The sequence below is a fragment of the Thermobia domestica genome, chromosome 9 (genome assembly GCF_964235325.1).
Source record: "Thermobia domestica chromosome 9, izTheDome1.hap1.1, whole genome shotgun sequence".
NCBI lineage: Eukaryota > Metazoa > Arthropoda > Insecta > Zygentoma > Lepismatidae > Thermobia > Thermobia domestica.
Genome location: NC_137462.1, coordinates 67346066 through 67589858, shown reverse-complemented (window position 1 = coordinate 67589858; position 243793 = coordinate 67346066). Strand labels below are relative to the sequence as shown.

At 34.1% G+C, this 243793-nt stretch overlaps 2 protein-coding genes and 1 long non-coding RNA gene across 3 annotated transcripts; all 3 read left to right on the top strand.

The window, feature by feature from the left end:
* The first annotated feature begins 23154 nt into the window (after nt 1–23154).
* LOC145660862 (phospholipid-transporting ATPase ABCA3-like) lies at nt 23155–180237 on the top strand. Its single transcript, XM_081726288.1, has 19 exons — nt 23155–23284; nt 52967–53358; nt 54543–54824; nt 79586–79674; nt 87625–87783; nt 96413–96656; nt 101392–101562; nt 123873–124051; nt 129336–129597; nt 135566–135720; nt 137567–137722; nt 147559–147630; nt 149924–150062; nt 155352–155604; nt 160873–160970; nt 166347–166459; nt 172461–172907; nt 177300–177752; nt 180223–180237. Exons 2-19 carry the CDS (start codon nt 53046–53048, stop codon nt 180235–180237), a joined length of 3600 nt encoding a protein of 1199 aa, XP_081582414.1. The 5' UTR covers nt 23155–23284; nt 52967–53045.
* On the top strand, nt 105363–110250 carry LOC145694015 (uncharacterized). Its single transcript, XR_014132886.1, has 3 exons — nt 105363–105507; nt 105922–105970; nt 109818–110250. It is a non-coding gene; the product is annotated as an uncharacterized LOC145694015 (long non-coding RNA).
* On the top strand, nt 180231–205261 carry LOC145694713 (phospholipid-transporting ATPase ABCA1-like). The gene is made up of 8 exons (XM_081771242.1): nt 180231–180348; nt 181558–181770; nt 187522–187788; nt 190894–191138; nt 193280–193427; nt 200223–200433; nt 202491–202707; nt 203576–205261. The coding sequence occupies exons 1-8, from the start codon at nt 180261–180263 to the stop codon at nt 203837–203839; spliced, it is 1653 nt and encodes a 550-aa protein (XP_081627368.1). The 5' UTR covers nt 180231–180260; the 3' UTR covers nt 203840–205261.
* Nucleotides 205262–243793: the final 38532 nt, after the last annotated feature.

Genomic DNA, 243793 nt, shown 5'->3' with positions numbered 1-243793 from the left:
ACTTTACATTTTATTTTTTCCTTACAAAATGAAACATCTTAAAGTGCACAAAGATTAATTATGAATTTTACGTTAAATGAACTACATTTAAATTTAAATTTTGTGGGGGCCGCGGTGGCTCAGTGCTAGAGCGTTCTCCTCTGGTGCTTGGAGTCCCGGGTTCGATCCCAGCCCCCGCCAAGTGAACTTCGTGGTGGACCAACACCGTGTGCGTGGGTTTTCTAGGGGTTCTCCCGGTTCCCCCCACTTTCTTCATTCCACCATCTCATTCATTACTCATCATCACCGTCCCCTTTAGCCTAACCGGCATAAACGTGGGACATAAAACTCAAAGATTTCATTTTCATTAAATTTTGTGTGATTGCAATGTGAGTATTGAGTCCATTTTTTGGCCAATGATCTCACGTGTTGTGATAGGAAGAAGTGTAAAATTAAATATGGAGATGGGGATATTTTTTTTTTGGGGGGGGGAGATTGGCGTCACACCCCTGAAGAGAACACAGCTCGTAGTTTGCAGTTTAAAATATCCATCTTTTATTCTACTGTTTAATGCAAGATGACTTTCATAACAAAATAGTACTCTGGCAAATGAAGAGAAATTTGTTGTAATTAAACAAATAAATAATTGAAACTCTTTTCGACCCGAAACAAAAAAACACAATAAAGCGTTGTTACTTTCTGTTGGGATTCAATGCTTTTGAGCCTGGCTTGAATCCCACTGGGTGATCTTATATCTTTCTAAATTTTCTGTTATTCTTCTCTTAGTTTATTATTATTTAGGATTTAGATTTCTGGGCTTTCGGCATCTAAGTCCCTTCACGTTTTGAGGGATGACGTCCTTCGGCGAGCACACAATCCGGGGAAAGTGAAGGAAGGAAGCGGCCTGGGACCTATAAGTGAGGTACCACCCCGGGATTTGCCTGGTATGAATGAGGAAAACCTAGGGAAACCTCATTCAAGGTGGCTGGCCTGAAGAAGCGTTTTACACTTTTTCGACCGAGTACCCCCACCGGGAATCGAACCCGGGACCGTTTGCACCGAAGGCGAAAGCTAGTTTATTATTATTATTATTATTATTATTATTATTATTATTATTATTATTATTATTATTATTATTATTATTATTATTATTGTGGCCCCTAAACCCATTTAAAAAACACTCACTGGCCACCATGTGGTGTCTGGTTTGGTGTTAATTTATAATTGTGGTTAATTATTTGATGTTAATATTACCGTGATTTGGTTAATTTGGGTTTGATGATAGTGAACCAGACAACCAGCTAAATAACTACATTTAATATATGTTATTAAATAATTTATTTTTAATTTTTATAATAATTAAATAAACAAATAGTTTAGGGCTTTGCATGGGCAGTGTGGCTATTAGTTATTTTTTTTATTTTGTTTATAAGGTTTTGGATTTATAGTTTAAACTTAAGTTAATGTAATTAACTTTAGTTGAAGCTAAAGATTGTTTTGTTAATAATTGCTTAATTTAGACATTTTAAGAGAAACTATTAATTTGGTTGTTGTTAATGTACTCCAGTCTTGGTATAAAAGTGTTGAAATTATAATTACTAAAAATATGGAAATTTAAATGTTAAATTGCTAATTTTTTTAAAAACAAAAGTTTAATTAAAATTGCTCTCCTCGAGCTCTACATGCAAATCAAAAACTGTCTTTTGTATTTTTTACAATACTTTAAATTTTTATTATTACAATTACCTCATAAATAACTCAATTGTTTTCCTTATAACAAAACTTTTTTATACCTAACTCTAAATTTTTACCAAATATTTTACATATTGCTAATTATAAAATCTATAAAATAATGTGCATGTACAAAATTTTTTTACACAAAAGTTCGGCTTCAAACAATACACAAAGTTCTTAAATCAATATCCGTATACACTTACACTATCTAATCTGCCAATTATTAATATATCCACCAGATTCTTCTTCTTCTTCTTCTTCTTATTATTATTATTATTATTATTATTATTATTATTATTATTATTATTATTATTATTATTATTATTATTATTATTATTATTATTATTATTATTATTATTATTATATCAACTACATGCAATGACTGACAACTTTCTAACATAATAAAAAATAAACAGTCGCACAAGCGTGAAACATTTTCTGTACTTCCCAAGGTAGCTACTCATGAGTTTAAGTTACTTGTTACATCGACTCAGATTTTCGTGAAGCTGAAAAATATTCGAGGTCTAGTGTCTAGGAAATCACTGTCACCCGCAAAAATGCCTTCATCATTGCTAGAATGTTGTGATTTAAACTTTTTTTAAATTGGGGTACAGAGAAAAGTCTGATGTACTAAGTCTAGTGAGGCCGAATTGTATTTCTTCGCACCTGTTACCAGAGTCGTAGCTAGAGATTTTGACGACCTTGGCAAAGTAAATTCGGGGACCCAACGCACTAAGTTTTTCTTTTTTTCTTTTACATATAAGAGATGCAAGTTTTGTTATGTTATGTTATGCTATGCTTAATTTTTATCAAGCTGCTTCGACAGACCACGCCAACGGCCAAAAACAATAATTATGTATTCTTTTACAAATAAGAGCTGTTTCTAAGAGGCTTATTTTGGACATTTATCTAAATTTGACAAACCTCTTCTTGGTTGGAATACAAATCCATTTGGAGAACAGTTATGGGAATTTACAGTACAACTATTTACTTTTTTCATACAATCGATAAGAAATGAAATTTCAATACATTTTTAATTACATTTTTAAAAAATGTTCGAAATGGGCGACAAGATTAATTTCCAGTAATAATTGTAAACTTTCAAAATTTTATTCTGTGTGTAACCACACAAATAGAATTTGAATTTCAATTCTTTTACGGTTAAAAATATTTTTTTAAATGTAAAAGTTCAGAATCACTGGACAAAGTATTGATCGATGGACCTGAAGAATATGTTAATAACGGCATGCTTCTAGCACTAATGGTTTTCGAGATCTCATTGTCGAAATGATTTGAGACAAACGAATAAATTTTTCTTTGGAGACAAACTTATAAACCGAGCATTTTAATATATAGATAGTTCCGTGTTTCCGTTTCCACTATAACATAATAATAATAATAATAATAATAATAATAATAATAATAATAATAATAATAATAATAATAATAATAATAATAATAATAATAATAATAATAATAATAATAATATAAGAATTTCTCCCAGAGCTGCTGGTGTGTGTCCTGTAATTGAGCTCTCTCGAAGGTTAGAAAGTGTGGTGGGAAAGGCCTATACTGTGAGGATTTATCTTGAATGATGATCTATGATTTCGCCAACTGCACCGGTTCAAGCCCCGCCAGTGATTCTCAGTCCACTTTAAGAGTAAATCCCGTCCTTCATAACGTCGCACTCGCATAAAGACGCTAAATTCCTTTCTCTAAAAATTAATGTTTTTAGGAATAAACCAGTTGAGAATGCCCAAGAGCATTGCCAGAACAAACTTAACAAGAATGGAGAGATGGAGCGGGAAGGATAACTGTGATTGTTCCTACATGTAAAAGTAAATCTTTTTATCCATTCCTTCTTATGTTTCCCCCCAAAATTCGTAAAATGTCTTCTCTCTATGACTTACGGTTCCCGAGATATGGCTCCTTAAGGCGGATCACTAGGTGTTCTCGGTGCTATGCCAAACACTGCTTGAATAGTGCGGCGTTGCTAAATAGTGTCGAGTGTTTACTGATGTCAGATAATAAAGGAAGTAATCATGGAATTCTGCCTGTAGAATTGATTTTCGACCCTTACCGGAATTTACAGCTAAGTTCCGCTTCTCGAACTGCAACGCTAGAATCCAGGAATTTTCTTATTGTGACTACCACAGTAAACGTACAACGCATTATGGCGTTCTGCGCAAGTTTCTTCTCAATATCTATTTCCTTAAATGTACATTAATTTTTAAAGATAATGTAAAACATAACACGAAAAACGGTCAAATAATATATCTATTTCCTAATATGATCGTTACTTTGAAATACTTTACACGTGCAAATATACATTTCATAAAACTGAACACTTCTAGTAAGATCTAACAGCAAGTGCCATCTTGTATGCTCATTGTAAAACGAATCAAATATTTTTTTATTTGTTTTCTTTTCCGATATCAGAATACATAATCAAATGAATCAGTGTCTTGTGTTGTACCTGAAATATAAATCTATCTTAAAGTATAATATTTATAATATGTAATGTGTCATTGCACAGTAGTTAAGGGAATGAACTAAAATATGTACTGACTTGTAGGTGCTAAATCTCCCGAAATTCGAACTTTTTTGGACAATATCTAGGGAACGGTGTCAGTTAGCCAGTGGCCACCGGTTACTATTTGGTATCAAAATGGTCATAATCCTCTTAGTATTAAACAAGACCAATATCATCTCCCTATAAATTACGGTTCCCGAAATATAGCTCCTAAAATTTCCGGAAATCGGCCATTTTTTGCCCAATATCTCGGGAACGGTAAGAGTGACGCGGAAACTTCATCACTTTCTCAGACAGTTTTTGATGCTTTATCGAATGGAGGGCTCAAAACTGAAACAATCGCAAATAACAGACAGACGGACAGACAGCCACACACAGAGACAGATAATTCAGTACGAACTCTTTAAGTTCGCTGAAAATTGAGTATCCACGCCAAAGAATGGTTTGTAGTTTTATAATGCAACAACTAGAATAAGGTTCAAATCCTTTAATCGAAAAATAATAAATAGTATCAGTTATGTTCACGTGGTGAGACGAGGCGAAACAGAATTTTCATGACGAGTCATAATTCTTCAAATAGACAAATACACTTTTCGAGGCGAGACATCACCTTCACGACATCTTTTCAAGCAGCTTCAACTCTAAACTGATAGGCAAACCTAAGTGTCAATACTAACTCTTCTTTATTCTACTTTGTCCTTTGAAATTATTATTTATAGCTCTATCAATCACATGTTTTAACTAGTCATTAGTCGCAGGTGAGAATTACGTTCATCTCCTGTTTTTAGTCTTCTGTTAACTCTGAATTTAATTTAATAGTACTTATAGCCTATAGAATCTACTTGAAAAAAAAAAGAGATGAAAAGAAAAAAAAGCAAGTGATCTCTTGCAATGTCATTTAGAAACTCAACAGAGAAAAGTCAAATGCAAGGTGACCAGACGTCCTGTTTTAGCCGGGACAGTCCCTTCTTTTCAACCGTTGTCCCGTTTTTTTCTGATTCTCAAACGGGACACCTAAATGTCCCGTTTTTAAGGAAACATGACCCAAGTGTCCCGTAATTATTATTCAAAATGTAAATGGTCAATGCTAATTCTACACTCTTGGGAAGGTTCAGCCATGCCTAGAACTTCTGAATAATCAAATGAAAATTGAGTGTTCTGTGGTTCAAGTGGGAATTGAGTAGGAATTCTGAGTGTTGAAGTTGGAACCCCCCCATCCCCGTCGTCGATTCGTATGCGTCCCGTTTTTGAAAGTAAAAGTTCTGGTCACCTTGTATGGTCATCATGATATAGTGGTGTCCTCCTAAAAATGGCGCCCACAGACAGCAGAGCATTATTTTACAGGCCAAAATAAAGCAAAAATGTTGTATGATGCTATGCCCGCCACGCCGGGGCCTCCTTCAGCCGCTATGGGGGATGAAAATTTCACAATGTAGTAATGTCGCAGATTAACTTGGAGCCATTAGCATTACTCTACAAACACAACAAGCAGTTGAATCGATTGTTGAAATGATGCTAATGTTAATCAATATCGATCTTAGCTGTCATCTGGAGAGAGTCGATATAACTATTTGATAGATTGCTAGATCTAATCTAAGATTCTTTATTTCCGACGTTGCCACATAGTACAATATATATATATATATATATATATATATATATATATATAGAGAGAGAGAGAGAGAGAGAGAGAGAGAGTAGATAGATAGATACAAATGAGTAACGATGTTTGTCCCTCAACTCCTTCTGAACTACTGGGCCCCGATTTTGATGATTTTTGGTATATGATTCGACCATAGACTAACTTGGGTTTTCATCGTGCTACTTTGATTAAGGGAAGCAGCAGGGAGTTTAAAATATGTGCAAAAATTTAGTATCTCATGATTTTCTCAACTTAGGAAGATGAAACTTTGTATACAAATTTTACATTTAAAATAAGCGGAATTATTTTCCAGTGTTCTTGAAAATTCCCATTGTAAGGAGAGCAAAGGGACATATTCTTTATGTATAAAAGTTAATGTAACGATGTTTATGCACGATCTCATCTTACATCTCTACAGAAATTTTGATGTTTTTTGACAGTGGCGAGGCTTGAGGGGAGACAGGATAGACAGCGTCTACCCTTTACAATTTTATATGTAATAAGTCTGAATTACTAACTTAAAATTTTGTAATATAAAGCTTTTGAACTTAGAATTTCCTGTATTTTTGTTTTGTTTTGTTTTGTTTCCTGGGATGAAACTACATAAGTCACAGCTAAATTAAAGTCCAAAGACTCGCTGTGTAGTAGTACCTGTGAAAAGACGTTTGCTGTTCTGTCTATGTTTAGAGGGCTGCCTATATTGTTTATTTTAAGCTGGATTTGTAAGTGACAGAAATAGATCGCAATTTCTTCTTATTTGTTTTTATTTTAAACCATCTTTCGAGCTCCCTCTATAAAATGTTAAATTGTTATAACGTTCCCTTGAAGAGCATTAATATATACATTTTGACCCTATGTGTCTCCAACATCAGAATAAAAAAAAAAAGAGAGACCCCCCCTAACCAAAAGTTGAGATGTATTGGCAATTCTATCACTTCCATGTTTTCCGCGAGAGTGACAATGCGAAGTTCAAGCGAGATTATAACGCCTAGCTTTTCTTTCTTTCTTTCTTTCTTTCTTTCTTTCTTTCTTTCTTTCTTTCTTTCTGTCTTTCTTTCTTTCTGTCTTTCTGTCTTTCTCTCTCTCTCTCACTCTCTCACTGTGTGTGTGTTTATAAATTATTTTGTTAAATGGTGGTGGTGTTTAAATGTCTGGTCATTGAATCGGATTTGATAAACCCAATTTCAATTCTGAAGCTTATTTGCTGCATAGTAATTTCTCAGAGTTGTCCTTTGAGCAAAAGCCGAAGTTAAAGCAAGAAATAAAGATACTACATCTGATTTGAGCCAACAAGATGTAAAGTACATTCATAAGTTTCGAAATTCCTGGTACGCCAAATACGAATGGCTCTGCGGGACTGTGATAGAAGTAATTTCGAGAATAAAGCAAAGAAACCTACAGCGTCTGAATCCCACATAAGGTGTGCAGGAAGTTATCCAGGTTGACATAGAATGCGTTATCAGAGGGGTTTAGATTGAAAGCAATTAATCTGAAGAACTCCTTTCAAAGAACAGAAGAATTGTGAGCAGATTAATTGACATTGTTTGCTTTGACTGTGCAAGAATTTTCATTTAGAGGTTACAGGAAGGAATTAAAGTCTGTAAATAAAGGGATAACAAATTTGGACTAGTTACCTGTTTAGGAATAATTCATGACGATCATTTACGATCTGAAAACGTGTTCAAAGGAACTTCTAGACGCATTCAGAATGATTTGATTCAAGCAGAAACGACTGCAATTTAGGAACACGTAAGAAATGAAATTGAAAATGTACAGTTTATGTCTATTCAGGCAGACGAAACAACAGACGTGTCAGTTAAGTCTCGAATGAGCATAATTTCTCGCTGTTGTCTAAATGACAAGTTGAAGAAATATTTTTAGGATTTTATGATGTTTCTACAAATGAAAGAGCCAGGGCGCACTCACGAGGACTTCCACCGGGCCCAGACCCCACAAAATTTCTTAACTCGATTAACTTCTATAGATTTTCTTAACAAAACTAATCCAGTTTAACAGAGAAATGATTGGTGTAGCCTAAAGATTTTATTTTACATCTCATACGTACTTTTTCTTTTTTTATAAAAGTAATCTAGTTCTATATTTTTCGCAAATTATAGATTGCAGTAATTAAGAATTACTTATTGTCTTTACGGATGCAGAATAAGACCGGTTCAATATTATATAGACGTATTGAATCCTTCTGAATATACAGTACATGGACACCTCCAAGCAAGCATTTCTGGAGCGCGCCTGAAACAGCTAATTAGTACTCTATTAGGAGACTGGAACATGTCGAGGTCAAAACTTATCACTCAAACATATCTATAACGGCTGAAGTGTAATGTCCGGTCATACACAGAGGGGGGAGCAATTATTCAAAAATCTTACCCATTAGCTATTTTAGCTATGCTCATCAACTTAATTTAATTCTTTTTCATGCAGCAAAAACAAATCTTCATTGTGTAAATTACATTGAAGTTTTTTTTTTTAAAAAAAATGAAGTGTTAAGGCTTCCAACTACCTCATCCATCTCCTACACAGTGGAACTACTATTAACGAACAGAACAGACAATCAAAATACACTATAGTGAGGTTTGTAATGCAACTGAGCAAATTATAGCAGCTGATGACTGATATCCCAAGTCAATTCAATTTGCGATTGGGTTAAACAATATTTTTAAAATTCCACAATTTTTATTCTTCCTTTGTTTGCATAGAAAAATCTTTATTTTAGTGTTCTTATATAAATTTGTGCGTAAGCGAAATTTTAACAAAAGTGAGAATCTTAGAATCCTCAAGATGTGATAATACTGTACAGCAAATTGAAAATGAAATTTCTGCTCTTTGCCCAGGAACATGTCATCTCAAAAGCAAGAGTTTTATTTATAATTCTTCCCTCAATAATTGGGCAGATGAAAAATAGATTTGAAAAATATAAAAGTTTGGTCATTGCAGGACTAATAAATTATAGAAAATTTAGTATGTATCAACAAATGTTTCCACAGGACAAACTGAATGACTTGATATCCACCTTTCCTAATACTTCTTGCTCAGATCAACTTAAGAAGCTCTCGGGATTTTCAAAGTTAATGGGTTCTACAAAATACATCTTTCACTCTTTTTAACAAGCTAATCAGCTAAAAGAACCATGAGTCGGATCAAAATTGTAAAATGAACAAGCATGGGAGACATTTGATTAAATAACTTTCTAATTTTAAGTAGCGAACCTGAAAATTTTGAACGAGTTATCATATGAGCACATTATTAATCAATTTTTCTTAGCCAGTAAACAGACAAAGGTTGTTGTTAAAATGTCAGATTCATTAAGTTCATTGTTTTTGATATTCACTTTTATTTCTCTAACTTGATGTAATTTTTACACCTTACAATTATCCAGTTTTTCCGTATCTCTAAGAAACTATGTCTTACTTTTTATTATGTAGCCGTGCTTTTAGTTAATGTTTCTCAAAATAAATATTATAATATGCTTAAATAAAGGCTAATTTTAACATAAACATGCGTATAAATAATAAATCAGTAAATTACTGATTATAAGTGAATATCCAGGTGTATAAGGAATTTTAGGTCAGTTAAAAGTAAAATAAAAATAATTTTTAATTAAGTGTACCGGAGAAAGAGGAATCGCTCTGATAAAAAGAAAATAATAATAAAAATTTAAAGTTAGGAACGAACAAGAAATTCTTGGATAGCCCTTTCGGCATCCGGGGTTTTTGGGGTATCTTTTAGACTTTCAGTCAAGCAACTACTGCGTCGTCACTATTTATCCTAGGATCATGGCTCATACCTCATTCTCTTCAGAATGGACCTGGCTTTCAAATGGTACCACTTGCATGCTCATACCATATACCAGGAGAGGGGAAAATGATGTCAAAGGGAAAATTTCGGTGGAATTTTTTTCACACTTTTGGCTCCTCTGGAGCGGCCCTGTATGAACGTAGAGATCTCCAAAAATCTGATAAATAGTACTTGGTATACTGAATGTATGTCCCAAATTTCAAGTTTCTATCTTGAATACTAAGGGCGAGAAAAAAAATTATTAAGAATTCCCACAATGCACCAAATTACTGCAAAACACCATGATCTCAGATAAAAAATTTCCTGAGATATCTCTATTTACCCTAGGACTATAATCGGCCAATCATTCTCTTCAGAATAGAAGTGCCTTTCAGGCGGTACAATTCGCATGTCTCCATCATGTATCAAAGGCGAGAAAATCCCGAAAAACGGGATTTTTTGGGTCTAAATATCTTTTTTTCCAACTTTTAGCCTCTCTGGCCTCCCTGTTTTAACGCAGAAATCTGAAAAAAAAATCTGTTAAATACTACTCGGTGGACTGAATGTTTGTGCACAATTTCTATCTTCTAGGTGAAAAAATAAGCCCGCCAGAAAAAAAATTACCGAAAATGTCCCATATTCCCCTATACAGAAGTACATTTTGATAAAAATTCCCTGACACATCCCTAATTACCCTAGGACTATAATCCGCCAATCATTCTCTTCAGAATAGAACTGCCTTTCAGACGGTACGACTCACGTGTCTCCATCATGTATCTTAGGCGGGAAAATCCCGAAAAAAGGGATGTTTTGGTCTAAATATCCCTTTTTTCAACTTTTAGCCCCTCTGGACCCCCCTGTTTTAACGCAGAGATCTGAAAAAATCTGATAAATACTACTAGGTGGGCTGAATGTTTATGCACAATTTCAATCTTCTAGGTGCAAAAGTAAGCCCGCCAAAAATATATATACCGACAATGTACCATATTCCCATATACAGAAGGATATTTTGTAGAAATTCCCTGAGACATCCCTAATTACCCTAGGATCATGGTTTGCACAGCATTTTCTTCAGAATAGAACTGCCTTTCAGACGGTACCATTCATATGTCTCCATCATGTATCTAAGGCGGGAAAATCCCGAAGAACTGGATTTTTGGTAAAAATATCCCTTTTTTCAACTTTTGGCCCTCTGGATCCCCCCCCCTGTTTTAACGCAGAAATTAACAAAAAATCTGGTAAATACTACTCGGTGGACTGAATGTTTGTGCAAAATTTCAATCTTCTACGTGCAAAAATAAGCCCGCCAAAAAATAATAAACATAGGCTTAATAAAAGAAAATATATTTTAGAATTATGACGTCATCACCTCCTATGTCTCGACGCAGGAAGGTGTGGAACGATACGTAAGGTCTTCTACAATGCCTCTGGACTTGGAAAACAAAAAACAAACAAACAAACAAACAAAAACCCGGACGAAAAAGCTCAAATAGGAGAGTTATAACGCATGGTACAAATTGTATCATCGGATTCCCAAAGGGATAGTCGAGCATCACAGAAAAGCAGTCACCAAGCGAACAAAAGAAGGGATTGCATCATTTAAAAGTTGATTAATATAACACATGGTTTGCCTATCATACTACCTATTAACATTAGTGCCTAGTTTTAGTATTATTTTAAGTTTGTGATGTCTAGTTTTAAAAATAAAATAACACTGAAAAATCGTAATTTTTGCCTACTTTTACAAAACTAATCAAAGTGTGCAACCTCTAAATATTATTCAATCTTCTTGAAATTCGTTTTATTTGTATATATAACATAATCTTTTACATCACTGAGACTCGAGGCATAAGCAAAGTCTGCAAGAACTTTACATTTTATTTTTTCCTTACAAAATGAAACATCTTAAAGTGCACAAAGATTAATTATGAATTTTACGTTAAATGAACTACATTTAAATTTAAATTTTGTGGGGGCCGCGGTGGCTCAGTGCTAGAGCGTTCTCCTCTGGTGCTTGGAGTCCCGGGTTCGATCCCAGCCCCCGCCAAGTGAACTTCGTGGTGGACCAACACCGTGTGCGTGGGTTTTCTAGGGGTTCTCCCGGTTCCCCCCACTTTCTTCATTCCACCATCTCATTCATTACTCATCATCACCGTCCCCTTTAGCCTAACCGGCATAAACGTGGGACATAAAACTCAAAGATTTCATTTTCATTAAATTTTGTGTGATTGCAATGTGAGTATTGAGTCCATTTTTTGGCCAATGATCTCACGTGTTGTGATAGGAAGAAGTGTAAAATTAAATATGGAGATGGGGATATTTTTTTTTGGGGGGGGGGGAGATTGGCGTCACACCCCTGAAGAGAACACAGCTCGTAGTTTGCAGTTTAAAATATCCATCTTTTATTCTACTGTTTAATGCAAGATGACTTTCATAACAAAATAGTACTCTGGCAAATGAAGAGAAATTTGTTGTAATTAAACAAATAAATAATTGAAACTCTTTTCGACCCGAAACAAAAAACACAATAAAGCGTTGTTACTTTCTGTTGGGATTCAATGCTTTTGAGCCTGGCTTGAATCCCACTGGGTGATCTTATATCTTTCTAAATTTTCTGTTATTCTTCTCTTAGTTTATTATTATTTAGGATTTAGATTTCTGGGCTTTCGGCATCTAAGTCCCTTCACGTTTTGAGGGATGACGTCCTTCGGCGAGCACACAATCCGGGGAAAGTGAAGGAAGGAAGCGGCCTGGGACCTATAAGTGAGGTACCACCCCGGGATTTGCCTGGTATGAATGAGGAAAACCTAGGGAAACCTCATTCAAGGTGGCTGGCCTGAAGAAGCGTTTTACACTTTTTCGACCGAGTACCCCCACCGGGAATCGAACCCGGGACCGTTTGCACCGAAGGCGAAAGCTAGTTTATTATTATTATTATTATTATTATTATTATTATTATTATTATTATTATTATTATTATTATTATTATTATTATTATTATTATTGTGGCCCCTAAACCCATTTAAAAAACACTCACTGGCCACCATGTGGTGTCTGGTTTGGTGTTAATTTATAATTGTGGTTAATTATTTGATGTTAATATTACCGTGATTTGGTTAATTTGGGTTTGATGATAGTGAACCAGACAACCAGCTAAATAACTACATTTAATATATGTTATTAAATAATTTATTTTTAATTTTTATAATAATTAAATAAACAAATAGTTTAGGGCTTTGCATGGGCAGTGTGGCTATTAGTTATTTTTTTTATTTTGTTTATAAGGTTTTGGATTTATAGTTTAAACTTAAGTTAATGTAATTAACTTTAGTTGAAGCTAAAGATTGTTTTGTTAATAATTGCTTAATTTAGACATTTTAAGAGAAACTATTAATTTGGTTGTTGTTAATGTACTCCAGTCTTGGTATAAAAGTGTTGAAATTATAATTACTAAAAATATGGAAATTTAAATGTTAAATTGCTAATTTTTTTAAAAACAAAAGTTTAATTAAAATTGCTCTCCTCGAGCTCTACATGCAAATCAAAAACTGTCTTTTGTATTTTTTACAATACTTTAAATTTTTATTATTACAATTACCTCATAAATAACTCAATTGTTTTCCTTATAACAAAACTTTTTTATACCTAACTCTAAATTTTTACCAAATATTTTACATATTGCTAATTATAAAATCTATAAAATAATGTGCATGTACAAAATTTTTTTACACAAAAGTTCGGCTTCAAACAATACACAAAGTTCTTAAATCAATATCCGTATACACTTACACTATCTAATCTGCCAATTATTAATATATCCACCAGATTCTTCTTCTTCTTCTTCTTCTTCTTCTTCTTCTTATTATTATTATTATTATTATTATTATTATTATTATTATTATTATTATTATTATTATTATTATTATTATTATATCAACTACATGCAATGACTGACAACTTTCTAACATAATAAAAAATAAACAGTCGCACAAGCGTGAAACATTTTCTGTACTTCCCAAGGTAGCTACTCATGAGTTTAAGTTACTTGTTACATCGACTCAGATTTTCGTGAAGCTGAAAAATATTCGAGGTCTAGTGTCTAGGAAATCACTGTCACCCGCAAAAATGCCTTCATCATTGCTAGAATGTTGTGATTTAAACTTTTTTTAAATTGGGGTACAGAGAAAAGTCTGATGTATTAAGTCTAGTGAGGCCGAATTGTATTTCTTCGCACCTGTTACCAGAGTCGTAGCTAGAGATTTTGACGACCTTGGCAAAGTAAATTCGGGGACCCAACGCACTAAGTTTTTCTTTTTTTCTTTTACATATAAGAGATGCAAGTTTTGTTATGTTATGTTATGCTATGCTTAATTTTTATCAAGCTGCTTGGACAGACCACGCCAACGGCCAAAAACAATAATTATGTATTCTTTTACAAATAAGAGCTGTTTCTAAGAGGCTTATTTTGGACATTTATCTAAATTTGACAAACCTCTTCTTGGTTGGAATACAAATCCATTTGGAGAACAGTTATGGGAATTTACAGTACAACTATTTACTTTTTTCATACAATCGATAAGAAATGAAATTTCAATACATTTTTAATTACATTTTTAAAAAATGTTCGAAATGGGCGACAAGATTAATTTCCAGTAATAATTGTAAACTTTCAAAATTTTATTCTGTGTGTAACCACACAAATAGAATTTGAATTTCAATTCTTTTACGGTTAAAAATATTTTTTTAAATGTAAAAGTTCAGAATCACTGGACAAAGTATTGATCGATGGACCTGAAGAATATGTTAATAACGGCATGCTTCTAGCACTAATGGTTTTCGAGATCTCATTGTCGAAATGATTTGAGACAAACGAATAAATTTTTCTTTGGAGACAAACTTATAAACCGAGCATTTTAATATATAGATAGTTCCGTGTTTCCGTTTCCACTATAACATAATAATAATAATAATAATAATAATAATAATAATAATAATAATAATAATAATAATAATAATAATAATAATAATATAAGAATTTCTCCCAGAGCTGCTGGTGTGTGTCCTGTAATTGAGCTCTCTCGAAGGTTAGAAAGTGTGGTGGGAAAGGCCTATACTGTGAGGATTTATCTTGAATGATGATCTATGATTTCGCCAACTGCACCGGTTCAAGCCCCGCCAGTGATTCTCAGTCCACTTTAAGAGTAAATCCCGTCCTTCATAACGTCGCACTCGCATAAAGACGCTAAATTCCTTTCTCTAAAAATTAATGTTTTTAGGAATAAACCAGTTGAGAATGCCCAAGAGCATTGCCAGAACAAACTTAACAAGAATGGAGAGATGGAGCGGGAAGGATAACTGTGATTGTTCCTACATGTAAAAGTAAATCTTTTTATCCATTCCTTCTTATGTTTCCCCCCAAAATTCGTAAAATGTCTTCTCTCTATGACTTACGGTTCCCGAGATATGGCTCCTTAAGGCGGATCACTAGGTGTTCTCGGTGCTATGCCAAACACTGCTTGAATAGTGCGGCGTTGCTAAATAGTGTCGAGTGTTTACTGATGTCAGATAATAAAGGAAGTAATCATGGAATTCTGCCTGTAGAATTGATTTTCGACCCTTACCGGAATTTACAGCTAAGTTCCGCTTCTCGAACTGCAACGCTAGAATCCAGGAATTTTCTTATTGTGACTACCACAGTAAACGTACAACGCATTATGGCGTTCTGCGCAAGTTTCTTCTCAATATCTATTTCCTTAAATGTACATTAATTTTTAAAGATAATGTAAAACATAACACGAAAAACGGTCAAATAATATATCTATTTCCTAATATGATCGTTACTTTGAAATACTTTACACGTGCAAATATACATTTCATAAAACTGAACACTTCTAGTAAGATCTAACAGCAAGTGCCATCTTGTATGCTCATTGTAAAACGAATCAAATATTTTTTTATTTGTTTTCTTTTCCGATATCAGAATACATAATCAAATGAATCAGTGTCTTGTGTTGTACCTGAAATATAAATCTATCTTAAAGTATAATATTTATAATATGTAATGTGTCATTGCACAGTAGTTAAGGGAATGAACTAAAATATGTACTGACTTGTAGGTGCTAAATCTCCCGAAATTCGAACTTTTTTGGACAATATCTAGGGAACGGTGTCAGTTAGCCAGTGGCCACCGGTTACTATTTGGTATCAAAATGGTCATAATCCTCTTAGTATTAAACAAGACCAATATCATCTCCCTATAAATTACGGTTCCCGAAATATAGCTCCTAAAATTTCCGGAAATCGGCCATTTTTTGCCCAATATCTCGGGAACGGTAAGAGTGACGCGGAAACTTCATCACTTTCTCAGACAGTTTTTGATGCTTTATCGAATGGAGGGCTCAAAACTGAAACAATCGCAAATAACAGACAGACGGACAGACAGCCACACACAGAGACAGATAATTCAGTACGAACTCTTTAAGTTCGCTGAAAATTGAGTATCCACGCCAAAGAATGGTTTGTAGTTTTATAATGCAACAACTAGAATAAGGTTCAAATCCTTTAATCGAAAAATAATAAATAGTATCAGTTATGTTCACGTGGTGAGACGAGGCGAAACAGAATTTTCATGACGAGTCATAATTCTTCAAATAGACAAATACACTTTTCGAGGCGAGACATCACCTTCACGACATCTTTTCAAGCAGCTTCAACTCTAAACTGATAGGCAAACCTAAGTGTCAATACTAACTCTTCTTTATTCTACTTTGTCCTTTGAAATTATTATTTATAGCTCTATCAATCACATGTTTTAACTAGTCATTAGTCGCAGGTGAGAATTACGTTCATCTCCTGTTTTTAGTCTTCTGTTAACTCTGAATTTAATTTAATAGTACTTATAGCCTATAGAATCTACTTGAAAAAAAAAAGAGATGAAAAGAAAAAAAAAGCAAGTGATCTCTTGCAATGTCATTTAGAAACTCAACAGAGAAAAGTCAAATGCAAGGTGACCAGACGTCCTGTTTTAGCCGGGACAGTCCCTTCTTTTCAACCGTTGTCCCGTTTTTTTCTGATTCTCAAACGGGACACCTAAATGTCCCGTTTTTAAGCAAACATGACCCAAGTGTCCCGTAATTATTATTCAAAATGTAAATGGTCAATGCTAATTCTACACTCTTGGGAAGGTTCAGCCATGCCTAGAACTTCTGAATAATCAAATGAAAATTGAGTGTTCTGTGGTTCAAGTGGGAATTGAGTAGGAATTCTGAGTGTTGAAGTTGGAACCCCCCCCTCCCCGTCGTCGATTCGTATGCGTCCCGTTTTTGAAAGTAAAAGTTCTGGTCACCTTGTATGGTCATCATGATATAGTGGTGTCCTCCTAAAAATGGCGCCCACAGACAGCAGAGCATTATTTTACAGGCCAAAATAAAGCAAAAATGTTGTATGATGCTATGCCCGCCACGCCGGGGCCTCCTTCAGCCGCTATGGGGGATGAAAATTTCACAATGTAGTAATGTCGCAGATTAACTTGGAGCCATTAGCATTACTCTACAAACACAACAAGCAGTTGAATCGATTGTTGAAATGATGCTAATGTTAATCAATATCGATCTTAGCTGTCATCTGGAGAGAGTCGATATAACTATTTGATAGATTGCTAGATCTAATCTAAGATTCTTTATTTCCGACGTTGCCACATAGTACAATATATATATATATATATATATATATATATATATATATATATATATATATATAGAGAGAGAGAGAGAGAGAGAGAGAGAGAGAGAGAGAGGGTAGATAGATAGATACAAATGAGTAACGATGTTTGTCCCTCAACTCCTTCTGAACTACTGGGCCCCGATTTTGATGATTTTTGGTATATGATTCGACCATAGACTAACTTGGGTTTTCATCGTGCTACTTTGATTAAGGGAAGCAGCAGGGAGTTTAAAATCTGTGCAAAAATTTAGTATCTCATGATTTTCTTAACTTAGGAAGATGAAACTTTGTATACAAATTTTACATTTAAAATAAGCGGAATTATTTTCCAGTGTTCTTGAAAATTCCCATTGTAAGGAGAGCAAAGGGACATATTCTTTATGTATAAAAGTTAATGTAACGATGTTTATGCACGATCTCATCTTACATCTCTACAGAAATTTTGATGTTTTTTGACAGTGGCGAGGCTTGAGGGGAGACAGGATAGACAGCGTCTACCCTTTACAATTTTATATGTAATAAGTCTGAATTACTAACTTAAAATTTTGTAATATAAAGCTTTTGAACTTAGAATTTCCTGTATTTTTGTTTTGTTTTGTTTTGTTTCCTGGGATGAAACTACATAAGTCACAGCTAAATTAAAGTCCAAAGACTCGCTGTGTAGTAGTACCTGTGAAAAGACGTTTGCTGTTCTGTCTATGTTTAGAGGGCTGCCTATATTGTTTATTTTAAGCTGGATTTGTAAGTGACAGAAATAGATCGCAATTTCTTCTTATTTGTTTTTATTTTAAACCATCTTTCGAGCTCCCTCTATAAAATGTTAAATTGTTATAACGTTCCCTTGAAGAGCATTAATATATACATTTTGACCCTATGTGTCTCCAACATCAGAATAATAAAAAAAAAAAAAAAAGACCCCCCCTAACCAAAAGTTGAGATGTATTGGCAATTCTATCACTTCCATGTTTTCCGCGAGAGTGACAATGCGAAGTTCAAGCAAGATTATAACGCCTAGCTTTTCTTTCTTTCTTTCTTTCTTTCTTTCTTTCTTTCTTTCTTTCTTTCTTTCTTTCTTTCTTTCTTTCTTTCTTTCTGTCTTTCTTTCTTTCTTTCTGTCTGTCTGTCTGTCTTTCTCTCTCTCTCTCTCACTCTCTCACTGTGTGTGTGTTTATAAATTATTTTGTTAAATGGTGGTGGTGTTTAAATGTCTGGTCATTGAATCGGATTTGATAAACCCAATTTCAATTCTGAAGCTTATTTGCTGCATAGTAATTTCTCAGAGTTGTCCTTTGAGCAAAAGCCGAAGTTAAAGCAAGAAATAAAGATACTACATCTGATTTGAGCCAACAAGATGTAAAGTACATTCATAAGTTTCGAAATTCCTGGTACGCCAAATACGAATGGCTCTGCGGGATTGTGATAGAAGTAATTTCGAGAATAAAGCAAAGAAACCTACAGCGTCTGAATCCCACATAAGGTGTGCAGGAAGTTATCCAGGTTGACATAGAATGTGTTATCAGAGGGGTTTAGATTGAAAGCAATTAATCTGAAGAACTCCTTTCAAAGAACAGAAGAATTGTGAGCAGATTAATTGACATTGTTTGCTTTGACTGTGCAAGAATTTTCATTTAGAGGTTACAGGAAGGAATTAAAGTCTGTAAATAAAGGGATAACAAATTTGGACTAGTTACCTGTTTAGGAATAATTCATGACGATCATTTACGATCTGAAAACGTGTTCAAAGGAACTTCTAGACGCATTCAGAATGATTTGATTCAAGCAGAAACGACTGCAATTTAGGAACACGTAAGAAATGAAATTGAAAATGTACAGTTTATGTCTATTCAGGCAGACGAAACAACAGACGTGTCAGTTAAGTCTCGAATGAGCATAATTTCTCGCTGTTGTCTAAATGACAAGTTGAAGAAATATTTTTAGGATTTTATGATGTTTCTACAAATGAAAGAGCCAGGGGCGCACTCACGAGGACTTCCACCGGGCCCAGACCCCACAAAATTTCTTAACTCGATTAACTTCTATAGATTTTCTTAACAAAACTAATCCAGTTTAACTGAGAAATGATTGGTGTAGCCTAAAGATTTTATTTTACATCTCATACGTACTTTTTCTTTTTTTATAAAAGTAATCTAGTTCTATATTTTTCGCAAATTATAGATTGCAGTAATTAAGAATTACTTATTGTCTTTACGGATGCAGAATAAGACCGGTTCAATATTATATAGACGTATTGAATCCTTCTGAATATACAGTACATGGACACCTCCAAGCAAGCATTTCTGGAGCGCGCCTGAAACAGCTAATTAGTACTCTATTAGGAGACTGGAACATGTCGAGGTCAAAACTTATCACTCAAACATATCTATAACGGCTGAAGTGTCACACACAGAGGGGGGAGCAATTATTCAAAAATCTTACCCATTAGCTATTTTAGCTATGCTCATCAACTTAATTTAATTCTTTTTCATGCAGCAAAAACAAATCTTCATTGTGTAAATTACATTGAAGTTTTTTTTAAAAAAAATGAAGTGTTAAGGCTTCCAACTACCTCATCCATCTCCTACACAGTGGAACTGCTATTAACGAACAGAACAGACAATCAAAATACACTATAGTGAGGTTTGTAATGCAACTGAGCAAATTATAGCAGCTGATGACTGATATCCCAAGTCAATTCAATTTGCGATTGGGTTAAACAATATTTTTAAAATTCCACAATTTTTATTCTTCCTTTGTTTGCATAGAACAATCTTTATTTTAGTGTTCTTATATAAATTTGTGCGTAAGCGAAATTTTAACAAAAGTAAGAATCTTAGAATCCTCAAGATGTGATAATACTGTACAGCAAATTGAAAATGAAATTTCTGCTCTTTGCCCAGGAACATGTCATCTCAAAAGCAAGAGTTTTATTTATAATTCTTCCCTCAATAATTGGGCAGATGAAAAATAGATTTGAAAAATATAAAAGTTTGGTCATTGCAGGACTAATAAATTATAGAAAATTTAGTATGTATCAACAAATGTTTCCACAGGACAAACTGAATGACTTGATATCCACCTTTCCTAATACTTCTTGCTCAGATCAACTTAAGAATGAACTTATCAACTTATATTCCGATAGTAACAAACACATTTCTGTTCCTGAATTCTTGAAATATATTCTCAGTAATGAACTTCAAAGCTACTAAATATGGTATTGAGGTATGGCATTCCATCAACATCAGTTTCTTATGAACATTTAATGAACCCTGAAAGAGTGAAATCGTACTTAACGAACAACATGACATATGAAAGACTTTCTGAATTACGGACGCTTACAATAAAGAAATTGTGTGGAAGCCTTGTAGGGTATCTGAATTCAAAGAAAGAGCTATTAATATTTCCTCCGAAATGAAGAACAGGGTATGAAGCTAATTTACAAGACTGTGGTATAAGGTATTGTTTTTTTACTTCCACTTTTAGTTCTGATATTTCGTATTGTATAAAGGATGTTGATGTACACTAATCACTACATCAAATAAGATAATCTCTGATAATTCATAAATATAGCACTGTGTTAATGTTTCAGTTTTCAATATTCTTTGCAATATATGTTAACTTTGAATTTCATAATTAGTTAAATTTGGTGTATGACATTTTTTTTTTTCAGAAGTATAGATTCCCGAATGGTACCACATTTGCTAGAAATGGGGGCCATGGGAGCATTACTTCCCCATATCCTCTTTAGAGATAGTCATATATATATATATATATATATATATATATATATATATATATATATATATATATATATATATATATATAGTGTGTGTGTGTGTCTGTCTACCCACTTTTGTACGGCACGCTTCGCCACTGCTTTTTGATACTACGCATGACCACTATTTTACCATAGCTTTTTATAATGTCACTTTGATTAAGATGCGTATTCTAAGGGAGGAGAACGGGAATCAAAAAGTTTTGGTAATAATTCAGTATATCGCCATTCTGTCAACTTAGGAAGATAAAACTTGGTATATAAATTATCCATTTAAAATAAGCACCCAAACCACAGCGTTTTTGAAAATTCCCGTTTTAAAGACAGTATCTTCTATATACAGATAAATAAACATTAATGTAAGAATATTTGTCGCGAAATCCTCCTGGACTGCTGAGGTCTATGTTATGTTTTTAGCCGCACTTTGAAGTGACATCCTCTGAATGAGAATAACTGATCTTTGATTTTCATAGTACAGTTCTTCGAAGTGGCGTCCTGTGAATGAGGATAATGGATCTTTGGTTTTTGAAGTACAGTTGTACCAGTTTCGTGCGCTGTTCAGGACTCAATCTCCCCATGATTGAATCTCCCAACTTTACTTCAGAAATCTGCAAAAAACAAAAACAATAATTAGTAATCAAACAATAAATTGGTGGCGCACTGCAACCCATGCGTTACATATACGCCATCCTGTATAACTGTAGCAAGGATTGTGTGGAAAATTAAATGCAGTTTCCATTCCTTTAACTTTATTCTGCAATTTTCTTTTTTAAAATGTCACGTATTGATCTGAAAGCTCCTCGTTTCTATCTTCATGGACAAAAGTGGTAAGAAATAGCGAGAAATGATTTTATTTTGTTTTAGTGTAGATTAAGCATTCGCCCGAAAACGGTTCACTTCTACTCTCATCTAGCTGTTAAAAACGGAGATGATAAATCTAACGTCTAGAAAATTGGATTTCCATAAGTTAGAAATGTAAAGTAGTTTTAGAATGAAAAACGAATCTCACTTGATTAACACCAGTTCCTAACTTCGCTAATGATTATGTTGGCATGGTTTAGACATTCGAAATAAAAAAAAAGCCATGGAAGCAGAATAAGAATAAAATAATAAAACAAGGGAATGGACGTGGGAGGAAACGGAAGAATGTCGAGAAAACACATGGACACGACATTGTCCATCATTTAATCACATGGTCTGAAATCGAACTAGAGTGTTCCCTTGCAATGTGTGTTCCCTTCTGGCAATTCTAACGTAAACATGCATTTTTAACTTATGATCCGAACTACGTATACTTAGGTAAATGCTCTACTGGGGTTCGAATCCGGGATCACTCGGCTGCTGGAAATACACAAAGTAACTGTTTGTTTATGTTATTATATGATCACTGAGGAGCCCAGTGGTTCAGTGGTAGAGCGTTCACTTCTGGTGCATGGGATCCCTGGTTCGATCCCTGCTCACGCCAAGTGAATTTTCTGGATGAACAAACACTGTGTGCGTGGGTTTTCTCGGGGTTCTTCCGTTTCTTTCCACTTTATTCATTCCACCATTTCCTTCATTTCTCACCATTACCGTCTTCTTTAGCCTAATCGGCATAAACGTCGGACGTAAAACTTAAAGCTTTCATTTCATTTTTATGATCATTGAGATACTTTTAAACGCGATGTCTATTTTATATAAATCTACCTTTATGTTCATACAACGTTTTGTCAAGTTGAAAAAAGAACTATACAACATCAGAAAATATTTACAAAAATGTTTAAATGAATTTTTTATGCTTGAGGTCACAGGAAATTGAAACACTGTAATTTCGAGATGGTAACACTGCTATTAACACCAATTGTTGTATGAATAGCGAGGAATTAACTTCTCACTGCCCACACAGAAAAAAAACATCTTCCTCCTCTTAGCCATTCCAGTGCTAATCTCAACATACAGTACGTTGGTTGAAACTGGACTGTCAGAATAAAGACACTCAAGACAGTGGGCCTCTAGTTGCAGCGTGTTAAAGTGTGTTGTTCTCTTGGCTGATTCGAGCTGGAAGAGTGACCTTCATTAGTAAACAACTCATCTGTCCCAGCTGGCGTTGGTCGTTCGCCGAGTCAAGGTAAGTCCTTGATTCTGTGCGAAAAGAAGCACTATTGCATGCCTGTTAAACTATACGTAGTGTGCTGTAGACCTCTTGTATACACGTACTGTACTTTCAACAATGTTAAACTTACATTGTTTTTAATGCACGTGTAATAGTTTCAGAGAGAGAAACAAGAATTTTAGGAATGATCCAAAAAAGTAGATCAAAAATGCGATCTTGGCCAAGAATTTTAGGAATAATAATAATAATAAGTAGTTAATTAGTTTTTGGATCAGGGGAAACACATTTTTGAACGGCCCCGAAATCGAGTTTTCTTATTTCCTACGGAATAAACACATCATACTGAGTTAAGTGATAGTGTGGGTTTGGCTAATTACATGTACTCGTAGTTCTCCACATATAGGGCGTACAAGAAATTTTTAATTGAAATATATTGGATCTGGATCAGGGACCACAAATTTTTTTAATTATCCCTAAATCGAGTTTTCGTATTTTCTGCGGAATAAACACATTATACTGAGTTAAGTGATAGTTTGGGTTTGGCTACACTCCAGATATAAGGCCTACAAGAAAATGTTTGAAATAGTCCTATATTCGATCTTTTGATCCAAAAGAGAAAAAAAATATGCGGACTTCTTATAGCAAAGTGGTTATTCAGTGAAGCGTCTATCAATAAACTGATTAGGCAAGGTTTGACCTAGTGCTGTAAAACTTCGAATAATCCATCAGTCGAATATTTGAATAATAGGATCTTCGAATATTCGTTATTCAAATATTCCAACAATATTCAGTATTTCAATAAATTGTTCGGATAACGAATAATTATGGGAAGAATTGTCTGAGTAATGAGCATGTGTCAATCATTGAAAACGAATATTCTGATATCCGATTGAGAGTAGGACTTGTTCTATCTTTCAATGTTGAACCAACCTTTGTCAAAAAGGAACTTCGAACAACTGAGGCCGAAGGCGGGCAAGGTAGTCGAACGTTGTGTTATCTACGTGACGGAACCTATCGTTGGCAGATTGAGCGGGAAACCCAGAGATCAGTCGGGATTTGTGAAATGAGAACAGTGGTGTACGCAAGAGTAGTAGTGGTCCCCGTATATCTAGTCGAGTCAGCAAAAATTTTTATGACGTCATAGGTCAAAGGTCAATGACCTTGGCCCGGGGTCAATGACCTAGGGGTACCTAGGACCACCCCCTCTAAATTTTGGCAGGGGTACAATGGCCCACCCCCTAAATTTTGGCAGGGGTACATAGGACCACCCCCCTTAAATTTTGGAAATTGCCAAATCTAAAAATTTGGTGTGGTAGCGTAGGACCATAGTATGTACCTCTATCAGTATTGGGGGTCTATGTCGTTCCCTTTCATGGGTAAAAAATTGCCAAAAATTCAAATTTCGGGGGTTTTTGACCTAATTTATCCCCTTTGATGAGGTGTTATTACCTTATATAGTTATATAGGCGTATACAGGGGTCCATTCCCTTTCATAAGACATGGGTATATTGGTGCACCCCTTGAAAAATTTGGGAGGGGTACCTTGGCCCACCCCTTAAATTTTGGAAATTGACCAATTTCAACATTGGGTATTATAGTACAGGACCCTAATATGTATCATGATAAATTTGGGTGGTCCACCTCGTTCCCTTCTAGGGGTACAAAATTGCCAAAAATATAAACGTAAGCAATACGTAGTACCACGTGTTTGGTTTTTGGTCGATTTTATCCCCTTTGATGAGGTGTTATTATCCTATATAGTTATATGGTTATGTATAGGGGTCCATTACCTTTCATAAGATATGGGTATATTTGTGCAATCCTTTAAAAATTTGGGAGGGGTACTTTTGCCCACCCCTTAAATTTTGGAAATTGCTCATTTTACATATTTGGTATTATACTACAGGACCCTAATATGTATTATGATACATTTGGATGGTCCACTTCGTTCCCTTCTAGGGGTATCAAATTACCAAAATATAAAACGTAAGCAATACGTAGTACCACGTGTTTGGTTTCGACATAAGTTATCCCCTTGGATGAGGTCCTATTACCTTATATGGTTATATGGTCATGTATAGTGGTCCATTATCTATCATAAGACATGGGTACATTTGTGCACCCCTTTAAATTTTTGGGAAGGGTACCTTGGCCCACCCCTTAAATTTTGGAAATTGCCCAATTTAAACATTAGGTATTATACTACAGGACCCTAATATGTATCATGATAAATTTGGGTGGTCCACCTCGTTCCCTTCTAGGGGTACAAAATTGCCAAAAATATAAACGTAAGCAATACGTAGTACCACGTGTTTGGTTTTTGGTCGATTTTATCGCCTTTGATGAGGTGTTATTATCCTATATAGTTATATGGTCATGTATAGGGGTCCATTACCTTTCATAAGATATGGGTATATTTGTGCACTCCTTTAAAAATTTGGGAGGGGTACCTTGGCCCACCCCTTAAATTTTGGAAATTGTCCAATTTAAACATTTGGTATTATAGTACCGGACCCTAACATGTATTATGATAAATTTGGGTGGTCCACCTCGTTCCCTTTTAGGGGTACAAAATTGCCAAAATATAAACGTAAGCAATACGTTGTACCACGTGTTTGGTTTTGACCTAAGTTATCCCCTTGGATGAGATCCTATTACCTTATATGGTTACATGTATAGGGGTCTATTCCCTATCATAAGACATAGGTACATTTGTGCACTCCTTTAAAAATTTGGGAGGGGTACCTTGGCCCACCCCTTCAATTTGGAAATTGCTCATTTTATATATTTGGTATTATAGTACTGGACCCTAATATGTATCATGATAAATTTGGGTGGTCCACCTCGTTCCCTTTTAGGGGTACAAAATTGTCAAATTTTAGTACAACCACGTGTTTGTTTTGGCTCAATTTATCCCCTTGGATGAGGTCCTATTACCTTATATGATTATATGGTTATGTATATTGGTCCATTCCCTATTATAAGACATGGGTATATTGATGCACCCCGGGAGGGGTACTTTGGCCCACCTCTTTATTTTGGAAATTGCCCAATTTAAACATTTGGTATAATAGTATAAGACCCTAATATATATTATGATAAATTTGGGTGGTCCATCTCGTTCCCTTTCATGGGTACGAAATTGCCAAATTTTAGTACAACCACGTGTTTCGTTTTCACCTAATTTATTCCCTTGGATGAGGTCCTATTACCTAATATGATTATATGGTCATGTATAGGGGTCCATTTTCTATCATAAGTAGACTTCGGATTTTAAGGCAAATGCCTATTTTGTTCCCTTTATATTAAGTAAAAAATACTTCGGATCTTTACGAATCATGAGGAATTAAGCCTATTAAAACACTTTATAAGTGCCCTAAAAATGCCTAAAATGGAGTTTAGCGCCTATTTTGGCCGTTTTGGCCTAAAAATGCCTAAAACTGCAAAAAATACAAAATTCCTGTATTTTTTAAATAAACTTTTTTTTTAGTGTTGAGTGAAATTTAATTGACAAATCTGAAGGCAGAGTGAGTGTGTTTGTCGAGGCTAATTTTAGTCTAACTCGTATGAAGAAGTGAAACGCAGAGGGTGGTTGTATGTAAAAAATTGTTTCTAAAAGTTGAGCTATTTCTGCTCAAGGTCAAGCCCATTTGTGAAAGACAAAGACAAACCATCCCTTTGCATCCTGCAGACACTGTACTGAAAGATCTCTATCTCTTTCTGTCTGTCTCTCTTTCCCCAGGGGCAAAACCAAAGCTATTGCTAAGTGCATATCGCAGTAACCAATATTCCCCTCCCTGCCGTTCTGCATTCTTGGAACTATTCCACCTTTTCTCTTCTGTAGCGGCTCACTTCAGCTCTTCTGTGATCCGTTCAGCTCTCTGGAATTTGGACAATAGTTTACACACACACATTCACAAATCAACACACAGCTCTATTGAAGCAAGAATCTCTTCGGGTCTTCGCTTTCAATATTTGGGAAAAACCAAAGTCCACGAACAGAAACGATTCATGAAGTGACGCGGTTCAGTTGACTGGAGTATCCATCCATGTATCATTTTCGGGTCAGTGCAGTGATTTATCTTAAACACGTAGTTCAAGAACGATACATCGTCTCTACAACGCATGAACAATTGGACTCAACGGCTTACAGCCCAGTCACAGATCTTGAGGATTCTTAAAAAGAAGTTTTGTATCATACGCAACAATGCCAAAGGAGAAGTCTTCAAAAAGTACCTTGATTCGCCAGTGGTTGCAAGAATTTCCAGATCTAACATACGATGGAAGAATAATCTTTTGTCCATTGTGCAGCAAGCAGGTAAGAAAAGCTATTTTTATTTACAGAATTTATAAATTTAATTAAATCAATTGTACACCCCCCCCTCCTTGTTTCTGTATAGCTAGCTAAAGTAAAACCTTTATCAATGGGAGGTTAACTATTTTAAGAGACAACGTTACTGAGCTGCTGAACTCGTGAAAATCTAATTTACATGGAATTTAGATCAGTTAAGAAAAAACATAAAAATAATCCTGTAACACAGGAAAATCTTTAAAATGTAAAGACTTCTAGCAGCCTGCTTAAATGAAATATATGAACGATGGTTTTGAAAGTGCTAATGGAAGAAAGTGTCTAGACTTACACATTCAACAGTTTTAGGGATTCTCGGGGATCTTGAGAAAAGCGGACATGGCATTCTCGGTTCTTTCCGAAGGACTCCCCCCCCCGAAAAAAAGCGGTAAAGGTTAAAAACAATGTAAGTTAAAGTTGACATATTGTGTCAGTAACTCCAAAAGGGGTCCTCTTTTCGGAGAAAAATGTTTAATGCCAGCAATTACTCGACAGTTTCAGGAGCTTAAGAAAACATATTTTTGCTATCTCGTTTTTCAAAAGAAAAAAAAAATACGAAAGAAGTTAAGAAAGGCGGGATTCAATTTTTTTTAAATGCCAACAGTTCCAAAAGTTTGAAAGAAGAAATGTGCAATGCCAATATTGATTATCTTTAAAAAGTTAAGGAAACTGGATATATCCTTTCATCCCGAAAATATCTAAAAACGAGGATTTCAGTTTGAAAGAAAAACTAGAAATGTCAATATCTTGAAAAGCATAAAAGATAGGAAAAATGTTTAAAGGCCATTTTTTTTTTTTTGTTATTTTTCTCGAAAAAGAAAGAAAAGATCTGTTAATAGTTAAATAACGGCGTTTGAGGTTCATAGATTGTCTCAGAACTTGTTTTACGAAGCAGAAACTTGTTTGTCTCTTTGTTTTTTTATTTATCAATTTTGCTCGAGGTGCTACTGTCTATTGTCTTAAGATGCTATTGATTTCCATCCATAGTTACAGACAAATAAATTCCACACAGGGGCAAGAAAAGAACAGTCTGACACTCGTCTAACAAGAATTACAATTGCGGATAATTTTATTTTAGGACAGATCTTAAGAAAGGAAGAATTTGTCTCTGATGTTCTCTCCCCAAAGCCAAAAAAAAAAAAAAAAAAAAGGAATTCTAATCGATTGCTCTCTCTCTCTCTCTCTCCTGATGAAGAATATCCATACACCTTTTGTCGCAGGGCCGCAAGAGACAACTAATTTCCAAAAAAAAAAAATTAAAAAACGCCAATTTTATTTATTGTATCATGCTGATGTTCACGCTCAACTAAGGCATTGCTAATACTTTATTTTCGTTCTAACTTTGGTTTCTGTCAGTTGATAGTTGCAAAAATTTTGAATTTTTGAAATTTTAAAACGGCCCTTATTTTAAATTTTTGACAGGTCACTGATTTTCACACTGAAACATTTTAATCATATTTTGGGGAAAATTTGGTTCAAATCAGTTAAAAATTTTGTAAATTACAGTTTTAAAGAAAATTTTAAAGGGACGATATTTTGAAATTTTTCATGCAATTATTTTGGCATCCAAATCCCAAACAAAATATTGCCAAATTATGTTTTAATTTTTGCCAAGTTGGAGTGTGTCAGCATTCGAAATTAAATAAAATATAGTGCTTAAAATTAAATTAGTTACAGTGCTTAAAATTAAATATTATTTCTCAGATATTGATATACAATTTTATTGCTTCTGTCTGTAAATTGGGGATTATTCTGAAGTAAAATGCTCATCGATTAGTCTTTTATTTGATCTGTTCTGATTCGAAATGGGACTGGGGTATATTGGTCTTTAACGAGGTAGACCAACAAGTTTGCCTTTTTGTCAACTTTAAATCAATAATGTAACGTTCACCGATTAAAAAAAAAAAAAAAAGCACATTACGACCAGAAAGGCAAGCAAACAGTGATGGTAGTTGTCGCAATTAGTGCTCTCAATCGGGTCAGTTCGGGTCGACTTTTGGTTGGACACCCTCGAGTAACGGGTCGGGTCAGGTCAGCCTAACTCGGGTCACGGGTCGGGTAGCGTTAGACCAACTCAGTTCACCGGTCGAGTCGGGTCACCCGAGATAGTTTGACCCGACCCGACTGGTGAACTGAGTTGGTCTAACGATACCAGACTCGTGACCCGAGTTAGGCTGACCTGACCCGACCCGTTACTGAGGGTGTCCAACAATAAGCTGACCCGAACTGACCCGTTTGAAAATACTAGTCGCAATGTACACGAAGAAAATTAGAGAATTTGAAACCGAAATTAAAGTTAAAACGCCACCATCTTCACTAGTTTTGTAAGAAGCATTTGAAAATATATTTCTAAGCGTTTTTTTTTTTTTTTTTAAGGTTTCTCAGGAAAAGAAGTGCCACTTAAAGCAACACATTGATGGTGCTGGACATCTTGCCAAATCTAAAGCGAAGAAACAACAGAAACAGACACAGTTAACTCAGCCTTCTGGATCTGGATCTGAATCTGGAACTGCGAACACATTTAATGCGGATCTTGCTAGAGCCCTTGTCGCTGCCAACATCCCATGGAACACACTTCAAAATGAAACATTCCGACAGTTTTTACAGAAGTGGTGCCAGCAATCGATACCGTGTGAGTCAACACTCAGGAAAACGTGTTTGGATTCTGAATACAACAATACACTTGATACAATCAGAAAGGATATTGGCGATTCCAGCATTTGGGTAGGCGTCGATGAGACTACTGATGCATGCAATAGATACATAGTGAATGTTGTTGTAGGAAAACTTGATGAAGATGGACCTTCAACTCCTCACTTGTTAAGTAGCAAGGAAATTAAGAAAGTGAGTGCCCAGACAATTGCTTACACCGTGAACAAAAGTTTGCAACTTCTGTATCCTAGTGGTGTGGATGATTCTAAAATTCTTCTTCTTTGCACAGATGCAGCTTCTTACATGATTGCTGCGTTTAAGAACCTAAAACCTTTCTACCCCAACCTCATCCATGTTACCTGTGTAGCACATGCTTTTCATAGAATTTCTGAAGCAATCAGGAACGAATTTCCTCAAGTCAATGCCCTCATTTCTAACATGAAAAAAACTTTTTGCAAAGCCCCATCGAGAATCGCTGTCTTTAAAGAAAAACTGCCTGGCATTTCTCTTCCTCCACAACCTGTCCTAACGCGCTGGGGAACATGGCTTGAAGCAGCTTTGTATTACGCAGAGAACTTGGACGCTATTGCTGGTGTTGTTGGCGAACTTCCTGGTGTGGAAAACATTGCAAGTGTTTCAGTTTTGAAGGAACTTTTCAAAGATCCCATTCTCAAAAGAGATCTTGTATATATCAAGTCAAATTTTTCATTCTTACCTACGACGATCACTAAGTTGGAAGCTACGGGAAAGCCACTTAGTGAACAGGTGTCAGTAGTTAACGAAGCCGAAAAGAAAATCCAAAGTGCTACGGGGAAAGTTGGGGAAAAAGTGCAGTGTAAGTGGGAAAGTGTAGTGAAGAAGAATGAGGGATTTCTTGTGTTGGCTCGTATAGGGAAAGTTTTGATGGGAGAGGATGAAACCATCCCCGACGAAGTGGAAATGAAAAATGTATCGAAATTTAAGTATGCTCCTGTAACATCTGTCTCAGTGGAAAGATCGTTTTCGGCAGCAAAGATGATCCTTACAGACAAAAGAGAGAGATTGACAGTCGAAAACTTTGAGAAACTGTTGGTAATTTACTGTTTCCAAAATTACGAATGAGCAAGTTGTGTACTGAATGAATCACCTGATTCACTGAAAACAAAAGATGTTAATAAAAAGGGGTATGTAATAATTTATACTATTATTTTTAGAGCCTATTTTTAATTTTTAGCGCCTATTTTCCTATTTTTAGTACCTATTTTAGGCGCCTAAAATTAAACTTTTTGGTGCCTAAAATTCCGAAGTCTAATCATAAGACATAGGTACATTGATGCACCCCGGGAGGGGTACCATAGCCAATCCCTTAAATTTTGGAATTTTTTTAATTTAAGCATTCGCTATCATAGTACATGACCTCAATATGTATCATGATAAATTTGGGTGGTCCACCTTGTTCCCTTTCATGAGTAAAAAAATGCCAAAATATAAACATAAGCAATATGTTGTATCACGTGTTTGGTTTTTGGCCCAATTTATCCCGTTTGATGCGGTTCTATTACCGTATATGGTCATATGGTCATGTATATAGGTTCATTTCCTATCATAAGACATGAGTACATTGATGCACCCTTTAAAAATTTGGGAGGGGTATCTTGACTCATCCACTCAGTTTTAGAAATTGTTTTAATATAAGCATTTGGTATCTTCGTACAGGTCTTCAATATGTACCACTATAAATTTGGATGGTCCACATCGTTCCCTTTCATGGGTAAAGAACTACCAAAAATCAAATTTCGAAGGTTATTGACCCCTATTTAGCACGTTATATGGTTTATTACCTTTATATGTTTATGTTCTCTTTTAAATTTGGGAACTATAAAATAACATAATTTGGTAAACGTTTTCTAGGACCCATTGGTGTTCCTCTTATGGCCAAATATTCAAAATTTAAAGGTTATTGAACGGCTTTATTATTGAATAACTACAGGATTTATTACTTTTTCATAAGACACAGGTGTATTTGTGTACCAATCTTAAATTTCGGGAGGGGTGCATTTCTTATTGTCATATCAATAATTGGTAATTGTTCTTAAAATTGGATAGTATTTCATTCATTGGGTAAATCATTATGATCACGTGATCAGTTATTGACCTATGATGGGATTAGGAGTCCAGGACATTGGTACATTTAAACTTTGTAGGATAATTTGAGAATGCGTCATTGGTATTGATTATTACAGCCAAATATAAACATAAGCAATACGATGTACCACGTGATTGACCTTGATGAGGTAGTGTACAGGGATACATAGCTAACCTTATTGAATCTTATGACTCATAGTCTTAAGGGAATACATGCTACAACACTGGCAAAGTTATTGTTGATGTAATTTGATTGGTTGATCACTATCTTTCGTGCAATCTGATTGGCTGATCACTATCTTTCGTGCAATCTGATTGGTTGCTGATTTTCAAATCTTTGCTGCATTCAGTTTTAAGTTTTGTTTAACATTTAAAAATCTTGGTTTCGTTCAACATTTTGCACTCACTGATAAATATGATCAAAACCGTTTATTTGTTAATCGAATAGTTAAAAACCGGATAAAGTTTGACGGTTAACCGTGAAACGTAAAATTTTTAGTTTGACATTTTTTGTTTGAAACTTTTTGTTTGAAAATTCTTGCTTTCAAATTTTTGTTTGAATTTTTTGTTTCAAAATTTTGTTTGACATTTTTTTTTGACAACTTTTGTTTCAAAATTTTTTTGTTTAAAAATTTTTCGTTTGAAATTTTTGTTTGAAATTTTTCGTTTCCAAATTTTTTCGTTTAAAATTTTTTGTTTAAAATTTTTTGTTTCAAAATTTTTTCGTTTGAAATTTTTTGTTTCAAAATTTTGTTTCAAAGATTTTTGTTCTAAATTTTTGTTTCAAAGTTTGGTTTGACATTTTTAAAAGTTTGTGCACTCATTAGTAAAGAACCGGAACTGTTTAGAGCAAAAACCTTTGACAACATTGTGGTGCAATAGTACACGTCAGAACCTGGGGTTGTACTTGAAATGAAAAAACACAATTCATTGAAATGGATCATTTTATTACACTCCACATACATCCATACCAGATAGTGGTTCTGGATATTGTCGATACAATGTATTTTGAACTTCTTGCACTAGTTTGTCTTTAGCATATAATTTTAATTCCAATTGAAGTCTTTTAAGATCTAATGCAATATCAATTGGTGGAAACTCAATGTCCATTTGATCACAAATAAACTGTTTATCAATACAGGTATGCACCCACGAACGATGTTGACAACCATCACAATATCTAGATACATGTTGTACAATATGCATAACACATTTTTCAAAATAGTACTTTTTCAGGAATATACTAGTTTTGTTGCACACTTCCACTGCATGTTTCACACACTGAAATACGCTGATGAATTTGTTCCATTCAGTTTGTGTTAGATACACCATATTGCGAGGGACATGGAATGTACTCTTTTTACGTAACAGCACCATCTTCTCTTCGAGGACTGTACGCAGCACCACTTCATGATTTGAGCCTAATGATTTGACTATGGTCACATTTAGCTCATCATGAAAATAATCGTTCATTTGGTCGATTCGTGAACATAATATTTGCCATTCTTCACAGGTCAGTTGTACACCAAATTGTTCTGCTTTGCCCAATCGAATCACAGGTTCAAATGTTCTAGCACTGATACCAATCATCACATGTTTTGTTTGAAATATATTTATTGGATAATAGCTTGCGAAGATGAACTCTTTATCGTTAGAAGTACACATCTTTCCTCCTGAAAAGCACTTGCTCAAATGATTTCATGAGCTGACACTGTATTTGCTGGTTTATAGTTATTGCTGACGTCATTGGTAAGGAATGTGCTGATTCATGGTTTCATCACAGTTGCTGACGTCATGCTGACCAACCAAATTCATACAACTATGTCTGACGTTTGAATTCATGATTTCATCACAATTGCTGATGTGTACTAAATTCAAGTTGATGACTTCGACCCAAGAATCCTTTGTAACATAAAGATACAGATCCAGTATTTAAGAAACGCAGCAGTTCTTCTTGTTTTGATGCTTCCATGGGTAAATATCTTGCTGGTAAAATTATATTCTTATCATTTTCAAGCTTCACTACGATTCTTAATCCAAACTTTGTAGGGATCATTTGGCTAGCTAAGATTCTATAAGGTACATTCTGTTGTAAATTAGTAATCTTGGTAAATGATTTCATCACATCACGTGTGTTTAGAAACTGCAGACAAGTAGCCATGATGACGTTATCATGAATACTAACTCCAACGATACTTATATATGATGCAAAACTGATGACGTTGCATTATCATGTTCTGACGTGTACTATTGCACCACAACGTTGCCAGATGTTTTTGTTCTAAACAGTTCCGGCTAGTGCATACCTGTATTGATAAACAGTTTATTTGTGATCAAATGGACATTGAGTTTCCACCAATTGATATTGCATTAGATCTTAAAAGACTTCAATTGGAATTAAAATTATATGCTAAAGACAAACTAGTGCAAGAAGTTCAAAATACATTGTATCGACAATATCCAGAACCACTATCTGGTATGGATGTATGTGGAGTGTAATAAAATGATCCATTTCAATGAATTGTGTTTTTTCATTTCAAGTACAACCCCAGGTTCTGACGTGTACTATTGCACCACAATGTTGTCAAAGGTTTTTGCTCTAAACAGTTCCGGTTCTTTACTAATGAGTGCACAAACTTTTAAAAATGTCAAACCAAACTTTGAAACAAAAATTTAGAACAAAAATCTTTGAAACAAAATTTTGAAACAAAAAATTTCAAACGAAAAAATTTTGAAACAAAAAATTTTAAACAAAAAATTTTAAACGAAAAAATTTGGAAACGAAAAATTTCAAACAAAAATTTCAAACGAAAAATTTTTAAACAAAAAAATTTTGAAACAAAAGTTGTCAAAAAAATGTCAAACAAAATTTTGAAACAAAAAATTCAAACAAAAATTTGAAAGCAAGAATTTTCAAACAAAAAGTTTCAAACAAAAAATGTCAAACTAAAAATTTTACGTTTCACGGTTAACCGTCAAACTATCCGGTTTTTAACTATTCGATTAACAAATAAACGGTTTTGATCATATTTATCAGTGAGTGCAAAATGTTGAACGAAACCAAGATTTTTAAATGTTAAACAAAACTTAAAACTGAATGCAGCAAAGATTTGAAAATCAGCAACCAATCAGATTGCACGAAAGATAGTGATCAGCCAATCAGATTGCACGAAAGATAGTGATCAACCAATCAAATTACATCAACAATAACTTTGCCAGTGTTGTAGCATGTATTCCCTTAAGACTATGAGTCATAAGATTCAATAAGGTTAGCTATGTATCCCTGTACACTACCTCATCAAGGTCAATCACGTGGTACATCGTATTGCTTATGTTTATATTTGGCTGTAATAATCAATACCAATGACGCATTCTCAAATTATCCTACAAAGTTTAAATGTACCAATGTCCTGGACTCCTAATCCCATCATAGGTCAATAACTGATCACGTGATCATAATGATTTACCCAATGAATGAAATACTATCCAATTTTAAGAACAATTACCAATTATTGATATGACAATAAGAAATGCACCCCTCCCGAAATTTAAGATTGGTACACAAATACACCTGTGTCTTATGAAAAAGTAATAAATCCTGTAGTTATTCAATAATAAAGCCGTTCAATAACCTTTAAATTTTGAATATTTGGCCATAAGAGGAACACCAATGGGTCCTAGAAAACGTTTACCAAATTATGTTATTTTATAGTTCCCAAATTTAAAAGAGAACATAAACATATAAAGGTAATAAACCATATAACGTGCTAAATAGGGGTCAATAACCTTCGAAATTTGATTTTTGGTAGTTCTTTACCCATGAAAGGGAACGATGTGGACCATCCAAATTTATAGTGGTACATATTGAAGACCTGTACGAAGATACCAAATGCTTATATTAAAACAATTTCTAAAACTGAGTGGATGAGTCAAGATACCCCTCCCAAATTTTTAAAGGGTGCATCAATGTACTCATGTCTTATGATAGGAAATGAACCTATATACATGACCATATGACCATATACGGTAATAGAACCGCATCAAACGGGATAAATTGGGCCAAAAACCAAACACGTGATACAACATATTGCTTATGTTTATATTTTGGCATTTTTTACTCATGAAAGGGAACAAGGTGGACCACCCAAATTTATCATGATACATATTGAGGTCATGTACTATGATAGCGAATGCTTAAATTAAAAAAATTCCAAAATTTAAGGGATTGGCTATGGTACCCCTCCCGGGGTGCATCAATGTACCTATGTCTTATGATAGAAAATGGACCCCTATACATGACCATATAATCATATTAGGTAATAGGACCTCATCCAAGGGAATAAATTAGGTGAAAACGAAACACGTGGTTGTACTAAAATTTGGCAATTTCGTACCCATGAAAGGGAACGAGATGGACCACCCAAATTTATCATAATATATATTAGGGTCTTATACTATTATACCAAATGTTTAAATTGGGCAATTTCCAAAATAAAGAGGTGGGCCAAAGTACCCCTCCCGGGGTGCATCAATATACCCATGTCTTATAATAGGGAATGGACCAATATACATAACCATATAATCATATAAGGTAATAGGACCTCATCCAAGGGGATAAATTGAGCCAAAACAAACACGTGGTTGTACTAAAATTTGACAATTTTGTACCCCTAAAAGGGAACGAGGTGGACCACCCAAATTTATCATGATACATATTAGGGTCCAGTACTATAATACCAAATATATAAAATGAGCAATTTCCAAATTGAAGGGGTGGGCCAAGGTACCCCTCCCAAATTTTTAAAGGAGTGCACAAATGTACCTATGTCTTATGATAGGGAATAGACCCCTATACATATAACCATATAAGGTAATAGGATCTCATCCAAGGGGATAACTTAGGTCAAAACCAAACACGTGGTACAACGTATTGCTTACGTTTATATTTTGGCAATTTTGTACCCCTAAAAGGGAACGAGGTGGACCACCCAAATTTATCATAATACATGTTAGGGTCCGGTACTATAATACCAAATGTTTAAATTGGACAATTTCCAAAATTTAAGGGGTGGGCCAAGGTACCCCTCCCAAATTTTTAAAGGAGTGCACAAATATACCCATATCTTATGAAAGGTAATGGACCCCTATACATGACCATATAACTATATAGGATAATAACACCTCATCAAAGGCGATAAAATCGACCAAAAACCAAACACGTGGTACTACGTATTGCTTACGTTTATATTTTTGGCAATTTTGTACCCCTAGAAGGGAACGAGGTGGACCACCCAAATTTATCATGATACATATTAGGGTCCTGTAGTATAATACCTAATGTTTAAATTGGGCAATTTCCAAAATTTAAGGGGTGGGCCAAGGTACCCTTCCCAAAAATTTAAAGGGGTGCACAAATGTACCCATGTCTTATGATAGATAATGGACCACTATACATGACCATATAACCATATAAGGTAATAGGACCTCATCCAAGGGGATAACTTATGTCGAAACCAAACACGTGGTACTACGTATTGCTTACGTTTTATATTTTGGTAATTTAATACCCCTAGAAGGGAACGAAGTGGACCATCCAAATGTATCATAATACATATTAGGGTCCTGTAGTATAATACCAAATATGTAAAATGAGCAATTTCCAAAATTTAAGGGGTGGGCAAAAGTACCCCTCCCAAATTTTTAAAGGATTGCACAAATATACCCATATCTTATGAAAGGTAATGGACCCCTATACATAACCATATAACTATATAGGATAATAACACCTCATCAAAGGGGATAAAATCGACCAAAAACCAAACACGTGGTACTACGTATTGCTTACGTTTATATTTTTGGCAATTTTGTACCCCTAGAAGGGAACGAGGTGGACCACCCAAATTTATCATGATACATATTAGGGTCCTGTACTATAATACCCAATGTAGAAATTGGTCAATTTCCAAAATTTAAGGGGTGGGCCAAGGTACCCCTCCCAAATTTTTCAAGGGGTGCACCAATATACCCATGTCTTATGAAAGGGAATGGACCCCTGTATACGCCTATATAACTATATAAGGTAATAACACCTCATCAAAGGGGATAAATTAGGTCAAAAACCCCCGAAATTTGAATTTTTGGCAATTTTTTACCCATGAAAGGGAACGACATAGACCCCCAATACTGATAGAGGTACATACTATGGTCCTACGCTACCACACCAAATTTTTAGATTTGGCAATTTCCAAAATTTAAGGGGGGTGGTCCTATGTACCCCTGCCAAAATTTAGGGGGTGGGCCATTGTACCCCTGCCAAAATTTAGAGGGGGTGGTCCTAGGTACCCCTAGGTCATTGACCCCGGGCCAAGGTCATTGACCTTTGACCTATGACGTCATAAAAATTTTTGCTGACTCGACTAGATATACGGGGACCACTACTACTGCAAGGGAGAGCGGTTCGGGATTTAAACAACCTATTGAGCAAGATATTATTGATAAATATAATTTAATATGATGTTGATATATACGTAAAAAAAAAATCATGCTTGTCCTGAAATGAAATCTTTCAGTTTAACATCCCACGTTATGCCCGCTAGGCTAATTGAGACGATGATTAAAGCAAGTGAATGATGATGGAAGAATTGGTGGAATAAGAAAGTGGGAGAAAACTGGAGAACCCCGAGAAAACGCATGAACACAATGTTGTCCACACAATCTTACTTGGTCGGGGATCGAACAAGGGGGACCCACGCACCAGAGGTAAGCGCTCTACCACAGCCACCCTGCCCCCTCTGAAAGAAAATTAATTTGAATGCTTGAACCCCTTTCCCTTGACGAAATTCTGCGTATGCTAGTGAATGAGAGAGACAAGTTTCAGACTGAAAAGTTTTGTTTGTCTTATTCCTACCATTACGTCCAGTTACGTACACAGGAATTTATTTCGAGAGAGGTCTACAGCTTAAGGAGGGTCCAAATTCAGAATGAGGAATAAATTATATTAAAATTTGTAAAATCACTCCTAAAATTAGACTAAATTTACAGGAAAGTCGAGATTTGGGGGGGGAGGATCCGGACTCCACCTGTTGCGTACATCCCTAACTAAGGACTCAATTAAAACAAGGGGCTGCGGTGGCTCAGTGGGAGAACGTTCACCTCTGGTATATGAGGTCCCGGGTTCGAACCGTGCTCTCGCTAAGTGACCTATGTGGTGGACAAACAGCGTCTACGTGGGTTTCCTCGGGGTTCTCCCGTTTTTCCTCCCACTTTCTTCATTCCACCATTTCACTCATTTCTCATCATCACCGTCTCCTTTAGCCTAACCGGCATAACCGTGGGACGTTAAACTTAAAGATTTCATTTCATTTTCAATTAAAACGACAAAGTTTTTATCTTTTATACATAATTTTTAATTGCTAAATATCGAATGGTCTAAAAAAAAAAAAAGTAATGAGCCTTTTGCGCTCGAGATTGCGTCGGTGTCTTAAATCTCAGGGTATATGAGTCGCAGCAGGTCAAACCTAACGTCATTTGACCGCTAATAGTTGAGACTAGCAAATGTGAAATATCGATGGCCAAAAGCATTAGCTAATGCCTTATCAATGTTATGAACTACAATTTTAAAAATTGATAAAATAAGAGTTACATGTATAGACGAGACCCTTTTGCTATTCTGTATTCTATTTTGCTATTAAAAACTTCTGCATATTGCTCCAAATCTTAATTGTTGCCTAATTTTTCTGAATACCTACAATCAAGGGCGCCCATGTTGTGGTTTCCAAGGGGGGGGGGCAAATATAAGCGAGGTTTTAAATTTTGCTATAACTAATGTAAAAATTCTATTGGGCTTTCGATATTCCCAAGTACGATTTCCTCTTAGGGGGGATGGCGGCCCACCTTGCCCCCCTTGATGGGCGCCCTTGCCTACAATGGACACTTTGTTAACAATCGTGGAAGGAGGGAACCAGGGGTACCCACAAGGGGGGAACATGATGCTGTCGTCATTAAAATTTTTGCGGGGATTTCTAGCGGAAGAGGAAAAGATTTATGGACGAGGTGACAGTTGATGAAATAATAACTGAACTTTTAAGAAAAATTAAAGTTGATGTTTACTTTATGATCCTTGACTCACTGACTGCTCAATTACCTAGATCGTTTTCCAAACCAATCTTTGGCCTTAATGATTCAAATGGCTTTCTTTTCTCATGATGGACTTAACAAACTGGATGAACGTTTTCGGTCAAATATGATACAAGAATTGTGTAACTTCTACCATTTTGATAGTGAAGAAACAGTAGCCGAGCTAGAAAATTTCAGTCCTATACAAGGCTTAACACCACAACATAAACATTTCTGATTTATTACCCAAACGAAAAAGTCTAAGATTTTCAAACAAAACAAGAACAATAGTTACCGGGTTAGATTCCCGGTGAGGCACTCGCTCGAAATAGTGTAAAACGCTTTTTCAGGCCAGCCACTCTGAATGAGGTTTTCCTGGGTTTTCCTCATTCACATGAGGCAAATGCTGGGGTAGTGCCTAACTTATAGGTCCCAAGCCGCTTCCTTCCTTCTCCAATCCTTTCTTCCTTCCCTTTCCCCGGATAATGTGCTCGCCGAGGGACGTCTTCCCTGAATCGTGACGGGCTAAATGGCCTTAGATGCCGAAAGCCCAGAAATGTAACTCCTAAAGAACAATAGTAGTAAATTCTATTCAGATGATGCTCAAAAACAAGCTTTAGATGGAGAAGAAATTGATGATTAAGAGGAATCAACTGTGAAGCTCTTGTTAAACGTAGTAAGCTATACAAGTGCTTACAGCAGCTCTCGGGATTTTCAAAGTTAATGGGCTCTACAGAATTCATTTTTCACTCTTTGTAACAAGCTGATCAGCTGAAAGAACTATGAGTCGGATCAAAACTGTAAAATGAACAAGCATGGGAGACTTTTGATTAAATAACTTAAGTAGCGAGACTGAAAATTTGAACGAGTTATCATATGAGGACATTATTAATCAATTTTTCTTAGCCAGTAAACAGACAAAGGTTGTTGTTAAAATGTCAGATTCATTAAGTTCAATGTTTTTGATATTTACTTTTATTTGTATAACTTTCATGTAATTTTTCAATTTCTGGAATTATCCAGTTTTCCGTATCTTTAAGAAAATATGTCTTACTTTTTATTATTAGCCGTGCTTTTAGTTAATGTTTCTCAAAATAAATATAACAATATGCTTAAATAAAGGCTAATTTCAACATAAACATGCGTGTAAATAATAAATCAGTAAATTACTGATTATAAGTGAATATCGAGGTGTGTAAGGAATTTTAGGTCAGTTAAAAAGTAAAATAAAAATAATTTTTAATTTAGTGCAATCGCTCTGATAAAAAAAAAAAAGGTTTAAAGTAAAGTTAGGGACGAACAACAAATTCTTGGAGAGTCTAGCATCACAGAAAAGCCGTCACCAAGCGAACAAAAGAAGGGATTACATCATTTAAAGTTGATTAATATAACGCATGTTTTGCCTATCATACTACACCTATTAATCTTAGTGTCTAGTTTCGTATTATTTTAAGTTTGTGATGTCTAGTTTTAAAAATAAAAGTAATTAACACTGAAAAATCGTATTTTTTGCTAACTTTTACAAAACTGATCAAAGTGTGCAACCTCTAAATATTATCCATTCTTCTTGAAATTCGTTCTATTTGTATATATAACATAATCTTTTACATCACTGAGACTCGAGGCATAAGCAAAGTCTGCAAAAACTTTACATTTTATTTTTTCCTTACAAAATGAAACATCTTAAAGTGCACAAAGATTATTTATGAATTTCACGTTAAATAAACTACATTTAAATTTAAATTTTGTGTGATTGCAATGTGAGACTTGGCCATTTTTTTGGCCAATGATCTCACGTGTTGTGATAGGAAGAGGTGTAAAATTAAATATGGAGATGGGGATATTGTGTTAATTTGGGGGGGGGGATTGGCGTCACAGCCTTTTGGGGGGACTGGGACCCCTGAAGAGAACACAGCTCGTAGTTTGCAGTTTAAAATATCCATATTTTATTCTACTGTTTAATGCAAGATGACTTTCATAACAAAATAGTACTCTGGCAAATGAAGAGAAATTTGCTGTAGTTAAACAAATAAACAAATGAAACGCTTTTCGACCCGAAAAAAAAAAAATACAATAAAGCGTTGTTACTTTCTGTTGGGATTCAATGCTTTTGAACCTGGCTTGAATCCTACTGGGTGATTTTATATATTTCTAAATTTTATCTTCTTCTTGTCTTACATGTTAGTTTATTATTATTTAGGATTTAGATTTCTGGGCTTGGCATCTAAGGCCATTTAGCCCTTCATGTTTTGAGGGATGACGTCCTTCGGCGAGCACACAATCCGGGGAAAGAGAAGGAAGAAAGGATTGGGGAAGGAAAGAAGCGGCCTGGGACCTATAAGTGAGGTACCATCCCGGCATTTGCCTGGTGTGAATGAGGAAAACCCAGGAAAACCTCATTCAGTGTGACTGGCCTAAAAAAGCGTTTTACACTTTTTCGACCGAGTACCCCCACCGGGAATCGAACCCGGGACCGCTCGTACCGAAGGCGAGAGGTAGTTTATTCTTCTTATTATTATTTTTCTTCTTCTTCTTCTTCTTCTTCTTCTTCTTCTTCTTCTTATTATTATTATTATTATTATTATTATTATTATTATTATTATTATTATTATTATTATTATTATTATTATATCGACTACATGTAAATGACTGCCAACTTTCTAACATAACAAAAAATAAACAGTCGCACAAGCGTGAAACATTTTCTGTACTTTCCAAGGTAGCTCCTCCTGAGTTTAAGTTACTTTTACATCGACTCAGATTTTCGCGACACTGAAAAATATTCAGAGGTCTAGTGTTCAGGAAATCACTGTCACCCACAATAATGCCTTCATCATTGCTACAATGTTGTGATTTAAACTTCTTTAAATGGGGGTACAGAAAAAACGACTGAAGTAATAAGTCCGGTGAGGCCGAATTGTATTTCTTCGCACTTGTTACCAGAGCCGTAGCTAGAGATTTTGACGACCTTGTCAAAGTAGAATTCGGGGACCCAACGCTCTAAGATTTTTTTTTTTTTTTTTTTTTTTTGTTGTTGTTTTACATATAAGAGATGCAAGTTTTGTTGTTATGTTATACTATGCTTAATTTTTATCAAGCTGCTTGGACAGACCATACCAACGGCCAAAAGCGATCATTATGTATTCTTTTACAAATAAGAGCTGTTTTCAAGAGGCTTATTTTGGACATTTAGGTAACTTTGACAAAACTCCCCTTTGTTGGAATACAGATCCATTTGGAGAACAGTTATGGGAATTTACAGTAAAACTATGTACGTTTTTTCCATACAATCCATAAGAAATGAAATTTCAATACATTTGAAATTATATTTTTTTAAATGTTCGAAATGGACAACATTAATTTCCAGTAATAATTTTAAACTTTTAAAATTTTATTCTGTGTGTGTCCACACAAATAGAAGTTGAATTTCATTTCTTTTACGGTTAATTTTTTTTTTTTAATGTAAAAGTTCAGAATCACTGGACCCAATATTGATCAATGGATCTGAAGAATATGCTAATATTTGTATTTAATTTCCATAATATAGTTTGGTTATTATATATCCATTCAGTAATTATTTAATTTCTTAATGAATGGAAGTTCTGAATTTAAGATTACTTCTTATTAATTAACATAAAAATACACTAACACACACTTATATAAAATTATAATATGTTTTATTTAGTCAGATAAACATATCGCACAACTAGATACGTATGCACAAAAATATCCTGGCGGTACAAGTGTAGTTGATGAAGAAATGATCTCAATAAATTCTTTCAGATTGAAAGCATTTCATATGTCAGTAAAATTAAATAGTCATTGGTAGTGATTAGTCTTTGAAAAAGACTAAATTCTTTGTATTAAGTTCTGACCCCATAAACCCCTATTCTACAGCGCTTCAAGTTCGAAAATATTATTCCCCTTTGTTTACCTTCATTTTTAATATTCCCGCGCAAATAACAGCTTGCGTGTGTCTTTTGACTGTTCTCATTTTCATACCTTCATTCTCACCGTCGTGATTAATCCGATTAGGTAGAAAAATGTGATTAACTATGCAAACTCAAGACGCCGAACACGTATTTCAGACTTTGATAGTTTTTGATTTTGAAAATGCTCCTGTGTACACTATAAGTCATTACTTAGCACCTCGTATATCACATCGTCGTTAAGAAATCATATACAATAACTTTGTTTTAAGTAATAAGTAAAAACTGTTGTCAATCCTCGTTCCGTTTAGGTTGGGAGCGGAACGAGGAAGAACTCTCTGTATGGAAATCATGTGCAAATTTCTTTCTTACTACCCCTTTACCTACAGAAATGTTATTATCATACTGATTTACTCTGAAATTAATAAAGTGCTAAATAAAATTGATGAAAATCTAGATAAAACTCAACATTGTTTGCCATATTATTTTGCCAAGTATTTGTTAAACAGCATTCGCTATACCTTTTATATGGCGTCACATTCCTTGTAATTAAAACAAAACGTTTACTTTGTAGTAGTAGCCCATTATCGGTGTTTTAGATCCATAATTTGCTATGTATAAGTATGGAAAGTCGTGTAGCACAAGTATGTCCCTCCGTCCGTCCACTCATCTTATAATTTGACACGTGTCATAGCAACAACGTAAGACATTAGCAAGAATCATTTTTGATATGGACACAGTGTTTCAAGAATACGTTAATCTCATCCCTTGAGCCTCTATCTATACCAAATGAAAATGATATGAATCAACCATTTTTTGTTTCAATTTTGATTAAAATAGAGCGAAAGCGATAAGCGATGGCAAGTAGCAGCTTTCTCATTTTCTTTTTCTTTTTCTTATAGGTAATTTATCATCCCAAGAATAAGTTTCCCCTTGTTTCTATCGCTCTATTCAAGCTGGAAATAGAGTAATTCTTGTTTCTACCTAAAACATAATAGGGCTAAAACTACAATTGACTCAAGCTGTTTAATTGAATAGATCCAGCGCCTTATATTTTTACTTTTTTTCCTGTTCAAACTGTAACGGGTATTAATATTTTTGCTTTTAGCATTCATCGCTGTAAAATGATAACAGCAGAACTTGTTTTCTTATATGGCTTCAGTATCGCAGGAAGTTCAATTTTCATCCTCACCTTTCTACGAAAAATCTCGAGGCTGTAGAATTCTGTACGACTTCCAGGGTCGCGGTGGCTCAGTGATAGAGCATTCGCCTCTGGTGCATAGGGTCCTTGGTTCGATCCCAGCTCGCGCCAAGTGAGTTTTGTGGTGGACAAACACGCGTGGGTTTTTTCGAGGTCTCTCGTTTCCTCCTACTTTCTTCATTCCTCCATTTCATTTATTTCTCATCATCATTGTCTCCTTTAGCCTAGCTTGCATAACCATAGGACGTAAAACTTAAAGATTTCATTTCATTTTTGTACAACTTCCGGTTTCAATTCTGATCCTCTAGGATTAAAAAGCTGTAAACTGTAATAGAGTAAATGTGCATGCCCTTATCTTTTTTGGTTTGAATTTTGATTTATTTTGGTAAATAGATAATTTTCGACCTATTCTTGGTGAATTTAGTGTCATTTTGTTTTGCTGAGCTCCTATTGGCTATCGATCCAGAGGCAAATATATAAGCTTTAGCAATAACAAAATACGTAAGTGGGTCGTTTTCGTCCCGGGGGGATTATATGGGTTAAAAAAGGTGGCTGTGATTTCTTTATTACATTTTTAGGGGTACACTGGAAGTGTTGAATTTTTTTTTTAAAAAAGTATCCTCTGAGTTATACACCCCAACACAACATAGTGGCATACAGGGATTGTATATCTCTCAGGCGTTTGTTTCATGCCCAAATGATCATGAAAAACGAAGGATAAGTATTTTTCCAGGCTAAGATGATTCTTTATTGTTTGGACTGTTTTGGCCAATAAACACCATATATCACTGACATTATAATTAATTGTATATGTAATGTATTTTCTTATTACATACTGCATACAAGAAGAAAGAAAACACTGATCATACATGAATTAGAAACTCCCACCGGAAGTAGGCTCAATCTTGCAAATGGTGCGATATTCAAAAAATAATCTTAAAAAATCTCCCCTTTATGATATCCCTTGCTGATTTTTTTTCAAGACGTCTTTTACTTGTGTCTGTAAAGGGACATGTACAGATGTTGCTGTATTCATGCTCATATGTGAATGATGCGCTGTGTAGAGATCGCAGGTTCAGGGGTTCAGGTAGTATACTGTACTTTTAAAATCGTTATTTGGGTAGGCTATACGTTTAGAAATTTTCTTTATATATATATATATATATATATATATATATATATATATATATATATATATTTAAAAATACTTTTATTTGCATCTTTCTCCCTCTTATTTTATTTTGTTTTTTAATCCAGACGTAAAGTATAAACCATATATCAAATTTGGGGCTTCAAAATTATCGAATTTTCCCATACTGTAAAAATGTTTGACCGTACCTCATGAATAAGGGAATTACCGTATAATTTCTATCATTGATTCTAATATACAGGTACATATGGAAGACAATCTTTCACTTAAATGAAATGTGAAATCATATCTCTTTTAATTCGGATTCTTTCTGGAGATCTTTAAATGTATATGTATTGTAAGATCGTTGTATATTGTAACGTGTGTATTTAAGGTGTATCACTAGGTGTTCTCGGTGCTATGCCAAACACTGCTTGAATAGTGCGGCTTTGCTAAATAGTGTCGAGTATTTACTGATGTCAGATTATAAAGGAAGTAATCATGGAATTCTGCCTGGAGAATTGATTTTTGACCCTTACCGGAATTCACAGCTAAGTTCCGCTTCTCGAACTGCAACGCTAGAATCCAGGAATTTTCTTATTGTGACTACCACAGTAAACGTACAACGCATTATGGCGTTCTGCGCAAGTTTCTTCTCAATATCTATTTCCTTAAATGTAAATTAATATTTAAAGATAATGTGAAACATAACACGAAAAACGGTCAAACAATATATCTATTTTGTAATAAGATCGTTACTTTAAAATATTTTACAAGTACAAATAGACATTTTATAAAACTGAACACTTCTAGAAAGATCGAACAGCAAGTGCCATCTTGTATGCTTATTGTAAAACGAATCAAATATTTTCTTTTAATATCCTTTTCGATATCAGAATACATAACCAAATGAATCAGTGTCTTGTGTTGTACCTGAAACATAAATCTATCTTAAAGTACAATATTTATAATATGTAATGTTTCATTGCACAGTAGTTAAGGGAATGAACTAAAATATGTACTGACTTCCGGGTGGTGATTCATCTTAATAAAAAGTGTAACAAAACGCGTCACTAATTAGGGCCACAAAACGCCACCCGTAATATTTGAAGTGAGAATCAGCATTAGTTAAACACCGAAAATAATTAACCAGTGTTAACAGACTAATTTTTCCATAAATGCAGTAAGTAGTAGTTGCTATTCAGATAACAAAATAGTTTAAGCATTCAGTTCTATAACATACGAAACTCTAACATACGTTTTCGTCATTGAATCTAAAACTAAAGGTTGAATGACAAGTAGCATGAAATTTAAATTTAAATAAGTTATTATCTTCAATTAAATATTGAGCACTGCAACCAAATACAAGAAACATTAACAACCAATTAAAATTGAATGCAGCAATCAACTACTCTGTAAGTTTTAATGCACGTATCTTTTTACCAGCGTTGCCAGACTCACAGTTCGGAATTATTCCAAAACCTGATCGAAATTATGCTATATTTGGTCAAATTATGCTAGATTCTCATAATTACTAATTCAGGAGTTTTAAAAGGAAAAAAAGAAGCTGAGATACGATAACGCAACTTAAAATACACAGAGCGCAAGAATGCGTGGATGGAACTCAATACTTCACGCACTAAAGCTTTAACTCAACTAAACTAGTGCAGTCGTTGGCAAACTCAATGGCATATTATATCGTATAAATGAATGCAAAGTGTTTGTTTACATATTTTGAAAGAAAATTACCTCGCAGCATAAGCGGAGTTGGGAATTGGCTGCTGGGGGACAAATTTTTGGTCGGTCGGACCAGGAATAAAGATGGTCCTTTTCAGGAATAAAGATGGTCATGAAGTCAGAAATAAAGATAGTGAAATTGTCAAAAAGTTGGGGAGAGAATGACCCCCATAGCTACGCCCATGCCTCGTAGTTAAAGGATTAAAAAACCCTGGGTGGAGCCACAAAAAAAAAAAGCCCAAAGCCGTTTCTAATCTACTACGGACAATAAGACTGCCTGTATGGTTTACCGACTGTATGAATCAATGGGAGAGGATAGTTTTCTGCCGTTCTTTTTCTTCCCACGACCAACTTCTTTCTCATCTCCAGGTTTTACGGCTTTTTGATAAACTTGCTGAAATTATGCTAGATTTGGGCAGGATGCTAAAAGCAAGATGCTAGATGCTAAAGACATGCAAATTATGCTAGGTCTAGCATCATTATGCTAGATCTGGCAACGCTTCTTTTTACTTGAGAATTAATTCAATTTCTACACTTCCAGTAGTGATGACTATTTCTGAAAATAATTTAACGTCAGAATATCCACTCTATCAACAATAGCTGAAACAATGAATGGATTTTAAACTCAGTTAAATGTGTCAGCAAACACTTGACAATTAATTGAATGGCGATCTACAGAGAGGTCATTTTATATACCTTGCTAGAGTATAGGTCTAATATATTATACCATAACTGTATCAGCTATTATAATTCAATTTAATAATTTACAACATAGAAGAGACTCACCGATTTTGATGATTTATCAGTTCAGGTAAATTCTCATATCACAAGTAAAGCAATTCATAAAGCAAAACTTTAGGTTCACTGCACTTAAATAATTGGGTTTACTACACTTGATCAACATAGGTTCGACCCGTTTCAATATTTCTTGAAATATGACGCAATTCGTGCCACTGGTCATATTTACTCTATGATTCGTGCTAACAGAATTTCACGCAGATTTTACTTTCGGCCGTAAGATGGCACTGTTACGAACTTTCAGTGTTATCAACTCATGTATGTTCAAGCATTTAAAAATCTGACTTTTTTAAACATACATCAATATGAAAATTGTATTATGAAAGGAAACAGTAGCTGCAACACTAGTTTATAGAACGAAATGGATCCATCAATGCACCTTCTGCATATGGATGTTAAGAAAAACTATTTATCCACCTTTTTGGTATAAGAAAAGAAATTTTTGTACAGTGAATTAATATATAGCTTTAATTGATGAATCGAAGATATTTTAGTAAACTACAATAAATCGGTTATGAAGAATATAACTCTAGTCCATAGGATTCATAATACAGTGCACCCTCGAGTCACGAACCCCTCTCTTCGTGAACAAATCGGTTTACGAACAAGTTTCATAAACAAAATTTCCTCCAGTTCTCGAACGATATTTTGCAGGTACGAACTTATACACACACACAACTCCGCGCGCTCAAAAGTGTTTTCGCTCATTTGCCGTAAAGATACTGTGTTCAAAAGTTTTAGTTTTTCTTTTCTGCACTTCTTGTAATATTTTAGCTCTCATGGTGTTTTATTTAATTTAGTTATACCTATTTTTCTTTAATTAAGCATAATTTATAATTCATACAATATTCTTCATTACAGAAAACACTATATATATAGTAAGACTATCCATGGCTTTGGATTGATTATTTTAACAAAAGAAACACTGACCAAAGCTTAAAACACATTTTTTTTAAAATTATAATAACGGTTTCGGATATCTAACATATCTTCCTTCAGACAATATCGAAAATAAATGAAAATACAGACATATATATAGCTCAGCGGGGGTGTAGTGCCATGAGAGAAGCGACGTGGACAGGAGTACAAAGATAAATTTCATAACAAACATGATAAGAAGAATAGAAATGCTGGAGGACGAAGAGGAAGGAAGGAAGGAGAGCATACAGAAATTCTATAGACAGTTAGAGAAGAATGGTTACAGCAAGGAGGAGTTAGAGGAGGAAGAAGAACGCAGGAAAAGGAAGAGAGGGAGAAAGAAGAATGAAGAGGATGAGAGTGGAAAATGGCATGGTATAGAAAGTATGGGAGAAGAAACGGAGAAACTAAAGAATTTATTGAAGAATGGAGAGGTCAGAACTTATAGCAAGAGTGGAGAAAATTTATTAAGATTAATAAAGAAGAAGAATAGAAAAGGAACTAAAAAGATTAACGAAGAGGAAGAAGGAATCATCTATAGGGTATGGTGTAAGGACTGCGATATGTCATATATAGGAGAAACAGGAAAGAGAGTGAAAGAAAGATTAAAACAACATGAAAATGATGTTAGGAGGAAGCCATATATAAACATGTTAAGGAGACGAATCATGGAATTAATTGGGATAAGACGGAAGTATTGGAGATGGAGAAAAGAATGATAATAAGGAAGTGGAAAAAAGTAGACTGGATAAAAAAAGGTAGGAAGAGATAAACTGATGAACTGGACAGGAGGCTTACTTATTAATGAATTATGGCAAGGAAGTTTGGATAGCATAGACAAGAAGAAAATTTAAAAAAAAAAAGGCCCTTATAAGAAACAAAAATGGGAGAACGTGATAGTTGGAAAGTGAACAAGAAGACTTGCGGGATTGGCTGAAGGCTTCAGCAAATAGGAGAAAAAAAGTACAACAGTAACTATATATATATATATATATATATATATATATATATATATATATATATATATATATATATATATATATATATATATATATATCTGTTGAAAGAATTTAAACTTTGCCATAACAATGACTCTATATATGTCTGTATTTTCATTTATTTTCGATATTGTCTGAAGAAGGATATGTTAGATATCCGAAACCGTTATTATATATATATATATATATATATATATATATATATATATATATATATATATATATATATATATATGATATATGTGTGTGTGTGCAGGGCTTGAAAAATTCACTCTCCTGCTCGCCAGTGGCGAGTACTCTTCTACATTGGTGAGTAAAGTCCGATCAGTCAAAAACTTGAATTGAAGAATAAATAGCACGTGCCACTCTTTTTCATTTGTAAAAGACATGTCAATAAACAAGACAAGAAATGTGGTCATATGTTTACTGCGTCGCAAAATGACTTTTATCTATTGCAAAATGGTCTGGCTAGTAGATTTTTAGCTGGCTGGCGAGTGCTTGCAAGCAAGATTTTTTCAAGCCCGGCGACTGTGGACAGAGGTGGGGATGTAAGACCAAAAGTAGCATGTGACATTAAAGATCAGACGTACCTTTATTTTTCCACATAAGTAACACGTACATTGAGACATTTGTCACACCGGTTTATAAACCCTTCCAGGAAAAATTAAGGGCTCTGCATACGGAAGAAGCTTCGAACAGCTTCTGTGACTTCAACATTGCTTCCAAAGCAGTGATGTGCCGTAAACTATAATTTTACGTCTACGCGATTGTCTACTGTAATCTATACGTAATCTACATTACACCTTTTCCCGTGTAGACTATGTAGACAACCACTATCAAATGTAAGGAAGAATTTCGTTGCTCGTTTGTTCATATTTCCTCATTCAGTTGTTTTGCTTCGGCGCAGCGAAATATTAGGGAAACGAGTAACATATAAAAAGTAGAGGGAATTATCTAATCTGTATGTTTACTCTGCTCTGCACATACCACTTCCTTAGATTTTCCACTTCGAGCACTGCTTTTATAATAAAATTTACAAAACTAATTCTCACCTGTGAGCTTTCAGTCTTGAATATGCTGTATTTGCCAATTTTTTCTTGCATATTTTACAAAATGCATAATATTTTTCATTTTCCTTCATCAAGACGAAACTAAGTATTCGAAAGTTACTATTCGCTGGTCTAGGCATTTTATTTTGTACGCAATTTCGCAAGGTAACGACAAAAGAAAGCTCCTTTATTGTCCACGACACCATATTAAATTACGTGTTGTTGACATATTCTACATAGTCTACGTTGTTTACATTGTCTACGTATAGTTGACACGTAAACGTAAACTATCGTTTTTTACGCGTAGACGCACATCTCTGTTCCAAAGCATCTGCCGCCGAAAGTCACTGGATGCAAGATTAGGACTCCCTCATTGCTGCCTTGTTTTCTCATTTGCTGTTCTCTTTCCAGGGGGAAAACAAGAGGGGAAGCTTATTTTCAGACTCCCCTGACACCAAGATTTTGTGACCAGAACGAATTAAGTGTAGTTACATCAATGTAAATAGGAAAAGTTGTTTTAGTTGGCAAACAGCGTTACGGAACGAATGATAATCGCAACTCGAGATTCCATTGTAATGTTTACTCTTCAAAGGCTAAGATGGTTTGATGCATGGTAATATAAGTAGCATAAATTGAAAATTATGTTAATAATTTTGAAACAGTGAAATATTTTATATTGTTTTTTAAACATATTTTTAGGTTAAACCGGGCCTATTCTGCTCAGAGAAGAAGATGATTGTTCTATAATATATTTTGAAACGAATAGTTTCGTCCAGAAATGGTTAGAATTGTGAGAAATATTTTTGTTCTTTTCTGGAAAGACTTACTAATTCGACGAAGACATTGGTTTTCTCATCTAATTGAAATTCTAATTGCTACTGGTCTATTTCTACTTGTGGTTTTCCCAAAACAAGATGACATTGTTTATCATAAGGAAACAACAGTTAGACCCGCTGCTACAGAGGATGACATGATAGAAACTTTGAGTGGAAATCTAGAATTTCTGTATGCTCCAAACAACAGCTTTACTAATGAATTGATGAATCGTGTTAAATCAAGACTGCAACAATATCCCTTCATAAATATTTCTGGTAAGTAAAGTTTTCAACAAGTAAATAGTAATAACGTTTTAAAAAAAAGGTATTCATAAGAATCTTTATTTTCTGTTATTTTAGTTTTTTTTCTTTTTTGAGTATTTAATTGTTAAGGTTTGATGATATTTCGTAAAACATTTGGGGATCTCACCTGGCGGAGCACGTGAGATCATTATTTACTGTACGCTCGTAAATAGACCAACAATTATGAATAAGATTTTCCCTTTTAAAATCATCAAAATATGTCAAATATTTTTCCTTCAGAAATACACAACATAACATAGCATAATTCGTTAACATTAATGTGCATGATCTAGTGAGTTGAGTTGATTTTAACATCCCTTTCAGCAGCGAGGCTATATAAGAAGGGGACTACTGTGTGACATAACTAATGCAGAAGTTACTTTTCGGTGTTTCACTATTTCTATATGGATAAATGAAAATAAGAAAAATTATAAGGTTTAATGTAAGGTGAAGTTAGTAGAAAATTTGAAAGAAATAGCATGAAGTTACACGCTGGCAATAATACTGTTTTAAAAGTTTTTTAAAAGAGTACAATGCAGATTACACGGTGTGAGAGTGAAATAAATATAAAGAACTTGATTTAATTAGATTAATCATAAACTAAGTTTGGATATAATAGTTTTACAGTAAGAAAACGAGAACTGAAATTTGTCTAACATTCTAAACTGAAATAAAATTGACAAATTAGATTAGATAAATTGACAAATTATTTATTTTTTTCAATTAAGTTGCTCATATTTTAAGATATATGCACTCATTATTATTATTATTATTATTATTATTATTATTATTATTATTATTATTATTATTATTATTATTATTATTATTAGATTGTTGTAACAAAAGGTTGTCCTAAAATTCCTTGCGTTTGTGCAGCGCACTTTGCTTGTGACTGGTTAAATAAAGTATTTTGGCAAGATCGAATTTTCTCTTTCAGGTGATTACTATATAGGTACAGAAGAAATCAGTGACCTTAAGACTATTAATTTAGTAAGATTCTGTCTTTTCTGTTCAACAAGTCCCCAAGTAATATCGTACTGACTATATTTCCTCAATCGGGGACAGGTTTCTTTTGTGATTGTGGCCATAGATAGTGTTCACCCTTGATTGATATGCAACACTGTGCAATTCTAATTTAGTTGTAACCTTTATTCCAGTTTTGGTTCCTTGCGAGGATAAAGAAGAATTGGAACGAAAAGTAATTAAGTTTAAAGACAAACTACGAGCAGAAACGTTAGTTGGTATCATATTCGAGGGGAACTTCAAAAATATTTATATACCACTACGAGCAGACACGTTAGTAGGTACAGTATTTGAGGGAAATTTGAGAGATGGTTATATACCTGACCACCTGTCATATACGATTCGCCATGACTTTGCGACATATTATAAAATGAGCTATCTGTGTTATAATAGCAAGGATGGATCAAAGAAATGCAGTAAGTAAATTAATATCTTAATTTTATTAGTACCAAAGTATAAACAGCAATTCACGGTTCAACACCAATTCCCCCCTCCCCCCTGAAAACTAATAGGCGATTCTGAAAGGTTTTGTCCCACTGAATTCGAAAATAATAATAGCTTTTGCGTATCAGATCTCAATTTTTGGAAAACCCAGAAAATGTAATTTCAAGTTTCTACATTCTGGAACTATCTTATTAAACATATCCTTTTTATAACATATCCTTTTCGTACATTGCAATATATAAAATACAAACGATCATTAATGGAAAATACATTACTTCCAGCCCCCCCCCTCCGTAGACGAAAGTTGAAAAAATGTTGCGGGAAAAAGTGGAAACTTTACGACCGAACAAACTTTTCCCACCTACACCTGGCAACATCGGACGGCGATGAAACAACTGAGCATAAATATTATCCGCCTTATGCAGAGTCGTTTCGAACTTTGATTAGCTTCATACTAAAACACTGACTACTGCAGGAGACTTATGTTAGTCGAGCTCTTTAGTATGGCGCTAATCGCACTTCAAAATGATTCTGCATAAGGCCCTATATGTTTACTTCCTTCCTTGTTGATGTGGTGAGCTGCATTTTCTCGTGACGTACTGTGCTAATAGAATATAAACAACATTGGAACGTGTGTTCTTGTGACTCATAACTTGTAGATCTTTTGTTGTGAACTGCGTAACATTTGAAAACGTTGTTGTGTTTTGTGTTGTATAGTGGTACAATTTTGAAAATGCCTAGGAAGTGTAAAAATGATCCTGACAACTTCTGTTATGTGTGTGGATGGATAACTCCAAAACCGAAGCTCACTAAGATAACGCCTGTTGTGAAAAAGGCGTATGAATTTTAATTTTCATCGAAAGTCGACGTAGACAAACCCTGGGCCCCAAAATTCTGTTGTAAATCCTGTGCAGTAAATCTAAGGGGCTGGTTACGTGGTTCTCACAAGTGCATGCCATTTGCTACACCAATGTTATGATTTGAATCACGTGATCATGTACACGACTGTTACTTTTGTCTGTCAAAATGTAAAGGGAATAACCTCCAAAAGTAAACGATCAGTACAATACCCAGATCTACAATCAGCTAAAAGACTCATCCCACATGGTGAAGGTTTTCCTGTGCCAGTGCCTCCAGACGTATGGACAGTAGACAGCAGTGATGATGAAAGTGAAGATGTTATGGATACTGAGAGTGAAGACACTACATACTAATGATTTTATAAAATAGAGGATCTGCCTTTACAACAAAATCTTGAAGTCATACGTCACAGTTTCGCTGCCCATTCCGCTCAATAGGATCGCAATGTTTTGAGCCAACAATCATGGCGGAAACGAAAGTAGCCAATCAGACGATGGCAGAAACGAGAGTAGCCAATCAGACGTGCCGATGCTCGGTTGCTTTTTGGCTTCACCAATTTAATAGGATGAAGATACATATGGGCAGATCCCCTATTTATAACATCCTTGCTACATACAGTGCACGTACAGTCACTCACAAAAGTATCTCCTCCCCCCTAAGCTCTCTAATTCCATTACTTGGGGTCCAGGTCATTTGCAGTTAAGAGAACGCCTAGACAGATGCAACCCAACTTACACATAACTTTTCTCGGAACTGACAGCAGTTGGTAGCACTGAGTCAAGTCTTTATGGAAGTAAAATTGTGAGTAGATGACGCACGAAACATTTCTCCATTCTGAGATCAATCTCTCTGGTTCAGAGTGTGTTGTCAAATGAATATCATATGTTAATCTCAATATTGCTGTGTATGTAATGTATTATTTCAAAGAAATAAAAACACTGATCACACATGAATCAGAAAATGCTTGAAAGTAGACGAAAATATCAAATCTAGAGCAACTGCTGGAAGTAAGTTTGTAAATCACTGTCTCCATTGACAGAGCTTTTCCAATTCTCCTTATTCCAACATCTTTTTCTTTCTAGGGAAGAGATCTTGCTTATCATACTAAGTATTCATTGAAATTGAAATCGAAACAGGAACACTTGAAAAAGTTTCAGCGTTGCCGGGATTCAAACCCGGGTCTACCGAATAGAAGTTGAATGTGCTAACTACTCACCTACCGCGCCACTTAACCTTCAACCAAAACTAATACCTAGATAAAATCGTTTCGTGGAAACATATAAACAAGATACTCAAATATAACAAAAAGAAACAAATATAAACAAAATATAAATAAAAATATAAATAAGAAAATATAAGCAACTTGTGTGAGTGTCTTAATGACTTACTCGGGATTTCCTTGTTTAACTCAAAAACAAGTTATATAGACGTTGGTCAATGACAAAAATATCACGAAATGTTCTTCAAGTTAAGCTTACGTAATCGGCAGAGCCGTAACTTGTGGTGGACAACTGCCCCCCAGAGAAACCCAGCCGTTCGAGTGGGGTCCATTTTCAGACAAAATTTTCTTATTCCGTATACGTATGATTCGAACATGAAATTAGAAATGAAGCATCAAATAAGGTCGCTACATTACATAAACAAAACAGGACACAAAAGGTAAATAGAACAAAATGAGTAGTGGACCCATTTCATTAATATTTATTCGTATGGCTTTGAGATTTATCAATATTGTCTCCTAATTAATTTTGTTATGTATGGATTGGGCTCAGGGAGTAACTAACGGAACCGCAGACCTTGCCGTGCGGGAGGGCCTATAAAGATTAAGAGAAAGTTGGAGAGACGGGGTCCAATAATTAGAAAATCTTTCTAGGGGGCCCAAATAAGCTTATTAATGCTTGCCCCCCAGAAAAGAATCTAAATTACGGCGCTGGCCATCGGTTGCAGGGATGGTCCCGATTTACATTACATTTCGTCTTTACCATAACTTCTAATTTCCAAAGAAGAAAAGACGACAAAAATTATTTTCACGTTCTTTGAATTGTATCAGCACGTGTAGAAATAGACAGTTCTATGTTTATGTTCCATAAGTACTTGTTTATTTTCTTATATGCATATGAGGAGTTTGTGGCAAATTGAACCGGTGGAACTAGCCGAGTGATCCCGGGCGTTCGGTTGCTGGAAATGTCAAAATTTATATAGATGGAATAGAATGGATGGAAATGCCACAAAATACAAAGATATACATTTTCGTTTATATTTCTGAGATACAGATGTGCCACGTATATATTTTTCAACATCCCGTTTTTACATCAAAGTCACAATATTTATTAAAATTCACACATTAAGAAAAATCCTTTTAATCTTTACTAATTTCTCAACAACCAGACCTGATACAGCATATTTGACTTCAGATTCGTAATCAGAAGGTCAAACACTATAAAGAACACCTACTTTCATTAAGGAAAGAGAAAAAAGTGAAAATTTGTAGGACAGTGTTAAAGGGGACAATTATATTTAGGAAAGTAGGCTCTTAGAGATTTCCAGGAACCCTCGGTGTTTCGTTGTATAGAGAACTTAATATGATTGATTTTTCGTAAGTTGGAATAAAGGTTTCTTTCACTATAATTTCACAGAATGGCCAGCAGACAACATTACAATTGTAACTTAGCCCTCCTCGTAGGTCTAGTGGATAGCATCCGCGCCTTTAGTGCACGTGGTCCTGGGTTGACTCCCAGTGGAACAACTTTGAACACATTATGCTGATTCGGATTCTGTCTTACATTATAGACCTTGTCTCACAGCCTCAGTATTGAAACGGGCGCTAAACTCGTACCCAACCCAACCAATGTAACTTATTTGGGTTATACATTTACTTGGAACCAACTGGTATTAATGCTGAAAGTACTAACTAAAATTTGTCATGTTTAACTCGTCCATACTTCATTGATGGAAACTGTCTGTATACAGCAAGTGTACAGTACGGTATTCCCAGCTGCAATGATTAGCAGAAGCTATTACTTCGCTAATGTTCGCTATTTTCAACTTTGAGAACCCGCCGGAAGTCAATTAAAAAAATACTGAAAGCTTTTAATTTGCTCCATTGTCAAAATACATGCAATGAAATAACAAACATTGTTAAAAAATCGGAAAGTGTTCCCTATATCCCGGAATTAGCTTTAAAAGTGAGACGAAACAGTTTCATAAAATATTAGTTTTCAACGTCATTCCAGGAGCAAAGCATACATTAAGTAGAAAAAGAAGGTTTGAAACCAAAGGTTAGTTTTTTTGCATACTTTGCAAATATGAAACAAGAATGTCCGGATTCTATGTAAGAAATAAACGTCTGGCTTGGATAGACTACTTTCGCCTTGTTATAAAGTTGAAGATTTCACCACTTACTAGAACATGCAGATTTATTATCATAGTAGTTAATACCTTCACAGAATTCACGTTCCGAATTTTGGATCTTTTTCTTTGTATTAAACTAAATTTTCCACTACATTTTTACGGCATATTAGTCATTTAAAAACCTTTGAAACATAAGTGTCTTATTTAAAATCATACTGTTTGAAAAAATGTTTGAAACAAATGTACAAATTTAGGAGCATATTGTTTGAAACAGAAGTTTCTTATTTGGAAGCATACTGTTCGGCAAAAAATAAAAAATAAAAATATTTATCCGAAAAACGTTTGAATTAAAAGCTTCTTATTTAAATATATATTATCTGGAAACAAAATAAAAAGAAGTATTCAAAAATGTTTCAAACAAAAGTTTAACATACAAGGATACTGTTTGAGGAAGAGAACAATTGGAAGAAGAAGTTTATTGAAAAATTGCACGAAACAAATGTTTCTTATTTAGAGGCATATCGTTTGGAAAAATATTGTTTCAAAAATGTTTGTTGAAAAAACGTTTGGAGCAAAATTTTTTAAAGAAGTATACTGTTCATAAATATGTTCAAAAATGTTAATAAATTTATTTGAAACAAGAGTTTCTTACTTAGAAGCATGCTATTTGGAAAATAAAACTTTATTTTAAGAAATGCTTGAAAGAAAACTCTTTTTAAAAGCATATTGTTTAATAAATACTTATTGCAAAATATTTAGGACAAAATTTCTTATTTTGGAATATGCTATTTGAAAAAAAAAACATTTGAAACAAAACTTCATTTAGAAGCATGTTGTTTAGAAAAGGTTTAAATTAAAATATATTTAAATAAAGTTGTTCTTATTAATTAGCACATTGTTTTAAAAATTTGTTATTGGAAAAATGTTTGAAACAAAATTTCTCATTTAGAAGGATCGTTTTCTAAAAGTGTTTATTCAAAAATTATTTTAAACAAAAAAAATACTCAGGTTTGAAAAAGAAATTTATTTAAAAAATGTTTAAAATAAAAGATTCATATTTAGAACTACATTGTTTGAAAGAAAAAAAGTACAAAATATTTAATAAAATGTTCGAAAGAAAAGTTCCTAATTTAGAAGAATACATTCCGAATTTGTGTTAAATAAAATTAACCAGTTTCAGTTTTTTTTTAATGGAAGCGGATCTTATTAATCGATTCAGCGTCTCAAGAGAGTATAACATCACCATAAGTAACAGTCTTCCCGAGTGATTAGAATTTATTAGTACTTCCGGTATCAATACTTCTTTTCATAGAACAAGGAAACTTTTTTAAAACACAGATTAGGGGCCCCAAGAACTTAGAGCTATCTGTTGAAACCTGTAGTGATGCAAATCAACGTTTATTCGATTACAACACGATTGGATAATAGACAAAATGGAAATATTGCAAGCTTGCAATCAGAAGCGACAGACATCAATTACCACTTCCGGATTTAATGTTAATTTCCATAAAGCAAAAATAGTAATAGTGAGTAGTGGCGTATTTAGGATTTTGTTTCGGGAGCTATGCACAGCACTTGAATAAGCACATATTTTTCTTTTGGATGCCGACAAATTTTAATGAAGTTCATTTTCCTTCCTAAACTCTCAAATTTATTTCCGGGGAACCTTAAGCCCGAAAGCCCTCCTAAATACGCCACTGATAGCGAGTAATATAAATTCAGTGTCGGAGGAACAGAATCCAACTTTGATATTATTCTCCTATTGCAGCCAGTAGTTATACATGTATAACTTCATGTACAGGTATTACTTCAAGTTTGAGTATAATTCCCACCATCACATGTGGATCACTTGTCAGCAAGAGCTCAGACTTAGCCTTATTTCCTTCAGTAGAGGGTAAATGGGGTTTCTAGCGCACTTTTACTAACTCACCCCTCCATGACCCTACCCTCAATAACAATAGCGAACCCCTAATAACTTCTAGCGCACCCCTGCCCCCAAATATCTTCTAATCAACTTCTAATAATTTCTAGCGCACTCCCTATCAACCAAATAATTTCTAGCTCATATCAAATAACTTCTATCTCACTCTTAATACCTTCTAACACATTCTATCACTAAATTTAGTTACAAAAAATCACTAAATCTGGTTATAACCGGTTTTGACTTCAAAAAATCACTAAATTTAGTTAGACCAACCCATTTTGGATATATTTTAAACTAGCACAGAAGGATCCAGCTAATTATACAAAGTTACACAGCGCAAAGTATTCCCATAACTACAATGTTAAAGTGAGATCGCATAGGCTTTTATGACATTTAAAATCATAAAAAGTTACATCTAAAAACTTATACTTATAGTGCTATCTTTGATTGAAAAAATAGTTTTTGTTTGGTGTAAATCGGTTCACAAATAACTGAATTATAAAAGTTTAAAGTTTACTATGTTGCATACAGACGCTGCATATACATATACACTCTCGCTTAATCGCACACATACATTTACAATATCAGCTGTCGAGCACACATATACATATATAGCAAAGAAGAGGAGGAAGTGAAACGTGACTCGCAATCCGATTCTCTTTCTCTTTTCCCTTCTCTCAGCTCTGAACGACAGAGGTTTATGCAATAGAAACAGAGAGAGAATGATTAACATCAAAGTAACGGCGGCATATTCTTCGCTTCCCATATACTTAACATTCGATTTAACGGCTTAGCATAGCTCAAGCGCAGCATTCATCGTGTCGACAGAGCTAGCATCTAGTTCTAAAACGTATCACATGCATGCGCTAGTGTCTCTCCTTCCTTCCCATCAACACTCAGTGATACCAAAATATTAGAACTAAATCCTAAGTTGTAAGACAAAAAAGAAAAAAAATGTCAGTGTTGCCCACCCACTTACCAAATATTATAGTTTACCCAAAATATTCTTAAGAGGATAGTTTTAACCCTCCATAGTTATGTGCTAACTCATCAAATAAAAAAGTTGGCAAATTTCAGAAAAAAATTATGAGTTGGCACACTGCAGAAATATAAAAATTCAGATACTTGAAAAATAAAAATACTATCATAATCTACACAAAATTCTAAGACTTTTTTAAAGAATAACATTTTCCCGAAAATTCAAAATAAACCCGTAAAAAATTCCTGAAATTTTTAATTTCTTATAACTTCGTCAAATATTAACCGATTTTCAAAATTCAAACGACAATCAATAGAGAAATAAATTTACTATCTATCGAATGTCTTGTAGGTTGCATAACTCTAAGGATATAATTATAAAACACTCAAATAACTCCCTTATTTATACATGTATCTTTAAAATTCAAACGGCATTGTGTTCTGTATACCCAAAGGTTTTAGTTTTTATAGTAATAAAACCATAGAAACACTTATAACACTTATACTTAAAATTACAAGTTCGGATACTGATAATGGAATCTTCTGCTAACCTCGTTCTCTATAGGAAACAATGACTTCTTAAACTCTGCTCACTGATCATAATTCAAGCTGAATAGACAGCCGTTAATATCAAAAACTATTTGAACTTCGGGTTTGCACATTTTTCACAATTACATTGAAATTATTAGAAAGTATAAATTTCTTTTTAGGATCCATTCTAACCACTCCATTTTTTTACTTCTGAAGACATATTCTAGTCATTTTTATTATTTTTTGGATTCACAAAACCGATTCTCATTTGAAATTTACATACAGAACTCAACAGTTGGATAATTATCTTTTAGACCAGTGTATTTGATTTTTATTCCATCTTTAACGATCTCATATATCATTTTATCTGTTAAGTATTTTGTAAATCTAGGTTGAAGAAAGACCTTAAAATCCTCACACTCAACTAAAATGCTCTTTCGAAACAGTTTTAATCCTTTCCATTTTCACAATCTTATATTCTGTATCTAATTCTAATTCTCTTAATCCAATAACTTGTTTTTGCTCAAGACTTCCAAGTTTATTTAAAACCTCAATATGACTCGCCATCGTATTTATTATATAGAAAATCAATAATCGCTCTTTAATTTTATATCTTTAACTATAAACTTTTTAATTATTTTTGTAATGTTTATAGAGAACCTCCATAAACATTACAAAAAATACATGTAACTATCTAAATCTCTTCTACTACTTTCTCATTCTTAGGATCATATGTAAAGTTGTTTTGTCCAATTAAAATCGCAGAACATATAGTATTAGCAGCCACAGCTTCTGCAAAGTCTACTACAATCTTTGTTCTCATTTACCGATACATTCTTCCTCTTACTACAATTAATCACATACATTGGTCTGTTATCTATAAACTCCTTAGGACCATAGTACATTTCGGTATTACCACATGTTATTCTCTTAAATGCAGTATAATCTTCGTACATCTTAAAATAATCCCTGTTAGCAATATCTAAGTTTCTTGATTCTTTTGGAAATACCTCATTCCTTCCATTCTTAAGATATATATTCTTTACCTTACAATGATCGAACTTACTTGCATCTGTTGTTTGTTTACCACTTCTATCAGTTTGGAACATTACAACTACGAAATCAGGCATATCAAATTGTCTAGAATTAAATTGAGTAGTAACATCGAACTCTAAGAAAGAACCTTCAACAGTCTTCTGAACACATTGATAAGTATGGAATGAAAACATAATTTTAGGTTCTTTAAGAATATTCAACTTTAACTGGCTTTCATAATTAGATTCGTATTCAACAATAGGCATTCTTATCTCCATACTTTTTATTGTTATTTTTCCATCATGAGGAGCTGTTTCACCTGCTTCTGTTCCAGCCCATTTGTATAAGACATCGTTATTGTTATTAGCTTTTGTAAATGTTATTTTCAATCCACCTTTCCACATAACCTCTTTATAATCACTTAAAAAGCCTGCAATTAATTTTAATGGATACAAAACACTAAAATCCTTTCGTAGACCAAGTGTATAATTCGTTTCAAATCCTGCTTGTTTTAGATATTCAACTTCTGGTTTAGAAATCTTTAATGTTCCAATAGCTGTAGATGTTATTCCTGGTAGCTCAATCTTATCTATAACAACGCCATGCTTTCTAACCTCAATTTGAGAAAAGAAGAACGGTAAGAAGTTATCTACAAGTTTTATACTATCGTTTGCGCCAAATGTTCCTCCAACTGCTGCACCAACAACTTCAAAAGTCATATGACAATCTGCTTTGTGTGGATGTATGAACCCATCCCCCACATCGAAATCAAACTCAATATTTTTGTTAGCTTCATTCAAATTATTGAATGTTCTTGTGTTAGCTTTAAAACTCTGTAACTCGTAACTCTCAACACTATCCATTTATTATAAAGAAAATCTTGAAACAACGCTTTTAAGGGATATACCCATAAAAGAATCATACATAATAACATTTAAAAACTTATAATCCCCATCCTAACTTAACCTTAGCATTCATAGCAGTACCAACCCCAAAAGCAGCTAATCGTTCACCAATTGACGCATCACTACTAAATGCTCTATTCCATGCTTTAGTTTCTAGTTCCTTATCTGCAACTTGACTCTGTATCTTTATTGTCTCTGTAGTATATATCGTGTTCTTTACAAGCCTCATCTAATGGGTTAATACCTTCATCACCTCTTTCTAACCTTTCTTGAAGCTTCGTAAAAGGTCCGCAAAATCTGAAGCCTGGTATATGTAACTCTGGTATCCCCTTCATGTTTAAAATCTTACTCATTAGTCCTTTTCCAAGCTTCTCATCATTCCAGAATCGTGGTGGTAATGTATTTAAGATCTTAATCAAATAACATATACCTTTTGGATCATTAGGAATAAATTGTGAAAGCTTGTTATTAATCATACTCATTATACCTACTTTCTCATTATAAAAGTTATTGTTACCAACCTTTTCTTCTCCACCTATAACTATTAACCGATCAATTAACTTTCTCACATCATCCATCCATATATATTCTTTAGGTATCTCAGTATATTGTTTAATTCCTTCACCAGTCCTTTTAGGTGTTGGAGGTAAAGATGGTGTAATATAATCGTCCCAAATAGGCTTGATAATATTAATGTACTTAGAACCTCTATTCGATGCTACTTTTTTATCTCGATTATATTTTTAAAAGGCAGCATCTGATTCTATTATTATCTCCTTGTACTGTTCAAAATCGTCATCATCATAATCTTCAATGGTTTTATTAGTATTCATCGTTAACAATTCCCAAAAACCTTCTGTTCCTTTATAAGTTTTACCATTAATTATCAAATCATCACCACTCACTTTAACTTCAGAATTTCCTATCTTATTTATTATTTTTCCATCTTCTTCTACAGGTCTTACCAAATACACTATCATTTCTTCTACTATGGTGGTGTTCCTCATAAGCAGCTAGTACAATATCTTGGAACCAAAAACTTATTTTACAATGACGAATGGATACAAGACTTTAATTCAGTTATATGTGGTCATCTTTGTGTTAAGGTTTTAAATCTTCTAAATCAAGGGTATTTCGTTGCAATCTTACCAAATCATTGTGCTGTTCTTAAAGGCTCTACTCCTTCCACTTTGTCTTTAATTTTTCTCATCTGCTTTATTTCTCCTGTTATAGGTGTATCACTACTACTTGGAGGACTATCATAAATTATCTTCTTAGGTGTTTCTAGTAGACTAGGATCTATTGAAGCCATCTTATGTACAGCTGGAACAAGTTCAGTTATTAGATTTTTATTTTGTTCTGCTACTTCTTTGATCTCACTTCCTAAATTTTGAATAGCATCAACTACAGGGTGTTCTTGTGTCTTAAATTTATCGTATATACCTGCTCTTTCTTTCTTCCATGATTTGAATCCCTTTATCAAGAACTCCTTTAACTTAATATTCTTATTAATTTCTTTCTCATCCATTTATTATTTAGAAAACGAAGAAACGTCAATAAACGTCAATAAACGTCAAAAACGTCAATATACGTCAAACGTCAACAAACGTCAATAAACGTCAAAAAACGTCAATAAACGTCAATAAACGTAAACCGTTAAAACGTAAAACGTGAAAAACGTCAAACGTTTAAGAAGTGTTTTATTTTGTTCCTATACTTACCATTGTTTACCTTCCTCGTCATATCAATTACTATAAAACCATAATCTTCTTGCCAACATTTTGAACATATCTCTTTAAATTTATCATAAGACATATCTCCTCCAACAAACTCATTATACACATGTTTAAGATTAGTATCATCTTGCCTAAATACGCATAGGAAGTTAGCGTTATCTCTTATAAGCTGTTTAGGTACTTTTGAATATGTTTGTGCAAGATAGAAACAGTCTAAATGTCTATGTCTACCTCTTGTAAAGTAATTTCTAACAGTATCTTGATTCTCCAAAATGTAATCATCAAACACAAAGATAGAGTATTTTTCACATTCATCAATAGGCACAATAGTCATCACTGCTTAAGAACGTTGCTATTTGCTTCTTAAACTTTAGTTCTGCTTTTTCATATCGATCTTTTAATTGCTCATACTTTCGCTGATTCATGCTTTTAGAATATATGTAGAAGTAATTATTGTTTAACCAACCTGATTTTAATAAGAAGTTAAATAATAGAAATGTTTTATCACACCCAGATGGACCCACAATAAGACATCGAATATCATCAGGTATAAGCTCTCCATTTCTTTTCTTAACTCTTGTTTCTTTTATCATCTCTTTTACATCCCAATTAATAGTTTTCTCACCCATTTATTATAAAGAAAATTTTAATTCAGACTCGATAAATCGCTAGGTCCTTATATCTTTAAGTTGTTCTCTAATCTTATGCAACGTATTTTTTATATATTCCTCATCCATTTCACCATTTAATGTTATTATCATCTCTAACTTCTTTAAATGAGTTAATACAAGCGACAATGATTTTATATTCGTCTTTTCTTTTACTTATGTTTTACTTAGAAGACAAACCTGTTATAATAGCACTTCCAGTTGCAAGAGACGTTGTTAATATTGAGTAAATTGTTACAGGTATAAAAATATTAATAAACCCAGTTGTTGCAGAAAGTATAACCGATAACGTGATCAAAGTGTAGTATGCATATTTAACAATTCGTAGTTTTCTCTTTTTCTTCTTTAAACTGTATTCTAACTTTTGAATGACATCTTCTATTAACTTGATTACTTTCTCTCTTGGAATATCTCTAGGTAAATCAACCTCATTCATTTATTATATAATAAATGGCTAAGGTATTTAAGTTAACGAGTGATACTTCTGTTTTAAAGAAGAAACTCCATTACGGATTAGACAACAGTAGCAACTATTTAAGTATAGGACTAGTTGGATTTTACAGTACATATTTAACACCAAACATTACAGAGAAAAATAATAAATTAACATTTTGTGACTTTCCTGGCTTTTCTAATCTTACAAAACAACTTATAGTTCAACCTGGTCAATATAATTTAAAAGAATTAGAGGAATACATTAAATCAAATGTTCCATACTCTGATGCTTTTAATGCTAGTTTAGATATTAAATTTACTGAGGATAGAGAGAAAAAGAGTTAAAATATTTAACGAACGATGTAATATAACTTTAGATACCATTAATACTGTATTAGATTTTAGTGAAAAAAACTTAGGTAGAAACACAGAACATGTTGGAGATAAGATACCAAAGTTTCATCCGTTCGATACAATTAATGTTCACTGTAATATAGCAGATGGTATGTTTGTTAAAGATACTGAGTACACACATAGAGAAACAGGAATTATAGCATCATTTAAAACAGATGCCGAGTTTAAACATAGTATTATTTACGAGCCTACTTATCCATTATTTTTCCCTATATCCAAAGACAAGGTTGATAATTTTGAGATAAGGATAACAGATGAGAATGATTCCTTAATTGATTTTGGTGGAGCTATAACAACTGTACTTTTACAAACTAAGATTTTCTCTTAAATAAATAGGAAGATGTGTTCTATTAAAAGTTGTATGTTTAGTGTTCCTTATGGTAAACTAAAGGATTTAAATATTGATCATGTATTAACAAAGAAACAACTTAGCGATAAATCTAAGAAAATTAAAGAAGGTGAAGGAATGGATTTAACTCTAACTACTAAACAAATGAAAAATATTAAGAAAGAGCATATGGGTGGTTTTATTTTTACAATTCCGTCCATTTTAGCAGCTTTAGGAGCAGTTGGCTCATTAGCAGGTGGTGCAGCAGCGATTACTAAAACTGTACTTGATGCTAAGAAAAATAAACAAGAACTTGAAGAACAAAAAAGACACAATATGGCTATAGAAGAAAAACAGGGAGCAGGTAAACCAAAGAAGTCAGAAAACTAAAACCATTGACCAATTTCGATATAGAGAGGTTGGTTAAAGAATTAAAGATAAAACGATTTAGAGGTATATATATGAGTGACGAACTTCCACAAAAACCCTATGTAAATGAGTGTGGTGTAGTTAACGTCGATAAATCGGTAAACATTGGTACTCATTGGATATGCTATTGGAAAGATAATAACATAAAGTACGTGTTCGATTCTTATGGTGGTGTTCCTCATAAGCAGCTAGTACAATATCTTGGAACCAAAAACTTATTTTACAATGACGAATGGATACAAGACTTTAATTCAGTTATATGTGGTCATCTTTGTGTTAAGGTTTTAAATCTTCTAAATCAAGGGTATTCTTTTAGTGATGTTATGTATATAATTAAAAATGATTAAATATTATTAAGTTTAAGTGCTTTTATGGTATATATTCATAAAAGTTTTGTTTTAAGATAAATATAGAAGCTATACACAATAGATTTTTAGATTATTTTGAGAAGCATCAGGATGAACTAGATGCACTAGTTAGTTTTAATTTTTATCGGTATTTTAAGTATGTTAGTAAGATAGACTTAAAAGATAAAAACAACGTATATACAGTTATTGATTTATGGAAAATGTTTATACCTAAATTTTTGTACACGGAAGAAGAGTTGGTAAAGTTATATCCAATAATTACCTTAAAGAAGTTGTTGTCAAATTATAGCTTTAAACCATTAAAATGCAGTTATTGTGGTAGTAAGTCATTAAAAAAAGGTATGAGCAGATACATTTGTGATGTTTGTTCTGTAGAGAGTGGTTGGGTTTACAGTACTAATGAAGAAATGAAAGCTGCTTGTGTAAGAAAACCATGGTATGATACTACAAAAAGATTCAAGTTACAGTTATCTCGTTTGCAAGCTTTACAGGATAGAATTATTCCCGAAGATGTGTTCAAGGTGTTAAATGATGAATTTAGAGATAAGCCAAAAGATTTAATATCAACAAAAGATGTTTTAGAAGTACTAAAGAAAAACAAATACACAAAATATTATGATGATGTCTATTTAATACACTATCACGTTACCGATCAAAAACCATTAAAATTACAACATATGGAAGAAACACTTATAAATGAGTTCGAAGACTTACACGCGACCTTTATAGAAAAGTATCCGAAAAGAGTATTGTTTATTAACTTAAAATGTGTATTGTACTATCTGTTGAAAAAGCATGATATTCATGTTGATATTGATTTTAAACACTCACCTAAACAAATAGAGATTTTAAAGAAATGTTTTGAAAAATTAGGATGGGCATTTTCTTTATAATAAATGAGTATGGATATATTTGGTAATGTTAAAGATAGAAAAGGTGATGTTGATATTAGTGAAGAAAAATTAAAATTGTTGCAGAATTTAAATGATGTTGTTAGCGTAAGTCAACTTAGATCAATAGAAGCTCAATTAGAGAACGATAGAAAACGATTTGAAGATGCATTAGAACCGTTACAAGACATATACATAAAGAAAGATGTTCCAAAGATTAGGATGGATACTACTAAATTTATTATGCAGAAAGAAATCATACCTTTATTATATCGACTAAGAGCTAAAAACGTTAAGGAGCCAATCTTTAGAATATTTAATCTCTCTAATGGTTACAAATTTCTCTATAATGGAAAAATAATGCATATAGAATTAAGTTTGGATAAATACTTTCTAGAGATATATTTAGGTGATACTTTGAAAATTTACCTTGTAGCTTTAACAAGAATGATATAATTACAATTAAGCCAAATAAAAATTCAGCTATGGAAGAAGGTCAATTATTGTTTGTTGTAATGTACATAGAAAGAGAACTTTCCTAAAGACGTATAGTTTTAGGTGGTGATAAATTTTAATTATTTTGCTGATTTTCTATACAATAAATAATGATGATGTATTGTGTTAAATGTAAGAAATCAACAGATACAGAGAAAGATACTATTAGGATAGAACAAACAAAAAATGGAAGATATATTAAGAAAGGTATTTGTTCTGTATGTGGTGTTACTAAGTCTCAATTCGTTAAAAAGCCCGATTGACTAGAAGAAGGTAAAGGTATTAGAGAAGACATTATAGAAGAAATTCATAAACCAGCAAGGAAAAACTATCCTAGACTAAGTGTTGTGATTAAAGGTATTGATGATCTTTGGCAAGCTGATCTTGTAGAAATGGATAGTGGAGTACTTAAAGGTATTTCCAAAATCAGTAAAAGGTATAAGTATCTACTAACAATAATAGACGTGTTCTCGAAATATGCATTTGCAGTTCCTGTTAAAGATAAGAGTGGGAAGAATGTTACTGAAGCATTTGAATCAGTGTTAAAAGTAAGAAAACCCAACAATTTACAAACAGATCAAGGGAAAGAGTTTTACAATAAAGAATTTAAAGATTTGATGAGAAAAAACAATATCAATCATTACTCAACATATAGTGGTAAAAAAAGCTTCTGTTGTTGAAAGATTTAACAAAACACTTAAACAAAATACTGTATGTGGAAGAAATTTACTGTTCAAGGTAATTATAAGTGGTTAAAAATATTGCAAGGTTTGGTTGATGAATATAATAACAAAGTACATAGAACAATTGGTGTGAAACCTGTAGAAGTGAATAAGAAAAATGAGCATGTGATATTGAAAAAAGTGTATAAGAAAGAATATAAGTCTGTTAAGTTAAAGTATAAGATTGGTGATTATGTTCGTATAAGTGAAATTAAAGGTTTGTTTGAGAAAGGATATACACCTAATTGGTCAACAGAAGTATTTGTTATTAATGAGGTTATACCATCTAATCCACCAACATATAAAATTAAAGATTTAAACAATGAAGAAATTAGAGGAAGATTTTATGAACAAGAATTATTAAAAACTAAATATGAGGATGAGTATTTGCTGGAAAAAATATTGAGAAAGAAAGGTAATAAAATGTTTGTTAAATTGTTAGGGTTTGATGATTCACATAATAGTTGGATAGATAAGAGTAATGTAATATTATAAATGTTATATTTTATGGTTATTCCATAAAAGATAATTAGGATAAGAAGGTGAGTGATGAATATGAATATAATAGTGATGATTATGATGATGAATGAGATTATGAAAATGATTTAGTTTTTATCATATTAATAGTGACTTTGATGGGGTGATCCCATAAAAGTCGTATACTAAGACAACACACTAATATATGTAGACAATGGCAGGGGTGTGCAAATATTAGCATTTGTCTTAGGAAAATGAGTATGCTAATGTTGGTATATATAAGATAAAAAAATATTATGAAAATGATCTAAAAAATTTGGTGAAGATAAAAAACGATACAGTATTTTTCTATATAAATAGGATGAGTATATATAATGTTAATTTTACTAGTGAGGAGATGAAGGAGATGTCGATTACAAAACTAAAACTAATATGTAAAGTCAAAAAAATCCGTGACTATAGTTCTTTAAATAACAGTGAATTAATCAAAAAAATCGAACAATATCAAAATGAACCAGATGAATTGAAAGTTATATACACAATGAAAGTTGATGAACTAAAATACCATTGTAAAAGGAAGAGGATAAAAGGTTATTCCAGATTAAGAAGGGCTGAACTTATTGATCTTATTAAACAACATGAAGATAAACAAAACAGATCACAAATTAGAAACATATTCCCATTTAAACAAGATGTTTTTGAAGAATCGAAACCACAGCGAACACCAATTAAAGTAGAAACAAAGGAAACAGCAATACAGAAACGATTGCAAACTATCACAATTGAAAACATAGGATATAAAGATCCGGTGAAGTTTTTAAATATAAGTGGGAAAGTTGTTATTAACAAAATCAAGGAAGAATTACAGCACCACCCACTTAAAGTCAACCTTGTATTCATTTGTGATTATATTAAAGATAAAGAAGTACAAGAACGCAATTTTAAAACATCAAATGAGAGAATATTACAATCAAGTGACCCAGATGAATATATAACCCATGCTAAACAAAAACTACGTAGAGAGATGGGGGAATTTCAAGGTAGAGTATCAGGATGGTCATTACATCAAATTAAACACTTGGAAATCAGACTAAATAAATATGTACCGTTGAGAGCTTCTTCCTATATTGAACTTTCCAAACCAATTAAAGATAAGAAAGCAGTGATTAATGTTCAAAATAAAGATAATAAATGTTTCTTGTATTCTATTGCAAGTTATTTAAAACCAGCACAAAAAGATCCTCAAAGAGCTCCACAATATAATCAAATTGTGAATGAGTTACAAGAGAAATATTGTAACGGTATTGAATTTCCTGTACAATTAAAAGATATAGTAAAGTTTGAAAAGAGAAGTAACATATCTATTAACGTGTATAGTTATGATGATGAATATAATATATACCCACTTCAAATCACAAAAAGTAAGCAGGACAAACACGTCAATTTATTATATGTAAAAGATGAAAATAATGACCATTTTTGTTGGATAAAGGATTTATCGAGATTAATAAGAAGTCAAGTAACAAAGCATAAGGAGAAATTGTACTTCTGTGAGAGGTGTTTAACAAGACATTTTAGAAATGAGATAGAATCACAAGAACATGAGCTATATTACAAGGAGCATGAATCTGTTAGAATAGAACTTCCAAAACCATATGACAATCAAATACAGTTCCAAAATTATAATAGATCATTGAGAGTACCATTTACGATATATGCCGATTTTGAATGTTTGTTATGTAAAATGGAAGTAGACCATAATTGTTCTAAAACTGTGAAGTATCAAAAGCATTTACCAATGAGTTTACGTTATTACATCAAATACTCAAATGGTATGTATAAAAGTCCTGTTAGTTATATTGGTTTAGATGCTGCAAAGGTGTTTGTGAAGAAGTTAAAACAAGAAGCAATAGAAATAAAGAAAATATATAACAAAAAAGTTGAAATGGATAACCTAACTAATGATGAGGAAGAGAGATATAATAATTCCAATAGTTGTCATATATGTGAGAAAAACTTGAATGATTTACCACCAGCTGTTGAAAACAAATAAATGTTAAATAAGAAAATACAATTCGCTAAAGATAATGATGACATGATTAAAAAGTTAAGAGAATGGAAAGATCAATTAGGAAAATGTTTAAAGGAGATAAATAAAAATAAAGCAAAAGAGATCATGATCATTTAACTGGAAAGTTTAGAGGTGCAGCTCACAGTTATTGTAACTTAAGCTATCGAAATCCTAATTTTATTCCAGTATTTATTCACAACTTAAGTGGTTATGATACTCACCTGTTTGTTAAAGAACTTGCTTATGATAAGAATGAAATAAAACTAATTGCAAACAATGAAGAAAAATATATCACACACTCGAAATATGTGAAAGTTGATAAAAAGAATGGGATTAATTTACGATTTCTAGATTCATTTAGGCTTATGTCAAGGAGTTTAGCAGAACTAGCAAATAACCTTACAAAAGAACAATATAGAGAAACGTCAAAGTATTTCCCTAATGATTTATTAGATTTAGTAATTAAAAAAAGGTGTGTACCCATATGATTATATTGACTCAATTGAAAGATTAGAAGAAACAAAACTACCTTCAAAAGAAATGTTCTTTAATAAACTTACTAAAACTCACATCAGTGATGAAGATTATGAGCATGCGGAAAATGTTTGGAAGTCATTCAATATTAAAAATCTAGGTGAATATACAGAACTTTATAACAAGACAGATGTATTAATATTAGCTGATGTATTTGAAAGTTTTAGAGATGTATGTTTAAAAGCATATGGTTTAGATCCTGCTTGGTATTTCACTGCTCCTGGTTTATCGTGGGATTCAATGTTAAAGATGACTAAGATCAAACTAGAAATGTTAACTGACTATGACAAAATATTAATGATAGAGAAAGGTATAAGAGGTGGAATTTCACAATGTAGTAAGAGATATGTAAAATCAAATAATAAGTATATGAAAAGTTATAACAAAGACGAACCTTCAAAGTATTTAGCTTATCTAGATGCAAATAATTTATATGGATGGGCTATGAGTCAATACATGCCTTACAAATACTTTAAATGGGTTCAACCTTACATAAACATAATGAATATTCCAGATGATTCAGAAACTGGCTACATATTAGAAGTTGATTTAGAATATCCAGAATACTTACATAATAAACACTCAGATCTACCATTAGCTCCAGAAAATATGTGTCCACCAGGATCGAAACATTCAAAATTATTAACAACGCTTTACAACAAAGTAAGATGTTATTCACTACAGAAACTTAAAACTATATATGTCACTTGGGATGATGTTAAAGAAAATTCATAGAGTATTGGAGTTCAAGCAATCAAACTGGTTAAAGGAATATATTGATCTAAATACAAATATGAGAACAAGAGCTAAGAATGATTTCGAGAAAGATTTTTACAAGTTAATGAACAATAGCGTATTTGGTAAAACAATGGAATAAAATTAGAAAAAGAGCATCTATTACCTTAGAATGTAATCCAATGAGGGTGGACAAGTTAATAGCGAAACCGAACTTTGATTACAGAACAATATTTGCTGAAAATTTGTGCGCGATACATATGAAAAAAGAAAAATTGACCTTCAACAAACCAATATATGTTGGTATGAGTGTGCTAGATTTGTCAAAACTATTAATGTATGACTTCCATTACAACATTATGAAACCTAAATACGATATCGATATAGACTTATGTTACATGGATACTGATAGTTTTATATATGAAATTGATACAGATGACTTCTACAAAGATTTAAAGGAAATGGTTGATCTATTTGATACAAGTGAATATGGAAAGGATAATCAATATGGAATACCACTAGTAAACAAAAAAGTATTAGGAAAGATGAAGGATGAAAACAATGGTAAAATAATGACAGAGTTTGTTGGGTTAAGATCAAAGATGTATGCCTTTAAAGTTGAAAATAAAGAGAAGAAAAAAGCAAAACGAATAACGAAATGTATAATAGCAAAAGAGTTACAATTTAATGATTATAAACGAACCCTATTCAATGATACGAAAACATACAAAAATATAAATCTAATTCGAAGTTGTAAGCATGATGTGTATACCATAGCTGTAAATAAGTTAGCATTAGATTCGAGTGATGACAAAAGATATATACTGGAGAGTGGTGTAAGTACATTAGCTTGGGGGCATTATAAGATATAGTTAAAATGTAATTATGTGTAGTGTAGTTGATAGGTGTTAGTGAGTAATTATGTGTAGTTTAGTTTTAAGTAAAATTTAATTAACTTTTATGTGTAGTGTAGTTGATAGGTGTTAGTGAGTAATTATGTGTGGTTTAGTTTTAAGTAAAATTTAATTAACTTTTATGTGTAGTGTAGTTGATAGGTGTTAGTGAGTAATTATGTGTGGTTTAGTTTTAAGTAAAATTTAATTAACTTTTATGTGTAGTGTAGTTGATAGGTGTTAGTGAGTAATTATGTGTGGTTTAGTTTTAAGTAAAATTTAATTAACTTTTATGTGTAGTGTAGTTGATAGGTGTTAGTGAGTAATTATGTGTGGTTTAGTTTTAAGTAAAATTTAATTAACTTTTATGTGTAGTGTAGTTGATAGGTGTTAGTGAGTAATTATGTATAGTTTAGTTTTAAGTAAAATTTTAACTTTTTTATATGATATTTTTAAGTCATAAAAGTGTTTTTGTAATTTTATCCTTAAACATATGCAACCAGTAACATGAAAATAATTGTTTTAGTCAGTATTTATACCCCTTTTACATTTCTTTAATACATTCTTAAATAGTGGAGATATTTGATTTTTTGTAACTAGATTTAGTGATTTTTTGTAACCAGATTTAGTGATTTTTCATTTTTGTAACTAGATTTAGTGATTTTGTAACCAGATTTAGTGATTTTTGTAACCAGATTTAGTGATTTTTGTAACTAGATTGAGTGATTTTTCATTTTTGTAACTAGATTTAGTAATTTTTTGTAACCAGATTTAGTGATTTTTCATTTTTGTAACTAGATTTAATGATTTTTTGTAACCAGATTTAGTGATTTTTCATTTTGTAACTAGATTTAGTGATTTTTGTAACCAGATTTAGGGATTTTTTGAAGTCAAAACCGGTTATAACCAGATTTAGTGATTTTTTGTAACTAAATTTAGTGATTTTTTGAAGTCAAAACCGGTTATAATCAGATTTAGTGATTTTTTATAACTAAATTTAGTGATTTTTTGAAGTCAAAACCGGTTATAACCAGATTTAGTGATTTTTTGTAACTAAATTTAATGATAGAATGTGTTAGAAGTTATTAAGAGTGAGATAGAAGTTATTTGATATGTGCTAGAAATTATTTGGGGGATAGGGAGTGCGCTAGAAATTATTAGAAGTTGATTAGAAGATATTTGGGGGCAGGGGTGCGCTATTGTTATTGAGGGTAGGGTCATTGAGGGGTGAGTTAGTAAAAGTGCGCTAGAATCCCCATTTTCCCTCTACTTCCTTTTCTCTCTTCTTCAGCTAGGGAATAATAGCAGTGTTGTCAAAAAGGTAACACAAAAAGTTGCCAAATGGGAGATGAAGTGAATCGACTAGAGTCGAATGAAATATATGTAAGTAATAACAATGTCATTCAGAGAACAGTACATGAACAATAATTACCATTTTAGTACTATATATAGACCCTACTATTTTTAGTACTGGAGAGACCGACGACTCATTCGCAACCTGTACCTAGGACAACGAGTCAAGTTGCGCTTGAATGAAGGAGAAACCAATAGTGTGGAGATTGGAAGAGGAGTCAGACAAGGACGTAGTATGTCACCCGAATTATTCAACATTTACTATGAATGTTTAATGAAGGAAACATTAATGGGAATTGGAGATTTCAAGATTGGGGGGCAGATCATTAACAAGATTAGGTATGCAAATGATACGACTATTATAGCTAGAACCGAAGAAAGACTACAGGAGATTATTGACAAAATAGTTAACATTGGGAAATGATATGGAATAGAAATCAACATCGAAAAATCGAAAGTCATGAGAATATCCCGTGGAAATGCACCATTACGGATCAGAGTAGAACAAAGAATACTTGAAGAGACCGATCATTTCAAGGATCTAGGAAATATTTTGACGAGAGACGATTACTGAACCAAAGGGATCAGATCAAGAATTGTCATAGCCAAAGAAGCATTCAACAGGAAGAGATCACTCTAAACTAGAATCTTAATATTGGACTAAGGAAGACGTTGGTTAAGTGTTATATATATGGAGTATTGGACTGTATGGTTCAGAGACTTGGATATTAGAGAAGTTAGAGAAGAAATATTTATAGAGATTCGAAATGTGGTGTTGGAGGAAGATGGAGAAGATAAAATGGACAGAAATGGTGAAGATGCTTTAAAACGGATAAGCGAGAATAGGACGCTTCTAGTCAGCATCCTTCATAGAAAGGCCAATTGGATTGGAGACATCTTACGAAGAAATTGTCTTCTTCATACCGCCATAAAAGAAAAGATGGAAGGAAAGTGAGGAATGGGAAGAAGAAGAACAAGTTATCTATGATTTGAAAAATAGAAGAAAATATTGAGAGTTAAAAGAGGGAGTTGAAAATCGAGAAACATGGAAGAAACATTTCCAGGCCCAAACTGAAAATTAAGAAGAAGAAAAGAAAAAAAAGAAACCTTATTAGACCTGCCTATTATTACTTAATATACTATAGTATTAATACATAAATAATATTTAGTATAGTATTAGTAAATAATAATATACTATAGTATTTGGTGAATTTTACATCAATGAAATTAAAAATGCGTTTTAAAAACCCACAACAGTTAAAAGTCTACAAAGAAAAAAAAAATAATCTTACACTCACTTCACTTTTACCTGTGCTTCTACATATATTCGTTATGTTGTATTACTAGTGGATTTCAACGGAAATTCTGCAAACTAATTGACATTTTAAGTTGAAATTGTTCTCCGTTAGAGGGCAATAGGTAGGAAACAAGCCAGGAAATGGAAATGTGTCACACCCTTTATGCTTGCTGAACTCGCGGACGTTTGCATTGATTCAAATAAACTAAAGGAAAATAAACATATCGAAACTTCTACTTCAGTGCCTGATTTTAGAAGAACAAGTTGTTCACAGCGCAGAAGTAGCTAGATTTGTAAGTTGCCAAATTTATTGTCTTTTAAAACTTACAAAAAATGTCACTAATCAAAACAATATTTCTTGCAGTTATTCCGGAAGTCGAATATCCTAGATTTAGCGATTTCCCCCTCAAATTAGCAACACTGAATAAGAGTTTTCAATTAGTAGTATGGTGATTACATTGCATAATATGTAAGGGCAGGCGATTAAAGCTCCATAGTGTAGGCGGACGAACGCTAAAAAGAGGTAAGCGAGAACACGTGACCGAGAGTCCATGGGCTTCGTTCCGTAACTGTTTGCGTCAAATCAACGCAAAATGTGCGTTTAAGTTTACGGTAATAGGCAGAACAGTTCTAATTGATTTTTGGTAAGATTTGCGTTGCGTTACACTTCACAATTTTTGCGAAGACTAGTACGGAATAAGGCTCGTGAATAAAGCATGTACCTCTGTAATAACTCTCATTGATTCAATCAGGGTTGAAGACTCAATATTAAAATAACTAAAATTTTCAGTCCTTTCTCATTCGCATCACAAAAGAATGTCCATAACCTATTATTATTTTTTTAGAAAATTTCTTTGTATTGATGGGATAAACACATGACTTTGGAACTACCTTAACATTGCACAGCCCTTCTAGTTGGTTGATTTGAAGCTTAGCGTCCTTTTCAGTACCGAGGATATATAAGACTTAGACCTCAGCTTAACGTAGTAGTAAAAAAATACACCTATGAAGTAAAAAAAAATATAAAAATAAAATATGAAATATTTGTTTATTAGTTATAAGAACATGACCAGATAAGCAAGAGAAAATCAAATTTAAAATAGGAACACAACACTGAAAGATCATAAAAGAGCGCGGCTGGAAGTACTCATTTAAACAATGCTTTTCTCACGGTGTTTTTAGGTTAATTATTTGGGTAGAATATTAATGATACTTGAAATTAAGATTTTTAATTTATATAACAGCTCAAGTATCAATAAACATATATTATAATCATAATTATTGTTTTTTTTTCTATATTTAGATGTCATGGTGCAATATCGTTTTCCTGCAATACAAGTATTAATAGATAAGGCATATATCGACATGAAAACAAACAATACAAATTTCCAAGTAAGTATAAATAAACATAATTATTTTATGATAGCATAATAACCGAATTCCATCACACCATGTTTCTCCAGTACATACTTTTAATATTCAATCAACTTGTGACTAAAGTATTAGAAACTAGACAAGGGAAAGAAAAAAAAAAGGATAAAATGGAATTTTTCAGAAGGCAACTTCTGGTAGTACTAACCTTTATTAAAAGCATCAAGTACTAACCTTTATTAAAAGCATCAAAGAAATAGTTCGTAATAGAAGTAAGATACCATCGAATATCAAATATATTCATTAGCAACATATTTGTCAACATGTATTCAAATATATTCATTAGCAACATGTTGATATGTTTTATGTTAAATAAACGGCTTAACTTAATTGTTAATAGTTTTACGATTCTAAAAATAACAACAATATACATATGAATGAATAAACCCGGGACTTCCAGAGAATTATGCAGCCAAATTATCAATATTTTTAAGATATTTTATTAATTAATAGACAATAAAAGCCAATTTATGGCATTATTTAATGAATTTCCGATATCAAAATATATAGCACCGAAATTGCTTGATCTAGATATTTTCCAAGAATTAGATTAGGATATATCGTGTATCGTTTTTATATTATTTTAAATTTCTAGAAAACAATTGATTAAATACGTTAGAGAGTAATATATGAACTATTTTAAAACTTCGACACGTCAAAAACTTTTAAATGTATGTTTCATTATTATACTATCAGTAATGGATCAAATAATAAAATTTAAATTTTTAGATTTAAATTTACAATTGGAAATAAAATGCCAGTAAAAAATTAATTTTCCATATATATGAACAATTAAGTTTACTTGTAATAGCGATAGTTCATTATATATTATTATCATCATTTGTGTTTAATTTAAAAAAGATCTGGAAATAACGTGAAGGAAAACACAAGATATTAGCCTGTAGATTTCTCGGTAAATGATGTGCAAATGGAAGGAATGATTGGAATTTCGAATTACAAAATATCATATTTCCTACTGAATTTGGTCTACGACGATTCGAATTTTACCTTCAACTGTAGATGCATGTTCCATATAATCCGGATGTTGAAAAGGAACACTAATTTTACTAGCAAACAAATATAACAGGATTACAAAACACCACCATTTGTCATTATAAGCGGAAGTACTCCTTTCCTGCAGGTGAAAAATTACTATGGTTAGTGGAAAGATGTAGGCTTACCTATTCTATGTATTGTTATGTGTGTGTGTGTTGCTTATTGCCTCAAAGCTAAAGACGGGAAGACGGGGAAGAGGTACTTTTCACATAAACATATGTGAAATAAAATTACAGCAAACTTATATAAAACGGAATTTGAATAAAGGGGAAACACTACTGCACGAATTCACACACAGCACGAATGCACACATTGCACGAATGAACCCACTAATGCTGAGGTAAGTTACACAGTTGTTCACTAGGTGGTGCTATATATGCTAGGATGTTTAGATATGGACTTTTTGTTTTCTATATGTACAATTTGAACATTTGATTGTTTATATTAAGTGTTTCCATCCTTTGTTTGTTGTGTCTAGTAGTATTATAAAGTGAAATTAATGTATATTCACATATCTTAATTATGCTTTTTGCAACGCTTGCAAATTTTTTATTGTTCTTGAAAGGAAAACAATGTATGAATGTGTACCATACTATTTGAATTCCTAGCCTTGCTTATAGCGATCGGTGCATAACCCAGTGATCAGATATTGCATACGTATCTGTGAGATCTACGCACTCATCCTATGTCAAGGACAGAGAAAGATTTTCATCTTTCGAGAAGGATTGACTTTCTTATTTTTGCGCTTATCATCTGTGCCTTGTTTGCAGGTGATTCCTTGTGATCTTGCTCTGTTTCTTACTAACGCGGTTTGTAAGTCCGCTCAAAATTAAGGCGAGGCGCAACACTTACGTGTTAGCGGTACGCCGAACTATTACTAACAAAACTTGAATTATAACTCTGCCCTTACTACTGGTAAAGTACTAATCTTCGGTTGGCACCTATCTATACGTTCAACCTCTTTTCGGGCTTGGGATGGAGCCTCCTCCACCGCCGAAGGTAGGGCCTCCGGGCCGCCAGAAAACGATTCCGAAGATTGTCACTGGCATATCACGGAACTCTTCCGAAGGTGACATGGAAGAACGCTCTCAATTACGTCGAAATTCCACTGCCTCGACTAGTTCGCAAGGCTCCCGTGATCGTTCCCGATCACCCAAATATCGAAGTACAGCAAAGCCATTAGATCTCCAGGCAAAACTCGTCCAGCTCCACTGGCTATTTCAGTTGATCCTGCTATGGACTACTAATCGACCGACTCGACTCCTGCTGTTGATGCAATACTCTTCACCAATTTACCTCAAGATCCCAAACATCCCAAGAACTTTTTCCAGAAACTACTTCGTCATTGCACCCGTGAGGATATCTATTGTATTATTCCTACAGAAAATGGCATCATCCTCAAAACTACAAATCAAACCCTTTATAACCATCTATGCTATAAAGTCAGTGAGACATCTTTCGGTTCAACTACCCGAATGCAGAAGTTAAAATCCTCTACAACCAAACTACAACCGCCTCCATGCCGAGCTCCTCTACTATCAGCTATCATTCGTGGCGTCGATCCTGCTTATACCGAGAAAGAAATTCTGGAAGAACTGCAAGCTGATAACATCCATCCAACGAAGCTCTTTTATCGTCATTATCACCTAGTAGAACCTTCTCACACACTACCTCCACTATCTCTTCGCTGCGCAAAATGCTTACAATATAACGATCACCCTACGCATAAATGTACAAGCCAGGTTATTTGTCCTCACTGCAAAGGACCTCACGCAGTTAAAAACTGTACCCAACTTAACCAACAGCCTACTTGTAATACTTGTGACGGCCCGCATCCTACTTATTCGTACAAATGCACCAGCAAACCGAAACCAAATCCTGCAAAACCGGAAACGGTAGTTCCGCTCCGTGTTCATAATGATCCTAACACTACAACCATAACCACCAGTACTCAAACATCAATCCTTCCTCCACCTACTATCGAAAACGTACTTTATTTTACGACTCTTGTCCTACAAATTCTCTTTCCATTTGAGCGTCAGCGAATACTCGAACACATTCAGAAGACGGCCTTTGATATTTTCCATTTACATATGGCAGCTACTTGTTCCGGATTATATACCTATTTTCACTTCCATTGTGGTACAGCAGCATGAATCATTCAACTCGGCGAAAAAGTATCATCCGTATCATGTTCAACAACATACGATCTCTACCCACTAACAGATTACTTTTGGAAACGAAGGCAGCAGCTCATAATGTCGACTGTACCTATATAGCTCTTAACGAAACATTTCTGAAAAAATCCAACCACTGCTATATACCTAATTATCATTTACTCCGTTCCGATTTATCACAGAATGTAGCCCGAGGCGGTGCTGCCTTAGCTCTCAAGTGTTCCCTACCGAAACGTTCCATTATTCCACGTCATTCTGAACAATATCCGGAGCACGTCATTGGCAACGTCTACTTTTCAGATCGAGCTATCACAGTCGCAACTATTTATGTCCGATCAACACAACCATTGCCTTATCGTTTTCTTACATAACTGGACCTCCATTTTAAGACGTACGCTCTACTGGCTGACCTTAATTACCATTCTCGCACTGCAACACAAAAAGAACGCTTCCAAGACTTCTTACTAACTACCAATGCATCATTCATTGACATCCCACAGTCCACACGCCCCGGAAGTGAAACAACGCCGGATGTAATAATACTTTCAAATAACCTTTTGACTTCATCTACTATCGAAGTTTCTGGACACCATAGGGAGTGATCATCTTCCGATTCTTCTTACGATACAACAACCAGCTCGCACTCAAACTCTAGTATCTTCACCTCCATAAGGCCAATTGGACCAAATATCAAACACACATCACCGCCAGATTCGCCGAAACTAATTCCACTCTTATCACTTTTGAATCAATAGATCTATTACCAGAGACTTTAACGGAAGTAATTACTGATGCAACCGAACATGCAATACCTAAACTTACTTCTCATCCGCTCCGGCCTAATTAACCTCCATATGCCATTACCCTTCTGGATCGTTCCCATGCATACCTTACCGAGTACCGAAGAACACAGGATCCATATTTTTTCAATCTTCACAAGCAGTTTCAGAGAATGGTCAAGCACTATGTCCTAGCCCAAAAACGTCTTACCTGGCGAAATTCCTGTAACCAACTACAAAATGAGCGGAACCCGACGAAATTCTGGAACTTACTGAAACAACTGACTTATTAGAAACAAGGTCCGCAATATCCTCTCCTCGTAAATGGTACGGCTCCAACCACCGATACTGATAAAGCAACAGCATTTGCCGCATATTTCGAAACCGTTTTTACACCCCATTCCGATCCAATTTTTGCTCATCCTTCTCACCAGCATATTGAACTAGAAGGCTATCCGACTCAACAATCACTGCAAGCCCGGTTTGATGAACCAATCGACACTGCCGATGACCTCCTAGTCCCAATAACTCCACAGGATATCCATCATGTTCTACATAACAGGCTTAATACGGCACCAAGTGCAGACTCAATCACTTATCGCCAACTTTCCCAGGCATCACCAAACTTTTATACACTGCTAGCCATTCTTTGTACCATCATCTTTACAACAGGATATTTTCTTATCCTGTGGAAGCTCGCTAAAGTAATAGTCTTCTTAAAACCACAAAAAGATCCGGCATCCGTAACATCATACAGACCCATTAGTTTAATTTCTGTATTCAGTAAAACTCTGGAACGGATTCTATTTAAAAGGCTTCATCCTTTTCTCGCCGCCCGAAATATTCTTTCTTCTACTCCAGCAGGATTTCGACCTTTTCTCGCCACTAGTGACCAACTACTCAAACTTTCTTCGCTCGTAATGAACCACTATAATAAGCACCTTCCATTTGTGCTTATCTCATTTGATATAGAACGTGCCTTTGATACCGTCTGGCACGAAGGGCTGATATTCAAACTCAAACGCCTTCTACCACTCCATTACGTCCGAATGATCACCAATTTCCTTTATCAGAGACGTGCATTTATACAACTCCGCCAGGGACAATCGCACGAATTTCTTTTAAAAGCAGGAGTACTTCAAGGATCCGTTTTCTCTCCACTTCTGTATATCCTATACGTAGCCGATATGCCTTCTCCGTCACCTCCAATTCATGCTTTAAAGTTCGCAGATGACACAGCTTATCTCGCTCTCAGCTCCTCTGTAGAGCGCATCAATCTTCTATTACAAGCAGCAATAAATAACTTAATCTCCTGGTGTTTACGTTGGAAGCTTAAACTCAACCCAAACAAAACACAAATGGCGCTTTTTGGTCGCAAAAAACACAAGTACTGTCCCACATGCAATCCTGAGCGTCTTCATATTACGGTACTGGGCTCAGAGATCTCGTTAAACAATAGCGTTAAATATCTTGTTATACATTTTGATAAACATCTCACTTGGCGCACACACCTGGCTCCTCTCGAGAAAGACATCCTCCGTCTTCTAAACCTATTGCGAAACTTAAAAGGCACAACCTGGGGTTTAAATGCTAAGGTATTACTGCATACCTACAAAGTTTTCGTTCGACCAGCTATGACTTACGGACACCAAGCTTGTCTTTCAGTGACTCCTCAGTTTTATGGCCGCCTTCAACTCCTCGAGCGCCAGGCGCTGCGCATTGCCTATTCTCTGTCCTATCAAATTTCAAATGACGAGATCTATCAACATACCACAATGCCTTCCATATTGGATCACCTATATAGCCGAACACGATACATTACCCATCACATAGCCATGTCTCATATTACGATCATCGACCTCTTAGGTCAGACTCCTGCTCTTCCCCGTACTGGATATCCTCCTATAGACCATCTCCTAGCAATATACGAAAGAGAAACCAATTCAGATGACTATAACCCCGAGTGCAGAATATACTAAAACAATCCTCATTATATCGCTAATAGAGTGGCCCCAATACACGCTTTACATTGTCACCTTTATCACCGTTTTTATGGCTAAACTCTCCATAACCCGTCCACCAACAAAGTTTTATATTCCTTCCACAGTACTTCAATAATACAGCTGAAAAACCCCTACTACTAAGTAGAGATTTTCTGATCGAATCTACAAAATCTATTGCAACCTGTTTCCCCATCACCATATTAATCACAGTAAAGCATCACACTGGCCAAAGAGAATGCGTAACCTTCTACGGCCCGCCCATTGCAAGATGGGAATGAAAGACAGTTTTAAAAAAGATAGTGTATGTTTGATTGGGAAAAGGCATTTGATAAAGTCTGGCATCCTGACTTCATATACAAATTACGTAACTATCTGCTGCCCATATCTTACAACGATTAATCAACAAAACGTCTTGCATATATTTCAAATAACAACAACGCGCTATCTCCTTACACTCTGGCGTACCTCAAGGTTCCTCTTTGTCTCCTTGGCTGTACTTATTTTACATTACTGATCTCAGACTCACTTCTTACGTCTGTCTTATCAGTTCGCTGACGACACAGCACATCTCACAACAGCTCGCACTATCCAGCGTATCACCAGGCTCATGGAGCCTGCTATCAACACATTTGCCCGTTGGTGTCACGTGTGGAGATTCAGCATTAACTCTTGAAAAACACAACCTGTTGTATTTCTACAACGACACAGGCGATCCAGTGTGTTTCGAAATCTGAATTTATTAAAGAGTCATGTGAGCTGACGCCAATTCTTCTTACATCGTCTCTTACTTATCTTCGAGTGATATTTGACATGAAGCTTGCGTGGACTCCGCATCTTAAGAAAATTGATACTCAAATCAAGAACAGACTAAATCTACTGAAACGTTTAATTGGTACCAGCTGAGGTTTACTTTTACTGTTTCTCTTATTGCTATTATTATTTTCACGGGCTTAGCCTTTATGCACTGACACATTAATTATGTTATTTTTTTGTTTCATATTTCTAATAATCTCCAGGCACTTATTAACTTCGGACAACCAGTGGTGCTATTCTAATTTTGCAACAACCGGTTCTGTATATATATATATATATATATATATATATATATATATATATATATATATATATATAACTGGTTGTTCTGTATATATATATATATATATATCTATATATATATATATATATATATATATATATATATATATCAGGAAAATACCATATTTTGAGAAGGGGCATGACAAGCAATCTTTCCAAATATTGATGAAAACCACTCTATTTCGTACACGTTGCTTCGAAGGCGCATATCTCCGGAATTAATGAACATATCAGAGTCATTCAAAAACAGGTAGGTAGCAAACGTAATAGACATTAGATATGTATTACGTTCATTACACTCACAGATCCCAATATTCCGTGCAAAACCAAGGAATTCATGTTCAAATTTCTGTCTTGCCCACTGAATTGAAACAATTCAAAGTTGCTTGCTTTCACAACAATGCAAGCGAGCGGGAAAAGTACTGAAATATTTTCACTTGGATTCTTTCTTTCACTCTTGACTAGGTTATGTGTGTGTGTGTGTGTTTATGTCTGGGTATAACAAACGGTTCTGCGAACTCGAAATATTTTAAAAACCGGTTCTAGCGAACCGGTGCGAACCGGCTGGATAGCACCACTGAGACCAATCTTTAATTCATATCTCAGAAATCTATTGGAAACATGAGCATTCCATTGCAGTTTGGGGTATGCAGTTTGATCTTGAACATTTTTTTTTGGAGACAAATTTACATCAAAATTATTCAAATCTTAAAATCTCGATTTTCATAAGTATGCAAGATACATAATTTTTTTCGGTAAGTCCTTCAAGTGTTTTCTATTTTACATCCTCTTTTCTTTTAGCTACACATCCAAGAATTTCCACAGCCTCCACACGTAAAGAATGTGTATATACGTGAACCACACTTTTCTTCCGTGGCTTTTTTGATCGTAAGCATCATGCTTATGCTATTGGTGCCAGTGATAAAGAAAATTGTAGTGGAAAAGGAAACAGGTGCCAAGGTAATTTCAGTTTCAGTTTTAGATGAATGTAAAACAAAAGTATTTTTGCTGTTGTGTAAGGTATGCATATAATTTTATAGTCAATATCCCCCTCCCCCGTAAGTAGTCTGTAAATGTACTACTAAAATACGAGGTAAGTTTTAAAACAGTTTTTGCAGAAAATGTATCTATTTAAAGAAAATATGTTCATAATCAGAGAAAATCACTTAGGTAGACCTTAACTTACATGGTAAAGAGCAATAAGGTCTCTAATCCGCAAATATATCCAAAGGATAAAATCAGTATCATTGATGTGTGCGTAGACAACTTCTAGATTTATCAAAAAAAATCAAGAATAGCTAATGCGAAGATGTCTTAACAAAGAAACAAGTTTTTTAGTATTTCTATATTTACGTAATAAACATTAAAGGGTTATAGCCAACAAAGTAATCAAATGTTGGAATAAACTAGATATCGATATGATTCCTCGATGGTTCTGAACATAGTAAAAGCAGGTAAATTCATTTTTAAAAAACGTAAGGAGATTAATTCATCTATATAGTAGGTTCGTTTCAATTGACACTCTACAAGACGATAGATTTGTTTTGTCTTCGCGTAGTTGCCTTCTTCAATATTGATACAGAGTGGTTTATAGGTGGTGGACAGCAAGCTCTTAGGTGCATGATGCTCGAGTATGGGTTCTTCGGGTGGGTTTTAGGGGATAGGTTGTACCTGTGATTTGTTTTAGAGTAGGCACAACTTTCCATTGAAAATGACACAATTGAGCTTTAAATATCCCATAATGATGATTTTAAGAACGGAAAAAGTTACAACATTGAATACAAAGCAACCTGTCTTGGTTTTCTCACAGCCAACTCCCTTATAACTTGTCTTCTGGGGTGCGGGACAATGGTGTGATGGTTGTGCCCAAGCACGTGAAGGAGGCACCTCTGTATTCACAAGTAAAGGGTCCAAATGGATGAATCGAGTTGCGGGATGAGACATAGTGCGCCTGATAAAGAATGTAAAAATATGTATATGTGCAAAGTTATAGCGGCTGTGTGCCATAAGAAACGGAGGAGGAAAAGGGTCAAAGTTTGTGGGAGAAGGGCTCTGCTATGTTATTGAAATACAACAAATAAACTGTTGAATTGTGAAAATACTGAAAGATAGACAAGTAAATAGTGGTAGTTTCACATATTAGCGAAAGAGAAGCTCCGCCGCCATCTTGAAATCCGCCATTTTGAAATCTGTTTTTTCTTTTTTGAAATGGAAAGGTAGTGATGTGTTATATCAATCAGGGCCAACATGTTCTCGAAAAATCAATTATGAACTTTAGTGACTGTTATCTGTACTTATTTGAAAGATTTAGTATCACCTTTATAGTAGCTTACGAAAATCTAGGAGACTGATACTTGGATTATCACAAAAACATATACAGCCACTATAAGTTTAACATATTTACAAGCCAAGAAAACTAACAGTGAAATTTGATATCCAACAGTGAATTTGATAATAATAATAATAATAATAATAATAATAATAATAATAATAATAATAATGTAATTATATACAACTTGAATATCAAATTTCACCATACTCTTACAATATTTATCCACCTCCAACCCCGCCTCGCCCTTCCCCAGCCCCTCTATTAATTACATAAGGTTCATTTCTTGAAATTACTCCTCAGACTCCATTTATAGCTACTAACCATCGGCGCAAATCTGTCTTCAACATTGGGGGGACGGGTAAGACCAGTGGCGGCCGGTGGATTGTGGTTTCGGGTGTTGCAGTACGAGCGATAAGAGACAGAAGATATAAAGTTGACTCATTGACTAATCGGCATAACTTTAGATGCAAATGCTATGTGACATGTTAAATTAAATTAAAAGTTTTAAAAAATAAAAAAATGTAGAACATTTTATCCGATTAATCACCTTAATTAATTAGTAAGTTCATTCTCCTCTCTTTGATTGGAGCAAATCTGTCTAATACATGCTGGTTGACCTCTGGTATTCTTATTGTCAGGTCTTTTTCGATGGAAAGCATAACCAATGGTGATAACCTTTCTTGGGACATTCAATTCCTTGAAAGTGTCAATTCTTTCTCAGGTGGAAAAAACTTTTCGTCTTTTGCTTACGCCATAGGTACTGTTAATATTAATTTCAAAGCTTTGTAGATTTACTAAATATTTTTTCTAGATTATTGCGAACGATTCATTCTAGCAAACTCAGTCCTTGACAGTGATCCGAATTCCTCTTCAGCGTTGACTGAAGAGAGTTCGTAGCAGAGATTAGTGTTATAAAAAAAATGTACATTGAACACACTTTATTCACAGTTTATCCAGGAAAATTTAAAATAAATTGAGGAAATGTATCTGGTGCAAACAACTACTGCATAATATATCCTGTAAATTTAAACTGGATTTTTTTTTGAACACTCTCCTGAATTGCCCTTTGCTTGTTTTGTCTAAGCTTTAATTTGCAAATTTTTCTTCAGTTGAAAGCTGGTCAATGTTTTTTGTAAGTTATTTATAGAAGTCATGGAATACAATTCATTCAGAATTTGTAGGTTATTTACAGAATTAAAGCACATACAATAAAATTAAACCTAATAATTAAAAGCCAAAGCAGCTGATACAAAATAGGTACTGGTATATGAATTCCAAATGTCACATATTCATACATCAACACACACACATGTGCGTAAAAGAAAAAAAAACTACATTCCAAATCATTCGTCTTGGTTGTTACGCAATGCACGATGAACACAATATACTTCCACATGAGGCGAAACAATGCCTACCAATGTGATATGTTATGGAAATTAAACCTCGAAACCCGCCAGATAAAGGATCAGCATGTAACGTAAGCAAAAAAAAAAAAAAAAAAAAAAAAATCAAAGAACATCAAAACAAACAGCACTGCCGGTTCTACACCCAGAAATTGACTGGGAGGGGTCCAAAGTATTTGAGGGAGGTCCAATACGTCTACATAATATGGAACCTGTCTTATACTGCACCCGAAAAGACGATAAGTAATTCTTACTTACTGTCATCTATATTTTTAGAAAAAATGATGGAACGATTATTTTTATAAGAAAAGAAGAGTACATGATGAGGCGTAAAATAAAATATTTAGCCTACGTCAATCGTTTCTCTGTTAAACAAGTATAATTCGTTAAGAAAGTGTACAAATGTTAGTCAAGTTTCGAAATTTTTGGGAGGTCCGGACCCGGTGGACCACCTCGTGGCTACGCCCCTGAGCATTGCTAATTAGTCCCAAATTCAATGTGGCGTTCCCCATCATACAGTTTTATGTGGAAATTACCAAGAGTATAAAATATACTTATTTTATAAAAGAAATGTTTATACTAAAATACTATCCACAGAGGAGGGGGGGGGGCGATTCTACATACTGACTTATTAATATTTGATTCACAAATAACTGTAGAAGAAGCCTTCATTATCAATATAAGCTAAGAATTAACTTGTAAATGTGGGTCTACTTTCATTTGTTTTCTCCTCTACTAGATATTTTCTTTCTTATTTTGTAATTCTGCAATCACTTTTTTTAATTGTCATTATATTGATTTGCTTGAGTATGGTCCCGTAATTTAAAAATATGAATGCATAAAAACAAATTCCATTTGTTAATTGCTAGTGAAAGAAAATTCAGAAATCTTATTTAGCGTAAAAAACCTTCTCGTTCACTGGAAATCGTGCTGTGTTGCAGAAGCACTGCAACGACCAGTCCCTTTAACTTCTGAGATAGGGAAAAGGAGACTTAACATTTGCTCCAATTCCCGCGCTGAAGGAATCTGGTCGTTGCATGCTCGCTGCAACACAATGTAAATTAGAGACTCTGTGACGGATTATTTTTCGCTTTTTAAAACGGATTAACGGAACGGACAGTTACAGAAGTAAAAAATAAGTTATTTAAAGTGTATATATGCAAGCATTAAAAAGTATTTTTCTGTTCTTTACTACTATTGATAATAATATTTTTTTCTTGAAATACTTTGGTCGTTGCGCAACGCTGCAACACTTACATTAGCCGCCACTGGGTAAGACCATTCCCATATTATATATATATATATATATATATATATATATATATATATATATATATATATATATATATATATATATATATATATCGATGTTCAAGATATTTATGAAGTTGAAAAACAATGCTGTGGAGGATCAGGGGAGCAGAATTGTCTTCAGTGGCATATTCAGGGAGTTATCGAACTGGGCTCAAGCTCTCTCCGAAATAAATTTGTTTGTTTTTCGCATTCCATGCACAACAATAATCCTTCTTACCATTTCTAAGAATGCCATTGACTTTCCATTTTCTTATGCTTTTTGTTCAGAAATAATACTGTATTTGTCAAATTTCATTCCATATAAGAACTGCGTCCTTTTGTTCTTTCTTTCGTCCTTTCTACTTTTCTGTTTCTTTTCTTGATGTTACTTTCTTTAATTTCGCTTATCATACTTTATCGACCGTTGTCAGTTGTGATTCAAGTCGGCCGCCATCAGTAACACCAAAACTAAGAGGGTTTAATAAGCGAAACTGGTGTTCCACACCAACTTGCGCGGATATCAACATGACAGGATTTTGGTTATTATAACAAAGGAAAAATTATATCGGTTAGTTATTTTTAAAAGAAGAAAATGTTTGAATTAAAGAAAATCAAAACGGGGGAATAATTAGCCCGGGATATTAGGAAGGCCAAGAGGATGCTTCTTTTTCTTGCGTAAATAGAATAAAGGATTAGATTCATTCTTAAAATTTTTGTATCATATCATATAGGATTTATCGGTCGGCAATTCTTCCCATTATAACTTCAATTTACCATGTATGCATAAATTAAAATATATTTAATTGTCAAACTCAGGTGGGCAATTGCCCACTTCTTTCCTTGTGTTGGACATAGCCCCTCGAAACAAAATCCTAAATTCGCTATTCGTTGTCTTCAACATTGGGTGGTGGGCAGATTTGAGGCTTATTCTAGAGAAGGGAGATGAAACTCATATTACGGTAGATGAATCTGATTTCTGAGGTGAATCTGTTGTAGAGAATATTATATATTAGGCGATGTAGATGAAGTAGTAGTACATATATTAGTATTACATACCACTGTCGTGAACACATTCTGACATCTAAATAGATGCAAATTTATAATTGGTTGTTTCTAATTAGGCATCCACAAAGATCAACGTTAAAATTGTCTTATAATATTATAATAATATAAATAATGACTTCCCCAAAACTATGAAGAAAGAAAATCAATTAATGTATGACGCAGCAATACTCGTATTTGAGCAAAATGATGATAATCTCAATAACATTACAGGAATCGTTAGAGAAATCTGACGCATATCATATACTCTTTAGTTAACAGATGTAACCTTAAGATTATGGAGAAAAATATCCCAGCAATTGAATTCTTTTCTTTGCTTACGAAGCATCCTCTCTCAAAAGAAAAATTGGGACACGCGGAAATACGTAGGAACAAACCATGGTTCGAACTAGCAGAGAAGAGAAAACAGGCAAAATTACATTTGCTACAAAATCCGAATGAAATAACTACACAAAATTTCATAGACATCAGGCGGGAAACTTCCAAAACTTTTAGAACAAAGAAACGCGATTTTTTTAAAGCTAAAATTAAGGAACTTAAAGAAAATAAAAACATTTTGGACATGTATAAAGGGATCAACGAATTTAAGAAAGGCTATCAACCTAGTGCTTATATTAAAGAAAGCTGATTTAACAGTTCTCACTAATACAGATAGCATTTTAAATAGATGGAAAGATTTCTTTGACGAATTCCTTAACACGCAGCAAAAAGCTAATGTGCGGGGAGAAAGGGAGATACACACCGCAGAACCATATATTCCAGAACCCAACCGAATAGAAGTAGAAATCGCTATAAAGAAATTAAAGAAACTCAAATCTCCAGGTGTAAACGAAATTCCGGCTGAGTTAATTTTATCTGGAGGCGAAAAATTGTGGAACAAGATACACAAACTCATCCTCCTTATCTACAACAAGGAAGAATTGCCACAAAAGTGGAAAGAATTAATCATTGTTCCGATCCACAAGAAAGGCGGCAAAACTAACTGTAATAATTACGCGGCATTTCTCATCTGTCAACATCCTATAAAATCCTTTCAAACACTCTATTAGCAAGATTGACACCATATGCAGATGAAATTATTGGAGATTATCAGTGCGGATTGAGACGAAATTGATCAACTAACAACCAAATATTTACAATTCGCCAAATACTCGAAATGAAGTGGGAATACAGTAGCCCGGTACATCAACTATTTATTGATTTTAGAAAGGCTTACGACTCGGTTAGGAGAGAAATATTGTACAACGTTCTTACAGAATTTGGAATACCGAAAAAGCTAATTAGATTAATTAAGGCATAATCCCAAAGTAAAGTCCGGGTAGGAAAATTTTTGTCCACGAGCTTTCACGTCGAGAATGGCCTGAAATAAGGAGATGCGTTGTCGCCATTATTATTCAATTTTGCCCTGCAATACGCTATGAGGAAAATCAAAAAAAGCAACCAGTTCCTAGAGTTGAACGGAGTTCCCCAGGTTATGCGTACGCTGATTATGTAAATTTAATAGGGGATGATAGGAGAACAATAGAAAGAAATGCAGAGAAAACTTAATACATGGAAGTGCGTCGGCACCGTAACACGGCAAATTATGAATGCGTTAAAATATTAAATAATACTTTTGATAAAGTGGGTACTTCCAAAAATCTAGGATCAATATTAACAGACGAAAATCATATTCACGAAGAAATTAAATATCGACTAAAAACAGAGAATTCGTATTATTATTCAGTTCCAAATCTCTTGTTGTGAATTCTGTCGAAGAATTTGAAGCTTAAAATATATAAAACGATAATCATGCCTGTTGTTCTGTATGATTTTGAAACATGGTAGCTTACTCTGAGGGAAGAACATAGACTGAAAGTATTTGAGAACAAAATCCTCAGACGAATATTCGGATCCAAGAGGAACGGGAATCGGTAGAGGAGAAAACTTCATAACCAGGAACTTCATAAATTATACGGCTTACCAAACATTGTTAGGGTCATCAAGTCTAGGAGGCTTAGGTGGGCAGGACATATAGCCAGGATGGAAGAAAGTATGAACGCTTTCAAAGTGTTAGCGGTAAGACCAATCGGAAAACGACCATTAGGAAGACGTAGGCGCAGATGGGAATACAATATTAAGATGGATCTCGCAAAAATAGGAATGCAAAGTAGAAACTGGATCCAGTTGGCTAAGGATGGAAGTCAATGGAGAGCTTTTCTGAACGCGGTATTGAACCTTCGGGTTCCATAGGCCATAGAATTGGCTTACAAAGCATAAGTAGATACCTAGACTGATACTACAAATAGATAAAATGCGCATTTACTGAAAAGATGGGTTCTACTGACATTGGGTAGTCGTGTTCGTGTTCTAGGGCCTAGGGGAGAGGAGGAGATAAGATTTCACATCTGGTTACGTCACACACAGTCGCACACCTTCATTTTCATTAAAAACGGAAAAACCAAGAGAAACCAATTTCATCTCACTTTCCTTTGTGGCAGTCGGACACAAATCACACTTATCTGCACTTATTTCAAATCGGATTATTGGGAGAGCCTCCAGTTCCAATGTTGGGGGGGACATGTCTCCCCATTTTCCTGGAATTTGTGCCCGTACCTACAGCTGAGACAACTTTCCAGCATGAGGAGAAGGGCATCCTCCTGTGGCATTTATTGCAATTTGTGCCCAAGTAGCGGAAGTGGAATTAATACATATTGATGAGACTACTACACGCACTACAGCACGTAGTTCAGTTTGAAATACTACAGGATACGATTCTTTTTAAAAGAAATGGAAAAGCCATTTCTTTTAAAAATCGCGCAAGAGAAATCAATTTCATCTTACATTACTTTGTGGCACTCGGACACAAATCATTACGCTTATCCCCAAATCACTTTTTAAGTCAGATTATTGGGGGGACAGTCCCCCCCAGGTCCAAGATTGGAGGGGACATGTCCCCCTCGTCCCCCCGGGATTTGCGCCAGTGCTACTAACACATGTAAAACTACATACTACTATTTACCATACGGTCACAAAATATATCCACATTAGGCCCTACTGCTCGCTCTCCCCCATTTTTAATGGCGTGTTCGTTTCTACTTCCCGGGTCACATTTACAAAAACAAACACATGTAAAACTACATAACTTACTACTATTTACCATATGGTCACAATAAATTTTGTAAGAGTATGGTGAATTGGGACATGTTTGAAATGGCGGCTGGTCATAGACACGTTAGCATAAAAGTCACTTCATTCACTTATATTGTGGGTCCAGGTAAATGGCAACGTTGCATTTTCATTTAACATTGGGCGCATAAAGAGTGTAGAGTCCAAACGGCTCGTCCGATTTAAAAAAATCCTTCACTTAAGATTGAAAATATTATATTTGGAGACGATTTCCCTTCTTAAACTCTGATAAAAAAAAGAGTTACAGTATGTCAGGGAACTTATATATATAAACTTATCCACTTAGAACATTATATTTTATATTAACGTTTTAAATTTTTCTTACTTGCAGGAGTTAATGAAAATGATGGGTCTTAAATCGTGGCAACTGTGGTTGGGATGGTTATTTAATGCTCTGACAATATCTATAATTGCTATTTCCATAATTGCCATTTTGTTAACAGCAAATTTACGAGGAACAGAGTATGGAGCTTTTTATTCCTCCACAAATGGATTTGTTATCTGGCTGTTTCTTTTATCTTACACAATAGCTGCAACAGCATTTTGTTTTGCAATCAGCTGTTTTTTCACTAACAGTAAGTGGATACTAACTCATAGTTTTGGTATTGCAATGTAATGTGGCTTCTTTTTTTTTTTTTTTTTTTTTTTTTTTTAAGATTGAGACTGCTATATAAATTTAATTAATTAATTTATTTATTTATTTTTCTTCTGTTTCTTCTACTCAAAGAAATATTTAAAAATATGAGGCACAAATTAATTTTGTGCTTATTTTCCAAAATTCGTTTTCGCACTTTCTAAAGATAGATTTGAGGTGTGCAAAGTAAGGGAGAAAGTACTGCACTGCCTAACTTAAGGAATGCACTGGAGCAAGGAATTAAAGTAAGTAACTAACCTCAGCTGTTTCTTCTACTGTTGCAGCCGCTTTGAAACTGCAGCGTCATAATATGTAGACTGACTATAAAATCCATGCTACATGCCAAAAAGATAATATTGAGTAAACAGCTCAGATGTTACTTCAGAACTGATGGGACATATAGGCACGAACATTCTTCTGGGAATTATTTGAACTACTTCTACAGTGAATACTAGATAGCTAGTTTTTCACTGAGTAGTATTAGACACATAGGCCATATTTTCACATTAAACCGAATTTTTCCATTTTTTGGCACTTAGCACGGATTTTATATTCATAAAAAAATTAAATGAATCTCTGTGTTTTACGTCCCACGCATATGCAGGTTAGGCTAGAGGAGACGGTGATGATGAGTAATGAACGAAATGGTGGAATGAAGAAAGTGGAGGGAAACGGGAGAACCCCGAGAAAACCCACGCACACGGTGTTTGTCCACCACAAAGTTCATTTGGCGGGTGCTGGGACCGAACCCGGAATCCCAAGCATCAGAAGTGAACGCTCTACCACTGAGTCACTGCGGCCCCAAGATTTTATATTCAGTCTTCATATCTTTCCGCTAGCCGATCTCGCATCGAGAACCATCTGAAGAATCACTAAAGCTTGATATTGCTTCATTCTGTACAGAGTATGCGACTTTCTTCAATAAAATCAATGCTTTAATAACTGTTTAGTTTCATGCGTTTCAATCATAAAATTTAATTGATGATTGTGTACTCATATCATTGTAAGCTAAATATTTCTTCATTTCATTTCATAGTAACATCTTTTTTTTTTTTTTTTTTTTTTTTTTGTAAATTGAAAACAAATTGAAATACATCAATTCATGTTGAGAATTGTATATTTTATGTTAGATATATAGCTGTGGTATATAGTGTACAGTGACTTACTTTGGTATAACTTTTCATTATTTTTCAATCATATACTATAATCCTTAAAGCATTCGAAATTTAACTGGGAAGAAGTTGAAAATTCGTATTGAATGACTGGAACATATTGTAGGTTCTCTGAACCAATATTCAACAAAGTTGAATTTTTCTAAATGTTGTTAAGGATAATGAGACTAATCTGGTGAAACGATAGTAGAAAATGTATCATACTATAAGGTGTCCACTAATTGTAATAAAATGGATTTTGTATAAAACGAGCAGTAATAAATACTTTGTTATGAAAGTTAAACAAGTGCCAATACTACTTAAATGTTACATACTACTACTTACCTACTGTTTAGCTGGGAAAAAATATGATTATTAATAAACAATTATAAAAAAAAGTTATAGGAATTAGGAAAGTTGCCATATATAGGGAAGTTGCCTAATTTGGGGAGGGATTTCTCAGCAACAAGGGAAATTTGATTGAAAGTCACTTATACTGATGGACATTTTGTATTTTGGTCTGGTAACACTATTCAGTAGAGCAGTCTGAGTTGAGATAATGTAACCTGCAATTGGTCAAATACTTTCAGCGCCGGTGAAGAAATCAAAATATACCCGTTTAAAGATAAGAAATGTTCTTTTCTAATATATTAAGTCTTCAATTATAGAACACAAAGTAATACATATGGTAGCTGTTGTTTCTTCGAGTGACCTATCCTTGAAATAAGGGAAGGAAAACATTTGTGGAAGTTGCCTAATATGGGGCGATACGGAAGATTATATTAAGAATACGTATTTTACTTACGGATCTGCGAGCAGTTTTCAGTCTTTCGAACGCCAAAAATGAAACATGTGAAGCAGGTATGAATGCTGCCTTTCTGCTGTAAAGAAGAATGAAATGGATAAGTTTAAACCAACTTATATTAATATTGTGCCTCAAACAAAATTAGAACGATATTAGAAGTTATTGAATGAAAAATAAATTTTGTAATTGTAACCAATAAGGGAGATTTCAAGTTCTTCTTTCACTTATGAAGATATTGTGAACCATTGCTCTACGTGAAAAAACAATCATTCGGCCTGTCAATGACTAACATGAGACGTTTGCCATATCAACTGGCGGTCAGAAACAGAATATAGAATTCGTTATCGAAAACAGATTAAAAAAAAAAGGAAATAATTGTTGAAGCAATTCTTTAATCGCCACTTCCAATTGGTACCTAGTACATCACAATAACTTTCTGAAGGTAAGGAGCAAGCATTTATTTCTGAAGATGTAGAAAAAAAAAAGTACTTAGATTTCTTTGTACCGACTATGGAAATAAATAATAAATATCAACAATTTATCAGATTCAAATGTATACAATGATCTCATGTGCCATATGAAGATAAGACAAACGAAGCAGAATGTTTCTGCTGTAATTGATTATCTCTTGAAGATTGTTAATAAAAAGAATTAATGAAATGTGTAGTATATTCATTGTGGGCTCTTATTCTCTGTATAAATCTCGGTCAAGAAGCTTTATAGTTCTTTAGATATGTTCAGCATGAAAGCTCAACCTTCTCAATCACTCTCAAGGATTTCTACGTTATGCTTATAAAACTCGTAGTTCCTAATTACACACACGCACACAAAAATAAAAGTTCTGTCCACCAGACCCCATGGATTCGAAGTATTTTGTTTCACAGCAGGGGCGTCATTTAGGGAGGGCAGGAGGGGGCAATTGCCCTCCCCCCAAGAGTTTGAGTAATATATATATATACTTTAATCGATTGTCTATTAATATACTAGTACAAAACCGGAAAGTCTTATGTCTGTGGTGCTTTTGCCCCCCTCAAGCGAAGTCGGAAATGACGCTCCTGTTTCACAGGATCCAAATTCAAAATCCCAGGACGATTGACCGTGTAAATTCCTTTTTATGGTCGAAAAACTTAGGGAATTTGGATAGGGAGTATACACGTAACACAGCCATAGAAAAAAAGAAGTTCTGTTCAGCGGACCTCGGGGTATAGATTCGATGTATTTTGTTACATAGAATCCAAATTTCGAAACCCCAGGAAGATCGATCGTGTCAATGTTTTGTTATGGGCGAAAAACTTGAGCGATTTTGGATAGGGAGAAGACATGTAATACAGGTATGCAAAAAAAAAAAAAAAAAAAAAGTTCTGTAGAGCGGACCCCAGGGTATGGATCGGATGTATTTTGTCACTCAGAATCCAAATTTCGAAACCCTAGGACGATTGACCGTGTCAATTTTGTTTTATGGACTAAAATCGCGTGTCCTCCCTGTCCAAAATCGCTCAAGTTTTTCGCCCATAACAAAACATTGACACGGTCGATCTTCCTGGGGTTTCAAAATTTGGATTCTGAGTGACAAAATACATCGAATTCATACCCTGGGGTCCGCTCCACAGAACTTCTATTTTTTGTGTGTAGCTGAGTTATTGTCACTTTCTTGAGTTGATTTTTTTTTTTTTTTTAAGTTGTAGTTGATTTAATATCAGAATCTTTAAATTTTGAGCTAACTTGTTGGTTCAATTATTGGATTTATATATTTTCTTTTAATGTTTTTGTTCTTTATATTTAAATTTGATCTAAATATTTTCTCTAAAATCGTAGAACAACGTGTTCATTTTTGTATCAAAAGATCCCAATATATTTCAATCAAAAATTGTCTTGTACGCCTTATATCTGGAGAACTGTATATAATGTAGCCAAACCCAAACTATCACTTAACTCAGTATGTTGTGCTTATTCCGCAAAAAAATACGAAAACTCGATTTATGGGCTCTTCAAAAATTTTGTTGCCCCTAATCCGAAAACTAATTATTGGCCAAAATCGTAATCTTTTGATTCTTTTTTTTTTTGATCATTCCTAAAATTCTTGTTGGTCCATATAAAAATGTGAATCGCTAGTTCATTAAACTTACTTAAGTTGATGTCCATCTTGTAATTTAAATTTTCTAACTTATTCAGTATGAAATGCAACATTTTGAGTCAATATAATCTAATTGAGTGCGAAGTGTATCTTTAAAAAGCGAAGAATCTCAGTTAATTTTTGGTGCATATAAAAAGAAGTGAATTTATATTTAAATTCGATGTATCATTTTTATTTACTGTATCAAATGTGTTCATATTTGTCTCGAATTCTCTTGTGGGAGCTAAATATTTTCAACCTTTAAACTTGGTTATTTTAAATCTTGAATAATTTTAAATGTTATATACCCATATTAGGAACGCCGATATCATAATATCGAGGAAAAGGAGTACTTCTGGTTTTCATTTTCCTATTACATGGTTATTGCTATAACTCACATTTTGAAATAACATTTCGATGAACAAGGATCCTATATATCATTACCAAAGCTCCTAGTTATCTGAAGTCAACTACTTTCAAAGAAAAAGATGTTTTAAAAAATCCCCATATTTGGCAACTTTCTCCTCTAAGCTTATGTTCACTGGTCTACAGTTTCCTACAGATATATCGAATATTGAACATTACATTGCACATCAATACATTTTAGGAACATTTGGAGCGGTAACTGGAATTACTCTCTGGATTGTAACAATTGTCCTGCCTGTTTTTTGTTTGAATTTGGAAAAACTAACATTTACGGAGAAGATGATTCTTGGATTATTACCAAATATGGCAGTTTTTTGGGGGATGGCAGCTCTTAACTTGCGAGAAGTAACAGGTAAGTAATGTTGATTTTTCTGCTACAATTCGGCAATAGGTTTCAATTTGAGTACAAAACACTGGTACATTAATAGTAGGGCTGTTGGTGTAACGTAACGCATCATCAGTTGTGATATGTTCTGTTATGGTGTAATCTAAATTTTAAAGTGAAAAAATTATTTAGAGAAGACTCATTAGCTAGATGCTTCATCAACAAAACTTAGTTTGTGAATCGGGACTACTTTCTGTATAATGATTGGCTGCTGCCTGTTGCAAGCTATAGACGTAACCAATTTTTGAAAACTCAACTACTGGCGGAAACAAAAGGACGCACAAATTTCAATATTATCCCATTTTTCTTTTGAAGAAATGATCCTTAAAAGACGGTAGTTTTGTACACGAAGCTGGAGGAAATTCACAGGGTGCAAATACGATATATATCTGCACTATTCTAATACAAATGAGACAGTAGATTGTAGTAGTTTGTGGATTATTATCATACATAGGATTCTTTATAAATCTTTTTTTTTTTTTTTTAAATCGTGAAAAGGCACCAATTAGAAAAGGATCTTCGCTTCAACTTTACGGGGAAAGCACCCCGAATTGCGAGAAAGGTAAAATTTATTATTATTACTTGTCTCTTTTGAATTACTATACTTATATAAAGACTGAAAATGAAAGATGTGCATAAACTCTGGGAGGTGATTCGTGACATCAAAACAAGACAAAAAGTCCTCTTGCATGTTGTCCAATTCCGCGTCATGTACGAGTCACAGAAGTGCCAACTTGGAATCGACAATCGAATCCTAACAATTGGAGCGGAATAGAAAGATATGCACAAACGGCGGGAAGTGATTAGTAACATCAAAACTAGTAGATAAATGTGGCTATGAACATAGTAGTGGATTTTCGTAGATTGCGTATGCAAATTAGGGTTCGAGACGAGGTATTTCCGAGTCGAGACAATGGATAACTTGAAGATAAAAGCTTTTAGAGAGATGTCTGCTATTTATGAGTGTTTTTTATGTTATTTATTGAGTGAAAATATGTGTTTATTGACAATTTATGGCTGTGAAAGTTGAAATTCGTAGAAAATACAATTTGACTGAAGGTTATCTTGAAAAATAAAACTTTATTGATGTGTTTTGATACGTTGTTTGATCATTTATTATTGCCAATATGTGAAACGATGTTGGAAAAAAATCCTTGACACCTAAATTCTCAGAAATGAAGCCTGGAGCACTCTATGACTTGATGGAAGGCTAAGTTGAAAATAAAGCTTTATTATTGGCTATATATGAATTCTTTGAAGAATTCTTTGAAGATTTAACCATCTTTGTTGAAGGATACACCTGTGATTCTGTGTTGGTATTTATAACGTGACACTGTCCTTCACCCGAAAGGAGCCGTGAAAAAATTAGGATTCACCGTTAGATACAACCATCAGATTTAATTACAGAGTGGCCTTCACATAGATACCAGAGTCCCCCTCAAAAAGATTTTTGGAACACAATTGTGCAATTTAGTTACTGATAAAAAAGAAACTGTTAGGGATTATTGTCTACTTTTTTAGAGAGCTTTGTGAAGATTGCATTCTAGGAATGTGAATGTCCTTCAAGAAATTTTTTACTCCCTTACAGAAAAAAAAAGAGAAAATAAAACCCAAAGTTGACATTGAACTTGGAAAAGCTTTATGTATTGTTCCCCTTTTACGTATCAGTTAGGTTGTTACATGAATTTGTTTTCCTCGAGTTTTTGTAAAGATTGTATTGAAACGAAACATTCTTTCTTTTATTGTTTATGACTGCTGTAAAGAGACCCGCGCCGGATCCCATATTGAACGCAAAGGTAGAAGGGCGGGGGACTGAGTTGCCCAAACTTGTTTTGACGGGAAGATGGGTTTATAAAATTGTTATTATGAATGAATATTAACTCCTACGATTAAAAATGTATATGCAACATGTAATGTCCATGATGTATGATGAAATCATTTCATGATTTGTAAATATTGTGCCGTATGGTTATATCACTTAGGTTAACTTATAACAATCATATCATAACAATCCCCTTATGATAAGTAAAATGTTGGAATGAAGAAAGTGAGAGGAAAACTCATGAGCAAGGTGTTTGCTCACTACAAATTTACTTGATTGGAAATCGAACCAAGATATCTCAAGCAGTGGAGATATGGATTGTAGCAGCAATACACTAAATACTTAGAAAATGTTTAAATAATTTGTGTGACCTAGGATTTCCCAGCTAACAGAGAACAAGACTTTTTACTGTGGTACTAGCCCTTAGAAAGTGAGAGGAATCTTTACTTAGATATTATTGATTGACACTTGTTTATGTTGAGTTTAGTAAAATGGTTTTGACGAGGAAATAAACCAAGAACCTCATATACTAGAGACTTCTTTACCACTGAGACTATATGAATTTATTAAATTTATTGTCAGAGAATTATTCTGTTAGACTAATTTATATGAATCCATTTTTGTCGTAATATTTCCTTTATGAAAAAATAGCGGAATGAGGAAGTGGGAGGAAACGGGGAACTTTAAGAAGACTTATGAACTTGATGCTGAATAAATCAATTTATAGAATATACTTTTTGTTATAAGAACACTAAAAATGATATGGACATGCTTGACATGAGAAAATCCACCAGCAGAGGTAGATGCTCTACCATTGAACTAGTTTGTACCATTATTAATTATATTAATTGGGTTCCGCATGAGCCGATTGATACAGAATTTTTATAACTAGATTTGATTTGTGTTGATTTTTAGATTAGCGTGTTTTTAGCAGTGTGGATATATGAGACATGAACCTACAGTTTTATCGTAGAATTTGAACTATACACCTCCACCGGGAATTGAACCCGGTTTTTATGCCAAAGGCTTCCGTCAGGAATTGAGTTACGTTATTTTGATTTAGATTAGTGTATCTTTTAGCAGTGCGGCTATATGAGACGTGAATTTACAGTTTTATCGTGGAATCCGAGCCTAACACACCAAAGGCACCTGTTGGGAATTGTGTTGAGTTGTGTTGATTTTAGATTAGTGTATCTTTTAGGAGCACAGCTATATGAGACGTGGACTTTTGCAATTAACGTAGAATCCGAACTATATACCTCAGCCGGAAATTGAGTTATTTTAATTTTAGATTAGTATGTATTTTAGGAGCACAGCTATATGAGACGTGAACCTACGTGGAATCCGAGCCGCATGACCTTTTCCTGGGAATTGAACCCGGTTTCCTACGCCGAAGGCTCTTGCCGGGAATTAAATTGGAAACGTTACATACACTATTGAAAATGAACTTAGGACCACATGTATTAAAGGCAAGCATGATGTAAGGAAAAATAAGTGTTGAATGCATGGACATGTATGTCATGTGTATAGTAAATGCAATACAATGTTTGTTATGAAATTGATTAAAAATACATACTTGGTGAGGTTCTTAGAACATAATTAATTGTCATACTTTAATGAACTTTAGTTACACATATACTAATTATATAATGAGAGAAAAAATACTCACAGAATCTATAAAATCCGGTGGGAGACTATTGGACGTCTTATTGCAGTTTGAAGGACAGGATTTCTTACCCTCGGAGTAAGAGGGAAGGTAGAATTGTTTCTTTTTTCTTTTTCTTTTTTAAATGTTTGTATCCATTCCGTTATTGCTATGAGGGGTTATCGTCCATATAGAATTCCAGAGAGAGAGAGAGAGAGAGAGAGAGAGAGAGAGAAAAAAGTGGTTTACAATCTTTTTAGAGCAACCTTTTTTTATTATTGTTGTATGGAATTGTGAAAATTGGCGTGGGTTTCTTCTGATCAATATAAAAACTGAATTTTGAAGATTTTTGTCATTTTAAGTTAGTTGGATAGAGTGTGACGCTGTTCTTCTTTCAACATTGTTTTTCATCGGCGCTACTTCATCTGTTCTTATATTTGAAAAGGTAAGTGGACTTCTGTCTTCTTAAATATATTCAGATAAAAATTCATTTTCATTAATTGATTACAAGATATGAAACATTTTTAATATTATTATTATTGGAAAATTTATCTTAGAGTAATTCTTGTTGATTGTATGAATTCATTTGGAAATCATTATCTTCTTTTTGTTTCATATTACATTTATTTTATCAAATACATGCAAGCTAACTTATAGTATCCTGAAAACATGGCATTTTGAGAAAGAATTGGATTTTGTTCTTAATTTCTTAGACTTAGCTCATTGGAATGAAAAATTTCTTCATTTTCGGAAAGGATTAATTTTATAATAAATACTCATTTGATTTTTCTTTCTTAGCACTGATTATTTTTGTAATAGAAACAATTTAAATATATTAATTCATTTTTTTTCTTTTTAGATTATACCACTTCCAGGAGTTTGAACCACGCTTCAGAAAGAATTACCAGGTAAGAAAATAATATATTTTTTATTATTATTATATAATATGTAATGTTGAAGACATACGACTATTTATTTTTTCATGGAAGACCACAGAATGAAATCATTTATTAGTTGGTTATTAACCGTGTCTAGAATACATATTGCTTTTAAAGTTTAATTGAAAACAAACATTTGTCGTTATCATAGGTATTTTGCCTTTTATTGATAGGGGACAGCTGAGAAGCTTCTATGCTCCACCGCTAACCTTTTTTGTCTTTGCGTGCGATCTTTTAGTTTTAATATTAACCCTTTCCCTCTTTTTTTCCGGTTATTATACCCTCTAGGACATCACTTATGATAGATTCTTTTCTTAGGCAATGTCACAACCAATTTCTCTTCCTAATAATGTCTAAAAATGTTCTTTTCTCACCCAACACTTCTAACATCCTGTTATTTCTTTTTCTGCTTTACCCAACTATTTCTTACCATTTTTCTCCATATCTACATTTTGAAGGCTTCCAGTTGATTTTTCCCCACTTAGGAAAGCGTAACAAGCATGAGGAAAACGTAAATTACAAACAGTAGACACCAAATCCATGTTTTTATAGCTATGAAATGAAATCAGTGCCGAGCTTTTACGTATTAGTTGAATTCATATTTTATATTTGGACTGATCGGAAGACCAATGGTGTATTATTAAACCATGTTTTATATACGAACACATTTATAAAAATTATTGAGTTATCGAATTAATAGCCTTTTCACAACTAGACTATATGAGACGGGGACCTCAAGTGAAATATATCTTTTTCTCGTGAACCAAGTTAGGATTTTTGTTAACGATAAGTATAATAACTAAGTACGATTTTTGTGCAATAACTAGGCTATATGAGACGGGTCCTAGTGATTATCATTGAATCTGAACTACATGGTTTTGCCGAGAATTGAACACCGCTCTTTCTCGGCAAAGGGGTGCCCGATAACTAAGAAGTTACAAGTAAATTTTATGAAATTTTATGGAATGTTTTACAGAAGATTAAGATTGAGTTTCAGTTATTGGTCGGAATTACATCTATTTATTTTGATACGTCTGTACAATATTTTCCTTCAGTGATCGTACTATTTGTGGAAAGATACAAAGTGATATTTGTTTGTGTGTATGATGGACCAAGATTCGAGCATTTATTTGTTCTGAATGAAAGAAATCTTTATATTATTTTGTGAAAATGGTAGATGTTAGATACTGTATGTGATTACTAGGTTGTTTGAACAAAATATATCATAATATTTAGTGAATTTATCAGAAAGAGTAATGAATTATTCATGGTAGATTAATCGATTTTTCTTTTTTATATTTGGTCTTCCTGTTGGTGTTTTTTCCATATATTGACAGAATAATTTAATTAGATTGTTGAATAGAGTTGAACAGTATTCACCAGTTATGGTATATACTGATGATGTAAATTTAATAGGGATGATAGGAGAACATTAGAAATAAATGCAGAGATCTTATGAAATGCTTGCAGGGACATGGCTTTAGAAATAAATGCAGAGAAAAGTAAATACACGAAAGTGCGTTGGGACCGTAATACTGCATTTTATGGATGCATTAAAATATTAAATAATACTTTTGATAAAGTGGATAGTTTCAAATATTTAAGATAAGTATTAACAGAGAAAAAATCATATTCACGGAGAAATTAAATGGCGACTAAAACCAGGGAATTCATGCATTATTCAATTCATATTGTCGAAGCTTAAAAATATATAAAACGTTAATTATGCTTGCGTTGTTTTGTATGGTTGCAAAACATGATCGCTTACTCTGAGGAAAGAACATAGACTACAAGTATTTGAGAACAAGATCCTGAGACGAATATTCGGACCCAAGAGGAAGGGGAATGGTGGAAACTTCATAACGTAATTTATTAGATTCTTTATTAAACATGATTAGGGTCGTTAAGTCTAGGAGGGCGTATGTTATGTAATATAATCGTAATAAAAGAGGAAAACGGTCATCAGGAAGACCTAGGCGCAAATGGGAGGATGGATCTCGCAGAGATAGGCATACAAAGTAGAAACTGGATGCAATTATCTAAAGATAAAAGTCAATGGAGAGTTTTTGTGAACGTGGCCTCCGGGTTCCATAGGCCATAGAGTTAGTTAGTTAGTTAGTTAGTTACTTGAATAAATCGATACTTATTAATGATAATAAGAAAACTTTTAAGAATATTATTTCACACTTTTTTCTAAAATAGAACTGATTGCTAAACAGATTTGGATTGCTTGTTGTTTTATAATATGATATCGTATTCTTAATTTGATTGACTGATTTACATAATTTTCATAAGTAATTATTTCCCAAACATTTTAGTAATGTTATTGGAAAAATGAAATCTATAGTTTCGCACAATTATATTAGATTAAATTATAATGAAAGTAGAAAGCGTTTTCCACGAGAAAATGTAGAAACATGATGTTTGCGGAAGATCTAAACTGAAAACATAAATCAAGTAATCCTTGTATCAGAAACGAAGGCTTTACCATTGATTTTTTTTCGCGTCATCCTTATTCATATTATTATTCTTATTGAATTAGGAATATAGTTTGAAATATAAACAGTGGTTAAATCACTCTACAGAAGACAAGATTTCCCGAACTTTTTATCATCTAAGATTATGTTATACCGTTACGTCTCATGACATGTACACAATTCAATGAAAGGGTATCTTGACATATGTTGCCTTGCATTGCCTTTCGATTAAATGATTTAACAGTATATATCGTAGAAAAGTGTATATATCATTACATGTGGGTATAGAAAAGAATTTTGAAATTAAAATATAGAGTTGGACATCTAAACTTATTGTGCCCCTTGAGGGATGACATCTCTCGGAGAGAGAATAATCCGTGAAAGAAAATGTTTGTTTAATCCCTACATGTTAGGCAACCCAATATGTTTTACTGTACTGTTGTATAATCCCTACATGTTAGGCAACCCAATATGATTCACTGTAGTGTTGTATAATCCCTACATGTTAGGCAACCCAATATGATTCACTGTACTGTTGGGTTATCTAATCTGAACGATAACTGAGTTTTACGTCTGCTGGTTATACCGCTACGCTAAAGGAAACTGTAATTTGTTGAACCATCACTTTACAAAAAGAAATCACTTAAAAGTATATAGAACCCCAACAAAAGCTAGGCACACGGTGTTTGTCCACCACAATTTATAAAAATAAATCCAAACTTAATGTTTGTTATAAAAATGCTGAAATAATTCGCAGACGCTAAGATTAAACCGGGACCACAAGCACCAAAGGTGAACGCTGTACCAATGAATCACCAAGAACCCCAAAAAATCATTTGAATTCACTAAATTTTAGTTATTATTCTAAGCTAGGATAAAACACTTGAAAATAACCTGTGGAATAAGGAAGAATTGTGCTTGTTTTTCATAACGAAATAATTTGATTGTACTGTCCAACTGACTTGATTATTTTCTTAAGGTATAAATATATGTAAATTAACGCATATTTTATTTCAAAGACCAATAAGAATGATACTTGAGATAATTAAGGCAACGGTCCGTACGATACCTTCATATTACAAGACCAATATATGAAATTAAACTTACATAGACTTTTAATTTGTAGAACTGAAGTTTAGTTTTGAAATTTTTGTTGATTTAAAAGATCAAAAATTAATAGTATTAGAGCTAGGGTATTGCTAAAAAATGTTGAGTTCTGATTTTTAGAGGATATAAATTTACCTCTTTTGTGATAAATGATTAGCCATAAGGATACTTAAGTTAAAATAAGTAGATTTGTAATTTCAATTACTGATAATTTTGTTTCTGTTATTTTGCAGGATGGCAGAGGGTAGAGACATTCCACTTGTGGACCTAACAACAGAGAAAGAGGATGGAAATACTTACAAAGAAAATAATTTGGAAGAGAACAAGAACTCGCAGAAGCAAATCAATTATGTCAAACTAACCAAAAGTGATACGCAAGAACTTTTCCGTATTTTTTCTAAATACGTAAATAAAGAAAATAATACCATTCAATATGGTGCTGTTCTTAAATTTATAGCATTAGAACGACGGATGCGAAAATTATAAAAAACTGTACACAATGAAACAAAAGAAAGAAAAAGAAAGAAATCATCATATTGTAAATAGTAGAAAATAAAGTGATATCTAATTTAAATCTAATTATATTAAAAATTTGATGGTTTTATTTCAAGAAAATGAGAATCGTTCTTTTCCCATTTTAATATGTGTGAGTTATTTTAAAATATTGTTTTCAGAAAAAAAGACTTTTTGAGACATGAACCTGCAACTTATTATCTGATTTCAATCAGCTCAATTTGAATTGTTTTTTTATTTTTTTTAAATTTCAATCCTATTTGAGACATGGATTTACAGAATAAGATGATATCCGAACCACATAAACAAGTTGAACTCAAAATTATCTTTGTCAAATGTGGATATGAAGAAGATCTATTATTATTATTATTATTATTATTATTATTATATTTAACAGTTATGATCTTTAGGCTAAACTAGACTATTGATTAAGGAAAGTGAATGACAGAAAAACTAACTTTGTGCTCTTTTGGCAGAAATCGAACCCAGAACCACGTGTACCAAAGGCACATACACTAGTTACTTGGCCAATTATTATTATTATTATTATTATTATTATTATTATTATTATTATTATTATTATTATTATTATTATTATTATATTGATTTGTAACCGTATGAGACTTGTACGGTTATTGAAGGTGCCTAGAAATTTAATGGAAGAACAAATCCTGAAATTGGTGGTAAGTAAATTAACTGAAAAATATTCTTTGTTTACATTTGCTAACATGGAAAGATTCAGAAACGTTTCCCCATTCATAATTTTAAGGTGAAGATCACTTCACACACTCATAATCACTTGAGAAAACAAGTTTTAGTTGAATACGGTAACCTCTCGTTTCCTCCTCTACCTTCACCGCCCCTTGAGCGGAGTTTTACTGTTTGGCTATTTTTCTTAGAAAAGAGGGTCTGGTTTTGGGAGGTGGGATTCTTTCGAAGAAAGCGAAAGTGGTGGGAATAGCCTTTTAAGTATAAAATACTAGTAGGAAGGAAGGAAGGAATTCTGAATGTCTATAAGATTTGAAGGTTATCTTTTGCTATGAATTGTCTGCGCTTTCCAATGTATTTTTGTTCTTATAATATCATAGCAGAAAAGTCTAACAGGGTCTTTCAGATTTATGTTGCTAATAGAAATGAAGAATAAAAATATTTAGTTGAACTTGAAATATACAAATCACACGGTGTCCTGTAAGACTTAACCCAATATTAAAAATCCTTATGTGAGTCTTTCATTTTGAGATTGATTTGCAAAAATTGGAATCGAATAGGATTAAGATTATAATTTAGATTTTGGTCTTTTATCATCTAAGACCATTTAGCCCTTCATGTTTTGAGGGATAATGTTGTTCAACGAGCACACAATCCGGGAAACGATCTAAAAACTATAAGTTAGGTATCAACAACGCATTTAACTGGTGTGGATGAGGAAAATCCAAGAAAAATTCATTCAAGGTGGATGGCCTTAAAAGTATTGTACACTTTTTTTGACCGAGTGCCTCCCACTGGGACTGCTTGCATCAAACTGGAATCGAATCATTGTGTCCAACTACATGAATATTTCATGTCAGTCTATTATTTTTCTCTTTCTATATTAATTAAGTAAAAATATGGTCGATATTCCATATGTTTGAACAATAAATATTCTTTGGATCGGTATAGAATTTTAGTTAAAGTATCATGGAGAAGTCCATTGAAATGAATTAGTGCTATAGCTTGTGATTCATTAAATTTTATAGAGAATCATGTGCTGGTTTTTGAAAAATACTATCTTCAATCAATCAATCGGTTGGTTCAAAGCAAATGATTAATCAATGATTAAATTACTTACATTATGACATTCTTTGTAAAAATATCCATCTTTTAACGTCATTTTAAAAATGTGGTTGTAAAGAAGAATGATAATTTCTGAAACAACGGAAAATCTTTTAATGGTGCTTGTAGAACGAAAAAGTTGAGAAAATTTGACACCTTGAGAGAGTGTATATTACAGAATGTATATTACAGATAAAACACAATTTAAATAAAAAGTATTATTTAGGATTGAAACTGATGAGTTTGAGTATTGAAACTGATGGGTTTGAAGGATAATATTCTTTAGGGAGTACATTATCGGTGAAAAGGAATAAGGAGGAGTACAAGCTATAAGGTACCATCCCGGCATTTGCTTCAAATGAATAAATAAAGAAAAAACCTGGAAAACTTTATTCAAACTTTTACAAATTTTGAGAGAGCAAAACCGTAAGCGGGGTGCAACATAAGCCAAAACGATAACGAATATACTACGTGAATTACTGTAGTATTAATTCAAGAAATATACCAAGTAGCTTAGCAATTCTTCAGGAATAAAATACCAAAAACCTTATTATTTTTAGATTCCGTTTACCAGACATTGTTAGGGTCATAATAAAAAGAGGAAAACAACCGTTAGGAAGACCTAGGGAAGATGTATCTTGCAGAAATAGGCATACAAAGTAGAACCATTTGAGTATGAATAGAAATCATTCAGGAACTTTTGTGATTGATGCAATGAATTTTGGGGGGTTTGTTTGTATTATTCGGGCTAAAAGATAATGAGTAAGAACATATAGAAGTAAAATACACTTCCACTGAGTGAGTGTTATAAAAATTAAATGAGTAAGGTACTTTGTAGCATAAGAAATCAGTCTATCACTGACTTAATTTGATGGAGAGACCTCAAGTATCATAAGGAAACATTGTACCACTAAGCCATCATGGGTATTAAAAATGAACACGTTGAAGATTAATGATGCAGTCTCAAGTTATATAAGGAATCATGTAATATAAGGAATCAAGTAATATAAGGAATCAGTTTATTACTAAATCAGTACATTCAAAATTCAATCAGGGACCTCAATTAGTGCAAGGAAGTACTGTATCACTGAGTCATCATGTATCATAAGTAAGCATTCTACCACTAATTCTTCATGAAGGATAATAAATGAGACATTCTCCATAAGAAAACAGTCTATCACTGAAGTCTGCATGGTGAAAAGAACACATGTACCATAAGAAAACAGTATAGCACTAAATCAATCTAATGAAAAGACCAAAAGAAGTAGATGGAATCTAAAAACATGAAACTTGACTTATTATTTATTCACTTCAAAATCTTTTGGTGAAGAATGTCAAGCTTAAAATCATGTATATTGTTCTAAAATATAGGGAAATTAGGTACTCATGTCCTATACCCGAAAATAGATTTTGAAGAAAGACTTAGCCAGTAGATGTGAAAGCAATTAAAATAGATTTCGCGGTTAAAATATAAATTAGTATAGAAAAATTGTGATGTTCCAGATTTCATACCGCATAGTTAAAATCTATGTGATATATTGTGTTATAGAATGTCTTTATTTATGTTATATTTATCAACTGTAGTGAGAAATAAATTCTTTGGTATTACAGCAAAGCCGTAATCAGTTCAAAATCTAAGAAACATATTATAGTTTACCGTAAAATTTTTTAGGGGATCTTCCTTGGATACAAACTTGTGTTATACAAAAGAGAAGGCAAACGTCATGGGTATTAAAAAATGATTATATTCAAAATTACGATTACGCTTAGCAAGTTTACGATATTTCCATTCTACAGTAAGACTAAAAAGTACTTTCTTAGTTTTTAATCAGAGATACTCAAAAACATGCAGATACACCATAAATACATAGATAGAGTAAAACAATCTACAGATACTCAAAAACATGTAGATACATCATCAAAACATAGATAGATTAAAAACAAGCTACAGATACTCACATGCAGATACTCCATAAAATACATAAAGAGAGAGTAAAAACAAGCTACAGATACTCAAAACAAGCAGATACTCCATAAAATACATAAAGAGAGAGAGTAAAAACAAGTTACAGATACTCAAATACAAGCAGATACGGCATAAAATACATAGATAGATTAAAAACAAGCTACAGATACTCGAAAAACATGGAGATACATCATCAAATACATAGATAAGAGTAAAACAAGCTACAGATACTCAAAACAAGCAGATACGTCATCAAATACATAAATAGAGAAAAAACATATACAGACAATACGTGCAAAAGAGAGAAAGAGAGAGATAAAGAGAGGGACGTGTAGATACTTAAAAACAATCAGAAATGATGTCAACAAACAAGCTACAGATATTCAAACTTGTAGATATTCAGTAAAATTCATAAAGAGAGTAAAAACAAGCTACAGATACTCGAAAAACATGCAGATACGGCATAAAATACATAAATAGATTAAAAACAAGCTACAGATACTCAAATACAAGCAAATACGTCATAAAATACATAGATAGATAAATAGATAGAAAGAGAAAGAGCTACATTAACAGTGGACTTTGTTTTGGGAACCGGGTAAGAATCATTTGTACTGTACGTGCAGTGCAAAAATGATCACAAATTTATTTCAGGAAAGAATACCAACTTAATATGAGAATATTTTATATTAAATATCTTCACTACACACAAAATAAAATTTCACGACATGTCCAGACTTACGCCATGCGTAGCTTCTTCTATTTTTCTATTCCATAGTTAATCAATTAATTAATATGAATAAGATAAAACATACTAATAGTATATTACATCAATAGGAATCTGAACCTTTATTATAAAGCTTTGAGAGCAAAAATGGTCTATAGATAGTCTAAAAATAGTCTTCCGTTGCAAGCGCTGCTATTGGTTAAAGGAATTCCACTCGCTTTCTTTCGCTTAGCAACAGCTAAACCCTTATTCGCTCAACGCGTAGGTGTGTAAGGGTGTGAGCGTTAGTCTACATTTTTTTTGCCACGGGTCAAGACATTTTGGCAGCACAATAGTAATTATTGAAACAAAGTGATAAACATATATAGTACGAGCAAAGTCGACATTTTCTTTTCAGTATAAACAAGTAAAAGTGAATGTATATAACATAATACTTAAAGAATATAGGGTTATATTTTATAAGAATATAACTAGTAAAAAATAAACATATTTCAATGAACCTGTTAATTCCTATATTTACAATGAAGTCACTAATATGAATTAAAAATATTAATTTCAAAATTAAAAATGAGTCGAGTGAGTAGTATTTTGTTCAATGTGGTCATACTTAAAAATGAGTCGAGTGAGTAGTATTATGTTCAAATGTGGTCATACTTAAAAATAGATCGAGTGAGTAGAATTGGCACAAAATGTTAATTCCTACAGTAATATTTTTCACATTACATATTCTAATGTTTGTAAGTAAGATTGGAAACATCAGTGTAAACCATATACGGGTTACAGGAGTTAAATGTATAGATGTGCGTATAACAAGTAAACATTACAATTTACGATTACGATTATCATCCACATAATAATATAAATCCATTTTTCCACACATGCATGTATATTTCTGGCACGGATATAAACGTAAAACCCTACTCACCGGTCCCGCGTGCGCCCGGCGTGGGTATAATCGTGAAACCGTACTCACCGGCGCCGCATGCAGCCGGCGCAAATATAATCGTAAAACCGTACTAACCGGTACCGCGTGCGTCCGGCGAGGGCATTAACGTAAAATCGTACTCGCTCGGCCCCGCGTGCGGCATCCGCATATAACAACAAGCGCAAATTTCCCATAACTGTGCAATGCCATGTCACACTAGTGCTATGCATGTGATTGGCAAACAAATAATAGTATTGCCAACTTTTCTACATAAATGATACATTATCATTATCAATTACATACTGTATATTAAAGACTATCTTCTCTTAATGCCAGGCTCTGTGAATGGAAACATAGATGTTGATTAATGCATAGTAAATCTAACAAATGTCAAATGTGAAGGAATGCTAAGTGATACAGTATTGTATATACATACATACTGAACAGTAAAAGCAATGGGTGTCAACAAAATGCCTAATATGTTATACTCACTATAAAATTGTATAAGAAAAAAAAAGCATTCACAATATACACTTCTTATAATGTTAAAAATAACACATCGGTTCCCTACATAATACATGCATTGACATGCAGTGAGTGGTATGCCTGATGTCTACCATATAGTTTACTTTAATTTTATTTATGTATAGCAAATAAAATTGGTAGGTATATATGAGGTCAACCATTTCATATTCTTACATTTTTAAACCCTACCTAATAAAGCATATCACGTAAAGCAAACATACAAGATATCATTTAGTATTGGTATGAACGATTTATATTAGTATCTAATAAAGTATAGGAGTTCTGTGAGTATAATAAAGTATTAGTACATCATTGTACATATACACCCTAGCAGTTTGTATCGGTTCATTTCTTGCGCCATACATATATTTGTACCTTTTATATTTTATATTTAAGTATAGTAAATATATGTATTGATATGCGTATATATTGGATAGTAAACATCATGTCAAACATATTTTTATTTCCTTTCCGTTATATATCATAAACTATACAATACATAAATAAATAAGATGAAAATATGTGTGTTGTTTATACTGTACAAATTAAATATTTACCTTATAATGTATGTCAAATCATAAAATATGACTTTTTTTTCTCATTAATGTAAATGTTTTAGGGGAAAGTCACAATAAATGAAAACGGTAAGTATCGTTGTCAGTTACCGATAAACTAAACTGAAAATTTCCCCGCTAAAATTATAATACCTATAATAATCCTTTTGAATATTTCTTAATGTAACATTTCTTTCAAAGCAAACTTTCTTATATTAAGCAATACTTTTTTCTTTAAGTAATATTTTTCACTCAGTAGGTATATCATTGCTTATATTTTTGTTCTCTTGTTTGTGTTTGCCATGTAATTTTAATTGTTAGGCTTCTTGTAGGAACAATACTGTTGTGAAAATATTAATTATTTATTCTTTCTTTCTGTTTTTTTTGTTTGATACTAATTCTTTTTATGCTCTTTATATTTTAACTAACTAACTAGATAACTAACCTGATTTTATTTTCTTTCTTTTCTTTTGTTGTCTCTGTTTGCTACTAATTCTTTTCCATTCTCTTTATATTTTAATTAATTAACTAAATAACTAATTTGATTTTATTTCTTTTTTTTCTGTTCTTAGTGTATGCTACGTAATTTTAATTGGTATGCTTTTTGTAGGAACAACACTGTTGGGAAAATATTATTTTTTCTTTCGTATCTTTTAATGAATTGTTTTCTACGAAATCTCATTATTTATTTAACCTCTCGTAATAAATTACTCGAACACTTTGTGTGAGCATACTAAAGATGATCAAAATACTTATTATTTATTGATTCGTATTATTTATTTTAAATTGGATCATTTGCTTTTGCAAATTCAGAACACTATGTGTGAAAGTTTTAAAAATAGTTGTTAAAATGATTCGAACACTTCGTGTGAGCATACTAAAATGTTCAAAAATACTAATATTTTATTGATTCGTATGCCAAAGCATACTCGGTAGAACAGCTACGCTGTCAACTTCTTAATAAATTGTTTCTGTTATATATGTTGTTGTTAGTTATACGCTTGAAAAAACATTTATTTCATGAAATTAATATTTGATTATCGTTTAAGTTACAAATTATAATAATTATTAATTCAACATGTGATAAACACAAGATTCTAACGCGTATGGATACAAAATTTTTCTTAATGCAATTGCGTACGAAATTACAAACTAAATGCGTCTGGGTACGAGATTTCAAACTGAATGCACCTGGGTGCGAGATTACAAATTGAATGTGTCTGGGTACGAGATTACAAACTGAATATAACTGGGGACGAGACTACAAAATGAATGTATCTGAATACGAAATTACATAGTAAACTTATCTGGATATAAAATTATATAATAAGCGTATCTGGATATAAAAATTATAAACTAAATGATTTTAAAGAAATCAACAACGCTAAAATATTTTTAATCATATAATATTTATTTTTTTTCCATATAAGATAAAGTGATTACATATATATAAAATAAAAAATGTAATAAAGTATCATATATATTATGAATAGTAAATAAAATAAGTTATTTTAATTTTGAATTCAAGTAAATGTCATTGATAATAAAAATTGTAATATATATTTCCAATATATAACTTTCACTTCATTTAGTTATTTCACTAACAAACAAAGAAATGAATTAAAAATTATAAGTGAAATCTTTTTTCAAGAGAAATTCTAAAATTACATTGATGTAGTTTTTCTTTAATAAAATATTAAATAAAGCATAATCAAATGTCCAATCGTCAATTTCAGTCTCATGATACGAAGAAAAGACTTTGTACAGTTCATCAAGCGTATCTGATTGCACCATAACACGCCATGCATTATAACACAACATTTCACGGTCTAAAACAATGCATTCATGTTCATCTATAATACGGCTGTTTTGATAGCATCCGTCGCACAGAAGTTTATATTCCGGTTTCCATCTTGATATACATTCCAGCACACACAGTTCATTCACAGAAAGAAAAGTACATTCATACGTACATAATTTGTTTTGCAAACACATCTCTGTCTTTCTTTAAAAACAGTTCAACTAAATCATAAATATATGAATCTGAAAATGTAACTGATTCATATGCTAAATTAAATCTATTTAAAACAGTTTTGTTTCTTCTATAATTCTTATCCGAAGAACTAAAGTGTTTCTGTATGTAAAGTTCAAACACTATGTCACGAGTTTTCTTCTGAATTAAAAATTCCCACACAGTTTCTTTCAAACTATTATTAAATATTAACAAACATTTATGTAGTTTTTCGTCTGGTATTCTTATTGAACAAGGAAAGCACAGTAATGGTTCACTCAGCTGATAATTCTGAAAAAGTTCTTTCACACACAAATCACTTATTTTAAAACGATTGCACTTACAATTCACATTGTCTAATTCTTCAATTTCAATATGTGTATTAGGGAACACTTTTTCAAAATGGATTTCATCATCATATCGATAAAATCTTCTAAACGATTCTTCTATTTCCTGTGTAGGATATAGTATTTTCACTTTATCTTGTTCTTCTTCAGGAATATCAGGATCCCATGGGTGTTGATAAATAATTTTCTGATGCTTTTCACACTCAATCTGTCTCTCTCTTGGAGAGATATACTCAGAAACAGATACTCGCTTACTACACATCTTCACGAATACTGTTAACTTAAGTAATGTTCCTATGTACACAATCACAAGTCTGCACATGCGCACAAACTTTTAACGAATGCGCATGCGCACAAACTTTTAACGACTGCGCATGCGTCCTACGACGTTCCAATTATTTAGTTGTATTCTTGTACACTCCGTGTAAAACATCTTTATGTAAAAATATAAGTCTTGGAAAATCGGAATCAGACATTATCACATGAAATAAAATGCTTTCATAAAGATTATTAAAAATGCATTGTGTAAGAATATTGTCTTTCTTACTATGGATATTGTGTAAATCCATATAGATTTTCATAATTTCTTTGCACGTATCTTCTTTTAATAAAATACTACAAGCTTCCAAGTCCAACACTTCTTTGCTTTTCAACATACACATATGTCTAATGTCATTTTTGAATAAATAATTATAATAACATGCTCCACAAAGTAACACTTTGTTCGGTACCCATTTAATTATTGCTAATTTAATACAATTAATATCAATACTTGATTTATCACACGCACAATTCATTCTTGCACAAAACACGGTTCTTAACACCACGAAAAAGTACGTGTTCTAACAAGAAAATATTCTCGACAACTAAAACAAAGTATCAAAATCGTTTGTTCTTTCTTTACAACTATTGCACTCTAGCGGAAAAAATCTTAAGTTGTAAAACAGTGTTACTAACTTATATAAACTCTACACAAAATAATTTTTAACTACATAAAACTCATAAATCTTAATGTAATTTTTCCATGTTTCCTTTCCTATCTAACTTTAGTTAGATCGTTTCCTGTGCAATTTTAATTGATATGCTTCTTGTAGAAGCTTTACGAACAATAGTCTTGGAAAAATGTTTCGAAATATTAAATATTTATTAATTCGTATTATTAACTTTAGTTGATTCGTATGTCAAAGCATACTCGGTAGAACAGCTATTCTGTGAACCTGTAAATAAAGTATTTGCTTTTGCAACTTGTATTTTGATGTATCGATTTCAGTGAAATCTCCTTATTTATTTAACCTCTCGTAATAAATTACTCGAACACTTCGTGTGAGCATACTAAAATGTTCGAAAATATAAAAAATGTGTGAAAGTTATAAAAAATAGTTGATAAAATGATTCAAACACTTTGTGTGAGCGTATTAAAATGTTTTGAAATATTAATTATTTATTCTTTCGTGTTATGTATTATAACACTCGCAAAGTTTTTAATTATACATTTCTTCAAATATGTTCTTGTCTGCAATAATATTTAGTTCGTAATAATTTTATTCTTTAAATGTTTTCTTAAGATAAATTAAACTAAAACGAAAAATTAGTATAATACAAATATATGAAATAAAACTGTGTATCAAATAATATAAGAAAATAAATATAAAGATAAATATTAAACATGTATTAGTTTCCAACATTTCTTCTTAAAATATTTGATAATAACATTGCCTGACATCAAGTGTTGTAAAAATTGTTTCGTATAAACTTCACACACACAAAAATTAATTTCTTCCGTAATACAAATATAGTTACTAGTAATTTAAAGTTTCTTCTTCTTCTTTTATGAAATATTTGCAAACGTTAAATGTTTAAACGCGTTTTTTTTCACAAACACCATAATTTTACTTATGTACATAAAATATTTGTTTTTATACAGCACTTTTACTTTTATCTTTATCAAGAAGAATATCCACAAGATCACTTAAAAACACTTCACTTTTCATTAATTTAAAGTATGTGTTATAAAACGATTCTCTTGTTAGCAAACCGATAAAATGTGATTTCGCATACGTATAAAATATATTTTCTTCCACATCTATGTTTTCCATAATATCCTTTACTCGTGATTTCATAACGTTTTCATCCAAAAATAAACATTCATGTTCCATTTCATTAAAATATCCATAAGTACAAGCAGCACATAGCAAAATATCTTTTGTTTTCCACTCATGTATTGCTTTCTTTATACAGTTCGTGTCTACTTTATTTACACTACATTTACATCTTATGTCATTCTCCGAAAATATTTCAGTATCATCCATATATGATAATATCATCTTATAAATTTTTAAATTAATTTTCAAACACTCAAAAACAATTTCACGTAACTGTATTAAACTTTCCATAGTTATTTTACTTTTTTATGTGAACAATGTTTAAATAATGCTATTCAAACAGCAAACTAAATAATTTTTATAACGCCCAAACTAAATCGTTCGTATATCTTCGTAAAAGTTCAAGAAAGTTGTGGAAATTTTAACATCATTCGGAAAACTTCGGCAATCTTCGGTAATCTTCATATAAATTCTTGGAATTACATAAAATTCTTGGAATTAGGTAAAATTCTTGCAATTAATTAAAATTCTATGAAATTCACGGTCATTTACCTTTTAATCACTTTTCCAGAAATCTCCAAACATTCTTCAATATGCGTACATGACTAATCAAGGTCAAACTACTTCTCTGTCACAATAAAAACTTTTAACGCACACCTGTGTTCTACCTCTCCCCCAAACAATATAAACTTTTCTTAGAAATTCCAAAAACATCTATTGTTCAAGCATATGGTCAAGGTCAACGCAAATCCTGAATACAATAGAAAACTTTTAACGCACACCTGTGTTCTACCTCTTCCCCAAACAAACATAAGCTTTTCTTAGAAATTCCAAAAACATCTATTGTCCATGTATATGGTCAAGGTCAACGCAAATCCTGAATACAATAGAAAACTTTTAACGCACACCTGTGTTCTACCTCTCCCCCAAACAAACATATGCTTTTCTTAGAAATTCCAAAAACATCTATTGTTCAAGTATATGGTCAAGGTCAACGCAAATCCTGAATACAATAGAAAACTTTTAACGCACACCTGTGTTCTACCTCTCCCCCAAACAAACATAAGCTTTTCTTAAAAATTCCAAAAACATCTATTGTTCAAGTATATGGTCAAGGTCAACGCAAATCCTGAATACAATAGAAAATAATATAAACAATGTACGCTTCTCTCATGCCCACCCACTACATTCTTCAACTACTTCTCTGTCAACAATACAAAATAATATAAACAATCAATAAAATATAATAAAAATAAAACATCCATTGTTCCCACCTGCGTACGTAAACCCTCAAGGATAAACCACATTCCTCTTAACAAAAGAACTATTGTCAAACCTACCCTAATTTGCATACGCAATCTACGAAAATCCACTACTGAACATCAGTAAAGTGGTACATTAGGCAGTTGCGTAGACATCTTTCTGTTCCATTGCAGGGGGAGGGGGGCAAATGATGTCATTGCTCGGTCAGCATTAACGGCGAAGTGAGGGATGTGTTAACCACACATCACCCCAAAGTCATGAGTGCCACAAACCAACTGCTAGGTCCCAGGGCCGACCCTAGGCAATTTGCCGTCCCTGTAATGGCAACATTTGCCGCCCTCTTTTTTCCAAAAAGAACACATTTTAAAAGCCACGATTTTAAGTATACTACTCCCATTATGAACAACGATGGGGAGGGAAAATGCACTCGCACTCAGAAAGGACCAAACAATGCAAAAAAAAAATCTCGTCTGTTTTCTTTCTTTAAATAATAATCTATTATGTTAGTGAAAGATAAAGGAAAAACGCCTGCAGAGGAAAAATGATAATCCGTTTCATAGAATTCAATATCAAGCTTCAATCTCAATATATCAGTTTCCAATTCCAACTGCAACTAGTTTCCAATTGCAACTAGCTCTTTTATCTTTATTTCTTTATTTTCCTTCTACATCTGTTTAAAAATTAAAAAAAAAACTTGTTTCCACCTTCAGTTATAAGGAAATTGTTTATGACGAAGGCAGGACTACTTTTCATATCAAAATTGTGATAACTAACTAAATGGAACGGATATTCGCTACTGTTCGAGAATTGAGTTCTTGTATTTGACAACAACCAAACAGTTCTTACTGGGATTTGTTTGACGATTTGCTTTAGCACTATCCATGTGACCTTAAGTTAATGCGACCTAAACATGATTTATGAATGTAGTATTCAAATAGAAGTTCAGCTTAGTAAATTAAACTACCATCATCATAAATTCTGTTTCCAACAAGAAATATTTATTTTAAATAATATAGTTATGACAGATTTTGCTGCCCCTCGAAACTTGATGCCTCGTGTAAATTCACGTGTTGCACGCATATGATAGAGTCGGCCCTGGTAGATCTTGACCCCCTAAGGAGTTCTTTGCTAGGAGTTTAGTTTTATTACTTTTATAATTAACGTTGCCAAAGTAGTGTTTCTGAGAAAATTTCTCCAATTTCATATATCATAGGTCCTATTCCTGTTTGATGAATTTACATCGAATATTGTGGACTGAGTCAGTGGCACGTGCCAGATGTACAGTACCTAGCAATGTATAAAAATAACTAGCACATAGTATTATTCATGTCTTGTATGAGTGGTTTCGTACTTTAGAATCACTTCTGTAAAAAATTTTAGTCTATAGTAAATAAAAGCAAAATTTTACAAGTAAAGGATTACAGTACATCCAAGAACCTCGACTTAACAAAAGAGCAAATTTGCCCCATTGCGCTTTATCGGTATCATAGATTTGCTGCTTGTAAAATGCAAAAATGTCTTAAAAGTGTTTTCTTTTTTTCAGGTGAAATGGACTCACTATTTGTACTAGGACAATACAAAGAAAGAAGTACGTTATCTTTGGGATACGTATTTTTCATATTCATCATAGACATTATATTGTACGGTTTTGTAACATGGTATGTTGATTCTATAAAGCCAGGAAAACATGGTGTAGCAAAGAGATGGAACTTTTTTCTCAAGGTAAGAATGATGCCTATATTTAACACAGACCAGTAACTAAAGTTCAACAACAGAGAAGTCACATCGACAATGGCGGCGATACTAACCTTTCATCCCTTCCCTCGGCTTTGGAGCCTCCAGTAATGTTTTGCTTTGAAGGCATCCTTTAAATTCTGATATTAAGTACAAATATTAACTTAAATATTATTCATTTTATAATCATACTAGCCTTTGGCTAGCTGGGGACTCCGTCCTCAGACTCCCTCATTTGCTCGGCCTACGACCTCGCATTTTTTATGTATCAGCCTTTGCCTCAAGAGTGCATTTTCTATTAACATTTCCTGAATTTGGTCCGGGTGAAGACTTCGCCCCCTAACCTCCGCGTTTACATCCAAACGTCTACAGTCAAACGTCTACAGCCATCCTACAGCCAAACGCAGGGACGTACGGAAGGGGGGGGGGACACGGGGGTCCGGACCCCCCCCCGAAATTTCGACTTTTTAAAAATTTAGCCTAATTTTAGGGGCAATTTTAGCAATTTTAATATAAAATAGCTTCATATTTAGTTTGGACCCCCCCGAAATAAATTCCTGGGTACGCTACTGGCCAAACGTCTCTTGAACCCACAATTCTACCAAATTTCAAGTTTCTTTTCGTATTTCAACTATCTAAAAGATAAGATTTTGTATCCCAAGAAAACACCCATTTAAATAACATGGGAATTTCTTCATCTCCCTTTTAGACCCCTTAAAAACTAAAAATATTCAATTTTGACAATTTTCCTGTGGGTTAGTCCCGGAAGGCTACAATCATGCTAAATTTCATCATTCTAATCCTTCCGGAAGTGCCTAAACATTTTGAGATGTAGAAAATCTCCCATATAAATAACATGGGAAACATTTTTCAATTCCCGTAAAACCACTCTAAAGTTGGATTTTTTTTTATTTTTAGTGATTTACTTAGATAACACTAACAAAAACATACGTGCAAGCATAGTTTTTATTCCAATTCCAAGTACCTAAAATATGAGATTATAGGTCAAAAAAAAAAAAAATTAAATAACATGGGGAATTTCTTCATCGCCCCTTTAGAGCACCTAAAAATTAAAAATATTCACTTTTGGCAATTTTTCTGTCAATTAGTCCCAGAAAGCTACAACCATGATAAATTTCAACTATCCACGTGAACCGGAAGTACCCGTTTATTTTATGTCAGTACATGTAGTTTATATATAGTTAGGATACCTAGTGTGCCGGTGCTGTATCATCAGTTATGGCTCAGAATATGAAATAAATAAATGCAATCAAATGGGGATGGAACTGATGCACAACACGGTACTTAACTGTAAAATTATGATTGAATTTAAATAAAATTCAAATGTTTCTAATTTTAAAATGACTAGTTGGGGAAAAGGGTGAGAGAAAGAGAAAGGTTGTAATTAAAGAATAGGAATGAGCACTAGCCTGATATATCCAATGAAGCTGGCGTCGTCCTAGTCATCTGGAACGATGAATGTTCTGGAGAAGTCTGGATTAGCAGGAGACAGTCAACATCTGGATCTTAATCCTGTTGAACTGCAAGGGGCGTCGATAATGCCTCTCTATGATAATGTCCTTCTACATCTTCATTCTACTAGACTGCTGGAGCTTGATGAGTCTGCGGTGATAAACCAACAGAATGGTACTTTTTGACCTGTGGAGTCGGTGGTCCTCCAATGGTGGGATCCGCTTCTCTCCAATGATCCTGCACCTCTCTTGATCGCGTGTCGAATACCCCTTGTTGTTGTGTCCTCCTTGGTTTTGTGTCGCTAAAGAATGATGACTTTGGAGTTCAAAGAATCGGGAAGTATCAGGCTGTGCTTGAAGGTATGCGGAAAGGAAAGAAGGAAGCTAGTCGAGTTTATTTAACAAATGTGCATTTACAACATGTGTCTGAGAATGTACACTTCTAAACAAAGTTTTCTTTCGTTGAGTTTTCAAAAGTTCATGTTTCTTTATGTCAAATCTAATGAATTAAATTCACAGTTGCTTCTAATAAACAGTCACTTCACACTAGTATACTGTATATCTTACATACAGCATTATTCAACTTTGCATACTTTACCCAGCACTAAAAATTCAAGTTATTCCACAAGTGGAAAACAATTGATGTTGTGAACACTATTGAACCTATATTTCTTCAACTGAATTCTTTTCAATCGATTCTGTAATTGAAATGATATTTTTCTAATTGTACATCCATTAGGCTAAAGGAAATGGATGAATTAATGAAAGTGAATTGTGTAATAATTGGAGAAATGAGAATTTAGGAGAAAAGGGGAGAACGCCCAGAAAATCTGGATCTAGGATGTTGTCCACTATAAACTCGCGTGGTCAGTGATAAAACTAGGGATCCTTCGCATCAAAAATGGACGCTGTACCACTGAGCTACCACATGCCCCTTTCAGTGGATTCTGTAAAAATAATTCGGTTACTTACTCACTAACGTACACGCATGTGCAAAACGATTGTAGCATATCTATGACTGTCTTCTTATAAGAATATAATTTGGTAATGATTTTGCAGGGTACTTTTAATACTGATACTATGTGTATAATCTGGAAATGTATATTTGCGGTAAAGTGCATAGGAAAAGAATTATAAATACGAAAATTAGAATGAGTAAAATAAAATGTTGCTAAATGGACAAGAAAGTTTTATTTTCATTTTATTGTTCTTATTTACTGCTCTTTTAGCATGAAATTTGCCATATACTTGTCTTTGCCGATTATATACATACTACATTATAAGAAATACCGGGCGAATTCGTTATCAAATTATATTAAGACAACAACATACTTATAGACATGCGACAATAATTTTGGACATGAGTTTACATTTGTAAGCTTATAAGTTGAAACGGGTACAAAATCTAACCAATATTGAAAAGTTAAATAGCTCCGTTCCTCATATATTTATAATATTTACTTTGTTTTTATTTTATTTATTTTTATTTTACGAACATAATTCTAGATACAGATGAACGCCAGTTTACACGGGAATATCTAACAAATCTAAGAGATTATAACATAATGCAATAATAATAATAATAACAATAATAATAATAATAACAACATCTATGTAATAACAAAAGAGGTTGACAATGGCTGACTAAAGTTTATCCACTATAATGACGTCGTAGTGCAGAGTTCGATGCAGTTTCAGAATTAAATAAATCTATAGGTGTATGTGACATTTCCTTGTATAGTTTAGGTAGCCTGTTGAACAGAGAACATTGATCACTGGAAGTCTAACAAGGAACCCCTTGAATGCGAGATCGGAAGTGCAATTCCTAGTAAGACTCATTTGAAAGTGTAGTGTGAACAATGATGACAGAAAAAATATTAGCTGCTAATGACTCACCATGTGCATCAGGAGGGCGACAGAAAATACGTGTCCGAGAGGTGCAGAGATCAACCTTCTATGGGATGTATGTATTACACTTCACAAAATGGACATAGTCGACATTTACGAAATGTTCAAACCAAACCATTAACTTGCACTATGAATACCGAATGAAAAATGACTCGCCATAGTGATCACAAACGTTTGCACCATCAAGATCGAATGCGAACTTCTTGGGAGTTACAAACCGTTCTGGACGTTCAGCTAGATATCCACTTTTAAAGAATGGTATAACGAGGAGATGAAAACTGATGGAATATGATGGCACCCGTTACACCAATACGATTCCATATGCATTCTTTAAAAGTGGATATCTAGCTGAACGCCCTGAACGGTTTGTAACTCCCAAGAAATTCGCCTTCGATCTTGATGGTGTGAATGTTTGTGATCACTGTGGCACGTTATTTTTCATTCGGTATTCATAGTTCAAGTTAATGGTTTGGTTTGAACATTTCGTAAATGTCGACGATGTCCATTTTGTGAAGTGTAATACATACATCCCATAGAAGGTTGATCTCTGCACCTCTCGGACACGTATTTTCTGTCGCCTTCCTGATGCACGTGGTGAATCATTAGCAGCTAATATTTTTCCTGTCATCATTGTTTACACTACACTTTCAAATGAGCCTTACTAGAGATTGCACTTCCGACCTCGCACTCAAGGGGTTTCTTGTAAGTCGCACTACAGGTGTGTAAAAGAGATGTGTGTTACGTGTTTCTCTGAAGGGAATGGAAAACACAATTCTGAGAATAGAGTTTCGGACCTGAGTTGACCATTGTGTGAGTTTATACAGATATTTGAGATCACTCATTTTATGACGAGTGTTAGGTAGTTGAATATTTAGTGTTTGTAATAGCTCGTGTTTTGTCATCGCACGTGACCGAGGTGCTCTAAAATGTATTATTGCAAGGAAGAAGTTTAGAACTGAGTTTAGCCGGGATAGGTTTGTAGGAGCTGCCATTATCTAGATAAGTAAACAATATTCCATTTTAAGAGAAATTATTGCCTTGTAGAACATTGCTAAGGAAGAGAGGTTCCATATTTCTGTTAATCTGTTTAGAAGTCCTGGTATGCCCATTGAATGTTTAAGTAATAGTGTTTATATGTTCTGTGAAACTTAGTTTTGTGTCAAAAGTAACTTCGAGATCCTTACGACTATTGACTCTCGTGATGGGCAAACCACTTATGTTGTATGAGGTGTGTACAATATTTTTCTTTAGGGAAAGTTGTTCATGTTATGGATCTACTCTTATCTGAATTAACTTTTAGTAGCCATGTGTTACACCAGGAGAAATTATCTATGTTATTTTAAAGTAGCTCGGAGTCTTCCATACTCTTCACTTTCCTGAAGATTTTGCACTCGTCATAGATGTATTATTAACTTATAAAAATAGGGACGCTATAATGTTTCCATTATGTACCGAAACAAGTATGCATCCAATTTCGATCGTCTCTAAAGCAAACGAGTAATTCATTTGACCATTTATCACCAGCACCAAGACGTGCGATGTTAATAAACGTAAAATTAAGAACAAATCTAAATCTAGAAATCGCACCAAGATAACATACAATAGTAATCGCACTAACAGTGTTACTATCTTGATCACAAATTTAGATTTAAAATCAAGATAGGAGTAAGTAGGAAGCATAATAATTATGTCGATCGTAGAAGCAAGGCCTCTTTGCGAATTCTTACACAAATCATAAGTTTACACAATCGTAATATCTAGCATTTTGTTTTGTAAGTGACAATGTAAAATATGGAAATTAAATATAGTAATTAAATATTGAAGAAATTTACATTTCTTCGAATTAATGTATTTTTTTCCTCGATTAGTGCTATTTTCATGTTTCTTTATAGTGTTTTTCGCGCTTAAGAGAGCAACCCCAAACGGATTATCATGACTTCAGTAATGTTATTGAAAATTCGAAATATTTCGAACGAGAAGATCACAATAATAAAGTGGGAATTAAAATACAGGATTTGAGAAAGAGGTACACATCTCGTGGAGGAGATGTTCTTGCTGTTGATGGAATTTCATTAAACATCTACGAAGGAGAAATTACAGTGTTGCTTGGTCATAATGGAGCTGGGAAAAGCACCACTCTATCCATTTTGACTGGTAAGTTCTTCAAAAAGTTTATTTGCGTTTGTCACTTGAGTATGTGAAACTAAACATATTTGCACCACTAACTAAAATTTTAGACTGCATAAAATTTCTCTAAACTATAACCTTAGGAATATCAAGTTCAATCTTGCATTTATTACATAGGTACATATTGTATTTCTTTTATTAAATTGAGATTGGATGTTGTCAACTAACTAGTTTTATTGTTTTACACATTTATTTTCTTCTGACAATTTATATAATTTGCTATATAAATATTTTTTTAAAAAGAAATAGTAACAATTTACTTATTTATTAAAATTAAAATGCGTAACAGTTTCAATAACGTAAAATTATCTTCTTCAGACATTAATTGGCATATGTATGTTCATAATATTAAATTATTATTGATATAATTTTGATTTTTCTGTTTGTGCATTCCTACATGATTACAGAGCACAAAAATAATAAATTTATAAAGATTAACATGTTTCAACACAGTTGAAGAAGTTCACTATGAGGAAGAACAAATCTAAAGGCGTCAGCTATTTACGTAAATTCTCACCAAGGGAAAGTCTATACTTTTAACATATCACAGTATGACTGAAAAAAAAATCTGCAAAACATGTAATAATTACTTTATAAATTATTTTTATTATTACTAAATTAGTCAAACCGACTTCTCCCTTCGCAAGAGTTCCTCTGCTGTTCTTCGGGTTTCATTGATGTAATTGACCTAAATTGTACAGTATGTCGTTCAGTTGTATAAATGTTCAGTGTTTTCCTTTATGTTATAGAAGAAACACCTCATTTAGTTCCTTTCCATGTGGTAAGGTGCCAAGAACCGACTACACGTTGCCACGTTGGATAGCAATAGCTATGCGTTGAATGAGGAAAGATGTTGAACGAACATCTCCAGAAACGATGGAAATGCGTCTGCCTACCTCTCTCATAAGAGCAAGACTTCTAAACCCCTAAGCAGGGATTTATTTGTAGCCAGGGAAGCCTGGGAATTTCCCCCCTTCTAAGTTTGACTTCCCTGTCTCTAGATTTAATTCAGTCTTCCCAGCCTGGGAAGATATTTTCCCCCTTTCTAAGGCGAGCTGTGTTGATCTTGTTTATAGAATTGCTTCCCGAAGAAAAATTCTTTCAACTGGCATCACTGCTTATCATTCTTAATCTGAGTAGCACAGTAATAATAATAATAATAATACAACGTTTTCAGTAATCAGTGAGCAGTCATAGCAGTTGTGAATTGGTATCTTTTTCGTTGACAAGCACGTTAAAAAGAACAAAAGGAAATGGATATTAGACTATATTTTAACAAAAGAAAAGCTCCTGACGATGAGGCAAGTAATTCCAGCACACAAAGTAAGAGGCTTTGAAGATAGTGCAACGTCCGAAATCACATTAGAGATATCTCATCAGAAAAAATGAAAATGATTCGGGACCTAGTGTTAATAATGGTAAGGTTATTTCTAGCCCCAGTGGCTTGTTCTCTTCAATATGTGATCAAAAACAATTTGCAAGCTGGAAAATTAAACGACGTGGCTAGGTGTTAAACAAAATACTAATGACATTCGCGTTGTGTGTATTATAGCTATGTGCTTCCGTTCGTAAACTCGGTATTGATACAGTGCGTGAGTTTTCTCGGGGTTCTTCTGTTTCCTTCCACTTTCTTCATCCCACCATTTCGTTCATTTTTCATCATCACCGTCTCCTTTAGCCGAACCGGCATAAACGTGGGACGTAAAACTTGGAGATTTAATTTTATTTCGGTATTCATACAGAAAGAAGAATAAATGTACAAAGTGTATGGTGCAACGATATTATTGCAAAAGCATCAAAGAAACGTTTTTATAAAGTTCTTGACCACGAAAAGTCTATTGTACACAAAAAATGTTCATATGTCAATATGTGAACAAAGGGATAGGGAAGAAATATAGGTTTCAATGGCAAATGCAGAAGACAGGTGGAAAATTGTGAATGAAATTCGTGTTAAAAACACACGATATTTAGGACTGCCTACGTTATTGTCCAAAATCGTCTATCGTTTACGATATTCCCACATCTACAAGAAATAAATTTAATGGATCTTGGACAAGTTCTTTACTGCTATGTTACATGTGCAAATATTATTGACTTTTAGCTACAGAAATAAAGGCAAACTTGCCAAATACCTTGCGCGTTCCGTTGAACCCTTCGAGCTAATGGTGGATGAATCCTCCACTGTGTCTCATAAATCAGTTCTCATTGTGTATATCCGTACTGTAGTTAATCACGTATGTATCAATATAATTTTAGGATTATTTGAGTTACAGGCAATACAGGCAGAGAAGTTTGTGATTCCGTGATTATGTGAACCCGTATGAATCTTTCCAAAACGATATTACGGGAAAGACTTATGGCAGTTTGTCTGAGAGCACCAGTAACATACAAGGCGGAATAAATGATGCTGTCTCTTTACTGCAGCGAGAATTAGACACCAACTTACTCGTGTTTTACTCAGGAGCGTCATTTCACATTTCCCTTGATATAAGTAAAATTTTGCGTTTTTCACTGATTTTCTACTATTCTATTGATAAAATCTATATAAACCTCAAACTCAGGGGGGGCAATTGCCCCTCCCTTCTTCCCTAAATGACGCCCCTGGTTTTACTACATAAGTCAGAAGATGGAACTGGTTGTTCACAACGCTGTTAATACGGTTTCAGATATGGTTCATTTTCAAAACTTTGTAGAACGATTACACGGTGTTTACTCAATATCCTCGTAGAACACGAGAAATCGAATTAATATCAGGAGAACTAAGTATTCGCTTCTATAATACGTATTACTAAAGTTTTTGATGTACGTGGTGAGGCTGTTTAAACCAATCTCCTATTGCTTCACTATTCTAAAGTGAGGTACGGTGTGACTACTATTAATTCTACTGGTACTAAAACTTATTTATGGTATGAAGAATGAAATTTAGCACCGTCTTTCCCCTTCTATTTAATAAAATTAGATTCAAGTGTATGTGCACTTATCACTGTTATGCAAAAAAGTAAACTCTTAACTTTTGTAGTATTTATTGTTAGGGCAATGAATTTCGTCTTCAAATGCCTAATAAGAATGGACTAATGAATTACTTGTCATAACAAAACAGTTTTACGTAGGAGTGTGACACTTGTTATGACAAGTTATGCAGGTTGCAATGTAAGTATAGGGCTTTTGCTGGATGCTGCACACTTGTCCTCAGCAGTAGGATGAAAAGTAGCAAGGCAAGTAACGAATGTGATCTCATCTACCTAACCAAATTTTATCTAACGTCCCTACCAATATTTATCATAAAATTGTTTTTTTAATGAAAAAATTATGAACTTGGAAACTGGCTATGAAACTAGTAGGCCCTACCATAATTTCAAAATATATAGGTTTAATAACGTTGTCCCAACCTGACTTTATACTTGTTCTGTTATACGGAACACAATCTTTCATAAACATTCCCCCCTTCTACAAAATCCACAAATAAATCACTGCCCCTAAGCACCACTAGTCTCGATGCAATTGGAGGAAAAATAAATTTATCAAGGAGGTTGTTGTATTACTCCTTTGCTTTCCTATCTCTCGACGACTAGCAACAGCTCCAGCATTCATAACAGCTAAAGGGCAAATGTATCTGAATGGGCAAATGTATCTGAAATCTGAATATGTAAAGTCCCATACTAATGATTTGCCTCTCATCCAAGGAACTAATGTCATGTCATCGGGTCGTTTACCATTTGAACGAAAACAGCCTGCGGGTTCACGTATGGAAGGAATTCCACCTGTGGTAAGGGCTCGTAAAATATAATTAACAGAGGAGTGTCTGGCGTGTTTGCCAATGTTCTTCATGCATGAAAGGCCATGTAGGCCACGTTGGTTAACTTGATCCCCGCATGCTGGACAGCGGTGTGGCTCACAAACAGCTGATCATAATCTTAAAGCGACAGCGATTCGAAAGGTTTCATTAGTCATAAGAAGACCTAATTGTGGAGAGCGTATTGCATTCAACCATGCCCCAGCATGGAGGGATGAAGCAGCAAGAATCCTGGCTTTATCCTCTGGAGTAATAAGTGTCTGTAAGAGAAGTTCATGGAAACGTGCTGCAATTGGTGTATACCAAGATGCTTGAGAACCTCTTTTGTTAATTTCTGGAAGATCTGTATCTGTTAATTTTTTTCATTTGTTAGAGCCTTCTTGAACTGTACCATCTGGGTCCAGGTGTAACCTTGTAGAAGGACAGCCTTGACTAAACGAAAAGATCCGTGGCAGGACGCTAAAAAGGTAGGAATCGCCATATCCACGGATCGTCGAATACCAAGACCTCCTAGTCCTACAGATAAGGATGCTTGAATCCAAGATTCGTCGCTTAAGGAGCAGTTCAAAATTGACTCCAGACCCATTTTAAGGATAATATCATATTTTTCCAGTCTCATTCCAAGACGAAAAGCATCGTAAAAATTAGTTTAAACGAGGGACTGACAAAGAGGCACGTAGAAGAAAAAAAGTTGCATGGACAAAAATCGAGGAAAGACGAGTAACAATTTATTTCGAAAAACATTTTTATCATAGTGGATTTCAGAAATTTCTTATTTTATCTTTGTCTTTTAGGGATGCTTAAACCAGTAATGAAGCTATATATTTGAAATCTTTATAGGGTATTTAGAAAATTAGAAACAAACTTTACATCATTTTCGAGTTGTTTTAAATAAAGTTATTTCATTATTATTATTATTATTATTATTATTATTATTATTATTATTATTATTATTATTATTATTATTATTATTATTATTATTATTATTATTATTATTATTATTATTGTTATTATTATTTACTATTAGAATCAGGAATGTGTGTACAATATACTCTTTAAATTTTAATAAAGTTGAGCTGTATTCCTTGATATTGTTATTTATTAATTTATTATTTTGATGCATTACCTATTTTCAATTATAATGTGAAGTTATCATTTAATTATAAGTAAAAAAAAAAGACGCGTAAGATAGTTTCAATGTCAATATGACTGATATATTTATAGTTTAGGACTCTTCGTTTAGAAAACTGTGCACTGTCTGTTTTGTTACACAATGGAACTTCGTTTCAATGACTTTATATAGAATATTTACTATGCACCTACATATAATACCCTTATGAAGTACAATGTTGAAATAATTTCAGCAGCCCACCAGATGTTTTCATCGATTTGAATAATAAACAACATAACACACATAAAACAGGCGTGAACTGATGGAAAGAAAGGAAATTTCTCATATCATGTTTTGCTCTGAAATATTCCTTTCTGAACCCATCAGGGAGCTCCATGCTTTGCCTGAATTATATGGCCAGGAGGAACCTAATGTTTCTAGCATAAACACTATGGGCCTTACGCAGAGTCGTTCTGACGCGTGATTAGTCCCATACTAAAACGTTTGACTAACATATGTTTCCTGCAGTAGTCAGGTCTTTAGTATGACGCTAATCTTACGTCATAACGACTCTGCATAAGGTCTTATGTGTTTAGTTGCTCTGATTTAACTAATTCTAATTTTTCTGTGTAAGTAAAATAAGTGACTAAATAATTATTTTAATATTTTTTTTCCAACATAATTATCACTTTTTCAACATCAACAGTAAATCTTAATACTTTTAAATGATTTGTATATTTTTTGTCTTCTTATAGAAAATGTATTAAATTCATTGTTATTCATCATAGAGATAACTGAACGAGTATTGTTTTTATACGCTACGCCACCCCCAGACCCATATGGAACAATTTGAAATTAAATTTATAAATTTACACTTCACAAGTAAGCTCTTTAGTACCGAGTTATTCTAACCTTGTTTCGTGAAATAGAATTCTAATTTATTTCGGAGGATAGCAAAAGTGACAAACCAAATTATTTTAATTTACTCTAAACTAAGGCTAAGTGTTTATGTGGACTTCTATCCATTTTAGGATCACTTTCTCCAACAAGTGGAACTGTAACTATTAATGGACATAATATTGAAGGAAACATTGACAGCATACGGGAAAATATAGGATATTGTCCTCAACACAATATGCTATTTAACGAAATTACAGTAGAAGAGCATCTCACGTTATTTGCATTGGTAAGTTTACAGTTAACGAAACCATAAACGAATAATAGTACAACCAATGGTCGTTTTACTTTTAATTTTGTAGACTCCGTCGATATTTGGAATTTTGAACCAGTATCGTAAGGCCTTCCTAGGGTATCATTAACTTTGAAGTTCTATATTGCAAACCATATTTTAGTCAAGTCGGTTGTTGAACTGAGTTTTATCAAGTGTTTCTTTATTTTTACAAAACGAACTACAATAGAACTGCTTTGTAAGTGTTTCCTTTTAATCATAACTTAATCATAACTTGTTTCGATGATCTCTCGATCCGTCAAACATAAAATTTCACATCGTGCATACCGAGTTTAGCTTCATATCAAGATAATTCTAAATATTCTATTTCTTTCAGAAGTAATGTGTTCTAATATCTTAAGAATTTATATTTTAAGGGTGATTTCATCCTGATTTATTGAGCTTGGCGTAGGGATGTAATTTTTTAAAATCCCTTTGTAATACCTTAAAATGTCTTATTTTACTAACAATTTCACGTTTTTATTAGCAATATTTACACAAGAGGATAACTATTGTGATCCATTGGAAAGTGTAGAAGCCAGGGAGAAAACAGAATCAGATGAGTAATACTGAGATGGATCGAGCGTTATTCGAAGCTACTTTCACTAAGAGTACAGTAGATGCATACAAGTAATCTTTTCATTTTTATGCATTACATAATAAAGGCGACAATGTTATGTGCAATTACTTATGGAGCGTATAGAATATAATGCAATATTTCAAAATTACTTACCTACTAATGTTGTTCGAAGAATTTTTCTTCCAATATTTCGAATGTTACACTCGGACACTCATTTTCAGGGCCACTAATGGCTTAAGAATTTCTTTTCCACAATAAGATATTTACATTGTCGTTTTGTACTAACAGTGATAATTTAAGAAACTTACAGAAATTTTATCAGTACTTACGGCCAATTTATGTTCCCAATATATTGTGAGTTATACCTGTTATTGCACTATCTATCTATCTATCTATCTATATATATATATATATATATGTGTGTGTATTAAAATTAGTGCACTAGCCTAACTACTAATACCTGTACACATATATGTATGTATATATATATATATATATATTGCAGATTATCTTTATTCAGAAGGTAGTCCTAATCACCACTTACCAAGTATCTTATTTAAGTGTGTATAATGCAGCTAAGTCGCATTTTATCCTATCTTTGATCTCTCATTAGGAATAAAAGATATCATAGAAGAAGAAAATTTCAAAATTGAATGTAAATGGGCAATTACATTTGTAACTATAACGAAAAACAGGATGGTGTCAAAATCTGAACACATTTTGAAGAAATTTAAGTATGATTGCAGAGAAACAATTGTTGGTGCATCAATGCAGATAAAAAGAAACAAATTCACTTTAATTGGTAGGGATGATTGTGGAAATAAAATATTAAACGAACTAAATAATCGGGATTATTTCAAACTCAATACTGACCCGTTAGTTGATATTATTCAAAATACCTGAATCTTGACTTATTGATAATGTTCTCGTAAAAAAAAAAAAATAAATAAATAAATAAATAAGTAAAAAAAATAAAAAGTAAAAAAAATGCCAAACCACTACAAAGATATGTGATGAGACCCATTATTTCTGTCAGTATCATCCAGCGTGCAAATTATTCAAGTGAAAATGCCAATATATTTCGGGTAACACCACCAACTTCAAATACGTCGCGTTTAACAGTCTTGAGTTGAAAACAGAGAAACAGTTGAAAACAGTCTTGAATTGAAACACTGTATGTTATAAACTATTTTTAATTTCTTTCAAATGTGTTACTTTTTCCAGCTAAAAGGTCGAAGTCTCAGTACAGCTAGAAGTGAAGCTAAAACTCTATTGGCTGATTTAGATCTCACAAAGAAGGCAAATTGCATAGCATCTAAGTTGTCTGGAGGAATGAAACGAAAACTATGTCTTGGAATGGCACTCATTGGAGAATCAAAGGTAAATTCCATTTGATAATTTTACATCACATGAATTTGTATGCTCTCACTTAAGGTTCCTGTGAACTCCCCCTTGTCCGAGCACTTCGCCTTTTCGCCACCAGATGCTCACTTTTTCATTTAGCAATCACTGCTGGTACCTCTACTGGGAAGAACTGAAAGATCGTACCGCTCAGTTTGAATGTGTCCAGGATATCCACACTTGAAGTGGGCGGGGAGAGGAATCCAACAGTTTTTTTTTTTTTCGTGCACCTGCAGTCAGTCAGAGTCTATTTATACAAGCCGTGTTGTTCAGCCGCAGGGCAAAACCTCAACCATTGATGAGTAACATAAATCTTTTCTTTTTGCAGGTAGGAATAGAGTTTTTGTACGAAAAACGGGAATTAGGTTGCAGAGAACGTCATTCGCATCGCGTTGACAAATTATCTTTCGTACGTTTATCACATGAAACTCTTTTCTTTTTTTGATTATTACCAGAATATGAGATAAAAAGAACCTAAATGGTTCTTTGTATACAGAAAACAGACAAACAATACTAATATTTTCTTACATATCAGTATTATATGATTTTTTTTCTGAAGTGTATGATGCATGAAAAATGGACAAAATGAATTTTGACTTTTCTATTTGTCCCTATCCTTCTGAGTAGAGAGAATGATGTGGCGCAACTAAAGGGCCTGCAGGGCCCGCAACATTGAGAGGCCCAGAACAGAAAGAGGCCCATTTCAGTTTCGAAGTTAAACTTTATAATGTTAAGATGTTAAAAATTATGTGATGTTCCAACTATATCTCATTTTTACCTATGAAGACGGTAACACCTGAGCGATTATTTAGTAAATTAAATGCCAACAAAACTTTTACTGACCAGCGAAAACATTATGACCACTCGCTACTTTTTGAACGAAATCATTAGGCTGAGATAAGAGCTACAAGGCATAACACAACCGCGCGCCAAACACGACAAGAATCTCACTCGATTAGTCAGTGTGATGCTTGTGCCTTGAATGGGGAAGGACGACGATATATCAGGGTGACTAAGTGGCTGGGAGCTTCATTTCGGAAACAACGCGACTTGTCGAGTTTTCGCGATCTGCCGTGCTTATGTATTTCAAAGATGGGAAAAGAACAGTGAAACCAGCATCGAACCAAACAACAAAAAGTGGGACGACCACACCTCATTAAAAATGTCGGATGTCGTAGACTCTCGAATTTGGTATAGCAGAATAGACGAAAACTATAGCACAATATAATAATAATAATAATAATAATAATAATAATAATAATAATAATAATAATAATAATAATAATAATAATAATAATAATAATAATGTGCATTTTTTTGCATATGAGCAAATTGTGACTCACTAGATAGAACATAGAAAGTCAAAACTGTTCTCTGTAAATTTTACGTGACTCATGAATGTGGAAAGAGGGGGTCCGTTTAACATTTTTGCGGGGAGGCCCATTCGTCCTTACTTACGCTACTGAGAGAATGTAAGGTAAAATAATAACACCAATATATATATATATATATATATATATATATATATATATATATATATATATATATATAGATAGATAGATATATAGATATAGATAGATAGATAGATAGATAGATAGATAGATAGATAGATATAGATAGATAGATAGATAGATAGATAGATAGATAGATAGATAGATAATCCTGGCGCAACAGTCCCTTGTGATCTGAGCCTGCAGCGGGCTTATGTTAGTAGTAAGCACAACCACACCCAACGTCGCCGGCTGTCTAGATTGAAGTCCGCTATCTTTTAGTTTCCCAACTTTTCTCTCGATATTTGGTCAACACATAAATGTTTGAGTGCCACACCGGGAATTAATCCCTGGACGATGCACACCGTATCACTTTCGCTAATCATTTGGTAAAATTCAGGTTAGGGTGGTACTGAATTAATTTTGGAATATGCCATTTCTCATAAGGTAAAGTTCAAAAGTATTGTGACATAATTAAAAAGCTCATTATCAACCACGTATTCTTGCCTCTAATATCTCTAAAAGTTTTCGAGTTATGTGTCAAAAATGGTTGAAACACTTGAAGTTAGTTTAGTAACTTGAAGAAGATAGTGGACTTATACATACATGATTAGAATTGCTCCAATTTTTATTTTTATTCTTCTTTCTCGTAAAGAAATACAAAATCATAATTTCAACCATTTTGGTACATTTTTCATAATTTGAAGCGCGAACAGCCGGTTTCTTTCCTTACGTTTTGAACTTGGGATTTATATTCTCCTTGTTACTTATCGTGAAAGTCATATAATAACATGGTCACAAAGCTAGAATATCTTATGCGACAGAGGTAATGACAATTTTTGTCATTTCATCTCTCAAGATCTGTTAAATTTGACATTTATTGAATGATATCGGTTTTATAATACGAATAAATTTTTCTCAATAAGGTGCGTATAGTGGTCGTAAGAAATGGCAAAAGCTACCACTAACCTTTATAGTTTGATTCATGCTTTTTCGATCATGGTATTCCTCTTAAATTTTGCAAAGGACAGTATCATTTTAATTATCTTAATCTAATTTCCTAAAGCATCTCATTCGTACGCTAAAAGAAAGATTTCTATTTTTTATGTATAAGAATTCAGGGGATGCAAATTTATTCAAAATTCCTTTACAATTAAAGCCGCCTAAACAGATATTCCTTCGAGATTTCTGTATTTTGAAAACAATTCACGATTTCAGTTCTTTGTATTTACTTGTTTCCATGTTTATTTATATCAATACTGTATGATCAGTTCCCAGAATTATTTTAGTTCCCCGGTAAATCCATTTATAACAAGCTCCAAATACTGCTACAATTTTAATGTGGTTTCAGGAGAATCTGCATATCTCATCCTTTTGTTACTCTCTATATATTCATCTACTACGTAAACAAACATCAGTGAAAGAAAGAGGCTGAGAGCTAACATGTGCTCCGTGAGGAACGTTGTCATACCTTGCACTGATATATCTAGAGAGTCTAGTGTTGCCACGAGACGAAATGAGACAAGACGAGACTTCTGGCTGTGTCGTCTCGTCTAGAAAAGATGTGTCCGTCTCGTCTCGTATCGAATGGTTCTGTCTCGTCTCGTGGCAACACCAGAAAGGCTGAGGCCCACAAAAGAGCTGTTAAACCAAGTGGTTAAAATTATAACTTTTAACCTAGTTTGGTTAACAGAGCACAACACAAAACACGACTGCAATCCTCCAGCAACGACTGCTTAGTTTCGACTGAACCCGTAATTACTTCGATAGGAACATTTGTCAATACCGTCAGTACAGACGAAAAGCAAGATTTCCCCATTTATTCTGATATCCTTTTTTCAGAACCCCTGGCGCCACTTCAACAAATAAGGAGGCCTATGTAACGTTCCCATTTAAAAAATGGTTTATCTTCGAATAACAGCATAAAAGGATAAAAAAGATAAATTTTATTGTCAAATCAGAATCTTTTTCGAAACTCAGTGTCGAGAAAGGCTGACACGTTTCTGTCTTGGTTCGGAACGAGAAAGACCATGAAACAATAGTTAGTTACTGATAAAATTGCCACTTCTACGCATACTTGTACTTCTATTAAAGGATTTTTATACGTAGATATCTCCACCAGCCCCCGGAATAAAATCTTCTGAAACACTGATCTCAATGAACGCTTTACATTGTATTTGAATCTGGAGCACTATCACAAAATAATTAAACTTGAATCGATTGAAAAATGGAAGTGAAAGCTGTTTGTAAGAGTCATTTTTAAAAAGTGCTTTAGGTATTCCCTGTTCTTTGTAGGGTTTGAAACGTTGAATCATTTGGATCATTTGAAATAATAAAAGATGGTATACATTTCGAAGGCAAATAATTTATTCCGAGTTAATAAATTTTTAAGCAAATTCAGAAACTGTGTTTGTATTTTTCGAGACACGAGACAAGACGTTTTACGAAACGTTTCGTATTGTATCGTGTCTCGCTTCAAAGAGTCCTGTCTCGTCTCGTTGCAACACTAAGAGAGTCTTACACATTATCTTTCCAAGAAAATGAGCTAGAAACTTGAAAAGCACATTCAGTCAATTGTTATCGTAGAATATACTATGGGCATAGCCGCTGATGTGTAGAAGGTGACACAGGCGGAATTTGTTTTTGGCGAGTTGGAGCCGTGGGGCTCTATTATTTGGATTGGAAACATTGGTTCAAAAATATTTTACATTTAGCATACATACATATACACATATCATACGCACACACACACACATACGTACATGTGTGTTACATATACTTTAATTAATGTGTGGATCTAAGGACAAGGTCCGGTTCGCCCACCCAAAAACCGCCTCTGGGAGGTGGATTGGAAGCGCACCCCTGAAACATAGAATTATGCTAATCGTAATCTTCTGAGATAGACTACCCCCCGAGGAATAAGTAAATAAATAAAAATAGTTTATTTTATGTTTATCTTCCGTATACGATTAATTGAAAAATTTTAGTGTCTCAACAATGAGAGCCATATACAGGTGATCCTGCGTTCCTGGCGGAACTTACCTAGTTGTGGACAAAATTTCATACTATAAACTCTTTTCGGCTCTCTCCCTCACGGTAGTTTTTTTTTTTTTTTTTATCTATTATCTACTCCCTTGGAGTAACTGTTGCTCTGTATTTTCACGGGCTTGCAACCGTCAGAATGAATATCTTGGCTGCCTTCCCAGCTACCCAATCAGCATGCAATAGATACATGCAATAACAATCAAATCCCACACAAACTACTCTACCCATCAAATATTTTAACATGGAAAGTTCTTTTACGCAACGTATTTCGTTTGTTTAAAATGGAATAGACCTAAATACATCTTTTTTTTAATGTTCTTCTGGAGATTTGATAGCGAGACCGCTCACATCAAAAAATGAGAGAATTAGTGCTCTGACAATCTGGTAGAAATACAACATGCCATATGTACATTACTGAGATTACATTGCTATTTATTCAATGATTATTTTGCTTAGAGTTTTCTTACTCTCCAGGGTACTCTTCAAGGATATACAATTACTCTTCACTTATGTCGCGAAAAAATATTCAGCTTGCAAATTTATTTCCAGAACTTCTCATTCCCTAATACATGTTTATACTCTCAATTTGTGCGTACAACCGACAAACTTACACAGAATCTCAACAGAGTTCAAATGTGAGGTGTCTGCTGTGAAACAAAGGTCAGTTATATGGGAGGGGATTTTAGAGTGCAGCTCTAGGAACACTGTGGGCTTTTAGAGTGTAATTCTAGGAACGCTGTAGGGGGCCATCCCGCTCCACCTGAGGCAAAGAAAAAAAAAGAATGAAAAGTAATCTGGCGGCACACAACTAATTCACACTGGTTACAAAGCAGGCACAACAAAGTTCTGAATGAAATATGTTTATTTTTTTGCACTATTCCATTTTCCGAACAATAACATTTACCGATGACTTGTTAGCCCCTCCACCACAGCCACCATGAAAACAAATTCAATCGGAATTTGGCCAGCTCGTTTGATCACGAATAATTATCTTTTGATCCCAAGCATAATGACGTATTACACACAATTTGGCTAGGGCTTGTTAGCCCTTGATAATCGGCATGTACCATTCCATAGACATTTCAATCGTAAATAGGTAAGCAAAGTTTCGTTAGTTTCTGGTAGAAAGTATGACAGATAAAGTTGATTGTTTATTTAACAATGGTGGCCTCTAACAATGAAACTAACAACAACAACTGAAATCGACAAGTACCATTTCATAGATAACTCAGTGGTAATCCGATGGGTGTGCCAAGTTTGCTCAGTTTCTGGTACAAAATATAGCAAAGTTGATTCTTTGTTTAACGATGGTGGCCTTCAACAATGAAACTAACAACAATATGTGGAATCAACACGTACTATTTCCTAGATATTTCAATCTTAAATGGGTGTGCAAAGTTTGGTTAGTTTGTGGTAGAAAGTATGTAAGATAAAGTTGATTGTTTATTTAACAAAGAAGAAATCCAATGATTGTTTATTTAACAATGGTGATCTTCAACAATGAAACACAAACAATATGTGAAATCGACACATACCATTCCATAGATATTTCAATCTTAAATGGGTATGCAAAGTTTGGCCAGTTTCTGCTAAAAAGTATGGCTGATAAAGATGATTGTTTATTTAATAATGGTTTTCTCTAACAAGAAAACTAACAACAATATGTGAAATCGACACGTATCATTCCATAGACATCTTAATCGCAAATGAGTGTGCCAAGTTTGGTTAGTTTATGGTAGAAAGTATGGCAGGTAAAGTTGTTTGTTTATTTAACAATTTAGAAATCCATCGATTGTGTATTTAACAATGGTGGTCTTCAGCAACGAAACTAACAACAATACATGAAATCGACACGTAGCATTCCCTAGATATTTAAAACTTAAATTTGTGTGCAAAATTTCGTCAGTTTCTGGTAGAACGTATGACAAAGTTGATTGTTTATTTAACAATGGTAGCCTATAACAATGAAACTATCAGCAATATGTGAAATCGACCCATATCGTTCCATAGATATCTTAATCTTAAATCTTAAATGAGTCTGCAAATTTTGTTTAGGTTGTTGTAGAAAGTGTGGCAGAAAAACTTGATTGTTTCTTTAACAATGGTGGCCTTCAACAATGAAACTAACAACAATATGTGAAATCGACACATACCATTCCCTAGATATTTTAATCTTAAATGGGTGTGCAAAGTTTGGTCAGTTTCTGTTAAAAAGTGTGGCACATAAAGTTGATTTTTTATTTAACAATGGTGGCCTCTAACAATGAAACTAACAAAAATAAGTGAAATCGACACGTACCGTTTCACAGATATCTCAATGGTAAATGAGTGCGCCAAATTTGATTAGTTTTTGGTAGAAAGAGTGTAAGATAAAGTTGATTGTTTATGTAACAATTTAGAAATCCAAATATTGTTTATTTAACAATGGTGGCCTTCAACAATGAAAGAACAACAATATGTGAAATCGACACATACCATTCCATAGATATCTCAATCGTTCATAAGTGTGAAAAGTTTGCTTAGTTTGTGGTAGAAATTATGACAGATAAAGTTAATCGTTTATTTAACAATAGAGAAATCCAACGAATGTTTACTTAACAATGGTGATCTTCAACAATGAAACTAACAACAATATGAGAAAACGACACATATCTTTCCCTAGATATTTTAATTTTAAATGCGTGTGCAACGTTTGGCCAGTTTCTGGTAGGAAGTATGGCAGATAAAGTTGATTGTTCATTTAACAATGGCGGCCTCTAACAATGAAAGTAACAACAATAGGTGAAATCGACACATACCATTCCATTGATATCTCAGTCGTAAATGAGTGTGCCAAGCTTGGTTAGTTTGTGATAGAAAGTATGGCAGATAAAGTTGATTGTTCATTTAACAATGGTGGCCTCTAACAATGAAAGTAACAACAATAAGTAAAATCAACACGCACCATTCCATAGATATCTCAATCGTAAATGAGTGTGCCAAGTTTGGTTAGTTTGTGGTAGAAAATATTACAGATAAAGTTACTGTATATTTAATAATAGAGAAATCCAACCATTGTTTATATAACAATGGTGGCCTTCAATAATGAAACTAACAACAATATGTGGAATCCACACGTACCATTTACTAGATATTTTAATTTTAAATGCGTGTGCAACGTTTGGCCAGTTTCTGGTAGAAAGTACGGCAGATAAAGTTGATTCTTTGTTTAACGATGGTGGCCTTCAACAATGAAACTAACAACAATATGTGGAATCAACACGTACTATTTCCTAGATATCTCAATCGTAAATGAGTGTGCCAAGTTTGGTTAGTTTGTGGCAGAAAATATGACAGATAAAGTTGACTGTATATCTAATAATGGAGAAATCCAACGATTGTGTATTTAACAATGGTGGTCTTCAACAATGAAACTAACAACAATATGTGGAATCCACACGTACCATTGCCTAGATATTTCAATCTTAAATGGGTGTGCCAAGTTTGGCCAGTTTGTGGTAGAAAGTATGGCAGATAAAGTTGATTGTTCATTTAACAATGGTGGCCTCTAACAATGAAAGTATCAGCAATATGTGAAATCGACCCATATCGTTCCATAGATATCTTAATCTTAAACGAGTCTGCAAATTTTGTTTAGGTTGTTGTAGAAAGTGTGGCAGAAAAACTTGATTGTTTCTTTAACAATGGTGGCCTTCAACAATGAAACTAACAACAATATGTGAAATCGACACATACCATTCCCTAGATATTTCAATCTTAAATGGGTGTGCAAAGTTTGGTCAGTTTCTGTTAAAAAGTGTGGCACATAAAGTTGATTTTTTATTTAACAATGGTGGCCTCTAACAATGAAACTAACAAAAATAAGTGAAATCGACACGTACCGTTTCATAGATATCTCAATGGTAAATGAGTGCGCCAAATTTGATTAGTTTTTGGTAGAAAGAGTGTAAGATAAAGTTGATTGTTTATGTAACAATTTAGAAATCCAAAGATTGTTTATTTAACAATGGTGGCCTTCAACAATGAAAGAACAACAATATGTGAAATCGACACATACCATTCCATAGATATCTCAATCGTTCATAAGTGTGAAAAGTTTGCTTAGTTTGTGGTAGAAATTATGACAGATAAAGTTAATCGTTTATTTAACAATAGAGAAATCCAACGAATGTTTATTTAACAATGGTGATCTTCAACAATGAAACTAACAACAATATAAGAAAACGACACATATCCTTTCCTAGATATTTTAATCTTAAATGTGTGTGCAACGTTTGGCCAGTTTCTGGTAGGAAGTATGGCAGATAAAGTTGATTGTTCATTTAACAATGGCGGCCTCTAACAATGAAAGTAACAACAATAGGTGAAATCGACACGTACCATTCCATTGATATCTCAATCGTAAATGAGTGTGCCAAGCTTGGTTAGTTTGTGATAGAAAGTATGGCAGATAAAGTTGATTGTTTATCTAACAATGGAGAAATCCAACGATTGTTTATTTAATAATGGCGGCCTCGAACAATGAAACTAACAACAATATGTGAAATCGACTGGTACCATTCAGTAGATATCTCAGTTGTAATCCGATGGGTATGCCAAGTTTGGTCAGTTTGTGGTAGAAAGTGTGGCAGATAAAGTTGATTGTTTATTTAACAATGGTGGCCTCTAACAATGAAACTAACAACAATATGTGGAATCCACACGTACCATTCCCTAGATATTTTAATCTTAAATGGGTGTGCAAAGTTTGGTCAGTTTCTGGTAGAAAGTACGGCAGATAAAGTTGATTGTTTACTTAACAATGGTGGCCTCTAACAATGAAACTAATAACAATATCTGAAATCGACACGTACCATTCCCTAGATTTTGTAACGTCCATTAACCAGATTATATCCGTTTTTGCTTAATTTTTGAACTGTTTATTTTATATTTGATTGTTTTAATTTTATTAGTTGTATATGTTAACATTGGTGACGGTGGCGCCATCTATCGTTTTAGACACAAACTGTTTGGACGTTCTGAATAACCTTAAAGAAAATTCTCTTAGTATATTCTTTGTATGTGTATGCTTATGTATATATTTTTGATGATCAGATCATTACCTTTCCCCATTTGTTTTTGGGACTCAAACATTTAAAATGAAATTAAAGCTGCATGCCTAGCTCAAATTAAGTCCTGTCTCTGCCTAAGTGAAGACTTGCAGAACTGAATTTTTCAACATTTTTTTTAAACTCCCGTGAGGCACTTTAAATAATTTACAATCATTTTTTCTTTTTTAAGATTGTGATTCTTGATGAACCAACAACAGGACTTGATCCGGAAGCAAGACGAAGAATTTGGGATATGTTGCTTGTAAGTGGTTAAGTACAATTTTGTTTTGCTTTTAATGTATAATAATGTAAATATACTGTATATAAACGGAACGAATACAACGTTAATAAAAAAATAAAAATAAAATGTGTTAAAAATAATAAAAATGTTACAATAATAGTAATAATAAGAGAGACGTAAAATCAGTGGCGTAGCAGCTGGCCTCGCAACCCCCGCAGTGCGGGGGGCCCCAAAGTCTTACGATGAATAAAGATTTAAAGAAGTAGAACTTCAATCTTACTTCTGTCGGCTTTACAACTAGGGCCCCTTCTCTATAGTTTGCGGGGGGGGGGGCGCAAAATGTGTGCTACGCCACTGCGTAAAATAATAAGTTACAGTATAGAAAATTGTAACTTATCTATTTTAACTTGTCTTTGGGCAAAAATCGGGGACAAATACTAATACATTTTTGTTAATAATTTGATCTGAATTTCAAACTGTTGTTTATCATTTCAAAAAAGAAAACAAAGAAACCCATAGACGTTTAGTCTATTCATCAAAAGCAGTTACATTTAGGCTAAATGAGTAATATAGGTGAATGATAGTGAAATATTTGGTGGAATGAGAAGGTGGGAGGAAATGGGAGAACCCCACGGATACAATACTTCTATCGGAAATTCTCATGGCCAGTAATGGAACTAATGACCTCTTGCATCAAAAGTGAGCACTTTGCCACTAAGCCACCGTGCCATCCTACCTACTAGTATGAGAATATTGGGCGATAGACTTTTAGTATTGTTTTCGTTTTCGTTTTAATTATTTTTGTAGAAGAATCCATACCCCGTGTACCTAATCCTGTTCAGCCTTAGTTTTTATCTTTTCGTTCTGAAAAAGCTGGATGTTTCCCAGCGAAATAATGAGAACTGCTATTTCTGCATGTGGATCTAGCACTGATTGCAATGATATTAATTACATACACTATGTGATCAAAAGTATCCGGACATCCCTCAAAACATACGTTTTTCATATTAGGTGCATTGTGCTGCCACCTACTGCCAGGAACTCATTATCAGTGACCTCAGTAGTCATTAGACATCGTAAGAAAGCAGAATGGGACGCTCTGCGGAACACACGGACTTCGAACGTGGTCAGGTGATTGGGTGTTACTTGCGTCAGAAGTCTGTATGCGAGATTTCCACACTCCTAAACATCCCTAGGTCCACTGTGTCTGGTGTGATAGTGAAGTGGAAACGTGAAGGGACACGTACAGAACAATAGCGTACAGGCCTCGTCTGTTGATTGACAGAGACCGCCGAGAGTTCAAGAGGGTCGTAAAGTGTAGTAGGCATCTATCCAGACCATCACACAGGAATTCCAAACTGCATAAGGGCCCACTCCAAGTGCTATGACAGTTAGGCGTGAGGTGAGAAAACTGATTTCATGGTCGAGCGGCTGCTCATAAGCCACACATTGCGCAGGTAAATGCTAAACGACACCTCGCTTGTTGTAAAGAGCGCAAACATTGGACGACTGAACAATGGAAAAACGTTGTGTGGAGTGACGAATCATGGTACACAATGTGGCGATCTGATGGCAGGGTGTGGGTATGGCGAATGCCCGGTGAACGTCATCTGTCAGCGTGTGTAGTGCCAACAGTAAAATTCGGAGGTGGTGGTGTTATGGTGTGGTCGTGTTTTTCTTGAAGGGAGCTTACACCCCTTGTTGTTTTGCGTGGCACTCTCACAGTGCAGGCCTACATTGATATTTTAAGCACCTTCTTGCTTCCCACTGTTGAAGAGCAAGTCGTGGATAGCGATTGCATCTTTCAACACGATCGAGCACCTGTTCATACTGCACGACCTATGGCGGAGTGGTTACACGACCATAACATCCCTGTAATGGACTGGCCTGTACAGAGTTCTGACTTGAATCCTATAGAACACCTTTGGGATGTTTTGGAACGCCGACTTCGCGCCAGGCCTCACCGACCTCCATTGATACCTCTCCTCAGTTCAGCGCTCTGTGAAGAATGGGCTGCCATTCCCCAAGAAACCTTCCAGCACATGATTGAAAGTATGTCTGCGAGAGTGGAAGCTGTAATCAAGGCTAAGGGTAGGCCAGCACCATATTGAATTCCAACAGTACCGATGGAGGGCGCCACGAACTTGTAAGTCATTTTCAGCCAGGTGTCCGAATACTTTTGATCACATAGTGTAGTTTAATAACAATAATGATAATAAGCTGTACTGGAGAATCTTTCTTGAGTGCTTAATTAACAATTTTTAAGTTAAATTAATGTTCAATACTTTTCTCTCTATTTTTCTTTTTCCTTCAGAGAATGCGAGGAGACAAGACCATCATAATAACAACGCATTCTATGGAAGAAGCTGACGCTTTGGGAGATAAAATTGCCATAATGTCTTATGGACAACTATTGTGTTACGGATCACCCATGTTTCTCAAGAAAGCTTATGGTTAGTTGACAACTAGAGTTTAAAAAACTGATTTTAAACAAATGAATTCTAACGATATTCGGGCAGTGAGATTATTATTTTTAAAATATTTTTACGTTGAAGATAGTTTTAAATACTTTTCTCTGATACTAAAAGAATATATGTTAAAGAGTTCCAATACTATTGAGTAAAATCGTTAGTTTACCGTAGAATGAGATATCTCATTTGATGATCTATAGTTCAACGTGGAATCCGAATCATACAAAACATAAGAGAAACTACTCATCTATTAGGAAGCTCTTAAAATTCAGTCATTGTTGCTTGAAATAGTGTTTCTTTTCAACATAAGATGGAGATCTATAGACATACAGTTCAACGTGCGATCTATACGACTGTATTTTCACATGAATCGAACTCGGATCTCCTGAGTGAAAAGTGATAATGCTAACCATTTAGCTATGAGAGAACCCATTGAAAACTTAAGTGTTTAAGCAGTACTCATCATTATGAACATGACCTTATAGTTTCGAACTTCAGGCCTATATAATTCAAGTATATCACATCAAATTCTCCACCTCGTTCTCATGCAGTGTCCCATAAGTTTCCATTCATAGCAGAGATAAACAATTCCATACTAAAACCATTCTTATTTATATAATATGCTCTACATGACTCATTGTTTTGAAAACACATTTCAATGCATGTTCTTCACTGCTGAACATGTTACATAAGAATGCATAAAAATTGTTTTCATAAACTAATGTTTATTGTTCCTATGTATAGAAACTTAAGGGACACCCTCTTTATAGTCTATTGAGTTTTTGCGAGCACTTTATTGTTTAAGTCTATGACATCCTGATTACTTGCAGGCATAATTCTATACAATATATCGATGAAATTTACTATTTTGCTTGCTGTATAAATTATGCATTTATTTAATCTATATATATAATACTGAAAGTCATTGTGTTTGTGATTTTGTACCGCTTGAACCATCCGACCGATCTCTATAAATTTTCAACATACATGAGGTTCGAGCCTGGGAGTGTTTTTATCATTCCACTTTGACGGTGAAACTTAGGAGAGGGGGAGGAGGGAAGATATTTAAAAAGTGATTGAAAATGACCGATATTAATGTCGAATCCATAGTTTTCGGGGTCACTGAGATGAACAGTTACACTTCCGATGCCGTTTAAATCCAAATTCAGTCCTAAATGAATATCTCAAAAATGAAACGTATTCTGCCCGCGCAAAGAACCCATTCAAGTTTTTAATATTAAACACAGTATGTGCCATGTAGGTGCGTTTCTTAGGCTAAAAGAGAGATGACTAAATCAAGTGAATGGTAATGGAAAAATGGTAGAATGAGAATGTGGGAGGAAACGGGCGTATCCTGAGAAAAATCACGGACATGATGTTGTCCACCACAAACTTACTTGGACGGTATAGGTTCTTAATTAGATATATGAAAGAATTAAAAGATTGAATATAAAAAAAAAGACTGTACAGAAATCTAAGTTTAATCAGTCCTACGAATATTGCAATTTTAAAGCCATATTCCCATGGAGATTGTATCAAGATTAACTTCTATAATTTTCTCATTCTGTTATTTGTATCACAGCAGCCAGGTTTTAAATCAATAGCAGATCTCCTACATTTTAAAGAAAACAACGTCTGTGATATACTCTTCTCTAATTAATGCCCTAACTTGTGTATATTATTATTTGTACAGGATAAATCTTAATTTCATTAATTCATAGAAATTATTATATTTTAAATGGTAAGGAAGTCCAAACGTCAGATGATCACTGTTTTCAATGCCTTAGTTGCTTTATTTTACTTTCATTTTTATTTTTATTCTAGTTATACGGTATATATTACTCTTGTTGTTCCTAGGATAGTTTCTTCACAGAAAGAAGGAAATTAGTATGCTCAGTTATGCTGTAAATTTTCCATAAGATAAATGTTACAATTGATTTCGAAGATACAATTTTGAAATTCATTAAGTGTGGTACTATGGGTTAATAAAGTATGTTCTTTGGATTTATTAAAAAAAAAAAAAAAAAAAAAAAAAAGTATTTTACTGGAACATCTTTTAATACAAACATCGAAGGGATTTTAAAAAGTTATGATCCGACACCTGATTTACCTAGTTCTTAAAATATAATAATTCTCATGAATTAACAAAATTTGATGTTTATTTAATACACATAATAATGTAGACAAATTAGTAACCGAGTACTTTATTATTAAAACTAAGAATCTAGGATTGAATTTGGATAAATGTCACTTAGACAAGAATTGGACTCCACTTATAGAGTTCCTATTTTTCTTTTTGTTTTTTCTAAAACATAAAAAGTGTACTATTGGTTCTAAAGCTTGCAACTCTTACGGATTGTAACATGACCTTACAGAAATAATGGAAGTTGACTTTGACGAAGTCTTCGTGGAAATACAGTTGTAAAATGTCTACTCATGAGACTGACTGAAGTTAGTTTTCCCTCTAATTTTCCTATAGTCCTTTCTTTTCTTTCACATCTTTGATTAAGAACTTACGTAGGTGAAACATAGTGTGTTTACATTGAGAACTTGAACAGTAAATACAAAGATGCCTTTGTGATTGATTTCAAGCTGCCACTTTTACGAAATATACCAGAGAAACTAGTATGAGTTTCTACATACTTACTTAGAAACAAATTGTGGTGGGATTATTGTAGAAGACTCTGTAAGTCAGAAGTTACTTATGCTTAAATCCATGTAGGAAAGGTAATGCAAACGTAATTAATTTAAAACATTATATATATATAGTATTCAAGCACTAAAAATATTTTATATAGTAAAATTTGTACTTAATAGCACGTTACATATATTTTCTTTGTGGAAAAGTTTTCACAAGATAGATAAAAGAGAACTTCCATCATATACCTTATCCATCAAAACTTTAATTAATGTAGATATTGTAATATATATGAAATAATTTTATTATTTCAACATCTTAGATTTAATATATACTTTCTTATTTAGACATTCCTTTCAGTACCCATCACAAAATCTAAATAATATTTTACAAAGGTAAATATTTGAATATATGTTTGCTAGTAGTAATAATAATTGAAAAAAAAAAAAAACAAGATAGTAAAATTCTAGCAACTGCATGGATTCATTCCACAAATATAACGATATTTAAAGAAAAAGACATACTAAAGCAAATAGGGAAGTACTGGCAGTGCTTGGAAGTTGAAACCTCTTAAGATCCACACTGAATAACACTGAAATTGGCTATACAGATGGACTGTGACCATACAATAGACAGGCACCTGTGTGCCATGAGCAAAGTACAAAAATTTGGTGACTATATTCTTCACATACTCAGCAGCCACAACAAAGGCAAGCATGTAGTCATGCTCGTCCGTCACTCTGCGTACTAACATTATTATTATTATTATTATTATTATTATTATTATTATTATTATTATTATTATTATTATTATTATTATTATTATTGCGTTATTGAGTTGAGTTAAGGAGAACATTGAAAAATGAAAATGAAATCTTTGAGTTTTACGTCCCACGGTTATGCCGGTTAGGCTAAAGGAGACGGTGATGATGAGAGATGAGTGAAATGGTGGAATGAAGAAAGTGGGAGGAAACGGGAGAACCCCGAGAAAACCCACGAGCACGGTGTTTGTCCACCACAAAGTTCACTTGGCGGGGGCTGGGATCGAACCCGGAACCCCAAGCACCAGAGGTGAACGCTCTACCACTGAGCCACCGCGCCCCCAAGGAGAACATTGAGTTATGGTATCAAAATGTACGTGGATTACGAACTAAAAATCAACAGTTTTATAGTTTTGTGGCAGACTGCAAATATGATGTATTTGCTGTCACTGAGACTTGGTTAATTGAAACTTATAATAATGATGATTATTCTTCCCGATACCTAATCCTGTTTTAGATCGGATAAGTGTTATAAGGAAATTTAAGTGTTATAAAGTTTTGTCGTTAGAGGAAGTTAGGTTATCGTTGGGTATGCTGAAATTGTCTGAAAGAAGGATTATTGTGGATCTTAAAATGTTGTATTCATTTCTCCACGGAAACTTGAATTTGTTGTCAATGATAACCTTGCATGCAACTAGATATCATACGCATAAGCAATTCTAAATTTTTAAACCTATCCACTTCCTCAATTACGTACCCCTGTATAGAACTTGATCAATGGCCAATGATCTTGCCAATGTTATTGATATTTTTTTAGCATTATTCAAAGGCAATTGTATAATCATTTCATGAACGGCTGAGAGTATCACCTTCTTTTATATAAGAGTATGTTTGTTTTATGCATGATTTTTGTGTCTTTTTTTTTTTTTTTTTTTTTTGTTGGTGCATGTGTCACTTGTACTTGCTTTTATATTATGTTTATGTTCATTATTTGCATGTTTTTATTCCTATTATACGGAAATTGTAAATGGGCAGATTAGACTGTAATTTCCATTATGCAATAAAAAATATTATTATTATTATTTTAGATTTGTTACGTGTAGTAAAAAACCTTGTTATCGCTCTGCTTGCCAATATCAATACTATTATTATTATTTTTTAGATTTGTTACAGGTAAGGAAAAAAAGGTACCTCTAGGTAAACGTCACACATAAAAAATAATGGCTCAGCCCACAAGGAAAGGGAAAACTTGGGAGAAGTAATCTGTATTCATCTAATACATTGTATATATGATAACGAAGAAAACATCATTCGCTTTAAGATGCTTCTTAGGAATATAATAATACACGTAGATAGTGCGTTATAATGTTAGCAACTGGGCAGTCTTTAGCCGATTAGTCCAGAGAAACAGCCATCAAGACGCCATCCAGTGATTCGACAATGCAAGATCTCTCACTGGAACTACGGCGACAACAGGTCAGAAGCTGAGAATGATTGCCTTACCACATGTAGCATACACCCCAGACTTTGCGCCTTCGAAATATCATCTACTCCGTGAGCTGCCAATATATACGTGATACGTGATATTCCGCCGACAACATAGCATTGAACACTTGGCTTAATGCATTCTTCTCCTAAAAACCAATTAAATGTTACCAGATCAAAGGGTAAACTGAGTTCTTTCAACAAGGAAAGAGACATTGTGAACAATGAGGGAGACTATACCTTTGGTTAATTTTATAGAGCTAGTGACTTCAGTGATGGAATAGAATTGTAAGAAGATCGGTAGAACTTATGGATTAGAACTTCCAATGTTTTCATTAAGCATACGGTTCACTTGATGTTATTGGTGATATTAACTCTTTCTTACAGGTACGGGTTACAACTTAAATATTACAAAGGAGATCAGTTGCGACATAAATAGCCTTACAAAGGGTATTCAAAGGATAATTCCTGAATCCAAAAGAACTTCTGATGATGGCAGCACGACGTTGACCTATCATCTACCATCCGATCAACTGAGAAAGTTCCCCGAATTACTTAAATACCTTGAAGATCACAAAGAAGGAGTTGGAATTGCTGGAATCGGGATTTCAATAACAACTATGGAAGAAGTGTTTCTTAGGTAAATGTCTGTTTGCAGATATACTATCATTTAAGAGTATTTTTCAATTGCAGTGATATCTTCCCGGTAGAGTTTAATAAGAAGGGAATTTCACTTCAAATACTAAAGAGAATGGGATAAATACTTGACTTCTTACCATGATCGATTTTTTCGCCCATAGACAACCCTTCTCTTTGGCATATCATCAGAAGATATTGTTAGGCGTCGCGGTGGCTCAGTGGTAGAGCGTTCACTTCTGATGAATAGGGTCCTCAATTCGATACCAGCTCGCGCCAAGTGAGCTTTGTGGTTATAACGACTCACCAAGGGTAGTCGTCAACCTGGTTCGATCGTTGATATATGAATCTCGAGTGGTAGCAATTGTTTGCATGTAAAAATATCTTTATTAATTATATATACTATTATTCTCACCTTTTCATAAGAATTATAAAGTCGATGAACGGTATCAAATGGTTTATTAGTTGATACACTTTTATATATTTTCATTCAAACTGTCATGCACACAGACATGATGATTAGGTATCCATAAACAACAATTACATAGCAACTAAAAACACTATCCCATAATATATTTTTTTACATATATTAAAAACATTCTTCTTTTGTTATTATTAAATTGACATTCTATTAAGTATATTGCTTATGTATGAGCACTTTCTGCCCAAGGTACAGGTAATTAATAATCTAGCCAAAGTATTTCGTTATATAAAATGTCGCCCGACAATTGGACTGAATATAAAAGTCATAAGCGAGCTTGGCTTTTATCTTCAAGAACCACTGGTCCGTTTACAATAATGATATTCCATTGATTACATCCGTTACATTTTGATCAACCCTCGTATATATAATATTATTTATTTTCATTCGTATAAATACATTCACAATAAATCTTTTATTCCATTATCATTTATCTTTTATTACATTAATATTTATCCTTTATTATTAAAAACGTCGACGCTTATTAATATAATTAACGAGGGTGAAACACAAATTACCATAATTAATAGGTGATGTTACAAATAATGTTTGATCTTTCAGGGCGCATAGAATAACAAATAAGTTAGATGGTGTATTTTAATGTATACATCGTAGCACTAAGATGTCATAATAAAGAAGAATCTTGTTCGAATAACATATAGGATAGCTCATAAAAACAGTCGTCGAATAATGAGCTTAATAAAAATGGACCTTATTCTTAACATAATCTTTGACAATTAAGTTTTCAACACAAATCAATCTAATATAAATAACCTTTGCCTTTTAATCAATTATGAATCGAATTATAATTCCTCACATTAACAAGAAAGAATTAAAATCATTTGAAAATTATCATTCGTTGAAACAAAATGTGATAAAATATTTAACTACTCCTTTAATGTGTTGTACTTCAAAGTCATAAGAATTGTTTTTATTATTGATATTAACACATAAACTTGAAAATAAAAGTTCACAAGAATCTATAACTGATATGGGTTTAACCTAATTTCATTAACGGTAATCAGCTTACATTCATACTTGCATATGATGCTAATAAAGTACACTGTACTGCACAATCATGATTAGGTTCCACAATATGTTGTACATGTGTTTCATCGTGATTCTGATTTTGATACGAAGTGCCATCTCTTGACCTCCAATTACGTCTATCCACGTAGTTTGTTGTATTCTTGTAATTTCGCCCTACATTCCGTCTATTTTTAAACCTATTTTGATTATATGGTCTAACATAAGGATTGCTACGATTAATTAGGTTAGGCGGATTCCCTACATAACTTTGCCTATTTCGCTCGTTTTGATTGCTAGAATTTACTCGGCTTAGGTTGTGTTCCGTATCGTTCACACTTCTAATATTTAGATTCCGAACAGGTACAAAATGATCTGAATTATTCTTATTTTTACCCACTCCTACTTGTTGATTCAAAGCATGGTATTGAGTTTCATAGCATTGGACAAGCATTAATAAATGATTGAAACTCATACATTGTGTAGAAAACAAGATCTGTTGTAACTTAAATGGGAGCAAATTTCGAATCGATGCTATTATTCTAGATTCCGATTGCAATGGATTAACGACTTTTAATTCGTTGTATGTATTTACAACAAATTCAACAACAGATTTGTGCAAACGAGGATTGAAATGTTGATTTCTAATGGTGGCATCTCGATTTGCAAGCAAAAAGTCATTTTCATAATTTGCGATCAGTGCCGCTTTGAATTCCTCATATGTATTGATGTGATCACGTACTGCTTTAAACCATAAAGAACATGGTGGGAGGAATACATGAGGGATTAATTTCATATATTGTGATCTATCTATACACATTATATTGCATTCGTCCTGAAATTTTTCCAGGAAAGAAGTAGCGTTTTCATTACATTTACCACTGAATTTACTCATAGCCCGTATTTCACTCATCTTAACACTTAACTTTACCTTCCTTTTATCATTCCGTGCACTTATTGGGTGACAATTCCTATCCATGACGTGATGTGTCGTTGCACCATCCCTTTTCCGCCCATCTGTACTCTTCGGATGAATTTCTTCCAAAATAATATCCTCATCAGACACAGGTGAAGGCGAAGTCATCTCTGGTGAGTGGGGAAACTCCAAGCGATCACTACCCATATTATTGTGGTATGTGTTGTCCTTAACCTGTAGCGTTCTAATTTCTTCCTGTAGAGTAGCTATCAATTGCGTATTTGCACGTATGTTGTTAGAATTATTGATGACCTGAATCTTTTGCTGTTGAACAGAAGATTCTATTACTTCTAAATCCTTTTTTACATCACTGATTTCTTGGATTTGGTGGTTGTGCTTATCCTGACAATCCTCAGATATTCTTTTTAACTTTTCCTCGAACTGCGAGGTGATGTGATTCATCGTCTGGACAATTGACTGTTTCGTTTCATCTGACTTCTGTTCCATTCGTCTACTTAATTCCTCGTATTGCTTGTTGGATTCTTCAGACTTCTGTTCTATCTTCTGTTCTATCGTCTGCTTCAATTCTTCGTATTGCTTGTTGGATTCTTCGAATTTCTGTTCTATCTTCTGTTCTATCGTCTGTTTCAATTCTTCGCATTGCTTGTTGGATTCTTCGAACTTCTGCTCTATCTTCTGTTCTATCGTCTGCTTCAATTCTTCGCATTGCTTGTTGGATTCTTCGGACTTCTGCTCTATCGTCTGCTTTAATTCGGTAGACATCTGAATCAATTGTCGCTGTAAGGCTAGCAAGATTCGGTCTTCTGATGTCATTCCTGGTGCTACACTATGTTCACCGTTGTCACTATTATTGGATTCTTTCTCAATTGCCTCACCGTTCATTTTTCTTATGATTATTCTACCACTTCTTAGTCTTGTGAAATTTGTATTCATTAACCTTATTACAAAAGTAAATTCACCCTTACTTTGCTTCGGGATATGAATTTATGAAAAGTCCCGGGTGAGGTAAACCAAAATTTTTAGCTAATCCCGGTGTGAAGGCACCAAAATTTTTATAACGACTCACCAAGGGTAGTCGTCAACCTGGTTCGATCGTTGATATATGAATCTCGAGTGGTAGCAATTGTTTGCATGTAAAAATATCTTTAATAATTATATATACTATTATTCTCACCTTTTCTATAAGAATTATAAAGTCGATGAACGGTATCAAATGGTTTATTAGTTGATACACTTTTATGTATTTTCATTCAAACTGTCATGCACACAGACATGATGATTAGGTATCCATAAACAACAATTACATAGCAACTAAAAACACTATCCCATAATATATTTTTTTACATATATTAAAAACATTCTTCTTTTGTTATTATTAAATTGACATTCTATTAAGTATATTGCTTATGTATGAGCACTTTCTGCCCAAGGTACAGGTAATTAATAATCTAGCCAAAGTATTTCGTTATATGGTGGGCAAATACCGTGTGTGGGTTTTCTCTAGGTTCTCGCGTTTCCTCCCACTTCCTACATTTCACCCTTTCATTCATTTCTCATCATCACCTTCTCCGTTAGCCTAGACTTCATGACGTGGGACGTAAAACTTAAAAATTTCATTTTCATTTTATCAGGTATTGTCAAACCCATACCCAAGGGAGGGAGTATTGGGATGAACATCTCAAAGTTCTTAGGCTTATACTGAATGAAATGATATTTGAAGTGCTTATAATGAGTGTCTCTCTTTATTTATTTACTTTTTAACTTTTTTACGATCTTTCCTGATAGATATCGCACTAGATATTGTCAAACTTACAGTATTATGTCTGAGACAAGAAGAATTGTATTTGTCCGATTACATTATCATTTATTAAAGAGAAATCTCTAACTTTGACCTTGAAGTAATTAAGCTTCGCTTCCATTATAGATAATGGTAAGTGAGGGACAAACTCTTGCTAATTCTTTTTCTTTCTCATTCTAGAAAGGGTGTACTTCATATAAAATTTACGTTCGTTATAATTTAAATTTTACCTAGCTTCCAAATTATTAATATTCCATTTTAATACGATAAAAGGGAGCTATTAAAGATAATTAAGATAGATTCGCACTAGAACGGAAGGGTCAAGGAAGGCGGTAATTAATTTTGGTAGAAAACTAAATACTGCTAATTTGTGATCTACGCATTCTATTCTGTACGAACAATATGATCTCTATAGTTGTTCCAGTCAGTCTTCTTTTACTTATGATGCTCGAGTTTCCTTTTTCTTTACAAAACACATCTTTCTTTACAATGCATCATGTGTATTCTGAGTCTATGATCTACAAATTTTTAAATTATTTATGACTCGTTATAACATGACAATTAGGGATTCTACAGGGTCATGTCGTCGCATGAGAACCAGAGGAACGTAATTCAATTTTCGTAGGTTTACGGACGAGAGGACAGAAATATTATTTTCTTAGAGAGATGTGTTTTTAATAAAATGGTAATTGAGCTACATTACAACAGATGATCGACAAGGAGAACAGATGGCATTACGTTCCATTCACATCAAGTTGGGCTTTCAAAATTGTGTCCAAACATGAAGAAAACGAAAACCGCATTTTTGGAGTTACGTTCCTCTGATTCTCATGCGACAATGTGAAAGAGAACTTAACGAATCTAAATATTATTTAAGATTTTCAGATTAGAATAACAGATAAAGTTAAATGATCTTTTATTGTAATAAATATTTGATATGGAATTTGAAGTATTGTGAGAAAACTGTGTTTCATATTGCAATTACATAGTTTGAAAAGAGAGAACATAAAACGTTTCTTTTTCTTAATAGAGCAGGAGAAACAAATAAAAGTGACGACTTAAACACTGGAAAACTTTCCCCTGAAGAAAGGCTAGATATACATTGTGGAAAAGGAAACAATCAGAATAGTAAGTATTGTAGCAGTTACTTTATCGTTGAAAAATTTTAAGTTACCGGAATGTAGAATAAAACTACAGTTGCTAACAAAATCTAGACAGCAGAACTGTTGAAATTATGAAATATTGCGCTACATATATTATTATTATTATTATTTTTATTTTATTTTTTTATTTTTTATTTATTTATTTATTTTTTTTTTTACAATAATTCGGGTAGAAACACTATGCGCCAATACAAATAACTTGACACAGACAAAATCATATATCATTCAATAATCTTTCTATCTATCTATAAGACAGATAGAAGATATATGATAGTGCAGAAATTTACATAAAAATTATTTTGCACGATTAAAGTAAACGACATAGATTTGATTTACTTATTTGTATTATAATACTTTGTCTTACAAAAGCATTGGTGATTGGAAAGAATCAGTATATATCAAATACCACAGTAGGAGGGCGGAGGGTAGGACAGGTAACTAGTTTTCTGTAGCTAGTAGTATTATTAGTGAAGACATGAATTGAGTTGAGCTAGAATATGAAATAAGATCAAAGATAGGAATGGCGAAATAATCATTTAAGATAATAAGATATTTATTTGATGAGTATTTAAGTAAAGAGCTACGTAGAAAGAAAAAAAGAAAATACACAACAAAGATGAGCACTGTATTAGAAAGTTGAGGAAGACGTCTGGTATAGAAAAGTGACGAAAAATGAGTGTAGACTTTCGAAATGTGGACGTGTACAACAAGGGATTTCATTTCATTTCATTTATTTGCCTGCTTCATTAGTTTACAAAACACGAGAAATTCTCATGTGAGCATTACAGTTGTCAGAAAAAAAAAATACATACAATATTATCAAGTACCAGAGCTATACATCATGCATTTTTCTAAAACACAAAACCACATAATAGGATATATTAAGTATAAAAACATTACAATTTACATCTTAATTAGGTAACTGTTTGTACCACACCAGGCATGTACTCACGAGTAAGTATCTGTTACCAACTCTTCACTTAATGAGTCATTTAAATATTCTTTAATGGTGTAATAGCACTTTTCAGCGAGTAGATTATATAACGTCTTACCAAGAATGGAAACATTGGTCATATTTTTCAAGTACAGAGGAAGTTTATTATACAATCTGACACAATTCATGTACACGGTTTTGCTTATATTAGCATATTTTTAATGAATCACAAATATGTCACTACCTTGTCTTGTATTATGGCTATGAACACTTTTGTTAAAGATAAAAAGATGCTTGTTTTTCACAGTAAAAGGAATAGATTTTTAGATGTATAAGCTGGGGAGGGTTAAAATTTTTGCTTCTATGAAAACCTTTTTACATGTCGATTTTGTGGGTAATCCAAAAATTATTTTAATTGCTTTCTTTTGCAATATGGAAGTGCTTACACTATTTTCAGCAAATCCCCAGTGTATTATGCCGAAGTAAATGAATTAAACTTGGCGCAATAAAAGCTAAGAAGTGCTTCTCTCGACACAGTATCTTGAAGTTTGCATAAGGCAAAACACACGCTATTTAGTTTCTTGTTTAAAGTGGAGATATGAGCAGACCATGAAAGATCGTCACTTATGATTACACCTAAAAGCTTTGTTATGCAAGGATATTGGAGTAAGTTAGAAGATATTTTTATTTTAGGTGATATACGCGGTTTTCCTGGAAAATGAAAATGTAAGAGAATTGATTTATCATGATTTATAATTAATTATTCGCTGTTAACCATTTTACTAATTTGTCCGTAAAAATGTCAGATTTCCTCTCAACTTCTTCTATCGATTTTCCTGATATAATCATACTGATGTCATCAGCATATAGAATACATTTTGCTGGATACATATATTCTAATAAGTCATTTATAGATTGTATTGGAGTTTAGTGTTCATTTCACTAGCGAGGCTATATGAGACGTGGACCTACAGTTTAATATGGGATCCGAATAGGATAAGCTTTCATCGAGAATCGAACCTGAATCTTCCGCGTCGAACATGCACAACAAAGAAGAATATCAGCTTCATCGTATGGAAAAGTAATAAGCAAGTGCCAGGTAGAGTTGGGAAGAAAAGAACAATATTTTGTGTAAATAGAAAGAGAAAGAGAAACGTTGAGATTTTATCTAAGAACGAATTGTATCCTGACTAATGTAATAGGATGTATGGTGAAAGGATAGAAAGAAAGGAGAGAAAAGATATAATTGATGGAAGGTGTTAAAATGGATAAATGTTACGCGAAGACGAAAAGATTAGCTAAACAAAAATGCATGGAGATTCTCAATTTGCGCAAGAGATCAGCTAATTTTTATCAGAGTACTTAGATGTTGATGACGATTCCTAACGCTCTAAAATAATATTAAAGCATGTACAAAATAAAATGCAAGTTGAAACAAGAGTATCAGGTAAGACGTGGTGCAATATTACATACAGTTTGAAATTGTGGGTTTTATGTTTAAAGCTTCTTTCGAACAGGGTGACCAGACATACTGATTTTCCAGTACAGTACTGGTACTGGTTTTCAAAGAGCTGTTCCACGTGTTGCAAAGACATCTAAAAAATCGAGAAACGTCCTTCTTTTTTAAAATGTCTTGCGAAATATCCTAATTTAACTTATTTACAATGCTTGAATGTGTCATTCTTTATTCACAACATTTCGAATTACAGCTTTTCCTCAATGATAAACAGCTGTGTTTTTCAACATTTCTCGAAAGATTATTATTAGGAAAGGAAGATAATCAACAAATCATTGTTTTACATTCAAACGAAAAATATGTCACCAAGCACTGTATTGATGTTTAATTGGTAAACAGATGTCACATATTAATTAAAAATTTGTTAACATTTTTTGAAAAAGTTTTCAAGCTAATCGATAAATAACCGTTAAGACGAATCGCATTTTTATGTTTCATTAAAATGTTATGCTTCAACATTCATTAATGTAACTCCTTTATGTTACTCCATCAAATTGTTTTAAATTGTGTTATCAATCTTGTATTTGTCTTTCGTGAAAGTATGTTGAATACCTTCAATACTTTTGTTGAGTATTTTTTTAAGCAAAAATGAATGATTAACTTCAGGTTAAAGTTAAATGAAATCAGAATATGCGTATTGCCGACGCTGTAGTCTATCATATACTATTACACTTGTGTCCTATTTTTCGTTTGTCAGAATCTGGTCACTCTACTTTCAAAGTCCTAGGAAGCACAATGTCGTTAATAAACAGTCATTTCCAGTTTAACACTAGTGAATCCAGAAGGGTCGTTTGGATTGAAGGTCGATTGCTAGGACGATGAACGTAGGTTGGAGATGTGGAAAATAAATTTTATATGTGAAGCAGAATAAACTAGGTTCAGGGATCAAAATGGCCGGGCGCCAGATCGCCATGGTGACTGGAAATACGAGTTTGCCTAGATAATTCAAGTGCAAAATATGAAGGCCTATGTAATAAATTAGATTTGTGTTACTTTGGCGCCTAGTATTGAGATCTGGAGCCTAAGTCAGAAGAAACTTTTTCGAGCAGTATATATACAACCATTGTCAATCTACTGCTAGATGATCTTCCAATTTTGTTTTCACAACCATCTATCTCGGGCAATTCTTTACCATGTTACTTTATGATTTATTGATTTCGTCACACCACCTTGTACGAAGACATTTTCTAGTTTCCCTTCACCTTTTGGACCAAGTTCCAATTCAAGAATTGCTTTTCTCCATCGATCGTATTTCTCTTTGAAATATGCCCGACCCATTGTACCTTAACGCCTTTATTTTCATGACAATATCCATCATTCCTGTCACCATCTGATCTGTATGGTTATTTTCTAGCATTTATCTTTCCATTCTTCGTTTTGTAGTTTGGAGACGGTAAATGCCTAATATTATTAGTGTCTCCGTTTTTATTTGTCAAAGTAGGCTTACATTTATTGAGAATTTTACATTTTAAATCGCTGGTATTCGATTTTCAGTATAAAGTTACTCATTGCGAATGTGCTTCAACCTACGTCTGTTAATTTCTTCTTTGTTACCCTACATGAATCTCTTGTCTTAGGCAGACTTAGGTATTCACTTCTTATTCCTATTCCATATTTTCAACTTCAGTGTTTAATTTACTTGCGAAGTTGTTCAGTTGAATTACTTTTTTCTTTGCTTGATTCAATTTTAACCCGACTTTTGTGCTCTTGAAACTACCTATCATATCTTGCAGATATCTGTTGTTATTGTTTGCAAAGAGAACCGATATTACCAGCAAAACGAAAGTGGATTAGGTGTTTCCGTTTACATTTATTCCTTAGTTTTCCCACTTTAGAAATCGAAACACATACTTAGTTCGTTTGGGAAGAAACCTAGAAGAAATAGTATCATCCTGATATACCTCTCTCTCTCTATCCTTATAGTCTTTGTACAGTCAAACAGTTAGATATTCGATATAGCTTCTTTATAAGCTTTATTTATAACTTCTATATAATTTTCTTGCTTTAACTTGCTTTAACAGTGTGAATCACAGCCGAGGTCTTCAGAAATCAAAAGATTATTATTATTATTATTATTATTATTATTATTATTATTATTATTATTATTATTATTATTATTTATAGTCAATGAACGCAACACACAAAGATAATTTATACTCGTTTGATCATTTTATCAATTTTCTCATCACTTGAATGTGATCTACTGTGCTGTAACACTCTTAAATGCAACCTGTTTCTTAGTTAGACAAGGTTTAAATTTATCTAATAGGAGCATCAGTACTTTTGAAAAAGAAAACAAAAAGGACTTTGTAAATCTCAGGAAGAAACTTTATAGGTTTATATATCTATAGGTGTAATTTGTGTCATTTTTGGTGCAGCATATGATCATGAGATTTCTCCACTTGTAAAAGTATTTGAAAGAAAAAAAAGCTTTTCAATTATTGAATTCAAAGAAAAACTTGGTAAATAAGTACTAATTTTAAAAGTAGCTTATAAAAGTAATTATTCGAGAATTATGTAAAATCTTCACAGACATCTATTTGTGTAAAATTCACACTAATATTTGAAAATTGAAGATATATTCTCTACCATGTAAATCACTGCAATAAATATTATAGCTAATTGAAAGATGAGCAATCATATTGATACTTTAGTGATATTGTCAGTGTTCACAATGGATTAGAACCATCTGGTATAATGTCGTGGTTATATTAATTTCTACACGATTATTATTAAAAGGTAGAATATTGAAAGAGGAAATGTAGTTTTTCTTTTTTCCACGTTCAGAAGTGTGGAAATACAACGTTATATAATGTTCAATATATAATAATATGTAATCCACGATATAATATTTTAAAGTTTTTTCTCATTATAATATTTCTATCTTGTAGCTGAAAGCTTAAATAAAGTTACAGGAATAAAATTACAAATTCAGCGATTTAGAGCCATGATTCGCAAAAAGATGCAGTACACATACATGAGAAAATTTACTTTTGGATCTTTGGTAAGTTGTTAAAAAAAAAAAAAAAAAACCTAGAACCTTTCAATTTGATTTCTTAATCCTCTCTCGTATCATTCGTTTCTCTTGTTGATAAAGAAGATCGGATAGGAAAACTTTATTGTTACTATTTCTAAATTTATTTTAAAACGCATTTCCCATACTTTGCTTGGATGATAGTGTTATAAGATGTCTATTAAATTATATTTTATAACAGTAATGTAATTCTAAATTTATATAGATTACCATGGCCATCATGACATCCTGATGTTCTGATTTTATCATACCGTCCAATTATTTGTGATGCTTACCACATTAGAAACATTCTGTTCCATGTTACGTAGGACGATAGAGATGTCTTACTTTTTTATGAAATACGGTAGTGCACTTACAAGTTAATTGGACTTATTTATAACTGTCAACGTTCCTACTAGTGCCTTCTGTTAGTCCTTCGATAGTTCATATTTGGATACCAACATGAAATTTTGCACAAGATATCTATAACTTGATCTTAGTCAAAAACCGTCGAGACAACTTGTACCCCTTCCCCGAGTAGAGGGAGAGGGGAGGAAGTATCCGTAGACGCGCAAATACTCCATATTAAAGCATATCTTTCGGACGACATAACTACCCATCTACTTATGATATAAGGATGATTGTGACCTTTTTTTTTTTTTTTTTTTGAAGAAACTAGCTAACGTCCGGTATATATTTTATCCCCTTGAATGCTTCAAAAGGGGAGGAAGAGAATTAGGAATTTTCAAAATTTCGCGTTCTTCCGTTGTAAGGAAAAGAGGAAAGTCCCCAAAGAGGTTTACAAACCTACTTAGGGGCTCAAATTCTAGTGAAATAACCGATATTGCAATTATCTTAGCACTCTCGCCAGTTTAGGAAGGGTGGGGCAACCAACGCCATGTTCGTCAACCCCACAATTGAGAAAAATAGTTTTTGAAGTATTTTTGATGAAGAAGCTTTCATATTTTTTTTTTTTTTGGAATGTAACTTATTTCGCAATAAAAATGCATTTGCAGGTGTACTGTTCTCTATTTATAGGTTGCAATTAAAATTATTGACAGTTATTAGACAATTTTAAAAATATTATTAATTTATAAAGCTAAGAGGACAAATTTATTGTAGCTTAAATATGAAAGAAAATAATCTTGCTTGCTTTTCTCTGCTTCAGAGATTTCAAATGTTCTCAGATTCACTAGCATTCGTTTCAGAGAATTACTTATCTTACGCCATGCACTATTTTTCGTTTTAACTTATCATATTATACCGATATTTTATCACTAAATATATTTGGATGATTAAAAAATGAAACATTTAAAAGCAAACGCAAAATAGAACCAATTAATCACTTTACACACTGGAAAAAAGTTATTGTTGCTATTTCCATCAGACTATGTCATTAATAATAATCTTACATAATATTTACCCCCTTCCCCCCAAAAAAGAAATAAAATTTAGATCATGGTAACATTTACAGTTATCATTGCTGGCTGTAGAAACATTTCAAACAGTAAACCGAACTGTTCAAGTATATACGTTTATTCAGCACATTGTCCATCGCAATCACATAGTGAAGTGCAAGGACGATAGGTTTTTCTTGCACCTACAGTTTCTTACACACATTGCTTTGCAGTGACAGCAGATTACTTCAGAATAGGCTTTCGAAACCTCTGGGATAGTTATCCAGAGTTGCTCATATCCACTAGAGGAACTTCTTTTCCACCCAAAGGAAGTAAATGGTGGAATTTCCATTTCGCGTTGAAGACACTGTTTTTCCAAATCATTGTCTGCAGAATCGCATGCTTCACGTATAGTTTAATGCATCTGCTCTTGGTGGGATATTTTAGATTGACCTGTTGCTTTTCGAGAACAAAATTCTGCGACATTCATATACACTTTGGTGGTGCTTGTGTGTCATACAGAAGGATAGTAAAACATTCGATCATTTGGAAATCTTCATCCTGTATTTCCATAGAATTTAACAAGTTATTGAAGACTTGGATGATAATTGACATTTTCAACCAAACGTTCCAAGCCCTGGTCTTTCCAATTCTATAAAATGCTGACACAGTATCAGATCCTGTAAATGTATGGAAAAACGACAATACATTACGAATGCCATCTAAAAAATTTTCCAAGAAAATGCTCAGTGAGAAAATTTTCTTGTTCTTGCCACTGCCAAACTCAAACTAGAGATCCTGAAAACCTTATGACAGCTGCAAAAGAGCGGTGGCAGCAACAACTACTACATCGGAGTCGACTGTAACAAGGACAATACTCTTGTGGCCGAACGGAACAGTTTCTTACTTGTGAAGTCTACTATCAGCCTCCTCATGATTGCTACTATTGAATGTTCCAGCGGACCAAGCAACTCGATCTTCAGCACTTCCTACTAGTTTTTTGGTCACGTTTCAAATCTGGAAACTGCTTTGGCAAGAAGATGTAAAAGTTATGTTTTGTTGTCATCATCGAGGAGAAATTTATTGTACATCTTTGGAAAAAGGTATTGTAGGGTTCACAAGCATTTTCCGCCAACTACCTCTTTCTGATCTGGCGTCTGATTTAAGACTATCTTTTAAGTATCGATCGAAAATAATGTCAAGTGTTCCAAAATTTTGAAGTCGATCGTTTACTGCTTGAAGAAAAATCTTGTCTATGAATTCTTCAAGTACCCTCAATGTACCAGGATGCAACCAATGTACAAAGGCTGTTTCGTCTACAACACAAGCTGTACAATCTGTCAGGCAATCACAATTACTCTCAACAAATCTAGATTTGATGCAATTCAAAATGGCAGATTTATTGGACGGTTTACAAAGCTTTCCAAACTCACTAATTGATGGTAGGTAGAACTGGTTTTCATGTGCAAGTAGTGTAGCAATATCACCATCCTGTCCTTGAGTAGCTACATACAATTTGCAAAATACATTTGCATCTTTTCGTAAGTCCTTCACTTGAAGCGCTTTCGCTGAATTGGTTGTTCCACTCTTCACTCTAAACAATGTTAAATTGCTTCTTTTTATTAGAGAATGCACAGATAACTTCAATTTGATAAGTTTTTCCTTTACATACATATCGTAAGAAGTGATACCTTTCTTATGTCTTCTGAACTGCTTTTCTACTTCTTCTGAAAGTCTGATTTTATTCACAGCTGTAGAGAGAACATTTTTTTTTTCAAAAGGATTGCCATACTGTTCAAATGAATTTACAAAATCACTTACATGCTTCTGGAACTTTTTTCTCAAAGGAGTTTGTGTTCTCTCTGTGCCTGGCATCCAGTTCATTTGCTTATCCACTCTGTGAGTACATGCCTTCTGGTTGTTTTAGTGTGTTGTTTAGAGGTGGTCCAAGTTAAGGCACCATACACAATTTCCATTCAGTTGAAGTTCAAAGTAATCCTACCCCACTTTCCGAACTACAAGTTTACCTTCCTCATTTCAACTACCGACGGCGTATCTTTTTTCTTGTTTAGAGTACACACTACAGTGATCCTAACTATTGTTATTAAAAGCTGATTGAGGGAAAAAAAAAAAGAGTCCTTAAAAACCCAAAAATGTTGCTCCAAGAATATGTAAAGGAAACAAGACTATTATAAATTCTGATTAATTGTTTATATACTAATTATCACAGACAAATGAATAATACATCACTGGGAAGACAATTGTAGAATAAGGATTCGATGTAGAATACGTGAATTAAATGACATTTTAAAGGGGGAATGAAGTGTACATACGAGAAAATTAACATTGAAAAATTCACAATTTATGGGAAGCATTCAGCTCTACAGAAGGGGATTTCCTCCTTATGTCCCTGGTAGTTCGCACACTGGCTAATTATTTTAATTTTGTAATATCGGTTATTTCACTGATTATCTTGAATTTTAGCCCATAACTAGGCTCGTAAACCTCTTTGGGGAAAGGCGAAGTTTTGAATATCCCAAATCCTTTCCCCCCTTTTTTGGGACATTCGAGGGGATAAAATGTATATTAGACGTTAGCTAGTTTCTTAAAAAAAAAAAAGTCACAATCATCCTTATATCATAAGTGGATGGGTAGTTATGTCGTCAGAAAGTACGTTTTAATATGGAGTATTTGCGCGCCTAAGGATATTTCCTTCCCTCCCCCTCTGCTCGTAGGGGCGATATGAGTTGTGTCTAGACGGTTTTTGACTAAGAACAAGTTATAGATGTCTTGTGCAAAATTTCATGCTGGTATCCAATTATGTACTGAACCTCGAAAATCTTAAACTAACAGAACGCATTATACTGTATACTAACCCTTAATTTATTTCCGCGACGAATATAAGGAACTTCGTTTCCTTTTCAACACAGAGAAGAACTATTATTACTTTGTTTTAATTATTATAAAAAAGTATTGTAATCAGAGTTCGTAAGATATGCCGATATTCTGCTCTTTTTAATAGACAGAATACATACATATTAATATCATAAAGTACAATGTCGTAGAGTAATATTTATGGGTACCAGATTTAAATTGTAACGAGTAAAGTCGGAGTTTGTATGCTAATACATATTTAGAGCAGGTAGATTATATGCAGAAAGTTTGTTTTTTTGATTTTTCATACAAAAGTATATTTATTTATGTAATGCATTTTTCAGTGTTTTCTTTTAATATTTACATCTAATATAATATTTCATCTTCGTTACTTATATTTAAATGTCAGTAGTTAAAACGTCAACTCCCCCTTACCACGCCTAGTCTGATGGGGACTGAACTTAGACTTAAACGGCATCGGTTGTGTCACTATTAATCTCAACAATCCCGTAAACTATGGATTGAACACGAATATCGGTAGTTTTCGATTACTTTTGGAACAGTACAATTTCCGGGGGTGGGGTTATTTCAAGCGATTGCACGTATGCAACTCATATAACAATCAACTCGTTTTGACGAAAGAAAGCAATCCGTACCTTAATTCATCAGTTCTGATGCACGATACCTAATACAGTTTCCGGGAGTGGGCTATATCCAGCGAATGCACATATGCAACCTATGTATCAATCAACTCGTCTTAATGATCCGAGCAGTACCGAAATTGGTCTCTTCCGGCCAACCACTTCTGGTACACAATACCTAATACAGTTTCCAGGCGTGGGGCATTTTTTACCTATTGAACACATGCAACCGATATATCAATCAGTTTGCCTTGAAGAAAGAAAGCGAGCAATACTATAGTTGGTCACTTCCAATAGACTTTACCAAATGAACTTTCCGTAGGTGGAGTATATCCAGCGATTGCACACATGCAACCTATATATCAATCAACTCGGAGTAACGAAAGAAAGTAATTGGTACTGGAATCGATCCCTTTCGGTCACCCACTCATATTGCACGATATCTAATATAGTTCCCGGAGGTGAGATATTTTCGGCTATTGAACTCATACAATTATGTATCAGTCAACTTGTCTTGTTGAAAGAAAGTGATCGTTACCGGAATTGATCACTTCCGGTACTCTGGATCTGGACCAAATTGACTTTCTGTGCGTTGGAATATACCCAGCGATTAAGCACATGCAGCCCATATATAATCAATTCGTCTTGATGAAAATAAAGCGATCTGTACCAGAATTGGCCAAACATTATATATATTCAGTAGGCTCAAAAAAAAAAGCTAAGTTTCTTTCGTGAGAAAGTATTCTTGAGTAATAGCTGATAGTGTTAATAATAAAATGTTTGCTTCTCATTTCTTATAGGAAAAAACTTTATAAAATATAGTTAGTGATTTTTTTTTATATTTCTATTTTGCTGCTGTCTCCGTGTGACACTATCATCAGTATTATAATATTTAACAACGCAAGATCGTTTCTATTAACCGGACGAAACTTACTTTTTAATGAGCAAAATATTTTGACGTTTTTATATTATTATTATTGTCCATTTTAACATTTTGAATTAATTTAAAACTAATTTTTCAACGACCCTGCTTCACTACATATTTTATAAAATGATACCAATTTCTTCTTCTTTATTTAGATTGCAATTCTTATTGTCTGGATAATCGTGATGGTTTTCATAGCAACTAAATATCCAGAGAGATATGATAGACAAGGTGCTCAGACAGCAACAATCACTAAATATGGTCATACGAACGTTTTTTATGAGACTAAGCATGATGACAACGAAGGTCCAGGAAGATACTATCACCAATTACTTGAGAAAGTTGCAAATGTTCATTCTACTAATAACGTGACGAAAGATCTTCTCAATGCAGCTGAAATGGAGAAATACGAATTTTGGCATCATTATATTGTAGCTGCCAACTTTAGCGATCCAGAAAATGTTATTGCTTTATCTTCATTATATAAATGGCACAACTCAGTGATTTTGTCTCTGAATTTAGTAACAAATGCTATGCTTCAGTATACAACTGGAAGTAGAAATACATCAATTACGGTGGTTAACCATCCTCTCAAATTTATTGTAAGTAGTATAAATCTAAATACAGGGTCTTTTCAGAAGGAAGTCTCACTTTTTAAATAGTTATAACTCTGTGTCCATAGTTAGCATGTCAAATATGTTTGCATTGAAATATTGTAAGAAACTTGGAGTATTGGTTTCAGTACATATCAATCTTGCTTTCTCGTGCAGATTAATCATTATTATGTGTTGTCACACAACAACAAATTAAGTACATTATTCAATAGAGTATATTAATTAATAAGTAGAACTAGGAATTTTAGGTGCTGCACAATTTTTTCTTGCTATTGAAATGGCCAAATGAGTTCGTCTTACAAAGAAAACATGAAATAAACATTCGTAAGAGCTTTACTTGTACATTTTTGCACTTTGTTTTTCAATGCTAGCACGATTTTTACTTTTCTCAATGTCGTCACCTTTTAGCAGTGTTTAAAACTTTTTTATTCTATTGTCGTATTTTTACTCCTATCCTATACATAACGCAAAAACACACTTATTCCAACAGCTATGCAAACTAGAAAACATTTAAAGAATTACTGGTTGCATAAACATCCAGGCAAAATATTTAAATATTCTTAGTAAACGAGCCAAAGATTTGGGTAGGAACAACTAATAGTAATTAAACAAGGAACATCGAATGTATTCAGCATCATACTACTTTCAATTCAGTGCAGTCCTGCTAGGTCAAAGCTATTGAATAGGAAATAAAGGAAGCTGACAATGTCAAGCTGACAATCTAGGCTATTACTAATACTGGCATTGTTGAGTGCTTTTCCACATTCAGTTATTTATGACCAGAGATACATCCTCACTGAAAAAAGAACTTTAGAACATTGTGTTCTGGGACTCGTTTTAGGGAGACTACATTTTGAGTATTCATATATGACGTATATAGTTTTGGTTATTGTTTACATGAATATTTACATTTGAAATTAGCAACTTTTTTTTTTTTTTTTTTTTTAAATCTACCCCTATTTTAACTGAAATTTTAGGCCTAAGACAAAATTTTGCATCTAAATTTCCTTGCTCTATTGATAAGAATTATTGGCTTACCAATTCCATTATGTCTTCATAAACTTTTGTAAAGCTTTTGATTAGTGATTGCAGTAATAGTGACAACTAATAATAAGACATACTATATTTTATACTTACTGATCAAGCAACAACCATCACTTACTTTTCATGTTTCAACTCAAGTCCTGTCTAAAAGACAGAAGTGCTTTTAGTATTTATTTGGTGGGATTTTGTTCAATTTTTATTTCTGTAGGCGCAATCAGTGTCCCATACAGCGTCATTCGACAGCACAGTTAAAATTTAGCAAAAAGATTTATTTTCTTTCAGGTGTTTGATGAAAAGTTACCTCCTTGAACAATGAAATTCATTACGATATTTCAAAATATGAGTACCTAGGTAAATAAAAGAGATATAGAAACTGTTATATCATGAGAGATTATAATTTATGTATTTGTTGTTATACCATTGAAAGATAATTATAATATTTCTTATTGAAGTGATGCACGAAATCAAGAGCTTAATGTAGCTATTGATATCCATTTCATGTACTCATGTTTTGAAATAATATAATTGATTGAATTTTCATTTTGTGCCGAGTGAATTAAATGAGCAATATATATGGCTGGACTTCCTCATGATTCATGATTAACGTTCTCATGTGGAAGATTAGAGTGGATCACTCGCTAAATTAACTCATATAGCCTCTGTGCTGAAGGAACGTTAAACTGGAAATAAAAGTAATTTGCCGTGTATGTAGTTATAACTAGAGCATTATTATTACCGGTACTATTAAAATTGTATTATTCTAGAAGTGTTATTCTGAAGTTTTTCATATCTAAATTGCTCTAATTTTCTAATAATACGAGAAACTCGTACTAATATATTGAGAGCTCATTTTAAGGACTTTCTCTTAACAAAATCAGGAATTAAGTTCAGTGGAGATTCCAGAACTTACCATGTTTACCGCCGATAAATAAATCATGAAACCAAAATTTATTATGGAAAGCTTTACTTTCTCACAATTCAAGTTAAAAATCTCCTCCTTGTCTTCACGAGTCCCCAGTACTTCAGAAAAGGTAGAAACGTTCTTCAGCTCTAGTGGGTAATATATATATATATATATATATATATATATATATATATATATATCAAAATATGTTTCTTCGCCGCAAAGTGAGCAATCTACAACCTGTCAACCTAATCTGTTATGAAAAAATCATTGAAGAGCAGGAATACTTCATGCATTTGACATGTGTGTTTAGTTTGCCGCTAGAATTTGCAAAAATAACACAACTTCCTATGCGCTTCATTTTCCCCAGGAAGAGAAGTGGTTTTTATGGTAGCTGTATGAAAATATTTGAACTCGTCAGCAGATCTAACATCAGTTATCTTCCAGCATAAAATTAATTCTATTTAGCACATTTTAAGTTAATTATCAATAACATTTCTGTTGCACATAAAAAAAAAAGAAATACTGATGTGACATTTTGCATTTTCCATATATTCTTTTGAAGTTATTTTTGGACATTATCAATCAAAATACAACAGGTGAGGTCCGGTGAGGTGAAGCTAAAGAAATGAAAAACTACAATAGAAGATGTGACTGTAGGCTTCGTAGGTTTCGCATTATGGTAGTATAGTATCCCTTTTATTAGTATGTGCAAACTACAGTATTGAATTCTAGTGCAACTGTGTCAGCGTGTCTTTTCCAAGTGAAGCATTAATTTTGATTATGTTATTCAAAAGATTGAAAGAAAAATAGTTATACAATATCCAGTCTTACTTAGGGAAGATATTGGGAGAGAAACCTCACAAATAAAGTTCTCAAATTTACACTTGATAAAACTGCAGTGGATACAATTCATGCAGCTATCCCTTTCCTGTATATTCATAATGAATTATAAATCTTTTTAGTGAAGATCGAATCATATTTATCTAATTTTGATGAAAAGAAAGCAAGAAATTCAATATAATATAATATACACTAAAAAATATCGCCAATTTAATGTCTTCAAAGTTATTGTTGAACCATTTTTTGAACTAATGGCAGGACAAAAGGTGAATACAACGCATGTCTTGTTATTCATTTCAACTCAGTTAAAAAAAAATTAAGTAACCAAAAATCTCATATTCAGAAATATTATCAACAAAACACAGAGCCTTCAAAATATAAGAGAACATCGTAACAGCGCTAGCACGGTGTACAAATTTCTAGTAAACGCTACATGCTCGGCCGGTATAGCATTTTGCTGCTGGTGTCGGTTTTTCGCCCTCCATCTACCGAAGTAACGGACTTCTAATCAATAGCTCGAACTTTCGGTTGCTAAGCATGCTACTACGTGCTAGCCTGTCGCTCTTGTGAGGTTTCTTCTTGTTTTGAAGCCCCCCTTTTTTTAACACCACCATTCCACTCGAACTTGCTTCTGATTTTCTGACAGTGAATCTGGCATCTAAAAGAAAAGAAAATGTCGAATTAAGACATTTGTGCAGAATGGTATGAGTTTCATGGCCGTGTGGTGACTGAAAGTCCAATCTGTTTACCAATATATCAATCATTGACCCATACAAAGCATGTTTTCAACAATAACCATAGTTTCATCTGTTACGGTAGTAGCAGGTTGGTCAGGTCACTCAATCTTTCAAAGATATCCTACCTCGCCAAAATTCTCTACAAACAGACCAGTATATGTACTTAAATTTTTTAGACAGTCTGAAACATAAAGTAATAATATAGTATAAGAGGTTTCAGCTGCTCTTCCGGTTGAAACTGTGGAGATTGTGGCACCGCCACTTAAGGAAGTTAAGTACTACGAACTACTAAAAGCAAGAACCAATCAAATCATTCAGAGTGTGAGAGTCTGATAGAATTAGCCAATGACACACTTAGCTACTGCCAGTAGTAGACGATGCAGTTAGTTACAACTCTAGCCGGTAGTGTCGCAAAGTCTCTTTTGTTGCATTGTGTGAACGATTTGTATTTCCATTAGGAATATAGGGAGTGGTTCGTCAGAGTAATCAGTGGTCTGAAAATTCTCGCTTCAGAAACTCCATAGATTGTATTTCGTTTTAAAGAAACCATTGTCTGAAAATGTTCTCGTAACATCTTCATTATTTGAAGGTAATTGGCGAGGATCTAACACTCTTTGCTTCAGAATGTTTTGTATGAAATTCAGAGGCAGGGCTGCTTATATGGTTAATATCAATCCAGAATTGTTTTGCATTTTTATTTTTTAGTAAATTTGCCTCATTTCTCATGGACTGTCACATCCGGAAGTTAAATTATTGACCCTTGTAAAACTAATTCATAACACAAGATAAAGTTAGTAATTCTTTGTTCTTCTACCTTGTTGTTCTTAAAATCATAATTTTGTTTATTTCTAGGTTGCACCGTATAACTGGCGGAGTTTACTCTCACTCCATCGCGCAGCGATGTGGATGATTATGATACCTATTGGAATGCTAATATTCGTAGCTTATTTTGCAATCTTCCCATTAGTGGAGCGAGTCTCGAAAGTTAAGCAATTGCAACTAATGACAGGCACGAACAAATTCTTGTATTGGTTGGCTTCCTTTACATGGGACTATTTCTGCTATTTTATTGTGAGCATCATTATTGTTTTTGTTACGTGGCTAGTGGACAATTTGAGAATTTTTAGTGACCCTTCCGTATTGGGTAAGTACGTTTCATCGTTAAAGAAATTAGCAAAATGTTCTATCAGTTGTCTTAACACTTACTTTACTTGTGATATTTCCAACATTTATCAACTATCTAAAACAAAGTTGAAATATTTATGTACAGCTATGTCTTGTATACAGGCCCAGACTGACCGCCCGGTACATCTTTTTTTAAATATAGCTCATCCTGTGCCCCCAACTAGTTCTCAAAATACTGTGATGCTTTTACATGAGAATATGTTTTTGGAAATCGGATCAAATTACTTAATGTTAAAAATTTTATATATATATATATATATATATATATATATATATATATATATATATATACTTTTTGAAAGTAGTTAAAAGAACAAATTACCTAACTGTATTAGTAGCAGTTGAAGAAGTTATGGGCAAGAGTCTCACTCATGATCAGTATCGTGTAATACGGTCCGTTTGTGATAGCATGCAACGCAAATGGACGAGCGATAGTCTTAACACTGAACGCTTCTCGATGAGTGTGTGGGCCTTAAAGCTATACTCCACCAGAACTGCCATACCTCTGACGTTCTGTCCAAGACAACTATCCCTGTCTGAATAATAAAAATTGTAATTAATTATAACTAAAAGGAAAATAACGATAGGATTGTGAAATTTCATCTACTAATTCTTCAAAATACTTTTAACATAACGCAAAGACAATCATTGCCTGAGTTATATCAACAAGAATATCGCAAAAGGCCTATTCTGTACTCAAGTTGTAGATAATGTGCCTACCTTTACGGCCAGGGCAGATTGGGATTGCTTTGGAGACTATTTCATAAACGGTGTCTTGAATTTCCTGCCTCTCGGCAGGGGTCCAGTTTCTATTGAAAATGAGGAATAATGCCTCGTTTACCCTATTTTCCTGTGCTTAAACTGGTTTTAGCCAGAACTGTTCTCCTTGCGTGTAGTGTATGTATATGTATGTTTGTGTTTTGTGTTTTTTGTGTATGAGAGAGAAATGTGTAGTAGATAGACTGATGACAGTCGTCTCATACAGTATGACGGGGCTGGCGGCACAACCGTAGCAAAGCAGGGGCATAATCCATATGGTCTAGTTCAGCGTTTACATTCCGGTCCGTCCTGTGCTACTTTGTTTCATCAGTGACCTCAACGCTGGACATGATAGTGCTCTTACCGGCACTCCTTTAATATCTCCTTCGCTCAGATGCTATGCGAGTGGCAATACACTGCCAATTTTGAAGAAAAGTGGCCCATTGGGCTATCACTAAGTCTGTTTGGCTACCGATTTTTGTCATTGGACTACTAGATCTTTTTTCCTAGCTTGCGACTTGCGTAAAATTCTTGTGTTGATAAAAAGAGAACAGCGAGCAAAATGGTGGTTGACGAAATTGAAAACTTTAATTTAGATTGTTATTTAATTTACCATATGAAAAGAACACATTTATGGCAGCTATTTGGATATTGAATGGGGCTATTGAGAAAAATGTATTAAACGACCGGAATCTTCAGCGTACTATGCCTATGCGTTAATCACTAGCGTAGTGGTTAACGCATCGGCACGGTACGACAAAGATCTCGGGTTTGAGTTCACGGTCCAGTTATGCACTTTTTCATTCTTTGTGTATTATTGAATTGGCACCTCGATAGGATTTGGTGTGTAAAGATAAGTTTAAATCGGTTGTTTTCTTCCTTCCTTAAATGTAAAGATAATACAACTGTTAGTGGTGTTCTGGACATGGACAAGCACAACAGCTAGGTTGTGTTACAAGCCACGTAGTATGAGCAAAAGAACACCAAAGAGTGAGAGAGTGTATGGTTATTCTGGGAGCGAACTGGGTAACGCTCCCGGTTCAGTTATGCACTTATTTACTCTTTGTGTATTATAGAAAAAGAAAATGTGTGATTAATAACAAAAGTCTTTATATATATATATATATATATATATAGCAAAAGTGGGAATTGGATTATAGAAGACATAGAATGGATTGGATTATATAAACATAGCAATTCAATGAACAAGAACAGCTACATTGAACTGCTAAATTTGATTGTTAGATATGGTTAGAAAGTTGCAAACAATTTGTTGAACGCAACTATGTTTGGTATAACTTCCAATAGAGTTCAAAATGACCTAAGTAGCTCTGCAGCAGAGGGTGTGTTTAAGAAGATAAGGCTTGAAATTTTCAGTTCTCCGTTTGTCGCAATATTACTTAAAAAAATAACAGGCATAACAATTTTGAATACTGTTACAGGTGAAAAAATGATTTTTATGATTCTTAGATGTTACTGGAAATCGATCAGTATCAAATTTAGGTCGAGCATGTGTAAAAATAAAATGAAGTCTTTAATTTCCCACGATTGTTATTTAGGCTAAAGAAGATGGATGGTTATGAAATAATTCGTAGAATGATAATGTGGGAGTAAGTGGGAGAACTTCGAAAGAACTATGAACATAATGTTTCCCATCTTAAATGCATGCTAACATTACTTTGTGTTTGACAATGCTGAATGGTGTATCACTATTTGTGACCTGTTCCGCGATCGAAAACAGCATTACACGCTACTGTTATTATAAACATTAATTTGTAAACATAAGGTATTGAAAAGGGTATAAACTGCTATATCTGCTTTTATTTTGTAGGAATTTTACTGCTGATTCTACTTTTATATGGATTAAGCATGATTCCCTTCGTGTATGTTTTCAGTTTTCTTGTGAAAACAAAAACTGGAGCATTCGGCGTTTTAGTCACTTTGAACTTGTCTTTATGTGAGTATTTTTTTCTATTTCTCGCGTGAAAAATGTTCACATAGAGCGTATGAAACTTTTCCCGTTAATATTGCTGGAAACATTCCGTTGAAACTGAAACTATCTTTAAATCTTCATCTATATTTCGAAGCACATATCTCGAGTGCTCATCGTCCGGATGGTCCAAAGCTTAAATACACTACATTGATGATAGTATGACACTTGAGTGGTGATAAAGTAACATCTGTAGATTACCAGTATCTATTGATTTTCATACTTCTGGAGTATCATATCAGAATATGTGATTTACCATGAGTGTACCTAGGTAGTATGATTCAACAATCTCGATGTTGAGCACTTGAGTTGTATATTCGAAATATAGATGAACATTTTAAGATAATTTTACTCTTGCAAAAAACTTCTAATTTAGTATTATGACTTATATTAATATGCATTTCTTATGTTTAATTAGCAAAAATCTATTATAATATTTATTCAATGAATTGTGAGCAACATCTACATTGTATATAATGAGAAAATCTATCACACTTATAGATTTCTTTTGGTTTAAACTACTTTTATGTTTTTATGTTTATACTGTAGTTGCTTTTGTATTTACTGAGAATATAATCAAGATTTAAAGTAGAAGCTCCGGTAATATTAATACATGATTTTTTTGCATAATTTCCTTACAGTGGTGTAACTAACAGTGGCTTCCGATATTTTCTAATATTGATAAATTGTTTCAGAAATATCGAATAAACGGCTAGATACATTTTTTTATTTAAAGAAAATGTATAGAAAATTATTTTACATTAAATTTTGATTTATTGTGTCATTTTCCTTCCATTTTCATAGCTGTAAAATATAAATAATATACATGTATGAACATAATGATGTTATACACTTCCATAATTTTAAGTTTCTAAATGATGTTTTGTGAATTATGTTATTTATTTTTGGATCAAAAGATGTATTATATTTCAGTCAAAAATTTTCTTCTAAGCCTAATACCTGGAGAATTACATACAGTGCACCAAACCCAAACTATCGCTTAACTCAGTATGATGTATTCTGTGAAAAATACAAAAACTCGATTTAGGGGTCGTTCAAAAATTTTGCGGGCATTATACCTAAAATTCTTGGCCAAGATCACAATCTTTTGATCCATTTTTTATCATTCCTAAAATTCTTGTTTATTTATTTATGTATGTATTTATTTCATTTCAGTATTTACTGTGACATTTCTTTACGTAGGAGTCGAAGGTATAACAGATGATTTTATGAACATCCTAGGAATATTACCTCTGTGTTCACTGGCTTTTGTCCTTAACAACTTTTGGCTATTGACCATAAAGAATAAAGCATGTCATATCATTCCTGAAGAGACAATGGATACCATCTGTCGGGAGTCGTCATCAACAGTATGGCTGGCATGTTGTAGTAAGATTAATTTTTTGTTTAAAAATCTCAAATTTCTATATTAATGTAAAATTGATAGGCTTGCAGCTATGTATATACACGTGTGTGTGTGTGTGTGTGTATCTCAAAATTCTTGTCTCGTGTATATAATTTTGGGAATAAAATGAAGTGACTACATATGAAACAGAAAATCCTCAATATACTTTTAAGAGAAGGGAAGTTTAAAATGTGCTATGTGTAGTAAACCTGTTTGGGTAGTCTAGTATAATGTTCATATAGCAAACACTACGTATATTTTTTGTAACGCAATATTTCATATATATTTCAGGCAAAAATATATTTCAAAAGATCCCATATATTTCAGGCAATTTTTTTCTTGTAGACTTTATATCTGGAGATCTTATATAATGTAGCCAAACCCAAACTATCACTTAACACAGTATGATGTGTTTATTCCGTAAAAAATACGAAAACTCGGTTACGGGCCGTTCAAAAATTTTGTGGTCCCTGACCCAAAAACTAATTATTGGCCAAGATCACAATCTTTTGATACATTTTTGATCATTCCTAAAATTCTTGGCCAAGACCGTAATTCTTTTGATACATTTTTTGGATCATCCCTAAAATTTTTGTTGTTAATGAATTCAGATATGACTTGGAATATCATACTGTATTATCTAATTCGGTTCTTCAAATACACGTTTATAAGCATCCTATTGGCATATTTATTCTTTATAAATATGCCCTCTCTGCTGATCTAATGACTAGCACATGCTTCTTTGGAGCACAGGGTCATGGATTCAATTCCCGATAAAAGAAAATTGAAATTTGAACACATGGCAGTGGTTTGGATTCGGATTCACTGTAGATTCACGTCTCTCATATATTTTGAGTTCTGAAAAGGAAAGCTAAACTTTAATAAATAATTTATAGGTTTGTATTTTATTATGTTAATTTAATTTTCGTGTTCTGAGACGAAACAGGACTGAATCTTTTTGTTTGATTTGAAGTGTTAAATGACATATGTTAGATTTTACATATAATAAAACGAAACAAAATTGAGCAGTTAAAACCACATCCAAACTCTCAAGAAGTTTGAATTTAGTCATGCAATTGAATATAACCATTGGGAAGGCAATATAATCATTTCAACTGATTTAAACGTCAGATTCAACTTGTAGCTCGGTGAGGTGTATATATACAATTTGTTTATTAAATTTTAATCCGAACTGAATTATTATACTTGGAGTGATCATAAATGAATTAATTAAATGTTTTGTGTCTTTGCGTACGGAAATGAATAACGTGAATTGATAATGCGCTGTTAGAGGGATTTTCATAAAACTGAAAAGTTCTATGGTTTAATATTATAAAGGGCAAATTCACCCAATGCATTGTTGACTCTCTATTTTCATGACCAGTAAGGACCAGGGTCGATATGGGGATGTAGAGAATTAGTAGGCTCTGTAGGTCACGAATACATTGGTCTCGATGTCGTCGCAAAGTGAGGTGTATTCGAACAGGAGTCGAAAAACCGATCGACGGTCCCGACAGTGTTGTAGTCATTCTCTGGTCACCGTGCACCACTGAAAAGGCTTTCAGTGGAGATCTTTGGATCTATCCTCATCTCCTGACTCCGCTCCATAATTCTGTGCTGCACATAACCCATGAAACCACAGAAATCTAGCAAAATCATCACAAAAAGTGACGAGTACCGGCCCAAAACACTGATTGTTTACTTGTGGGGGCGCGTATCTCCGGAGACCGACTGACCGTTCGGATATTGTGATTATGGACAACGGGAAGACAGACAAATTTCCGAATATATAAACTTCGATGTCGCATTTGAAGTTGTTCCAGTGCTAGACATTGTTGATCGCTCTCTGCTAATAGTTCGACCCATGCGTCAGCTGAGCTTGGTTTGGTTTCAAGCTGGAACCCATTCTTGGGTTTAGTTGTGATATCCAGCAGGTTCGTAGCTGGAGTGTGTTATTGGGAAGACACAGTTTAGTTTTTCCCTGACACACACACACACACACACACACACACACACACACACACACACACACACACACACACACACACACACACAGAGAGAGAGAGAGAGAGAGAGAGAGAGAGAATCAAACTCAGCTGGCGCATGGGTCGAACTATTAGGAGAGAGCGATCAACAATGTCTAGCTGTTTTGAGCTCTAGCACTGGAACAACTTCAAATGTGACATCGAGAGTGACTACAACACTTTCGGAGCCGTCGATACGTTTTTCAACTCCTGTTCGAACACACCTCACTTTGCGACAGCGAGATCAACGTATTCGTGACCTACAGAGCCTACCGGTTCTCTACATACTCATATCGACCCTGGTACTCACCGGTCAATAAAGTAGGAAGTCACTGGAGATGCACTTTGCATAGATCTAAATTATAAATAATTACTTCAACTCTCTTTATTTGCATTATTTTACCACTTAAGTATTGATATTTTGGTCTGGAAAATATGGAATGGGCAACGATCATAATCTACTAAGTTAATTTCTATCGTGATGTAGGAACTGAAATTAACTGAAATTTCTTATTATTTGCTACAATAGACGTCAACTACTAGATGTTGCTCAGGAAATTACTAAACGTTGTATTACCTATTAAATAACATATATTCCTTGCCTAGCTTGTGCTACGTCGTATCATAATAATATTGAAGGAATATGATAATAAATAAAATACGGAGGGCGTTTTATTAGGAGGAATTATAATTAATCTATACGAGGACAATTGAATATTATAATAAATAATGATTGTATAATAAAATTTTGTAATTAATTATAGATAATTTTGTTAATTGAAAATGATATTTTACGCTCGGAAATAACAAAATAATGAATTAGAAGATTTTGTTGGGATCGGTTAGGATTTATATGACATATTCAAAGTTCTTCATAAAATATGCCTAAAGCAAAATAATATGTTTAATTAATAATTTCAATTTTTAGTGGTTCTACTTTTACTACGATTTGATGCATATAGAAATATAATAATTCAACTCGCACTACCATACGATTTAATACTTTGTACAAACTAATGAATTTCTAAACAATGAACAAAGTATAATTCAAATATGAAATAAATTGCCCAAGTTTATGGTTTACCTTATTAGTACTTATTATTTGGATTACTGTTCCAAATTTATACATTATTAGAACTTATCAAATATGGAAATAACTTCGTTCTCGGAGAAATTTTCCGAAACAACCCGGACTTAAAACACCAAAATTCCATTCATTTTACTTGACATTTTAGAAGATCTACTTCCAGTTGCGACCACAAGTATTTTTTTTAGCTTTATCAGAAACTTGAATGGTTGGAATAAGCTATAGTCAATGGTGCTGTTCAGTCGGTTCACTAGAACCGTTTGGTAAAATATTTCGAGTTCACAGAACTGTTCGTTATACTCAGACATAACAGTAAATGTTATCCAGTTATACTCAAGAACAGTAAATTTTAGTTTAACTAGCTTTGTTTTAAGAAATTCTTACATCTACAGAGTTAAATATATGATCTCTCAAAGCAAGGTATAAGTGTTTATTTCTTAATGCTCAGATATCAAGAATAAGAACTGGGATCACATGAGTGTAGTAGTGTGGGTTATTTATATTTGAAACGCATATATACCATTATCAACAATTCTTGGTCTATTGGTGGATTTATTCTTTCCAATACTTTTTTGACAAGCATTTATCTTGAATTCGTTTCCAAGATATTCGCAGTACTACCTAATTTCGTTACACTGATATGTAGGTACCTACTAGTCACTTGTGGTATACAGTAAAAAATTGCTTTTCTTTGTCTTTTATGGTTTGTTCCCTGAACGTTATTTCTGATAACTGAGTAATAAGTAATCCGTTTGCCAAGTGAAGACTCTCTCTAGTTTCACTACTACCTAGGTAGTTCAGCAATATTTCATTTTCGGTTTATAATACTGTTTCAAGTTATATTTGATTTTTATTAATAATATTACTTTAAGAGTTTATGCTCTCTTTCTTTTCTGTTGTTAAGGGTCTTGATTACAGCGAAATTAAACTACCAGTAATTTTAGAGTTTTCTGCAAATCTTCAAAACAATTAAATAAACATATTCGAAAAGCAGAAACGTACTGAACTAGACAATATGATTTTGCATGTGATACCTTTACCACAATTTGGTTTGGGTACAAAACCTCGCGGACCAAAACCTCGCCTGGCCAAAACCTCGCCTCCCAAAACCTCGCGGCCCAAAATCTCGCCAGGCCGAAACCTCGCCTGGCCAAAACCTCGCCGCCCAAAACCTCGCGGGACAAAATCTCGCCAGGCCAAAACCCCGCCTGGCCAAAACCTCGCCGCCCAAAGCCTCGCGGGACCAAAACCTCGCGGGCCAAAATCTTGCCGGGCCAAAACCTCGCGCCCCAAAATATCGCCATACCCAAACTCTCGCCTGAACAAAATGTAAATGTTCCAACAGATGATAAGGATGACGGTATAAAAGACGCTGTTTCAGAAGAAGTATCACGTGTATTTGACTAAGTCCCGCGATACCATATAAAAATTCTATTTCTGTATTAGAGAATTTCAATGTGAAGGTAGGGCGACAGGATGTTTATAAACTGGTTATAGGGAAAGAAAGTCTGCATAAGGAAAGTAATGACAACTAACGAGGTTAGTTTCGTGAACTTTGGAACATCCAAAAACTTAAAATTTTAACAAAAGTCTAATAATATTTATGAAAGTATGAAATAATATATGAGTTTTTACGACGTCCCTTGATTATGTCCTATAGGTTAAAGGAGACGTAGATGACCAGGATGAAGGATATGATCGAATAAAGAAAGTGGGAGGAAACGGGAATAATCCGAGAAAGCCCACGCACACGATGTTTTGTATCTTATTATTATTATTATTATTATTATTATTATTATTATTATTATTATTATTATTATTATTATTATTATTATTATTATTATTTGTAATGTGGAATTGCATATTAGGAAACACATTGGGTAAATTTTAAAGAAAAGTTTCATTCGCGGCGAGGTTTTGGCCCGGCGAGATTTTGTCCCGCGAGGTTTTGGGCGGCGAGGTTTTGGGCGGCGAGGTTTTGGCCACGCGAGGTTTTGGCCCGGCGAGATTTTGTCCCGCGCGGTTTTGGGCGGCGAGGTTTTGACCACGCGAGGTTTTGGGCGGCGAGGTTTTGGCCACGCGAGGTTTTGACCCGGCGAGATTTTGTCCCGCGAGGTTTTGGCCGGCGAGATTTTGGGCGGCGATGTTTCGGCCGCGAGATTTTGTCCGTATACCCCACAATTTACCTATGCCGCTTAACTTACCTTACACTTTTGGTATGCAGCTATTTACAGAACTCGCAAAAAAATGCCAAATCTATCTACAGTTGCAAATCGAAAGCAGATAGATGAGTTATGATAACGGTATCACATGCAAAATCGTATTGTCTAGTTCACTACGTTTCTACTTTTCGAATATTTTTATTTATTTTGAAGATATTACAGAAAAACTTTAAAATTAGTGGTAGTTTAATTTCGCTGTAGTGAAGACCCTTAAAGGGCGAAATGTTCCTAAAACAAATATAAATAAGTAGGAAATACAAAAATCTAAAAAATATTTATTAGAGCACACAAACAGACTCACACGCATTGTTACCCACACATATACACAAACCAATCAGAATAGTTATAAAATTAGATGGCTATTGCTTTACATTTGATTACTTTTCATTTATTTATTTTTAGAAAATGCATGTAATGATAGAGGAATGTGCAACAAAGATACGTCGTACTTTTCTGATGGTCAAAATACTATTCGGCATAATGTAATATTCCTTCTTACTGATAGTGTGCTTTATTTTCTTCTACTGATTGCAATTGAATATGAACTTCACTCCAAGGTCCAAAAAATTATTAACACGTTCTTCAAGAAAACAAAAGTACAATCAGATACTTCTGATATAGAAGAAGATGTCCAACGTGAAAGACATAGAGCAGCACAAGAAATTCTGGGTAAGTTAAAGTAAGTCTTTTTTTAATATTCCACTATGTAATTTTCATGTACAGGTGGGAACCTGAAAGATGTGCACAAACTCCAGGAGGTGATTCATGACATCAAAAGAAAACAAAAAGTCCTCTTGCATGTTGTCGAATTCCGCGTCGTATACGAGTGACAGAAGAGCCAACTTGGAATCGAAACTCGTACACGACACGCAATTTGACAATATGTAAGTGGACATTTTGCCTTCCTTTGATGTCACGAATCACCTCCCGAAATATGTGCACATCTTTCTGTTCCGTTCCAATTGTCACAATTCGATTTTTGATTCCAAGTTGGCACCCCTGTCACTTTTACGTACACGACGCGGAATTCGACAATAAACAAGAGGACTTTTCATCTTTTTTTGATGTCACGAATCACATCTCGAAGTTTGTGCATATCTTTCAGGTTAACCCTGTATATAGATACTGAAACTCTGCCTGTTTTATAGGAAATTAGCTCCTAATGATTGTTTTTTACAGGGTGTGCCAAAAGTGACCAAAGGGCAAGATGGATAAGATTGAGGCTCGCAGTGTGTAAAGTTCCTGCATTTGAAGAGTAATAATGCCAGACAAATTCATGACGAGATGAAGGCTGCGATGGCGATGATTATCCATCTTATGACACTATTGTAAAGTGGAAAAGGAAATTCCAAACTGCTCATATGTCTCTGAGAGACGACCCAAGATCTGGAAGACTATGCCTGACGGGCGATGCGGCCATTGCGAAGAAAGTGGAATGTATAATCTCGAAGACAGACGTGCGACCATTCAAACGATTATGAATGAGACTGATTTCAGTTATGGTAGTGTGTGTGAAAAATTATCCATGACGAACTTCACATGTCTAAGGTATCTGCGCACTGGGTTCCTCGTTTGTTTACACCTTTTCAGAAGCACCAGCTCATTCATCTCAAGTTTCTGTCGATAAAGCAAGGGCGTGTGGCTTCAAGATATTGCAGCATCTGCCTTATTCTCCCGATCTCGTACCCAGTGACTTTTTCTTGTTTCCCCAAATGAAGAATCTGTTGCGTGGCCGCCATTTTGACAACACAGATGACGTCATTCATGAGGTGGAAGAGTAGTTTCTTCAGTCTTATACATCTTGCACCGTGGTCACTTTTGGCACACCCTATAAAAAGCAATAATCATTAGGAGCAAATTTCCTTAACATCATGCACATAAGAACCAAACATAACTGACAAAATTTGATCATCATATCTTAGTAACTTCCTGGTGATAATTAAAACTTTACGAAGCCCCCTCGTATGTTCCTTTTTTTTAAAAAAAATAGAAACGAAAAAATTAACGGAAAATTGTGGACCGCTGTCAGCAACAATAGTTCTGGAGAAACATAAAGCATTTTGAAGCTTAAGCTTAGGTTCATACTATTTGTTAATTTCATTAACCAAATTCTAACTTACTTGGCATAAACATCCACTAGCAGTAATACAGTAAAACTATAATAAAAACATAGAAGAAGTCGTAGGTGAATCCAGCATTGTGCCAATTGTTGTCATCGATTCAGAAAATGAAATAAAAGATCTATTTTGTACAATCTGATACTTAGGTTAAATTAAAGTACTATTTCCAAACTGTTAATTTTCTAGCTTGTCAAATACCATATCCATACATATAACATTAATGTGGTTGTCTATATCACTATAGATATAACTAAAATCTTCTTTCGTCAAATTTTCCAGAACGTACCATAATTAACAACATTAATCGCCCTACAGCAAATATTACATGTCTAGTTATAATATATCATAGTTAGTCTTATCGTAATTCAATAATTGAGCAGTGGCACTATTAACTAATCTGAGGCCATATTTATCCTATAAATTTACTTTTCATTAGTCAGTACATCCATTGTTTGCTTATGAAGTTTCTGCTTAAAATTTTTGACTTTGCGTCATTAATGAGCTAAACGGTTCTACTGAACAGACATGTTCCAATGACTCTCATAGTTCACTAAAGAAGCAAGTACAAAATCACATTCAGATAGGAAAGGACAACTAGTCGAACGTGAATTTAATTCTGACTAAGTTATTAGTTTAATATTTTTGATGCATGATTGAGACCTATATTCAAACTCTGTAATCCTGATGTAGTCTGGAATCCACATTCATCTACAGAATCGCATCTCAAATAACCCAAGCACTGAAAGTGACATTAAATTCCAAAAAGACAAACTCGTAGAAACATTACATAGTTATATAGAGATCAAGAGACTGGCAGCCAAGATTGAAACTTTTTCTACATAAAAAATATTGTGCATAATAGTAACGTTATCACATTGACTGGTAAATATTGTTTATATTTTTATTGATCTAGAAGTTCCTAAATCTTTAGTAGCAAATGATATCGGTCAGTAATACTATCTAGACTGTGAACTACTAAAATTATCACTTTGTGTAAAAGTGTAAGAGAAAGTCGGTGTAATTATGTTTATTCTCTTTGTTGATCTGAAATTTCCTGTAGACGCCACACAAAGTACTGAATGATTAATACGGTACAAACTGAGTGATTTGGATACAGTTAATCTTTGAGCGTAGTCTCTTAAGTATAGAAGTGATTCAGAAGTTTCTAAGTACTTTCTAGTCTTAAACAAATTAGAAAATACATTTGTACTGCACGAAAAATAAGTTGTTTTTTTTTTAATTCCTAGTTGTGCATTAGAAGCTCTAAAGTACGTAGAAATACAAACTATAGACTACTGTTTCCGATTTAAATTCCACTGTAAGCATAACGTAACTTCTAAGTCTTTAATTTCCTTGATAGTATTTGATCCCTCCTTTTACTACATTACAGAAATGAACTAGTTAACTATCTCAAGCGAGTTTCTTACTTAGTTTCAGTTTGATTTTTACTTTGAAACATTGCTATCTGTAATCAAGTTATATTAATATTGTTAGTGTTATACTGTACAGAGGAATACGGAAAACATTGAATATTTTGTATATGGTAGACTTTTAAATAATTCCAAAAATTTTGTTTAAAAAAACATTGTAATATTGTTAGATATTTTGATTAAAAAATTACTTTATCATTTTCTGTGGTGGTTTCGTTCCGTAGGTCTCCCAGAAAAATTGCATTCCAATTCTGATGTTTTATTGATAGAAGATTTGAAGAAAAATTTCAAGAAGTTTTCAGCTGTTAGAGGATTACAATATGGAGCTGGTTATGGAGAATGTTTTGGTCTTTTAGGGGTCAATGGTGCTGGCAAAACAACAACATTTCGAATGCTCACAGGAGACTTAGATCCAACTTCAGGAAATGCACATCTTAGGCAATGGAATTTAATTAACAGCAAACAACAGGTTAGAAGTATATCCAACAACTAAACACAATTAGTTCGAACAAATTTGAAAATAAACTAAAGAAGCGTTTCTATCAGCAAGTGTAGTTAGAAGTACATTTGTACCACACGAGAGTCCGCGGTGGTTCAGTAGTAGAGCTCACCTCTGGAGGGTGGGGTTCCTGGTTCGACACTAGCTGCCACCAAGTGGGCTTTGTGATGGACAAACATCGTGTGCGTGGTGTTTTTGGGGTTCATCCGTTTCCTTCCAATGTCATTCCACCATTTCCTTCATTATCATCTTGACCGTTCGTTCTTAGTCTCGTAGTATAAACATCAATGTTAAACTACAGGAAAAACACGAAAGAGAGTTATACAATATGGTAATCAAAAAGGAGAACTTTGAAATCTTATATTTATTTATTCACTTATTTTACAGACATGGTTTGGTGTCATTTTGTAGCAAAATACGTCAAGTTTTGACTCACGTAGTACACTAGTTCAGAAACAAGCCACCGCAAGCGCTTGCGGCAGTTGCAACATAGATGGATGACTTTACTGGTCTCGAGCATGATAGCTATGTTTTGATTTGAAGAATTCAGGTCTTCGACAACTGTGTAACGCAATTTTCGTACAAAGTATGATAAAGACCCTCCCAGTAGGCCTACTATTTATCAGTAGCATAAGTGTTATATTGAAAAAACTGGATGTTCAGTAAGACAAAACAAATTTTCGAGTTGTCTCGTCCCCATGCGTCTAAAGACGTTGAAGAGGAAGTGAGGCTTCAGATGGGATGTGTGCCACAAATGGAAGCCACATTGAACCTCTTTAGGTATAAGGTAGAAAACTTGATGTATTTTGCCACAAAATGATACCAAAACCATGTTTGTGAGCTAAATAAATAAATCAATATGAGTTTTCAAAGTTGTAAAGTCTTTTTTAATTAACCCTGTATGTTGGCTCAGAGCAAGTTCATTCAGTTTTTCCTAATACAATAACAAAAAATCTTTTATTTTATGAATTAAAGACTATCATAACATGATAATTGCTTTAATGCCAATTGAATAATTAATGTTAATTTGGTCCAATACGCTATCATTAATTGTACTCTAGTTACGTCTAACTGATTGTAAGACTTGTTTTGGTGCGGGGTTCAATTTATAATGGGAGAACATAATTTTTCTGTGTTGGCCCTATATTCCGAGGGAATTTCTAAGCTTCTTAAACTAAAATCTAGGAACTACGATTTACTTCGTTAAATATCATCTGACAAGACACAGCCTTTCATTGCCTCTAGGGCCTTGTAATTTAACTTAATATTTAGTTTTAGTAAATTATCGTCAATTTATAAAATCAGTTTTGAGTAATTTTAAAACATGAGAGAATGAAGAGTGGTATATTAGAATATCGTGTCAGGGAAGAAACACTAGGATGAACGTAGACGTTTAAAGAGATGTGTAGTAAAAATAAAGGTAAGAACTACAAGATAGCAGTAAACAGTGTATTTTGCAATGGGAAAAAGCAGAAAGGCTATTACTCACCGCAAAAAATATGTAGCAGAATTTTCTTCTTCATGCATCAGGTAGCACTTTCGGAAGATACAACTTCCTTCTTCAGCCTGTGGTAGACTTCAAAAAGGATTCAAAAACATGAAGGAAGGTTAAAAAATAATTAAAAGGTTAGGATATGTTAAAAAAAAAAAAAACTTCTGTCGAACATTAAAACCCACGGGAATAGAAACTCATCGACATTGTACACTGGTGTTCACTGTTTTCTGTTCTTGCTTTCTAAATGGTGAAAGTATGTAGTGAAAAGATTACTCCAAATAATATTTATTTCTCCTCTATCCAGGCTAAGTGAGGGCCTTTCTTTGTGAATATAATATAGTTGTTTGACAGAAGATTTCAGAAGATTTGCTTTTTTTTTTAAATACATATCCTAACCTTTTAACCATTTTTAAACATTCCTTCATGTTTTTTAAAATCCTTTTTGAAGTCTACCACAGGCTGAAGAAGGAAGTTGTATCTTCCGGAAGCGCTACCTGTTGCATGTAGAAGAAAATTCTGCTACATAATTTTTGCGGTGAGTAATAGCCTTTCTGCTTTTTCTCATTGAATATAATCACCGCTCGCAATATTGTGATAGTGTATTTTTCATTTATAGTTCTTGGAACAAGTAGGATACTGCCCTCAAACGGATGCCTTCATAGAAGCTCTTCCAGGAAGAGAGATGTTAAGATTATTTGCTTCTCTGAGAGGTGTTCCAGAGAGTGATGTTGAACGAGAAGTCAATAAATGGATTGATGCAGTAGGTATGAACATCTTATATTTGTTTTGCTGTAGTATATATCAGTGATCCTTAACCTTTCTTGACTGGCGACACTTTTTACAAAATCCTCACGACATAGCGACACACACTTATTACATTTTTTGTTAATGGTAATATAAATTATAATAGTTTTTTAGTCCCATAATTATGCACCGAGGCTAAGGGAGATGGATAATGGTGGAACGGCGAAAGTGGGAGGAAACGGGAGAACCCCGATAAAAACTACGCACACATTGTTTGTCCACCACAAAGCTCACTTCGCGGGAACTGGGATCACGAGTCAGAGGTGAGCGCTCAACCAGTAGCTACTGTGGCTCCACATTTATAATAGTATAAGACTATAAGTACCGTAAACTGGGTATACTTTGGCCCATTTTTTTTTTTTTTTTAATTTTCAAAATTCCCATTCTAACATCTAAGATTAGGGAGGTAATTTAATGACATTTCACCTTGTTAAAAGGCAATCCTTTGGCTTTCTTTTGAAAGCAGTAGACACTCAGTGTGACCAAGAATGATGATTATAGTTACAATTTTTTGATGCTATGCAAGATTTTTCATGATTGGGGTAACTTTAGCACATTTGTAAAAATTATTAATTAGTACACGAAAGTATTATTGTAGCACTGTATTTAAGAAGCAGAAGAGAAGAACAGAGCATTATAAACGCATTGTTGAAAATATCAATGTTTTTACTGAATTTCAATCGAACGAGAAATATCGTCTGATGAAAATATTTGTATTATACTTGGGTGAGTACGAAACATCTATGAAAGAACGCTACAAATTTCTGAATACTTAAAATACCGATATTACAAACATATGGGTGATATACCAAATATGATAGTATTAAAGAGTATAGTCAATTCTGTGTCAGCGTTGAATAAGATGAAATTAACTATTTTGCCGGTAATACAGATCATTTAGATTGTGATATTTTAGAACTTTCTATTCAAAGAAATGAATTCAAATAGGAAGAAGAAATATATTGCATAATTTAAACAGAGTTTAGCAGAGTGTTTGGTTTTATGTAGATAAGACTTTTATGAAGCCTACTTGCTTATGAAGCCAAAATAAAATGCAAGTGTATTTACGAGGGCAAGTGAAAAATTATCCGCAATGTAGCTATTACTTCCCTTGCGTTGTTCATACTGATCTCTGCCCTAGTTTATTTCATTGTTATGCTGTTGTGGTCATGCTTTGGAAGTTTAATTCACTTTGTTTAATTTACAGGCAAACAAAAATATCGTTCAATGAAAATCTCTCTAAGTGGATGAATACTTAACATCCGAAAATAAGAGCACCATATTCTTCATTGCGGTAGAGTACTTTACCGGTACCATACTGCTCAGTTTTAGGAAGAAACTTCTTGCAATTCAGGCACTGTATAATATCCTTTTTTTAAAAGCTAGTGGGGGGATTAATCTTCCTTATTACATCGCACCATTTGTATAACATTTCATCTTTAATATTGGGCCATTATCAACACACAAAATATGGGCCAATGTTACTCCACGCAATTAAACGCTTAATACTTTGTGTATAATTGAACAAACATTTAAGGCGTTAGCTTATTAATATTCGCTAATGAACATGTTTTTATATTCTACTTACTTGCGCATTCAGGATATGTCATTTTAATGCAACAAACGAAAGTTATGGAACTTGAAATATGATAAATGTTCACTTGCTAACAATTGCTAGCATTTGCTTCCTACGTTCTGGAAAGAAATCCCTAGCGTCAATATTCATGTGTTCTCAATGTTGTAATATTTCGATCCAGAAATTTTCTTACTGATAGAAACCATAATAACTACGTAGAAAGAAACCAAATCTTGTTCTTTTTTTGGGCCAAAGTTGCCTTTAACGGGCCAAAGTATACCCAGTTTACGGTATGCTTAAGTCTTCACAAATAGAATTAAACATTGTTGGATGAGGATTAGATTTCTGGGTTTCAGCACTACGACCATGTTAGCCTGTCTCTACCCTGGAAATCAGGGGAGAGAGAAAGGAATAGGGAATGAAAGAAGCAGCTGGGACTATTCCTACTTACCATCCCGGCATTTGCCTGCTGTACATAAAGGAAACCCAGGAAAACCTCACTCAGGATGGTTGGTTTGAAAAACCTTCTACACTTTTTCGACCAAGTGTCCCAACCGGGAATCGAACCCGCGATTGCTCACACCAAAGGCGAAAACGTTAGCAACTGTGCTACGCGGGACCACTTGAGCACTGTTGCTATCGTTGACTGACACAGTTTCTCTTAAAATTGATTTTAACCAAAATTAAAGACTCCGTTAAAAAAAAAAGCCATATAAAGTCTGAAGACCTTCTGGATCATGCGCGCCGACTACGTGGGTGCTCCGGGGCTCCAGCACCCACACGAATAATCTTTTGAGTGCGGCAGACCCACAAGATTTTTAGTTTGCTAGAAACAAAATAAATACCTCACTTGCCATTATCAAAAATAATAAGTAATTAAAACATTGAGATGAAGTTAAAATCTCTAACTTCTAAAACATAATTGTTTATTTCAAATGTGACTGCAAAGGCAACCAAGCAGCATACATTACCCCCATCCTTGCCTGTCTTTGGACTAGTCAAAGGCAGTCCCCACAAAAAAAAAAAAAAAAAAAAAAAAAAAAAGAAAGAAAAAAGAACTATATTATGTATATTGTGAATAGAATCGAGAAGAGCCTTTATGACAGTGTTCATAAAAGATTTTAACTAAAAGGAAATCAATCAAAAAATATCGAGACTCCTCTGAAAACACACAACACTCCCCGCCATTGATATGCACCCACATAAAGTTTGGAAAGTGGGCGCCGTTGTTCTGGATAACATTAATTTTTAAAATCGAAATTTCGCGATACACCCCATACGACTGAGAGACACATCGGTTGGAAATTACTAGTGTAAATTGTCTTACATAGATATCTAATCATCCTTATTTTTGAATTGTATTGAATAGTGTCCGAAATGACTTGAAGTTCTTGATATTACAGCAATTCAATGTTGATCCTGTGTATTGCCATACTTTGTTTACGTTAATTAGCGCATTCACTGGACAAGGGAATCAAATCCACTCTTTGGTCATTTTAGCTATATTTCATCTTTAAGATCTCTGTCTCGAGTTTCTTTCTGAGCGTAAAAGGTTTATGTCCGAATATTGTAAATAACGTTGTAATAAGGGAAGGGAATGTTAACATTTCCATGTATTTAAACATACCGTTCAAACTTGGTCTCTTTTTCTCACAACTCTGGTAAGTTTACTTGATTTCCTTGTGCTCTGAATGCCCCAATTGAAAATTGGTTCAATACCGAGGCGCACCCACGTGGGGGATCTTGTTTAGCAGAGAAACGTTTGATGTAGCATGAAGATTTCCATTTTATCTATATTCTTCGTTTTCTTATAAACACAATTTAATTGTATAATTTAGATGGTAGTACGTAACAGTTACTTGTCGGGTGTAAAATTGGTTCAATACTACAGAGGCGTAATGTCTTGTATTGTTGGACCCCTCCCAGGCCCGTAGCCAGCACAAAACTGTAGGGGGACCCGGTTGAAGTTAGGGGGGCTCGATCCAACCATATTATAGTTCATCACCAGTTCATTTGCAAGCCTACCGTGAAAAGTTTAGGGGAGTAGCAAAAATTTAAGGGGGGAACGGCCCCTAGACCCCCCTGGATACGGGCCTTCCCAACAAAAATTTCTGAGTGCGCCCCTGGTTCAATATATGTATATAAGTTTAATACACTAATGTTCTAGGTGTGTATTTTAACGGTACTGTAATTAGCAATTGAATTTGTATTAAATGTTGCATCACCTATATTGGGATGTAGGTTACGTAATTTTAGGGGCATTTCCCTAATTTAGGAAAATTTCGTAAGTAAATTGAGCAAAAAGGATTTTTTCGATAAAACGTAAAGATCCAGGGAAATTCTCGGGCTGACTAATTGACCAATATAATTGTTTAGATTTATCTTTGTTCTTCAGAAATAAACCGATGCAATAGCAGTATTTTGTGTGTGTCTGTGTTCAAACTATTATAATTTGCACCCATTGTTGACTGTAATAAATAATTTTTAGTAACATTAATTTTTGTAATAAATAAATAAATAGAAATTGAAGAAAAAGTATAAAAAAAAAGAAGTATATGAATAAAACAAAAGATTGGCACTTCCGTTAATATAGATAAATTAAACGTATTACAAAACTTCTGTCATAGGAATTGGATACTCAATAAACTAGGGAAAATTTGATAAGAAAAGAGAAAATTTTGTATCAGTCGAGGGAAAGTTTCTTAAGCAAACCTGCGAACACCGGCTACGTATGTATGAAAATCGAAGGGACGTCCGTTGAATAGGAAAAAAGGCCAATCATAAACTGTGGCAAGGAAAATAGTGAAGGAGACGGGAATAAAACTTTTAGAAGAAAAAAAGGTTTTCGTGAAGTTTTGAGTAAAGGGTAGAGTTTAGATGGTTTTCTGTACTTTTGCAGTGGTGTTTGCTTGTGAAGAATAAAGTCTTGGAACTACTAAACAACTACTCCTACTCCTACTAAAAAACTACTACTACTACTCTTGAAACTTTTTTTTTTTAGTAGGTCTGGATTGACGGACTTAGGCGTCTAAAGACTCTCGAATTCCAAAGGACTGCCACTCAAACTTCCAACAAAACTGTCTGTAGACTGCTACGACGACTTCTCTCTGATGGACATAATCCGCCTTATGCAGAGTCGTTTTGATGTATGATTAGCGTCATACTAAAGGTCTCACTACTGCAGGAAACTTACGTACGTTAGTCGAACTATTTAGTACGGTATTAATAATTCGTCAGAACGACTCTGCATAAGGCCCAATGTGTTTTCTTCGATAAGTCTTTCGCTGTCGATGTATAGAAAAGAAGTGGATGACTCAGCACCATACGCTTATAGACCCCTACATCTAGAATCCATCTCTCCGCTGAACTGAAATACTGTTACTCAAACCAAGATTTATTTACTCTTGATCATCCATCAGATTTCCAACCATATAGTTACCATGTATTTGTACAGTAACTTACATCCTAAGAAGGGCTTCCATGTACCAACATTAGTGTTGTGGAATTCTAAGACTGAAGATAATCTCATTTGTAAATACTAACACTTCCCTATACATTGTCACATCTAAGCACTTCATATCTGATTCATCACTTTCTTACGTTCCGCATTTCATGTGTCAATAAAGTAATAAACTCACAATTCTGTGTCTTCAAAATCTAGTTATTAATACTACAAGTTATATATATATTTTACGCTCGGATCTCCTCTGCTATGCTACAACGATAATAATAATAATAATTTACTGATGCATGAATTAAGTGGCCTACTTTATTATTGTTGTTGCATCCAATAGCCCATATACAGGGTGATCATCAAATATATCGCTATTTTCATTTCATTATTATTCTGTCATTAACAATGTTACATTGTTGCTGTCAATTCTACCTAGGTATTATGTACTATGGTCTTTGCCATTTCATTCAACGTAGGCACAATCATTAGCAGCACACCGTTGCAGTCGGAGCACAAACTGCAAATGACTGCTTCCAAAGTGACTAATTCACGCGATTTTCTGCCATACATTTTCCCTTTCAAATACCCCCAGAGGAAAAAATCCAATGGGGTTAAGTCTGGACTTATCTGTGACCACTCCACGTTTTCGCGACGTCCAATAACGCGACCTGGCAAAGCATTGTTAAGCCATTTTCGAGAAATCAACGCACAATGGGGAGGTGACCCATCATGTATTCTCTTCATTGTTTTCACGTCCAGAGTCACGTATCTCCTCTTCTCCCGCTCCACCATTTTTGCACCATTAAAGGCGACTGCCATACTTCCATCCTCGCTGCAATGCGAGCACGGTCAACAATGTTCAGTTTCTGCGCCATCTTCACTTAATTACTAGTTAGACCTGCAACAAACAACAATAACGCACAAAGTACATAGTGGCATGTAATGGCATAGAATAGAGCATAATATAACGATAGAACATAATTAATGTAATAAATAAGTATGTGGCCAATATGATAGTATTTATTAAAATTGGTGTTATGTAAAATTTAATTTATATCACATTGTTTGTGATAAAATAAGAGTAAAATAAAAATAGGGACATAATAATGGATCAGCCTGTATATAACTTTCTTATGTTTCAAATGCTCTTCAAATCAGCCCCGAAAAAAAAAAAAGACCGACGTTATCGTTTTCGGTATAACAGTAAGAAAAAAAGGAAGCCATGGTCATACCATCTGAAAGAGGAATTTAAACTAAGTACAAAAGTACAAAGTAAACACAGCTTTTTACGATTGTACTTCTTCTTGATATAATTCTCCTCTTCTTCTTTCCTTGCTAATGATCGCTCATGGGAGAAACAATTCCCTCTTAGCTCTCATGATATTTAGCAATAATTAGCTTACTCAGATATTTTCGTAAGCGATCATGTTTGTATGTATCCTAATCGACAAAACGAAAATGGACAGTAATTTCGAAATCAACACTTTATGCTGCGCGTGTTATATTGCATGCTCATAATGGTTCATATAGAAAGTGGAATACCTCTTAGTATAAAAATGGAATAAATGTTATGTACAAGTGTTTCGGTAGTTCAGAACTCATTTCACACCTACAACCTGTCTGGAAATTTGTAATTTACTGAAAACGCTCTACTAAATCATTACACAATTTCTCAACGAATAATTGATTTGATTACATTATTCTTTCCTTTTTTTTCTCAAATAGGTCTGATAAAGTACGGTGGCAGGGAATGTGGTTCGTATAATCTTGGAAATAGGCGAAAGCTAAGCACCGCCATGGCTTTAATTGGAGACCCTCCAGTGGTGTTCCTTGATGAACCCACCAGCGGAGTAGATCCTGCTGCTAGAAGACGTTTATGGGATATTCTTCAACAGAGACAAAAGACTGGGCAATCAATTGTTCTCAGCTCACACAGGTAAGAATAGCTCGAAGACTGGTTCTTTTTTTTTTTTTTTTTTTTTTAAAAAAAAAAGCTCAGCTTAGTGAAGTAAATAATAAGCACCGGGATGGCTTTAACCGGATACCCATGAATGGTGCTCCTTGATGAACTAATCAGTGAAGTAGATCCTGCTGCTACAAGGCGTTTATGGGATATTCTTCAACAGATACAGCTGTGGAACATTCTTCAGAAAACAATCTTTGCGTAAAATTGTAACAAAATCCTTTCTTTCTACCGGTGCATCCATCGTATTAAACTTGTGCAATTGAACAGTACATAAGTATTTGATATATCAAGAAATCTAATTTCGTGTCTTTTGAATTCAGTGGTTTGGAAGTTATAATGTCCAGCAGGTTAAAGGAAGCAGCCCTCATTTCCAATCTCCTTTACAGACTGCAGTTTTGAAAAAAAAAAAAAAAAAAAATAGAAAATATTTAAGAGTTATCGTCCAACTTTTATCTTGTACAATGGAGAGTTTCAAAATTACAATAATCAGTAAGTTTGTGGTATTTTACTGTTTAATAGTAGAATTTGAATGAATACATCAAGTGTGTAACACACATTATATAATTAAATATTACGGTCCCACGTCCCAATTCGTTTTAAAATTACTTTAGTATTCACCAAAAGTTACCACGATAATTGTTTCAATAAATTAAACTATTTTAATTCCTTTTAAACTTTGTATTTCCTTAATACTTATCATTCATTTCACAGAAATTAAAAATACACTTCAATCAACTATAGCTTCCTCACTTATTATGTCTTTAACAGCATAAATAAAACAAGTTTGAACAAGTCTGGCCACAAGATTTATTATCAGAAGGTACGGGACTATTGTCTTAGTTGCCCTATAACTAAACACATATAAACGTTATAGTCGCAACTGAAAGTCATAATTTACGGTCTGTAATTTTTAGACACCCTCTAAAGTTAGAATGTAACTACGACTTACTAAATTTTGAAAAGTTTGTTGTACAACTTCGTTTGATACCCAAATATGATAGTATTAGACAGTATAGTCAATTCTGTGTCAGTGTTAAATAAGATGAAATTAACTGTTTTGTCGGTAATACAAATCATTTAGATTGTGATATTTTACAACTTTCTATTCAAAGAAATTAATTCAAACAGGAAGAAGAAATATGTTGCATAATTTAAACAGAGTTTAGCAGAGTGTTTGGTTTTATGTAGATAAGACTTTTATGATGCCTACTTGTTTATGAAGCCTAAATAAAATGCAAGTGTATTTACGAGGGTAAGTCAAAAATTATCCGCAATGTAGCTATTACTTCCCTTACGTTGTTCATATTGACTTCTGTCCTTATTTATTTTATTGTTATGCTGTTGTGATTATGCTATGAAAGTTTGATCCTAATTCCTTCATTTGTCTTTCCTTTGTTGTAGATAGATCATGGCCGCTCCATTAGAAGTTTGCACCAAAGAGGAACAACGAGCAGCGGTTCAGTTTTGTGTTCGGAACGTGTACTCGTATCAGGGGCCGCAAGCCATTCATGAAATCCATGAAAAATTAAAAAATGATCACACAAATGTTACGCACAAGGAAGGAACCGGACCGTCATCTACGCGTGCGTAACACTTGTGCGACCATTTTTAAATGTTGCAGTCCATACGTGGACACTCCGTTGCGGCGAGGTACTGTTCACGTCTTGTGCCGAAAGTCTTTGATGGATTGTGGCCTCTGATACACCTTCCGATCACAAGCACCGGATCGCTGCTCGTTGTTCCTCTTTCGTGCAAACTTCTAATAGAGCGGCCATGATCTATTTGCAACAAAAGAAGAGAAATGGAGAAATTAGGATCAAACTTTTATAGCATGACCATAACAGCATAGCAATAAAACAAACGAGGTCAATATGAACAACGTAAGAAAAGTTGCAGCTACATTGCGTATAATTTTTGACTTACCCTCGTATTTCTCTGAAACTTTAAAAAATTAAAATATTTTCATATCAAGTAAATTATGAAAGTTTCAAGTGTAATTATTCATATCAAGATTGTTTATTTTTCAGCATGGAAGAATGTGAAGCATTATGTAATAAAGTTGGTATTATGGTAAATGGACAGTTTGTGTGTTTTGGTAGCATCCAGCATTTGAAGTCAAAATTTTGTCAAGGATTTACTATATTAATCAAGCTGAAACCAGAAGCGCAAAAAGACAATTTGGAAGCCTTAAATCGTACTCTTGAGAAAAATCTTCAGCCTTGTGTATTGAAAGATGAACGTCAGGTAATTTAACGGATTTTTTAAAATTGACTTTCTGATTTTATATTTCTTTCTTATATATATAACCTCTAGTTATAAAGTTTAGACTATGGAATTCATGTAATACAGTATATGTCTCACAATAACAGTATTAGAGAAAATAACAAATACATAATTATCTACTCGTATTCTACTAATATACTTCAGGAAGACAAATTACTTTTTGAGGTAATGCTAATTCATTCTGGAAATGTAGATGATGGGAATATATGGGCCATCAGCGTTTCTACAGTGATCCAATACTTTGCCAAGAGATTCTTAGTGGGGGAGCCGATTTCTGTGTAAATTTTGGGGGAGGGGGGCATTCAGATGCAGAAGACACATATGAGGATTTTAAGACAAATTGAATTCAAATTATGCCAAATATTGTTCTATTCACAAATACAAGAGGGGGCCCACATAAGCTTTGGAAGGCCCAGCCCCCTGCCCCCGGAATCGTCGCCCTTGGTAGGAGGCACAGATTTCATCATGAAATATTTCACATCCTGAACGGTCTTAAGTGACTACCACACAAGTTCATCCTTAAGAAAGAAACAAGTGGAAGGGAATGGCTCCATGTATAGGTTATAGACAGGGTGAGGTAGGATTTCTAGGTCAAATCTGAGTTTTCTACCTCACTGTGTGTTGTTCGCAACTTAATTGTTTTCAAATTAAATTGAAAATCCTTCTTAACAGATGGAGCAAAATTTTCTTCCTTTGTGTCTTCTATAGTTATTTCTGGATAATTTAATTCTGCTTTGAAAAGCAGCGAAAATTAGTCACTAATAGCACAAGTTTGTAAGATGTTATTAAAAGTAATAAGCATGTCTAATTAGAATTTTTACATTTCTAGGGTCTATTACATTATCACGTAACAAATCCATATACTTCTTTGGCGAAGTTGTTCTCTGCGATGGAAGAGATAAGAAGAGATTATTCAGCAGTTGAAGATTATTCTATTTCTGAAACAACTTTGGAACAAGTGTTTCTGTTGTTTGCAAGGAATCAGGAAAAAGAGAGAAAACCCAAAGGAAATCTTCTAACTAGGGGTGCCAAAGCGATTTACAGAAAAGTCAGAGGACAACGTGAAGATGACGCAACGTTGGTTTTTCAGTAAGAAAAAACCAACAAATACATAATAAAGTGCATTGAAAACTTCTTATATTTCAATCAGAAATGAAACTGAATTTTGTGATCTCTTTTATTGTGTTCATAAAAATGTGTGTACTTTGAAGAAAATTGTTAATTTCAAAGCAGCGTTCATACTAAGGAGAAAGTCCGCAATTAGGATCTATCTACTGGGGACAAATGTTCTCTTCCCCTTCCCCTATTCTACGAATTAGGAATGGGAAATGTATAAGCAATGTATGCAAGAAAAGTACAGGGTGTCTCAAAAGTCCCTCTAACATAGGGTAACTCTGCTTTATCAGAGTTACAACAAAATGTAACAGAGGAAACCGTCTCCAAATATAATGTTTTCAATCTAAAGTGAAGATTTTTTAAAAATCGGATGAGCTGTTTGGGCTGTACACTCTTTATACGCCCAATGTTAAATGAAAATGCAATGTTGCCATTTACCTGGACTCACAACGTAAGTCTATGAAGTTACTCTTTTTTACGCTAACATGTCGATGGCCAGCTCTCATTTCAAACATGCTTCTATTCACCATACTCTTACAAAATGTATCCACCTCCCGGTAAATGGCAACGTTGCATTTTCATTTAACGTTGGGCATATAAAGAGTGTACGGCCCAAACAGCTCGTCTGATTTAAAAAAATCATTCATTTTAGATTGAAAACATCATATTGGAAGATGATTTCCCCTCTTACATTTTGTTGTAACTCTGATAATAACAGAGTTGCCCTATGTCAGGGGACTTTTGAGATACCCTGTATAAGGCTGTTTGTTTCAATAAATTTTTACAAATGTGTTTAATTCAGGGTAAACCGAAAATATAAACCAATTTCTAAGAGAATAAACCAATTCCACCGTAATATCTCCCTACATTATGAACATTGTTTTAAATTTGTTGCAGAGAAGTCCAGCTATTTCCATAGCGATTTGCTTTATGCTAGAAATATAACAGTTTGTTTCATTTATGAAGTTCGCGGACAAATAAATCACTGTCAATGAAAGAGATTTTAACGTTTGATACTGCTTAACTTTTACAACTAGCAACAACCGCAAAGTTCAAGTGACATTGCTGTTTTTCAGATCTTTTCATTACTATCTCTGACTTAAATTAGTGCTATTAAAAGTAATTATTATATTTATGAGAGTTATTGACTGATTATTTAGTCAGTACGCAACATTGTTAACTTTTTTACCCTTCAGTGCTTCAAAGTCGAATTCTACAATTCAATTCTCTACTACTCGTTTTAAATTTTGGTATAACCTTTGATAAGTAAGTAATCTAAAATACACTTTGACTTTAATTTTCATGTATGTATGTATGTATGTTTTTATACATATTTTTAAGAAAACTATTGTTGAAGATTTTTTTTAACAAAAGCATAATTGAATTGTATTTTTGCCAATAAAATTTTATGTCTCTGCACTTTTTTGAATTTCGTTCCAATTTTGAGAACATTATTAACATAATGAAAATACACTGCGAAAGGATGGGAAATTACTAAGATATTGTTTTAAACTTTTGTTTCAAAAACATCAACTTCCCTTTTAGGAAGCTGAAAACGTGGCAGGCTGTGATAACGTTCGGGAGGAGCTGATAACGCTCGAGAAAAGCTGATAACGTTCGGGAAAAGCTGATAACGTTCTTCATCCTTCTTAGTACTTTCCATCCTTTCCCTTTTACACTTATTTTTATTGCATAAGTATGTGCGATTGAAATAATTGAAATATCTGTAAATGTCTGCCACTATTAAAGGCAAGAAAATTGAAAAGTACAATTTCTGGTTATCAAAGTAATCTCTAGTAACAGCCACATATTTTTGCCATCGCTTAGTCATAGTTTCGATTCCATGACGAATAAAATCTGCAGTATGCAACGCGAACCAATTCTCAAACGCAAGTTGCACCATCCACTCAACCAGGTAGCATTTTCCCGTCGAGTAGGATCGATATGTCCCCGAGGGTTTCATATTGCAACTCATAGAGAACCTACATCATCCTTTGAGGTTGAGCAACCTGTGAGCGTGCAGCATTGCTCAACCTGAGAACACTGTGACTATTGACTATTGGTGATTCCTTGAAGACAAATGAAATGTGCATTTCGTGGAGTTCAGTGCTGTAACCACCTTCCGGCAATCTGTACAAATTTATTGTTCCGAAAAACTGAGTACAGAAAGGACGACGACACTACCTGCTTGGTAACTCTTCTATCTCCAAATCAAAATCATAAGAAGATATGCTTTGAACATGATAAACATGTTTTCCAATTTCCTTCTGAATTACTAACGAGGAAACTTGTTACTATATTTGCAATAAAAGAAGATGGTAAAAAAATATTATTACAAAGATTTTGGCATTTCCCTGTCTCCAGCTACCAAATTACAAAATAAGACGTAACCAAATCCCCGATACGGGGACCGAGTAAAAACTTTTAAATTATTTATTTGGAATGCAATTCAAAATTCATTCCCATCCACGAAGTTGACTCCCATCTAGATATATATAAAGGTAACCAAGAAAGTTCTATCGCTTTTTGTGGTGACCTGTGTTCAATTGGCCCTCACACTGAGAGTTGAATGCGAATGGAGAAGGCGAAGGTCAGTTGTTGATGTGGGTATAACCAACATACTACCTGGTTGTGGCAGTTCAGTTACACCGTGATCTTGCGTAAGGACAGAGTGAACATGGGGCCTCCACAGAGCGTCATAAGGGCGTGTATGCTGTACGAATTCAAACTGGTGTCAAAAGTCGCTGCAGCGGGGCGGAAGGTATGCCAGGCCTTTGGTGAGGGTGTCGAGAATACGCGGACAGTGCAGCGGTGGTTCAACAATTTTAAGGACAATGACGAAACACTCGAAGACGCACCACGTGCCAGAAGACTAACATATGTACAAAATGAAGATCTTCAGGCAGCAATTCAGGCGAACAGTGGCCAAACATGTGAGGAACTGGAACTACAATTCAGTATGACTGGAGCAACCATTCGGCAGTACCTCCATCAACTTGAGAAGCGCTACAAGTTGAGTCGATAGGTCCCACATGCTTTGACTCCGGCCCAGAAGGCAACGCGAGCAGACACCTGTGTTTCTTTGCTCTCTCGTCTGAGGAAGAAATCATTTCTGGACACGGTGTTGACATGTAATGAGAAGTGTGTCTTGTACGAAGCTCCACGGTGCTGTCATCATTGGTTAGCAACCTACGAACCGGTTCCAAAGTAGTCGAAGCCAGCACTGCACTAGAAGAAGGTCGTCATGTGAGTTTGGTGGACTGCTCGCGGCATCGTGCATCGGGAACTGCTACCAACTGGTCAGAGCATCAATGCAACTGTGTACTGACAGCAGTTGAGCCGTGTTCATGAAAAACTCAAAACTCTGGATCCTGCACTTCTGAATCGCAAAGGGGTCCTCCTGTTACAGGATAACGTTAAGCCCCATGTGGCTAGGATGACCCGGGACACCATTCTACGCCTTGGGTGGGAAACACTATTGCATCCGCCATATTTCCCAGACATTGCACCGTCCTATTGTCACCTGTTGCATTCTTTGGGTAACCAACTTAGAAGACGCCGTTCCAAATTCCTAATTGATCCCTTCTTCGCTTCATGGCCAACTAAGTTCTACCGCGATAGAATTCCTGGCCTTCTAGAACGTTGGCAGGTCGTCGATGCTGATGGGGACTATTTGTGATTTTCTAAGTTCGTCTTAGGGGACATATCATTGTTCGAAGGTTGTGGGTGAAAAAGCGACAGAACGTTCTTGGTTACCTTTATACTTGACAGTTTTAGAAATGGAATACAGGTAAGTTATTCATAATTCCCAAAGCAATGCATGAAGATTTAAGAAAGGATTAGGAAATTGGATTAAGCTTAGTATAACTGAAAAGATACGTATCGCCTATAGGAATCCGATCGATTCCCTATGGAAATAATCTAGCGGGGTTTGATCGGTTATAAACTTAAGGCTTTTGTATATACAAAAAGGCAGTGTCATTTAAAATTCAAGTAAAAGGAGTTGTCATTGCTCGGTTCGTTGCGGAGTAGGAGCAAATATCTGACTATCAACCAGACGATCTGTATCCAAATCAGATGATAATCTTTTGTGCATATTCTGATGGTGTCTATTCATGCAAGTACAATATTACATGTCGATGTGTAGGCAATGTTTGGCATCTACAGTCACTATATTCTAATGTATTGATATTGGGACAAAAAGCAAGCCTCTCGGACACTGGAGGTGAGACGCATTTTACACAAGGAACACACATACCACGCATATCTGTTGCAGAACATTACTTCCGTATGTCCACTTCGTAGCACAAATAAGTTAATCAGACATGTGCATGTACTATTTCTGTTTATACACATTATTTCTCACTTTTTAAAATAATTTACTTTCACATTCACTTTAAATTACGTTTGCACGGCGAAGAAAGAAAACCCAGGATCGAATTTTGGTTTTGAAAATCGAAACCGTAAGTCGATTTCCAAAACCGAAAACCAAAAATCGGTTTTCAAAATCTAAACCGAAAATCGCTTTCCAAAACCGAAAATAGTTTTTTAAAACCTAACAATGGAAATGGATTTTCGAAACCGAAAATCGGTATTCAAAACGAAATCGAAAGTGAGTTTTGATAACAGGAAACCAAACATTGATTTTTTAAAACTTCAATTTTTAAAAGAAATCGATTTTCGGTTTTCCGAAAAGTCGATTTGGACAGTACTAATGTCTATTAACACCTCTTCAGTTTGTCGGTGTATTATTATACCGTCTACTACTATCACTACCATATATCAGTACAAATAAGTTAATCAGACATGTGCATGTACTATTTCTGTTTATGCACATTATTTCTCACTTTTTAAAATAATTTACTTTCACATTCACTTTAAATTACGTTTGCACGGCGAAGAAAGAAAACCCAGGATCGAATTTTGGTTTTGAAAATCGAAACCGTAAGTCGATTTCCAAAACCGAAAACCAAAAATCGGTTTTCAAAATCTAAACCGAAAATCGCTTTCCAAAACCGAAAATAGTTTTTTAAACCTAACAATGGAAATGGATTTTCGAAACCGAAAATCGGTATTCAAAACGAAATCGAAAGTGAGTTTTGATAACAGGAAACTAAAAATTGATTTTTTAAAACTTCAACTTTTTTAAAAAATCGATTTTCGGTTTTCCGAAAAGTCGATTTGGACAGTACTAATGTCTATTAACACCTCTTCAGTTTGTCGGTGTATTATTATACCGTCTACTACTATCACTACCATATATCAGTATATGTATATAGAAGACTATACACACGTATTTATTGAAGACATTCATTGAAATCATGGGAGTCGGAACCTAGGGGCATATTTTTCTAACCTTTTCTTTCTTCTATCTGCTCCTTCTCCTAATGTTGCTGGATGTTTTGTATGATTTATATTACATCACCTGGACGTTAAGAGGAATTTCTTTTAAAAAAAACAATACCTAAGCAATTTTTTTTTTTTTTTAATTATAGACATGTCATATTTCACCTTGTGCGGCTTTTCAAATTGATACAAAACAATCAGCTGATATTTTGTACAAAAGAAAAAATTAGATGACTGAAGTCATTTGTCATACTATCGGGATAATACTAATCAAGCTATTTATGGACATCTGACTTGTTCTTTGTACCAAATTCTTCCAATTCCCCATTTTTCCTATTACAAATGTTAATACTCAGTAGAAATCAGGGCCGGCCTTAGGTGGTGCAGGGCCCGATTGGAAACATTTTGCGAGGCCCCAGGTTTAAACTATCTTGCACCAAGCTCTGTAGAACCATATATATATATATTGCGCTCTCTCTGCTGGTTTAGTGGTTATACCCATTTCCCTTTATAACGTCTTTCTATCTGCAAAATGTTCTGGTGAAAACGTTAACCCTGTTCATTACTTGTAGCAGCTGATTTTTCAGCGAAATAACAAATGGAAATGCAGACACTGAATGAATTTTGAAATACATATTTCACCTTTGAGCCCGAAAAATTTTCAAGAAAGTTCCGTACCAGTATTTCATAGTTGTTTTCTCTAACAAGTAAACCTATCAATGTCGAAATCAACCGTGATTAAACTTGGCAGAGAAGTGTGGAAGGTCAAGAAACGAGCTCAAGCAAAATTTAAAGTGTTTCCATAAAAATGACCGCAGTAGCCAAAAGCCTGATTGATCAGAATAAGCCATAACAATGTGTTTCAAGCTTGAAAATTACATTTTATTTGTAAAATGGGTAAAGGGATGAAAAACAGATACACATTAACCAACACCGGAAGGAAGTAGACATTTATTCGAGGGTATGCTTATCATGGCCGCCATCTTGAAGACGGCCATCTTCTATCTCGCTTGATTTTTTAAATAGGAAGGAGGTGGTGTAATATATCAAATTGGGCTACAATTTTACGCGAAATACAATGGTGAAGTCTATGTTTCCAAAAGTTTATATTTGTAAGACATAATGATATGCACATTGATATAAATTCGTCGGTTCAAAGATTTCTTAACAGCTGTATCTTTTTGAAAAGAATTCAAGTCAGGAAAACATAATGTACGCTAGTGAAAATATTGTAGGTAGCTACTTATGAAAGATACAATCAGCTTGAACTTGAAATTATTATCGAATGCAGACAAAATCAAATGATGCTGAGAGACAATCACAAACCTTAAGGAACTGATGGAAGATGGATGACATATTTTCCATTGGATTATTCAAGTTAGAAGTCAAACCTTCATAAGTAGCCATCTATTCAGTACGCAGTAGTATACATTCACTTGCCTGACTTGATTTAAAAATTTATACCCATGGGATTTTTCGCAGGATAGGGCAAAGTTTGTCCTCTGGTTTTGTATTTTTAATGTAGCTATAATAAGAGAAAGGATATGCAAAGAAGTCACACTGAGACTAATTTATTGGATACCATCTCGGTATTCACGGTAGTGTCTCATGACATAATCAGTAAGAACGTCAGGATTATTTACTCAGGGGATGTTCAAAATAAAAGAGGATGTGTACTCAGAATGATATACATTTTTACACAAACTCAAAGAAAACAATATTTTTACGCCCAGAGGTGTGTGTAAGGAAATTTGGAGAAGTTTTAGAAGTTTGGGGGTGTAGAATACTCCTTGTACCATGGGCACCCTAAGGGGAGGGCAGGGTGGGGGCCGAGCCCCCCTCGGGCTCACGGAAATGTATACGTAATATAGCAAATCGCGTATATTGAATACTAGACGTAATATAACAACCATCGAATGGGCCTCACCCTAGAAAATTTTCTTCGGGCGCCTCTGCCCTGTATATAATATCTATTTTTACAACAGAAGTTGTAAACGTAAAAAAAAAAATAAACTACTGCAGCATTAAATTCATAAAATATTTGCTTATGCACGGAAACTCAATACAAACTATTCATTTACTTGTTAGGGAGGAGTCATATCCTCCCTTGTGGAATCTAGGGATGTACTTGTATTGCATATGTTGTTGTGTGTACTTCACATCCGAGAGTAGCAAAACGATCTTTATGGTACTATAGCCACTTGGCCGAGGCCCTGTGAACAGAATGGGATGTATTAGGAGCAAACTTCGGTCATAGGAACCAACACACTTGTTTGCTCTGGGGCCTAATATGCTGTTAAAACTGCACTAGAGAGTATTAGACTGGATAGTAGGGTAGACGGTACTAGCGCGGGGCCCCCTTAGGCGCGGGGCCCGATTGGGAGCAATCGGTCCAATCGGCTTAAGGCCGGCCCTGGTAGAAATACTAACCTTGGAGGTGTTCTGGTGCTCGGATACCACTAGAACTTTTGTAGAGGTGCTCAGCACTCACAAATACAGAAAATAAAAATTTAAAAAAAAAGGAGAGAAGATACAAGAAGAAAAGAAAAAGAAAGAAAAAAGAGGAAAATTCTAACATTTCACTGCATTTAGAAAGATCCCAAGAAAATCTTCGCGCAGGAAGTTTGTTTATCACAAAACTCATTCCTCTTTTATTTGTATTATGTTGTATTCATAGTATCTGTGGATTAACACTGGATGTTGAAAATATATAATTACTAATTTTATACAGTCGGAAGTCTGTTCAAAGTATCATTTCTTTTAATAAACTCTTTAAGAATATTTATTTTAATATACAGTTAAAATAATTCTTATTATAAGTTCTGATTCTTTTACTTGTCATAAGAGACGTAAGCAGGGATGGGTTCTGGGGGTCCGAATCTCCAACGAAATCCCGACTTTTCTGTAAATTTAGTCTAATTTTAGAAGTGATTTTACTAATTATAATGTAATTTATCCTCATATTGAACTTGGACGTCCCGTCGAGATTAATTCCCGCACACATCAGTAATAATAAACAAGTAAATCACGTTTATGTTAATTATCATCATTATTCATTTTCAAATAATTGGATTGAAGCAACATCTTGCAATTAAACATTTACAAAATATTGTGTTGAAATACACAAATTACTAGGAATGCAATGGATGTACCCGATTGCAATGAAATGAGCTGAGCGAGCTTAAACTACGTAATCATTCCTGGCCATTATGCAATAATAAATGCCATTTTTAATTGTTGACAAAAAAATCGCGTGAAAACTTTTTCCCCATGTTAAGTCTATGCAAGCGTTTTTCGGTGATTATTCCTCGATGGTACATCGGATTTTTGATTTCGACCTATGTTCTCACTTAGCACGACATACTCTATCAGCGTGCTAAGTTTGGTTGAGATCGGCCAAACGGTCTAGGAGGAAGCGTTTTTCGGTGATTATTCCTCGATGGTACATCGGATTTTTGATTTCGACCTATGTTGTCACTCAGCACGACATACTCTATCAGCGTGCTAAGTTTGGTTGAGATCGGCCAAACGGTCTAGGAGGAGTTCGCGGACAACCAAACGGCTAACCCGAGTATAAGAGCTTCGCTTCGCTCAGCTCAATTAATACTCAAGTCTAAATTAGGCTACAACCATTCCCCTATTTTGAAATAATTAAATTGGAACAATGTAGTGTGTTTTTTTTTAAAATCATAATCATCTTAGGTATTCTGGTATTATTGGCAGGTCACTTGCCGCAAATGAGAAGCTTCCATGCTCCACGGTCTTCCGCTAATCTTCATCTTCACATACGATGTTTCTCTTTTGATATCGTCCATTAATTGTAGTCTCCTTCACCCTCTCCCTCTCTTTCCTGCTACCATATCCTCTAGCATTTCCGTCATGAAACAGTTCCCTCTTAGCCAATGTTCAAACCAGATTCCTTCCCTCTTCTTAATAATATCCTATTTAAAATTGTTCTTTTCTCCTCCACCAATTGTAACTCCCTCTCATACATTTTCAGCTAATTCTCTCCATTCTTCTTTACATTCACATTTCTTCTTTACAAAGCTTCCAGCCATTTTCATCATTTTTGCGTAATGTTCATAATTTTGGCCCATACAGTACAATACTTAACAAGAAGCATTTTATGAGTATTTTCTTTTTCAACTCTTTATTCAATTCCCACAAAATAGCATTTTCATCCTCCTAAAGACTTCTTTCCCATTCCTACTTTCCCTTTTATTTCATTTTCACACTTTATGTCATCACTAATAATACACCTGTTCTATTTTCTTCCTTTCTACTTCTATATTTGACATTAACCACTTCGTTCCAGTTACCATGGCTTTTGTTTTTCTCACATTTATTTTCATCCCATACCAGTTTTTAAAATTACAATTAAATCGTCACAATACTTTTCAATCTGTAAATCGCTTAGCGTCATGTTTAGCATCAGGCAGGCAGTTAGTACAAGCAACGACACCTACCGACTTGATTGTGTATCATAATATTGGGAATTAGCGTTGCTCACAGACCAACATCTTTTTATATTATGAACAGGATAGGATATTCATTTATTATTCAAATTGAATTTCATGGCTACTTGTGTCGCTTTGTCTAGCTTCTTTGAACTGTGTGTATAGAATGTTGGAAGGTCTCTTTCTGGATTTTATATAACCAATTAACCTTGAATGTATATACATATCAACTTCAGGACACAATACACTACAAACGTGCAGGAAAATCGTCATTAGCTGATTCATTCACGCTTATACGCGAAATATACCGTGACAAGATACATCGCACCACGCCTTAATTCCAACGCGATAGATCGTGCGGTCCCCAACTCTTCCGACTTCCCATCGGAGATCTCCGTGTCCACTGCTGTAAAGGTTTCTCTTTTGCCTACTTTGAATCCGCCTTCAAACGACAGTACCTGCTGGTTCTAATTGGGATCATTTCTGCGAATTATGTCCTCTGGTGAATTCCTTGAGCACCCATTGCACATTCCTGGAATATGCATTTTTGGATATATGGATTTTTGGATTATATATGCTTTCGTTGATGCCAGTGGTTCCCAAGCTGGAGGTGTGAAGAGCGATGAATGGGGCGCGAGCTACTAACAGAGAAACCGTCACAAATAAAACACCACTTATAATGACCATTTACAAGATACCTTTTGCCTCATATTGTATACTACAAATACATTTAAAATAATGTAAATGAGGGGCGTAAATAAGGGCCCCGCAGACCCCGCCTTGCAGGGGGAGCCTCAAGCCACCATGGGCCCCCAAATCGTGAAGTAGGATGTAGAGAAGGGGCCTCACTCCACGTAGTCTGCGGGGTGGCCCCCGAGCCCTTAGTTACGCCGCTGATGTAAATGTAGCTACATTATTTACATTAAATAATGTAATAATGCATTTATATACAATTGAGCTATTTTTCTCATGGGTTACTTTGGACTAATATGAAACTATTTAATTAGTTGAATAATAATAATAAAAAAAAAACAGGGAAGTAGAAAAATTGGACCACCGTAATATAGGCCTATATGAGCGGCACTCGAAGACTGGTAAGCTTCAGTTCTGGTAAAATCGAATTATGAAGTGGAATGGGTTGGGAAATGAAATGAAATGACTCTTTCAATCTAACGTCCCATGATAATGTCCTTAGGGCCAAGGGAGACGGGTAATTAAGGCAAATGAATAATGATGGAAGAATCGGTGGATTAAGAATGTGGGAGGAAACAGGAATATCTCAAAAATCCACGGATACGATGTTATCTTTACAAACTTACTCAGCTGGGAATCGAACCAAGAACGCCACGCGCTCTACCATTGAGCCACCAGCGTGCCCCCGGAATGGGTTGGTATCTGACCAGAGAATAGTAATATGTAGGTAGTTTCATTTCGTAAATGTACCTGCAGGTGGATGGGGAAGCTTGTATAGTATGTGTCAGTACATTGCATTGTGGGAATGTTGAACTTTCTTTTTCAGTTTACTCGAGAGATAGAAAATGAAACATACCATTTGTCTTTCCCGAACCATTCACGATTACGTTCCAAGGCTAAGAAAGACGATGATGATAATAAATGAAACGGTGGGATGAATTAAGCAGGAGGAATCCCACCACAAAGTCAATTTGTTAGGAAACGCGATGGAAAAAAAGTGAAATAAAATCTTTGAGTTTTATGTCCCACAGTTATGCCGGTTGGGCTAAAGGAGACGGTGATACTGAGTAGTGAATGAAAATGTTGGAATGAAGAAAGTGGGTGGAAACGGGAGAACCCCGAGGAAACCCAAGCACACGGTGTTTGTCCATCACAAAGATCACTTGTCAGGGGCTGGGACCGAACCTGGGACCCCAAGGAACAGAGGTAACCGCTCTACCACTGAGCCACCGTGAACCTTTGGTCTGAATATGAGAAACAGGCTAGCTTCTATGCGTGGGTACATATATAACAATGCACGACACAACTGATAGACTGACAGAACACCAAACATCGAACAAAATACTTTTCCGGCATGTAGAGGTTATAAAACCTTTAAGTGCGTTGACGTTTCGAATTCGATTCTCTCCTATAGTGCCTTGAAAGTAAAAAAAAAAAAAAAAAAAAAAAAAAAAAAAAAAAAAAAAAAAAAATCACAATTTAGTAAAAGTTCTATTCAATTATAGCGTCACTGAAATACTACATTATTTGATCTTGTATAGGGTAACATCAAACTTAACTGTAAGTTTTATTTTTTAAAAAAGTGGAAAATATCGAAATATCGCAGGTATGGAAATATCGTAATATAGATCAATATTCAAATATCGCAATATTGAAAAATATAGCAATATCGAACAATATCTAAATATATCGATACATCGATCGATTTTTAATGCCGATATTTAAAAATATCGATCAATATATAAAAATTGCGTACAGTACTGATCCAAATCTCAAACAATTTAACGTTTAAATCAAATTAGAAACATATTTCACTATTAATGTTTTATATAGATATAGTTTAACGTCCCACGGCTATGCACCGAGGTTAACAGAGATAGTGATAATATGATGGATGATAATGGTAAAATAATGAAAGTGGGAGGAACGGGAAAACCCACGTACATGGTGTTTGTTCACTGTAAAGCCCACTTTGCACTGGCTGGGATCGAACTATGGACCTCGCGCACCAGAGGTGACTACTCTATCACTGATCCACCGCAGCTCACATACATAGATCTAAAAATCACAACCGTGGTTCCACTTTGTATCGGCTGTCATTTTCCGTTCTGGTTCAAACCCGGGTACAGTCTATTCTGAGTAAGGTTTCTCACCATTTTGTTATAACCCCACCATGATGCGAATATATTTCTGTACTTACGCTTATCTAAAATTATGGACTCAAAGTAGGTCATAATTAAGACCAAACGAGAATTTAAAAATTCAAAATAATATTCCAGATGCAATCAAATAGGAGCATACATAATAATAACATAATTATATTTCTGGTATTAACACAAGGTGTTTTTCGCCATCTGTGTTGCTGGTTATTATCAGCTCTATCTAAAAACACATTACGGTAAGATATTATGTAACATTGAATACCTCCCATTTAAATATATCGTGAATAATTAAATCGTTTTATTATTTTATTACTTATTCCGTTCTTCGTTTGATTAAAGAAACCAATCACAAGGTTAGTACACGAGTTAGTAAGGCTATCAGTGAAACTAGCGTTACCCACGAGGCAAGAAGTTTCTGGTTTCATCATGATTCTCGTCTCTAAAAGAGGCGAGAAGTACATGTTTAAGTTCGAGACGAGACTAGAAACATGGCAATTCTCTCGTTTCTGAGATGAGACGAGAAACATGGCAATTCTCTCGTTTCTGAGACGAGACGAGAAATTTCACGACTCCCCTTGGCAATGCTAAGTCAACCATGTCATAGGTCTCAAACACTGTTTTAGTGTTATCATACATGATTTATAGTATAAAAATTATAGATTTGCAAAGTGATTGTACGAACAGAATGAAAACCATTTAGTAACGTTTAAAGATACACAAGCCAGTATACCTGTACAATATACTGCAATAATAAATATGGTTTAAATGGTTTACTGCCATGCGGAGCTTTCGTCTCGCGGGAAGATTCTTGTAACTTCCAGATGAAATCTGGTCATAAATTCTCCTGTGCTCTCCCATATGGGCCATGGCAGCACCTACACATCTCTCCAGACTTGATTATATTCTTAATTTCTTTATCGCTATAGTCCGTTTCCGTGTTCCTGCACTTCGAATATTATCTAAGAAGGAACTCTTGCGACATCTGAATATCCAGATTCTGGAAGTACGTAGAATTATCTCTGACCTGAATTATCTTCATAAAATAGTGAATGGAGACTTAAGATCGGAAATATTACTTCAGGAACTATCCTTACGTGTCCCTTCCCGCATCACCCGAAATACTCACCTATTCCATCTTGCCCGTCCTAGGTTGGCAATTATATAGATGTCTCTTTTTTTTACAGAATACCAAACTGTTATAATCAAGTAACAACTAATGTGGACATTTTTTCGAGCTACCCGGTGTTTGATAGAGCAATTAAACGAATTTTGACGGAATAATATTACTTTTGCACTCTTTTTTGATACTATTCTATGTTGTTGTTGTTATTGTTGTGTTGGTTTCTTTTTTCTTTCTTTTGTTAACATTTCTCTGTGTAAAATGGCAAAGTAATGCTGTATCTGGAAATTTGTTCAATAAATAAATAAATAAATTTTGTATAGGCCTACGAAACGAGACGAGGAAAGCTCTATTAAGGCGTGTAGATCTATGGTTCGAGAACTATTGGCTATCAAATTTAGGTTGCAACTTAATGAAAAGATATTAAATAGGATAACGGACGCTATCAATGAAACTCATTCAATCTTGTTTAAACTTAGCATGGTAATAGATCTTAACGAGCTTAGTATGCACATGAAATATTATCGTGTGTAGCCCCTCGATTCCCGTGTTATTGCCACCAAGTTTGGAGTTGTGACTAAATGAAATAAATTTTACTAAAACGTATTCGATGAAGCTAATCCGTTATTGACCGAACCCATTTAGTTATAGATATTAACGTATTCATATAAAGTCTCTATTTGATATTGGCCAAACTTACTATGTCTTTCTTTTATTCGTTTTCTAAACAACACAACGTTTATACTGTAGCAACTGCATATATATCTTACGAAACAGTTTTACTGCAAGATCAAGGTGAGTACTACACAGAAACGTTGTTTTGTTTTATACCAACATATTTAGTTTTTAGCGCCAATTTTAAAGTTAACTTGAATTTTATCTTAGCTTCAGAACTAGAATGCTCTGCTACGGATAGAAGACGCACATGTTCAAAACACTCTCGCAAGTAATTGTTCCTTATTGTATCTTTGTGATCATTGATATATTGCATGTTACTATACAATCACTATTATGTACAAAAATCTATCTCGATACTCATATAGGCCCTACAACACGTTTTGTTCCAAGTTCAGAAAGAAAATCCAAACACTTTTTTCTGCAAAAATGTTTTGCATGCAATTGTTACGCTTGAGGTCACTGGGAAAATGAAACACTTGAATAATTCGAGATGGTAACACTGTTATTAGAGCCAGTTGCTTTGTGGACACGCTGAAACTAAATACTCATTGCCTGCACTGAAAAGACGTTTGTTCATCTTCACACATTCCAGTGCTGATCTCAACATGCGTTAGTTGTAATATTGGACTATCAAAAACAGTCAGTGGGTCTCGATTAATTACGTGTGTTTGTGTCTGATGTTCCATTGGTGGTTGATTTGAGATGAATGATCATCATTAATGAGCAACTTATCTTTTTCCCCAGCATTCGTTCACTGTGTCAAGGTAAGCCTCTGATTCTGTGCTAAAGGTTAGTGCACGTTTACTCTCTACAACGTTAGGTTTATATTTTCTTATATGCATGTGCAGAAGTTCCTTTAAAGAAAGAAAGAAAAAAAAAAAACAGCACGTGGTCTTTTATTTTTAAATAGAGGTAGCTATCAGGCGTTAACCTGTCAAGGTCATTCCAGGTTCAACCCCCGATAAGAATATGAATTATTCTCCTTCTTCCCTTAAATGCTCACCCAACCCTTACCAAATAGGATCTTGGACGTATGGCAAGATAGCCCCCGACTTTAGAAAATTTAAGTAATAATTAGGTATTTCGTTTGTACCGTTTGTACCGAAAATATTTTCGTTTGTAGCATTTTCCTTATAGGGTTACTTGAGAGGTCAACTGGGGGGGGGGGCTATCTTGGCGCCAAGATAGTTCCCCCCGTAATACAGCACAAAAAATTGAAATACACCATTTGAAAACAGATCGTTTGTACCGTTTGTACCGAAAAAAGTTTTGTTTGTACCCTGATAGTTTTCGAGAAAGAGGGAATGACATTTGAGGAGGCTATCTTGTACGCAAGATAGGCCCCGTAATGTGTACTTTTCCATGCCCGTTAATATGTATTATGTGTTTATTCATGTCAATTTATGTGTATTTAGAATTCTGGTTGTGCATATCCAAATTTAAAAAAAAAAAAAAACTTTTTGGAAATAACGTTAAAATTGAATCGGCGAGTAGGAAAACAGTGCGAGTTCAAAATAAACCATTTTTAGGTAAAGCCAAAAATAACATTAAAGAACTAGAACTATAAGTTGTAATGAAGAGCAGTACAATTTGCAAGACCTCGCACGTTATACCAGAATGCTATAATGTCGACTATACATTTTTTTTTCATTAACAAACGAAAGTTCTTTCTTCAAATATATCAAAATGCATTTTGTGGACTAGTAATGTTTTTCTAATCACCGATTCAATTAAATTTTCTCTATTTCTGCCCTTTTCCATAAGTAAACAATGGCCTACTTGCTTTCGGCTTTTGTCTATGAAAGCGGCGAGCTTCTCGAGCCGCTAATGTGATAGATATAAACAGTTGATTCCTTCAGTTGGTGTAAACAGTTGATTTCTTCAGTTGGTGTAAAGCTGAAACGTGGAAGGACGTAGTTTAGGTGAGTAAACATTTCATTTTTTTATTTTTCCTTGTTTAAGATTATTTCTGTCAATCCAGGTTCTTTCTGAATTTGTACACACTTTGTTATTCTTTTTACGGTATTTACTTACGGAAAAGGGAGAAATAGAGAAAATTTAATTGAATCGGTGATTGGAAAAACACTACTAGTTCACAAAACGCATTTTGATATATTTGAAGAAAGAACTTTCGTTTGTTAATGCTACAAATGTACAGTCGACATTCTAGCATTCTACTATAACGTGTGAGGTCTTGCAAATTGTACTGCTCTTCATTACAACTTCTAGTTCTACATCTTGAATGTTATTTTTGCCTTTACCTCAAAATGGTTTATTTTGGACTCACACTGTTTTCCCACTCGCTAATTCAATTTTAACGTTGAGTTATTTCCAAAAAGTTCTTTTTATATTTGGATATGCACAACCAGAGTTCCAAACACACATAAATTCACATGAATAAACACATAATACTTATTAATGGGCATGGAAAAAGTACACATTACGGGGCCTATCTTGCGTACAAGATAGCCCCCCAAATGTCATCCCTTCTTTCTCGAAAACTATCAGGGTACAAACAAAACTTTTTTCGGTGCAAACGGTACAAAGATTTGCTTTCGAATGGTGTATTTCAATTTTTTTGCTGTATTACGGAGGGGGTTATCTTGGCGCCAAGATAGCCCTCCAGTTGACCTCCCAAGTAACCCTATAAGGCAAATGATACAAACAAAAATATTTTCAGCACAAACAGTACAAACGTAGTACAAACGAATGACCTAGTCATTGTTTCAATTTTATAAAGTCGGGGGGCTATCTCGCCAGACGCGTTCTTGGGGTAACCTGGGGAATATGGAGGATAAGGCGGTTGTGTTGCTAATTAGGTGACGTCATCTATTTTTCGGGGCTTGAAATAGCGGACACTACTTCATCAGGGGTTCCATAACATAGGCCTATTCCTAAACTTATTTCATATATACTTCTAAGAGGAATAACGGCTTCTAAACTTACGCTTCAGTCGTTCTTACTCTCTCTTTCCTTGTTTACGGATTTAATCAAAACGAACAGTTTTCGCGTAAACTACACCCTTCTTATACACAATTTTAATTGCTACACAGATTAAATTCTTTAACATTGATGAATAACCAGTCTTCACCTTGGTTATTCATTCCGGAACACATTCGTTTCATCCTTAATGCTCTCGAAGTCAGCATGAACAAGAGACTTGTAGCCAGGAAGGGTTTGGAGTTGGCGGTGCCTTCCCTCAATTATTTTTTGCTTCTTCTTAAACAGAATGTTTTTCTAAATCAAAGAAAAAAATATCTTAGTGCATTTCGCAATATTATTTATTAAATTGCATTTAATGCATTTTACTCATTTCTGCGTAAAATAATTTGTTTATTGCTAGATGCACAAAAACATTTTTTCTCTACAAAGTTCAAACTTGAGTATTCTATTGTTATAACGTCACAAACATAAAAAAACTTGGGGCCAAATGCACTTTTATAGCACATTTGCATCGAGGTACGAGGTTAACTGCGAAAATAACTAAGCTGTAGAGTAGGCTGTGACTAGGAGTGGCCAGGGAGACTTAGCAACCTCTAAGTCAAACTTCAGGCTCTATTGTGTCTACTTCAACATATATTCATCAAGGTATGAAGTTGACTGCCAAATTAACTAAGCTGTAGAGTAGGCTGTGACTAGGAGTGGCCAGGGAGAGTTAGCAACCTCTAAGTCAAACTTCAGGCTCTATTGCGTCTACTTCAACATAGATTCATCAAGGTATGAAGTTGACTGCGAAATTAACTAAGCTATAGAGTAGGCTGTGACTAGGAGAGGCCAGGGAGAGTTAGCAACCTCTAAGTCAAACTTCAGGCTCTATTGCGTCTACTTCAACATAGATTCATCAAGGTATGAAGTTGACTGCGAAATTAACTAAGCTGTAGAGTAGGCTGTGACTAGGAGTGGCCAGGGAGAGTTAGCAACCTCTAAGTCAAACTTCAGGCTCTATTGCGTCTACTTCAACATAGATTCATCAAGGTATGAAGTTGACTGCGAAATTAACTAAGCTGTAGAGTAGGCTGTAACTAGGAGAGACCAGGGAGAGTTAGTAACCTCTAAGTCAAGCTTCAGGCTTTATTGCGTCTACTTCAACATAGATTCACCAAGGTGTGAAGTTGACTGCGAAATTAACTAAGCTGTAGAGTAGGCTGTGACTAGGAGTGGCCAGGGAGACTTAGCAACCTCTAAGTCAAGCTTCAGGCTTTATTGCGTCTACTTGAACATAGATTCACCAAGGTATGAAGTTGACTGCGAAATTAACTAAGCTGTAGAGTAGGCTGTAACTAGGAGAGACCAGGGAGAGTTAGTAACCTCTAAGTCAAGCTTCAGGCTTTATTGCGTCTACTTCAACATAGATTCACCAAGGTGTGAAGTTGACTGCGAAATTAACTAAGCTGTAGAGTAGGCTGTGACTAGGAGTGGCCAGGGAGACTTAGCAACCTCTAAGTCAAGCTTCAGGCTTTATTGCGTCTACTTGAACATAGATTCACCAAGGTATGAAGTTGACTGCGAAATTAACTAAGCTGTAGAGTAGGCTGTAACTAGGAGAGACCAGGGAGAGTTAGTAACCTCTAAGTCAAGCTTCAGGCTTTATTGCGGTACCTTCAGTCAGTTGAAACTTTTAGTTGTCTCTTTAGATAAATATGTTCAAAAATAAGCAATCAAGAATGTAAATTTTAAAAAAAATTACAGATGTTACAGATTCCATAAAACAGTTTTATGGTGTTCCTTGATGTGTGTCATGGCTTCTTCAATACTAATTTCTGCCCCTCTAAGAAACCGGGCTGGTTACAGGCATGATGAATAGTATAAATTTTGCAAAATTATTTACTGCAGCTTCTAAATGGGTTGTAAACCGTTTGAGATCCTGTTGGTTATTGATTAACGCTTTCTTCAAGATGCAATCTATATATATAAAAGAGAACGTACAAATCCTTTGTTCCCTCATCACGCTAATACGGCTGAACCAATTTCTTTTATTTTTGGGGGGTTATTAGGATTTGGACCCTAGATGGTTTTTATCATATCACTTTAATTTTTAATTACCAGTGTCTTGAGATAATTGACCATTCAAGTGTCCATAACGTACAAATCCTTTGTTAGATCATCATAGGTAAAAATAAACGTATTTATATGCAACCCGCATGACCGTGTCACTCGGCGGGTTAACATAAATGACAGGCGCTATAATGTTAACATTTACTGCAATCACTTGAAAGCGAAAAAGTAAAAATTATCTAAGTAACAAAGTTTATTGCGTTCCGGGGTGACCGCAGCGAAGCGGGGCGGGTTAACATAAATGACAGGCGATATAATGTTAACATTTAATGCAATCTTCTATGGTTTTTATCATATCACTTGAAAGCGAAAAAGTAAAAATTATCTAAGTAACAACGTTTATTGCGTTCCGGGGTGACCGCAGCGAAGCGGGGTGAACGCTGCTAGTCGTTTGATACAATATTTGTTTGATTTCATTTGATTGTTCAGTTTAGCGTCTCTTTCAGCAGCGAGGCCATATGAGATGTGAACCTACAGCTTAACGTGGGATTCGAACCACATGAGCTCTCGCCGGAAATCGAACCCCGGTCTACCACGTATGCAGTGTTTGTCTCGATCGTTGGCTACTTTTTAGCTTTAATATCAAACCCTAAATCTGATACAAGCCTATATGATTAAGAATATGGTCGCAATTGTCACGGCTTATAATTTCCAAATGACCTTCAAACGAATGTGATCGCAATTATCTCTGGTTTTTACATAATCTTAATTGTTACTGGTCGCTATTGTTATACAAGATGTTTCAAAACAACACCGACAACGTTTGGGAAGTGATTCCTGACACCAAGACAAGACAAAAAGTATAGACCAACCTGGGTGCACAAATGCATCCTTTCCGAGTTATACGCTGCCAAAAACATGAAAAAATGAAATTTAAAGGTCCATAGCTCCAAAACTATGTGACCTACCATAATCGGGTCAAAACTTCACTTAGGAACTAATATGTGCGCTAACCAAAAGTACATGTTTCAGAATCCTAAGGTTCTTGCGAAAATTTTTTTATAGAGGGTGTTTGATTACAGGCATAAATTTGAAGTACTCGCCAACTACCTCTATAAAAATTGTTGTGGAAATACCACAGTGGGGAAAAGTGGTGAGAAATATTTTATTTCCCAGTATCCCTTAAAATTCGCCTAATCTTCACTATTATTACACTATCGAAACCGAAACTGAAAAAGATCTAGGGTATACTATTAAAAATTCGATTTCAAGAGAGAAAATAAACAACTACATTTAATTAATATTTGAATTCAACGTAAAAATTAGTTTCCGTAGCCTACCTAATTGCTTCATTAAATCCAGAAGTATTATAACTAGCCACTTTAGTCTTTAATATTGCATTCCTACAGATCCGTATCCACGGGGACCCCCTAAATTTTTGCTGTCCCTCTAAAATTTGCACGGTATTCTTGCAAATAATTATAATATAGTGATGAACTATAATTTGGCGGCCCTAACTTCTACCGCCGCCCCTACAATTTTGGTCTATGGCTACCGGCCTGCACTCCTATAGATATGGAATTCTACAGCAGTAAGAAGTATAAAACGGAATTAACTTGTTTATCATTATTACCCTGACAATGATGTTTCAAATATAACCCTCCAATTCTTTATGTTGAACTAAAGACATATGATGAGAGAATATGCATTGCTTACTGTGTTAAATTATTAAGATGAGGGAAGGGGGACTTATAACATTGTAATGTTAGTACTCGTAACCTGCGTCCGTTAATCCAATTGATAACTCTTGAGTTAGAGCGAATATTTGAATTCCTTTTTTGCCAATAGATAGAGTGATTATCTCTGCCGAGTTCTTTAATGGAATCAATTCATTAATATCTTAACGGGTAACGGTGATTTACGTTCATCCCTTGCTCTACCCAAAAACTCATGAAGGGAATCGAATATTTGAATTCTTTTATTTTTGCCAATAGATATCTAGAATGATTACCTTTGCTGAGTTCGTTAATAGAATCAATCCATTAATATCTTAACGGCTAATGGGGACTTACGCTCATCCGTTACTCGACACAATAACTTTTAAACGAAATCTTAATTTTTGAATTATGTTTTTGTAATATATAGCTAGAGCGAGTTCGTTAATGGAGCCAATCCGTAAACGTATTCTAAGGTAACGACAATTATTCATATTCCATTATCTACTATTGAAACAAAGGTTGTAGAAGCTACACATCTTGCCGTGATGTGGCAGCAAACGTCCAAAAGTGATTGACATCTACCGGATGAAATTGAAACTTCTAGTGCGTGATCATTTCTACTGTCCACCAAAATTTGTTAATCATAAGAAGCCCAAATGCTAATTTAGCCTATTAGGATTTTAATAACAAAATATTTCTTCTATCGATAGGCTTTTACTTTTCAGGACGATCCTTAAGGTTATGTAAGTGCACTAGTAAAAGGCTTATGTTGTAACACCTTATTAATGTTTCCTAATATTCGAAGATAAAACAGAGTAAACTCTGTTAAAGCCAACAAAGAGTCCTATGAATGAACGGGACATGGCATATGGATAGCAACCGTTAAAATCACAGTTACCTTTGAAGATGATAAGATACTCTTCTTCTTGGATTATTCTTCCTTTTATATGATTTCGTCAGTTTGCCCATTTTCCACTTTTATTAATTATAGCATTTTTGTCACAATTCACTGGTAAAGTTCCGTCTCTGGACTTCACACACTAACAAGGAATTGACCTATTACTGCAATTGCAACAGTACACATACAAGTTTGGCAAAGAAGCATTATGGCGTTCTGCGCAAGTATGACATTCAACCACTAAAACTATTTCTGTAAATATAGAATAATATTCCAATAAAATGTAAAACACAACACGAAAAATGGTCATAAATATCCATATTCCGTAATGAGATAACTACTTGTAAAATAATGTATGCATATAAATAAAAATTTCATAAAACTGAGCACAGGAGTAACAAAATCTAACAGCAAGCGGCATTTTGCGTACTCATCTTAAAACTCATTAAGTTTTCCTCTTATATGTTATTTTTTTAAAGATAATAATAATATATAAACATAGGAAATAATATCATGCATATAATTTGCGCATATGTAGTAGTAGTTGAAGCATAACTCTATTTTATAGTGCAATACTTATAATATATGGCATTTAGTTACACATTAGTTAAGTCAATGAATTAGTGCCTATACTGACTTCCGGGTGGTGATCCACCTTAGCGAACTCCGCCGAGATAATAGTTTACTTTAATAGTTTATGGAAAAAACAGAATTCAAAAATTCGCTTTCGTTCTAGAGTTATTGTGTAGTAACGGACATACATACTAACATTACAATCTTACAAAGCCCGTAATCCTAATTATAAAAAAATCACAATTAAATTATAATTTGATATCAATGCTTATAGTGGTTAATGATTATATCTCTAAAGCTGTCATTGTACTCTGAGCTAGTTGACGAATTCCACTCCTATTATGGAGGGAAAATCGTCCCTCTCCAGTTTTGGCAACCAGCAGCCGCAACTCTAACAATTCACCCTCACAATTAGATTAATTTCAACGCAGAGTGAAAATCCTTTACATCTTTTTGTTGCATGATGAACTCAACAACGTTGCCAGAAATTGTATAAAATTTTATTATTGCTCTGGGTAAGTTGCATTCAGAATACTACTGCAACAGTTTCATTTTTGTTTCACAAATATAAACGCATAAAATTACAAAAATAAAGTGCAATAAGTGTGTCGAAACAGAATGCGAATAGAAGAAAAAAACTGATCCGTTAGGATGGCATTAGGAAGGAAATTGCGATAACGCGTTCCAGTTTGTTCATGTCCTGGAAACAAAGTTCATTCAATATGAAGGCCATTGAAGATCACTCAAGGCTAAAAGTAGGAATCTGCATATAACAAGACTTGTTTGATAGTTTAGTTTAGTAACCTAAACTACTTTTCTTCTTTTTTAACTCAATGAGATTAATATGGAATTATCTAGTCATAGACTCAACGGCAAGCTAATCTTTCGGATTTTTGTCTCTCTGGGCCCACAATGTTGGAAGCCCACGACATAAGAGGCCCACTTAAGTTTCTAAGATTAACTTTATAATGTTGCGATCCTAAAATCCACTTTTCTGGCTTCATACTATACTATTTCACACGTTTCCCTAACTAATGTTCTCTAGTCTACTAATATTATCAAGTTAGTGCCTAAAACGCTATGTAATTTACCGGAAAAACTCAGAATAGAGACTGGAAGAATAAATAGTAAACATTTGTCAATATTCGATAATTTTCATCTGAGAGTGAATTAAATTTTGCTTTCTTGCTTGGTAGCAATGAGAACAAAATAAAGTTAATAATAACACTAGGCGTCCAACGTTTTTGAAGGGCTATACTCCACATATGTATATGTTATGGGGATGTCAATACAAATATCTTGTTAGTTTTTCGCCAGCACCCACCGTTTTCACTCAATCCGAATGCCTTATGCACATTTACTTGAATTATAACACATAGCTACATATAAATCTACAGTTTACATGATTAGAAAGAAGTGTTACAAATATGGTATAGTTTAGTTTATATTATACCTACGTCTATTGTAAATCGTCTATGTGATTGGATGTGATACTTGCAGTGATGAAAATTTTCCGGAAAATTTTCCGATTCATAAAAACATACTTCACTTATTCGTACATCGTTGTTTAGCCGTGATGTGAGGTGGAAAATTTTCTTCTATATTTTTCCGGAAAATTTTCCGTTCTTAACAAATATCAGTGATCAAGTAACAATCCCTCAGTATTCATAAAATTGATTTACTTCATGTATAGAAATGTTAAAAAGTGAAAGATCAAAATGAAGTAAAAGATCAAAGTAAAGAATCTGAAAATTTTCATGACTCAGACAATTTTCAGTACTATGTAGGAACAAGTGAAACAGTTTTTCATGAATCGAAAAATTATCTGTCCTATACAGTGATGAAAATTTTCCGGAAAATTTTGAAACGGAAAATTTTCCGATTCATAAAAACATACTCCACTTATTCCTACATCGTTGTTTAGCCGTGATGTGAGGTAGAAAATCTTTTTCTATATTTTTCCGGAAAATTTTCCGTTCTTAACAAATATCAGTGATCAAGTAACAGTTCCTCAGTATTCAAAAAAATTGATTGAAATCATGTAAAGAAATGTTAAAAGTGAAAGATCGTTTAAAGAATCTGAAAATTTCAAGTTGGGAAGTAAAAATATACAGTGCTTCTTTCTCTCTCTCTCTCTCTCTCTCTCTCTCTCTCTCTGTGTGTGTGTGTGTGTGTGTGTGTGTGTAAAGTGCAGGGAACATACATCGAGTTCGTAGAGAACAAATATCCATTCCAATATTTAAAATGTAACAAGAATTTGAAAAGAAACTTTTGTGAATTTATCAATTTCAGAAACAGAAAATTCCACTATTTCTTCACATGTAGGACTGCCTATGTAATGAAATAACTACATAAAAGTTCCTTATGAAGATTATTTTTGTAACAGAAAATAAGAAAAAAATGATTTTATTGTGTTTAACACTCGTAAATCATAATTTCAATATTGGAATTTTATATAATCAACATCTTTGAGCAGATATTTGTATTGTAAAACTACCATTATTATATATAAAAATGTATTAGAAATAATGACGATTCGATAGAACAAGTACATATATATATAAGAAATATATTCTTTATTTTGTAAATTAAAATGAATTTACTTGTTGCTTTTAGAACGCATCGCTAATAGTGCAGCTTTTTATGTTTCTTTTATTATTTTATTGGAAGAACAACTACACATATCAGCTTCCTTATTATTTATATTTCACTTTTTCTTCTGAATGAATATATGAATAAATAAATGTTTATTTCCAGAAAATGGTCAGTATTTGCTTTCATGACTTACTTAAACTCGAATTTTGGGTAGTCAAAAATTTACAGTAGGCAATTTATATTATATCTACGTATTTATAAATGTTGCAGTATGTAAATCTATAAAAGTAGTAAAGCTATGATCTTATGCGTATTAAACTGACGAAATCTAATATTGTAAGATCAAATGTTTATTCTGAGGGAAGAACGCATTGAAGTTTTTGAAACATTCTTGAAATGAAGAATCGGTAGATTTTCACTTCATGAAACTTTCAAGACAATATTTATTACCAATAAATTTTACGGCTAAACAACGATGTAGGAATAAGTGGAGTATGTTTTTATGAATCGGAAAAGTTTCCGTTTCAAAATTTTCCTGAAAATTTTCATCACTGTATAGGACAGATAATTTTTCGATTCATGAAAAGTTGTTTCACTTGTTCCTACAAAGCACTGAAAATTGTCTGAGTCATGAAAATTTTTAGATTCTTTAAACGATCTTTCACTTTTTAACATTTCTATATATGAATTAAATCAATTTTATGAATACTGAGGAATTGTTGCTTGATCGCTGATATTTTGTTAAGAAAGGAAAATTTTCCGGAAAAACATAGAAGAAAATTTTCCACCTCACATCACGGCTAAACAACGATGTAGGAATAAATGGAGTATGTTTTTATGAATCGGAAAATTTTCATCACTGATGTGGAGTTAAATATAATGGAAAATTTTCCACCTAACATCACTATACGTAATATCCAAAATTGTCCGGCTTACGAAAAGTTTTTTCACTTGTTTCTACATCGTGATGAAAGTTTTCCGATTCATGAAAATTCCTTTCATTGTTTCTACAGAGCAATAAAACTTTCCGATTCACAAAAAGGTTATTTTACTTTTTGCTTCAAAATGATGAAAATTTTCCGAATCATAAAAAGTTCAATTTTACCATATAAGACAGAAAATATTTCGATTCATGAAAAATTTGTTTCACTTGTTCCTACATAGTACTGAAAATTGTTTGAGCCATGAAAATTTTCAGATTCTTTAAACGATCTTTCAATCTTTAACATTTCTAGACATGAATTCAACCAATTTTATGATTGCTGAGAAATTGTTACTTGATTACTTTTTTTTTAGAACAGAAAACTTTCCAGAAAAATATAGCGGAAAATTTCCCGAAATGGAACATTTTCCGCGAAAAACTTTCCACCTCACATCACTAAATACTTATCTAAACGCTTTTTCGAAATAAAACCTTTTTTTAAAAAAAATAGCAAAATTTTCAATTCCTAATATTTGTTAGAAATATATCATATCCAGTGGCAGATGTTGAAGGTAAAAACTGGGAGGGAGGCAACTATGGCAAGTATATCATGAATCTACTATAAACTTACTAAAATATATAAATAATATCTTAAATTATTTTTCCACTCAAAAAACTGGGGATCCTAGCCTAGCCTCCCTTGACACTTTCATTATCACTTATGGATACCTCCAAGATTTGGATATTTACGGATATTTGTGATGCTGTTGCGTGCTTAGTCAGTTCTTTTTTCGTTTGAAACTAAAAGAAGACTTTCTTAATGTCCTAATTGTTGTATACAACAATAAACACAGATAACCTTTATTCATTTAGTTTCAAGCAATAAAACTTAAATTTTTAGCAACATAACTTCCCTCGCAAGCCGCCTCTAAGTTGTTAAGTTTTTGTTAGTAGTAAGTAGTATTATAATTTGATTGTCGATTATTTAACTGAAAACAACTCTCTGCGCTTTGAAGATCCTTTATTACAGAGGAAACTGGTCCTAAGAATGTAGTGCGTTCTAAATACTCATACAGAAGGCTGACATTCCGCCATGAACTCTAAAAACGCCTTTGGCTTTCTGCCAGTTGCTTATTAATCCATATTTCTTTCTTCGAAAACCAGTAGCTACTGTATTCTACCACCGCGCTACTAATATGAAGTTGCATTATCAAAAACACATACAAACATAGGAAGAGCGACACAGATACACACACACACATACAAACACACATACACACACACACACACAGAGAGAAAGAGAGAGATAATATTAAGGAAGAACATTATGTGGGTATCATACGTCTTCCATTGCATAATCTATTACTTGAAAAAAGTAAAATAAAATACGGAATTTATGACACTTGTTAAAGTACTTAATTTTTTTTATTGCGTTTTAATGAACTCGTCTAATTTCACAGAATTTTCTACATTTAAAAATGTATCCTGTGTCTTAACTATATAATTTTGCAATTACAGTTTAGAAACATAGATATTTATTTCATTTCCTTGTTTAATTTTGGGGTTTTCAAAGTGGAATCCTAACCTATGTTGTTCCACGGGAAACCGAATGGAGCATTAGAGCTTCCAACTTAAAATGTAGACATTTGTTTCTTGTGTGCCAGCATGATGTGAGTAGATGCAAGATGACATCATCAGAACATGATCATTTAACTTCCTTGTTCTCAAAACCAAGAAAAAGAAAAAGGAAAGTATTCTGACTGTTTTTTTTAAAGTAAAATGCGAGAAATAAAAAAGAAATATAGTATGCCGGCGCTCGGTAGGAAACTTGCAAGAAAATATACACCATATACACCAAACAAAATTAAACATTTTGGTGAAAGTTGTAAAGAAAATTAGTTTTTCTTTCTTTAAATAGTGTTATTTAAATAAGGAAATTCTGGATTTTGGAGAACTTTCTCCTTTTATCCCGGTTATATTTGACTCAATTTAACCGCAAGGAATAAGAATTAGACAGACGTCCTTAATAAAAAAAACATACACTCCATTTTACGATACTAGAATACTATTTGCGTATATTATACTTGGAAGTTGTATGGTTGTTATATTAATGAAATGAAATCTTTGAGTTTTACGTCTCACTTTTATGCCGGTTAGGCTAAAGGAGACGGTGATGATGAGAGATGAGTGAAATTGTGGAATGAAGAAAGTGGGAGGAAACGGGAAAACCCCCACGACCACGGTGTTTGTCCACCACAAAGTTTACTTGGCGGGGGCTGGGATCGAACCCGGGACCCCTGGCACCAGAGGTGAACGCTCTACCACTGAGCCACCGCGCCCCCTGTTATGTTAATGTATTTGCAAACTTTCATAGCGAGGGGTATTTTATGCCTTTACCCCCTTCGTCTTGACGGATTTCAACAACGAACAATAAGACTATCTTATAATATTGAAGGAGCGTATTAGGTTTTAGTGAATGAGGTGTCAACCCCGAATTGCGTCATTTCGAAATAAAAATGAAAAGTGAATAAAAAAAGTGAAAATTACAAAAGTTTGTCAATCAAAATAAACACCGTCTGCAACCACATATTTCACCATTGCTCAGCCAATGATTGATTAGGTTTCGTGGTGAAAGAAGTGTTATTGAGACAGCCACGATTCCAACTCTTTTATCTTATCGATTGTACGGATCCACCGAACGACAGTGTTAATGTCTGTCTCTCATCTGCTATGACACGAACACTCTTCCCTTTTAATATATGTTTGATGAAGCGATGTGTTGAAATTTCTACACTGAAGAAATCATTATTGCAAGATTTTGTGCTTGCGAGGTTGTCATATGCAAAATTTTCTCTCGCGAGATCTGTCAATGCGAGATTTTGTCTCGTGAGGATCTGTCATCGCGAGATGTTGAAGTGCGAAGTCAGATGAAATTTTGACCCACAGAAGTGTCTGGCTACAAGGTTGTACTGAAACTGAAAATAACCCTACAGAGGAAAAATCAACCACAATTCATGACTTTTTCTTAGTATTTATATATTTAGAGTTTAATATTATTTTCAAGGAGCGGGGTGGTATTTCAAGAGACGTCTATCTACAGCGTAACCGTAAGAATTGGTCAATTACTGCACTGTGCAAAAGCCGTAAAGTAGATAACACAGTGCTTCACACAAGCTGGAACATCTAAATTATTTTATTGGCATTTTCAAAGCCTGCAGGCGAAAGTAAGCAAAAATAATGTACACGTAACTTAGGTTAAACACATAACAAATGAAGTAATAGCAAAGATCACCTATACTAATTATAATTTCTTTAGCGAATGAGCATAGGTGAATGGCCCTTTCGGCTATATCTAAAACTCCGTCAATAGCCAAATGAACAAATAAAGGTAAACACGAGTGAAGAAGGGAAAAGGATGATTACTTGTTTCAGCTTAATGTCCATTTACACAAGCCATACAGTAAAAGACACTTAAACATGGAAACCAGGTATATGAGTCCCCAATCTATTACTAGAACATAACAAAATTAAAAGTATTGTATATACGAGGGCGACCTAAAAATGTTTATCTATAATTTTCGTTTTACAATGTATTTACAAAAAAATAGGGTTCAACATGTACATAATTTTTCTATACAGCCACCTCGCTTGTCAATGTACTTTGTCCAGTGGTCCATTCGAAGAAGAAGATTTTCGGTTGGTCGCGAAGACACTTTCTAAGTTTGTGGGGAGAACGATGAGATCCTACCTCATCGATGGTAAGTCACCTATTAGCTAGATGCTCTCGAGCTTCCTAAATCTTGTCGTCCGCCGTGGAAGCATTTCTCTTCGGACAGTTTTAAACTTCTCGATCCATGAAAAAATATTTTTACGTGATAACACGTAACCAATAAATTGGTCTGAGTCTAAGATGAATTTCAGCACATTCACACCCTTCGACCAAGGAATCATTGCTCGTTTTTCCTCGAAGGGCCTAAATATTTCTAGATCCTGAATACAGTTAACTAACTTCAAGAAGGAACAAAGATTCGGAACTCTTTTCTAGAAAAAAAAAAAGAAAGAAAAACAATAAAAACTCTAATTTACTATTTGGTATTTTGGAAGTTTCTCGTCAATCCCTTTTTAAGACAGAAGAGGAAACATTCTGTTCTTATTTAAAAATGTACCGGTAGGCCGTACCGTTGCGTACCGCCGGAAATAAAACACTAACAGCGCTTTTCGTAACAATAAAGGTGCTGCTATGCTGGACCTCTGGTTCATATTTAAAAAATTGGTTGCCTAGCCAGTGGCGGATCCAGGGGGGCGATCAGGGCGATTGCCCCCCAAAAGAGGAAACTTTCTAATTTTATATATACAAATAACACCAATCTCAGAGTTTGGAGCTCTTAAAAGTAGCTCTAAGGAGCAGTATTACAACCCACCGTCCCCCAGAAGTCTGTCCTGGATCCGCCTCTGTGCATAGTTTTTAGGATAATAATAATAATAATAATAATAATAATAATAATAATAATAATAATAATAATAATAATAATAATAATAATAATAATAATAATAATAATAATATGTAGCACAATTGCCTCCCATTGTTCAGACTTGAAACATTACACTTTTGTGTGGAACAGCATTTTCATTAAAAAAAAATAATTGAAATATCTACGTCTTATAGCCTATCCCAGACAGCAATGTAAGGACAACATAATTTTAAAATATGATTCAAGGGATAAGAAATGTACTCACATGGCCCTTGGCAATTTCAAAAAAGCGACTAAATTTTTATCATATCTGGAGATAACTACTCGACGTCCCTCTACACACTACATAATTTACGTTTAAGCTTCAATTAAAATGTTCGTAATTCGGAAATATTTAGTTTTCTTGTGTGCACACATCACACAACAAATCAAAAATAAATTGAATTAAAGATTACTTAATTGCTGAAAATCCATCTCACGACGTTTTAGTGTCCCTGAAACTGAAGCCGCTTGCAAAATGTTCAGATTCACATGATCTCTTGAGCCGCCGTGGTGGGAACTTCAGTTTTTTTCGTCTGTAATTCTTCATAAACTCGAGAGGGCGGCGAGATAAGTGCTTCTCTCACAAGCAAGGTTTTTCAAGAGTCACACTCCGATTTGTTTGAAACTATTGGAGTGAATAAAGGTATCAAAAGTAAGACATACATATTTTTTTATATCGGCCAACGTGGGGGATGAAAGGGCTAACACCCCCCTAAAGTGCGAACATAGGGCATTATGACACATTTAGCAAAGAAATAACTAGCAATGCGCAATGGAAATTTTCTTCCAACTCCTCCTGCAGTGAATAAAGGAATCAAAAATAGGACATATGTGCTTTTTTTTTATACCGCTGTTTATCCCTCTTCATCCCCCACGTTAGCCGATATATAAAAAACACGTATGTCCCACTTTTGATTTCTTTATTCACTCTAGGAGTTCCAAGCTAATTCCCATTGTTCGTTGCTAGTTGTGGCCTTGCTAAAATGTGTTATATTGCACATTTTAGGGGGTGTTTATCCCCTTCATCTACCACGTTGGCTGATATAAAGAAAACACATATGTCCTACTTGTGATTCCTTTATTCACTCCAGGAGTTTGAAACGAATTCCCATTGTACGCTGCTAGTTATGGCCTTGCAAAAATGTGTCATATTGTCATATGTCCGCACTTTAGGGGGCGTTTATCCCCTTCATTGCCCACTTTGGCAGATATGACAAAACACGTATATCCTACTTTTGATTCCTTCATTCACTCCATAAGTTTCATGCAAATTGGAGTGTGATACTTGCTATTCAGTGAAAAAAAAAAAAAATAGCCGTAAAGCTTGGACGCCAATCCTTTCTTCAATGTGTCCGCAAGTAACAAAAATAGAATGGGCGTCGATATCTATCTTAAGAAGTTTCTGCTGAAGTTCAATTAATTTCTTTCTTTAGAATACAAAGAAACAATAGTATAATAGTTCCGCTAACATCTGTGTAGGGGCGGACGAAGGCAAGTGACTTTTTGGAGCTTCCAGCTTATAATATACATTTTATTACAATGATTTTAATATTTTAAATTCATTTTTCAAAAAGAAAACACTCAAATACATGATATAAATATATTTAGTACTTAAAAATATAAATATGGTATCAATTACATTGTCTTTTTATTATTATTATTATTATTATTATTATTATTATTATTATTATTATTATTATTATTATTATTATTATTATTTATCTACAAATATGTATAAACAAAAACATTATCGAACAGCATTTTGTTAAATACTGGTGATATGATTACTGCTATATTGTAAATTGTATTGCTATATCAATAACCAGTAATGTATTGATAACACCGAAGTCGAAAGCGGCGTCTTCTCCGAGTTATGAGCGCAGGGTTATTGAAAATGTTCAGAAAATTACGCAAGATTTCATTAAACTTCCCAATTCAATCCATCTGTGAGATCTTCACTTAATTTGTGAAATTCTGTATCTGCAGAGGCCGTTCACACAGATGTAAATTTCAATAATAATAATAATAATAATAATAATAATAATAATAATAATAATAATAATAATAATAATAATAATAATAATAATAATAATAATAGTGAAGAAGGTGTGAAAAAACCTTTGCAGATCAGCTATCATGAGAGATGTTTTTCTTCATTCGCACCAGGCAAATGTCGGAATGGTACCTAGCTTGTAGGCCCCAAGTTATCTCCTTTCCAATGCCTTTAAAGAAGGATGTTATTCCTCTGACATCTTCGTCATCAAGCCGAAGATGCCATAACACTATTGCAATGTCCTTTTTATATGCAATACGTATTGAGAATATTTTTTGACATTATAAATAATGAATTGAAATTAATATTTGTAATACATTTATAATATATATACAAGTTGCAGGAAAATGTTTTTACTTACATTTAGTTTATTTTTTTTTTTACTTTATCGTATTTTGTATTTTTTATCTTTTCTCTTTCTGTCTTTGAAGCTATCTATTTTCACCTATTAGCTGTCTATTTTCCTTTCCTGCCTATTTTCCTATAGAATAATGGTATTGTATTAAAAATATTATGCTAATAAGGCAATTGTAGGATTGTGATCTTGTATGCCTCTTAGAAATAAATAAACAAATAAATTTAGTAAGCCACCTATCAGCCAGCTGAAAGTATCGAATGCAGTCATTCCATTCATGTTCAAGGATTGTGATGAAGAGACTGAAGTCAAATCAACTCAAGTGAAATCTGTTTTCCCCTCGAAAGGGGCGGGACGTCTAGATTTTAAACGGCTACTTTGTCCAATGTGTATATTTTATGTTCATGTGTTTATTGCGGACAGAAAGTTGTGGGAGTTAGGGTATATTCTATTTTGTGTAGATAGAATTTTATATTGGAGGCAGGCTTAATCATCTTAGGTAGTTCTGAATCATATTCTTTAAGATCATCCAAATTGAACGCCCATACACGCGATGGACAGGCAAAGCCCACAACATGGAATTCAATTGAAAAACTTTATTATTATTATTATTATTATTATTATTATTATTATTATTATTATTATTATTATTATTATTATTATTATTATGTATTGCGAGGTTGGTTATAGCTTCGATTATTGTTCCCGAGTTTTCTGTAATCTTAGCTTCACCGAAATTCTCCTTGTAAAAATTTGATTCTACTCATCTGTTCGCTAACTTTTAGTTAAGGTGTCTTATGAAGTCTTCTAGTTCTGTAATGTTGCATATACGATACGCGTCCTCCATTTCTGTATCTTCTCTGGTCATTCTGACCCAGAATCTTTCTGTGCGTTGTTGTTGTTGTTGTATACCCTAAAGTTTAAAGATTGGTGAGCCATATGTTAAGTTTGCTCCTATTACTTTCTGGTATATCCTGCTACTTATGTTGGCTGAAACATTTTTGTTGATATTGATATAATATCAACAAACAATATTGATTTTTTTTTTTTTTTGAAGACGACCTCCGTGGTTCTTCTTAGGATATTTATTAGGCCCTGTGGTTCGTCTTTGTGCAGTAGCGTGAGAGTGCTACTCACCAATGTTAGGATGTTGTCCTGTAATATTTGTAATTCAGTTGTAATCTGTTCGAATAGGTCATTCAGCAGACTGGGTTTGAGTAATTCATCATCTTTAGGCTTCTCACTACTGGTTCCTGTGTTCTTCATCTTTTTTTATATTTCAGCGTTGAGGCTGGTTTTAGGTTGTGTGATGACCTTTTTGATCTGATTGTCGGCATTCTGAAATGGCCTGTCTGGGTATCGGCTACTTCCGGTTCTGAAATTATTAGTTTTAAAGGTCCTCAACGAGGTCCGTTTTGATTCCAGCAGTCTCTTCAAATACCTGCACGCTCCTAACAACGCACGTGAAGGTTCCTTGTGGCTGTTTGTCGGAGTTGTTGATTTTCACATAGTCATTTGTGAGCCGTTGTGTATGTGCTTTTGCTTGGAAGCCGTCTAGAAATCTTCTCTTGTCCGTCTTGATTCCAAAGATTATTTTCACTCCATTATTGCGGTTTAGTTGATATATTGTCACTTTTCTGTTGGGAAGTCATTGTGTAATTACTCTTTTCAAGACCAGAGACCTGTCTTCTGGGTCTGCGTAAAAAATGGCCACTGAAAAACTTTTTGTTATTTTTCTTTGTGACCAATATTGTCTGTTGATTGTTGAGTTTCCTTCTGATTATGATGTATAATTGTTTCTCTAGATAGCACTCCCTTTCTCTCTATAGCATGGTTTTCTTTTCCTTTCTCTCTGTCTTCTTTCTGTTCATCTTTACATCTCCCCTTTTCTTGTATCTTGTCTTGGTTATGCGATCTTCGTGAGTGTGCCTTTATGGGCACATTTGTGTAGCAGCAGTTATTCTCAGCCATTTTTGAGTATTTCTTCGTCTACTAGTAAGTAAGCAGTTGTTTCGGTCCCGTAGTGTAGATGACTTCACAGCATCAGAATAGCTATAGACGGAGTTAGGCGATTCCGTAGCTGGAGAGAAGGTAGCTTCTGGGGGCAAGTCTTCTTTAGAAGGTGGCTCCCTTGCAGGAATGTTTTGCACCGACTTCTCTGGCGATAGCAGGAAAGGTTTCCTTTGCTTTCCTCTTTTTGTTGGTTGATCTTCTACGAGTAACACCTTTTGTCTGTTTTTGCTTAGAAGGCTTCTACTCCTTGTGTTCCGTGGCGTTTCCATATTTCCTTTTTCCTTTTTTTTTTTTTGAGTTCTTGCGTGAACCTAAAAAGGCCCTTAACACTGTCGCTCTGCTTCCAGTAATTTACAAGATGAGTAGATATTTGTTTTCTTGGTGTAACCAGCCCCTTGGTATAACGCTGCAAGGTATCTAGAGATACGATGTTGTAGGTGTGTGTAGGTGTAACTAGAGTGTCGTCCTGATGAGATAAACTTAGCCTACTTGCTCTCCGACTGTTGGCAAAGTCCATACATGCAAGACTGCCTACTGTAAGCTCGGTCACTCAGGAGGGACAGGGGAGCATATAGTTAAACCTCTCCATTCGGTTTGTTTAACGGCAAAACTATTCAAAAGGGAAATCTCGCTTGTAAGATGCCTCCAATAAGAGCCGGATGATAGTACTCTTATAAGAGCGGCACGATCCCTTAGCCTTATCTTGGTCAATCGTATCAATAAATTTTCTTTGAGATTTAACAGTCTTATGCAGACATAGTGCTGTCACTTATCCTGCTTCCATAGACTTGCACTGCTCCTGTACGCTGTAGACGATAATTCTTGCGAGGTCGCGTGGACTGCAGCTTGCCCTCTCGGTCCGTGGAGCACTTGCATTATGATGACACTGGAGATGTGGGCATGTAAACATGGTGATTATTTAGGAGCGGAGCTATGAATGGGACTTTCGGTTGACTGAGCGAAATGCTTGTTTCTGGTTGGCTGAGAGATGCTGGCTCCTTATTGCCTATTCTTGTGGCTACGAGAAATGGCTTTGTTGAATGTCCTTTTTGTTCCTGAAAAGGGCCGACTAGATAGGACTGAGTTGAACCCCATTGTCTATTGAGACTTGAGATAGCTATGGCTTTCTTTATTATTTTGTCCGAAAAATTTCTGCACTTGACTACTATGGTGATATGTATAAAATCAATTTGTGTTGTTTTCATCGTTGTTCAATTGTACGTCCAGTTTATCGTAAGTATGATCTGCCACATTGACATGGTATACGATATACATCAGGAGTGTGCAAGTGGAAGTAGTCTTTCACTGATTTGAGTAATCATCTGATGTTGGTTGGAGGTTTATGAATAACTCTTATATCATGTCTGACAAGGCAAATATTCTGTTGAGTATGCCCTTTGGGTGAGGATTGCGTTTGATATATCTTTTCGTTGAATTTCAGTCGGTCAGTCAATGAAAGGTAATATGGTAGTAAGAAATAATCTTCACTCTTAACTTTTTTGATCACTTTGTGTTGGGAAGTAACGGCCCTTTTTATGGCCGTGTTGATACATGTAAGACTGTAGCCATCCTTTTGAAGTGTCGAACGAAGATGGTTGAATTCCTCTTGTAACCTTTCCTGGTCATTTACAAAGACTGCTCTCTAGATCAAGGTGTTTAGCACTGTAAGACGTTGTGACTTGTATTAAAGCTGCTTGCGTTGAGATTAAGATTCGCATGTGTCGTCTTCCTATGTACGTTATATGAAATAAATAAATAAATATATTTACGTTTTTCTGTGGAGTAGTAGCTGGCAAATTAACATGTTCTTTGGATTTTTCTTCACTATTTCTTGATGTCTTTTACATTTTCATCAACGGAATTTACAATGGTATTATCTCTTTTTCTTTTTAACCAATTTTCTAGAACCTTTTTGAACATGTTGCAAATTGCGAAGCAACTCTTAATTCATCAACAACCCACAAAGCTATCTTAAACACTACTAAGGAAATATTTTCAAAGTGACGGTTGTACTGAAATGGTCAAAGATTGCTGTGACATGCTCATACGCTACAAATCTTTCCTGACTTTTGTTTTCTACCCCCTCGTGGTAACAATTTTTTCAAATATTTCTTATCTGGATGAAACCGAAACATGAAGAAGAATGTTTATTTTTACCCCTCCTTTTTTCCTGCCCAGTAGGCTGCGGGAAAACTACTACTACTGTACTAGCTACTGAGCATTTATAGAAATAAATTGCCGCTTTCTTTGATGTCAATTGCGGCTACAAATGAACAGTACTAATCCCAGGTTCCTGTTGTAGTTGATGATATTGGGAAAGACGATGAATGCTTCAAACTAGACCGACGATAGAGCACTTGTTTTGCTATTTTTGTGGAGGTCAACGATTTCTTGGCGCAAATATATTCATTCAATTTCCTCTCAACCCTTGGACTAAAGTAAAGTCCACATTTTTTCATAACCTCCTTCGGCCATTAGAAGAGAGCTGGTTCCATCCCATATTGCCTCGCTCAAATTGTATCCCATTGGCAGACTTTGAATTTGGATCAAAGAGGGTATGAAAACTGTGGTCATTCCTATGTCAAAAGAGAAAAATTTCAACGTTACCACATCAATATAGGCCCTACTCCTCACTCTCAATTCTCTATCTCCCACTGATCTTTAGAAACAAAAGAGTTTTCAAGAAAAACGTTTGGAAACAGCTTAGCTTTATATAATTAATACCAGAGGTCAGCTTTCAGAATGTAGGGACAGCGCATCTGACATCTTGAGGAAATAAACACTACAGGTTCAGAATGCTGTTTTCCATTATAGAAGAGATTCTGGGAAAACTATTCCCACACTCCGAAAACACAAACATTTTAAAGTAATTTAGACATCATTCGCGGCAATAGCCTGACGACCAGCTTTTTAGTGAGATTTTTTGTTTTGAAATACAGTACATGAAAAACAGTTGTTTGTTCCAATGAAGTGAGTATACTGTGGATCGAATGTAGCGTATACCTGCGTACTTTCTAAATTTTAGGTGGTTATACGATAGTTTCCAAAAATTAGAGGTGGGTATACATCCCTGTCAATAACATAATCAGTCATTCTACGTATCATCATCATCAGTTCTTCAATAATGACTTTCACATGGATCCCATTTTCTATGGGAAGCTTCTTACAAGGGAACCTTCCGAAAATGATAGTTGCAGTGAAAGATGTGGCCTATGCCAATTGAAAGAGCTGTAACAGAGATGAGCATTCCCAAAAAATTAGCTGCCCATAGCAATAGGTGCAAGAAATATAAGGGGTGGAAATTCGGGAAACAGCAAGGTTGAACAAGGGGGAAAAGTGCAAATTCCGCAAAAAAGTTAGGCACGGCAAAATACAATGCTGACAAGTGATGTATAGAAAGAGACTTGCCACAATAGGGAACAAATGGAGGCCACCAGTGGGGTTAACAGTGTTGGCAACTGCAATAAAAAGTACATGTTTTGCAAATAGCACTATATGAAGTGAGTGCAATATTCAGTGTCATGTAGAACATAAGATATGACGTGTATAATCAGTGGTACAATCTAACAAAAGAGAATAGAAAAAACAGAAGTACGAAAAATACGGAAAAGACGGAGTTGGCCATAATGCGCCACATTTGATCACGAGCTGTGAATATTAGAATGAACAAAACAAGAAAGCACCAACTATGCAGGAAACCTACGTACCTAGAGTCGAAAAGAAAAACGAGTTCCAAAGTTGGCAGCACTAGCCATGAAAATCCAGACAATTCTAATATAGTTAGGCCACTCGCTTCACAAAAAGAAAATTCTGGAAAGAGGCATTAACCTTCGCATCATTTGTACATGTTCCTCCACATTGTACGTGCAATTGTTCGATGAGACAATGGTCCAAACAGAAGAAACATTTGCAGTGAGCACAGCGGAATACTGCCAATCCATCACACATAGTACAATGATCGCCTGTGAATGTCCCGAAACAGTACTCTAGAGGTGTCGGAACCTTTGGTGGTCTTTCTATCACATATCCACACCTGTAGAAAGCAAACATAATCAAAGGCTTGATCTGCTGTGTGTTGCTGTCTGCAGTACTATCACCGCCTATATGATATATCTAGAGTGTCCCACCTAACTCTGCGACTGAAATAGTTTCAAAGCGAAAAAAATGTGACACATCCAGTTGTGCAGGAATGTACCCATGTCAGCGGGCGAGAAACTTCTGTGAGACACAAGTGCCCCCAAGTCCCCATCATAGGGTTCCAGGGGCCAACTTCAAAATTTCAAATAGCACCATCAGTCGAGTTATATTTATTTCGATAAATCATGGAATATGCAACAAAGCATATCAGAAATATTTACTATATGGGATTTCAAAATGACCGCCAAAAGTATCTGCTCGGTGACAAGAACAACGTGCATTTTTGGCGGCCATTTTGAAACCCGTGCTTCATATGGCAAATGTTTCTTATAGGCGGTGTTTTATCTATCCAGAGAAACATCATCCGCTCCCTGTTCCCATTTGCAATGTTGCAGTTGACCCCTCGAGCCTTATGATGGGGACCCTGGGGACTTGTTTCTTACAAAGTTTTCTTGGCCCTCGACATGAGTACATTCCTGTGCAATTGGATTCGCAACATCTCTTTTCGCTTCGCAGCAATTTCAGATCACAATGTTTGATGCCATGTTAAGACACAACATATATTTGTGGCGGCCATTTTGAAAAACATGCTTCATATAGCAAATGTTTCTATATGTGTTGTTGCACATTCCATGATCTATCGAGGTCCCTGTTGCATTTGAAAGTTTGAAGTTGGCTCCTGGGGCCCTATGATGGATAATA

Excerpts from the sequence above, each read along its gene's own strand:
- LOC145660862 (XM_081726288.1), top strand. The coding sequence starts at position 53,046 with ATGGTTAGAATTGTGAGAAATATTTTTGTTCTTTTCTGGAAAGACTTA. Across the intron at positions 129,598-135,565 it reads CACTCTATCCATTTTGACTG|GATCACTTTCTCCAACAAGT; the intron begins GTAAGTTCTTCA and ends TATCCATTTTAG. Across the intron at positions 155,605-160,872 it reads ATGGAAGAAGTGTTTCTTAG|AGCAGGAGAAACAAATAAAA; the intron begins GTAAATGTCTGT and ends TTTTCTTAATAG.
- LOC145694713 (XM_081771242.1), top strand. The coding sequence starts at position 180,261 with ATGATTCCCTTCGTGTATGTTTTCAGTTTTCTTGTGAAAACAAAAACT. Across the intron at positions 200,434-202,490 it reads ATTGTTCTCAGCTCACACAG|CATGGAAGAATGTGAAGCAT; the intron begins GTAAGAATAGCT and ends TTTATTTTTCAG. Across the intron at positions 202,708-203,575 it reads TATTGAAAGATGAACGTCAG|GGTCTATTACATTATCACGT; the intron begins GTAATTTAACGG and ends TTACATTTCTAG.